This window comes from Pimephales promelas, chromosome 6, assembly GCF_988280905.1.
Source record: "Pimephales promelas chromosome 6, fPimPro1.hap1.1, whole genome shotgun sequence".
NCBI classification, from domain to species: Eukaryota; Metazoa; Chordata; class Actinopteri; order Cypriniformes; family Leuciscidae; genus Pimephales; species Pimephales promelas.
This window is the reverse complement of record NC_142774.1, coordinates 40,652,304-40,940,661: the sequence shown is the minus strand read 5'-3', so window position 1 is coordinate 40,940,661 and position 288,358 is coordinate 40,652,304. Positions and strand designations below refer to the sequence as shown.

The window sequence follows — 288,358 nt, the reverse complement described above, 5'->3', positions numbered from 1 at the left end:
TCAGAAATAATGTTTTCAGAACTTAATGTTAGCAAAATATTTTTGTTATCAGTCATGAATGTCAGGGTTTTATAATGTTGTTAAATTAATGTTTATTACATTATTTTAATGTTGGTGTTTTGTATTTGTGTGTATGACAATGTACCTTCTATGGTATTTCCATACTTACTTTGATTCATCATGTGGCTTTTCTCTTTCCCAGCAGTGTTTTATGGTGGATGTCAAAAACACGAGCATACCTTGTTAATTCATCAGAAAAGGCTGTTGGATTTACTGCTTTAGAATGTAATTTCCCCCCAATAAAATACAATTTTTTTACAATTTTTACAGAATCATTCACAGTTTTATTTTGTAAAAACGATGGATTTCTTTTACCAGTGTACTGAATGATTAACATTTTCATGTTAATTACTAAGGTAAAAACCTTTTTATTTACATAACACAGACTTATAAAAAGAGAAAAATAAGCCACAATATTGATTGAATATTAAAAATAAAATACATATATATTGATATTTTGGGCCTGGACCTTGCTCTGTACAAACAAACAAATAAAAGTCACCAACAAAATCACAATCACACACGCACAGCAGCTCACACAGAAATTCTTAGGTCGTGCCCTTATTGTGTTGCATGGCTTTGGTTTCATCCTGACAAGTGGTAATTGATTCCACTAGCCTGCGCCGGCGGTAAGTGGGGGTGTGCGCTCGAGTTTCACTGAAAACAAATCGCTCTTTTCTGCGGCCTGACCTTCCCTTCCCTCCTCTCAGCCTCACACTCGTCTTTATCTCCTCTCTGCTCACACTCTCATCCTCTTCATCAGGTGCTAAAATCAGAGTGTGTGCTTCTTCCTAAAGTCTATATGGAAAAATATTGTCCATTTTTCTTTCTTAATCAATGTGATATTTTCATATACACTAGCGTTCAAAGGTTTGGGGTCGGTAAGATTTGTTAATGTTCTTAAAGGAAGTCTCTGCTGCTCACCAAGGCTGCATTTATGTGATCAGAAAATACTGTAAAACAGTAATATTGTGAAATATTATTACAATTTTAGATAGCTGTTTTCTATGTGAATAAATATAGCAAAGTGTAATTTATATCCTGTGATCAAAACTGAATTTTCAGCATCATTACTCCAGTCTTCAGTGTCACATGATCCTTCAGAAATCACTCTAATATGATGATCTGATGATGAAGAAACATTATTATCAATGTTTAATTGAACTTTATGTGTCTGTTGAAACTGTGATATTTTTTTATGGTTCTTTGATATATAGAAAGTTCAAAAGAACAGCATTTATTTAAAAAATAAATGTAACTTTTGGTCAATTTATCCATAAACCAAGACAAATGTGGGCAAAATAGTTTTGATTTATTTAAAAAAAAAAAATACTTCCCTTGATTTGAGCAGTACAAGACTTGGCTACTTTTCCTAAGTTTCACTCCTGAACACACACAATTGTTTTTTACTCAATTCTATAATGTTAAGTGGGTGAAAAAAACCTCCTTAATCTTGTATTTGGGTCAAAAATGGGCACCCATAGAAATGAATGGGAAAAACTGTAATTTAGAGCATTTTAAAATAAGCCAAAATAAGACACCAGGTGACAGTAAAGTCACTTCATCTTTAGGTTTTAGCTCTAAGAACTTATTGGAATTATTTTAATGTAGTCAAAAAAAAAAACATAAAAATAAGCATAATTTACATAGAAAATATGTTACTTTTTGAAGTATATAAATTCAAAATTATCCCCAAAATAAAAACAAACACCATAAATGGATAGACAAAACTTTATCGAAGACAGTGATATAACATTTATAATAAATAAAAATTAGGATCACACCTGAGTCCTCTGTGCCCACATTTGTCCACAATTACAGGATTAAGCGCAATAAAGAGAATACAATCCTTGCTGAATCATAAAGAATTATTTGTTTAAAAAAAACAACTTTTGATTAGAAATGAAAAAGATTAAAGGTCAAATTTACAATATTTTAAAATTACGACTTAAAGACATAAATGTAAGCCATAGAAAGTACATTTTAAAATGGACTAAAATGAATAAGTCAACTAATGACATGCACAGAATTACAATAATGCAGCACTGTATGAATGGACAAGTGTTTTCAGTTTAGATTAGAATATGTTTAAATAGCCTACTTCAAGAAAAACATCAATGTATGATTACGATTAAACAGATCATCTTGTTTCTAGCACTGAAATTGTCATCAGATACAGAACATGCTAAAGGAAATCCAACACTGACCTCTAGTGAAAAACTTCAGCAAGAGAGGAGGTTAAAACCAAACCTAGTGAGCTGACGGGGAAAATGTCAATTTAAAGGCCATCTGAAAAACAAATGTAAAAAAAATTGCTATAATACAATAAAACATTGTAAAACGTGAATTCTGTTGCTCTCGGCAAGGAACATGAATGCTGCAAAAACAGCGCAGTCTCACCCCAAAAAGTCATATAACTGACGTTTTGGGACGTCTTTTGACCATACGTCAATATTCGCCTTTTTAGGGCCCCCTTAAACGTCGGTAGATGAGGTTATGGGATCCTAACTCTACCCCAGCCCTAAACCCAGGCGCGGAGTTTGCGGGGGGGCAGGGGGAGCGTTGCCCCCCCGGTGGCTGAAACGGGTAATCGCATTTTCTTAAAAAAGCTGTAAAAAAACTGCCAACCCCAATCTCTTTAAACAGTTATCGCTCACTCGGTCGATTGTGTCATTTAACTCTGAGAGAAGCTTTTCTGCGATAAGGAGCATGGGCGTCAGTTTGAAATGTGCTGAGGACAGAGACGTACTCGGAAGGGCATTTTCACAAGTGCTGGGTACGCATTCATTCTTTTTCTCTCTTTCGAGTAGGTCATGTTTTGAAAGACGATGTTCTGTAGCTCCTGATGTACATAAATAAAAATGAGCACAATGTCCGAGTATAGTGAGTATATAAAGTATATACGCCCTTTATTGCATAAATAAAAATGAGCACAATGTCAGAGTATAGCACTTTTTTCATGTGTATAGTGAGTATATAAAGTATACTCCCTTTTTCGTGTATACAGTGATGGTCCAGATCCAGGACTCGGGAGGTTCGAGGTTCTAATCCGCACTCGTGAAGTTTTTTTTTTTTTTTTTTCCCCCTCATCAAAACCAATAGGTAGCCTAATCCCGTGTCTTTTTCAATGATTCATGAAGTATAAATGCGAAATTTAACTAGTTTTTTAATCATTATCATTGCCAGAATCTGTTTTGAAAAAAGGAAAGAAAACTTTAAGGTTGAAGATATTATTTTAACAGTGCAAAAGTGGTCCACATTTCATGATCCTATAACGAAGATGCGACGCGAAGTGGCTGTTAATGCGAAGTTCTAGCTGTTTACAATGAAATAAAGGCAATAAAATATCAGTGTATTGTTTTACTGTTTTTTCTTGGGATAAAAATAAATATGTGTTTATTTAGCATGTGTTTTTTTTTTTTTTTTTTGCCCCCCCTGGCTCGAATGTCAAACTCCGCCTATGCCTAAACCTAACCCGTCACCTAACTGACGTTAAAGGTAAAGCGTCAGTTGTATGACGGCCCGGGATCGCCATCTAGCGACGTTTAAGGGGGCCCTAAAAAGGTGAATATTGACGTATGGTCAAAAGACGTCCGAAAACGTCAGTTATATGACTTTTTGGGATGAGAATGTGTTGGCAAAAATGCTGGTTCTTGATCTGACAGGCTCTTGGGTTTTGTTCTGGTTTTGACTACAAACAAATAAGAAAAGGCGACTTTCTTGTCAAGTTTTGAAGCGGGCTCTCATCACAGAAGTGCTGACTGTATTTAGGCCCTGAAGGGTAATGAATTACTGGATGCTCTCAGGTTAGCTTCTCTCTTCCCAGCAACTGAGTCCCGTTGATCTGTTCTGAGCGCATTCCCGTCCCGCTCTCCTGACATCATCACGGCTCAAAGCAAACAGAAACAGACACTTCCTGTGTCATTAACTTTCTACAGCAGGAACACGTTCATTTTCTCACACAAAACTTGCCAGAAGTTCAGGAGCGAGCAAACGTTACAGATTTGATTTGCATCCTAATTTGCTTTATTACACTGTAAAAAAATATTCTTAAATAAGTAACCTGGTTGCCTTAAAATTTTAAGTTTATTGAACTGGAAAACGTGAGTTAACACAATGGAGATAAATTTAATAATCAGAAACTCAATATTATATGTTATCTGAACTAAATAAATTATTTAAGTTGATTTGACAAAAGAAAAAATGTTGTGATTACTACACTGTAAAAAAATATCGTTGGTTTAACTTAAAAAAGTAAGTAACCTGGGTTGCCTTAAAATTTTAAGTTGATTGAACTGGAAAAAGTGAGTTAATACAATGAAGGAGATTAATTTAATCATCGGAAACTCAAAATGATAAGTTATCTCAACTAAATAAATTATTATAAAGTTGATTTGACAAAAGAAAATATGTTGTGATAACAAATCTTGAAAATATTTCTTTACAGTGAGATGGCACTATTGCTCATATTCTAGATATGAATGATTTCTCAAATCATAATGCGGACTATAAAATAGGCATAAATGTAAAAAAAAAATTGTGGACTATAGAGGCCATCATTTAATTTATTTGAAGGTTCACTCTTTTCACTTGGGCCAGTATAAGAAACCACCCAGAACACCTAGCAACTGCCTAGCAACAACCTAGCAACTATTCAGAACAACCTATAAACATTTTAAATGTAATTTAAAATTACATTTCACTTATACTGCAGTATTTTTATTGTTAAATAAAACTAATTGAAGTTAATTGAAATAAACCGAAAATATTACATGAATCCTAGATGAATACTACTTAAATGAACATTAGAAATGTGGCAACTGATGTTCAAGCTACAGTAATAAAATAACTAAAACTGAAATAAAATTAATTAAAGCTGTATATTCATTTTTAAACTAATTTAGCACCCAACAAAGTCACTAAAACGTTAAATAAAATTTAAAATTAATTTGAAAATATGAATAAATACAATAATAATATACACAAATAGGTGCAACGATTTCAAAAATCACGGACAAGGTAAATTATACTGTAATTAAAATTATTTGTATAAATGTAACAGATCTAAACTAATACAGATATCATCCTAAATAAGCTATTTATAAATTCATGATTGATATAATGAGTCAAAACGCTCCTTAGTTATAAAACGCTTCAATATTTAATAAAAAAAAAACACACCATGTAATTTTTTTAATGTCTAGTTTATAATTAGTTTAAATGCACCAATGCATCACAGTCATCAAACGCACTTCAGCTCATGCTAATTTCTTCTCATATGCATGAAGGCTATTTGCATTGGCACACACATCAAACGTCGTCCTGATTGGGGATGGCCCTTTTGACCCTGATGAGGAGTGGATAAAGTCATCGGGTGCGCTGCTGTGTAAGCAGTGATAAGGCACTTCTTAATGTGTTTGCACAGGGGCCGGAGTAACGAGGGCCTCTGACGCAGAAGGGCCCACTGCCTGCCGCCACCTGCACAATGGAGACCCCGACACCAAACACAACCCCAAATGTCACACCGCGCCTGGAGGGAGGAGCGGCCTGATTGGTCGGTGTCGGTGTGGGTGTCTGGATTTAAAAGCTGGTGGACGTGAGGTGACGGTAGAGAAAACACTTGACAAGCCTTCTCATCTTAGAGGCGCATCCGTGTAAAAGAGTGTGGCAGGTGTATGAATCCACCCAAAGACAAAGACTGCATCGGTTTAGATTCGTTTGGTAGCTGGACGTCTCACCTTCAGGTCATTGAGATGTTTAAGACGGACATGTTGAACGTATTGACCACAGTCGCTCTGCTGACTGTCGCTTCGGTCCTGGATGCTGCTCCGATGACGCCTGGAGAACCCACTGATGGAGGTAAGACGGGTCAAAACCAGCTCCCCCAATGCACACATTTGATTAGTTCATGACAGCACGTCACTCTAAAGCAGCTTTCGGAAAGTCACGAGGGTAATGTTTATAATATCTTGATCCATTCATGCTTATATTGGTGCATTCAGCAGGGAAATGAACTCTTGACCTTGGCATTACGCTGTCTATTTGAGCTTCAGGAACGCTGATTTATCTCCTTGTGGTCCCAACTTTGCAAACACTCACAAATGCAAAAGTCTTAACGAGTTATAAACGTTTCGAGCATCAACTTTGTTTGTCTCAGATGCATTTCTCTTCGGAGGAATAAAAACAGAAGCAATGGAATTAATAGTTGTCATATCAGTCAATGTGGATCTACAGAAGCGTATTGCATTCACTTGAGGAAACAAAATACACTCTGTTTTTCTGAATTAACGAGTTAATTATCTCAGAATTACGAGATCATTTTTCATGGAAAAAAACGTTTTTTGCTCTGTTTTTCTGAATTAACGAGTTAATTATCTCAGGATTACGAGATCATTTTTCATGGTAAAAAACGTTTTTTGCTCTGTTTTTCTGAATTAACGAGTTAATTATCTCAGAATTACGAGATCATTTTTCATGGAAAAAAAACGTTTTTTGCTCTGTTTTTCTGAATTAATGGGTTAATTATCTCAGAATTATGAAATCATATTTTAGGGGAAAAAATTTTTCTCTGTTTTTCTGAATTAACGAGTTAATTATCTCAGAATTACGAGATCATATTTTATGGAAAAACGTTTTTGCTCTGTTTTTCTGAATTAATGAGTTAATTATCTCAGAACTACGAGATCATTTTTCATGGAATTTTTTTTTGCTCTGTTTTTCTGAATTAACAAGTTAATTATCTCAGAATTATTAGACATTTTTCATGGAAAAAAACCCAGTTTTTGCTCTGTTTTTCTGAATTAACAAGTTAATTATCTCAGAATTACGAAATCATTTTTCATGGAAAAAAAACGTTTTTGCTCTGTTTTCCTGAATTAACGAGTTAATTATCTCAGAATTATGAGATAATTTTTCATGGATTTTTTTTTGCTCTGTTTTTTTAATTAACAAGTTAATTATCTCAGAATTATGAGATATTTTTCATGAAAAAAAAAAGTTTTTTCTCTGTTTTTCTGAATTAACGAGTTAATTATCTCAGAAGTATGAGATATATTTTTCTTGATTTTTTTTCTCTCTGTTTTTATGGACTATACTCATATTGTTTTAGATAATCAAGTCATTAATTCAGAAAAACAGAGCAAAAACTTTTTTCCATGAAAAATTATTTCGTAATTCTGAGATAATTAACTCGTTAATTCAGAAAAACAGAGTTGATTTTGTTTCTTCAAGTGAAAGCAATATACGCTTCTGTAGATATTGGCTCAAATTTTGATAATATTTGATCATTTTGGTCACCAAAATGAAAATTAAATCCAATGTTCAGGTTTCTGTTCTGGGCATTTATGCAAATTAGTGCACATTTAATTGGATAATTCTTTATTGCATATTTAATATTTAAGAAAGCGTGTGAAACGTATGCTGATATAACCCTGTTCACCTGTGTGTGATGTCTGTGGTGGTTGTCAAGTGTACAGACTCAGAGAATGGGTCCAGTGGCGCCGGCTCTTGTGCTCTCTATTGGTCTTGTGCTGTCCGCACGTCCAGTGTGTGCAAACCTTAAATCTGTCGTCCCACATTCAGGTTCTGGACTCGTACTCCTGCTAAAATTGGCTCAGGAGTTTCGAGTAGGGTTATGTAAAGCTTGAATTAGGTCATTAGGTCCCGGCGGATCACATTTAGGTTAATGTTCTTACAGAATCCGTTGACCTGGATCGTCACCGTGCAACAATAAATCTCAAAGTTATTAAATGTGCATGCATACTGTAAATCACTAAGTGAATGTATGCACTGATGAGTCATGCAAATTTATTACCACATGCACAACAGTGGTCACAATCACCTTGGATTAAGGGGATAATACCACTCTTATTTTATCTAGAGCTCCTCGAAGTGTTTTTAATGGAGTGATGGCAAGTTCAGAGTTTACAAATGTCCAAAATACGCACCTACGACGTCACCGAACCGGTCGTCCAAGCAACTCTCCGACTTCCCCAAGACTTCGGTCAACATGGATGCAGGCAGCGAGCGGCTCCACATGTGTTTACATGAGTGTGAACGAGCCATTTGTCAGCGTCCACCTATAAGATCAGAATGATGATGAAGGACGGGTTCGAACGTTCCTCGGACAAGACGCATTTATCATCCGTTATGTCGTTTGTCCAAGCCAAGAAAAGGCCCTTTAAGGGATGTTTGATGTTGGGAATGTCTCTCTTTTCAAGGTTCTCAGGGTGTTTCAGTGCATTGGCATTTCCCATTGACTTGTTTCTATGGGTGTGGGAACACTTCTGTGTCAACAGGACTTATGAGGCAAACCCTTTCAGAGAACAGAAGGATGCATCATTCTGGTACCAACCATAAACTGGGATTTTAGAGGCGTGCAAACACATTTGTGTAGCTGAAACTAATTAAGTTGCATTGAGCAATAATTTCCCAATTCTTATTTTTTTTATGGAATATTGCAGTATTTATTATTAATCCGTGCACAATATTATTATTTTTAACTCATCTGCACTCATAATATTTAAAGGGATAGTTCACTTTGAAATTAATTTTTGGTATGTTTTAGCTTCCCTCAAGGCCATCCAAGATAAGTGTCTTTGTTTCCACAGTATTTTCAGTTTTGATATTTTTAGGTCAAACCGTTCTTGTCTGTCAGTCATATAATGGAGGTCTATGGTCACCACCTCAAAGAGCATGCACAGAGAAGTCCAAATTAAACATGATTTAATGACTCGTAAATGTAAGTAAACATTGATGGCCTAAGACACGAAACGAGCACGAATCACTTGGACGTGGCTGTGGTTACAAGAGATTAAAATGATATAAATACTGTTTGTTTTTCTCATACAAACCACTCGTTTCGTGTCTTAGGCCATCAATGTGTACTTACATTTACGAGTCATTAAAACATGTTTAATCTGGACTTCTCTGTGCATGCTCTTTGAGGTGGTGACCATAGACCTCCATTATATGACTGATAGACATGAACGGTTTGACCTAAAAATATAAAAATTGAAACTACTGTGGAAACAAAGACACCTACATCTTGAATGCCCTTGCACTCTAAAAAATGCTGGGTTGTTTCAACCCAAATTTGGGTCAAATATGGACAAACCCAAATGTTGGGTTAAAAATGCAATTAAAAAAATTTACAGTTGAAAGTGAAAGTTGAAGTTGGGTTAAAATTTGAAATTACATTTTCAACCCAACATTTGGGTTTGTCCAAATTTGACCCAAATTTGGGTTAAAACAACCCAGCATTGTTTAGAGTGTGAGGTAAACTAAAACTCTTTTCTTTTCTGATGACAAGGGCGGAGCAACCTGTCACTCACATGAGATCCACCAATAGCAAACCACCAATCAATTCCCCATGGACCAAATCAAGCCCCGCCCACATTTGTTCTTGTTTGTGAAGCCGTTTCACTCGGATAGGCCGATACATCACAATACACTCTTAAAAATAACGGCTTTCCATGAAGAAACTTTAACAGAACCTTCCATTATAATGGAAAACGCTTTTTTTTATAATAGAAATGTTCTTGGTATGCATGAAGAAAAGTGTAGGGAAGTAAAGACTGTTTTTATTTCCCTCCAGATCCAAGGAGAACCGGCGTGGATGAAATAAATCCGGCTCGAGCGAAGCTACTGAGGACCCGACCAATGACGACATTTCCCGACGGAGATGGAAAGACTGTAGCAATGAGAGCATTAGACGAAATAATCACAGCGACGAGTGGCCCAAACGCCAGAGACAAAACCTTAGACACAGGTCTCAATGATCTGTTTAAGACCCTAACACTCCTCTCTGATGGACACGAGGAGATTCAGCCGAGTGATGCATCTCCGAGGACAGACCGCACAACCAGTCCTCCCGATCCCCAGAGGAGAACGGAGAAGATCAGACTGTCCCGGCTGTCAGCGGTGACTGGTTCACACAAACAATCCCAGTCTGATCCGGATGCTCGAGAGGAGCTGGTGAAGATGCTGAGTGCACTCGAGGAGCTGCACAAGTTAGTGAACAGCACACTGAGCCATCGAATCACCATCATAACCAGAGGTGTGCTGCTGGATTTCTATTCCTTTATTCAACAAGTATGCATTAAATTGATTGACAAAATATTCTATTCGAAATTAATGCTGCTCTTTTGAACTTTCTGTTGATCAAAGAATCCTACCAATATGTTTTATGGTTTCCACAAAAATATTAAGCTGTTTTCAACATGTTTCTTGAGCATCAAATCATCATCACATGATTTCTGAAGGATCATGTGACACTGAAGACTGTAGTAATGATGCTGAAAATCCAGCTTTTATCACAGGAATAAAGTAAAATTATTCTTTATAAAAAATACGGTAAACTACTGACAGCTGTGGTTGTCAGAATCATACCGTAAAAATATGGTGTGTTACTGTTTTTAATATTAATAAAAAAATAATAATATTATGCTAAATACTGTTTTGTCAGCTATGCAGTTAAATCAGTTATATAATGTAGCTGACAAAACAGTATTTAGCTGTTCATTTTGCTGTGGTCTGATTCGTAAAAATATGGCTTTAATTGTTTTTAAAATTAACAGCTCAATACCGTTTTGTCTGCTATAGTATATGCAGTTAAATTAGTTATACACGGCAGCTGACAAAATGGTATTTAGCTGTTAATTTTAAAAACGTCAAAAAACGGTAAACTATTGGCAGCTCTAGTTGCCAGCATCATACCGTAAAAATATGGTGTGTTACTGTTTTTAAAATTAACAGCTAAATACCGTTTTTTCAGCTACTGTATAAGCTGTTAAATTACTGTAGTCATACTGTAGATGACAAAACGGTATTTAGCTGTTAATTCTAAAAACAGTAACACACCATATTTTACGGTATGATTCTGACAACCACAGCTGTCAGTAGTTTAATGTTTTTAAAATTAACAGCTTAATACCGTTTTGTCAGCTACATTATATAACTAATTTAACTGCATTGCTGACAAAACGGTATTTAGCAGTTAATTTTAAAAACAGTAACACACCATATTTTACGGTATGATGCTGGTAACCATAGATGGCAGTAGTTTACCGTGTTTTTTACAGGATTATTTTATTTTACATATTTACATAAGAAACATTTTTTATATATATTTCACAATATTCACAATTTTACTGTATTTTAAATCAAATAAATTTAGCCTTGGTTAGCAGAAGAGACTTTTCACAAAAACCTTTTAAAAAATCGTAACCTTTGTAAAAACAAACAAACAAACAATTTATATATATATATAAAATCTTGGCTTTTCCCCCCTTCTTTTTGTGAAGGAAATAGCAATGGGCGAGGAACCGGGAAAAAGAACAAAATGGTACGTTCAGTTCCTAAAACAATCTCGCGCATATACACTAAAGTTCAAATTGAGCTTTATGATGCAAATAATATTTTCTAACCAGCAGGTAGTGACAGATGGGAACCTGAAAGCCACCACAGCGACCACTATAGACAGCGGTGGGAGCTTTTCACCCAAGGCTAGCACTGACCACACGGATCCCAAACTCAACGGAAAAGCCTTTAAAAAGTCTCTTCCATCGGCTAAGAAAACCAACAAAAGAGGTATGATGCTGACCAGCTGGTTTGGATCACAAAATGTCATGTTATACCCATACGTTAACTACTATTTATCTTTCTCCGAACACAGTGTGCTTCTGGAAGTACTGCTCTCAGAACTGAGCTTCAGCAACCTTTGAAATGCCAAGCAACAAATCCTGTTCTCAAACATAGATGCTTAAACTCTTCTCAATGGACCACCAATAACATGACTGACCCCTCTGACCCCTGTGACGTGTGTACCCTTGATTTTGTGCACGAAACCCTGTTAACCTTCGGTCTGCAACATCTTCTTTGTTTGTTGCAAGCTCCAATAAAAAAGACAAAGCATGCAAAAATACTGTGATAATAAAGAGAACTTTATTTTTCTACAGATATCTCTCTCGGTGATCATTGCAAAATGACAAATCAGACAGTGGACGTGTGATGGGTGCTTTGTTGAGACTGGCCTCACTGTGTTAGAGTGTGCACAACTATGTTGCTGGCAATTGAAGTCCATTCATTGTGTGGAGCAAAATCCTGAAATGTTTTCCTCAAAAAACTTAATTTCTTTTCCACTGAATAAAGAAAGGCATGAATATTTTGGATGGCATTGGGGAGAGTAAATTATCAGGAAATTTTCATTTTGAGGTGAACTAATCCTTTAATTGATCTGATTGCTATCGCTGTTGCTTGGGTCCCTACAAAAGACACGAAAACAAGTCAAAGTTCACGATGAAACTTGGAGACCACCAGCTTCATTGAGTCCTTTCTGTTTTGTCTGATCAGTGCGAAATTAAAACCCATGAAGACTTGATGAATTCTGATTCGTTTAATATGAGGCGTCATAAGGCGTTCATGCAAGGTTACAAAGTTGCATAAATAGAATGTTTTAACAAATTCTATGCATTGATAAAAACAATCAAATATAAATGAAGCAGTTTCGGCATAAGCGTGGAAAGACAAAACAATTACCTAGAAATGTAATTCATTTAAAAAACAAACGAACATCAACCTGTGTAATAAAGCCTAGTGTGATGATATAAAAGGGGAGTTTCATGAGATTGTAAATAATGAACACGATTTTCCATAATTATTATTATTTTAGATATAAAATGTAAATATAAAATGTATGTGTACACATACTGGCCTGACCAGAAGAATCACAAGCAAAAATTAAGAAATAAACAACAAAAATATTGAGATCCATAGCTTAAAAATGATTATGAGATCAATTTTGGCCAAGGCCATGGTGAACATTATGAATATACCATATCTAGTCTATCTATATCATCTGGGAGGGGGAAATGCTCTTACAAATGTTGGGTTGTTTCAACCCAAATTTGGGTCAAAAAATTTATAAATTATGTTTTTTAACCCAACGTTTGGGTTAGTCCATATTTGACCCAAAATTGGGTTAAAACAACCCAGCATTTTTTTGAGACAGATAAGATAGATATGAAGTTATGTTAAGTGCTAATAGACAGAATATTTTATCTCTGTGTCTGGTATTATACTATTTTTCTGGTCCTGCCAATGATTTAAGGAGAACTGATGCCTTTCTACCAATTTAGGACCAATACACCGCAGTGTTAATGCAGCTCCACCAGTGAGTGCATTCACACACACACACACACACACACACACACACGCACAAGCATATGACATTGCTCACAACAGAACTACGAGTTAGCACTAGTTGTCTGGTCATCCTGAACTATTTGATCTTTTTGGCGACGTCCAGGTAAGCGAACTGGATCTCGCGGTCCGCAGGGCAGGTGTTCATGAACTCTTCTCTCTGATAGGCGTTATTCAAATATCGCAAAACTCCGGTCATCTCAGCAGGAATCTCAAAACCTCTGTATTTCCTAGCAACAATCTACAAACAAGAGTGTGCAGGTGATTAAACTGATCGGTCATATAAAATGCAGCATATGCATTTTAAATTACTGAGTAAAAAGAAGAATTGGGCGAATTCACTTGGGCCAGTATAAGAAACCACCCAGAACACCTAGCAACTGCCTAGCAACAACCTAGTAACTATTCAGAACAACATATAAACACCCATCCAAAACATAGTGAGTCAATAAATGTATGTATATATATATATATATATATATATATATATATATATTGTTGGTTTAACTTAAAAAAGTAAGTAACCTGGTTGCCTTAAAATTTTAAGTTCATTGAACTGGAAAAAGTGAGTTAATACAATTAAGGAGAATGATTTAATTATCAGAAACTCAAAATTACATGTTATCTGAACTAAATAAATTATTTAAATTGATTTGACAAAAGAAAAAAAGTTGTGATTACTACACTGTAAAAAAATATTGTTGGTTTAACTTAAAAAAGTAAGTAACCTGGGTTGCCTAAAATTTTAAGTTGATTGAACTGGAAAAAGTGAATTAATTCAATGAAGGAGATTAATTTAACCATCAGAAACTCAAAATAATAAGTTATCTCAACTAATAAAGTTGATTTGATCTAGTCATGATTTGTGCAACCAAACACTAAAGTCATTTCAAGCGTTTGAGATTTTTGGTTATCTTTAGTATACTTTTAGAGAAAATTTCTTTAGTACACTTTAGAATACAGTTCCTTCGTTAATGAATAACTAAGAACCAATAAGTAACACAATATTAACAATCTAACTATTATTAACTAACAAAGAACGAACTAATAGCACACAGATGAAAATTAACTAATCAATATTATTTTTTAATACTTCCCACAAAAACTGTAATAAAGCACTCTAAATATTTCAAATGTATGCATTTATGCAGCCTACATTTTTCAATTCAACTTTTCAGTGCGATTAAAATTAAGATTTAACAGAGATTGATTAGATGTTTTGAGTGTGAAGGAAAGGAAAGACGCACCTTCATGATGTGTAGTTTGGGGAGCAGGTTGCAGTCGGCCAGCGTGAGGTCTGGCCCGTCCAGGAATCCCCGTGTGGACACTTCATGATCATCTACACTGTTGGCATCAATCTCCTCGGGTAGCGGCGTCTGCAAATACTCATCCAACCTCTTCAGGGACTTCAGAAGAGCTTTCTCCAGACCTGAACACATAAAACCCCAAATAAAACACAATTACAGAGGAAAAGGAGGACTATCTGTTTACTAAAAGCCATTAAACTCACCCTCATTAGCTTCTTTACGAGGGTTCTTGATGTAGGCAGAAAACTTGGCAAATACATCTATTCCCGCTGTGTTGGATTCTGGATGCTTTGCTGCCAACTTTGGGTATCTACAAAAAAAAACAAAAAAAAGAAAAAAAAGATTCGTTTTAAAGGGTTAGTTCACCCGAAAATGAAAATTACGTCATTAATGACTCGCCCTCATTTCGTCCCAAGCCCATCAGACCTTACGTCACTGAACGTGGATCCACAGCAGAACCGGAAGACAATACAACGCTGAATAAAGTCGTAGTTTTTTTTTTTTTTTAACCAAAATGTATTTTCGATGCTTCAAACCATTGTAACTAACCCACTGATATCACATTGATGATGTCTTTATACCGTAACGTTACACACATGTTCAATGGAGGGACAGAAAGCTCTCGGACTAAATCTAAAATATCTTAAATGTGTTCTGAAGATGTACGGAGGTCTGAGGGCGACATGAGGGAGAGTCATCATTAATGACATCATAATATCATTTTTGGGTGAACTAACCCTTGAAGTAGCCTATCTGAGGCAAGTAAGAAAGAAATGGGAAGTGAACCGATATAGAAAGTACCGTGGCGGGACCAATCGTTCCTCGAGAAACTCCTCGATCTTGTTGACGTCCACCAGAACCTCTCCGTTGAAGGTCATGAACGGAGGGTTGGTTCCCGGAGCGAGATCCTGTAAATCTGCAGGCTTCCTGTGAGACGCGGATCGACAAACCCACCCTTCGTCAGCAAGGTTATTCTTAAGGAAATCTAAAACTATTAAACATTGTTAATTGAATAAAAATAAATTAAGTGCCTAACCCTAACTTGTAATCAGAACCTGCACTCTAAAAATTGCTGGGTTGTTTTAACCCAACTTTGGGTCAAATATTGACAAACCCAGCCATTGGGTTAAATTTTTAAATTACATTTTGAACCCAGCATTTGGGTTTGTCCATATTTGACCCAAAGTTGGGTTAAAACAACCCAGCCTTTTTAGAGTGCATGTGAAATAAAAAAATTGAGATACTAAAATCACTAAAAACCAAATGAAAATAAATTAAAGCTAAATGGAAATGTAAAATAATAATAATCAAAATGACAAAAGCACATTACAAAATTACTCAAACTTAACCCTTAAATAATTAATAAAACTTAAATAAAACTCTATAGACCTGTTGCAATTTTGGGTTTGTTTGATCTCGGTGCTTGTGTGAATGTGCAAAAGTTTAAAAGTTTTAAATGTTGCCATGTTTTTACCATGCTTCTACTTCTTTAAAAAAAAAGAAATGTTAAATGAACAATGCAAGATTTTTTTTAACAATATTTATGATAATTTTTATTATAATATGGACATTTAATATATAAGAATAAAATTGTTTTTTCTCAAGTTACTTCTATAAAATAATACATCTCATAGATGTTAAACATAAAAAACTGAATAATTTTAATGCATTCACTTATCTGAAGTTTTTTATTAATAAAAAAAATCTAGGGAAAAATGACACATATCTAAAGGTTCATTTTCACACTAAAAACCTTGGATTTTATATATATATATATATATATATATATATATATATATATTTAATTTTGATCTACCTCTTCCTGGTTAAACGGACCCAAATGTGATTCTAAAATGAATATTAAAACTGAAAATATAAAATAAAAGCCAATTAAAAATGTTCATAAATACAATAATTGTGTGTGTGTGTATATATATAACACCAAAATAACACTCTCTTTATTAAAAATCTTAGATTTTAATGGAACTTCAATCATTATTTATGGATCTTAATGGCATTAAATAAGATCCCAATGTATAGACAATTTCTATATGATTTAGTTAAATCAGCAAAATATCTTAGAGAAGCCTAAAATCATGAAAGAAAAATAGTCACATTTTATCCTGTTGGGAATCATAATGGTGAAATCTGTGTGTGTGGATGTTGTGCTTCACCTCTTGAGGTCCACAGTGGTGACGTTGAAGATGACTCCTTTCAGCCAGAGGATCATGAAGAGTCTCTGAGAGAACGGACAGTTCCCGAGACTCTCTCCATCACTGCCGGCCTGGGACACACACAACATGCATCAGTATTTCAACTACATCACAAGTGTAGCAATGAGTTTAAACTGACTTTGAGATTTTAAACCGCTTGATAAGACCCTTATTCATCATCTGGAATTGTTTAAAGCCCTTTGAACAGTTTGCACTGAAACTGTCTTTTGGACCTTGAACCGTTTGGTTCCCATTGAAGTCAATTATATGGAGAAAATCCTGGAATGTTTTCATCAAAAACCTTAATTTCTTTACGACTGAAGAAAGAAAGACATGGACATCTTGGATGACACGGGGGCGAGTAAATTATCAGCAAAAGTTTTTTTTTTTTTAAAGTGAACTACTCTTGTGGAAGAGCTGCTTAATGAGCTTTGATTGATCACGTGACTCATCATGATTGTTGGTTGTCAGTGTAATACGATAGTACAAAAGAGATATTAATACCGCCATAGGTTGGTAAATTAACATTATATAAGATAATGAAATACAGTTTATGACTATAAATTTTAAGTTAAGTCTGTAAAACCAATAATGTTGATACCATATTTTTGAGGGTAAAGTTCTGGCAACCACAGCTGATTTTTCTAAATATATATATATATATATATATATATATATATATATACTGTATATATATATATGCTAACACATTATTTTGATGCTCCTCAACAGATTTTCTACTGTTTTGCTACAGTCAACAACATGCCAACTTATTCTACTAACCCAAACCCTAACCTAACAATCTAGTACTAATGAGAGTAAGTTGGCATGTAGTTGTAAGTTAAAGTTAGTAGAACGTCCAAAGTGCACTATTGAAATAAAGTATAACTGATTTCACAAATAGTTCAGACAAGTATGTGATTGGCCTAATAAATGTTTCTTTTTGCCTGGGAAAATGCTTTAATACAAGCAAAGCTCTAATTGATAGCACACAAAAAAGGCCAGTTGAATAAACCTTAAAATTCAACTGCACAAAAACGATGTATATTGTGTCATCATCTTACAAGAAATTTTTTTTTTTTATTTCTTCAAAGGTTTAATGTGAGAACGTCTTACCTTGACAAACAGCTCAATGCTAGGAAATCCCAATTTTTTAGCTGCTACATCAAACCAAGCCATGGTGAAATGCTTTCACATGTCTCATAATATTGAATGCAGAATGCTTTCTCAAAGCAAATTCTCTGAATGCATGGAAAAGTCTTTCCAGAATGATGACTGATTACATTTGGTGTTCTGTGGGTGTTTGGGCTGGAGAACACGGTCAAACACGAATGGACACTGAGACACTGAGACATTTGTTCATTGTTATCAGCGATAGAGAAGCCGTTCATGAGACGTGCGTCATGAAAGACTTTTGCAGAGTTGGGAATCGCTATTATGATTTCCAGTGTACAATCTAACATTGCACAACGATCTACAAATAAACTACATTTCCATGTTGCATGTGTTCTTAAGGGCCTTAGGGATCGAGTTACTACTGTCACTGTATTTATGAGTCTGGAGGTTGTGGAATGATTATGTGAGGTCGGGCCGATTATCGAGAGATGGATGAGGACATGAGAGTAAAACAGACCCATATTACACCAGTAGAGGGCAGTGAAGCTTCTAGACATTCGAAAACATGACTTCATAAGATACATTTGAATAGAAGCACATCAGTATTCAATTATTATAATTTATGTCACATTTTGTGGGTAAACAGCTGTCTAGCAACCATCTAGTATACCAAAGGAACTGCATAGCAGTTAACATGTTAAACACCATTAGCAACCGCATAGCAACATGCTAAAAAACATGCTAGCAACCATTAATAACACCCTAGCAACCGTATAGCAAATTATCCAGAGCACCATGGAAAACAATCCAGAATACCCTTGCAACCCCAGAGCAACATCCTAAACACAATCCAGAATACCCTAGCAACCCAATAGCAACGTTCTATTGCTAAACACAACTTAGAACGCCCTAGCAACATTCTAATAACCATTCAGAACACCCTAGCAACCACAAAGCAAAATGCATGCAATTATTCAAAACCCCCTAGCAACAATCCAGATTACCCTAGCAACCCCATAGCAATGCTAATCAACATGCTAATCTAATGCTAAGCAACAGTCTAAAAACAATTCAGAATAAACTAACAACCGAATAGCAAAATGCTAAAAACCAGAGAACCCCGGGAATTATCCAGATCACCCTAACAACAATCCATAACACCCTAGCAACCACAAAGCAAAATGCAAAAACCCGATCAGAGAACCCATGCAATTATTCAAAACCGCCTAGCAACAATCCAGAATACCCTAGCAAACCCCATAGCAATGCTAATGCTAAAAAACACTCAGAAGACCCTAGCAACATTCTAAAAACAATTCAGAATAAACCAACCAAAAAAACAGAGAACCCCAGCAATTATACAGAACACCCTAGCAACACCATAGCAACGTGCCAAACATCACTCAACAATTCTAAAAACCATTCAGAACACTATAGCAATTGCACAGCAAAATGTTAAAAAACAATAAGAGAATCCTAGCAATTATACAGAACACCATAGCAACAATCCAGAATACCCTAGCAACCCCATAGCAATGTGCTAATGCTAAACACCACTCAGAACACCCAAACAATTGCATAGCTAAATGCTAAAAAACAGAGAACCCTGGCAATTATCCAGAATACCCCATAGCTACCACACAGCAAAGTCCTAAATCAGAACACCCTAGCAACCATTAGGAACATCCTGGCAACCACATGCATGGTGAGTTTTGCACATGCAGGAATCATATTATGACTGGGCGGAGCCACTCCACCCCCCAAACACTCCGAACCTCAGATCCTTCTCACAGCCGACTCAGACCAACAAACATCTAAATCAGATTACTAGAGGAATGCTGTGAGATTAACCCACTACACTTCAGCTTCTCATAGAGGCAACAGGTATTCAAATACAAACACCAAAAACCAATACAAAATAAAAATCAGCTGTTTATCATTGAATGAGAGGCACAGTAACAAACAGAGCATATCATCACTTCGATCCTGTTTACCACAGCAAAACTACGACAACATAAAAACTGATGATGAGACACAAAATGATACTTTTGTGATGTGAAATGTACAGAAAGGCTGTGGGAGTTGCACTTTTTACTGTGTTCCACAGCAACTTGCACAAAGGGCGTCTTTGTTACTGTTCGCTCTGCAGAAACATACGGGTGGATTTAAGGACATTTTTACCAGGCTTAACGTCCCGCTGCTCAGCCTCCTTCATATAACAAGAATTTGGCTGTGCGCTTTGTTCAGGCAATTCCATGATTAGAAAAATAAAATAAATAAATAAAATAAAAACTATTACTGTAGTTTTGCTTGGTTACAAAACTGGCAATACGTTGATCCGAAAAATAGGATATATAAGTCCATAGAAAAATAGAATAGAATACAATAGAACGCAATAGAATACAATACAAAATTAACACCGTACACATCTATGTTGCACTATAGTCAACACAGTAGATTAGTAGTAAGATTATTGCAAAAGTGATACCTATAGCCAGCTCTTTCCTAATGTTTGTGATCTATCTATAAACAAGTTGTGTCTATCGTGTACACTTTTAGCTCGCCGATCAATCAGCTCAACACCCTGCTGAGAATAACTCAATTAACTAAGTGCATTATATCACCAGCAACAACCATTTATAAAACACAAACAGGGTTGGAATTATGGTTGGAAAGGTCAGGCTCCACCTACTTCTTGAACATTAAGTCTTAATATATTACGTCCGTTTTATCGTACATGGATGTTTATGGAAGTGACATTGCCTACAACTGCGAATTGCATTCTGGTTTTCTAGAAACGGGATGACAGCAGACCAACTGACCAGCAAAGCAAAGACACTAATGCAATTAGTGCTGGCGATAGTAACACCATCTGCTGAGCAGAAGGACATGCTGTCATTGTAGGAAACTGTGCATGGCTAACAAGACAGCCTTATCATTACCATTTTTAAAATAAGACTTCATTTCTCTCAGCAATTCTACAAAAATCTCCTTTTTGACAGGTTATATGCATGTAAAATTCTGCCTTCCCTGTAAAATGTACTACAATAATCATAGCTATTAACGTTTCTGATAGTTTCCATATTGCATATTGACTACAGCAGATCATAATATGGTCAAAACTACAACGTTGCTGAGCAGAACCTGTGGATATCAAACCCATGTGACTCATTTCCCTTCTAAAACTCCAATGCAAATGGCAATATTCTAATCTGTCTATAAGAATACCTTCACATAGAGGGAGATCTGCTGGTCAAGAGGATCGCCATCCCGCTGAGCTGGAGTCGCCATCCTGGTCAGTTTTCCCAATGTTTTAACCTCTTCTTGTTGAACTACGGCAGGTGGGATCCCAGGGAAGCCATTCACCATGGTGACCTCTTGACCTTTGGCCTTGATATTCACCTCCCCTTCACTGCCCATGCTCATGGTTCTGATCTGACTGCCGAGGGGCTTCGCTGGATCTTGGAAAGAGGCATCTGAACTCTCGTTGGACTTCAACCAGGCAGGCATGGCCACTTTTCGCCCCCCCTGGGCTTTCCTTCTTGGCTCATCTTCAATGACAGCCTTAAGCTCTTCTAGCCACTTCCCCGCCCCCTCTTCTATTGTTCTTGGCACTTCTTCCTTGACTCGTCTTCGCTGTTCCTTTGCAGTGTCACCTCCCTCTGCAACCTCCCATTTGTCATTGCTGAGCTGTTCTTGATTCTTACACACCCCCTCTTCTATTGTTGTTGGTTCTTCTTCCTTGATTTGTCTTCGCTGTTCCTTTGCAGTGTCACCTCCCTTTATGACCTCCAGTTTCTCATTGTTAAACTGTTCTTGCTTCTTACATGCCCCCTCTTCTATAGGTATTGGTAATTCTTGGTTGACTTGTCTTGGCTGTTCCTTCTCGTTACATATTGGTAATTCTTCATTGACTTGTCTTGGCTGTTCCTTCTCGTTACATGCCCCCTCTTCTACAGGTATTGGCACTTCTTCGTTGACTTGTCTTGGCTGTTCCTTTTCTTTACATGCCCCCTCTTCTATAGGTATTGGCACTTCTTCGTTGACTTGTCTTGGCTGTTCCTTCTCGTTACATATTGGTAATTCTTCGTCGACTTGTCTTGGCTGTTCCTTCTCGTTACATGCCCCCTCTTCTACAGGTATTGGCACTTCTTCGTTGACTTGTCTTGGCTGTTCCTTCTCGTTACATGCCCCCTCTTCTACAGGTATTGGCACTTCTTCGTTGACTTGTCTTGGCTGTTCCTTCTCGTTACATGCCCCCTCTTCTATAGGTATTGGCACTTCTTCGTTGACTTGTCTTGGCTGTTCCTTTTCTTTACATGCCCCCTCTTCTATAGGTATTGGCACTTCTTCGTTGACTTGTCTTGGCTGTTCCTTCTCGTTACATATTGGTAATTCTTCGTCGACTTGTCTTGGCTGTTCCTTCTCGTTATATGCCCCCTCTTCTACAGGTATTGCTAATTCTTGGTTGACTTGTCTTGGCTGTTCCTTCTCGTTACATGCCCCCTCTTCTACAGGTATTGCTAATTCTTGGTTGACTTGTCTTGGCTGTTCCTTCTCGTTACATGCCCCCTCTTCTACAGGTATTGCTAATTCTTCGTCGACTTGTCTTTGCTGTTCCTTCTCGTTACATGCCCCCTCTTCTACAGGTATTGGCACTTCTTCGTTGACTTGTCTTGGCTGTTCCTTCTCGTTACATGCCCCCTCTTCTACAGGTATTGCTAATTCTTCGTCGACTTGTCTTGGCTGTTCCTTCTCGTTACATGCCCCCTCTTCTACAGGTATTGGCACTTCTTCGTTGACTTGTCTTGGCTGTTCCTTCTCGTTACATGCCCCCTCTTCTACAGGTATTGCTAATTCTTCGTCGACTTGTCTTGGCTGTTCCTTCTCGTTACATGCCCCCTCTTCTACAGGTATTGCTAATTCTTCGTCGACTTGTCTTGGCTGTTCCTTCTCGTTACATGCCCCCTCTTCTACAGGTATTGCTAATTCTTCGTCGACTTGTCTTGGCTGTTCCTTCTCGTTACATGCCCCCTCTTCTACAGGTATTGGCACTTCTTCGTTGACTTGTCTTGGCTGTTCCTTCTCGTTACATATTGGTAATTCTTCATTGACGTGTCTTGGCTGTTCCTTCTCGTTACATGCCCCCTCTTCTACAGGTATTGGCACTTCTTCATTGACGTGTCTTGGCTGTTCCTTACATGCCCCCTCTTCTACAATCTCAGGTGCTTTATGTGGCTGTTCTACCTCTGTACAGCTTCCCTCCTCTGCAGAAAGCTCCTCCTTCTTGGTAATCTCTACACCTTTTTGTATAATTTCTATGCCCTCTACCTCTTTATCCATTTCTTTATCTCCTCTTGTCTCCTCAGGTCCATTGGCAATGGCTGATTGGGTATCCGCCACTATTCTCTCACAGTTCTCTGGATCGGTGTCTCCCATCACTTGTTGCAGCCTCTCTAATCGTTCACGTTGTTGCACGATGCTTTCCGCCAAGGGATTTGAATTCTGGACCGTCTCCTCTACGGTCCCACCAAACAGATCAGTTTGAGATAGTTGTTCTTTTGCAATACAGTCAATCGCCATTTCTTCTGCTGCTTTGTTAATGGTGGATGTTTCTTCATCATTATTTGTGTGCATTGGCTCGCCAATTGCTTTGCAGTCCTCAAATAAAGGCGCCTCGGTCATAGACTTTTCTTCGCCAGTGTTTTCAAATGTCGCTGGTTCTTCCTCTTCCCCAAGACTCTGAAAGTTTTCTTTTGAATCTGCTTCACTGGTAGAAACCATCCGTGGCTCTTCATCCACATCTTTTTGTAGACCCTCTTCATGCAAAACTATTTCATTTTTTACTTGCTGCATTTGATCATCTCTGTACTTTATTTCTATTTTCTCGAGGAGGCAACACGTGAGCTGTCTTACCTCAGAGAGGAGAAGCTCCTGTGTCTCCATCTTCCTTGCGCTCAAAGTCTGCGCTTGTTGTTCATCGCTTTCCTTTTCATCTTCGTACAGCGTTTCCAGCATTTTCGAAACTTGTGTTTGTGCTGTAATTGAGAGTTCAGCTGGTAGCTCAGGTCTTGTTATGTCCACTTCGTCCTCCATCTTTCCATATTTTACCTCTTCATTTTGCAGAATCGCACTCTCTTGGTGCTCAATGTCTTCCATTAAATCCTCTTGCTCTGTTTTATGGATGATCACATCTGTTGAGGGCATTGCGTTGTCTTCTCCACCATCGTCCATATCCTCATCCACCTCTTCACCTAGTTCAACCTCATCTTCCTCCTCCTCTTCCTCCCCAGTCCGCCGATCTTCCATCTCCATGCATGATCCTACAGGACAGTGGATAACAGCTCCGTTAGAAATCTCCATGTTGATATTCATATCACTTTTGGCCTGGGCCATAATTCAAAAGCAAGACGAGTGTTTAGAGTTTGCTATGACTATAGCTAACACACTAAAGCTCTTGTGTCTACCTCTCCAGGCTACGTTCTGTAGAGGTAACCAGGAATTACTCTCTCTCCCCCCTTTCCTCTCCAGGATTATGGTAAATTTCAGATTCTGATCCCCACATGACTTGCCTGCCCTCTCAAATCCGCTCCAATGGGAGCCTGGTCAGCTCAAGATGATCGGTTTAAGGGTAGGGCACATATTTAAAATTAATTGGAATTCCCCAATCCTGTTTGTTTGTCTTAATGAAGTAGAATTAAAATGTACTGAAATATATTTAAAAATATATCAGCAAATTTATGGAATCCTAAAACTTTATAAAATCCTAAAAGCATAATTATTTTAAAAACTGTACTTGCATGTAATATATTAAAAAAAATAATAAATTAAAATAAAAGGCCATTTAATTGTCCTTAAATGACAAAGTGCACTTTCTAATAGTCAAAATTAAAAGTTTTTGTAACACTTTTTATTTCACAGTGTCGTTGTTACGTACATGTTTCATGTACCAGTAATTTATGCACAATTACATGTAACTAACCCTCAACCAAATCCTAACCTTATAGTAGCCTACGGTAATATTATTCAGTACTTAAATATATAATTACACTTTAACATTAAATGTGTAACCAAAGTTTTACTTTAAGTCCACAAGTCCATTTTAAATCATTATGTTTTAATAATCATCTGTCATGCTTTAACCTTAAACTTTTTATATTGTCATTTAATTGCAAATAACATGCAATGAAGTGTCCAAAATTAATTCTATGACTTCTGCATAGTTTATTCTTTCCACGGCTGCACAACAGAATCCGAAATTCGATGTAGTTTGTGCTTGTATATTCGTTTAAAGTATGCCATTAATATAAAAATAGTATGCTATAGTGGATGGATGGATAGAATCTCTCGATATATTCATTTTATCGATTAACAAACACTTTGCATTGCATTGCAAAACGTGTAAAAAAGACAGGGGAAATATTATAATTTAGCTAAAAATAGCAGGGTGTCACAGTGATTTGGGTGAAGTGAAGTTCACATAGGTCCACAGGTGTAGTTATGAACATGTTCCACTATTACTAACCACAAAATAAAACCAGTCACACACCACTGACTGTATTCATTTCCTGCTCATTTTAATCTGAAATAAATATGTTCGTTGTTTTGCATGTAAAGTGTGCTTTTGCAGTCTTAAATATCTTTGTATTTTGCAATGACATTCTGACATTTTAGCGTAATTTGAGTATCAGAATACTCTATTGTAAGTAGTGTGCAATGCATTCAACAAATCTGACCAAAAGAGGGCACTCAAACACCATTTTACAGTGATAATCTTTGTCATCATAATCACACTTAAAATGCACGCACTGCACACATTACACAAACCTAACCGTGTCTTCAGTATCTCTCGTGTTCCTGGTTACATTTTGAACAATCTAGTTCATTTTCACAAATAACACTTGCATCAACCCCAATGCTCCATGCACAGCGCTCGTGCGTAAGCGGAAACCATGACGTCATATCAGCTGTTTTGACCCCCAGTGCAGTCTGTCGCAAGTGTAGACGTCATTTTCGGTTCAGGAATACATCACGGTGATGGTAGTAGCACTATGCATGCACTAGCACTGCATGTACAGTAGTGCGTGTGTGTCAATTTGACGGTTTGCGCTGCTTTGGAGACCGGAAAGTTGAACGCGGAGCATGGCGCCATGAGCTGAGCGCGGGCACGTTTGAGATCAGAGGCACCGCGTTTGAGATCAAAGGCAGCGAACATGCAGCAGTCCGAGAGCAGTGGAGGGGCGGCGACTTCTGAAGTCCAGCTCAACGAACAACCCAACGCGCTCATCGCGTGCAAAGTGTGCGAAGAGCTTTTTAGCGAGCAGCATTTAAAGGTAGGCGTGCACGCGCTTAGCTTTTACCCCGATTAATAATACCCGGTTTAACGCAATGGGACCTGATGTCGCGGAAGTGAAAACCATGCATTGTTGCTCCTAAAACGATTCAGAATGTATTTACTGAAGTGTGACAACATTGCGCTAAAAAAATACTACGGTACTACATTTCATTGTGGATATGTACCGTGGTTTACCTTAATCATGGCACTGCCATGTTGTTGTTGTTGTTGTTTTTTGGACATTGTATCATCATGACAGTATAATGAGCACCATAGTAATGGTGATTTACCTTGGGAATTGCATGTATTTGATAAAATGCACCAAAAAGTAGGCCTACCCTGTTCTTTTGGACATTGTACTACACGACCATAGTATTTTTTTGGACATATTACCTCAATATTTATTTGATTGCATTGCACAGATGCAATCTGCATTCATTTAAATGAGTCCATGTCCTGCAGAAAAGCTTCAGGTCTGATTTTGGGCCTTGACTTACCTTTAACAGAAATGTCCTGGTCATAAATGTAAATCCTTGGTTTGCCATCTACTAGCCATTATAAACCACTCTGAATTAATTTTGATTTATAATAGCCTGGTTATAATAAGTGGTGTTCTGTACATAACAAAGCAGTGATTCAAACTAGATTTTTACATTTTCTTTTGAAAACCTGCCAAAAACTCCTTACCATCATGCTTGGCTGCGTTTTGAGGGGTTGCTAATCCAATGCCAATCTGGTGTTTTTAAATGGTTGCTATGCGGTTGCTGGGGTGTTTTGTTTGGTTGCTTATTTTTTGGCCCAAATCATAAGAGCCCATCCCAAGTAGTAATGGGAGAAACAATGCTTTTCAAAACTTTGAATCAACTTTGAAGCACAAGAAACGCCAAGGATATGATTTGCAAAGCAAAATCTTTCGTAATGCTGTGATTTGTTAACCAACATGGTCCCCCTCATTTTCCCTTCGAATCACGTGACTGTATTACCCGTTGGGGTCTCTCTTTGGTCAGGGTGTGTGAAGCTTCCACAAAGCCTTGGCTTATTTTAGCACCACACCTGCTTTACTGCTACAAAAGGACATTCAATGAGGAACCAAACTCCTAGAAAGATCATTGACCGCAGCTGCTCACATGGAAAAGAAAATAAACCTTTGTAGCTTTTTATTTTTCCACTGACACTGAGGTCAAAGGTCGATTGCTGTCTTAGCTCATATTTATCCATTGAAGCCAATAAAGCAATTGTTTTGCATGACTTTCATCCCAGTATTGCTTAAATGTAGGCTTATTATGTAATATAATTTCCAAAGAGATCTATTTTTAGCGACATCCCATAAGAACAATGGAAAATGTTAGCTAAGAAGGCCAAGTACCTGTCAGACTTGCCAAATTATAAATACACAATCTGCACTTTTCCATAAGACAGAGTAATAAAAATCAAATGTTAAGGTGAAAGTGTTACCGTAAAGTGTTACCGGTAACTGCAGTATAAGCGGAATAATTGACCACGGGTGTGCATTATTTTCTATTAATTCAACGACCCGTCATCATCAATAAATGCTTACTTTCTTTACGTACATGATTATTGAGAGAAATGAAATCTCCAGCTAAATGTGTTTTCTTTTTCAGACTTTGAAAACATAGATAAGCAACACTCACATTTAAGAGCATCATTTTTCATCTAACAAAAACAGTGAAAATACAAATGTTGCGTTTTTTGTATATGTTTGACATTTTCTACTGCGTTTAGCTCCTCAACTACAACACGAGTGAACAGAAAATATATTGGCTATTCTTGCGTATGTAACACATGCTGAATGACCATTTTCTGCCCTTAAAAGCATCGTTCATGCAGAAATTAAAATTGGCATCCTTTACTCACCATCATATCTTTCCAAACTCGTATGGATATCTCTCCTCTGCAGAGCACCAAAGAAGGACATAAAGATAGTGTGAAATTAATCCATAATTCTTCTAAAGTGACATGATCACGCTATTATCTTGCTAAAGCTGCTTTCCAGAAGAGTCTGTCTCATCCATATTTGATGCATCATAATTCTGTTACTTTCCTGTTTATCATCGGGAAGCTGCTTTGAAACCATTTCTATTGCACACAATGCTATAAAAATATAAAAAATATCTTGACTTGGCATGATTATTTTGTATGACGAACAGATAATTTATCATTTGATCATCTGAGAGCTGTGTTGCCATTTATGTTGTTCTTTTGTGTTCAAATAAGTTGTAAAATGTATGACAGAATTTTCATTTTTGGGTAAATTATCACTTGTATTAATTAGGGACATATAGATGTATGAATAAGCTACACTAGTGTACCCGTGTGTTGCTGGGCGTTCCGGTGGTTGCTAGGTGGTACCTATGTAGCTAGGGTGTTACGGGTGGTTTCTAAGAGGTTGCTATGCAGTTGCTGGGTGTTCTGGTGATTGCTAGTTGGTTACTATGTAGTTGCTGGGTGTTCTGTGGTGTTGTTTTGAGGTTGCTAAAACTTGCTATGCAGTTGTTAGGGGTTCTGAATGGTTGCTAGGTGGTTACTATGCACTTGCTTTTTGTGTTCTGGGTGATTGCTATGGTGTTGCTGGGTGTTCTGGTGGTTGCTAGGTGGTTACTCTGCAGTTGCTGGTTGTTATGGGTGGTTGCTATGCAGTTGCTGGGTTTTCTGGTAGTTGCTGGGTGTTCTGGGGTGTTGCTAGGATGTTGCTATGCAGTTGGTGGGTGTTCTGAATGGTTGCTAGGTGGTTACTATGGTGTTGCTGGGTGTTCTTGTAGTTGCTAGGTGGTTACTCTGCAGATGCTGGTTGTTATGGGTGGTTGCTATGCAGTTGCTAGGTGGTTACTCTGCAGTTGCTGGTTGTTATGGGTTGTTGCTATGAAGTTGCTGGGTTTTCTGGTGGTTGTTAGGTGGTTACTACTATGTAGTTGCTGGGTGTTCTGGGGTGTTGCTAGGAGGTTGCTATGCAGTTGCTGGGTGTTCTGAATGGTTGCTAGGTGGTTACTATGCAGTTGCTTGGGTGTTCTGGGTGATTGCTATGGTGTTGCTGGGTGGTCTGGTGGTTCTTATGGGTGGTTGCTATGCAGTTGCTGTGTTTTCTGGTGGTTGTTAGGTGGTTACTCTGTATTTTCTAGGGCGTTCTGGGTGATTGCTAGCCAAGGCTAGTGTGTATGTTATTTGTGGTGACTTAATAACGGCTTCAGTGTCTGTAGTGGAAATGTCTGCCTGGCTGATGTTTGACCACCAGCACTAAACACTACCTAACTCATTTAAATCATCTTAATCATTATTAAAGAGCCATCAAAACACGGTGCAAGTAAGAATGCCTCTCTGCTGTGAGAAAGCATGGGCAAATGTTTAAGCTGTTCTGCACTATGGCTGAGCGCACATGTGACTCAGCTTTTGTCCCGGGATTGACTCGGCCCCATATGCATGAGCGCTCTGTGTCTTTTCCTCCTGCACTGGAAACCTCTGTTCTGCATTTTGCCCTCTCTCTCTCCATTCAGAGCAGGTGACTGTGTGTTTGAGCTTTGAAGCTAATGCACAGATGGTGCGTTCACCCCATGGCCACGTGTGACATGAAATACTTCTTCAGTTGATGCATGAAAAGCCGGACAGGCTGTACCTACAGTACACAGAATGTATTTACACATTTAATACAAAAAGTACAGGATTATAGAAGGTACGCTTTATAAACGAGACTAAATTGCATTATAAAGTAGATTTAATGCTTTGAAATTTGAAGGACGGACAGACGGATTTTACTATTTACAAATTTACTATGTAATGAGTAGGGTGTTGCTATGAGGTTGCTAAGCAGTTTTTTTGGGTGATCTGGGTGGTGATTTCTGGAGGTTGCTGCTGCTAGTAGGCAGTTAGTCTGCAGTTGTTTTAGTGTTCTGTGTGGTTGCTAGGGTGTTGCTAGGTGGTTGTTTGGAGGTTGCAATGCAGTTTCTGGGTGTTCTGAATGGTTTCCATGTGGTTACTATGCAATTGCTTGGGTGTTCTGGGTGATTCCCAGTGTGTCGCTTGGTGTTCTGGTGGTTGCTAGGTGGTACCTATGTTGTTGCTAGGGTGGTATTGGTGGTTTCTATGCAGTTGCTGGGTATTCTGGGGTGTTTCTATGCAGTTGCTTGGGTGTTGTGGATGACTGCTAGGGTTTTGGTTGGTGTTCTGGTGGCTACTCTGCCATTGCTGTATGTCATGGGTAGTTGCTGGGTGGTTGTTAGGAGGTTGCTATGCAGTTTCTGGGTGTTCTGAATGGTTTCCATGTGGTTACTATGCAATTGCTTGGGTGTTCTGGGTGATTCCCAGTGTGTTGCTAGGTGGTACCTATGCTGCTATGCAGTTGTTTGGTGTTGTGGCTGTTGCTAGGGTTTTGCTGGTTTTGTCTGGTGGTTGCTAGGTTGTTAGTCTGTAGTTGCTGGGTGGTTGTTAGGAGGTTGCAATGCAGTATCTGGGTGTTCTGAATGGTTTCTATGTGGTTACTATGCAATTGCTTGGCTGTTCTGGGAGATTCCGAGTGTGTTGCTAGGTGGTACCTATGGTTGCTAGGGTGGTATTGGTGGTTTCTATGAGGGTTTTATGCAGTTGCTTTGTGTTCTGGTGATTAAGGATGTTGTGGGTGTTCTTGTGATGGTCGCTAGGTGGTTACTATGTAGTTGCTTGGTGTTCTGGATGATTGCAAGGTGTTGCTATGGTATTCTGGGGTGTTGCTATGCAGTTACTGTGTCTTCCAAATAGTTGCTTAGTGGTTACTATGCAGTTGCTTGGGTGTTTTGGGTGACTGCAAGGGTTTTGCTTGGTGTTCTGGTGGTTACTCTGCTGTTGCTGGATGTCATGGGTAGTTGCTGCTGTGCAGTTACCGGGTTTTCTGGTGGTTGCTAGGTGGTTTACTTTGCACTAGGGTGATTGCTTGTATAGTAGGCTGCAATGCAGTTGCAGGGTGTTCTGGATGTTGCTAAGGTGTTGCTATGCAGTTGCTACAGTGTTCTGGGTAGTTGCTAAGGTAATCTGGGTGGTTCTAAATAGAATATTAGTATGTTGGCTTTCTAAACAACATACAGTATAATAAATACAATAATAAGAAAGCGTAGATCAAAGACCAATAAACAAGCATGAGAATAAGTATTGCACTGCTATTATAAAGCAAACTCTGTGTTAAAATTGTGTTAGTTTAAAGCACTGATATTTTAAGTAGCTTAAGTGTCCGTATACATTTATTGTGCTGCTGTAGATAATATGTAAATCACTCATATGTTACATCATCATGCGCTTTTGTGCAGCTGGATATAAATATCCTCTGGTGGCTTATGTGTACCACAACTATCCGCTGTCTCACCTCCACTTGTCTTTGCATAACATCCATCTAGTGTCTGCTTGCCTTTGCATTTTTTCCATCACCTTATTTCGGTTTCATATTTCCATTTTTCCATTGAGTCAGATATGCACTTTCCATAACACACACGCAGTGCATGTACACAAACGGGTGATCAGTGTAATCTTTAAACAAGTAAGACTTGTGGGTTACTTTCTAACCATGCAGTCTTTACCATCAACACACTTACACACACAAACAAGACTGAGTTCGCCACAGTCAGCTTGATTTTTTTGTTGCTGTTTGGTGTAAATGGTTCCCACGGTCATTGAAAACCTGGAAATGTTGGGGAATTTTAAAACTGTGTTGGAATAATCAGTGTTAAAATTCATGGAAAGTTGTGAGTGAATCTTTGCGTCAGTTAAAAATGAATCAACTAAACCAGTTTACACAATGGATCAAAGGCAAATTGTTATGAATCAAATGTATGTGGTTGGTTGCTAGGGTGTTCTGAGTGGTTTCTAGGTGGTTAGTGGTCATTTCACAGAGTTAATCTATCATAAGGAAAAAGGAATGAATCAAACTGATTAACCAGTCAAATAGGCATTTTTTTATTTATTTGTAAGAAAATTGTAATTTTTGATCAATTTGTTGATCAACTTGGCCATAGTAATGTAACATTTATTTTAAAACTTACACGGGTTCAATTAGGCTACTGTACTGAATATGTTTGATTTATGTTGAAGTGCTTGCGAGATTGTTTTTGTAATCAGGCTCTCAAAAATGTAAAAAAAATTTGGATTTTGATTTATCGGCCAATATATCGATTATCGGCTTTCAAATATAAAGAATTATCGGTTATCAGTATTGGGCAAAATTTTTATTTCGGTGCATTCCTAATGGTAAAGTAACAATTTAACAAGTCTTTTATTCTGTAAAAGTTATTCAAATGTCTAAGGGCTGCATGATTTGAGAAAATAGAAAATTAGAAAAAGTTTGTGATTTTGTTTGTGACAAGGTTTGCTTGTTTGTAGAATTTGATGAAGTTTTGTGATTTTATCTATTAATATGGCTTTAAAATAATAATAATTACTAGATAGAAATAATTACTTTTTAAAAAAATAAATTACCAAAAAAAAAGATTTTTTTTACTGTAAAGTAAAAATATAATATTTAAGATTTGTTTTTTAAATAATGTATTAAAATAATATATAACTAAAATTGCAATACAAACTTTAATTCATTCATTGTCAAATGTTAATCGCATAAAATTGCAAAAAAAAAAGCGCATTTTTAGTTCACAAGTGCTTTTGTTTGGTAATTAAATTATAAATAAATATTGTGATTTTGTTTTTATTTGTAGTGTGGGTTAAGAGTCTGATTAATGTGAAATAGTTTTGGTGTCATATGCAGTCTGGGCACTCTTTAGAGACAAAACAAGTTATCATGTTAGAATGATTTAATGATGTTGTGATGGAAAGGTGAGAGACGGTATTTGTTATACGATTGCCTACATGGAAACTGAAGGGAGAGAATGAGAATATTGGACTGAGTGATGTCATGAGTTTCCAGTTCCTCATTAGGATTAGTCAGCAACAAGGAATGAGAGACTGACAGGAGGAGCTGAAGGAGAGAGAGAGAGAGAGGCGGTGCTCAACAGTATCAGCTGGACTATAAGCAGCATTAGATAAACCCGCGAGTAAAGCCCTGACCTCGGAGCACTGCTAGAAACTTCTGCTGGCACGTGTGGCGGAGAGACTCTGAACGTCTTACGGTGGAAATCCCAACAGAGGCAGGCAGGTGATCATCCGCGGCGCTTCTTCGAATGTAATCCGCACATTCTTCTGAAACTGAGTCATGCATCTTAAAACTACAAAGTGCAACAACTTGTGCCTGGTGGCCACAGCGGTGGACCACGAGACGTTCAGTCGGCCACTGATCCGGGTGAGAGTCTGAAGCCCAGCTTTCGGACGTTTACGTTGCATTTCTCTTTCAGGTTCTGCTGCCAATTTTGCATTTGTTGCATTATGTTTTTGTTTTTATATCTGGTCTCCCACAAGCTTACTTAATTGGTTTCTTTCGTCACTTAAACGTGTTAATCTGCTTCTGCAGTTCTTCTTTTCCCAGCTCTCCTGTTTGGTTTCGATAAACAAAGGGATTAGAGGCTTGAAACTGTTTTGTTTACATGATTTTTTTTTTGCAATTTGCATTTAAATTGATGCATATGATGCAAAAGATTCAAATCTTTTGATTTTAATTGTGATATTTATATTCATCATAATTTAATCTTAATCAAGTAAAAACATATGTTTTCAACATAATAATAATAGTAAATGTTTCTTGAGCATCAAATCAGCATATTAGAGTGATTTCTGAATAATCATAATGATGCTGAAAATTCATCTTTGATCATACTAATAAATTACACCATAAAAGTTTGTGTTTACATAATATATGTGGGTACACGGTGTATAATTATTTTATATATATAAATAAACACACATGCTTGTATATATTTAAGAAATATTGTTATGTATATACTGTATATAGATTTATATATAATTTATATTATATATAAATATTTTATATAGATATAATATTTTTTTCTTAAATATTCATGCATGTGTGTTTATATATATATATATATATATATATATATATATATATATATATATATATATAAAATAATTATACACAGTGCACCCACGTCTATTATGTAAACACAAACTTTTATTTTGGATGCGATTAATCGTTTAACAGCCCTATTTACTATTTATTTACATAGAAATTGGCTATTTTAAGTTGTAATAATATTTCACAATTTTACTGTATTTTTTTTAATCAAACAATTATATCCTTGGTGAGCAGAAAAGACTGAAATCTTAAAAAAAAAACAAATTCTGAAAATTAGCTGGACCTCATTTCTAAAACTACAGCCGGGTGAATTTCTTCTAAATCATTTTGTGAGACCAATAAATAAAAAGTCCCCGCATTGAATGTTTGCAGGTGTTTTGCACACATTATATAATCCAAAAAAAGAGAAAAACATCCTGCAAGTGGCCGTAGCTAGCAGGAAAATCCAATATTTGGTGCGATGACAGAAACATGACTCATTTAATCTGGAAATGGAAATGTATTTCTTGTATGTTACAGTCAGTGATCGTCATTCTACTTGTTTTCATGATCGATGGCATGATTTGACACTTTATTCCCTCTCTTTTTGCATCATCAGGAGCAGTTCGAGGCTTTGTTCCGTGCGTTTGATCCAGACACGTCGTTCCAGTTCTTCAGGAGCTTCAGACGGGTTCGGATCAACTTCACCAATGCTTTAGCGGCAGCCGAGGCCCGAGTCAAACTCCACAAGAGTGACTTCAATGGAAAGGAGATGCGTCTGTACTTCGCTCAGGTAATAGAGTATTTCCATGGGTTTTATCACTGTTTTCAAGGGTTTTCTTAATTTTAGAGTTGTTGACCAGCACACATTATATGCAATGCAATATTAATCATGAATAAAAGACGGTGTTAAGCTTTGGACTTTCACTGTATATTGCAGTGAAATTTTGGATTTGGGTCGAATTAGAAAACTAGAAATATGAAGATAGGCAAGTGTTTGTGTGTTACTTACATTCTCATTCTCAAAAAAATAAATATAATCAAATAAAATAATTGCATTTGCAGAAAGCACAAACTTTAATGCTCAAATTACCCTAAAATACAAAATAAAAGCCTATTTAACGATATTAAAGATCCATCTCCAAATGCACAAACAACATACAATAACTAAAAGCTGTAATAAAATGTATATATATACTAAATGTTGGTTACTATTTACTAATAACACAGATCATGCTAATTATTAATTGTAAATAATATAATAATAATAATAATGGGTAAAAAATGTATTGCTTCCATTCAATAACAAGTGAGACTTCAATGGTATTTTCTGATCTGAAAAAATCTGATCACCTTGTGCAAATAGGAGCGAAAGCATAGAAACGCCCTGCTAACCTGATGTATCTTTGTGTATCCTGTGACTCACGCAAACACATGACCGTAGAAACACACAGGTCATGGGTTTATTCTCACGAAATGCATGATCTGATAAAATTCAATGTAATTTGCTATGGAATAATGCAAATGTTTTAGCTTTCTCCTTTTCTTCCTCTTGTTCTCTTGTTTTTTTAACTGCTGCCATCAGGTAGATGTTAGAGAGCCATTACATCATCTCACACAACCAGATTTAAGAACAGGTTTCCCCCTATAGCTGTGAACGCTCTAAAACTTACAATGCAACCAATCATCCGCATATCTGCTAATGCATCCTTTTTACATGCGTATTATAACACTTAACAGTGAACATTATTCTTTATTAAAGTGCGGGTGCATTAATGTTGGTACTGTTCACCATCAGAATATACTGTTTTATCTGTTTACAGTCATGCACATATCTACAATACTGATTTTAACGTAATCTCACTTTACAACATCACTATACTGTGTTTGGACTACTGTTATTGTTTCAATTATATGTTGTTAATTTTATTCTACTAGTTATTTATCATTACTTATAGTTTCTATGTGTACTACTGTATGCATGCATACAATAACAATTAAAGGGTTCAAGCATTTAAGGCCCTCAAGCACATAAGAATTAAAGACATTACGTTTTATTTAGCAAGCATTTAACCACTGACATCATAGATGGAAAAGACCGTTTACAGCCAATACAGGCAATTCATCAAAGGACATATATGATTTTCAAAGCCTTTTGACAGTTTTAGTGCCACCTATGGTCTGATCTCCATTAAACTCCATGTCCTAGACTGGTTTGGTTCCGAATCAGGGACTAGTTCACAAAAGTAGGTTTTGGACAAAATTCGACAAATTTTTAATGCCTAAATTGAAATTGGAGATATACGTTTTGTCGGTCTTGAGCCGCAGGTCTCAGAGTTATGAGCATTTTAGTAGGCTTTTGGTTGCTGTAGCGCCACCTATGGGCCAATCGGGGTCATACTCTGAGGTTCTCCCCAAATCGAGGCCTACCATCTAGCCTGGTTTCAAGTATCCTGCACTTACGGTTTGGTTTACATGATGCGTTTTACAAATCCTTACAATTACAATAGGGTAATTTATTTATCTCTTATTTATTTTACTGTACAGGATTATAGAGGCAATCGCAGTAATCATCAGAGAACAGCTCATTCAGCCCAATTGTTTAAGCATGTATTGTTTAGAAAAACGGCTATTTTTAACATGAAATGTTGCGCAATGCACCTTTAAGAAAAAGAAACAAACAGCAGGCTTGTATAGACGCACACAAAGAAAATAAAACAGGAATTGTTGTTCTTGCAGTCGGTGCACATCGGCAGCCCTCGCCTCGAGCCTCCGAAACCCGAGAAGCAGTTCCTGATCTCCCCGCCAGCGTCGCCCCCTGTCGGCTGGGCTCAATCACAGGACGCCATGCCCGTCCTCAACTACGACCTGCTGTGTGCTGTGTCTAAACTAGGACCAGGTATAACCTCATTTCCATGCTTTACTTTGAGACTGTGTACCTTTTGAGCCGTGCACTATATTTATCTACAACATATGTGTGGCATATGCACTACCACTCAAGAAATTAATACTTTTATTCAGCAAGGGAAAAATAAAGATATTTATAATGTTGCAAAAGATTCAATTTCAAATAAATGTGGTTCTATTCATCAGAATTAAAAAATACACTATAGTATTTAATAATCATAAATGTTTATTGAGCATCAAATTATCATATTAGAGTGATTTCTGAAGGATCATGTGACACTGAAGAGTAATGATGCTGAAAATTCAGGTTTGATCACAGGATATAAATTACATTTGACTATATATTCACATAGAAAACAGTGGTTTTACATTGGAATAATATTTCACAATTTTTAGTGTATGTTTGATCAAATAATGCACTGTCTTGGTGAGCAGAAGACTCTTCATGCAAAAACATGAAATCTACAATTTTGCTAGTCCACAATAACACTTAATGGAAGAATTTTTTTTTTTTTTATAAATACAACCTATAATACCCTTTTAAAAGGTCTTGCTGTTGTTTTTGGTCTCTACGAGAACTCGAATGTTGATTATTTTCCTCATATTCCTCATTGTTGCGGCTCCTCTCTTCCCAGTCTGTCAGTAACGCTCTGAAAAGCACAAAGCGCTCTGATTGGTCGGCTGGAGAAGTGTGTTGTGATTGGTCGAGCGCTTTGAGTGTGTTTGGGAAAGTCCCGCCCCTTTCCATAACCGCCAGTTTAACACACTACTAAACTCAACCAGGCCCCGCCCCTTTATTATGCGCATTAATTATTATAATGAGGAATATTGTGACGTTTTCGTTCCCGGATAAAACTCGAGACTGCAATGGAGGCGTTTCAGGAGTTCAGAAACACTGACACATATAGAGCAGGGGTTCTCAAACATTTTGGTGCCAGGGACCCCTTTCAGGGGAAAAAAAATTCCAAGGACCCCCCTCATATTTATAACAGTTATTGAGCACAAAGTTAATGTGTGAGCGGCAAATGAAATATTTTTGCACAAAATGAATGGTCTCCACCCAGGGTACTATGCAGGAATTTCTAAATAGCCTACTGAGGTAACGAAAGTGATCTTGCTAGGAATCACTTAGTTAGGATCCCTCACTTAGGAATTTTTGATGTTCTTGATCTACACATGTGCATTTTAAGGTGTTTTAAGGCCCCACAATTGGATAACTATAGATTTAGTAGAAGCATGTCAGTCAGTGGCATACATTTTTTTTTTTTTGTCAAGATGTCACGAAACACAATCACATATTCCAATCAGGAATGGCCTTAAAAGAGAAATGTTTCAATAATTAGGCCTATTCTGCACACAAATAAAGCCCATAAGCCTATAAATACAATGATAATGGCATTATGTTTAATAGGTGCGTGCGTTGTTAATTTGAGCTACTGTAATTAGCTAAAAAAAACATACAGTATATGTTAAATATATGAATCCATAATGTTAATCTCATGGGCACAGTATGTTTCTATTGACCTGCTTTTTCCTTTTTTAAAGTTGAGCTTGATTAATACTTTGCAAACTGATTGTTTCAGTCGTTTTTTAAAACTTTTATCTAAAACAGCTGTTTAGTTTATGTTAATTAAGGCCTACATCTTATCTCGCACTTTATGACCGTTGACTGAAACGTCGTGCGGGGAACTTTGAGTTCACTCCGACTCAAACATTTTGACATTGACGAGCTATCGTTGTTAGTCTGCTGAAGCACCTCAGACGAGAAGGTCAGTATCATCGCGATGTGCATCCTTGCAACCTCAGTTGTGGGTACGGCCCTGTCACTATGCACTTTTATTTTGATAATGATCAGACTTCTAATGTCAAATCTACAGTAGCAGTGCTAGAACTGACTATTGTGCGCGCACGCGAGACGCCGGCGCGCAATTACATGGGAATTTTTCCTCAGCAGTGGAAACAGGAATACTCTTATTTATGGTCATAGATAAGACAAGAGTGCATCATCCGAAACGGTAAAGTGTCCATTTTTTTATTTGTGTATAGGCTACATTATAAATGACTACAAAATGTCATGCCTTTTAAAAATACAGAAAAGAACCGGATGCGGGTTCATGCCGTCTCTCTGTCTCCTTTCTGGCGCACGTCCCGCAAAATCAACAGCAGCGAATCTACTTGACGCAAAGACATAGATTATCTATCTATAGAAAACTTTAAGTGTCTACTTTGTATTGTTTTTTGTTAAATGCTTTATATAAGTTACTTAGGAATAAACAGCATGTTTTCAGATGATAAAGAAAACATGACTCATAGCATGGAAAAAAACGTTAGGTTGTAAATTATTTCGCGGACCCCCTGGCTTTAGCTCGCGGACCCCCAGGGGTCCGCGGACCCCACTTTGAGAACCACTGATATAGAGAATGTGAAAAACAGGACACCGTTAACATGACACTTGTAATTGCAGGTGAGCAGTACGAGCTTCACACTGGAACCACCAACACACCCAGCGTCATCGTACACGTGTGTGAGGACGACAGCTCCGCGGACGAGGAGGAAACGGTAGAGACCGGCAAACGCGACCGACCCAAGATCATCCAGACCCGTCGCCCAGACTATGTGCCGTCCGTTAACCAGTGAGCGGCCCGCTTCATCTCCACGACCAACACAGGAATAACTAGGAAACATGCAGTCATGCAGTTTGTCATCCTTACCACCGGGGGCGGTGGCGAGCGTCAAATCCTCTTCCTAGTTAGCGAGGAAGTCGACCATCCTCATAATCTCGCGTTTCATTTCTTAACATCCATCTCTGATGGAGTCAGGGACCTGGGAGAGGTTCTCTCGTCTTACGAATGTCATTATTTGCTTGACGTCACAACTGTGTATTTTAACGAACCGAGAGAAAAGCGAGATGTGTAGCACAAACAAACGTGTGCGAGGTGTGTCATCCGGGGCCACTAACATGTACTCGTCGCCATTATCACGTATCGTCTCTGCGTTTAGTCAGTTAAGCACTCGTACAGTCTTTGAAAAGTCATTATTATTGTTGCTGAAGTTCTTTGCGAGCTCCTCCAAGTATTATGCACTTTAAAAATAGAGCCTTATAATGTGGTAAACCGACAACAACATGAAGTACGTGTCTTTCTATACAGAGCGCAACTGTGAACGCATACTTTTTCCGCCTTGGTAAAGTGAGTATTTTTTTTTTCTCATTCATTTTCTCCATCAATCTCACGATCTGATCTGAAGCCAAAAGGTATTTGAACGTTGGTTAAAAAAAAAAAATTTGTATTAATCGGTGCTCTTAAGTTCTGTTACGAGGGAATGAGCTACTCTACCCATGAATCAGTGTGAATGTACAGAGAAGGAAGAAAATATGAGGTTAGGGGAAAGATGCTTCTGCGTCATCTCACAAATGTTGCATTCATAACACAAAATAACACAAAACGAATAAATAAAGTCTTCGAACGCAAAAAATATACATCTCATATTTTTTTCCATCACAATGTTCCTTTAGGATCTCCGTATGAATGACATTAATGCATCAAAATGAATAATAAAAAAAAAATAATCCAGTCATTATTAATAATAAAAAAAATCTATTTATACATGCTTCCTGTGGTTTATAGTATTCATATTATTTTTACTTTATTCATACTTGCAGCCAATTATTTAAAGTGAAATAAAATATTGACTATAACTCAATGATTTATAGTCAATAAAAATAAAATATTGACTATAAATCATTGGCTGTATGCATAAATAAATTAAAAATAAAATACAATATATTGACTATAAATCATTGGCTGCATGCATAAATAAATTAAATAAAATATTGACAATAAATAATTGGCTGCATGCATAAATAAATTAAAAATAAAATATTGACTTTAAATCATTGGCTGCATGCATAAATAAATTAAAAATCAAATAATGACAATAAATAATTGGCTGCATGCATAAATAAATTCAAAATAAAATATTGACTATAAATCATTGGCTGCATGCCTAAATAATTTAAATAAAATATTGACAATAAATAATTGGCTGCATGCATAAATAAATTAAAAATAAAATATTGACTTTAAATCATTGGCTGCATGCATGAATAAAATAAAAATAAAATATTGACTATAAATAATTGGCTGCATGCATAAATAAATTAAAAATAAAATATTGACTTTAAATCATTGGCTGCATGCATGAATAAAATAAAATAAAAATAAAATATTGACTATAAATAATTGGCTGCATGCATAAATAAAATAATAACAAAATATTGACATTAAAAAGTAAAATAAAATATGAAATAGATCATTGCCTGCATGCATAAATACAATAGAATATTGACTATAATAATGAACAAAAAAAAAAGAAATATAAATCATTGGCTGTATAAATAAAATAAATGTTTTAGATGATAATTTAAATAAGTTGTTTTGAGTCATTTGCAGTGCATCATGGGAGTGGGCAGTTTTGTTATGATTCCCATTTCAATAATAACAGTGACTTCTCTAATTGGTGGATCTCTGTTCATCTAGTGCATCTAATAAATTGAACGATTTTTTTTTTTTAAGTATAACCACTGATTTGCATTTCTGATAAAACCCCCAGTGGAGAAAATGAATGTGATGTTTGTGTTGCGCTCTTCGACCCGCTCTGTTGTGCTCGACTGTCTTTGGAGATGTTGTCCTCTTTTCCATTACTGTAGGAGACGCTCTAATGTCATCCAGTGATTTTAAGCAACTATTACATACTGTGTATATTTGATGTGTTTGAATGTAGCCAATATCTTTAAAAAATAAAATGTAAAAAAAAGCTTCAGGATTTCTATCAACAACAATATCAAAACCGTATTCATTACGTAGAAAGAATATGAAGGGAGGAGGCATTAACCTTTAATAAAACTATCTTGACCAAAGAACGGAATCTAATGTTTATTTCTGTCATACGAACCGATCTGTGACACCCACACACTCATACAGCAGCTGATAGATGTTTAGATGTGTGTAAAGTCTTGCATTTGTCATGTAGTCTTTTCAGTTTAGCGATAGATAGATAGATATTTCTATTTTCTAATGGTACTTTAGAGTGAAATATCCAGATTTCTAGTTTTGCTCCTACATTTTGAATGTACATATATACGTTCTATAAGCAGAGATGTTTGTGTAATCCAGTTTTCAGACCTCAAGCATGTTTAACTGTGTTTCTTCTTCATTAAGTGTCATTTATAGAAGGTGTTTTTCCAGAAAGCAGTGAGTATATTAGTTAACAGGTCGATGTAACCTTGTCCTGCTCATATTTCTGTTGCAGCTCACAGTCAATTCAGTTCACAGCAGATCTTATGAGCGCCACCTGCTGGTTAGACTGAGATCTTATGAGCGCCTCCTGCTGGTGAGACTGAGATCTTATGAGCGCCTCCTGCTGGTGAGACAGATCTTATGAGCGCCACCTGCTGGTATGACTGAGATCGTATGAGCGCCACCTGCTTGTGAGACAGATCTTTTTGAGCGCCACCTGCTGGTGAGACTGAGATCTTATGAACGCCTTCCGCTAGGGAGACTGAGATCTTATTAGCACCACCTGCTGATGAGACCGAGGAATATATTTATGCTTACAGACAATTATCATGAGTTATTAGACTCAACATGCTGTATATTACACTGTTGACTTATGAGCGGTTTGCATTAACACATTTTTACTGTATTCTCAAATCCTGAGCTATTTAAACAACACACAGCAAGGATGGATATACATACAAAAACTTTATTTACAAAAGTCAGAGATAATAAATTAAAACATTCTATAAAAAAGACTCATGCAGCAGTCCATGTTGTGGAGTCCAACAGCAGGAACACCAGAAGACGTCACTCCTGCGACACAGAGACACTGTTAGAGAGACACAGGTTTACTGCGCTCACGTTTGAGAAAACTGTCGTTTATTCACCTGGTTATCTCAGTCGTCCTTCTTGTTATCAAGGAGCTCCTGTGTTTTCTGTGCGAGTTTCCTCTTCATCTCCATCTGCTCTTTCAGAGCAGCTTCTGCTTTCTTACTCTGATACATCTTCGCTCCAGCAAACAACAAACACAACAGCAGAGTCTTCGCCGCTAGGATGTAGAGGAGCAGAGGAACATTGTCCAAAGCCTGAGAACACACAGTTACACACACTGTCAGGACAAGAAATGTACTAGATAGATAGATAGATAGACAGACAGACGGACGGACGGACGGACGGACGGACGGACGGACGGACGGACGGACGGACGGACGGACGGACGGATGGATAGATAGATAGTTAGTTTCATACCATACACTTCACACATTGTATAGTTGCTAGAAGTTAATGTTATGACTATAAAATCATATTAACTCAATATGCAATTTCTTTAAAAAATAAATTGTTTGGAAGATACTTTGTTTCATTTCTTTGTTTGATCCAGAAGCTTAAAACAACATTACTCACACTATGACTAAATATATATATATATATATGTATGTATATTAGGGCTGTGCAAAAATTAATTGCGATTAATCGCATCCAAAATAAAAGTCTGTGTTTACATAATATATTTGTGTGTGCTGTATATAATTATTTTGTATATATAAATACACACACATGCATGTATATATTTAAGAAAATGTGTTATTGATATATAAAATATTTGTATTTATATAATATAGATTATGTATTTATATATATATATATATATATATATATATATATACAGAATTTAAGCGCAAATAATTATTAAATATATACATGCATGCATAGGCATATACAAAATAATTATATACTGCACACACAAATATATTATGTAAACACAGACTTTTATTTTGGATGTGATTAATCATAATTAATTTTTGCACAGCCCTAATATATATATATGAAGAGTTCAGATGCAAAAGCCTCTAAATGCCATTTGAAATTTTCTTTCAAAGAAAAGTTCAGTAATTTAAGTTCAGTAATTTCACTTAAATGGCAATGAAGATTACCTATGAATTGTCATTTAAGTGAAATTACTGAATTTAAATATACAAGCTTGATAAAAATGATTATTCTAGAAGAGAATTTCAAATGGCACTTAGAGGCTTTTGCATCTGAACTCTTCATATATATATATACACACACATAGTTATATATAAAAGTTTGCTGACAGTAGTAAATGTTACTAAAATGATATAAAAAAAAATTTGGACAAAAAACTAATTTTTAGCTGTAAATCAAATTCCTTTGTTCACTTACTTGTGTTTACTTATTATGAAATAATTTCTATGAAATGAACAGAGGTTTAATTTTGTATGTTCATAAGAATTAAAAAATATTGTTGATCAATTTCCTCAATGATCCTCAATAATAATGCTTCCATTATTCCATCGAAGGTTTTGCAATACTATGATTACGATGGTAAATTTTGGACAACAGGAACTATTTTAATAGGCCTATATAAAGCATTGTGTGACGTCCAGCCCAGGTCAGTTCAGTGGGTTACAGAAGGTTACAGAAGTGTCTGGTGTTTCTGCATGACAAGAGCAGCTGCTTACACACATTACTGGAGGATCATTTAGTGCCCGGAGCAAAAGCACTGGAGCTTTAAGACACGCATCATCATTCTGGAACACAATATCAGCTTTCTGGATGCGCACTGTGGCAATGACATGCCTAAAGACACATGGACCATGGCATTCTATATACATACACACACTATATATATATGTGTTTATAGAAACACATACTATACACACTATATATATATATATACATATACACACACACACTATATACTATGGTGTGTGTATATGTATGTATATAGAAGCAGACACACACACATATACAGTATATATATATATATATATATATATATATATATACACACACACACACACACACACACACACTATACATACAAACTACGCATACACATATACACATATATATATATATATATATATATGAAGAGTTCAGATGCAAAAGCCTCTAAGTGCCATTTAAAATTTTCTTCTAGAATGATCATTTTTATCAAGCTTGTATATTTAAGTTCAGTGATTTCACTTAAATTGCAATGATAATTACCTATTAATAGTTATTTAAGAGAAATTACTGAACTTAAATATACAAGTTTGATAAAAATCATCATTAAAGAAGAAAATTTCAAATGGCATTTAGAGGCTTTTGCATCTGAACTCTTCATATATATAATATAGGCTACACACACGTATGTGTATCATTCTCATTTTATATAATAAGATATTATGGTAATATAGTTTATGCTTAAAAACATACCACAGTACACACTCACACATTGGTAGCCTACTGTAGGCTAAGTGTTTACTTTATTAGTGACGAGGTAGTGTCAACTAGAAAAAGTTGGCATAATATTAGTTTTAATGGGCTATATATGATAATAGGTGCATGCGTCTTACCCGCCAGTTGATCATGATGAGTTATTGTGCAGAATGAAGGTAAACGCTGAACTGATCTCGAGCTGCTTCTGCAATCTTCACATAGGACAGAGAAATGACCTCTGGAGGCGTGGCGAGATCACTCGAGCCGAATTAATGCGAGGAAAAGAAACTAGCATGAAACCGGTTTCTGGAGAAGGCGGAGCTTAACGACCTAGCGTGTGTTTGTGTGTGTGATTCAACTATCGGCTCAAAGTATTGACAGGTACATTCTTTGATTACAATTCCTACAAAATCATGTTACAATTTATGCTGTTTCAACTACGTTATAATGACCTTTAATGTCTGTATTAGCTTATGTAGGCTACTAGCATAACATATCCGATTAGCCTGAGTGATAGCTTAGTATAAACACATTTGAACTTACCCTATATGTATTCACTACCATTTTTAGTGTAATTACGTGTTAATGTAAGTGCTAAATGTCCAAATATATATATATAAAAAGAATGTAAATGTTCAAATTCTCACTTAGACGACTATTGTGCTATAAAGTTGATGCTGAAGTAACATTTGTCACGTGATATATGGTACTTTTCTCAGCCTTAATAATTTATATTAATATTGTGATTTTTTTAAATTGTAAATAGCCTACGATATTTTAAAAAATGTGTTAATTATTATGTTTGTAATACTGTAGGCTACTTGGTTCAAATGATCAAAAATACGTCCTTAGATTTCAATGCAGCTCAGTGGTTTTGTGCCATACAGCGCCCCCTAGAAGAATAACTTTGTTTCATAAGCGATAAATATTAGCCAACAATATTTTCCCTCCAATGGTCGCATTTCTCCACATGACCAATCCCGCAACGCATCCAGGTCACGCAAGAACTCTCCTTTAAAGGCACAGACAGACCTGTTCTAGAAGCTGATGAACTTTAGAGAAGGATTATGTTTCATTAAAAGTATATATTAATAAATGTATAATTAAATATAATGATTAGCCTATATATCAATAATTATATTTCCTTGATCTTTATGTGCAATAACTAGCCTATATAAAATAACATTAGCCTATATTATATTATATTATATTATATTATATTATATTATATTATATTAATGCACACTGCATTTTTGGAAAACATTCTGTATTAATGCAATTTTTGTATGTTTTTATTAAATGGAAAGTACCCTTTAGAGGGCGCAACAACATTAAAGTTGACTGTGAAAGGGCTTTTTGTGAGTATATGTAGATAATGTCTGTGGAGCTTGCATCTCTCTCTCTCTCTCTCTCAATATCTGTCATGTTTCTGTTCATACACAGAAATATGGGTTGTATTAATTACACGGTTAGTGTGACCTTTCACGTTTCTGAATTTCCATGATGTCAACAGTGCTTGGAAAAAGGATTTTGGATATGCAAATGTTGGTTTTCCGTTTACCAACACCAGGCCCTTTGTTTCTTCACTGGTTTGGATTTAGTCCGGCCATGTGTTGTAAACGATATCATCAGTTATTGTCTTTGTGTCGGCTGAAGCCAGAAACACCCACAAATCTGCACGGGTCTGAAATGTCACGTTCACATGTGAACACAAATGCATAAACTGTAAAACCTCCACCCCCTTAAACTGTGTCATGATGAAGAGCGTCCACCTACTCTGGTTTAATGCAGTCCTCCTCCAGTCCTCATGTCTCAAAACAATAGATCTTCTGTGAGGTGGAGCGGTGCGTGTGGCAAACAGGAACAAGCGTTACATTTATTCAGGGTTTGACTTGCAAATGAATCACAGCAGTGTTTTATGGCGAGTGTGTTTAAATGATCATAGTTTGTGTGCTTTTGTCAGCAGTGTTATGAGGAAACCCAAGGAAGAGCAGAGTGAAGTCCTATAGGTGGCACTGCAGCATTGTAGATATTTGGGAAATGTTGAGAATAGGCCACACGTATTAAATATAGGCTGTCATTTGTATGTGAATTTGAGTCAGTTGTTTAGATAGTGAATGCATTTGCACACGTAGATGCTCAGCTGGAAACATTGGTCACTTTAGCCCAGAAAAACACTCCAATGTTTTAAAATGTAAATTCCTTTACCCAATGGATACAGATAGTGGAATTACTGGCAAAACAAATATCTCTCATTCTGCTAAACTGCACAGTGTAAATTAAAGCGTATCTAATTGGATCCCCCCCCCCAATATATAATGATTAGCTGATTTTGAAGTGTGTGTATATATATAAAACTTTATGAGGTCCCAGACCAAAGAAGTAGACTCTAATAATGCATGGCCAACGCATTGCATGCATGCAGTCCTCCTGTTGTGCAAACTGCATTAATGTGTAAATTAAAAGTGTACATTTTTAATTTACACAGTGTAAATTAAAGCATATCTTAATTGGACATTTTAGCACCTAAAATGTACATATTAACACCAAAAATGTTCTTATTAGCACCTAAAATGTACATATTAACACCTAAAATGTACATATTAGTACCTAAAATGTACTTAACACCTAAAATGGACATATTAGCTCACGAACTGGACATATTAGCACCTAAAATGTACATATTAACACCTAAAATGTACATATTAGCACCCAAAATGTACTTATTAGCACCTAAAATGTACATATTAACACCAAAAATGTTCTTATTAGCACCTAAAATGTACATCTTTACACCTAAAATGTACATATTAGTACCTAAAATGTACTTAACACCTAAAATGTACACATTACCACCTAAAATGGACATATTAGCTCATGAAATTAACATATTAGCTCCTAAACTGTACATATTAACACTTAAAATGTACATGACCTAAAATGGACATATTAGCTCATGAAATGAACATATTAGCACCTAAAATGTACATATTAACACTTAAAATGTATGTACATGACCTAAAATGGACATATTAGCTCATGAAATGAACATATTAGCACCTAAAATGTACATATTAACACTTAAAATGTATTAACACCAAAAATGTATTAGCACCTAAATTTTACATATTACTTAAAATGTATTAACACCTAAAATGGACAAAAGTTTACTTTTTGAAAAGGTACAGCCCCAGTGACAGCTTTTGTACCTTTTTTTTCTGAGAGTGTAGGTTAAAATCATTAAAACTCCAGTTGAGTTGCACAGAGTTCACACACACATGTTTTAGGCCTAAAAACCGCAGATCAGTTCTGAAGATCAGTGAGCAGAGATTAACTTCCAAAGAAGGCTGTAAAAGGATTATAAAGTCACATGAAGGTTATAAAGCACTTTATATACTGTATGTTGAAGCAGATTTAAGGTGATAAACAGGAAAATCCTTTCTATTACATTAACTCTGTTCTAAATGAAAGTCCTTCCTGGTTCTGTGCAATCTCCCCAGACAGATTTGACGGCTAAGTGGCTGAAATGAGTTGTCCAGACATTAACAGATGGGGATGAAGGGAAAAACCAACATGAAGTCACACAGAGAGTGTCATGGAAGCCGTGTGACAAACCCTCAATCCGTTTGGGAGAAAATCAGAGTAAAGTTGTCTAGCGAGGGAATGGCAATATTTCTCAGTAAAATCTATGATTTCATGATTTCAGTCTAAAAATAATGCATACATGTTTTGCTCATTTTGAGAACATTATTAATGACCAAATTAACATTTGTTTAATGTTACTGGAAGAACGTTTGTTCATAACCAATTGCCAGAACATTCCCTGTTCGCTTTCTGACCCAAAAACACACTTGCATCCTTTTGAAAACTGAAGCACATTTACTGTGCAACTTAGCAACCAGCATTCAATCCCCAGTTTAATGAAAGTTAGAGATCATCAATCTGCATTGAGATGATGATCGATGAGAGCTCAGCAGTTCGAGTCATAAAGTGAAGCGCTAATGTGAATATCAGTAGAAGTGTGTGTGTGTGTGTGTGTGTGTGTGTGTGTGTGGGAGGAAGTGCTTATCAGTCCATCTGAACAAACATACAGCGGTTAAGATAAGGTGTGTGGAGAATGTCTTGCGTTCTCCGTTCGTGACCTTGCTCTCCTCCTTCACTCCACAGGCACCTGCGAGCGCTCGGCATGCTGGGTAAAATAACACTGGATTCCGGGAAACCGGGGCCTATTTGGAGTCTTTGCAAAACAACATCTGCCAGTTTGCGCAGCTGAGCTGTGTTTGTTTTGTCAGGGTGAGCAATGGGAGATTGGAGGTCTTCATTTTTGACAGGTTCAAACCCAATAATGTTCTCATAGCAAACTGGACATTCACGTTCAAGGGTTCATTCATCTTAGGGTGGTTCTTAAAGGGATACTCCACTTTTTTTTGGAAATATGCTCATTTTACAACTCCCCGAGAGTTAAACAGTTGAGTTTTACCGTTTTCAGCCGCAGCATTCAGTCAATTTCCTGATATTTAGAAGAATATCAGTAACCAGACAGTATCTGGTCTCATTGACTTCCATAGTAGGAAAAAATATATACTATGGAAGTCAAGTCATCGTTTTACAAGTCGAGTTGTAAAATGAGCCTATTTGCAAAAAAAGTGGAGTATCCCTTTAAGTTATCCCTCTGATGCTCTTCACATGCAATCCGAAAAAAAAAATTTCAATGAAATTAACGTATATTTTAGTTCGATATTGTTTTTTATTTAATATTTTGTATTTTTATGGGATTTATGGTGCTAAATTAAATTTACGCTGTATTTATAACCCATTTATTCACTTTTTGAGCGTAAAAGTTAAACTGTGGTAAATCTTGACTGCTTTAAAGCACAGACTGAAGTTTGATCTCTTCTTGAAGACGACACTTCACTCTAAAAAAAAATGCTGGGTTGTTTTAACCCATCTTTGGGTCAAATATGGACAAACTCACCCATTGGGTTAAATGTTTAAATTACATTTTTAACCCAACATTTGGGTTTGTCCATGTTTGACCCAAATTTGGGTTAAAACAACCCAGCATTTTTTCGAGTGTTTATAAAAAGTTTTAAAAGCTTTAAAAAAGTTACAAAATTTGACATTTTCTTATAAAAAAATGTGCAAAAATACTATTTTCAATTTTTGTATGAAATCTAAATTTTCAAAAACATGTTTTTCTCTAAAACCGTGAGAAAATCAAAGCCATCGCACCACATGCATTGACGGCTAATGATGTCATAAATATTGATTGTCAATACCAGAAGTGATATTTTATATAAGTCAGAACTGTTGAAGTGATGTAATGTGTGTGTGATGGATGAAGTTCCCTAGTTTTTGAAGCTACAGGGAGTTTGATGGACCATAATGCAAAAAAAAGCAAGTATATAAATGTAAATGTGATTTTTGTAATCGATCGGCCCTCATGATCAAAGCTAGCCTCAGTGTACACATATATGTGTGCTGTTTTATGCTTGATGATGAGAAAAGGCCTCTTTATTCTGCGTGATGTGTATGGTGATGTTATAAAGCTTTCAGCTGTGAACTGAAACCAGAAGTGCTCCAACATTTCACCTGAAGCCTTTGAAGTGAGCTTTATAATGTAGTCAAAACTGATGCATGGCAGGTCCCTGAATGATGCTTTTGATATACATTTATTTTGCCCATGGGATGCATTTGTTTCTCAGATGTATTGGTGCAAAATAGGCCATTTTTGTGTGGACAACATGGAGATGTTCTGAAATTTCAGAAAGCATGTAATACGATTACATCACACTTTTGAAATTCCGTGCACTGCAAAAAGATTTTATTTTCTTAAACGGTATTTGTGTTTTGTTTTCCCAATACAAATATCAAAACATTCTGACATCAAGATATAATTTCTTGAGACGCAATATGACTTAAAATATCATTTAAAACACATTGAAAAATGTTTAAAATAAGTGAGTTTGTGCTTGAAATAAAAAATCTGCCAATGAGGTGAGATGAATTAAAACTTAATTCAAAGGGAAAACAGGAGTTTCATCAAAAACTCACTTAATGTGGGTAAATTTACTTATCTCCTGAATATCTTACCATCTCAAGTAAATGTAACACTGTCAAAAAAATATGATTAATAAGTCATGTTTTTACTTATCAAACTCAAAACAAGTTAAGCAATTTAAAAAAAAAGTTGTTTTACAAGATTCAACTCGTTTTCAGTCAGTTCAATATAATTTCTAATCCTATTATTAACATTTTTAAATGTTGATATTGTTTACAGTCTTGATTTAGGTATTTGAGAAGACAATATTTTTTATATATATATATATAAGTTTAGAATGATCAACATTTACTCATGTTAGTCTTCTAATGCTCTTGAAAATCTTTCAAGACTTCAGCCTGTTGTTGTCTGAGTCTTTAAGGAAGCTCATCCACTTCTTCAGCATTATTTAATGGTTGGTTGAGTTGTATGATGAACACATGTGGAGCACGGAGGGGCTGAGATCCCCCTGATGATGATCCGTGTGTTCTGACCCGCACCTGTGCTCTGTTGGGATTGGGAAGGGTTAGTGTGAGGAATTCCACTCAACCGAAATGGGTCACAGAGATGCAGACGCGTACGACACACACATCCCAAAATAAGTGCTTTCAACAGAGCAGGTGCATATTCACATATCCGAGTTAAAATTAAGTATGTTCAATTTGATTTAATAGGCAGTGTTTAGATATTAAAACTAAATAAGTTGAACTAAATTTTAGTATGTTAAATTTAATGTTATAAAATACAAATTCTTAAATTTGATTACAATAAATATATCAAAATGAAATATTAACTAATGCATCGGATATCAGGAACTGAGCAAAATACGCCAATGCATTTTTACATCTTTTATTAAAATATGTTAAGTTCCTCTTGAATAAAAGTCCCAACCTGTGTGTGTGTGTGTGTGTGTGTGTGTGTGTGCGCGTGTTAAATATCCGAGTGCACTTAAAATACATCATGTTATGGAGCAGTGCATTGTGTTGTGAATATGATTTGTCAAATGCTTCTCATCACTTTTGTACCCTCTCATGCTCATAGATCCACTCTATAACACTCTCCTGCTGTTCAACACACACCAGGACATTATACTCTGATCCATCAATATCTATCCTTCCACATTCACACTCCACACACCTCTAGATTGAAGAACAGCATGCTTTTAATGATCAGCCTTCAGCTCGCAGACATCCAGCACCAATAGAGAGAGAGAGAGAGAGAGAGAGAGAGAGAGAGTACATGCAGGTGCTAACACAAACACAGGTGATCTATTACAGTGGCTTTAACTATAGACGAATCCGGCGAAACTACCGGAAGTAAGCGGGCGCCATTACTGAGCTGTTGCTGGGTAGCGTTGCGCCATTGCCTTCTATTGTTTTAGTTGCAACTTGTGTCCACTGGAATAAACAGCTCGCGATTTACGACTGTCACTAACGTTTCAACGTTAGCCCTTGTATAATGTCGAGTGGGTAAACAGTTTCCGTTATAAATTGTTTCAATGGTGGCAGTAAAATTTCAATTTTGAAGAGAAAACATTGTGAATACCCCGGGTCGACTGCCCCTGTCTGGTGCCGTACGGTTTACACAGATTTCCTGAGCGAGTACAAGACGCGGACATTCGCGTATAATAACAATTATTTAATGACATAAGTAAAATAATATAATAAATGTGTGATATAGTGATCAGCAAAATCTCCTCTCTTGTTATTTTTTCTATTCAATTTACATGCTATATGGTCAAATGGCTTTCCTGAGCTGAATGTAACGTTATGTGACATAATTGTTCTCCTGCTGTTATATTGACCTCTTTCCATGGTTTAAAAACAGTATTTGGTCGATATTATGTATACTTTCTAGCTGTATGTTACCTTACCCATGCCCGTTGCAATGTAAAAATGAGATAAATAATGGACACAAATGAAAAACATTAAATTGTTTATTTGATTTCATTTATTTATTTATTTATTGTTGCCAAATCGACAGATCTTTTTTTAGTTTCCTCGGTAGCAAACGTTAGCCTAGCTTGCTTGCCAAGCTATTTTCATAAATAATCTGTAAGATCGTTTGTACCTTCATCTGTGACTGGAGGCCAATGTCTAACATCATCAACCCAACAAGTCTGCCTGGCTGTAGCTGTCATCAAGGGTGCGTTATCACCTTATCTCCGAGGTTTGTTTACATACCGGTGCATATGTCTATGCCGGTGTAACAGCTCAGTAATGGCGTCGCCACAAGATGGCAGCCTACACAAGAACGCTCGTCGGATTCGTCTATAGCGGGTCACAAACTTGAAAGCAGGTCACAGGTCTGTTGTTGTGCTGTGGTAAAGCTATGATGTTATGTCTGAATGTTTTCTGAACGTTCAGCTATCCAGTTTAAAAGAAAAAAGTTATAGAAAAGTTTATTTTTCTTGGTTATGCAAATGTTAAGGAAACATTCCATTTTGGAATCATTATGAGAATGTTACTTTTCCATGAACATTCTAAAACGCGTAGGAAAGTTCTATTAATGTTACTTTGAGAAACCTTGTTCTGTTGGTAATTGTCAGGGTTATGTTTGTTATTGTTTGTTCAGTTTCCATGGTTACCGTCATTATTAGTTCATTGGTTTCAGCTGTGTGTCATTCATTAGTTGGTTATTTGCCTCATCCTTTCCTTCACTGGTTGTCCAGTCTGTGTTATGTTGAGATGTGTTTGCAGTTTGCTGGTTTTTGAGTAAGAATTAAAGCTTCAGCTTCTCTGCATGTATCGTTACAGTAATAGAATCGTCTGGTTTTATCGGGTTGATTCTGATCAGCTAATGTCATTTATCTGAGCTGTGAAGCCGTGAGGCCGTACACTCTTAGAAGAAAAGGTTCAATATAGAACCTTAAAAGGTTCAATTAGCGCTACGTATTTAGAACCCCTAAAAGGTTCTATACACTCTTAAAAATAGAACCCTGGGGTTCCATACTTGGCCAATAGAACCTTTTACCAAAAAAATGGTTCTATATAGATTCTATATTTTGGCGTTCCATATATGAAGCGGGGGATGGAACCATTTCTGGTTCTAAATAGAACCATTTCTTCTAAGAGTGTATTGTACAAGGAACATTCGAATGATTAATAACGTCATTAACAGAATCACGCTTTTTCTTGAGGCTACAAGTGCCCAATTACCATTGTGGAGTAGATGTTAATTAGAGTTATGCCAGGCAAATTCTGTTTAAAAGTCTGTGTAGAATGGCGTTTCAGTGACACAGATGTTCGTGAGCGTCTTTATGACGCAGTGGTCTTCAACATCTGATATTCAGGCCATGTTCTGTGTAAGTGGGAACGTTATATAAATCATATAGCATCGTCTGAATCAGAAATCACTGTGACAGATGATTTAATGTAATGCAAAATGATGAATACAAGGATTTAAGGTTACAAAAACAATGAAAATGTATAAACACATGATAATATCATGCAACACAGCAGAGAACTTTACTTCCACAAGTGACCTATTTCTGTGTGAAAGACATTTGAAAATAAATGCCTTGAATGCACACTGTAAAAATGAATAAATGAATAAAATTGTGGCAACAGATTACAAGCAATATTAAATTGAACAAATTAGAATTGAGTTATAATTAATCAAATTATTCCTTAAAAGTTAACCATTTAAAATGAGTAAAGTTTACACACCAAAAAATTGAACAAAAATATCTGAATAACATTAATTATAAAAGATTAATTAAGAACTCTTTATTTTAGATTGCCAACATTGAAGATACGCATGTTATCAAGCAGAATCACTGAAGGAGAAACCTAAAACAAACACCGATCACCATAATGGCGACTTAAATGTAAGTTTTACTCATTGTAAATGGTTTACTTTTAAAGAATTAATTATTACTCAATTCTAATTTGTTAAATTGAATCTGTTGCCCCATTTTTATTAGATAAAGCTCATTCATTTTTACAGTGCAATGCAAGTCGCTTTTTTTAATAATGCATGCCAAATGCATAAATGTAAATATGACGGGTTATTGTAAAATATGAGGGTTTGATGATGTCAACCAAAAAAGAATAATGTGCATTGATGATCCACCGTTATAATTTCATGTTGACTTTAAAGTGAAAACTGTGAGAGCGGGAATATGCCGGTTCGTTGGGTCGAGCATCAGGGTGTGTGAGAGCCACTAGATGACACTCCTTCTAACACTAGGTCAGCGTTTCCCACAGCCTCTCGAGCGTCTGTAAATCATCTTGACCCCGTTTTGAGTTGCATTAAAGACTGTCGCCATATATTTAAAGAATTGCATCTTTGCTTTGTATATGGAACAGATTATGATGCTGAAAGGGGATTTGAATCCAGCTTTGCAGATTACTTTATAATGGTGAAGGTTGGGACATGAATACATTAGTCCAGACTAAAGCTTTTTAAAAAGAGATTATTCTTCCGTCACATGCTCTGAAGCCACTTTCGTTTTCTCTTCAAGAGACAATCACGAACAGAACAGATCAATGATAAGCCAAACACAAACCACACACACTGTTTTTCACGTTCCCTAAAGGATGAGCCGCTAGAAGGCGCGGGTCAAAGGTCTCTCGCTGACGAAGATCCCACCGATGGGAAATGACTTCAGAGACATGACACGATATTTACTCCGTCACGGGTCCCGAGAGGCACATTAAGAGTTCACATGTGTGTGTTTGACTGCGAATACAATATAAATGTCACTGAAAGGAAATTCTGCTGGTGATGATTCTGTGCATCAAATTATAGACTTTTTAAAAACAGAATTTTCAAAAACTTTGTTTTATTTGTGATCTGTTTTGAGAGTTGATACTACACTCTGAAAAATGCTGGATTGTTTCAACCCAAATTTGGGTCAAATATGGAAAAATGTAAAAAAAAAATATGTACAGTTGAAAGTGAAAGTTGAAGTTGGGTTAACATTTTAAATGACATTTATAACCCAACATTTGAGTTTGTCCATATTTGACCCAAATTTGGGTTAAAACAACACGGCATTCTTTAGAGTGTAAGAATATTCAAAGATGAACACTTACTGGACTGAAGCAAATAGGTTTACATTTTTATCCATACATCATTGTTTAAAAAAAAAATCATGATAAAATGTAGTATTAATTATTATCCATCTGGCTTTGAGGAACGTTTATTTGTTCATCTCTCAATCATCAATGTATTGCATTGCATTGTGGTTCTCAATTTTGTATTAATTTTGTTAAATGTTTAGGTGTTTGGTATGGAAACACTGGTATGAAAATATTGGCAGATACCGATAATTCTTTATAGTTAAAAGCCGATAACCGATATATTGGCCAATATAGCCGATAACCGATATATCTCAATATATATATATATTGAGATATAAAAATCTCAATCCATATTTTTATGTAATTTTTGAGAGCCTGATTAAAAAAGTCTCACCATAAAAAGCCAATATATATAATTATAATGATATATACAATTATAATGATGTTCTTATGATAATTTCATGTAGTCATGCAGTAAAAATGAGCATGCATATATATTTTTAGTCACATTACACACTACATTTTAGTCATTTTGGTTATTAATATTTCTATTCAGCTTAATGTATTGTAGTTAATTTATGTAGTTAATTCAGTTTTGGTGAACGTATATTTCTAGTTTTTTTTATCTAATGTTTAGATTTATATTTTATTTCAGCATTACCTCAACAAACGAAAACAATTTTTTTTTATAGTTTTAGTAATAATAACAACAACACTGATTTGCAAACGTGAGATATGATTTGACAATTTTGAGGAATAAACAAGCAATTATGACAATTAAACCACAATAATGTTCCTATATTGCGTGTTTATTGTCATGTAATTGGACATTTCAATAACATTTTGTCCCCATTTTTTTTTTCTTGCATGTTCAAAGCATCTCGCTCATCTGACGTCCTCAGTCGCATGTGATCTTTCAGGTCAAGATCTTTCGAGGGAGATGTTTTTTAGTCACAGAGAGATTATGATTATGATAATAACACGCTGGTTAGTCCCAGGTGAATAAAGCAGCATCACTGCAGGGGTTCGTCCGTGTTCTCTCGCACGCGTGTTCAAATGAAACATGTTTGTCTTATGTAACCCCTTTGAGAGCGTCCCAGTATAACACAATGATTATTCTAACTGAGGTCAAAGACTGTGAATGTTCATGAAGGAAAATAATGACACCATTACTATTCTCATGACAGTCAGTCACATTTTGCCATCAGCTTTGATGCATATGTACTTTTAAGTAATGCATCTCCTTTTTTGCATTAATAAGAATGAGATTTGAATTTTGGGGGTTCTACATATAAGCTTTAATTTCATCAGGTAAAGTATAACGCCTTATTTTTTAGGTTATTAGATCTGAAGTCTCCCCACTTATGGGCATATAATAAGTAGGACAGGCTTGTAAATTATAAAGAAGCAGCCATAAACTGGCAGAAAAAGCTTCCTTGACACAGATACAGTAACAGTAGTGTTGCCAAGTCCGTGATTTTCCTGCAGTTCTGGTTTTACACTCAGTATTTGAGAAACGGTCCATCTTTTCGAACTGAATAGTCTGTTTTAAAGCCCTTCTACGGCAAGCCGATTTGACTTTTATTCATTCCCAGGATATGAATTCTTGACATCAATGATTACATTTTCACTGGTTAAAATATTAATTCTTGCTATCAGGAATTCGATTTCCACTAAAAATGTTTATTATATAAAATTAAGCCACTCGCTGAGATACGAATTCTTGATATCAACTGGTACACTGTAGAAAATAATCCTGTAAAAAAAAACGGTAAACTACTGCAGCTGTGGTTGCCAGCATCATACCGTAACTATACGGTGTGTTACTGTTTTTGTGTTAGAGCATATAGCTGTTAAATTAAAGTTTTATACTGTAGCTGACAATACAGTATTTAGTTGTTAATTTCAAAAACAGTAACACACCGTATTTTTCCGGTATGATGCTGGCAACCACAGCTGCCAGTAGTTTGCCTTTTTTTACACAGGATTATTTTTCACAGTGTATAATTCTTGATATCTTTGTATTGTCACTAGTTTAACGTCACCAGCTGCTTCTCAAATTCAATAGTTTAATTGATAGAATTGATTTCTTATGGTTAAAATTCCAATTTCACATATTAGAAATACACTTCTTAGTAAAATCAATTACTTTGTTACTAGTAAAAATATAAATTCCTGATATCAAGAACAAAATTTTCACTAGTTGAAATGTTAATTCTTGATATCTGTGAAAGTATTTCAACATGTTACATTTGTTATTTCTGATCTCTGAAAATGTGTTTCTGATATTACGAGAGTAATTTCATTTAACTTACTAACAATCATATTTATGATATCAGCACTAATGACAATCGAATTATTGAAATCAAAGATGAAAAGTTTTACTAGTAGAAGTTTAATTGTTGATATCGAGAACAGGCATTTGTACTACAGGAACTACGTAAATACTGATATCAAAATGCTATGATTTGAGTTATAAGAATTGTATTTCTGTTATGTGAAATTGGAATTTTAACTAAGAAATCAATTATTGACATCAACAATTGAATTTGAATGTTTCAAACGTGAAAATACAATTACAGATATCAAGAATGTGTAGTGTTTACTAGTTGAAGTTTTGATATCTAAAAAAATAATAATTATTAATAAAATAATTAAAAAATATCATGGCTCCTCCCCACTTTATAACGGGAGTGAATGGTACATGAGCTTTTGAAGCCCGAAAAAAGAGCATCCATCCATCATAAAAGTAATCCATTAGGCATTAATAAAGGCCTTCTAAAGCAGAGAAAAATATCCATATTTATAACTTTATAAACGAATCTATAATATTTTGGCACCATATCACGTTTTTTGGAAGCATTTTTTTTATTTAGGTGCAATCATTTTGATTTTTATAATTTTATTTTTCTTATCAATATAAGGTCATTTTGCATATTTCTTTTGCAGTGAGCATGCAATTCCTTGGTGAATATCTGAGATAATGCATTATCACTGAACTGTGTCCACTGTATGAGAGGCGTATTTCCCCCTGGTCCCCGAACGCATGACAGGAGACGAGGCCCTCCATGCGGATCTAATCGATGAACATTAGCATGTTTGAGCATTGCAGCGTGGGAAAGTTCAATATGAAGCAAAGCTGTTCAGTGTTTCCTCTTTCGCTCTTAACAGTCTACTCTAAACACTCTTCTTGTGTCGCGCCATGATTTGAAAAGACATTTGATCCTCGTGGATTGTGCTTACTAATCTTAGGCATGCACGCAGGTTGCCTAGCAACAGCTCTCTCTCTCTCTCTCTCACACACACACGCTCTCTTCTTTGGCACAATGTGATCTTGATGGCTCTCCACTGCACCTCTTAGATTAAAAACAATCAGAGATCATAACCATATAGAGGACTGGATAAACTACTGACTGGATTTGGAACCATGGGGTTTAAGATTTGATGCTTAAGTCAGCAATCAAGAGTCAAATGGCTATTTCCATATGAACTAATTTCATGGCAAATGATCTGAGCTGCTTTTTAGCTCTATACTCTTACTGGATGACAACTATCGAAATCACATTAACAGAAAATAATGATTTCTGAAGGGTCATGTGACACTGATGACTGGAGTAATGATGCTGAAAATTCAGATTTGATCACAGGATATAAATTATGTTTTATATATTCAAAACAGCATTTTATATTGTAATAATATTTTTGATCAAATAAATGCAGCCTTGGTGAGCAGAAGAGACCCCAAACATGAAGTGTATAAATTCACTCTTATCTTTATGCCCATCCTCCTCTTGTTCATCGTTGTGTATTTCAGATCATATATTCTTCATCTGAAGGACTCGATCAGCGAGGGGATCATTATGGTGTTTCTCTCTGATCAGTGACCGCAGGAGTCTCTGTTAATCGTGGTGTTAGGAGTTTAACACACCAGCACATCACTGCCAGCTCAGTGTCTGATCAGTCACGTTAATATCAACCATAATCTGATTACACATGATTATCAGTGAGCCGACGACATGGCCGATCCTGTCACTGTATTTATTGTCTTTAAAGTCAATATAAAATTTGTGTCGACTTCCTTTATGCATGTTCTTGGTCTCATAATTTATTTAATTATCAATATAATTAGTGTTCTGCAGGAGAAAGTGATATTGGTTTGGAAAGACATGAGGGTGGGTGAATGATGATGAAGATGGAAATAGCCTACTTTTTATCATTCAAATGTTTTCATTTTGCACTTTTATACAAAGACACGTATTCATGTTATCAGTGTGTGTAACGGGGTTATTATTGTTAACCCGCACTAAAACCATTAACATTTTTTAAAAATATAAAAAAAAAAACTTTTGTTTTTACACGACGTAAAATGAGCATTAACTAAAATTAAATAACATTTAAAAACTTGTGTAACCTATAGTTGCCAATGCACCATTTCTCATTTATTTCAACTTGATGTAATAAAATAACTGAAATAAAAAAAAATGTAAATTAAATAGACATATTTAAAAAGCATAAAAATAATACGTAAAGTGCACGATTACATTTATAAAAAATAGGGCTAAAATTAAAATAAATATGCGAAATCTAAAAATACAAAAGTATACTAAAAATATGAATAAAATCTATAATCTTTAGCCTATATAAACCATATCTCAATGGCGGTTTAAAAACATTAAACCCTTATTGTTGATGATGAAACAAACAATTCTTAATGGATAAAATCAATCACACCATTTTATTATTTTTCTTTCCAAACAGGAGGTCACATGGTTGGAAATGTTGTTTTCTGTTAAGTCTATTAATAAAGTTGTAGCCGAATTGGTTTGGGGCTCCAAACTCTGACACTTCTCCCAGTGTCATTTCCCTGAATACACACACAGTGTTAAAGTCTGCCATCTGTTTGGAGGTGAATGTGTGTCCAGGATTATCTTCTGAAAGTGTTAATCCATCGCTGGCCTTCCCGTATCTGTTAGCTGTTTAGAAATGACAGTAGGCTACGCAATGACAACTGTCCCGTCGGTCACACACACACAAAGGAAACCCCTCGAGGAGTGTGTTTCCCGAAACCATCTCGACCTGTGGTTAGAAGAATCATTTCTAGATGACATGTGGACTCATAAAATCCATATTAAGCAAGCTGACATTCAGTGCAACCTGTGTCTTTTATTTTATACCGTAAAACACAGGCTGCAAATATCATTTTCGTCTTTGAGTTTGTCAAAAGATTTAAAACACGCGTGTGTGAACGAGCTGCAGTGTGTATGAACGAGTCTATGATTGAATCTGGAAATAAAGCGAAATCTTTATGCATATCTGTAATTTATAATCAAAACATCTAGCATTAATTCGATCTCAAACAGTTTCATTAAAATAAGTTATCACTCCACCACGTGCGTGACGTCATACACCAACGTGGTTGCCGACCACATGGCGACAATATGGTTTGGGGTCGTGACTAACTAGTTGATTTCTTCAACAATGCATCGTACTATATTTAAGCAGCGAGTTGCGGCGTTTTACGGGAAACACACTCCAGCACAACTGTGAGGAGTGAATGAACCATAGATGTTAATAATAAATGCTAGATGTCTTACGGCGGAGTCTCTATCGTCATCACCGGCGGCCATCTTGTCACAGGCAAGCGTTCTCTGCGGTTCCTGATGTAAGATATGTGATCAAGATCTTGAAATCTTGATCTTAAAATAAATAAAAACAGACTTAGACTCTAAGACGATATTCATTTCTAATATATTTATGTATGTTACATTTCTTTAAAAAAAAAAAAAACCCTGAACATATATAACTTTAATGTGGATGGCAGCTATATTGAGACATTATTTCTAAAACGAGATTATAGTCTCTGTGGTCTTAAATCTAAGTCGCATTATTTATCACTCCTGTCTTGGAGAAACAACTAACATATTATTTAAAAGATGTTAGATAAACGTGTATTTTTTCTTTCCTATGGGATAATAAACAATCCTTTTTTGGTCAAAACCACACAGGCGAGCCTAAGCAAAAGAACGGCTCGGCTTTTGTATCTTTTGTTTGCTATAGTCTTCATTTTGTGTGTGTTCATTAAAAGCAGGGCAGCTTCGCCTCGCCTCGTGTGTTTGAAGCTTGATGATGTCATTGACAAACAGACGTGTGAACCTGATTCTACTGGATCAACATTCCAGTCGACCAATCAGATTTGAGGGACACGTTTACAGTTAAAGTCAAGTGCTTAAACCAGGGCTAGGAGCTTCTATCATTTCACTCTGAGCGAATGTGTAGGGTTATAGGGTTAGGACTAATTTCCGGACAGGAATGTTGGACATGTCTTACTTGGCACACATTCACACACATTAACTTACTCGCTTGTTTCCTCAGCAAGTCATTCAGTAACTTCTCGTCTGTGAGTGAATCACCGGCTCAGCCCACCGAGTGCAACTGTTACATAAGAAGTGTCCACTACCCCAGCTGACCCAACTGGCCAATCATGAGTGACGGGAATGGAATGGAACTTAGAATGTTCAGAGAAATTCTAAAGGGATGTTCCCTTTATGTTTGCGGAATGATGAAATGGAATGTGCACATATGCATAACCAAAAAACAAGCGTTTTTAAAATGGTTTTGATTAAGTTTGTCACTTTGAAATTGTAATTCTTGAAATTCAATAAAAAATAAAAAATAAACTTTGGGAACGACCATATTTTGGATCTGTTCCCAAATGAACCAGCTTGTTTCTCAGCCTTTGCCAAGTCGAGAGACTAAAGCTATATTTCTCTCCGTGTTTATGAATAAAGCTGTTTTTAAGCACTAAGCTCTTTAAATGTTGTTGAGCAGCCACCTTTGTTCCCATTGTAAATCTGCCATGCTAATTGTGCATTGAGCCTTGTTTGTAGATGCTGTTTTAGTGGAGAAATGAGCAGTTTGTAAAACAGGAATGCCCGTCTGGCGAATAAATCCATCTTTTGAATCTTGTGAGTGGTCAGACTTTACGTCTGTGTTATTCTGAGAGCATTCTGCCCTGACCGACTCAAAACTCACAATAAATGCTTTCCATGCTCTGGATCTGCACCGTCTAGTGTCCAAACCGTAAAGTGCTCTCAGCATTGGCTGATTCAAGCAATAACCTTTTTAGCTCTGTTACAGGACTAATAAGTCTGTAAAATTATATATTGAGTGATTATGATTCTGCGTGAACCCGCAGCATAATAATACTTTCACTGTTTTGAGTTTATACATGTGTGTTCTTCCTTCTTTTGTGATTCTGCTTTCTTGCTGTTTATAGGTAAGCGAAGATGTCTCGAGGGCAAAACTGTTCAAGAGTGAAGCATAATGAGTGTTACACATAAATTAGCGGGCTAAAGCATACAATAGAAGGCTGGAATAATTAATAATATAAATATTAATAAAATACTTTTCAAATGAAATGATTGCACTATTGGTAAATAATGTTTTTATTTAATATTTTGTATTTTTATGGTGCTAAATTATATATATGCATTAGTTATAATGCATTTATTCACTGTTTGGGCGTAGATAAAAAAAAAATTCCATCTTAAACTGTCAATCATCTTGAATGCTTTGACGAATTAAATTTGGTCTCTTTTAAAAGATGACACTTGTCAGATTATTGCTCAAGTGGTTTTTATTTTAAAAAGCGAATTTTAAAAAGTTATATACGTTTATTGTTGTATAAATGCACAAAGACAATTCAAATAAAATGATAAAAAAAAATTATAAATTGAGATATTTTGCAAAAAATGTTTTACGTAAAATTGTGAGAAAATTAAAGCCATAAATCCAAACAAACTCTGCTACAAATTTGAGTTTGAAAAGTGCCGATATGATTTATCTTTGTAGTTTTTACATCAGAAAAACAAGCTGTTTTAACAGGTGTATGTGTGTGTATATATATCAAAACACAGTAAAACATTAATATTGTGAAACATTATTAAAAATGAAAACTGCACTTTTCTATATAAATATATAAAGTGTAATTTATATCCTGTGAAAAAAACTGAATTTTCAGCATCATTACTCCAGTCTTCAGTGTCACATGACCCTTCAGAAATCACTCTAATATGATAATTTTGATGCTCAAGAAAGATTTATGATTATTATCAATGTTGAAAAGATAATTTGATGAAGAAAGTTCCAATGAACAGTGAAATTGAATCTTTTACTGTCACTTCTGATCAGACCACATGGTCTGATGTCCTCGTTCCCGTGTGAACTGATGTGTTACCGTGTTTATGATCATTGTGTTCTTCAGCCAGGGGTCAAACACATATCTAAACCAAGGGTTTGCTGTGTGGAAGACTCAAGAAGTTCAGGATGAGATCAATCATTAATGGTGCTTGTAGGCCTAATGTTAATAACTGCTCATAGGGTTACACATTAATTTAATGGTCCCCTTTAGACGTTCTATAAGTAACTTTGCAACTAGTCATTAGAGTCTTAGTTAAGTTAGGGTGAGGGGAAATAGCCTTTGCAAAGTTATAGAAGAGCAATTCATGTTACGATCAGGGCTAAAACAATTTCACCAGAGAACTTTTGTCAAGCCCTTATGGGACAATGTTTCACAAAGGTTTCGGTAGAGTGCTTTTCCATGACCCAGTGTGACATATAGTGTTTGTTGTGTCAACCTGCTAGATCTTTACTTTCACTATCCATTCTGTGTTCAGACGGTCGTGTTACTCTTTCGTACGTTTCTGCTTTCTCCTGCTGTTTATAGGTAAGCAGAGACGTCTCGAGGGCAAAACTGTTCAAGGTTCACGGGCAAAGCGTAATGGGTGTCATTCAAATAAATTAGCAGTACAGAGTACAGATATTTAAAAGTTTAATGACGGATAATAAATCATGGAAATGGTAACATATTAACAGACATTTTATTTATGTAAGTTGATTCATGCAGCTTGCTTTTTTGCACATGCATTTTCCTTTCCTTTGTATTGTTGTGGTTTTTTAATTGTTATTTAGATTTTTTCCCCCCCATTATGTTACTGTTCAAGATTTTTTAAAGTCCCCCTGTGGTGAAAATCCAGCTTTTAATGTTATTTATAAGTCTATGTGATGTTTTTAATACGCTTTAAGACAAATCATGTGTTTTTGCATTGCTGGGTATTTTCTTAAAACTGCAGTGAACCAAAGACAGGCTCAAAAACACGCTTTAAAATCGCTGGTGTTTCTGATGTCACAAACGACCTTGCAACCAATCAGATCAACGTGTGATCGCGTCAACCAGTGAGTGAGGGGAGGAGGGGCTCATTTGCATATTCATAGAACCGTGCATACTAAATGAGGCAAGGGTGTTACATTCAAGCTATTTTTATGCATGAATCATTTTTTTTTCAAAGAAAAAAAACATTTAAATATGTAATTCTAGTAGGCTAATAAAAACTCTTTTAAAGACTTTTAAAGTTCCTTCAATTGAATTGAAAGAAATCTCTCCTGCTCACCACTTCTGCTTTTATTTGATCAAAAATAGAGTAAAAACAGTGAAATAATAATCAAATTTAAAATAACCGTGCAGCCATTACTTCGTGTCACGTGATCCTTCAACAATCATTCTAATAATTCTGATTTGCAATTTTGTAACATTTTAAATATGTTTACTAATACTGACACTTTTGACCAATTTAATGCATCCTATTCATTTCTTTCCTTTTCTGGTTAAAGCTTGGCTCATTTTTCACACACAGTCACAACACAGGGGATTGTAATTGTTTTACTTAAAGGATATAATTACTGAAAAGATGTTTATTTGCAGCAAGAGGCCAGATGTAATTTACCCCTATGCAACATATATTTTATGCGAGTTTATGCAACAATGAACCAGATAAAATACCATCTATCTTAAAAATAATTAGTTTGACTCTTCTGGAGGATTTTCTAAGGATAAGTTACTCTCTCCTCTTCTGTGTTTACACTCGCAGCGCTCAATCCCTCAAAATTAGTGTCTATTTTTGCTATAGGCGTGTGTATAATGAGAGGATGAGAAGTGCAGCGGATGAATGTAGGTGACTTCCCGGGAAAAGAAGAGTGGAAAATTATTCTCAGGGACAAAGTGGGCAGATAGAGGTGGGGGGTGGCGTCTGGTAACCTGAACCCTGGAGACGCAAATCTTAGGTAAAGTTACGGTCTCTGAGAGGGAACAATGCTCTCTCACATGCGACGAGCCTCGCTCACACAATACCCCTTATATGTGAGCGTGCTGAGAGATTGGGGTCTCCGGGGACGGAGCGCATGCAGTGAAAGGACATCATGTGCTGAATTTCCTCGAGTGTGATTACAGGTGCCTTAAGGGTCCTTTTAAAGGAGCAGCTTACCTCAAAAACCACAATTCGGACACCATTTCTCATCGTGCAATAGAAAAAATGTGTTAGCCGGTTGAGTGTGACCCAAACAAATCATTTATGAGACTAAACTTGTTGTTAAAGGGTGTTTGTTAGGCACAGAGCAGAGTTTACGGTTGCTGAACACTGCTAATCTAAAAAGCAGTTAAAGGGTCATTAATTACTCATGTCGTTCCAAAACCCATGAGACTTTCGTTCATTTTCGGAACACAAATGAAGATTTGTTGAAATCTGAGAGCTTTCGTAACACGAGAATGATCCTCATTGGTTCTTGTAGAAGTTCAAATGTGATGCGTAACACAAGAATGAACCTCATTGGTTCTTGTTGAAGCTCAAACGTGATGCGTAACACGAGAATGATCCTCATTGGTTCTTGCAGAAGCTCAAACGTGATGCGTAACACGAGAACGAACCTCATTGGTTCTTGCAGAAGTTCAAAGTGATGCGTAACACGAGAATGATCCTCATTGGTTCTTGTTGAAGCTCAAACGTGATGCGTAACACGAGAATGATCCTCATTGGTTCTTGTTGAAGCTCAAACGTGATGCGTAACACGAGAATGAACCTCATTGGTTCTTGTTGAAGCTCAAACGTGATGCGTAACACGAGAATGATCCTCATTGGTTCTTGCAGAAGTTCAAAGTGATGCGTAACACGAGAATGAACCTCATTGGTTCTTGCAGAAGTTCAAACGTGATGCGTAACACGAGAATGATCCTCATTGGTTCTTGTTGAAGCTCAAACGTGATGCGTAACACGAGAATGAACGTCATTGGTTCTTGCAGAAGCTCAAACGTGATGCGTAGCACGAGAATGAACCTCATTGGTTCTTGCAGAAGTTCAAACGTGATGCGTAACACGAGAACGAACCTCATTGGTTCTTGCAGAAGTTCAAAGTGATGCGTAACACGAGAATGAACCTCATTGGTTCTTGTTGAAGCTCAAACGTGATGCGTAACACGAGAACGAACCTCATTGGTTCTTGCAGAAGTTCAAAGTGATGCGTAACACGAGAATGAACCTCATTGGTTCTTGTTGAAGCTCAAACGTGATGCGTAACACGAGAATGAACCTCATTGGTTCTTGTTGAAGCTCAAACGTGATGCGTAACACGAGAATGATCCTCATTGGTTCTTGTTGAAGCTCAAACGTGATGCGTAACACGAGAATGATCCTCATTGGTTCTTGCAGAAGTTCAAACGTGATGCGTAACACGAGAATGATCCTCATTGGTTCTTGTTGAAGCTCAAACGTGATGCGTAACACGAGAATGATCCTCATTGGTTCTTGCAGAAGTTCAAACGTGATGCGTAACACGAGAATGATCCTCATTGGTTCTTGCAGAAGCTCAAACGTGATGCGTAGCACGAGAATGAACCTCATTGGTTCTTGCAGAAGTTCAAACGTGATGCGTAACACGAGAATGAACGTCATTGGTTCTTGCAGAAGCTCAAACGTGATGCGTAGCACGAGAATGAACCTCATTGGTTCTTGCAGAAGTTCAAACGTGATGCGTAACACGAGAATGAACCTCATTGGTTCTTGCAGAAGTTCAAAGTGATGCGTAACACGAGAATGAACCTCATTGGTTCTTGTTGAAGCTCAAACGTGATGCGTAACACGAGAATGAACCTCATTGGTTCTTGCAGAAGCTCAAACGTGATGCGTAACACGAGAATGAACCTCATTGGTTCTTGTTGAAGCTCAAACGTGATGCGTAACACGAGAATGAACCTCATTGGTTCTTGCAGAAGCTCAAACGTGATGCGTAACACGAGAATGAACCTCATTGGTTCTTGCAGAAGCTCAAACGTGATGCATAACACGAGAATGAACCTCATTCATTTTTTGCACGTCAAGCCTCCATGTATATGAACGCAAACAAAGACATTTTGAAGAATTTTGGTTAATCTAACAGTTGAACGGCCCCATAGTGAGTAAATTATGACAGAATTTCAATTTTTGGGGTGAACTATCCCTTTAAATGGCTCATGCTATGCAATACAGACCTAAGGTTGGTCTCTTTTTATAATATCTGTGGGGACACACTAGAAGTGACATACTGCTTTCTGCAGGTTCTTCACAGAGACACTGCCTTATTTCACAGTTGTCATGTTTACTATCCTCTCTCGCTCTCTCTCTCTCTCGCTCGCTCAGTGTCTGACATTTCCCTCCACACTCACAGCTGCGTGCCTGAGAGAGACACTCAACACTGCGTATTGCACATTGATGAGCAGAAGAGCACACTTACAACGCTGACATATTGTGAAAATATAGAAGAGAGAGAATCTCTGGGGTGACAGACGTGTGTGTGTGTGTGTGTGGGTGGTCCAGTTAAACCCTACATTATGAGGACAAAATGTCCCCTCAAAGATGGCAATATCCCAAATCCTTGTCCTCGTGGGGACATTTTTGATCAGCTTATAAATCATACTGTGATGTTTTTTGAAAATGTAAAAATGCAGAAAGTTTTCTATGAGGGGTCGGGTTAGCTTAAAAAACCATTATGTCAAAGGAGAGTCCCCATTAAACATGAAAACATAACGTGTGTGTTGCATTCTCCACCTCTTCTTGATGGAAACTGACATCTTTGTCATCCTCAAATAATGGCCATGATGTGTATTATCTTATTTGTAGTTTTTTTTTCCCTTACGAAAAAGAAGTTTATTCAAGTGTGCCATTAGTATACTTCTTTTAAACTAAAAATAAGAAAGTATACTTTCAGTTTATTTTTCCTGTACTTCTCAGAAGTATACTTCAAATTACACTTAAGTGTACTTGACTTATACTGAGAGAAAAGCAAGTATGTTCTTGTACTCAATCTTTTGATCCAGAAATACTTAAAAGTATAAGTATTCAAAGTATACTTGTATAAGTATTACAGTAAAAAAGTAAACTACTAGTATGCCCATAAATTCACTTGCAGTACACACGAGATACATAATTATGAACTAGTTGTGCACTTACTGTTACACTTAAACATATACTTTTATGTACTAAAAGTGGGCCAATTTAGTCCCAAGCGGTATTAAAATAGTACACTTACAAGTTTACTACTAGTACATAGTGACATTAGTATACTTACTACATAATACTTAAAATATACTTAAGTATACTACATAAAATATACTTATTTTTCGTAAGGGTTGGCCAGATATTATGCTATGTTATATTAAATATTCTGGTTTGCATATCTCGAATACCATAATAGTCAAGCACCTTTCATTTGTACAGTAATTAATATTATATGTTTGTACGGGCCAGACATTATAGCATTAGATGTCCTTGTTCGTTTGCATTCGTGTTTATAGAGCGGCTGCTGTAATCACGTGTGCCAGACTCAGAGCGATACAGTACGAGCCCTTCCCCCTTCACAGAACGAGCCACTTCAACACATCATCCTTCCTTTTAGTCAATAATCCCTGTGTCAGACACACCAATCATGGGATGAAGCACTGGAACCGGATCGCTAAATAATAGTTTTCACTGTTTAAGAGTATTATTAGCTGTTACCTGATTTGACCTGACTAGTACACTAATACAGTATATTCTCGATTATTCAGCTCTGCTAACTCGCAGACCGCCTACTTTTGTACATAATGTTTCCTTTCAGAGACTGGACTCTTTAAAACCAGTTTTCATGATCCAATCAAGTTAATGAGTGCTAGACCCAGGAAAACAAATATTAAAATGTAACCACTAAAATGGATTTCTGCGACTGATCGTCACTGTTGACTTTCCCACAACCCTGTAATCACCTTGAATATCTGCACACTTCATCTCTTTCTTCCTAAAGCATGCTGTCATTAACAGGCTCCTGGTTTTCCTGGACTATTTACCAAACAAATAGATGCAAACTCAAAAGGAAATGTGCAAAGCATGCTCACCGACATATAAGTGGTGCTAAGCTGTTGAAAAGCATAACTATGGACTCAACTTAATCCACTGTTGACAGAGAAAAGATAGCAAGCCGTTTACAAAACACGGACAAAGCCCATGCAAAACTCGCGTTCAGAATTCTTGAGATCCGTTTGTGGCCGTGTGCAAACTTTGATCTATCAGATTTATTACTGGGTGTTGAATGGCAAAGGACACAATTTACTCAGTCATTCATCACGTACCTTTGAAATGGAGAAGTGGCCAAAGGTCATGAAAATAATGCTGGTTCCTGATCATTGGCAAATAAATGATTCATGATGAGGACTAATCAGTGCACGGGGAAGGTTTTCATTTTTAAACACGAGTAAAATGTTGTGTAAAATACTGTAAGACTATCTTGGTGTCAATGACATGACCTACCTGTTTGGATGAAGGTTGAATAAATGTTAAAGCTCGATGACAGCAGATGAACTCCTCCCTAATCTCCTCAAAACTCCTCCTTGAAACAGGTGAGTTGGCGGGGTATAAATTTTGTGAACCTGGCCAGGGCACACAGGAGCTTTTTGTCTCCGGAGAGGCTGTCAGGAGAACGACGACATTTTAAAATCCACAAGCTTTAGATTTTGATTGGGAATAAACCAGGAAAATGGGGCTTGGCGTGAGTGGACCATATTGTTTGCTTTCCTGCTCTTTTTGCTCCTTATTTTATCTCATGCTCTGCTTTTTTGAAATCTTCAATGTGTTTATTGCGTATTGTTATTCCTGATAGACGGGGAATGATAAGTACAAATTGGCGGCAACTTCAGAGGATGGAGCCAAAATGCCAAAAAAGGCGAAAAACAAGCAGAAGGACATGGACGATCTTAAAAAAGAAGTGGATCTGGTGTGTATATAAATGCATTAAGAAAATACTCATTGCATTAACGTACTTTTAACACTCCATTTAATCATAATGTGGGGAAACTGAGCTTTCAAGGCCATTTTCTTTTCCACAGGACGACCACAAGTTGACGCTGGACGAGCTTCACCGCAAATACGGCACTGACCTGACCAGGGTGAGTTTTGGGAAATCTAAAATAATTCATATGCATCTTTTATCTGATTAGCTGAGCATAAACGATTATTGTTGACTCTTTTCTGTCAAATCAAAGCGCTTTTACTCAAAATGTTTAAAAAAATATATACATTTGACGTCCGTGTAAGATGTCCGTGACATGTTCAAGGCAAAACAGTGGATTGTTATGTATTGGAAACAGTAGATTACTGTATATGTATTGGAAACAGAAGATTATAAATTGGAATGGAAAACCTCTAATTCAAGCTACTATGAATCTGAAAACGATGTGCGTGATATTATTCGAGCTGTCCTGAAGCTCCGCCCCTACCTGGACCAAACCCTCTGCCTGACCTTGACCTTCACGTCACTCCAACACCTCAAGGACAGCATGCCCCTTTCAGTCATTACACAATACGTGGAGTCTCATATTTATGTTTGTTTTAATCCACAGCTCAGATTTGAGCGTGCTCACCCTGCAACAACTCATTGACTCGTTTTTTAAAATCATTTTTGGCAGGGCTTGTCCTCTTCCCGTGCAAAGGAGATCTTAGCTCGCGATGGGCCGAATGCACTGACCCCACCTCCTACGACTCCAGAATGGATCAAGTTCTGCAAACAGCTCTTTGGTGGGTTCTCAACGCTGCTGTGGATTGGTGCGATCCTTTGTTTCCTGGCATACGGAATCCAGGCTGCCTCCGAAGACGAACCCGCAAATGACAATGTACTATAGCGCCAAAATTATGCATGCATAGTTAATATGCCAACAAACGTAGAATAATTAGTAGAATCATTTTTGCAGCTTTACCTGGGGATTGTGCTTGCTGGTGTTGTCATAATCACGGGATGCTTCTCATACTACCAAGAAGCCAAGAGCTCTAAGATCATGGAGTCTTTTAAGAACCTCGTTCCTCAGGTACTGACATTTAAGAATGATTCTGACAGACATTTTGGCTCTAGACGTCGTTTTAATACATTCTGATTTTGTAGCAAGCCCTGGTTGTGCGTGATGGAGAGAAAAAGAACATCAATGCTGAGGAGGTAGTCGCTGGAGATCTTGTGGAGGTCAAAGGTGGAGACCGAATCCCAGCTGATCTTCGTATCATCTCGGCACATGGAATGAAGGTAATACCTAAAGCTAATAGGCTTTATGCCCAGCTGCACTACTTCCTGAACTTCAGCCAGCTCCTTGTTTCCCATCTTCCATTATTGGACAAACTGATTGATCCAGGTGTGTCTGATTATTGTTTTTGTGACTACTGAGGTCTGACACATCTGGATTAATCAGTTTGTCCAATTATGGAAGACAGGAAACAAGGAGTGCTCCTATACTGTTGAAAAGACTGGCATAGATATGTTGTGTTTTGAATGCTGGTCGCCACCAACCAGGCTTCTTAAGAAGCGTAACCAGAAAGATTTTTTTTGGCTAACTGGTTGCTATTAGGGATGCACGAAAAAAAAAGAGTTTTGTCCGATACCGATAACCGATAATTCGCCGATAATCTATATATTGGCCGATAAATCTAAATCCAAATGCGTATATGTTTTTAGAGCCTGATTACAAAAACAAAAGTCTCACCATTAAAAGTCATGTCTCAAGAACACAATTATAATATAATATATATATATTACTTATTATAATTTTATGTAGCCTGCATGACAGACCAGGGCTGGGTTTCCCAAAAGCATCGTAAGCTTAAGTTGATCGTAGAACAATTGCCACCAATGGTCTCTACGATCAACTTAAGCTTACGATGCTTTTGGCAAACGCAGCCCAGCCCGTTCTCGTCATATACTGACGCTTTTGACATCAGTGACACCCTTTAGCGTCAATATAAGACATATATATGGGCCAGAAGGCGCCTCCTAGTGGTGTAACCCTAACCCTACCCCAGAACTAAACCTACCCATAACCGAACAAAGCTCTGTGCGTGTTAAATTGATGCTAAAGTGTGCCATGTGTGTTGGATTTAGACGAAATTTCAAAAGCGTCACTATATGACACCCTAGGAAGGGAACGCGTTGTAGAGACTTGAGGTGCATGTTCCACTTAACTGTATTTTCGTTCTTTGAAGGGATTCCAATCATATTTCAACCAATTTAAAACCATCATGGCGAAGAGTGCGGATCTGAAGTATCTCAGCTAAAGGAAATAATCCATTATTTATCAGCTTTTATATATTGCCCAAATTGTCTTATTGGGCCGATAACATAACATTTATCAGCGGATACCGATAAATTGTGCATGTGTAACCCCTCACACCCGGGTCCAACTCGACCCGCTCGAACCTCGAACCCGGGCCTCGAACCTGGGTCTCCGGCATGAGGGTCAGGCGCGCTAACAAGGAGGCTAAAGACTGCAGCCTCTAGCGTCTGTCGCTAGAGCGCCTATTGAGATCGGGGAGTGAGGTTTACTCGCACAGCAACTACTAGCTGGCCTCCGTTACACATGCCTAGTTACTATGCAAGTCAACCAAGGTTTTGTTGGTGAACAAGTTGTCTATGCTGGTCTACCAGCGAGACCATTGGTGACCAAACCTGCTCCTGGTGGGCCAATGTTTTACAGAGGTAAAACAGCTAGACCAACACCAAACCAGTACTAATCAGCATAAATAAGCCTGGACCAACATGGATATTCATGGAAATCTTCCTTCCTTCTGTGCAGGTGGACAACTCTTCACTCACTGGTGAATCTGAACCCCAGACTCGTGCTCCTGACTTCTCCAATGAAAATCCCCTGGAAACCAGAAACATTGCATTCTTCTCTACCAACTGCGTTGAAGGTACAATGATAAGCCGAAATTTGTTGAATAACAAAAACAATGACAGAAATATAGCTGCAAGCAGCAAATAAGGGGGTTCAAGCACTTTAAGGACATTAAGCACATGCGTATAAAGGTGTTGTGTTATTATTCATAGATGGAAAATACCAATATGTTTTAAAAGCTTTTTAACAGTTATCGAGGTTAAGTCAAGAACCTAGGACTAGTTCGTGAAAGTAGGTTTTAGAAATAATCTCCAAGATTTAACAAAGTTGTTTTACCAGTTCTACCACGTGGTAAAATCACGTTATGCACGTGAAAAACGCGAAGGCGCCCTCCCGGATGGCTGATTCGTTCAAATGTCTCACAGACCTCTAGGGCCGGCCCAGCAAGTTTCGTTCCGATCGGCCTCCATTAACCTTGTCTGACAGACGCTCAAACATCATTGGCCAATGGCGGCCATGTTTTTTAAAATGCGCAAATGTCCTCGTAGACAACTGCAGCGCCTTGGACAAAGACGATGCATGCCAGTTTTCAATCATACTGACAGTTGTGTATTTTATTGTCCACATGGCCAGTCGCTGCGTCATTTTTCATGTGACCATAGACTGAGCCCATTCATAGGTGTGCCAAAATTGGTGAAATGATCTTAGTATCTTAGATTTTAGTATTAGCCATGGACGTGTATCGAAATTTGAGATTTTTTTTAAAATTATTTACAATCAGACTCCAGAGAATCTTCATGCACTGGTTGAGCGTACAACCTAGGACTACTTCGCAAAAGTAGGTTTTTCTAAAAAACCCAAATACCCCCAAATGTTGCTATGGTGTCAATCGAATCTGGATTCGAGGATCAAGAATTACAACCAAGAATTACGAGCCTGAGACAAAATGTTTAGGAGTAATGAGCCATTCCATACTTTTGATCAGGCTGATTGGGGCAAGCTTTGGTGACGTTGTAGTAGACGGAGGTACTACTATCCCTCAAAGTTTCAAGTCTCTACAACTTTTTGTACTACTTTTTGGTTTACTTTTATGGGAGAATACTGATCCTTGGAAATTCTAACAATACAATTGGTTACAGCGCTAATGACTTGAACCCCTAATCATGTAATTAAAAGTTACAATATTCAATAGGTACTGCCAGAGGGATTGTCATCAACACCGGTGACCGCACCGTCATGGGTCGTATCGCCACTCTTGCCTCCAGTCTGGATGGTGGAAAAACACCTATTGCTAAAGAGATCGAGCACTTCATCCACATCATCACTGGTGTAGCTGTTTTCCTGGGTGTGTCCTTCTTCATTCTTTCTCTGATTCTTGGATATGGTTGGTTGGAAGCTGTCATCTTCCTGATTGGAATCATTGTCGCGAATGTGCCTGAAGGTCTCCTTGCCACTGTCACTGTAAGTCTTGTTCTTGTTTAGTCAACTGTATCTACTCTTTAAATTCTTTTCTTGAGCCAAAAATGATTGTTGAATGTGTAACTTCATATAGGTGTGTCTAACTCTGACCGCCAAACGAATGGCAAAGAAGAACTGCCTGGTGAAGAATCTGGAAGCCGTGGAGACTCTTGGCTCGACCTCCACCATCTGCTCTGACAAGACGGGAACTTTGACCCAGAACCGAATGACCGTCGCTCACATGTGGTTTGACAACCAGATTCATGAAGCAGACACCACAGAGAACCAGAGTGGAGCCTCGTTTGACAAGAGCTCTGCTACTTGGTCTGCCCTTGCTCGTGTCGCCGGCTTGTGCAACCGTGCTGTCTTCCTTGCTGATCAGAGCCATCTCCCAATCCTTAAGGTGTGCTTGAGTTTCTCAATATTAATAACTTTAGGATGTTAAGGGAAATATCTAGATTAGAGTGATTTGTAAATCAATATATGTTTGTAAAGTAAAATAACTAAATCCATCTTTTGTAGCGAGAAACAGCTGGTGATGCCTCCGAGTCTGCCTTGTTGAAGTGTATTGAGCTGTGCTGTGGTTCAGTCATTGAAATCAGAGAGAAGTACACAAAGATTGCGGAAATCCCTTTCAACTCCACCAATAAGTATCAGGTATTTTTGTTGATGTATCTTTAGAGATGATGATGTAGATTTGGCTGGTCGCCCTAACAACGCCTAATCTGCCTTTTCTAGCTCTCAATCCACAAGAATCCCAATTCCTCAGAGTCTAAGCACCTGATGGTGATGAAGGGAGCGCCTGAGAGAATCTTGGATCGATGCTCCACCATTTTGATTCAAGGAAAAGAGCAGCCTTTGGACGATGAAATGAAAGATTCATTCCAAAACGCTTATGTTGAACTCGGAGGTCTTGGAGAAAGAGTGTTGGGTAAAGCCAACTTATGAAGTTCTATGCGCCATGAAAACTATAACTATGCACACTAGTGATTGTGTTCTTTCTCAAAGGTTTCTGCCACTTTAGCCTCCCCGATGACCAGTTTCCTGAGGGTTTTGCATTTGATACTGATGAAGTGAACTTCCCCACTGAGAACCTGTGTTTTGTTGGCCTCATGTCCATGATTGATCCTCCTCGTGCCGCTGTACCAGATGCTGTGGGCAAGTGCAGGAGTGCTGGAATCAAGGTGTTGCTTCACCTTGATTCAAGACTGATGGCTTGATTACATTTTACCTGTATTAAAGTAAATGAATCAGATGATCAAGCATTATATCTTCTATCGCAGGTTACTTGTGACCATCCAATTACAGCTAAGGCTATTGTAAAGGGTCTTGAATCAAGATGTTGTTCTTGATTCAAGATCCATGTTGCACCTTTGTGCTCTTGTTGCAATGACATTCAGTTAATCAGATGTTAATGCATGATCTTCGATTACAGGTTATCATGGTTACCGGTGACCATCCAATTACAGCTAAAGCTATTGCTAAGGGCGTTGGTATCATCTCTGAAGGCAACGAGACTGTGGAAGACATTGCTGCTCGTTTGAACATCCCTGTTGGAGAGGTCAACCCAAGGTAAACTCAAGGGCATCTCAAACAAAAACTTTATAGACAACACGTTTAGATATCTGCTAATGCAAAGTGTGCCTCTAGGGATGCTAAAGCCTGTGTGGTCCATGGTGGAGAACTGAAGAATATGAGTGAAGAAGAGATGGATGATATCCTGAAACACCATTCAGAAATTGTGTTTGCCAGAACTTCTCCTCAACAAAAGCTGATCATTGTTGAAGGTTGTCAGCGACAGGTACCGTCATCTAATCAATCCTATTGATTCTAGATGATTTTACCCAGCAGGGACCATTTAAATGCATATTTTCTCTAATCAGGGTGCCATTGTAGCCGTGACCGGTGATGGTGTCAATGATTCTCCAGCTCTGAAGAAGGCTGACATTGGTGTGGCTATGGGTATTGCTGGATCTGACGTCTCCAAACAGGCTGCTGACATGATCCTTCTAGACGACAACTTTGCCTCAATTGTCACTGGAGTAGAAGAAGGTATGACGTTATTGGGGACTTAATTGACTGAGGAATTATTAAGGTTACTTTAAGACCTAGCTCTCAAATGTGTCTTCAATTTTAGGTCGTTTGATCTTTGACAACTTGAAGAAGTCCATTGCCTACACCCTGACCAGTAACATCCCTGAAATATCACCTTTCCTCTTATTCATCATTGCTAATATTCCTCTACCTTTGGGCACAGTCACCATTCTCTGCATTGACCTGGGAACAGACATGGTAGGTGAAATGACACTTTTTTATGTAGAATATTATCCAGTATGAGAATCAGGGATATCAAGCATTGACGGTTCATACAACTGTTGTATACACTCTAAAAAATGCTGGGTTGTTTCAACCCAAGTTTGGGTCAAATATGGACAAACCCAAATGTTGGGTTAAAATGAAATTAAAAGATGTACAGTTGAAAGTGAAAGTTGGGTTAAAATTTGAAATTACATTTTTAACCCAACGTTTGGGTTTGTCCAAATTTGACCGAAATTTGGGTTCAAACAACCCAGCATTGTTTAGAGTGTTGATTAGTTTTCCTCTTCTTCTTTGGGTTGGCAGCCTTATGGTAAACGATATTGAAATTTGGTAAACTGATGAGAGTTGACCTGAGCTGGATGATAACATCACTCTTTTATGGAGAGCTGCTTTACAGCTGAATTGAACAAGTGTCTTAATTGATGAACTTTACAGTTATTGAACTGAACTGAATCAACTGACTTCTACTGAACAATGAAACTATTGTCTAGGGCTACTTTACACCAGAAACGTAACCATGTTAAGTTAACTCAACCAACAGCTCAACATTTGACATACATTTTTGCTAATAACTAATTTTCTTCTGATTCGTTGGATCATGGTTTCCTCAAACTTTAAACTTATGCCAATGAATAGCATCCCAACCAGGAAATTTGGGCCTTATCTTGGCAATGCATGGATGCATTGAATTCTACCTTGTAATTGTCATCGCACTTGCATTGCATTTGATTTTTTTCAATGTTTCCAAAGGTTCCTGCTATCTCATTGGCCTACGAAACTGCTGAAAGTGACATCATGAAGAGACAACCCAGAAACGCTAAAACAGATAAACTGGTGAATGAGAGGCTAATCAGTATGGCCTACGGTCAAATCGGTAAGAGCATAGTTATTCTAAACAGATGTGCATACCTGTTAGCTCTATGTTCATTCATTGACCTGGTTTTAAACAAGAACTTTATTGTTCTTAAACTTAACTATTTTACTCTAAATTAATTATCATGGATGCTCAACATAGAAAACATCACCAATAAGCAAAACACACATTCGATTGTACAAATGCACTGCAGCAGTCTTTGTTATTTATTAAGGGCGTGTTCACACTTACATGTTTGGTTAGATTAAAACGAAGTTAGTGCTGTTCATTTGAAGATCTTCATTTGTGTGTGTGACGGAGGGATTCCCGCCGCTGTTTTGATGCCTTTACACATTTTATAAGCTCTTTGCAAGTTCTCAGCTGGTCAAAATACCATAAATTGAAGGTTGCACGCATACATCGAGCTCATTTAGCCCAGCACGCAGCATGGTTTTGGATGTTCGGTAAGTTCCGTCTCGAAATCTACAACATCCCAATGCCTTTAGGTCCGGTATCTTTAGGTTCAGGGTTAAAATGCTAATGTGAACGCTAGGCAGACCAGGACTAAATGTTTTTATGGTCCGGACCAAACAAACCAAGCGAACCAAACTACATGTGTGAACACACCCTAAAGCAATAAGCCCCAAGAAGCTGTGGCTTACAGTGACTTTATCGCGTTGTTAGGCACAGCCCGTTCTCATCCCAAGAAGTCATATAACTGACGTTTTTGACCATACGTCAACATCCGACGTTTTAGGGTACCCTTCAACGTCGGTTAGATGACGCTATCTAATCCTAACCCTACCCCAGACCTAAACCTAACCTACCTTAAAAGGTAAAGCGTCAGTTGAATGACGCCCTAGGATCGTCATCTAAGTGACGTTAAAGGGTACCCTAAAACGTCGGATGTTGACGTATGGTCAAAAACGTCAGTTATATGACGTTTTGAGATGAGAATGTGTTGTTACTACAGCTTCATTAAGCACAAATAAATAGTTAAGGTGGCTATATCTTTAGCACATTAAAACTGTCAACGAAACTTCATAATTGCTAATTATGAACAGCGCCACCTACTGTTTTTTTAAAGAAAATCTAAATAACGTATTTAAAATGGAATGCACTACAATTTCAAAAACAAATGCATTACATTAATATATACTTCAATCTATTGTCAGACCCTCCTAACTTAAATATTAATGTCATCATACATATTTTTAGGTATGATGCAAGCAGTTGCAGGGTTCTTTGCCTACTTTGTAATTCTTGCCGAGAACGGATTCCTGCCCTCCGATTTAATAGGAATCCGAGTCAAGTGGGATGATAAGTATCTCAATGACCTGGAAGACAGCTATGGCCAGCAATGGGTAGGTGTCATAGCTCTATAAATCAAAAACTTGTATTAAACAACAAATGCAGACATCCCACCAAGCAAAAACGAATTTATGATAATACCAGGTGATCTTTCTTCTTGGCTGACCGATGTGATTGAATCCAGACCGCAACATGGTTTCGCCCAGATCTGGCCCACATCTGCTCTTTAAAAATGCTGGGTTGTTTTAACCCAACTTTGGGTCAAATATGGACAAACCGCAAACATTGGGTTAAAAATATAATTTAAAAATGTTACCCAATGGCTGTTTGTCCATATTTGACCCAAATTTGGGTTAAAATTAGAGTGTGAATCCACATGTACCAGATGTGGCCCGCATCTGGGCCGACACTATGTTGCTGTCTGTAATACTAGGGATCTTGTATTTAATTTACAATACATCAATATGCCACTCTAAAAAATGCTGGGTCGTTTTAACCCAATGTTGGGTCAAATATGGACAAACCCGAAATGTTGGGTTAAAAATGTAATGTAAAAATTTAACCCAACGGCTGGGTTAGTCCATATTTGACCCAAAGTTGGGTTAAAACAACCCAGCATTTTTTAGAGTGTGCGGGAGAGTCCCGTACCTTTACGTATCTACGTTAATATTGCTCATGTGTTTATATTTCTAGACGTATGAGCGCAGAAAGATTGTGGAGTTCACGTGTCATACGGCATTCTTTGCCAGTATTGTGATTGTGCAGTGGGCTGATCTAATCATCTGTAAAACCAGAAGGAATTCCATTGTACAGCAAGGAATGAGGTACGTAAACAAAGGGTCCAGACATTAACATGTGTAAAATGTGTTATTTTATCATAATGCTCATTGCTCACTACTATTATTTCATAGAAACAAAATCCTCATCTTTGGACTGTTTGAAGAAACTGCTCTGGCAGCTTTCTTGTCATATTGCCCCGGCATGGACGTTGCTTTGAGAATGTATCCTCTCAAGTAGGTTTTTACAAATTGGATTTTTTATAACATATAGCAGACTTTGAAAACCATTAACCACCTAACATTGTTATTATGATTTAGACCATGTTGGTGGTTCTGTGCCTTCCCGTACTCGCTGCTCATCTTCGTATATGATGAAGCTAGAAGATACATCCTCAGGCGGAGCCCAGGAGGTAATTGATATATGTTTAAAGCTTTCCCAAGAGGAACTTTGGATTTTGAATTGGATTTCTGATAAATTTCCTAACAGTGTTTTGTTGTTTTGCATGAACTGGCTCTTATATCTGTGCTGTTTTGTTTCAGGCTGGGTGGAAAAAGAAACATACTACTGAAACAAGACGACTTTATGTCACAAACATATGCAAGAAGACATTCGTTTTGATATTTTCAAAATGATACACAATCTGGTTATTTTCAATCAATAAACCTGTGAAATAATATTAAGGTTTTTTGTTTTTTTTGGTGTTCTCAATCTGCTCTATGAATCTGAAATATGAGCAAGATAGCATGATTTCACCCACTCATTATCTTTTTATAGTTCTTGGTAACCTAAAAGTATTGACTGTGAGCATTGTGTCTCTACTCTTAAATTTCACAGTGATGCAATAGAATATGTGTTTTTGGTTTATCAAAGAAACTTTCAGTTAACTGTTTTTAAAATATCAATTTTTTCTTACACTCTTAAAAATAAGGGTTCTTAGGGAGCCCCTAAAATTTGTCAATGTTGTTGTGTTCTCTTGCAAATGTTTTGCGTTCTCCCAAGAAAGAACTAAAGGACATTTTGTCCACTAAAAAGAAACTAGTGGTCCCATGGATGTTAAAGGTTTTTCATGGAACCAACAATGCCAATAAAGAACATTTATTTTAACACTCTAAAAAAATGCTGGGTTATTTCAACCCAAATTTGGGTCAAATATGGACAAACCCAAATGTTGGGTTAAAAATTTAAAAAAACAATGTACAGTTGAAAGTGAAAGTTGAAGTTGGGTTAAAATTTAAAATGACATTTTTAACCCAACATTTGGGTTTGTCCATATTTTACCCAATTTTGGGTTAAAACAACCCAGCATTGTTTAGAGTGTACAAATCACTAAAGACAACAATCAAATATCACATTACTGTTAGTAAAATTGCTTTAATCAATTTATTGATTAATTAAACTACTGTATGTCTTCTTCAGGTGTAAAAACACTATGTGTAGTGGCAGTCTCTAATCAGTTTAATTTAAGAGCAATAGAAACTGATGCAATATTCCATCATGTATGAATGAATGAATGAATTAATTAATAAATCATTTAATCATTCATCATGATTAAAAAAACACTTGTGATAATGACATCATTGGGCATACTTGTGATTTATCTCAATCAGTTTCAACACATTAATGCTCAATACCAATCTATCTAAAAGGCAAAAGTTAACTAAGCAACAAGAATTTAAAATATGCTTTATTGACATTTCAGAAAAGAAACAAAGGCACAGCACGTGAGAATTCACAACTATCACTAGAGGGCGTACTTCTAGTCTAAAATTAGGGGGTGACATGATAGTTTCCATGACAACACATGTATAGGCGAGAGCCCACAGCTTGTAAATAAAATTCAAGATATTTTTAGCTCCCCTATACTTTGAAGATGCAGTCTTCAACAGGCACCGTTTCAGCCGGTCAATTTCCATCAGCAACACACACTAGGCCTATACATGTGTTTAATGAGCATAATCCCTCTAATGAAGATAATCCTGAAAAACATACATAATGACCATGAAATAAGATCAAAAATAGCCTGACAAATAGAGCTCAAATTAGCGTATCTACAATATTAGCCCATATACATGAGTAAATGCAACAACATTCACATTATTTATTAAGCTTTTTAATTTGCTAAATGTATTTTCTAACAAAATCACATTAGTATGTAGGTTATAAAACAATAAAAAACCAAGCAAGTCGTGATTTTTAGACTGTCTGACACCATAAACATGATTATGTTCGCTTTTCTAAGCACATACCACAAGTAGAAGGCCATGTAATAGTTTATTAAATAGTTTAATACTTTTTAACTGTTATAGTAAATAGTGTAATACTATTAAACAAATTTAACCAGGTTTGCATGCAAACTGTAGGGATTAAAAAGATGGAAAATCTAAACTGGATTCTAGATGGTCTGGTAGGCTACATACTGGTAGAAAATTTCAGACCTGCAGTAAATCAGTAAGGAGCTTTGGTTTTCTGAACATAACCAGCTAGAAAGCATGTTGTAAAACACACCTATAATCTCAAACTGGATTTTTCTAACAAGGTAGTAACTTTCAAGAGATTTCAAGGGGCTTCTTAACCGGCATTTCATAAAGATAAGATCAAACAAACAAGGTATCTTTACTCCGATATGGAGAAAAGATTCATGGCCATTTTTTCAACGTGATCGAAGTTCAGAGGTGAAAGTCTGACACAATCCCCCAGCCCAGATCTAGCCTACCCCACAGACCACGCCCCTTTCCTCCGCGTTACCATGACAATCCGGGCAGACGTCATACTGAAAAACCCCACCGTAGATATAAGCATTGAATGCTCAGAGCCTGTAACGCGGCTTGGATGCGTGTTCGGGTTGAACGACAAGTCCAGCGGTGACCAAGGATAAACAGCCCAGGGAAAAAAGGAAGCGGGATTGGGGACTTTTAATTTGTTGTTTTTAAAGAAAACTTGGATTTTTCTTTTGGAAACTCAGGTGATCGTTTTTATCCAAAAGAAGCAAAATGGGACGAGGAGTAAGTGTGAACGTGTTTTGTCGTTTAAATGCTGTTTTGGAATGTCCGTGTTCAAACAGTGTAACAGTTGTTTCAAAGTATCGTCATAATTCGAATGTTTTGGTGAAGAGTTCCAAATGGCTTCCCAGAGCGCGAGACTTCCGCAGTTCGAATATTCAAATTAGTTGGTTTAAATGAATGAAATGTGCACGAGGGTTCGTTAAAACCTTATAAAGTCTGTATTCTCGGATGGAGCAACAGGTATTTAGGTCTGTGGCTTTAAAAGAGAGTCAAGCACCCCTTTAAGACTTTCTTGGTTCAGTACAAAGATTTCAGGAATGTAACAGACAAACTTCCTCCTATATGGCCGCGATGTTGCACGGCCTGTTTGTCGAAGCAGATAAAGTCAGTCTCGTGACTTTTATATTGCTGAACTAAGAGAATGGCTAGGTGTAACCCTTATGTTTAGCAGCCCTTCGAAAAATCTTCATATTTTTAACGTTACCTTTACATTTCTAGCTCGGCCGACAACGTGTTTCTGACAGGAAACCTCGAGATACATTGTAACAATTAAACCGCGTGAACCTCGAAATGGAACGCCGCGCTTAGTTTAAATATTCGGACCTGTAGATGCATTGTTTCAAAATCTAAATATCCACTTTAAAACGTTCCAGATGAAAGAGGCGTGTATTTGAAGAAAAAAATACTCCACGTTTTTATTTCAAATAAAACACTAGCACGTGTATTTCTCGTTTTAAACTATCCGCCTACTGAAAATCTCAATGTACACAAAATATGACCATCACGCAACTCCTACACAAGATAAACCCCTAACTCTATTTACTACAAGCTATTTCGACAAACTGCTACGAGATGATTCAAAAACCTCTAAATGATTTGTCAGTAACGCCAAGTAAACCATGTCACATTTTTGGGTGTATCTGACACGATAAAGTTATCACGTGTTAGTGGACTGTTTGTCATTTTTATCTCGGGCTGAGTGGGTTCAACAAATGCTTGACTTAAAATAAATGGGGGCGACGTTCAAGGTGAATGGATATTAATCGAAATCAAGCTGTAAAATATCTCATGCTTAAATTTCTTCCATTTCTCTTTTCACATTTAGTCATAGTCTTATGATTTGCCTCCAGCTAGGGTTTATTAGCTCCTAATATGATTACAGTATGAGCAGTAAGAGCTGAATACCACTCCCTAATGTAAGACCAGTTTAAATGTAAATTATGCATTGAGTCCCAGGATGCTTCATGTGATGGAGAGCAAACAGCCATCCGCATGTTTCATCTGGGTTTGGTGCATTGAGCTACGCCCCCAGCCCCATTAAATCCCACCGCAATGGGGCAGATGTCTCTCCTCTGCAGACACAGGGTTGTAGTGTTTGTGTACTAAAGACCGAAATGAGATGACAGCATTTAGTCTATTTTGCGATGTGGGTCATATAGAAATAAGAATGGGAATTGAAAATGTGCTAATTTACCTTTTAAAGGCATTGTATAACATTCAAATCCATAGTATTTAAACTATATTGTACGGTATTTTGAAGTTTGGTTAAAAATATTGTTTCTTTCAAAAATGTTCGTATACTGTGGACCAGCATCAGGTGTTGACCACAGCTGTGTACTCGCTCTCCCGAGTGTGTGTATAAGCTAAGACTGTCATTCCGTCTCCGAAGGGTTTAACATTCTTTCCATTCATCGGTCACTCTGTGTTTAGTGAGACCTTTTGTCATTGACAATCCTATCTGACCCTGACGGGCTGTCTCGGGGCCCCCTTACCATTTTTGGTACTACTATGAGTATAGTATGCATTAACCACACACTAAAACATTGCTTTTCCTCCACGAATAGAGGAATAAATAACTTTCCAGAATGCATAGATGTTTATCTTGACATTTTAAAACTACATTGGTGTCCAATAGTCTCAGACTACATTGAAAATGTGTAATTTGGCACTTTTTAGATTTGTGAAAATATTAATATCTTTAGGCGACTAGTTAAGAGTGTCTTCATTCATTGGAGATCAAGATGCTCTTTGGAATGTCTCAAATCATGCAGGTTTTGTTCATGAATGTATAATATCATAAATAGTCACATTTGTGAGAGAATATTCTGAAGTTTACAGGGCTTTTTATGCTAAAAAAAAAATCTTTGATGTCAGGTTTGTTCTTGAAATGCAAACTTTTGGACCCCACTGTACTTTGTAGTTAATTTTCAATCCGTGCTCCTGAACTGAAATGAGCTTATGAAAAGCTGTAATGTAGCACTAATTGACCTGTGACTGGTGTGGAGGAGTTTGTACAGTACACCGTGTTTTCTTTTCACCCTCCTCTGTTCATTCGCCAATTCTGAAACAAAGACTGTTGGGTCTGACACGTGACTTAACCCATTCACAGGTCTAGAGGTGTGGCTCTGTTTCCAATGGCAACAGGGCAAAGTCCCAGAACTGATATGCATGAGCACACTGATTTTGGCTTATGTGCAAGGTAGGAAATATTTGGAAGAATATTAACATGGTAGCATCCATACAATATTCTCTCACAAATGTGACCATTTATGAGTTGGTTCTGCCATGGTTGATTTTAATCTTTCACCCTCTGGCTCACTTTCTTTCAACCTTTTGACATTTTCCACACACATGTGCAAGATGTGAAAGGAGCGCGTATGCATATTGAACCTGATGACTTGGCATAAGTAGACGAGAAAGAGCGCTGAAGTAAGCTGTCATGTTCAGTCGAGCACTACAGGTGTTGAGGTCTTTGTTTGTGGCCACTTGCATCAGCTGTTGCTTTCATGTGCAAAAAAATATCCAGTCCGATGTACTTGCAGATTTATATCAGGACCTTCCAAAAACTAATAGATTTCATGCTGAGATAAATATCTTTGTAAAATGATCCATGCACGATTATGACAAATCATAATTGTCGATTATTGCCTTGAAATTATAATTGCGATTATCACAATTTACATTGAATGATGTTTTGAACAGCTTTATGCCATTGTTCGAAGTGACAGCATGCAAATTGTTATATCAAAATAAAACGGCTGACAACACCTGAAAATTTCAATGCTCTACTTTTCCTCTTCGGTCGCCCTACTGGTTCGAAACGAAATTGTCCATTGCCGCTGTCGTAAATAATTTAGCCTACCGTCGCACGCACGCTCGCTGTTTATCCAGCAGCGGCTTTAGAATGAACGATGTCCACAGTCAAAGTAGAGCATGTTACATGATTTCATGAAAGGATGATGTATTGCGACATCAGAAATGAAGAAAAACGAAATAATGACTATTGTGATGTAAAGCAGTCGAATTTTGTAGTTCTTTTTGTGGTCGGGTTCCTACCCGAACCCCGAAGTTACATAGTGCCAGTACATGTGATACAGACCCCGTCAGGCAACGTCACGGCAGAAGTGCTTTTCACCCTGTTACGACTTGATGTACCACTGATAAGATTTTGGAAACATTATTTTAAGTAAACAATGTTAGATAGTGTTGTTTTAATGCTAATTATAATGTTACACTAACTAAAATTAAAACAATGGGGAAAAACCCTTAAGATAAGCTGTAAAAAAAAAAAATTAAGTACACAGAATAATGTAAGTGGACTTTTTATAATTGTGCCTTTGAACGATTACATAATTGTGGCATCCATAATTGTAATCGCGATTACAAATTCGATTAATTGTGCAGCCCTACGTAGTCGTCAATGGACTATTATGCCACACAGTTATATGGTTTGATACGATTGTAGGTTAGATATTTTTTACTAGAATCTTTACTATCGTGTACTTTCTCTTTTCAATATGCTAAAAAACGTATAATTGCATTTTTATTCATTAAATTGACGCATCGTTTTTCAAACAAAGGGCCTGTTGATTACTGAGCTGACTGAAAATGATTGTTCAAATGCAAACTAGCAATCAGATGCTTTATACTTTAGTGACTCATTTAACGGCTCATGTGCTTGCCTAGACAATGAGCCACCTATTCTATTCCCAGAATGCCGTTGTGATAAAAACTGTTGCTTAACGTTAGTAGAGGTCACTTGGTTAATTGTCCTTCAAGTTAAATGTTAATTACTACACATTCGGATTGTGCAATCAGCGCTACGTTACCGCTTGCTAATATTTTACATGCGTCTCTTGCATGCTTAAGTTGGATAATTCCAGTTTCTTGTGCAAGTCTATCCTAAAAAAAAACAACCCCATCAATAAATGTTAGCTGTTCAAAATTACAGTCTTGCATCACACTGAATTGATTTCACTGATTATAGTAGTTGCATCCCGGTTAAGAAAAATACTATATTGTTGGACCGTGCACCAAGGAGATTTAATGTTTTGTTTTCGCCTGCTCCACCACAGGAAGGTCGAGAACAATATGAGCTGGCGGCCACCTCTGAGCAGGGGGGCAAAAAGTCAAAGCCCAAGGGCAAGAAAGAGAAGGATAAAGACATGGACGAACTCAAAAAAGAGGTGGACTTGGTGAGTCTGTTTAGTGATTCAAAACACTTGTTGGCAAAACTATTAAGGTAGTATTTCAGATGGTGAAATGTTCTTTTTGTGCAATGTTATAGGATGATCACAAACTGTCCCTGGATGAACTCAATAGGAAATATGGCACTGACTTAAACAAGGTAAATCTGATTCGGTGCTGGATTTGATTTAAAGATGGACTGTTTTTGAAGTGTAATATTGGCATAACGCTCTCAATCTGGATCTTTATTGTCTAACCCATCTCGCTCTCCAGGGATTGTCTGTTGCTCGTGCTAGGGAGATCTTGGAACGTGATGGACCCAATGCTTTGACTCCACCTCCAACAACCCCAGAATGGGTCAAGTTCTGCAAGCAACTCTTTGGAGGATTCTCAACTCTCCTGTGGATTGGAGCCATCCTTTGTTTTCTTGCCTACGGCATCCAGGCGGCCTCCGAAGAGGAACCTGCCAATGATAACGTAAGGAGAAAACCCTATTTGTGTTTCTTAAGGGTATGCCATTTAATCAAACATTGTTGTTCTAGCAGTACCCCTAATGTCTCCTCTGTTATCTTGTGCAGTTGTATCTGGGTATTGTGCTCTCTGCTGTTGTAATGATCACTGGATGTTTCTCATACTATCAAGAAGCCAAGAGCTCCAAGATCATGGACTCTTTCAAGAACCTTGTCCCTCAGGTACTGACAACAATCCTTTCATATTATCTGGATCTTTGTAATGTCTTTAGTGGTGTTAAGTGAATTTCCACTTTGTCCGTAGCAAGCCTTGGTCATCCGTGATGGTGAGAAGAATAATATCAATGCTGAAGAAGTTGTGGTTGGAGATCTCGTGGAAGTCAAAGGTGGTGACAGAATTCCTGCTGATCTGCGAATCATTTCTGCTCATGGATGCAAAGTAAAGTACCATTTCAAGTCATGGTTGAATGTCTCCTCTATTGGCACGGAATTACAAACAATCTTGTCCTTTCTAGGTGGACAACTCTTCCCTAACTGGCGAATCTGAGCCCCAGAGTCGTACTCCTGACTTCTCCAATGAAAACCCACTTGAGACCAGGAACATTGCGTTCTTCTCCACCAACTGTGTTGAAGGTACAAAAACACGAAGTAAAATTTGTGTTTGTTAAAACTAAGTAGCCATTTTCATTGGAATTTGTTCTGCTTGCAGGTACCGCCAGGGGGGTCGTCATTAACACCGGTGACCGCACTGTCATGGGTCGTATCGCCACTCTTGCTTCTGGTCTTGAAGTTGGTCGCACCCCCATCTCTATTGAGATCGAGCACTTCATCCACATCATCACTGGTGTAGCTGTCTTTCTGGGCGTGTCCTTCTTTATCCTCTCTCTGATCCTTGGATACTCTTGGCTGGAAGCTGTCATCTTCCTTATTGGTATCATTGTTGCTAATGTGCCTGAGGGTCTCTTGGCTACTGTAACTGTAAGTGCCAGAATAATTGCAGTTGTGTAGTAGCAGAATAATAACAGCTTGGTTGATTTGTAATATCAAATCATCTAAAACTCTTTAAACCACCAGGTCTGCTTAACTCTGACCGCCAAACGAATGGCAAAGAAGAACTGCCTGGTGAAGAATCTGGAAGCCGTGGAGACTCTTGGCTCGACCTCCACCATCTGCTCTGACAAGACGGGAACTTTGACCCAGAACCGAATGACCGTCGCTCACATGTGGTTTGACAACCAGATTCATGAAGCAGACACCACAGAGAACCAGAGTGGAACCTCGTTTGACAGGAGCTCTGCTACTTGGGCCGCCCTCGCACGTGTCGCCGGTCTCTGCAACCGTGCCGTCTTCCTTGCTGAGCAAGAAAATATCGCAATTCTTAAGGTCTGTTATTTCCCTGAAAACATCCTGGCAATTCTGACTTGTTTAGTAATGGGACTAATTTTTTGGCTTGCATTTGCTGGAACATCCCAAGCAGTCTTTCTAAACATGCAACAGACAGACTCTTCCTTGATCTCACGCTTTTCTGTTTCCTCTCGTAGAGAGATGTGGCTGGTGACGCCTCCGAATCTGCCCTGCTGAAGTGTATCGAGCTCTGCTGTGGATCGGTGAAAGAGATGAGAGAAAAATACAGCAAGATTGCAGAGATCCCATTCAACTCTACCAACAAATACCAGGTAAAGCCGTCTCCTCCTTGGGGCAAGTCTTTGGATGCATTTATGTTGTCTAACGCTTTCTGTCTGTGGACCTTTTTAGCTATCCATCCATAAGAACATCAACAGCGATAAAACTGAAACCAATCACCTGCTGGTAATGAAAGGCGCTCCTGAAAGGATCCTGGACAGGTGCACCTCTATTTTGATCCAAGGAAAAGAGCAGCCACTTGATGATGAGATGAAGGACGCCTTCCAGAATGCGTACTTGGAACTTGGTGGCCTTGGAGAAAGAGTACTTGGTAATTTAGCTTGTTGATAATCTATGCATGCCCATTCTACTCTTTCCTTCAACATGTTGATTCTTCACAGGATTCTGCCACTTCAACCTTCCCGACGAACAGTTTCCTGAGGATTTCCAATTCGATACGGAAGAGGTGAACTTCCCCACTGAGAACCTGTGCTTCATTGGTCTCATGTCCATGATCGATCCTCCTCGTGCTGCTGTACCAGATGCTGTGGGAAAGTGCAGGAGTGCTGGAATCAAGGTACGTCATAGTCATTGCGAATAACTGCTTGTTGTCTCCAAGAAACAACCAGAAACATCTTGATTTTGAATGGCACTTTTAGGTTATCATGGTTACTGGTGATCATCCAATCACAGCAAAGGCCATTGCCAAGGGAGTGGGCATCATCTCTGAGGGCAACGAGACCGTTGAAGACATTGCTGCTCGCTTGAACATTCCTATTAATGAGGTCAACCCAAGGTAACGGGTTCCTCCTCCTTGACTTGAATATTTTTGTTTGGATATTCATTCGTTTAGTTTTTCATTTAATCGAATGTTCTTTGAAGGGATGCCAAGGCTTGTGTTATCCATGGTGGAGACCTGAAGGATCTGACCCCTGAGCAATTAGATGACATCTTGAAGTACCACACAGAGATTGTGTTTGCCAGAACTTCTCCTCAGCAGAAGCTGATTATCGTTGAAGGCTGCCAGAGACAGGTTAGTCGTCATTGCGATCTCAGGTCAATCAAAACTTCACCAGGTTGTTTCGATAAGATAAGCGGTGAATACTTGACCTGGCTAGTACAACTTGACCAGTTTCCAGCGTCAAGTAACTTCTACCCACACTGAACCTATTTGAAGTCTAATATAAAGCTACGAGAAGCAGGATTTTGGATAACCAAAGGATTGACAAAATGGCTGGTTGCATTCGTAGTTGGTGAGGACAAGAACTTAGGCTTGTCGTGGAATGGTGTAAGATTAATTTGTGTTTGTCCACAGGGTGCCATTGTAGCCGTGACCGGTGATGGTGTCAATGATTCTCCTGCTCTGAAGAAGGCTGACATTGGTGTGGCTATGGGTATTGCTGGATCTGACGTATCCAAACAGGCTGCTGACATGATCCTTCTGGACGACAACTTTGCCTCAATTGTCACTGGAGTAGAAGAAGGTATGACGTTATTGGGGACTTAATTGACTGAGGAATTATAAAGACTTACTTCTCAAATGTGTCTTCCACTTTAGGCCGTCTTATCTTTGACAACTTGAAGAAGTCCATTGCCTACACCCTGACCAGTAACATCCCTGAGATCACCCCCTTCCTCTTCTTCATCATTGCCAACATCCCTCTTCCTTTGGGCACAGTCACCATTCTCTGCATCGACCTGGGAACGGACATGGTAAGCACCACGCTTGACTAGTAATTACTTTGATTGGTCAGCCAAATCACGTTCTTGCATAAATGCCATTGTCCTCTTATCCTCAAGGTTCCTGCTATCTCATTGGCCTATGAAGCTGCTGAGAGTGACATCATGAAGCGTCAACCGAGAAACCCCAAGACTGACAAACTTGTAAATGAGAGACTAATTAGCATAGCCTACGGTCAGATCGGTAAGAGTTGATTTTATCTGCAAAGCAGTTGTGTAAAGAAGTTGGATGATTGAATCTCATTGCTTCTGCTTTCTCCACAGGTATGATTCAAGCTCTGGCTGGGTTCTTCACATATTTCGTCATCTTGGCTGAAAATGGCTTCCTGCCATCGTCATTGCTGGGGATTCGAGTGTTTTGGGACGACAAATACATGAATGACCTGGAGGACAGTTATGGCCAGCAATGGGTGAGTGTTTTCAATCATCCAATTTTCCAATCACTCCATTCGTCCATAGTCTCGTCTGAACTCGTGTTCTTGGCCATCTTAGACGTACGAACAGAGGAAGATTGTGGAGTTCACATGCCACACCGCCTTCTTCACCAGTATTGTGATCGTACAGTGGGCTGATTTGATCATCTGCAAGACCAGAAGAAACTCAGTCTTCCAGCAAGGAATGAAGTAAGTAGATGGCCAATAATTTGTCCTAATTTGATTTGCTCAAAATGGATAGAAAGTGACTGTTGTTCTTTGCAGGAATAAGATTCTCATCTTTGGACTGTTTGAAGAAACAGCTCTGGCTGCTTTCCTGTCCTACTGTCCAGGCATGGATGTGGCCCTCAGAATGTATCCATTGAAGTAAGTCTTGCAATATTTCTGGGTCATTTTTTTGCATCATGACAGTTTATGCAACACGTGTATTATATAAAACATTTGCCATTTATGTCATGGCGGCGTTATGGTTTTATTTGTAAAAGTGTGTTGCATTAATTTACTTTAGAGTTTAGTGACTTGCACGGAAAATATAGTGTTTGGTGACGCTTAATGTTAAATGATTTTGAGGGGATTATGTATTTTGGTTGAGAGAGTTTGAGAAAATGTAATGCATATCAAACAGTGTGATTTGTAATTTGGGTATGTTTTCTTCTCCAGACCAAACTGGTGGTTCTGCGCCTTCCCATACTCGCTCCTCATCTTTATTTATGATGAAATCCGAAAACTTATCATTCGACGCAGCCCAGGAGGTAAGAGAATATTTAATCGCACCATGCCTCATAACATCGGAGATAATTTTTATTTGCATAATGAGGTTTTCAAAACCTAGTTAATATTTTTAATCTTTCTAAAAAAGATTTCTATTGAATCCATCTGCCACCTCGAATGGATTTTTTTTTTTCGTGTTGCAATGCACTCTAGGATTGTCTTAGTGAAGAACATATGTGATTGAGCCCAGTGTTTGACTTAAAATACTGCCTAGGTCACTAGGTTTTGGTAAAGAACTAACGTTTTATTCAGTTTAGTTAATTGTAGTTGTTGCATTTACAAGAACAGGATATACAGATTAGAGTTTACATGCATGCAATTGTCCTGCGAAACTAATTTGAATTTTATATCTTTGTCATAGGTTGGGTGGAGAGGGAGACCTACTATTAAAGCATCCAGTCTGCATCACACAAGTTTATTTGCATGGTTGTCTCGCTGCTCGGAATTTTATCCTCTGTAATTTGGATGTTTTTATATAGGGAATGCTTGATACAAACACTCAGATCATGAACCAAGACATTGCGTGCCTTGTTTCCAAAGCCGGACCAATTTTATACATGTTTTTAAAAGTGTTCTATCAAAATAAACTTGCGGTCAGGTCCCACATTTGTGTCATTTCCTTGTTTTTCATTTATAAGTTTTGTTTTCATGTGGAAAGTGCTCGGAGCTTGAGTGCATGCCCAGAATGCCTGTTTGTTTGGTACTCTTGGTGCTTTTACCTGTAACCCTTTCAAAAATATACCATGATAACCATAGTTTCAAACAAAATATCATTATTGAAGCATTTAAAAGTAAAACACAAATGGAACGTCGTTAAAGCAATGGAAGATGTTTTCAGAAAACCAATACTAATATTAATCATAGTAACTTTGGTGGAAAAAAAATATGATGTGGTTACCATGGTAAATTATTATAATTTGTATTACTCTAAAACTTAATTTGTTTGTGCACAAGTGTTAATGTTGTGAAGGGAAAGAATCTCTTGCCTTGCCTCTTCAAACCTTCTGTCCATTTCAACAGCCTCAGCTACTGTAAAATAACATCTCCTCCTTAATGAGAGTGGGTGTGTTTTAAACCAGTTTGGAAAGTGTAATCCGGGTCTCAAGGAAAGGGATTGACCAATTCAGTTATTCTTTTACTTTATTACTGACTGATACCAAAAACTAAAACCAAAAAGTAATGGCCAATACATAAGAAATTAGTTTTTGCTTTTGACGCAATATCTAAACAGATCTGATCATGCACTACAATAGAAATATGCATTGTGAATATAATTTAATGTTTTAGCCATCTAAATAGTTATGCATTTAATTATTTTTTTTAATTCTGCATGTTATGTAAAAAGTAATTTATGCAAGTAATGCATTGCGTTATTTACCTGGTCTTAACACTTGTAAATGCATTTATTTTTTTAGAGAGAGGAAAATGCATGGATTGTTTATTGACTTAGCATTGTAGAAACGATCAAGTAGATGAGTATATATCGGTGAAACCAATCATCAGTGCATATTGGCATATCTCCAATAATTTGGAGAAAGTAGCATGAGTCTTCCACATCGTCTTTTACCTTCCCTTGTTCTCTTGATCTCGCTGAGCTTTATCTTCGTATGATGGCTCTGGGTTAACAGCTCAATCTCTCTGAGGTGCATATCTGTTTCCCAGGGAACTTTATGCTGGGAAAATGCGGTCGGGTGGGCTTGAGACTGGAGAGGGATTGGGAAGTTCAAGTCTGGTTGTGCTTGAATCTATTTTGGTCTTTTTCTGTTGAGTAACAGCTATTTTCTATCTCTCAAATGAGGCTGTTGAAACTGCATTTACCTTTCATGTGTTTTATTTGGGTTCATAGTATGCCGTTATATAGTTTAATTACCCGCAATTAACCCAGAGTTCATTCCATATCCGTTGCACGAAAAGATGCGCCATTAAAGGACTAGTTCACTTTTTAAAAAAAACCTTTTGCTGATAATTTACTCGCCCCCATGTCATCCAAGATGTCCATGTCTTTCTTTCTTCAGTCGAAAAGAAATTAAGGTTTTTGATGAAAATATTCCAGGATTTTCTCCATATAATGGACTTCAATGGGAACCAAACGGTTCAAGGTCCAAACGACGGTTTCAGTGCAAACTGTTCAAAGGGCTTTAAACGATTCCAGATGATGAATAAGGGTCTTATCAAGCGAAACGATTGGTCATTTAAAAAATGTGATGAGCGTTCGTGACTCTCCTGTTCGAACTCGTTCATCAAAATGAACGAATCTTTTTTCAAGTCATGACTCGAAGGGTCCTAGATATTCATCGTCTGGTGTCGTTTAAAGCCCTCTGAAGCTGCACTGAAACTCTCATTTGGACCTTGAACCGTTTGGTCCCCATTGAAGTCCATTATATGGAGGAAAATCCTGGAATATTTTCATCAAAAACCTTAATTTCTTTTCGACTGAAGAAAGAAAGACATGGACATCTCGGATGACATGGGGGTGAGTAAATTATCAGCAAAATTTTTCTTAAAAGTGAACTACTCCTTTATCCTGATAGTATGTGTTCTCTGTGTTTTGAAGTATCCGCTCCACTCGCTGAGAAAGCTTTTCCTGAGACACAAGCTGTTTGACCTTTTTCATTCAACTTTTCCACCAATTATGTAACGTACAAAGTCTGAGTTGAGACACAAGGACAGTTTTTAAACTATTAACTAACTGCCATTCGCTCCAAGTCAAAGTTACTCATCATCCACCAAACGGCGTGAAATCATCTGGGACTTTCAGCACCAAAATCAAAAGAAATTATAGCTTGCATAAAGAAAGTCCTAAATAGGACCAGTAATTGTGCATTGTTTTCATGCAAAAAAAGTAGTTATTTAAGTATTTGCATTCACACATACTGGGGGAATTTATGCTGATTTTAATAAAATAAAATAAAAGTCCAATACAATCTTAATCCTAAAGACCAGTCATTTCTACATGATGTGGTATTGTTAATGTTTCCCCTGATTTACCTTCCTATTTAACGTTATGCTTTCTGTTAATGAATCATTTCCATTTTTTCTCAATCAATGAATGGCAGATGTTGGTGAAGTATTCTCTAGGGTGAGGGGTCAGGGCAAGGTCAGTGCAGACACAGAAAGAAACCAGAATGAATCAAATGTTTCTGGAGTGGGACAATTGCATAAGAGAATTTCGTCATATTAATTCATGTTGTGTTGCTGCATGATTTTTGCATGACTTTCACATGACTGCGTTTAAAAGCTAGGTTGTTCCCCGATGTGTTTGGTCTGTTCGGGAGTGAAAACCATTTAGAAGATCCTGCAAAACAACTCCTTAAAGCAACAGAGCCACCAGCTTTATTGTTCGAAGCCCCCTTAAAGGAGTAGTTCACTTTTAAAAAAAACTTTGGCTGATAATTTACTCACCCCCATGTCATCCAAGATGTCCATGTCTTTCTTTCTTCAGTCGAAAAGAAATTAAGGTTTTTGATGAAAACATTTCAGGATTTTTCTCCATATAATGGACTTCAATGGGAACCAAACGGTTCAAGGTCCAAAAGACAGTTTCAGTGCAAACTACAAACTGTTCAAAGGGCTTTAAATGATTCCAGACAGTCTTATCTAGCGAAACGATCACTCATTTAAAAAAAAAATACCAAAGTTAAAGTTTTATAAGCTCAAATGGTCGCCTTGCCCTGTTCTATGATGCGCGTTCGTGACTCTTCTGAGACCATTTGAGCTTATAAAACTTAAGCTTTTTTTCCCCGCTTGATTCATCGTCTGGAATCGTTTAAAGCCATTTGAACAGTTTGCACTGAAAATCTCATTTGGACCCCATTCAAGTCCATTATATGGAGAAAATCCTGGAATGTTTTCATCAAAAACCTTAATTTCTTTTCCACTGAAGAAAGAAAGACATGGACCTCTTGGATGACATGGGGGTGAGTAAATTATCAGCAAAAGTTTTTTTTAAAACTGAACTACTCCTTGAACAGTGGACAGACATGCATGTCACAAAAATCAAACTAAATCCGTTAAAAAATAGAGTTTGTTGATCATTTAAGCTCATTGAAACATGTTGTATATGCAGAACCCAAATGTGATTGTAAGACTGTTATGATGAAACCAATAAAGTAGACTTTTTATCATGGAAGCATTGCATCAGCTATTTGTGTGTGTGTGTGTGTGTGTGTGTGTGTGTGTAGACAGTAAAACAAGGGTCCTGGAGTCTCGTGCATAGTCAATTTGCTAATGCACATTCCCCACTAACTTCTTCTGAGAGCCTTAATGGAGCGTGTCGGAGCCTGCGATTGGGTTTATTTTACGACATGTTCAGAACAACAAACTCGTGCATAATAACAGAGTCAGTAAACAACACCACAAAACGGTTTTATCTGGATGAATATGTGAGAATGTCATGCCATGAAGTACTTCATAAATATCTTCCCATCTAAACATGGAAAAAGAGTGAAAAGAGTCTCTGTGCTGTTCTGGTTTCCTTCAATGTGTGTCTGGGATTTTTCCACCGGCAAGTGCAAATGGAAAGAAACGATGAACACGCTGCCATGACTATAAAAAAACAACACACCATGGATCCAAATGATGATTTACAGAGCAGTGTTGTTCTCAAGTTCACTTTCTATTCATCAAGCATCCATTACCAGGCATCCTCAAGGAAATGATTGTCGGTCCATGAAACAGTTTCTCTTTGATAAAGTGAAGCAAAGACAAAAATGAAACCAAAGCATCCAGCTGCAGTGCTTCATCAAACTTCTCAGAGCCGGGACTAGCCAAAGCCCCTATTGAAACGATCAGTCATCTGTCCCAAAAGAGCCGCGTGTGTGAGGAAAGAGGCCTTTAATCAACATCTCCACAAACCATCTCTTGTGCCAGGGGAGAGAGGAGACATCAATGATGTGATTTAGACTGTGAAAAACGCATACAATATCATAAGTTCGAAATATTGAGGGTCTAACATCAACCTTCCCAAGCAGAGATGGTGACGAGCTGCAGTTTCGGCTCTTCCTGTCATCGAGTCTTGATTTAATTAGAGCAGTCGTGTTCTAGTGCTAATTACAAAGCCCACACATCCCATTAGAATTTCCAATGAGCGCTGTCTTTCATGTGCAGGAGTCCAAACAAACACACACAGGCACTTAAGAAGGATGTTTCCTCGGCTCACATCACATTTATCTGCACAAAATTAGACTAAGCATGAACAAAAACTCGGGCTGAAAACCATGAAACAGCATCACACATTTTTCTTTATCAAGACTTTTGAATAATATTCACACTTTGCTAATTCCTCCTGCTAAAGGACCCGCTGAGGCAAATCAAAAGCATGACGGCTCAGTCTTTGTAATTTGGCCAAGTACAATTTCTGAGAACCCTCTTAACGCTCTCTTGGAAGCAGTTTTCATCCCGCAATTGAAAATGAAATGTGATTTTAGGAGCGTTTCCAGGGGCTGCTGGGGGCAGTGAAGCAGAGAAATGGAGACTGAGAGCACTACACTTTTATTTCTTTTGTTTTTCCAAAAACTAGCTGTCTATGTAGGCAGCATCCTAGCTGAAATGAAACCTAACGTGATTGAAATGAATTGAACGCGCTCACAAATAGCATTTTTGTAGTGCAGCCCCGCCCCCTTTCAGCGTTGCGCTCGTTTTGACTTCCGCTCCAGCGATCTTGCGTCTATGAATGAACTGCTCGTAAAACATTTCCCGATTTGTTAAGACATCTACTTTACAATGATCATGATAAACATTACAATGCTCAGGATAACTTTTGTTAACTCTACAATAAGTAAATCCTCGACAGCGATGCCATAGATACAGAGCGATCGTAAAACCGGAAGTTCAAAGACAATATTCTAAAGATGACGGCGCCCACGTTTCTCAGGTGCATAAGGAAAGTAGAATTTGAAATACATTAAAGGAGTAGTTCACTTTTGCTGATAATTTACTCACCCCAATGTCACCCAAGATGTATGGAACGCAATGGAAGACGATTTCGACATATCTAAATATGTTTAGTGAAAGGTAAAACTTCCAAAATCTCCGTGTAAACAATGCGTGAAGTAGACGCGCGAGAGATCACTTCCGGCGTAACGTGGAGACGCCGGTTCAGTTGGACATTCAGAGCAGTTCGACGGCTGTTAACAAGAGGTAAAAACAATATAAATACTGTTCGTTTTCTCACACAAACCGCTCGTTTCGTGTCTTAGACCATCAATGTGTATTCACGAGTCATTAAATCATATGTTTAATTTGGACTTCTCTGTGCATGCTCTTTGAGGTGGACCTCCTAAAACTGCATTATAGGACTGACAGATGACCAAAAAATGTCAAAATTGAAAAGGCTGTGGAAACAAAGACACCTACATCTTGGATGCCCTTGAGGTAAGATAAAACATATCAAAAATTAATTTCAAAGTGAACTATCCCTTTAATTATTGCTCCGTTCTGAAACACCTGGCAATCCCCTGATAGCAAACTGACATTGAATCAACGTGGAAACGACGTCTCTCATGACATTGAAACAACGTTGATTTTGCTCATCGAATTAACGTTGAACCAACGTCAGACGCGGCATTCTTCAAAGCTAAATGAAAATCGAAAATTGGTTTGCTTTCATAACGTTGAAACAACGCGTTGATTTCAAGTTGATTTTCCGTTAGTTTTGAAAGAATGACGCGTCTGACGTTGGTTCAATGTTAATTCGATGAGCAAATCAATGTCAGATCAACGTTGTTTCGATGTCATATTTCCACGTTGATTCAATGTCAGTTTGCTATCTGGGTCAGTTTTCACTCACTGCCCAGAATCATAAATCCAAACCAAATCAAGGTAAAGTGGTACGTGCGCTCTGTATATTGATCAAGAATGATTTGCCGTGCGAATGCACACTGAAAATGATTGAATAGAGAAGTTTTTTTCTGCTGTTGTCAGAGCTTAGGGGTCGATTCTGCCGTGCAGAGTATCAGTGCACATGAATAATACATGAGGCAATGTGTGGCACTGATATTTTATTAAAATATCCCCAGCCCTACTGATCTATGAGCCGCATGCATGCATGCATGAGACAGACACACCACACACAAACGGTTCAAACACACACAAATAAAGAGGATGGTTGCATGTGAACGATGGCTGATAATGGCAGAGAAGGGATCCAGGTATACTCGTTCCCTACGGCTAAATGCTGTGATGTTCATTTCTCACAGACAAACAGAAGGCAGATGCTTTGAGCTTCAGATACCCAACAGATGCCGAGCTTCAGCTCTGACCAACTGTGGAGCTCTGGCAATATTAGGTTAGAATACAGTCACGTGAGGCCATTGTGCTGTGTATGATTTTACTGGAAATTTCTGTGAGAAGACAACATGAGAAAGCTTGGATGTTCTGAGTGGTTGCTAGGGCATTTCTTAATGGTTGCTATGCAGTTACTATGGTGATATGAGTGGGATCTGAGATCTTGATTGATAGTGGTTGGGAAATGCTATTGTTTCTAAATGCGTTTTATGATGTTTTGGGTGGTTTTTAGGATGTTGCTAGGTTGTTGGACATTGCTAGGTTAATTTAAGTGGTTGCTAGGGTGTTGCTATGTGATTGTAATGCTATTTTGGGTGGTTTCTGTGATGTTGCTGGGCACTTGAACATTGCTAGGTGATTGCTTGGCTAATTTGGGGTGTTGCTAGGGTGTTGCTAGGTGATTGTTATGATTTTTTGGGTGGATTCTGTGATGTTGTTAGGCAGTTGGACATTGCTAGGGGATTGCTAGGCTAATTTGGGTGGTTGCTGGAGTGTTGCTAGGTGATTGTTATAATGTTTTGGGTGGTTTTTAGGATGTTGCTAGGCGGTTGGACATTGCTAGGTTAATTTGAGTGGTTGCTAGGGTGTTGCTAGGTGATTGTAATGCTATTTTGGGTAGTTTCTGTGATGTTGCTGGGCGCTTGGACATTGCTAGGTGATTGCTTGGCTAATTTGGGGTGTTGCTAGGTGATTGTTATGATTTTTTGGGTGGTTTCTGTGATGATGTTAGGCAGTTGGACATTGCTAGGTGATTGCTAGGCTAATTTGGGTGGTTGCTAGGTGATTGTTATAATGTTTTGGGTGGTTTCTGTGATGTTGCTAGGCGGTTGGACATTGCTAGGTGGTTTCTAGGAATAATTCAAGTTATGTCAGTTATACTTTTACTTTAAATAATTTGTTAGGGTAAAATTGACACCCCAATGGCTTCAATGAATTTGCCAAAAATGAACACTGAAGAATCATGCAAAAACAGGAAACCTATCATAGCTTGTCAGAGACTAAAAATATATTTCTGTTTCTAAAATGTATAATTTCTATTGTGTTAGTGGTCAATTCTATTGTGTTTGCGGTCAGATAATTATTTATGTTCATAATTATCTGCATAGACAAAAAAAAAAGATTAATAGCATGACTGCTTAGTAACTTTAACTCTTTGCACACTGAGGTGTAAATAACTTTCAAATAATACGTTATATATAAAAATGACAGCAAATATTTTGACAGCAAATTCTCCTTGGATGATTCAGAAGTTGATTCAGAATTTTTAAAGTTTAGTATTTAACAAGCTACAATAAAGTTTTTTTTTTTTTATCTGACTGCTGTTTTTCTGAAAAAAAAGTGTTGATCTTTTGGTGAATTGCATAGAAACCAATAGATGGGTCAATTTGACCCCTAACACAATCAATTTTGTGAAGTCTTTCCAAAACGCATGTATGTGTAGAAACATTGCAAGAAGTGCAATCATGACCGAAAATGTAAAGAAATAAAGTTTTCTTACTGTAGTTAGTAAATAGATAAAGTGTTTTCTTAAGCACTAAGTCTTTAGTAATGCTTCGTTTAGAAAAGCATCTTGATGTCCTTTTAAAATATTTTTTTTCTCATATATATTCCGGATTTACAGTTCCTTGAATCCCTTTTCTCGTTGCTTACGTGACGCACACGCCACACGGCCGTCGCCTTTGATCGTTCCTTTGAGAATCACCCTTCAGTTTTTATTCAGTAATTATCCCACACACCATCTGCCGCTGAACACATGACAAGGTGTTGGGAATATCATGGCCAAACCAGGAGACTGGAGTGGAGAAACATTTTCACATTCCACCGAGCGGCTATTTTTAGGCCGATGATCCCCTGGGGAAGCTTGTTGGGCTTCGGGTATGATTAGAATCGAATGAGCAGCCCACACGAGACCACACACACACACACACATGTGCTGCCTTTTTATTTTTCATTCAGTTTAGAATAATTACGATTAAAAGAAGCCTCTAATGGGCACCATTAATGTGATCAAAAAATACAGTGAAATATTATTATAATTTAAAATAGACGCAGTATTGTAAAATTTTATTTATATCCTGTAATCAAAGCTGAATTTTCAGCATCATTACTCCAGTCTTCAGTGTCAAATCCTTCAGAAATCACTCTAATATGATGATTTATGCTCAAGAATTGTTTTTTTCCCCTAGCACAAGATTTTTTTTGCAACATTATAAATGTCTTTACTGTACAGTTTGATCAATTGAATGCATCCTTGCTCAATATAAATATGCATTTAATAGTTTAAGCACCATAAATTACTCTAAATGTTTATCTCAATGCATTTAAATTCCATTCAAGCTAACGAGATTAAAGTACAGCAGCACTACGGCTTCCTAAAAGACCCTCTAAACCCCATATTTGCCAAGCCAGAGCATATGCCCTGTGATTTTGTGTTCCCTGCCCTATGGTTGCATGTGTGTAAGTCCCTGGCATTAAGCCTGGCATCTCCACAGGGTACCAGGCAGCGCACCGGACCGGTCCTGTCAACACCCGCCCACAAATCCATCAGACCACACCGAGAATATTGGGTCGAGGCGCCTGCCGACCCTTTGAGTTTCTCACAGATTCATAATTCGTTGCATAATACATCGGTCCACAATTAGTGTGAAATTTCCTTTTCAGAAGGAGGAGATTTAACTTGGAATAGAAAAGAAAGACAAAGTAGTGTGAATGCACTGGTTAATATGATTATCCAGCAGGAGGGATTCGATTAAATCCTGTTTATTGTGTCCGATTAGATAGGCATGATTCCCTAATTCACCAGCCCTAATTTCTTTCAATGTTGTTGTTTATCATCAGTTGATTTATTAAGTTTGCATCTGTGTTGGTTCCTGTTGTGCACGTGCCGGGAAACAACACGTGTTCCAGCTGGAAATGGAGCAATCTGGGATAACGCTCTTTAGTTTCTTCAATGCCCCTCGCTCCGTTAACACTACAACATATCCCTGGGTTTTCTGCTGTCATTACAGTGTTGTGTCAACATTATGACAATGTTGTGATCTGCAGTCATTATACCAACCCATGTATTATGCACAGTCGTTCTGCTTTTGTACAACAGATGTCTCGTCTTGTGCGCCCGCCCATTCACTGACTGCAGGGTAACTGAGATGGGTGTTAACGTATTAACAACATGCATTAAATAGATGTCTTAGGCTATTTTTAGACTGTCAGTAAAAATCAGATTTTTTGCATTTTATCCAGATGGATTTTTGAAAATGTGGGCAACAAAAAAACACATGAAATCGGATCACAATTGGACGACACAAAATGCATGTGTAAACGGGTGTGAAAGGTTTTGAGCATGTCCACTTTCGGCCACTTCCGGAGGTAGTCGATAACGTGAAACACGGGATTTTGTCCAAACAGCCACAAGAATAGGAGAAGTGCACTCGTCAGACGGGATTTAGGCTTGTTGGATGAAGACCCAAGTTTGGTTTGAACTTTGAAGACAAAAAACGTACCAAACACAATGTTCTCTCACCACTCTTGATGTCTAACACACACTCGCAGTGTTCAGCCGGTCTCGCGGCTGTCAGAGCAGAAACCAAAGATGCTGCTCTCCGTGATTTTCGTCGTCTCTGGACGCATAAATTGTGCAAGCTTATTTTAGATCGATAAAACCCACGTTAGTCTGTCTGAAAAGATCTGATTTGATAAAAAAATTAAGCCTAAACTAGGCATGCACGTTATATCGGCCAGCATATCGGTATCGGCCGATATATGTTCATTTTTAATGTTATCGTTATCGGCCTGGTAAGAAAATGTGGCCGATATATTAAAGCCGATAAATAATGTATTATTCTCTTCAGCTGAGACACTTGTTGAGAACTGTTTATGTTTTTGAATTTCTTGAAATATGATCAAAATTTCGAAAATCTGGTTCGGGACAACATGTGCAACGCAAATCTGTCATATCGGCTATACGACACTATAATGAGAACATCATTATAATTGTGTTTGCCTTGGGACGCGGATTTAATTGTGAGACTTTTGTTTTTGTAATCAGGCTCTCAAAATTAGATAAAAATTTGGATTTAAGTTTATCGGCCGATATATCGGTTATCGGCTTTCAAAAATAAAGAAGTATCGGTCAAAATTTTCATATCGGTGCGTCCCTAGCCTAAACACATTTTTCACTGTGTTTTATCTGTTTGTTTTTATTCGCCATGTCAAGGTAAAACACGTATGCGAAACGTAAGAAAAATGGCATTGAATTCTGTGGGGGTTTGCCATTGTTGTTTTTTTCCAACATTAAAAATATATACATGTTTTACGTCCCCCTCCCCACTACACAATAACAGTTGGTTAGGTTTCATTTCGTTTAACTAAATATAGTTGGGCATTTCATGCATGCAGAAACAGCACACGTGTGTGTGATTGCATGACAAAACTCAAATATTTGATGAAGCGGCCATTACACTCCATTGAATTCTGTTTAAATGCATTAGTTGTTGTGGAGCGCTCATTTTCATTCAAATTATTGTTATCTTTGATGGACGTCAGTGTCAATATGGATGTCACGTGGTGTACAGTTTCTCATGATATAATGCTGCACGGCAGCTGGTCTCCATCCACAAGCTCATTTTCTCCTCCCTCCGCCTCGCATGACGTTTATATTAATGAAGGCTAAGCATGTGTTAATGTTTGTATTTCTAAAACAGATCTTGCTTATCCTCTCGTCTCGTATGTGTTGCCATATCGCATGCAAATGTGTTTCCTTTTCCGTTTACTGTGTCTTAGAAAATCACCAGTCATGTTGCAAATATAAAAATGAGAAGTTTGAAATGATCCTGATGCAATCCAGAAGCAAGAGCAGCTGCTGCTGTGCGACGGTAATCAGTTTTTCTATGAAATTCATGGAGCATATCCCACGACCGCCTATAATAGAACATCATATACGCAACTAAACAAATAAACATCTTCCCTTATGCAGCCGAATGTGATTTTTATCTCTGCCGAATCCCGGAGATGAGCCGGACTCTTGCCGCACCGCCAGCTGGTGTAATGACTGGAAGATTCTCCCAGAGGAAGGTTTTAATGCTCAGCTTCATTACTCAAGAGTCTGGAGTTCTTCGTTAGGCTTTATTTAGGAATTAACTTGGTCCCCAGTCAGACAGGCAACATGGTTTCTTTTAATCCACATGTACCAGGTGTGACCCGGATCTGGTCAGAGGTCATGCGTCAGTCAGAGGTCATGTGTTGGTCAGAGGTAATGCGTCGGGTCAGAGGTCATGTGCCTGGTCAGAGGTCATGCGTTGGGTCAGAGGTCATGTGCTGGGTCAGATGTCATGCGTCGGGTCAGAGGTCATGTGCCTGGTCAGAGGTCATGCGTTGGGTCAGAGGTCATGTGCTGGGTCAGATGTCATGTGCTGGGTCAGATGTCATGCGTCGGTCAGAGGTCATGTGTCTGGTCAGAGGTCATGCGTCGAGTCAGAGGTCATGCGTTGGGTCAGAGGTCATGTGCCTGGTCAGAGGTCATGTGCTGGGTCAGATGTCATGCGTCGGTCAGAGGTCATGTGTCTGGTCAGAGGTCATGCGTCGAGTCAGAGGTCATGTGCCGGGTCAGAGGTCATGTGTTGGGTGAGTGGTCATGTGCCTGGTCAGAGGTCATGTGTCGGGTCAGACATCATGTGCCAAGTCAGAGGTCATTGTTGAGTTAGAGGTCATGTGTCGGGTCAGAGTTCATGCGTCAGTGAGAGGTCATGTGTTGGTCAGAGGTCATGTGTCGGGTCAGAGGTAATGCGTCGGGTCAGAGGTCATGTCCCGGGTCAGAGGTCATGCGTCGTGTCAGAGGTCATGTGCCGGGTCACTCCTCCGCCGGAACTAGACTCGCTTACGGCCGTTACTTGGAAAAAATGATGAATAATCATCTATGAGTGAAACGGCATTAATGAAGAGGGCATCGGTATACTGGAGACTAGTGGTAGAAATCTTTATTACACCTTGTTTTTTATCTATGCATTTAGCAAACGCTTTTATCCAAAGCAACTTACAATAGGAGAGCATAAGCATTTCATCACAGAGCCAACAGTATCAACTAAATCTATGTTTACATAAAGAATTAGTCATTTTAGTCAATATTTTTCTCGTTTTTGAACACTTAAAGGCACACCGTGTAACTTTTGGCCAGAGAGTTGACACATATGAGTTATTTTAAATGATTCCTTAGGCCAATATACAGCGTTTGACACCATCCGCGCCCTCTTGAAATACCGCTTATGTAAGTTTGGAGAAGGTGGAACGTCTTTGGCCAGGTCATGTGACCTGTATAACGCCTGGAGAACGTATCGCTTTACGACCGTCACGTGACCACAGGCTCGGAAGTGTCAAGGAAAAGAAAACGAGAAACTGACCACGTGAAAAAAACAGGCACTTAAAATAGGATAAGAATGAGCATCAAACAGAATAACCCGCCATGCACAGCTCTTAAAGGGGCCACGCCTTATTTCCACTCGTTATTTACGACAGTACAAGAACTCTAGGGGTCGCTATTCCTACATAGTGGAGTAAACTTGACCTTCCGCATGTTTTTATTCCCCTCTCTCTTCTTTAAATCCAATGTCCCACACTTTGAAATTTAAAAGATGAATTAGTTTGAATAATGATTTGATCGTCCGCCCACTCCTTCATTGCTCATGCACGGCTGTGGCTTTGAAAGCTTTTGTGGTTGATCTCTCCTCCCTGTGATGTGGTAGTATAAATCTATTGATCTCCCATGTCTTATGTGGATTGTGTTCTCTATGTTTCTTTATTAGTTTGGGCCTCAACCTTAATGGGTGATGTTTCTCCACACAACAGCCACTCCTTTAGAGTTTTATTAAATCAGTTTTTTATGTTTCAGCTTTCATAAGTCCAAGATTCATTTAGTGAAAGTCACCAGTGTGAGTGATGTGGGTCTGCTGGTTTGCCCCCATTAGGCTGTGTAATTAGCTTAAACAGCAAATCTACTTTGGTCAACCACAGATGGTGCTGCTGACCAACCCACTTTACCAGCTAAACCTGCTAGAATCCCAGCATAAGTCCAAACCCGCATGGACATTCATGCTGGTATCAGCTGGCTTTTCCACTGTTTTAGATGTGTAGACTGGATCCTTGCAGAATTCTGTAATAGTAGAACCGTAATGAACCCAATGACTTTAGTTCAGGGCCGGATAACTTGTGTTTCTGCATCATCCAAGCTAAGCTGTGGCTCTGTGCGCTCCATCACACCAAACAAGCTGTGTTCTCTATACGTTAGTGGGTGTACACTATATAAAACATAAAGCACTATATATATATACACTCTAAAAAAAATAAACTTCCGCATCTATGGCATCTATGGTTCGGAAGGTCACAGATAACAGGGAACATTGTGGCAAAGTTATGAACAAAGATTCTTCCAGTAATAGTTATTAATGTAAAATGAATGTTCACATTAATGTAAGTGTTAAATGAATAGTGTTAGTTCAGAGTTATCCGGTCTTTTAGGGTGTTCTCAAAACGTTAGCACAAAAATATTATTTTTTATTAATTATTTATGGAATGTGTTTTCTAAAACATTTTAGTTGGACTTTGTTTAACTGTTACAACTAGTTTCGGAATGTTTAAATGTAACGTTCCATGATAAAATGGAACACTCCCTTAACGTTCGCATAACCAAATTAAAAACTTGTTTGTTTTTTAAAACTGTACATTTTTGAATATTTAGAGAATATTCATAACCTAATAGCAAAACATTCTTAGTTGGACTTCATGGAACCTTTTCATTCACAAAAAGTGTGAATTTTTTATTTCTTCTTTTTAGAACCTTTTAAGTTTTAGAACTTTTCACTGAAAGAACCAAGAATTGTTGGAACCAAAACCCTCCTTTGGAACCTTTATTTTTAAGACTTTTGCACATGCAAGCAAATGAATGTAAAAGTAAATATAAAAAGCATCTTAGGCTTCTGTTTATGGAGTCACTCAGAGCAGAGAAGGCATATTAACAATATTGCGGCACTGTCGTAATACATCATCATAAAATGCAACTAAAAGCTTTTCAGTGCCCAGAAAGAGTGGATCTACAGAGTCATATATCTGACAGCGGCCCTGCTCTCGATGTGCATTGGGTGTTATTGTTGGTCTCCGGAGAGCCGTTCACGGAGAGAAGTGCACACACTAGCTGTGATGAACGAGCCAATGAAAGCAGCCCTAGCCTCACCGCATCATCAGTCAGGAGCTAATGGAGCCGCAGTCGCTCCGCTCAGACGTGTTCTTCAGATCCGGATCTTCAGCGATCGACTGTACAGAACCTTTCAGCTCCACCACAGAAAAAAAGCCTGTTATCTTTTGTTAGTATTGGATTCTTCTTGATCACAATGTAGTGCTCAAATGAAATCTGAATATTATTGAAACGAATGCAAATAATACATGCAAATGAAGGGAAGGCCTAAGGTCTGTCACAATACTTGATAGAATGAAATCTTTCATGATGAAATAGAAGCCTATATAAATTTACATTGCGACATTATTTTCATGTCAATTTTCAACTCTAAAACATTGTGTGGGGGCGGGGGTACGTATAGATAGATAGATAGATAGATAGATAGATAGATAGATAGATAGATAGATAGATAGATAGATAGATAGATAGATAGATAGATAGATAGATAGATAGATAGATAGATAGATAGGCACTTTTTATTTATTTAAATAAAGCTGAAATTAAATCAAATATATTGGCTGAAAACCATCTACAAAAATGACGAGTTGCTACGGAGGCGTATTGCATTCACATGAAGAAAAAAAATCTGCTCTGTTTTTCTGAATTAATGAGTTAATTTTTCATGAGAAACATTTTTTTCTCTGTTTTTCTGAATTAACGAGTTAATTTTTCATGAGAAATTTTTTTTTTGCTGTTTTTCTGAATTAATGAGTTAATTTTTGATGAGAAAATTTATTTTTGCTGTTTTTCTGAATTAATTCAGAAAAACAGAGCAAAAAAAAATTCCATGAAAAATTACCTCATTAATTCAGAAAAACAGAGCAAAAACTTTTTTTCTCTAGAAAAACTAACTCATTAATTCAGAAAAACAGAGCAATTTTTTTTCTCATGAAAAATTAACTCATTAATTCAGAAAAACAGAGCAAAAACTTTTTTTCTCATGAAAAATTAACTCATTAATTCAGAAAAACAGAGCAAAAACTTTTTTTCTCATGAAAAATTAACTCATTAATTCAGAAAAACAGAGTAGATTTTTTTTCTTCAAGTGAATGCAATACGCCTCCGTAAATACGCCTCCGTAGTTGCCATGTAAATTAACTAAAATAAATTAAGTTGACGTACTAAAATTACAAAAAAAAAAAACAAAGCTAAACAAAATTAATAAAAATGACAAAAAGAAAAAAAAAGCTAAAATTCAACCTAAAATGAAAGTGAAAATATAAAAATAAAAGCTATAATTCAAAATATGAATGAATACTATATAGTAGTATATAAATAATAGTAAAATCATGTTGGAATCAGTCACACACACACACGTGTTATTTTTACATGTGAGCGCGTGTTAAAAGACCGATTTACTGCACTAGAGATGTGCACTCAGTATGGCGTCTTACACACACGATGATCAGTGTTACGAGTCTCAGAAAGAGCTTCATGGATTACTATCCAAATGCCTTGTGAATCAGCTCAGTTTTTCAGCAGTTCTGATATGGTTTTGAGCTTTATAACTATATTGACCCCACTATATTTGGTTCTGAAACGGTAAAGCTCAGTTCAGGAGATTATCAGCTTAGAATAAGGCCTGACATGTCAAGCTCTGTCTTTTCAGGCCATCGTCCATTAACATAAAACACACCAGCAGAGATCAGCGTCAAATCCTGACTGGAAAAATACATGCTTGTCATGCAACTGAGTTTCCAAGTAATCAACCAACATAAGCTGTTTTATTGCTGACGTGTGTGATGTTTCTGATTCTGAGCGACTGCGTCAGCGTGTTAAAGTATGGAAAATCCCAAGTCATGGAAAACGTTACACTTTTTTCTTGGTTATTCGACTGTTCAGAGAACATTCCATTCTGTAATTGTTGCAAACATGTTACTTTTGAATGTTCTCTGAACATTCTAAAACAATTAGTAACATTTTTAGAACTTCACCAAAGACTAGATTTGAACTTGAAACTTGTCAGTGTTAGCCAAAGTTAACTCCTCTTTTTATTGCTCATAAATTCCAGTGAAGTATCAACAGAGATGTTTCTCTTAAAATGTTCATCTCACGGCGGTCTGAGAATCTCACTCGTCCTAAAACATCTTGTCCCTCTGTGTTTCCAACTCAGTTTAGTAGTTGTGCATCACCTGTGTTCATGAAACTTCAGGATGGATTGTGAATCATGTATCATATTCCTCACCATCCTGCAAACTCTGTCTCGCTGAAACGCTGTCTCCGCTCACAGCCAAATAAACACGACTTTCAATCAAAACATTACTTTACAGTAAATCATCAGTTAAATCTATGAAGGGATAGTTCAGCAAAAAAATAAATAAATAAATTGTGTCATCGTTTATTCACCCTTAAGTTGTTCTGTTGAACACAAAAGAAGGTATTTTGAAGAATGTTGTTGGTCCCCATTGACTTCCATGGTAAGGGAAATAAAATCATGTAAGTCAATGGGGACCAGAACCTTTTGGGGTTTTTTTTCTTCTTGTTTTTTAAAAGGTGAGTAAATGATGACATTATTATTATTTAATCTGTATACTATCCCTTTAATCCTAAAAATGAGCTATACACCTCAAGTTTTACATGTTGTTTCCGATGACCTTGTCGAATGGCACGGCTCCAGCTTTGTCCTTTTGCCCTTGTTTCCGTTACGCTCGTCCTCACTTCTCTCTTTCTTTATGAGCCACTGTGGTTGACCTTTGACCTCTGACACCTTCTCACATGACTGTGAACAATGGAATAGTTCTTAAAGATTCCGAAACATTCCATTTGTTGCACAGTCCAGCAGCGCTGAGCCGGAGAAACTCTGATTCCCACGTGAGAGAGAGAGAGAGAGAGAGAGAGTCAGGCACGCTTATCTGCGTTCAAGACCTGAGGACATTGCAGACAGACGAGAATTGTCACACAGTTTATTTCCCACAGTAACGGTTCATGTTGACTGTCAAACTCCAAAACGGATAAAATCATCATTTTTCATTCAGTTTTCCAAGTTACAAATATTGTAAAATCTGTCTTTATTTATTTGAGAATTAAAGAAAAAGTTAAGATTTTTTTTTTGAATAATGGTTATAAAATATATATATACACTACCATTAAAATAAATAAATCAAAATTTATTCAGCAAGAATTTCAAATAAATGCTGTTCTTTCAAACTTTCCATTCATCAAAGAGTCCTGAAATTACACAAATATAAAGCAGCAGCAAAACTGTTTTCAGCATTGATGATAATAATTAAAAATGCAGCAAATCATTATATTTCAGTGATTTCTGAAGGATTATGTGACACTGAAGACTGGAGTAATGATCACAGGAATAAATTACACTTTCGCATAGAAAACAGCTGTTTTAAATTGTAATAACATTTCACAATCATCCTGTTTTTACTGTATTTCTGATCAAATAAATATACACCCTTTGTGTATAAACAATCTACTGACACCAAACTGTATTTAGCCTATATGGTCTTTTTTTAATAATATGATTGTCACACTTCTAATGTAGGCCTTCATGCAAACAGTCATTTGCACACATTAACACTCTTTATCAACAAATTGTCAGGCTATTAAAAATCAGTGTCCAAAAGAGCAATAACTGTAAAATGGCATAGATGATCATTCACATGAAATCGAGCTGAAATTATTAAATTCATTTGAGCTGAACAGATCCTGTAAACACACATAATAAAACACCAGATGGATGAGCACACTGACACACACACACACACATAGAAACAGAAATGAACCAGGCGAGTGTATTCATCCGTTTATGATCAGTTTATCACCAGTATTCATCAGTTTATGAACTAATAACACAAATTTTAATCTTGGGTGTTTGATCCAGTAACTTAATCCCAATGTCTTCGATCTCCATTGGAATATCAACCTGGAATTATTTTGTCATCCATCCATCTCTCAGCTTGAGTAAGAGTTCCATCTAGTGGCGGGAAATGAAAACACACATAAAAGGCACATTTGTCGGAAACAGCGCCACCTGTCTGTGAATTAAAGTAGTGGAAATTCAAACGCTATTGTGGAGAAATCGTCAAAATAAATACAAAAGTTTCATACACACAAATTACTTTAATGCATTTTTGTTATTAACATTTAAAACAGCTATTGTTATGTCAAGACGCACAAACAACACATCTGTTGAAAATCTGTCAGTTCTGAGTGTTTTCCACTAGAGTGAGCCATCAGGCGATTGGCTTCTGCAGATTTATGTGGCAAACCAGCGTTTGGTGCATTCATTTCTCCATCTGAACTGAAAGTCCTCTGACATAAATCACCTCTCCATTCCATCCAGATATTAATTGCAAACTTTATGAATGCCTTTTGAATATGAGATATCGATGCATTCATAGTTTGTCTGCTGCATGAGTTGAAACTGAAATAAAGTAGATGTAATTTGTTGTTTATGCAGTCAGCATTATAATATGAATATATAAGAATTAATAATGTGCGTAATTTGTTAATACATTACTTGCAATATTTTATTCATGCAATAATACACATTTATAATGTGCAGTGGCTCTCTTCAGAAATACAAAAACACAATAATAGTGTTTAGCATTATGCATGTATACTTTTTCTAATGCAAAAGTTTGTACTTTTGTATGTATGCCTGTGCGTTGTGGTGTATTCATGTATGTGGGTAAGATTTCGACCCTCGAGTCTGTAATAAAAGTTTTGAATGAATTAGATGATAAAATAAGAATGGCCTCTTAGGCTTCCGTTCCAGTGAAGCTCCACGCCACCCAGTGGATAGTTGAAGTATTGCACCACACAATATCCTCAATCCTGAATGTGTTGAGGAAGGTTGCAGCACTAGTGTCCAGTGCTCTTCATCTTCATCCTCACATCAGCCGGTGTTTCAGATACAAGTCTAGAAGATTCTTGTGTTGCTTTGGTTCTTTTCTGCATCTCTGGTAAAAGTTCAAGTATTTTCTAGAGGCCAATTCTCAGTTCTTCATATTTATGGTAAAACAGATTGCTTCTAATAAATAAGTCTTCTCTGCATGGGCATTGAAAAAAACAACACAAAAAAAAACTTCCTTTCAATATTTTAAAATGATAGAAAATGATTAAAAATTCTCAGTATTGCATCAACAGCTGATTTGTCATTTTGCGTATCATTGCCACAACACTTTTTGTTTCTGAAACATGCGTATGTCTGACAGTCTTCATAATGCATGTTTCATGTAAAAGTTTTCGTACTACTGTGGGTGTGGATGCATTCTTAAAAGCAAATCTCTGACCTTTGACAATGTTCTGTTTCCTGAACAAAACCGGTCAGACTTGGACCATGTTTTGCTCTTTGTACCCGTCAACCAAATTAGTCATCGCAAATCTGCTCTCACCTCCACCGGTCACCCTGAACTGCACTGTAAAAAAATATTGTTGGTTTAACTTAAAAAAATTAAGTAACCTGGTTGCCTTAAAATTTTAAGTTCATTGAACTGGAAAAATTGTGTTAATACAATGAAGGAGATTGATTTAAGCATCAGAAACTCAAAATATTATGTTATATGAACTACATAAATTATTTAAGTTGATTTGACAAAAGAAAACTGAAAAAATATATTTTTTTTACAGTGTGTGTGTGAGATCAAACCTAAATCAGGAAATTAATCAATGCATTTTTTTTCCCATAAAGTTTTGCATTCATTTTTTGTGCGTGTTATCTGGATAATCTATTAATTATGAAATTTAAAAAAATGCTAAATCTCTTTTTCTTTCTTTTTCATATATGTGGAAAAACCTTACCATAATTATGTGACATGTTTTAAAAATTAACAAACTTACTTTACATTCTCCTAATATGCAGTATTAATGCACCTTATAATACTCATGAATGATTGTAATCAGTTATTATAATATTTACCCTACTCCTTTAGAAAGTATAATGCATTAAAACACTTGATAAACAAATATAACAAGGAATCATTTTATGAAAATATATTATGCATTATAACACTCTATGTACACCTGTAAACAAAAGAACATACAAACACACGACCCGCCAGTCTTACAGCAAACATGAGACCCCATAACAAAAAGAAAACAAAAACATCTCATTTTTTTTCATTTATATTCAATAATACACAAGAAATGTCCAAAATATACTGCATATATACTGTATTTAAATAAATACTTTAAATTACTTAAAATCTAAAAATATTTACACTGTCCAAAATCTATTTATATAATATAATGCATTCACCCAAAATGTATTATAAGATTTTATGTGTATTTTCTAGTTCCTTCAAGTATATTAAGCTGTGCAAACATTTTTAAATATATATTGGCCTGTAATATGTGTTTTTTTTTTTTTTTTTTTTTTTTAACGTTTCAGTCGACCTCTAAAATCATCTGATTAGAATCCTGTTTTCTGTTGTCTTGTCTAAGAACTGTGTTCATAATTCAGGCTGCATTCAGTGAATTGTTTTTCAAAATGAAATTGTGTAAGTGTCACTGAATCAAACATTTCCCTCGCTAGAGTACAACAACACACACATTCTCATTTCACACAAGGTCACTCGTATGAAGAAGGAATTTAACCCTTTATCATTATTGCATTTAATAATTGTTTTCCAAACAGATTCTTTTGAGCTTTTGTGTTGCCATAACAACTGTGACAACAGTTTTTTATTTTTCAAAATGTTGATATGTTGATGAGTTCAAATACAATTAGAGATGATTTTATAGGCTTTTTACAGGACTGGGATTAATATTAGTAAGACATCTTGCTTTTCTGTTATTTTGGTCAGATACTCATGATCAGTTTTATTGTTCACTGAGCACCAATTGAAAATTAATGAATAAAATTGGGTCTTTCCATTAATATTTCTGCATTTATTTACTCATATTGCATATTTTTGAGGAAATCAAAATTTATTTTTTTTATTTAAAATGTGTCACTTCTTTGAAATTGTACGAAACTTGCTAAAAACACAAAATAATCATGGACATGATTTGGAAAGGTTAATGGTCCTGAAAAAAGTCACACTCATATTTAGAGCAAAAGATTTATGGCTTTGATTTTCTCACAGTTTTAGAGTAAAATCTGTTTTGAACATATATATTTCATATACATTTTTCATTTTTCATAAAATAAATGTAAATTATTATTGTTTATTTAAATTTCGACATCAGCAATAATCTGCCACGTGTCGTCTTTAAAAAGAGACCAAACTGAATTCTTCAAAGCATTCAAGATTCATGCAAGTTTAAGCTGGAAATTTAATTTTCAGGTCTCAAAAAGTTAATAAATGGATTAAAACTACTTAGTACATCCCCTTAAAATACCAATTATCAAACTAAAATATATAGTACAATCATTTCATTGAAATAATACAAAAAAATGGGTAATTTTTGACATACACACAAACAGAGAGTTAAGTATCATTAGTTTTAGACTGTTGGGTTCGGGTTGGTCAAATAAGTTCAAATGCAAAGTTACGTCTAGTCAGTAGAATATCTAAAGTGGACCATCGAAATAAAGTGTATCCTGACATTTTAGTTTAATCTTTTGAAATCTCTCTAAGCATCCACTCGTATTAACTGTTTGATTTGTTCGTCATAAAACATATCTCCGTTAAATTTTAGAGGAAAAGGAGAGGCCAGTGCTAGCGTACATATTCTTTTACAATGCCAATAACAAACTCTGTATTATTCACCCGAATTCTGAGTATTACTTGTTCTGTTAAATCACAAACTCCTTCGCTGTAATTCTGCCTCTCAGAGACTGATTCTCGGCTAACCCTCCTAAAGTTAATAAGTGACTTTTATAAGAAACAAAAAACAAACATACGAGCAGAATATAGCTTTGATTGACAGGACAGCAGAACCAGGTTTAGGCAGAGCAGGTCAAAGGTTACACTGAAAGGAGTCATATTCTAGATATTTTAATATGAGACTTTAATGTACAGTGTAAACATACTGTAACTTTCAGATCTTCCTGATCAGTCCAAAACGAGCATTTATTGAGCTGCAAATCCAGCTAACATAACTAAACTCCTGCTAAACAAACAACATAATACAAATATTACTGATAAGACCAGCTTTTAACCAGCGTTCAGCTGTTACTGTGCGCTATAAAGTTTGTTATAAAATTGCACCTCCCTCATTTGAACATATCTATCTTTGTCATGTCATGAAATTATTACTTTTATAGGGTGTTTTTTCCCCCATTTTTGGCACAGGATGTGGAATATTTGTTATATTATGAAACTTTTCCATTAAAAGTAACATTTTATATTATGACTAATGATGCTAAAATATAAAATGTAATAAAAAAATGCAAAATAGTTTTAATAACACATCCAATTAGATATTCTTGAATGGTTAGTTCACCCCAACATTAAAATGATCCCACAATTTGCTCACATCAAGCCATCCTAGGTGTATATAACTTGCTTCTTTCAGCCAAACACAATCAGAGTTATATTTCAAAATCCTTTATAATGGGAGTAAATGGTACCTGAGATTTTGAATCCCTAAAAAGCTTATCCATCCATCATAAAAATATCCATACAGTTAATAAAGGTCTTCTGAAGGCCTAAATTATGGGATACTTCTTTTATTTTTTGGGTGAACTAACCCTTTAATTCACCTGCGATTGGCAAAATCATTATATGCCATTTCAGACATTTTCACTCCCTTCACTGTTAGACCTTACCAGGTTTTTTACAGTAAAATACTGGCAACACTGTTGCCAGTAATTTACTGTAAAAATGCACTAAAACTAATAAGTTGTATTTTTTAGTTAACTTGAGTTTTAGTGCATTTTTACAGTAAATTACTGGCAACAGTGTTGTAAAAATGCACTAAAACTAATAAGTTGTATTTTTTTTAGTTAACTTGAGTTTTAGTGCATTTTTACAGTAAATTACTGGCAACAGTGTTATAAAAATGCCCTAAAACTAATAAGTTGTATTTTTTAGTTAACTTGAGTTTTAGTGCATTTTTTACAGTAAATTACTGGAAACAGTGTTGTAAAAATGCCCTAAAACTAATAAGTTGTATTTTTTAGTTAACTTGAGTTTTAGTGCATTTTTACAGTAAATTACTGGAAACAGTGTTGTAAAAATGCCCTAAAACTAATAAGTTGTATTTTTTAGTTAACTTGAGTTTTAGTGCATTTTTTACAGTAAATTACTGGAAACAGTGTTGTAAAAATGCCCTAAAACTAATAAGTTGTATTTTTTAGTTAACTTGAGTTTTAGTGCATTTTTACAGTAAATTACTGGAAACAGTGTTGCCAGTATTTTACTGTAAAAAACCTGGTAAGGTCTAACAGTGTTGTTAAAATACAGTATAATTAGATCAAATTAATTTCTGTCTTGATCTGAAACATAACACTGTGATGCTCATTTCCACCCTGGAATAAAAAATAACAAAGGTAATCGCAACTTTTTTTATTTTACAGTTTAAAAGAAAAAAGGCAGAATTGCAAGTAACAAACTCCCAACTGAATTTTTGGGGTTTTTTTCCCCCCTTTTTTCCCTGATTCCGGCAACTCGCATTTTCGAGAGAAAAAGCCAGAATTGTGAGAAAAAACACTGTTCTACCTACACTTATTTAAATGTATAAGTTTAAACGCGAGTTAATCTTTTGAAGCATAATGAAGGACATCGGCCTATAAGCTCTGTTGACTGGCAACATACACCAAATGGTTTACAAAACACAGACAAAGTCCATCCCAAATTCACAGTCACATTGATTCTTCCCACATATAGAATCAATTTGATTCCACAGACACGGTCATGACACTCTATTAAAGGTCAACAAATTGAAATACCTTAGTCCCAGTCTTGCATGTGGACCTTTGCTGGTTAACCTGGTTAAGGAAGTCTAGTGTGATCATCACCTGCATTGCTGGCCTGTTAAACAGGGAACATTGAAATCATTCATGAAATAAGATACAGACTTTACATTTGAAGTATTACTCCTAGAAAAAAGGTACAAAAGCTGTCACTGGGGCTGTACCTTTTCAAAAGGTAAACTTTTGTCAATTTTAGGTGCTAATATGTACATTTTAGGTGCTAATATGTACATTTTAGGTGCTAATATGTACATTTCAGGAGCTAATATGTCCATTTTAGGTGTTAATATATACATTTTAGGTGCTAATACGTACATTTTAGGTTTTAATATGTACATTTTAGGTCCTAATATGTACCACTAAGGTACCAATGTGCAGCCTTTGGGTACAAAAGTGTACCTTTTGAAAAGGTACAGCCCCAGTGACAGCTTTTGTACCTTTTTTTCTGAGTGTTGAGGGCTGACTTGATCATTTTAATATTTTTTATCCTACAGCAAGAAGTGAAGAATGTAAACAAATGTTTCAGTTTCAAAGGAGCCATAAAAGATTGGACTGATGTTTATCAGATTGAACCGTTTGTTCAGTTCCAGCTCATTCCACCTCTAGCGGGCCTGAAGGCCACAATAAAGAAAATGAAAGTTATCATCATATTTTCTTCTTTATTTCATAGAAACCAAGTTGTGCTCTTTGGTCTGATCTGGCAGCTTTCCTGTTCCAGCGTCACGAACGCTGCTTTACTACGAAGAACTGCAGGTGAACATGTCTAGACTTTTGCACAAAAGCCATGAAACTGTCATTCAAAATAGCTTGAGAAATTATAGTGATAATTCTGCTAATAATAAAGTTTTGTTTATATATATGCATACAACTGTTAAACAACATTAAATACATTGCTCTTGGCAAGTTAATAGTTCTACAGTTCTACCAAAATAAAAATGAAAAATTCATAGACCAGTCTTTCTCATGGGTGTCACCTGTCAGGATGAAGGTTAAATGAATGAAAGGTTAAAATAAAAGGTTAAGGATGACAGGTGCTAAACCCCTCCCGAAATTTCCCAGATCTCCTCCCCAAAACATAGGTGAGTTGGCATAATATAAATTTTGTAAACTTTGCTTGGTCACTCAGGCACTTGTGTCTCCAGAGAGGCTTCTGGAATACAAAGCACCAGATTTTGGGTTGAATTAATTAGGAAAATGGGGCTTGGTGTGAGTTGACTATGGTTATCTTGATTATATCTTCTGAAACTACCAGCATATGTTGCGTTTGGGATGCTGGTGAGCTGGTTGGTCCCAAACGGGAAGCTTAATTAGCATCCCTGGTCAACAAGCTTCACCAGAAAGATCATGCCGGTTGATCAGCGTTACGGCAAACCAGCATAGAAATTCATGCTGGTGTATGCTGGTCCTTTCAGCATCGATTCTTAATGTGTTTTTATGTTTTATAGACGGGGAACGATGACTACAAATTGACAGCAACCTCTGAGGATGAAATCAAAAAGCACAAAAAGGTGAAACGAAAGAAGAGGGATGTGGACGAACTGAAGAAAGAAGTGGAACTGGTGAGGAATTCATATATATAAAACACATTAATATGTTATCTAGGACATAGAGGCAAAATACAAACTAATGTTATTATGATCTGAAACTATAACCACCCAGACTACTTTCTCAGCTACACTCACAAAACGACATTATTTTATTATTTTCTGCATGAATTATTATGCTGGGATGCTTTTTTATTGATTTTGTGGAGAACTGAGATGCAAGCGTTTTTTTTCTTTCTTTTTTTTTCTCTTCTGCAGGACGACCACAAGCTGACATTGGATGAGCTTTCACTCAAGTACGGCACTGACTTGAACAAGGTGAGCACAGGTTTACTGAGACTTCAATTGAAATTTGATGTATTACTGCGTTTTGTGTTACTCTATATTTATACATTTTGCCTTCTTATTATTTAATATATAAATACATTTATATTTAAATAAAAAATGGTAATGAATGTTTTATGTTAAGCTTAAAGGAGTAGTTCAGTTTAAAAAAAACAACTTTTGCTGATAATTTACTCACCCACATGTCATCCAAAATATCCATGTCATTCATTCTTCAGTCGTAAAGAAATAAGTGATAAAGAAATTCTCCATATAATGGACTTCAATGGGAACCAAACGGTTCAAGGTCCAAAAGACGGTTTCAGTGCAAACTACAAACTCTTCAAAGGGCTTTAAACGATTCCAGACGATGAATAAGGGTCTTATCAAGCGAAACGATCGCTCATTTAATTAATAAATAACAAAGCTTAAGTTTTATAAGCTCAAATACTCGCCTTGCTCTGTTCTGTGATGGGCGTTCGTGACTCTCCTGTTCGAACTCGTTTATCAAAATGAACAAATCTTTTTTTGTGTCATTTGGTTCATTCAACGAACGAGTTTCATTTCAAAAAGATTCAAAAGATTTGTTCATTTTTTTCATCGTCTGGTGTCATTTAAAGCCCTTTGAACAGTTTGCACTGAAAGTATCTTTTGGACCTTGAACTGTTTGGTTCTCATTGAAGTCCATTATATGGAGAAAAATCCTGGAATGTTTTCATCAAAAACCTTAATTTCTTTTCGACTGAAGAAAGAAAGACATGGACATCTTGGATGACATGGGGGTGAGTAAATCAGCAAAAGTTTTTTTTTTTTTAAAGTGAACTACTCCTTTAAGATGCATTAACTTAAAAACCCTTACCCGTAATAAATAAATAAATAAATAAAAATAGTAGCCTTGAAGTGCATAGAAACCTGTGTATGTTTAATTTCAAGTAGCCTTCAGTTGATAATTGAAATTTTTATTTTTTTTTTTATTTCTGTATTTTTTTTTTAACCATTCAATGTCCATGCCCTATGGTAGGGATTGTCGTCTTCTCGTGCAAGGGAGATCTTAGTGCGTGATGGGCCGAATTCCCTGACCCCACCTCCCACGACTCCAGAATGGGTCAAGTTCTGCACACAGCTCTTCGGTGGTTTCCAAACACTGCTGTGGCTTGGTGCATTTCTTTGTTTCACTGCATACGGAATCCAGGCTGCCTCTTCTGAAGAACCAGCAAACGACAATGTATGAGAGAAAAAAAATGTTTGCATTATGTAGTTTCATGTAAATACATTTACATTTATGCATGTAGTTGACGCTTGTATCCAAAGCGACTTACAAGGAATACATTTTTTTATTGGTCCATGATTCTCTGGGATTCGAACCAATGACCTTGGCGTTGCTAGTGCCATGCTCTAGTGTTTCACCTACAGAAATGTTTAAGTAATTCAGTAATTGTTTAAGTAATGCCTTTCTAAAAACCTAACTGTGGTTTTGCAGCTGTACCTGGGACTTGTACTTGCTTTTGTTGTCATAGTCAACGGATGGTTCTCATACTACCAAGAATCCAAGAGCTCAAAGATCATGGAATCTTTTAGGAACCTTGTTCCTCAGGTACTGAAATTGTGTCTTACAAAACATTGCATGTTCAAATGTAGTTTTCCCATGTCACAAAAGTAATCATTGCTCTGTTCTGGTAACGTAGCAAGCTCTAGTTATGCGTGATGGAGAGAAAAAGATCATCAGTGCAGAGGACGTAGTCGCTGGAGATCTCGTGGAGGTCAAAGGTGGAGACCGAATCCCAGCTGATCTTCGCATCATCTCTTCACAAGGATGCAAGGTAAGACCTGAATGTCAAATGCGATATATCCCATCAGTACCTTTTAATGAAACTTCCCCTCTACTGTTCCAGGTGGACAACTCTTCCCTCACTGGAGAATCTGAGCCCCAGAGTCGTACTCCTGACTTCTCCCATGAAAACCCTCTGGAGACAAGAAACATTGCATTTTTCTCTACCAACTGTGTTGAAGGTACATGGAAAGTTTCTGTAGAATACAATTGCATTTTACAGACTAAACAACTGAACATTGTGAAACCCTAGGTACAGCCAAAGGGATTGTCATCAACACCGGTGATCATACCGTCATGGGTCGGATAGCATCACTTGCCTCCAGCCTGGATGGTGGAAAAACACCTATTGCTAAAGAGATCGAGCACTTCATCCACATTATCTCTGGTGTGGCTGTTTTCCTGGGCATGACCTTCCTAATCCTCTCCCTGATTCTTGGATATGGTTGGTTGGAAGCTGTTGTTTTCCTGATTGGAATTATTGTCGCGAATGTCCCCGAAGGTCTTCCTGCCACTGTAACTGTAAGTCAGGGTGTTTCTTTAGTTATGCTTCTTGTTTAGTCAACTGTATCTACTATTCAAGACATTCAATCCAGGTTGTGTTTTAGTATGTCTGTGACTTTATGGATGTTTGCGTTTCCTCATATAGGTGTGTCTAACTCTGACCGCCAAACGAATGGCAAAGAAGAACTGCCTGGTGAAGAATCTGGAAGCCGTGGAGACTCTTGGCTCGACCTCCACCATCTGCTCTGACAAGACGGGAACTTTGACCCAGAACCGAATGACCGTCGCTCACATGTGGTTTGACAACCAGATTCATGAAGCAGACACCACAGAGAACCAGAGTGGAGCCTCGTTTGACCGAAGATCTGCTACTTGGTCTGCCCTTGCTCGTGTCGCCGGCTTGTGCAACCGTGCCGTCTTCCGTGCTGAACAAAGCCATCTCCCAATCCTTAAGGTGTGCTATCTATATGAGCAACATGAATATATGCAAAGCTCGCAACTTATTCAATTCCAAATGCCAATATAACTGTTACTGTGAGTGAAAACTTGTTCAATTAAACCTTTTGTAGCGAGAAACAGCTGGTGATGCCTCTGAGTCTGCCTTGTTGAAGTGTATTGAGCTGTGCTGTGGTTCAGTCATTGAAATGAGAGACAAGTACACAAAGATTGCGGAAATCCCTTTCAACTCCACCAATAAGTATCAGGTATTTTTGTTGATGTATCTTTAGAGGTGATGATGCAGATTTGACTGGTCATTCTAACAGTACCTCAATCTGCTTTTTCTAGCTCTCAATCCACAAGAATCCCAATTCCTCAGAGTCTAAGCACCTGCTGGTGATGAAGGGAGCGCCTGAGAGAATCTTGGATCGATGCTCCACCATTTTGATTCAAGGAAAAGAGCAGCCTTTGGACGATGAAATGAAAGATTCATTCCAAAATGCTTATGTTGAACTCGGAGGTCTTGGAGAAAGAGTTCTGGGTAAAGCCACCATATGAAGTTCTATGATTGCAGAAGAATATGCACACATAAAATAGAGAATTACAGCATCTATGAATAATTGTGTTCTCCTTCACAGGTTTCTGCCACTTTAGCCTCCCCGATGACCAGTTTCCTGAAGGTTTTGCATTTGATTCTGAAGAAGTGAACTTCCCAACTGAGAACCTGTGTTTTGTTGGCCTCATGTCCATGATTGATCCTCCTCGTGCCGCTGTACCAGATGCTGTGTCCAAATGTCGCAGTGCTGGAATCAAGGTGTTGGCCTCATTTAAGATACACTGTTTGAGTCCACTTTGAATATTGCATTTGACGACAATGCTGAATCTTTTATTACAGGTTATTATGGTTACTGGTGACCATCCAATTACAGCTAAAGCTATTGCAAAGGGTGTAGGCATCATCTCTGAAGGCAACGAGACTGTGGAAGACATTGCTGCTCGTTTGAATATCCCTCTTGAAGAGGTTAACCCAAGGTAATCCAAACATCCCAGCCACCAAAAACAAAGCAATGTTTTCAGGTTAAAAAATATTACTGGAATTGCTCTTGATGTCTGCTAATACAAAGTGTGCCTCTAGGGATGCTAAGGCCTGTGTTGTCCATGGTGGAGAATTGAAGAATATGAGTGAAGAAAAGCTGGATGAGATTCTCTATTATCATACAGAAATTGTGTTTGCCAGAACTTCTCCTCAACAAAAGCTGATCATTGTTGAAGGTTGTCAGCGACAGGTACCGTCATCTAATCAATCCTATTGATTCTAGATGAGTTTACCCAGCAGGGACCATTTAAATGCATATTTTCTCTAATCAGGGTGCCATTGTAGCCGTGACCGGTGATGGTGTCAATGATTCTCCAGCTCTGAAGAAGGCTGACATTGGTATAGCTATGGGTATTGCTGGATCTGACGTATCCAAACAGGCTGCTGACATGATCCTTCTGGACGACAACTTTGCCTCAATTGTCACTGGAGTAGAAGAAGGTATGACGTTTTTGGAAACTTAATTGATTAAGTATTTATGAACGTTACTTTGAGACTTATTTTTCAAACATGTATTCCACTTTAGGCCGTCTGATCTTTGACAACTTGAAGAAGTCCATTGCCTACACCCTGACTAGTAAGATCCCGGAGATGTCGCCCTTCCTCTTGTTTGTCCTTGTGGGTATTCCTCTACCTTTGGGCACCGTCACCATTCTCTGCATTGACCTGGGCACTGACCTGGTAAGAAAAAGTATTATTAGTGTAGAGAACTTAAAATTATGCAGTCTATTTTGAATTTGTTTTAATTATCGTCACAGATTCCCGCTATCTCATTGGCATATGAAAATGCAGAAAATGACATCATGAAGAGACAACCCAGAAACGCTAAAACAGATAGGCTAGTGAACGTGAGGCTAATCAGTATGGCCTATGGTCAAATCGGTAAGAGCATTCTTACCAAAACTGAGAGGTCTGGATGTTTTGAACATGACAATGATTAAAAATCTGTAATATGGGCAATTCATTAATTTTATTGTCATTGCTTTCCTTTTTAAGGTATGATCCAAGCAGCTGCAGGGTTCTTTACCTACATTGTGGTTATGGGTGAGAATGGATTCTGGCCCAGTTATCTACCAGGACTTCGAGTTGGCTGGGAAGACAGATCTATCACTGACCTGGAAGATAGTTATGGTCAGCAATGGGTAAGCATCAAAGTTCTAGCAAAACCTGATAAATGTGAAACAAAAATTTTTGCAATTTGAAAAATCAAACGTACCTTTAAACATTCCTTTATTCTTGTGTGTTTTGTTGTCTGATGCAGACCTACGAGGCCAGAAAGATTATCGAGTCCACATGCCACACGGCATTCTTCATCAGTATTGTGGTGGTGCAGTGGGGTGACTTGATCATTGTAAAGACCAGAAGAAATTCCATTGTACAGCAAGGAATGAAGTATGTAAACAAACGGGATGCAAACAAGTTTCAAAGAAGCCATAAAATATTGGTGGATTGTTTGTTCAGTTCCAGCTCAGGGCTGGTCACCTCTAAAGCCTTATCATAATTGGTTATTTTTTCTTTCCTAGAAACAAAGTCCTCATCTTTGCTTTTTTTGAGGAAGCTGCTATGGCAGCTTTCTTGTCCTACTGCCCAGGCATGGACGTTGCTGTCAGAATGTATCCTTTAAGGTAAGCGGACTTTGAAAAGAATATTAATGGCATGTCTGAAATTGGAAATATCAGTATAATGGACACAAAAAATAAAATCTTGTGTTCTTTTATTCAGACCATTGTGGTGGTTCACTGCATTCCCATACTCACTTATCATCTTCATCTATGATGAAGTTAGAAAATACATCCTACGACAGAATCCAGGAGGTAATATAAGATTTTTCCTTCAGATGTTGGCAGACTTCATTAACCTCAACAGAGTTTGTTGTATACTACTATATTGAGGCTCTAATATCTGTGCTATTGTGTTTCAGGCTGGGTGGAACAAGAAACATACTACTAAAACATGACGTTCTATTGCAAACTCATGTTAGGAGACATTAATGCTCAAAATAATACAAAATCTGGTCATTTTCAGCAAATAAATGTTAAATAACATGGAGCTGAATTTGTGTGTTGCGTTTTATTAAACTGAAAAGAGCGAGATAGAAATAGTGAACATGCACAGAAGGTTATAGTGCAAAAAAGAAAAGAAAAATAAATGACAAATTGTGCAGAACATCAAATATTTAAAACAATCACACACGCATATATATATATATATATATATATATATATATATATTTTTTTTTTAGTTGATTTGTACGAATGATGAGATGCAATAGGAGAGATAGGATATCATAAATTAAAATCCATAATCCTGAGGTGCACCACAATGGTGCAGTTACATAATCTACCAGCAGGGGTCTGTTGCTATTCAAGGTCTATTTCAATCACACCAAACCTGACCAACAGTTAACATTTAAATTAATATGCCACAAATGAAAAATGTGTATGTCTATAATTGTCTTTTTAATGCAGAAAAGGTTCACATGTTGATTCTCATGCACAGCCGAGAGAAAACGTGACGCATGAACAACAGCAAAGTTTAATGCGAGACACTATTTATTGCTAAGCACCTTACTGTGTTCAGTTTACACGTATCAGACCGTTTATATATCAGTCTGTACTTGCATTATCTGGGAACTGAACCTATGACCTCTAATACTGAGAACTCAGGCTATCATGCGGCATTGTGAGCGATGTTTATACATATCAGTGAAACCAGCAGAACATGCTTAACATCAGTCAAACATTCCATTATAAAACATTAATTCCACAAAAGTGTGCCATGATGTCATCCTGCGGTGTGTTATACTACTAAACTTTTGTAGGAAGTAATGTTGGCATGTGGGCTGTGAGGCTCTGTTGACTGACAAAACAGAACATCGTTTACAAAACAAGAAGGTCCAATCAAAATTAGTGTGTAATTGTCCCCATTTATCAGATTTATTACAATTTAGTCACTCATCACTAACCTTTAAAATGGACAAACGGCCAAAAGTCATAAAAATAAGAGCATCTCATTTTTAACGTAAAAGTCTTTCATAAATACAGACAAAAGAAATACTCAAAACATATAAGTGTATACAAAATAAGAGCATGCATTTACATAGGAGGGATAGTACTTTAAATTTTAGCAAATTGATATAACAAAATATGAGTGAGACGTGATGATTAAAGATTAAATTAATGTTAAAGATAGATGACACCTGCCAAACTCCTCCCAAATTTTCCCTAATCCTGCCCTTAAAATAGGTTAAGCTGACAGGGTAGACATCTGTGAGCCTATTTTGGACACACAAGGATTTGCATCTCACAGTGGCCGACAGGTTTCCTATCCAAAGCACCACATTTAAATTGAAATGAGGAAGTGTAGGTGGACTCTGGCTGTCTTCCCTGGAGTTTTTTTATTTTTATTTTCTTACCATTTGATGTTTTATTTGTTGTGTAGATTTTCTGCAATTGCCTCTATTTTTTTAAGGGGTCAGGTAAGGTTACAGTTTTATGTATTGGTAAAGTTTCACTTTTGTCATTAGGGGTCAAAAGGAGGCATATGCTTTCATAGGAATCACTGAATCATGTGATCTGTATCATGTTATACAAAGCAGACATGACAGTAATGAAAGTTGATTCTGTAAGTATTGTGCCTGTAATAAGTGTTTTGTAAATTTCTTTGGATAAAAGTTAAGTGTAGGTGTGTATAAAAGTGTATAATAGATTAGGCTATTTTATACTGTGTTAAATTACATTTCATTTAAAGCTGCCGAGTATGATTTCTGCACCACTAGTGGCAACCGAACTGCAAAAAATAATGCCAAACAGAATTGCATTGTTCAGCAAAATCCTGCATCAACACACATGCCACTGGTTGAGCCAAAGTCACAGAGAAGAAAAAAAAAACTATTTATTTTTAATGCCACTAGTGGAGCAGAGCCGGTTCAATACATTTATTAAATTTCATAAATCAATTTATTTTATCTTAAAAGTATGAAAATTAGTTGCAAGTCTAAATGTCCAGCTCCTGAGACCTCTCAAATCTGACACACATGGAAAGTATTGAATAATGCTTTGTGTAATGTTTGTGTAAAAATAAAGACTCAACAATACTTGCTTGTGGTTCAGGCTGCGTGTTTTCTTGACTGAGCGCTCGAGGAAGCTGGTGGAAAAATCGTGAACGGGGAGAAACTGCTGATGAGATGTGGCCAATCCATGATTATAAGGGAGATCTTTTCTTTCCCTTGATTAACAGGACAGTAGACGAATATAGAATAAACCGGTGGTTGAAGAAGCATTCTGTATCTCCACAAATGGCAAGAGGATTATAGGTACACAACACCCTGCAAACATCATCCTGTACTCTGGAAGGATAATAGTTGTTCTAGCTGTAAAACAAGACAAAGATAAATTAATATTTTGGGGGTTTTTTTTTCACAAACAAAAAATTGCTAATGTTAGTATGCTAACAAAAAAGTGCTAATGTAGTATCATGTAAAAGGAATATATATATATATATATATATTTTTTTTTTTTGGTTAGCCTACCTATGCACTGTTGAAACACTTTATTCACAGTTTATGTATTTCAATGAGAAACCGCCTCATTAGCTCTTCATTTTATGTGAGATTACATAATTAAAGCACATTTTGTTTAGGGGTAAACACATTTTTTTTAAATGTTCCCCAATCCCCACCATCGATGAAAATTTTCATCCCCACCAATGATGGGTATTTCCGGATTTCCGTGTTTTTCCTGTTATATGGTAGGGGGCGCTATGAGACATCTTCTGAAAGAATACAGAATCTCCGGATCAAAACACAGGTGAACAACAAGCAGAAAGGCCTACGTATGTAAAATAACGTGTTCCTCAACATTAAATAGCTTATAAATCAAAACTGCCTAATGTTACTGAATGAAATTTAGATCCAGGACGAGCTACAGGACTGTGAAGCTTTGGGAGTGTTGATGAACTCGATCTACTTTATCTGTGTTTTGATCATCATTCTGAATTTGATCTGGACATAGTCTTTGATAGATTATGTTTTGCTCAAAATTGTGCTTTAAAAAAAACTTTCTTTAAAAAACATTTACATTTATGCATTTGGCAGACGCTTTTATCCAAAGCGACTTGCATTGCATTTCAAGGTACACATCTACATTCTTATCAGTTCATGGCGTGGCACCAAACGCAGGAGGGGAAAGAGTTAATGGAGGTAAGTGTATTTGATTTCAGTTATTGACAGATGAATAAAAAACCCAGAACATTACCAACTTTAAAATAACCTTAAACTGGCATATAAGTAAAAAGAATGCATGACACTAAGAGTTAAACACAAGCATTTGTAGGCTAAATGATGTTTTATGTAGTGTCAAACAAATCTTAGACTACATTCTGGACATGCTAATTTGAATAATTTCATGACTTTGCTGGTAACACAAGTTAATTCTCAAACAAGCTAATTCATTTATCTGAATCTCATGTTACCTGGATGTCACATATGACATTACAAATATAGGACCTAACAAGTTTTACAGCTTTCACACATAACATTCTTCAGTATTATATATTTAAACAAGCTAATCACTTAGCTTAGCAGTTCATTTCTTACCTCAGAAACTGTGCAATTTCTTTCCTTTTTAGTCAGCCAATCAATAGATTCCGTTCCACTACCTTCTCTGACATATATAATTTAACACAGCATATTATATGAGGCGACTATTTAAAGCAATAGCGAAACTGATCGCCAGTGAGACCGTCCCTCAGTCTGACCGTTAACATTTAAACTGAGTGAGCGCGCCAAATGGGAGAGTGAAAGGCTGCTAACATGCTAACAACAATATTGTTAACATGAATAATTAACTTATATTTTAAAACTACAATGAGTTTTGGCAGCAGTTAAACAATTAAATAAATAAAAAAAGCTAATTTGCATAAATTAATAATATGTGTTTCTCTCTGGGTCCCCAGCTTTTTTTCTTCAAGTAAATAATATAGCGCTATAGTTCAGAATAAATATAAAGGATGCATATATGGGTCAAATTATAAATTTTATCTCCTCTCCTCATTGCTTTTACACACAACACTTGTATTCTGCGAAATAAAAACAAAATGCCAAAAAATTATTTGCTATTTATTAGGTTTCACACTAATAGTCAGCACCCATTCAGCTCTCTCAAAATCAAAATGAATCCTCTTTACTATCTTAATCACATTCCTGGTCTTATTGGGAATAATCATCAGTGCATTAGGACTTTCTCACAAGTACAGAATAGTACAAGTAATCTATGTATTCATCACCAAAGCAGGAAGCTATAGATAAATGATGATGCCTCAACATTTGTGGTTGTGACCTTAAAATGAAAAATGGGTATTTCCCAACCACATCATACACTAAAAAATGCTGGGTTGTTTCCACACATGTTTGAGTGAAATATGGGCAAACCCAATGTATTTTAAAAATTTGAACCAATGATTGGGTTTGACCATATTTGACCCAAACATGGGTTGAAAAAACATGGGTGATGGATGGAATGATAGACAAGCTTTCTCTTTTATGCCTTACTTTTTTATATTTAAAACCTTAATCCAAACAAAAGTTGTTTATGAATACAACTTGTTCGATAAAGTCGACTCTTTGCAAAATTTGATAATGCATTATGCCTCTGCATTGCTTTTGGCCTCGTCTTATTTCCTTTCTATTTTGGATATATTTGTTTCCTGAAAACATGACTCACATACCACATGAACTTCTCTCTTCTTCTGCTTTAAATATTTAAATATCACTAAAGTTTCAGAATGTGTATCAAATCGTTGTTGAGTTCAATCCGATCCTTTTCGTGGTTGCAGCAAATACTGTATATGCTTTAATCAGTAGCGTACCGTGGGGTCTCAGTCAGGGCCTTCAGTAACAATCAGCCTAACGATCAACAAAATACTCAGCCTCAACAAAATAAGCATATTATTTCAGGAAATATAATCGTAAAAATGAAAAATATATATATTTTATAAATTAATTAAATATTATATTATATTGAAATATATTATATTATATTTTGACAGGGCCAGCAGAGAAGGCAGCCCACCACTGGCTTTAATGTTCAAGGTCCTTTCAGCTGGAGTCACTCAAGTTGTCCTTCTGATTCGGTTGATTGAGTCTCTTATCAGATGCAGTTGGAAATGATTAAGTAAGTAGTAAATGTAAAAAGATATTTCTGGTAATATATTTGAGATGATATATCAGATTACGTGCCCCTAAACCAACTGTGATCACACATGTCAGTTGGCTGGCTCTTCCTGTCTTACTATAGTGGGCGGTTCTTCGCCAGCATAAGCTGCAGTATGAAACAAGCCTTTTGTGGTTTAGTCAACAAACACTTGAGTAAATTGGCCTTCTGTTCTTGAGGCACCTGCTTCGCCATCAGGCAGCAAGTTTGTTGGACATTATGTCCTGTGTTGGACTTTTCCCAGTAACCTGATATGCAGATAGACTGCTTCTTATATAGGAAGGCAAAAGTCTCTTTCTGACTAAAAACAGTGTGTTTGCAGCAGATTAAAGGCTGTTTGTGATGAATGTGGATGCACCACTGGAGCAAAAGAGCCTAAGGAACACAAGATGTCACTTGAAGTGCATGTGCCATTAATAGATCATTTGACCTGCTAAGGTTCCTATCATTTATTCACTCCCAGCATTTGAAAAAAAAATTCCTCCAATATAAAAAATCTGCCCTTTGCTTTGCCTTGAGGAAAGGTTCAAGAAAACAAGTTCAAGCTGTCCTCAGTGTTAAGGTTAAAGGGATACTCCACTTTTAGTTAAACTCCCTCAATGTACCATTTTCGAATCCATTCAGCCGATTTTCTGATATTTAGAACAATATCAGTAACCAGACAGTTTCTCGTGCCATTGATTTCCATAGTAGGAAAAAATATATACTATGGAAGTCAATGGGACCAGAAACTGTCTGGTTACTGATATTCTTCTAAATATCAGTAAATCGGCTGAATGGATTCGAAAATGGTAAAACCCAACTGTTTAACTCTGAGGGAGTTGTAAAATGAGCCTATTTCCCAAAAAAAGTGGAGTATCCCTTTAAATGATGGATCACTGATCTTATAGGTAAATCGCCATATTTAGCAACCAACCACACTCCTTAAAATAAGTGGGTTTTCCCAGCGATGCCATAGATAATCCATTTTTGGTTCCCCATCCCCAAATAAAGGTCAGTGATCTGTTCTTAAAAGAACCATTTTATCCCTGGAAATGTTCTGTGGTCAATGGTTTGAGAGTTGGTGCACATACTGTATATCCCAACAGTAAGCATGGTTTGACTCATGCTTTGGATTTTTGATGTCTTGCCGTCTAAAATACATTCTCTGGATAAAGAAAAAGTTATCAAGAGTTGAATAACCAGTTTTAAGAAAAGCTTTTTGTCATTCAAGAAAGACATGTGCATTGTTCAAACAGATGGATTGTACATTGATCTTGAGAGACATTTGCAATAAAACAGAATGCATCTTAAAGTTAGTAGCACATATAGTGTAAATAGTGTGTCTGAAGAGGTTTGGATCATTTTCTTTGACATGATCTTTTTCTCCTTGGTTAATCTGGAAGTCATAATAACTAAAGTTAAACTTAAGTTGTTATTTTGGCTTGAGCAAGCCAAGACCTGAAGCTTATTTGCTCCCACTCATAGTAAAATAATGGGAGTGTATGTGTGTGGGGTATTTGAGATAATGGTTGGGAAGGTTTATTTATGTTACAGCTTGTCCTATCCAGGTCATAATACACTGATAGAAATGCAAAATGGTGGTTCCGGTACCCTCAGATGTGTGATGCTGCTGGTAAAACGTGTGTGGATGTTTAAAGCAGTTTGAAGGACATGAGGGCCATTTTGCATTGAGAACATTTCAATATATTTTTGACCTAAATCCATTTGAAAAGTTATTCCTCCAATCCTACCTAACCAAATCCATGAGAACAAAAATGAAAGAAAATACTCATAGTAATACAAGATGTAGCCTACAGGTGTGAACTTTGTTATTAGCCTCAACAAAGAGTGTTTTCATTCTGAAGCAAATATGTCTGTTTCCCAAGAAGAAAGTTGCATTGTAAATGACAGTGATTACTTCCATTTCATAACAACATTTACTAATAAATAGCCTATTTTAAAAATTTAGCAATTAAATGAAGCTGAATTTGCTTTTTGTCTCTGAAATTCTTACAAACAGTAAATCGAGGTTTGTGAAAACAGTAACCCAAACCATTTTAGCTATGCACAAAAGTATGGTTACAAGACTTTAGATAAGATAATAAAAGATATAAGATTGTAATATTTATATAAAAGCATGTTGGCAATGTGATGAATAGGTCTACTGTACTAGCAATACATGAAACCAGTTGAAAATAAAAACGGTGTTCTGACATTCACTAAATATTATCATTTAGTTCAAGAAATCTGAATAAATACCACAATTAAAATGCATATCATTAAAAAGTAAATCAGAGGGAACAACAATGCCCTCCACAAATTTATGCATGACGATCATATTCTGACATTTAGCGATTATATGTTATTTTTGTTTTGGCTTTTCATCAGAAAAGTCTTTCCTTTTTTGTTTGTTAGAAATGAATGAAAACTCAAGAGAGAAATTGTCCCATTTGTAGGCTATTCAGATGCAAAGTGATGTTTGCAGCACCCTCAGATGTGTGATGTGGACTAAACTTTAAGGGACTGTGAAGGACATGGAGGCTGTGATAGTCTATTGACTGACAACATTTAGCAAACCTTTTTAACATTAACATTGACAAGGTCCTATAGTCATAGTCTGAAATCGAACATGTAATGGTTCTGAACCTTTACAGAAGCAGTTTGATTCATCGGATATTGTTGGCGACAGAACACAATTTTCAAAGTCATTATTTACTTGGTGGTTCAAAAGTGGTTCAAAGTGATAAATACAAGGTAACGTTCAATTATAACCATAGAAATATGTCATAAAAAGCAAAATGCTGATATCTAAACAAATAAGGGCATGTATTAATGTGAAAAGCAAGTTCTTTATCTCAAGTTATTATTAACAAGCCATAGATCTATTGATAAGATAATAGTTAATAGACCAGTCCTTTACCCGGTTGTCATAGAAATGACCTACCTGTATAAATGAAGGTTAAGTAATGTTAAAACTAAATGACACCTGAACAACTCCTCCTTAATTTTCCCAGAACACCTCCCCATTTAACAGGTGAGATGGCAGGGTATAAATATGTGAACCTGGTTTGGACACACAGGGACTTCTGTCTCCAACGGCCTCCAAGACAGGGGTACTAACCATTGGATTTTAGGTGGACATCAAGAAGAAAAATGGGGCTCGGGGTAAGTGGACTAAAGCTATACACTGCTGGATGCATCGCTTCATTTGTTTCATTTTACGGTCCAATTCTGCATGTTTTCCATTTATTCAAGTATATTTTAGGGGGGATCTGGTAATATGTAGGTGTTATATGTGTATATATTGTTTTGTGCTTGACAGATGGGGAATGATAAGTACAAATTGGCAGCAACTTCAGAAGATGGAGTCAAAAAGCCCAAAAGAGGCAAAAAGAGCAAAAAGGACATGGAGGAACTTAAGAAAGAAGTTGAACTGGTATGAAATTATTTACAATTTTATTTCATTAAACACACAAATCTTTTAAAGTCCCATATTACCCTTGCTTTAAAAACATTTAACCTGAAAACGAAATTGTATATTATAATCCTTTCAAAAACATTCAAGATTTTACCAGTGTAGTTTACCAGGTAACTTGAGTTTTCCAACATCTTTACTCTTCTGCAGGAAGACCACAAGTTGACATTCGAAGAGCTTAATCGAAAATACGGCACTGATCTCTCAAAGGTGAGTAAATGTTTAGTGACACTTTTGGGGGGAAATATTAATGCATTATTCTATAATTATTCACATATTTCTATGTTGAGTCATTTATGTGAATATTTTTATGGAGAATTGCTTACCTTTAGTTAAAAAGAGGAACTGCTAACTTGGCTAGAACTTTTTTTAGCAATATCATTCAAAAAAATGTTTCAATAAAAAGTAATGGATCTGTAGGCATCTGCATGTAATTTTATTATTTGTGAGCATCTGTTTTCTACATGCCTTTAATAGCAAATTTTCATACCTTGTGGCAGGGTTTGTCCGTTTTTCGAGCTAAAGAAATCTTAGCACGCGATGGACCAAATGCCTTGACTCCACCCGTTACGACTCCAGAATGGGTCAAATTCTGCCGACAGCTCTTCGGTGGTTTCCAAACTCTGCTGTGGATTGGTTCCTTTCTTTGCTTCTTTGCTTATACGATCCAGGCTGCCTCTTCTGAAGAACCGGCAAATGACAATGTACGAGGAAAAAAAAGTTTTGTTTTAATGGCATAAATAGTTAATGTTATAATAGTTAAAGATCTGAGCTAATAGCCACTGTACCATTGAGCATGAGGTTTCTCCAGTCGGGATTATCTTCCTAAAAAGTATGCTGTAAACTTTGGATAAAAGAATATGATTAATGACTGTTTACATTGTTTTTTTGCAGCTGTATCTGGGACTTGTTCTTGCTTTTGTTGTCACAATCAATGGATGCTTCTCATACTATCAAGAGGCTAAGAGCTCAAGGATTATGGATTCCTTTAAGAACCTCGTTCCTCAAGTATAAAAACAAAATTAATTTTACCTCAAAAATAGCTTTCACAATTGACAAAGTATAGTTATGTTCATTTATTGTCATGTAGCACGCCCTGGTTATACGTGATGGAGAGAAAAAGATAATCAATGCTGAGGAAGTAGTTGTTGGCGATCTTGTGGAGGTCAAAAGTGGAGACCGTATTCCAGCTGATATTCGTGTTGTCTCTTCACAAGGATGCAAGGTAAGAACAAGAATTTTATGGCAGAAATAGTACTTCAGTAAATGAATTTTCATGAAACTTGCTTTTCTCTTCCCCTCTTGCTTTTCTTTCCAGGTGGACAACTCCTCCCTCACTGGAGAATCTGAGCCCCAGAGTCGTACTCCTGACTTTTCTAGTGAAAACCCTCTGGAGACAAGAAACATTGCGTTTTTCTCTACTAACTGTGTTGAAGGTACGAAGTACAAGCGGGCGTGGACAAAATCAATGCTATAAATGCAATAATGCTTAAATATGACCATATTCAATAGGTACTGCCAGAGGGATTGTCATCAACACCGGTGACCGCACCGTCATGGGTCGTATCGCCTCTCTTGCCTCCAGCCTGGAAGGTGGACAGACACCAATTGCTAAAGAGATCGAGCACTTCATCCACATCATCACTGGTGTAGCTGTTTTCTTGGGCGTGACCTTCCTAATCCTTTCCCTGATCCTTGGCTACAATTGGTTGGAAGGGGTCATTTTCCTGATTGGAATCATTGTCGCTAATGTGCCTGAAGGTCTCCCTGCCACTGTCACTGTAAGTTTGCACCTTCGGACCTTTTTTCAGGCAGTGCGTTCTCGAGACACCAGGCACTGCTTTGTGCAGATGGGAGCGTGTTAAAGAGCTTTTCTGTTAGAACGGTGTCGTGCTAGCGGGCACTTGGCAACTCTAGTCACTTTCTTCACTGATTTACACTTTTGTTGTTGAATGTGTTCTCATCAGCGCCCCCTACAGCTGTGCGGCGTATATTTCCAACACTGTCATAAAAACACTCACTTGCGGCGCCATCCTCCCGCTGCTCATGTGCTTCTGTCATTATCGGAGCCGGCCAACTCTATTGCTTGGAGCTGTGTCTACCGAGTGGGTAATGCATCATACACAGTATCATAGAATCAAGTCGAATTGCCATAAAGCAGTTCGTGTTTCTCGCCCGTTCTCTCTTCTCACGAGACTTCTATTTCTACCAGAAAGACTCGGGAGAATAAATACTCTAACAATAAATACATTTATTGATAGCCCAGCAAGCAATAAAGTTCTTTGGCGTAGGCCCCATCCAAGTTCTTTGGCATAGACCCCGTCCAAGTTCTTTGGCGTAGGCCTCGTCCAAGTTCTTTGGCGTAGGCCCCGTCCAAGTTCTTTGGCGTAGGCCTCGTCCAAGTTCTTTGGCGTAGGCCCCGTCCAAGTTCTTTGGCGTAGGCCCCGTCCAAGTTCTTTGGCGTAGGCCTCGTCCAAGTTCTTTGGCGTAGGCCCCGTCCAAGTTCTTTGGCGTAGGCCCCGTCCAAGTTCTTTGGCGTAGGCCTCGTCCAAGTTCTTTGGCGTAGGCCCCGTCCAAGTTCTTTGGCGTAGGCCCCGTCCAAGTTCTTTGGCGTAGGCCTCGTCCAAGTTCTTTGGCGTAGGCCCCGTCCAAGTTCTTTGGCGTAGGCCCCGTCCAAGTTCTTTGGCGTAGGCCCCGTCCAAGTTCTTTGGCGTAGGCCTCATCCAAGTTCTTTGGCGTAGGCCCCGTCCAAGTTCTTTGGCGTAGGCCCCGTCCAAGTTCTTTGGCGTAGGCCCCGTCCAAGTTCTTTGGCGTAGGCCTCGTCCAAGTTCTTTGGCGTAGGCCCCGTCCAAGTTCTTTGGCGTAGGCCCCGTCCATAGCTCGCAATCCGAAGGTCCGGACTCTGCATTTCCTGCCTGAAGACAAAGGCAGGGGCGCAGCCGACCCCCTGGAAGGTATAGGAAGGGACCATCCTGGTGGTGGTGGTGAGGATGGAGGTCAATAAAAGCGTCAGCATCTGCGAACTCAAACATGTGTAACTACCGGTCTTTTATACCGCAAGTATTAGACACAATTGGATAGGTGAGAAGGTAATTAGTGACGCAACGATTGAGTCTTCCTGTTATAATCGGAGTCGGCCAACTCTATTGCTTGGAGCTGTGTCTACCGAGTGGGTAATACATCATACACAGTATCATAGAATCAAGTCGAATTGCCATAAAGCAGTTTGGGTTTCTCGCCCGTTCTCTCTTCTCACGAGACTTCTATTTCTACCAGAAAGACTCGGGAGAATAAATACTGTAACAATAAATACATTTATTGATAGCCCAGCAAGCAATAAAGTTCTTTGGCGTAGGCCCCATCCAAGTTCTTTGGCGTAGGCCCCGTCCATAGCTCGCAATCCGAGGGTCCGGACTCTGCATTTCCTACCTGAAAACGAAGGCAGGGGCGCAGCCGACCCCCTGGAAGGTATAGGTGGTGGTGGGAAGGATGGAAGGGAAGGAACCATCTTGGAGGTGGTGGTGAGGATGGAGGTCAATAAAAGCGTCAGCATCTGCGAACTCAAACATGTGTAACTACCGGTCTTTTATACAGCAAGTATTAGACACGATTGGATAGATGAGAAGGTAATTAGTGACGCAATGATTGAGTCTTCCTGGCAGAACTTAACGCTAAAGCTTCCATTTCCAACTTACCGGGACATTAGTCCTCATGTTGCAAGGTTGGTTTTCCGCCTGGGAACGCTGGGGGGAGCGGGGAAAGCCACCATTCTCTCCAGAACAGGTTATTGAACCATTCAAATTATTTCTAAACGGTTTTATTAAGTTGAAATAGTTGCCAAGTGCCCCATTAAAGAGCCCCTATCATAGCATTTGAAATGTTCCTATTTTTGTTTTAGGAGTTCCCAAAAACAGTTTAACATGCATGCAAGGATAAAAAACACTTTATTTGTCTTATAATATGCATTTATTTTTAACTGATTTGCTCACTGACTCCCAAATGATTCGTACAATGACTCATTTTTCCAAACCACTCCTTTGCGTGACGCTAATCGGCGGTGATTGGTCAGATGACAGACCCAGTCAGTTATTGCAACGCATAAACATATTGATAAAGCACTGCAGTACTACAAGACGCTCTATTCTTTATGACAACTCCGATAACAGCAACAGACATTTCACATATTTAAAAAAAATTGACATTGGAGACCTAGAAGCTGCGCTGAGCGTAACTTACACACACACACACAGATACACGCACGCACACATACTGCCTCGCACCCCGACGCAACAAAACCGTTCAAAACCCATAAAAGCAACAATTGAAGAGTTCAGATGCAAAAGCCTCTAAGTGCCATTTGAAATTTTCTTCTAAAATGATCATTTTTTATCAAGCTTGTATATTTAAGTTCAGTAATTTCATTTAAATGGCAATGAGGATTACCTATTAATTGTCATTTGAGTGAAATTACTGAACTTGAATATACAAGCTTGATAAAAATGGTCATTTTAGAAGAAAATTTTAAATGGCATTTAGAGGCTTTTGCATCTGAACTCTTCAATTATTAATAATACTTACAGGTTGTGATTCGAAGGAGGAAGCTAAACCATATACACTGGGTAAGTAAGTTACTGAGCCCTCCTTCAGGAACAACCGCTTGCGAATCCACATTTGAATTAATTTATGTTTTTGAACGATTCGTAATTAAAATGATGAGAACACAATCGGGCTATACTGTTGTGGTATCATGGCAAATATGAACTCCAACCACCGATTCTTCACATGCTCATCCCTGGTAAATGAAAACAAAGTGGCTGAACTATCTTTGCATTGTAGAACACAGCGTCTTCTCGACATGATGCTATGATGAAGTATTTGAATGTGTAGACTTCAAGTTTACACTCCCGTCTGCGCGAGCAGTAACTGTGCGCGGCCAGTATGTATCTACGTCACTACGAACCAGCAAATGACTCGTTTCAAAAACAGTTCATTTCATAGACTCAAAGTCGACTCTCACTTTTGAAAGACAATAACTTTATAAACGGTGCACTTTCAGATATAAATCTTTGCAGGATGTTTTCTTTCCCTTAGAGCTATATTCCACACCATATGAACAGTCATTTTCAAAAATCCATGATAGGGGCTCTTTAATAACTAATGATCTTCGCAACGGAAGTGAATCAATCAAAACTCTGTGGCTGGAAAATAACTTTATCCTAATGCTGTTGTAAAGCCTAAACAATCTGTTACGGTATTCTCTATTATAACTGTAAAGCTGCTTTGAAACAATACATTCTGTTAAAAGCGTTTTATAAATGAAGGTGACTTGACTAAGTTGGAGGGATATTATGTTTCCATATCATATTTCCTCATATAGGTGTACCATATATTTCCTCATATAGGTGTGTCTAACTCTGACCGCCAAACGAATGGCAAAGAAGAACTGCCTGGTGAAGAATCTGGAAGCCGTGGAGACTCTTGGCTCGACCACCACCATCTGCTCTGACAAGACGGGAACTTTGACCCAGAACCGAATGACCGTCGCTCACATGTGGTTTGACAACCAGATTCATATAGCAGACACCACAGAGAACCAGAGTGGAACCTCATTTGACAAGAGCTCTGCTACTTGGGCCGCCCTTGCTCGTGTCGCTGGCTTGTGCAACCGTGCCGTCTTCCTTGCTGAACAGAACCATCTCCCAGTCCTTAAGGTGTGCTATAATATCTCTATTTTGGAAGTACATTGAGACTGCATTCATAGGCTTGCAACTTTTAGAGCTTCATTAATGAATATGCATTCTTAGTTGTGAACAATAAATATGTTTTGTAGCGAGAAACAGCTGGTGATGCCTCTGAGTCTGCTCTGTTAAAATCTATTGAGCTGTGCTGTGGTTCAGTCACTGAAATGAGAGAGAAGTACACAAAGATTGCGGAAATCCCTTTCAACTCCACCAACAAGTATCAGGTATTTTTGTTGATGTATCTTTAGAGATGATGATGCAGATTTGACTGGTCATCCTAACAGTACCTCAATATGCCTTTTCTAGCTCTCAGTCCACAAGAATCCCAATTCCTCAGAGTCTAAGCACCTGCTGGTAATGAAGGGAGCGCCTGAGAGAATCTTGGATCGATGCTCCACCATTTTGATTCAAGGAAAAGAGCAGCCTTTGGACGATGAAATGAAAGATTCATTCCAAAACGCTTATGTTGAACTCGGAGGTCTTGGAGAAAGAGTTCTGGGTAAAGCCACCTTATGAAGTTCTTTGATTGCAGAAGAATATGCACACATAAAATAGAGAATTACCGCATCTATGAATAAATCTCTTCTCCTTCATAGGCTTCTGCCACTTTAGCCTCCCCGATGACCAGTTTCCTGAAGGTTTTGCATTTGATTCTGAAGAAGTGAACTTCCCAACTGAGAACCTGTGTTTTGTTGGCCTCATGTCCATGATTGATCCTCCTCGTGCCGCTGTACCAGATGCTGTGTCCAAATGTCGCAGTGCTGGAATCAAGGTGTTGCCCTCATTTAAGACACACTGTTTGAGTCCACTTTGAATATTGCATTTGACGACAATGCTGAATCTTTTATTACAGGTTATTATGGTTACTGGTGACCATCCAATTACAGCTAAAGCTATTGCAAGAGGTGTCGGCATCATCTCTGAAGGCAACGAGACTGTGGAAGACATTGCAGCTCGGCTAAAAATTCCTATCGGGGAGGTCAATCCCAGGTGAATTTGTCAAATCTCAGCCCCAAACAACACATCCCTTCCAAAATTCAGCAAACAAAAGTTTTGCATTTGCTCTTGATGTCTGCTAATAGAAAGTGTGCCTCTAGGGATGCTAAGGCCTGTGTGGTCCATGGTGGAGAATTGAAGAATATGAGTGAAGAAAAGCTGGATGAGATCCTCCAACATCATACAGAAATTGTGTTCGCCAGAACTTCTCCTCAACAAAAGCTGATCATTGTTGAAGGTTGTCAGCGACAGGTACCGTCAGAGAGTCTATCCAATCCTAGATGATTTTACCCAGCAGGGACCATTTAAATGCATATTTTCTCTCATCAGGGTGCCATTGTAGCCGTGACCGGTGATGGTGTCAATGATTCTCCAGCTCTGAAGAAGGCTGACATTGGTATAGCTATGGGTATTGCTGGATCTGACGTATCCAAACAGGCTGCTGACATGATCCTTCTGGACGACAACTTTGCCTCAATTGTCACTGGAGTAGAAGAAGGTATGACGTTATACGCTGATTTCGCGCAGCCGCCATTTTGGAAACCAAAGCGAGCCTCTGATGGGAAGTGCAGATAGACAACAATGACTTAGACTTTACACTATTGGATGTTAAACACAACAATACGCCATCAAATTCGTGACTCTCCTATGGTTAAAAGCGACACTTCCGGTTTTCTTCCCACTGGAGCGATTTCAAAATGGCGGCTGTGTGAAATTCGCATATTGGGAACTTAACTAACAGAAGAATTATCAAGGTAACTTTGACACTTTTTTATCTAACATGTCTTCCCCTTCAGGTCGTCTGATCTTTGACAACTTGAAGAAGTCCATTGCCTACACCCTTACTAGTAAGATCCCGGAGATGTCACCCTTCCTCTTTTTTGTCCTTGTCGGTATTCCTCTACCTTTGGGCACCATCACCATTCTCTGCATTGACCTGGGCACTGACATGGTAGGGATAAGATGTCAATTTAGTTATCTTAATGAAGAGAACTGAAATATGCATGTATTCATTTTTACCTATCTATCCCTACAGGTTCCCGCTATCTCATTGGCCTACGAACCTGCTGAAAGCGACATCATGAAGAGACAACCCAGAAACGCTGCAACAGATAGGCTGGTGAATGAGAGGTTAATCAGTATGAGCTATGGTCAAATTGGTAAGAGCATGTCTATTCTGTACTGATTGCCCTTGGTGTTCATTGCTGGATGTTTCTTACATGTCTTCATACTTAATTCATAGGTATGATGCAAGCAGTTGGTGGGTTCTTTACCTACTTCGTAATTCTTGCCGAGAATGGATTTTTGCCCTGGGATCTGGTAGGAATTCGAGTTGGCTGGGAAGACAGATTTCTCAATGACCTGGAAGACAGCTATGGCCAACAATGGGTAGGTGTCACAGCTCTACCAAACCTGACGCGCATGAAACCAACATTTCAATAGAAATACCAATGCTCTGTGTTTTTACCTGTCTTGATTTAGACCTATGAGCGCAGAAAGATTGTGGAGTTCACATGCCACACAGCCTTCTTTACCAGTATTGTGATTGTGCAATGGACTGATTTGCTCATCTGCAAGACCAGAAGGCTTTCCATCCTACAGCAGGGAATGAAGTAAGTACACAATGGCCCAAGACATACATTATTGGCCTGATATCTTTGTTCAGTCTCAGCTCATGGTTACTTATTGTACCTCTAAAAGCCCAGTTTGGCCAAATTATATTTATCCTAACTAGATTTGTTTTTCTTTGAAAGGAACAAAGTCCTCATCTTTGGTCTGTTTGAGGAAACTGCTTTGGCTGCGTTCCTGTCCTACTGTCCAGGCATGGATCTTGCTGTTAGGATGTATCCAATGAAGTAGGTGACATCTGAAACGTTTTCATTTTCACATGACCTTGAAAAAGCCATATTGCCTGATTTTTTTAATTGATAAACCCTGTTTTTGTTTTCATTTAGACCAATGTGGTGGTTCTGTGCCTTCCCGTATTCACTCCTCATTTTCATCTATGATGAAATTAGGAAATACCTTCTTAGGAAGAACCCAGGAGGTAAATTCATTTTCATTATACATCTAATATATCTGTTTCCTAAGCAGAAAATTGCCAAAATTACTTGTTTGCAAATGCAGTAGTTTTTAGTTTGCACGCTTAGTTGTATTTCATTCCTTTTATCGATTTAAGAATAAACTAATATCTGTGCTGTTTTGTTTCAGGCTGGGTGGAACAAGAAACATACTACTAAAAGAAGAGCACTTTATATTGGGAACATGTGCAAAGAGACGTGTCATTTTGAAAATATCAAAATTAATGTCAATTCAAGTTAATAAATGTGTCAATAAATGAGCTGATTTTGTTTTTGTCTTTAACATTTTTTTTATTATATTTACAATATTAGTCTTTGCAATATCAGTCAACATGATTCATTCACATCAAGTGCTTTTCAATTGCATTTGCCTTTTGATCACATAACGCTTTGTATTTCTGTGAAATATAACTTTTTTGTTCATGTGGGATTTCTGAATAGCTGGTTTGTATTTATAAGGAAATAAGGAATAATATATGATTCTGTGGTTTGAAACATTCACAATATATTCTGCAGCACCAAGTCAGAACTCAGACATGAATCTTTAAGCAGCTGTTTTTCTTTACATTTAAGTTGTTAACACGTTTCTAAATAAGAGGCCCTATTTTAAGCACATGGTCTAAAACGTACGAGTGCAGGGCAGGGAGTGTCTGAATCTACTTTTGCTAGTTTAACAACGGGACAAATGGCCGGCGCATGGTCTAAAAGGCTCGTCTTGATTCTCTTTATGAGTAATGGGTGAGTAATGTGCAAACTAATCAGAGTCTCATCTCCAATTCCCTTTAAAGGAGTAGTTCACTTTTAAAATAACTTTTGCTGAAAATTTACTCACCCCCATGTAATCCAAGATGTCCATGTCATTCATTCTTCAGTCGGAAAGAAATTAAGGTTTTTGATGAAAACATTCCAGGATTTTTCGCCATATAATGCACTTTACTGGGTATCAAACAGTTCAAGGTCCAAGTTTTTTAAAAAGTGAACTACTCCTTTAAATGTTAAAATGCCAGTTGTGCTCGCCATGGCGCTACATGACAGCATTTGATGGTGGAAAGACTGAAGGCTTCTCCAGAAAGGAAACAGATCTGCTCATGCTGATGATATTTTTGTATGTACACAATAATATTTTACATTGTAATCATTTTATTTTTAATAGTTGGCAAGTTTGTGTGCTGCCTGTGTACGTGTGTTGTGTACCATCCTATAGGCGCATATTAGCCTAACAAGCTCGTTGAATGACAAAAAAAATATTGGGCCATTGATTTAAGACCAGGTTTCAGTTTGCCAATGGTTCAGTCTAAAATAGCAACGTGCCAACAGTTTCGGAAGTTTTACCTTAAACATATTTAAATATACGGGAAATCGCAATGGAAGACGATTTCGATATATCTTTAGTGAAAAGTAAAACACTTCCGAAATCTCCGTAAACAATGCGTGACGTGGACGCGCGAAAGATCACTTCCGGCGTAACGTTTGGAGACGGTTCAGGGTTCAGTTCATTTGATTCAGCAGTTCGACGGCTGTTAACAAGAGGTAAAAACTATATAAATACTGTTCGTTTTCTCACACAAACAGCTTGTTTCGTGTCTTAGGCCATCAATGTGTAACGTTACTTACATTAAAATCATGTTAAATTTTGACTTCTCTGTGCATGCTCTTTGAGGTGAACCGAAGGAGGACCCCCTTAACGTCCAGTGTATGACTGACAGACAACAACGGTTTGACCAAAAAATGTCAAAATTGAAAATGCTGTGGAAACAAAGACACCTACATCTTCGATGCCCTTGAGGTAAGATTAGATAAAACACACCAAAAATTTATTTTAAAGTGAACCATCCCTTTAAACTGGCTGTTACTACAACCTGAATGTTTTAAAGACAAAATACAAACATAAGGCAGAGATTTATTCACTTTTTACTTAAGCCTAAACCCGTCATCGAGGCACGTTCCTTCATTTAGTTTACTGTATAATACTATCTATGATAAAATATAAGACATCAGTCGAGTTACTTGTTAATAGCTCTTTTTAAGGAAGTAGCCTATCTGTACAGTCTGAACTACCAAAACTGTGCAAATGTTCTTTTTGCAATGCAATGCATCTAATTTTGTACTACTTCTTGTTCAGCCTATATTTCTGGGCTCAAAAAGGCCGCAAACGAACAGAAACATAAAAGTCAACAGAGGCGTGGAGCAACTTGAAAACAACTTTCTGAAAACATTCTGTTCATTAGGGAAATTATAAAAAAGGCTGTTGCCACCATGTCATACATTTCATTATGCTAAATCAATCATCACAACAAAAAAAAAAAAATGATAAAGCTTTGTTTTGTGAGGCTTCACATAAAAAGCAACTTTGATTATTGTAAAAATGTCAATTCTGTCATGCAATGCTAGGGTCCAAACAACACTGGGCCACACTAACTTTCACTGTATGGAAATTAAATGTATTTATTCATGTTCCTGTGTTCCTCGGAAGAAAAGTAATACAGGACTGGAACGACATCAGGGTGATTAAATAACAGAATTTTTATTTTTGGGTTAACTATAACCTAAAAATAATAAAAACTTGTGTTGTAAACAGCAATGAAACACACAACTATGAATTTCTTTTGTCAGCAAATGCCAAGTTTATTCATTTTCAACTCAAAACCGACTAGCAATGATTGAATATTACATATATTACATATTTTGATCAGGCTGAATGGGAATTTACACAAGTAAAACTGACGGCAAAAGCTATTTTTCTTATAACTGAGTCAGTTTTCAGGAGTTTAAATTCATTGTCCCATGATGACCCGACAACTTCCTTAATTCTTTTTTAATCCTTTTAGCAACAGTTGCCGGGTTAGTGTTTCTCTGCAGTTCCTTTTTTGAAGAAAGGTATACACACAGATTGTTCATTCACGCCGTTTAGGGATTATGTATTAAAGTTTTATACATTCAAATACCAGTGTATCTTAAAACACATCTTATAAACCACAAAGAGGAGGTCTCTCTCATCCCTCTCCTCCTGTTTCCCTCCGTCAAACTGAGCTCCTCAATGTCAATGCAATCACTTATTGGGGCACTTTTAGATTCTGACATAAAAGGGGTTCATGCAAAATGATGTACATTCAAAACACAATAGATGCATGATATAAAAGCAGAAGAAATAATATTTTAAACTTTACATTGTGAATAAAATAATAGATATATATAAAGCAGAGATCATATACAACATTCAAACCAAAAAAAAAAAAATGATCTCATTAGTAAGCTATGAGTGAGTGGAGACCACTCCCTAACACAGAAATATAGGAGTTTCCCCACTTGGCTCAAAGCTGAGGCATTGAAATATGTGAATACGTCCTTGGGTCATGCTTTTAAAATTCCAGAAAGACGGACACACTCACTTCAACTTCAAAATTCTAAAATATATAGAAAAAAAAGTAGCCTTTGGATTACATTGAGATTTTATAGGTGTAAAAGCTATACAACAACTGACCTAAACTGACAATTTACGTGTATTTGTTAGTCTTAAAAAAAAAGTCTTAAATTACTCTCAAACCATCACAATAAATCAATGAGCAGGAACTTGAGTTCAGAATTCATTTGAAAAGCATTCAGGGCTCTTCAGTAAGAATCAGAAAGACTATGCATAAAGGTTTTGCATTGTATGCCATAATTTTTTTTTAGAGCTGTTTCCCCTGTCAATTTATGACCTCTATATTTAATTATGGCTCTGTCTATTTACACTGAGTGCAAACCCAACTATTTTTCTAACTCCGCCCAGCACTGCTCAGTCTGCAACCCGATCACATTTAATGCACGCAGTGTGTTTATCGTGCAATTTATACACGAAAATGAGTTTTTACGCAAATGAACTACGTATTAAATGGATGAAATTTACCTTTAGTAGCCTACTTAACAGTGTATTACTACTATTCACACAATGTAATTTCCATTATTGAATTGCTATTTGTACTCGGTACAAACATTATATACACCTATTTGCACTCAGTGTAAATAGAATTCATGTTTCATTTTACACATACACCCAGTCTACACCGCCATTATAATCAATTCTAATGTTCAACCGGGCCAAGGATCACAAGGATTGGCTGGAACCCAGCACGAGTTAGAACGAACGGGTCGCACTTTACAATTCAGTCCATTCACAATCGCCTTCCCGGTAGAGGGACGTTCACATTCGCAATCGCCACGTATTACAAACTTCAAATGAAAAATGAACCAGTGTGACGTCATTTGATGTGATTTCGACACAGCTTGCCAAGTTTGTTCCAATTGGTAAACGCATGCGAAATAATATATTTGGTCTGTCGCCATTATGTTATAAGTAGGTGTGGTTCTGAGGCTCCGCCTTCTTTGACGCGGAAATCATTCATTTAATTAATTTCAGTCCGCGAGATTAAAAACATCCCCACACCAGAGTCACTTGATGGTAGAAATTGAACTTGTATTTCTACTTAAAACAGACAGACAGCTCTTCATGTGTAATACTGTACAGCTGCTGGATAAGAAGCTTCTAATAAACGTGATCAGACTTGACGCGAGTGTTGAATTGCAGAGCTTGTGCAAACAAATCCACATTGCTATGGTCAGATGCTTTCTTAACTGCTGTTTTCTGTTTGTTTATTTTGTTAAGAAAGCACAGCACATATTTACATATTGATCTAAACATCGCCCTCAGCAGTGTTGTTGGATGGTTGCTAACAGTATAACGCGGTGCTTTACGTATTTTTTTTTACCCCTAAGCAAAGAATTTTTTTTAAAAAGTATATCAGCACTGTAAAAAAAAATATTGATGGTTTAACTTAAAAAAGTAAGTAACCTGGTTGCCTTAAAATTTTAAGTTCATTGAACTGGAAAAAGTGAGTTAATACAATGAAGGAGATTAATTTAACCACCAGAAACTCAAAATTATATGTTATCTGAACTAAATAAATTATTTAAGTTAATAAGCTATCCGATATCTAGTAGTTTGATGATCCCTACCGCATTCCTGTGACTTCTGCTCTCAGAATCATCACTGCATTTAAATATACACCTTTCCTTGGATCTTAAATGCTTGAAGATCCAAGAAGCAAGAGGGTAGTGTACCACCACAACCAAACGAGACAAATTAGCATTTTGCACAATTATTTTTTTGTGTGGGCGGAGCTTAGGTGGAGGCAGAACGATCCCTCTGGCCGCTTCCCTAACGTTCGTTTGCAAGTTTTGTTAGCTTGTTTTTTACAATAATTGAAGAAAATCCAATTTTATCTTGATGTGCAAGGTCACTCAGTGTCCAGGACTGCGATTGTTATTTGCAAAAGTTCATTTTAACGAATGGAACCAGATTGGCTGACCCGTACACGCTGTCGATGGAGGACTAACGCTGACGCTTCCTCTGGTTGAAAGGCCTGACTTCTAAACCTAACGTTGCCTGAGAGAGAAAAAGAGCGTAAAGAGAAACTGAGGGCATATGTATATTGCAATATGCTGAATGGTCATGTACAAGACTTGTGTACGATCCGCAGTTCTGCCTAGCCAGCGCAAAGAACATGACAATGTAAAGAGTGACATTACGGTGAATGTTTTCTAGAAATAAAACTTCCGGATACAGCATATTCATTTTTCATTGATTCTTGCACCCAACAACACAACGAGATTACATTTAATTATAATAATAATAATTTAATTGCCACTCTTAATCTCTTTATTATGGTGCTGAATCTGTGCTGGTTTGTATAAGCCACCTCCAGTTTTCGCTTTGCCTCCAGCTAGCGCCGTGACGTAACTGTGACGTCACCTCGAAATTGGTCTATTGCCTGCTTGCTTCTGGAAGTCACTTCAATATCAAAGATTTGTCAAAAGACTATTTCCTCAAATGCAGATTATCCAAAAGTCTAAAAGTCAGATTTGGGGAAAAAAAAATCCCTGCAGTGTGAATACAATGTAGCAGAGGGTTGATTTATCAATGCATTAATAGTTTAAAAGTACTCATTTTAAACAAACAGTTTTCAATTATACAAAGCTTACTGCAAATTTTTGAAGAAAAAAAAATTGTCCTTGTGAAAGAAAAATGTCTGTCATGTCGAAATTTGCATGTCGATAGACATTCTGTGGATTTGTTATGTTTTCTCCAGCAAAATCTGATGAGATGTTAATTTCTAGAAAGTAAAATAAGCAAGAAGAATTTGTTTAGAGCAGCAAAAACAGGAACAATGAACTGAATAACATGCTGACCTTGGAAGAGCTAGATTTGATCTTGATCAAATTACTTGTACTGACATAGCATGAACTTCAATTAAACACTATTTATTTTAAACAAGGTAAATCAGTCCAGAAACTCATTGATGTGCAATTTATCTTACCATCATTATTTTGCCAATTCTGTTGCCTCTTCATTTGCATACACACTGTTTGGTGAATTCGGAGGCTCATCGACTATGAAATTACAAATATAAACGGAGTCAAGGACAGCTAATAAGCAAGAGTGTCAAAAATACATCAGATTCAGAGAATGCAGATTAATGAATTATAAACATGATGTCAACATTTTCCAGTGTTTTTATCGTCATCATAATGTGATGATATTATTTACTTTTTAGAGAACATGCAGTAAAAATGTAATTGACAAAAAGGACAAACCATTGTAAATATAACAAATAAAATTATGCGAATCTATGTAAAGGACTACTAATGTAATTATTTCTCTATAAGAAACCAACAATTTTTTTTTTATAATCTTACCAGGTTTGCTGTTTTCCGCTGCTTGTTCACCTTGATGTTTAAACAAACAATAAACAATCAGCCATAAAATGAAATGCAACTTTCTTTTATATTATGCTGACAGTCCTAAAAAGTTTGAAGCAAACTGATGCCTTTGTGCTCAACTAGTGTTTAACTACATGGATTCACTCCAGTTAGTAATGATTTATTAAAAACAACTTCACGACGAACCATAATCACGTCAGCTTTTCTGAGAATATACCATAGATATTTTATGAATGTTTGTATAAGAGATGACAGTTGATTACATCTTACCGTTTGACTGTTGTTGATTATCTTAAGTGAGAAAGAAAGAAGATCCATGAGTTTATGAACAATGTTACATAGAAAATTACTACTGATAAACCTACATTATTCATTAAATGCAACAAAAATATTGGCCTAAATTCCTACTCATAAACAAATTCATACATGCAACTATATGAAGATAAAAACACTTTAAGTTATATCTTTATTTTAAGTCCTCTGTCCTCACTGTACCGTGTTGTTGCATCTGTGCTGTATCGATCTGATCCCATGACCCAATACTGTATCTCTGCACTGCTGACTAATAGTTTTCTGATAGTTTGAGTGTTTTATATTCCTTAAATACAATCCGATTGCTTCATTAATTGAGATTAGCAATTAATGATCTAATGGTTGTTTTATATCACTATTATAAACTCAACACATAGATTTAGAGCCAGATTTACAAACAGCTTCATCAAGTGCTTTAAACTTTATTTTGACATTAAAAAACTACAGTCAGGATTTAATAAGGGGCTTTCACACCGAATAGTTAGGAACGAGCCGTCAGGGTGGTTCCCCGAGAACTAATGGTCCCCTCAGAAACGTTTTCCTGGTTGCATTTGCACCGACGGTAGAAACTCTGAAGTGACGTGAGCCACGCTTGTTGTTGTGACTTTTATTTTGCCCGCATTGAGAACGGCAGAGCCTGAGTGCACAGAGCTCGCATTCTCCGTGTTAATTATTTTACGATCTGTCCAACAGTCCTGTCTAATAAATTATTAGATTGAACTGTCATAATGAAAAGTTATCAGCGTATGCCGTGTGGTTGATGTCCAGTGTTGCTAGATGAGCGGAAATACATAATAATCCTTCGCTTGGTCACCTCAAATTTGCGTTGGATTTACTCCTCAATCTATCAGTGTTTTACATGTTCGTAGAGTTAGTTTATATAGGCCATAATCTGTGTTAACACAGGTTTATAATAAATGCTAACAGTGTGGCGGGTGCTGGTGTTTCACGTGCATTCAGCCAATCATTGAACACTAACATTAGTGGTAGTGCCTATAGGGCTGGTTTAGACCCGACTCTGGAGTAGGAGATCAATTAGTTCCTCCAAAAGAGTTCCTAGAAGTAAAGCCGTTCCCAGTTCCTGCGGTGTGAACACGCCGAAATCTGGGTACATCTCCCAATAGTTCTAGGAACTATGAAAAGGTTTTTCCGGTGCAAAAGCCTCTATAAAGACATATGCATTTGTAGGAGTTTTCCTTTTACGGGAGGAGATTATTTAACCCTTGTGCATCAATTAAAAAAAGTTACACATGGACAAAAATGTCCATGTAAAAAACTGTCATAAAAATGTGACGCTTTGGAGCACAGACTTAAATTTGGTATCATTTTAAAGAAGACCCTTTGCAGATTATCGCTGAAGTAAAAAAATAATAATAAGTAAATCCAAAAAAAGTTATATAGGTATAAGTTTATGAAAATTATTTATAAAAAAAATATTGTATATAAAATATATATTTTACAAATCAGGTTGAACTCAAAACTGCAATAAAATCAAAGCCATAAATCTAAATAGGTTGTGTTCCAAATTTGAGGATGATATCTCAAAAAATGAGCTTTCGGTAACAGTTTGTTTGGCCGTAGTAACATATTTTCCCTATTTTGGTGTCGCACACCGGAGTGACTGGACGAGAAGTGCTGCGCCGCGTAGGACAACTCCAGGTATCGCACACCGGACGCGCACTTTCTCATCAGTGTATGGTGTTTAATGACATGAAATGAAGATAATGTCTGTTCTATGTTATGATTGAACTGTACTATTAAATACAATCGTTGCAGAGTCTGCAGTCTGAAAACTTTACCTCAGAGCATCCGATAACTGAATGAATTAAGAATCTCACCTGAAAAATCCAATAACATCAGCAATTGTCATTCAAGCAGCTGATTTCTGTAAATGAATGCAAAACTAAATGCATATTGCAGCATAGGGCGCAGTTAGCAACGATGTGAGACAAAAATAATTCAAATTTTATATAAAACTATGCGACTATTTACTATAAAACTATGCGGCGCTGAGCTTCTCGTCCGGTGTGCGACCCCCTGGACTCGTGTTTCGCGCTGTATGGGGATTTTAAAAAAGTGACATGAGTGGAAGGACGGCGCCGGGGCTGTGTGTGCGCGCGCGCATATTTTTAAACCAATCGGTTAACCGGTTTCAATCGGCTAACGAGGCTCGGTGGTCGGTCAAGAAAATTTTTAGTTTTCGCCATCCCTAACTGGTATCACAAGAGGAAACTTTAGTTGTAATTCAACATCAGTCCTGCCAGTCATAAATACATGATATATACATAGGAATCATCGTGGTTCCCATAAAGTTTCAGTGTATATCCAAACTGGTAACTGCAGAATTTAAGACTGCTTGTGGAAGTGGAACAACTTGTGTAAATAGATAATGTTGTTACAAAATTGTAGTTGTATTGTTCCTGTTACACATGTGTACTTGCTGAAGTGAAAAATGTGTTGTTACCAATGTCCTGTTACACATTTGTACTTACACACACCATTCTGTGGGTTGTTATATGTGTAGTTACACAAATATTACAGCTGTAGATACTATGTTGCACTGTAGTTACATCCTATGTACACATGTAGTTACCTTGGTAACACTTTACAATAAGGTTCATTATTTAACATTAGTTAATGTATTAACTAACATGAACTAACCATGTGCAATACATTTGTTACAGTATTTGTTAATCTTCGTTGATGTTAATGATAATAAAGCTGTTCATTTTTTGTTCACAGCGCATTAACTAATGTTAACAAGATTTTAATAAAGTATTAGTAAATATTGAAATTAACGTTTACAAAGATTAATAAATGCTGTATAAGTGCTGTTCATTATTAGTTCATGCTAACTAATGTTAACTAATGAACCTTATTGTAAAGTGTTACCGTTACCTTGTAAGTTCACAGGTATTAGGGCCACTATAAATTGTGACCATTTTTTTAAATGTTTGTATTAAGAGATGACAGTTTATTACATGATCTTACCATTGCCTTGTGGTAGAGAATAACCCTCTTTAGTATCATCTGTGGGAAAGAAAAAAGATCCATGAGTTTATCCATTTCATGCACCAATTCTAGGGTAAATTATTACTAATAAGTTTGCCATTATTGCCGTAAAACTTCAAATAATTCAATTACATCAAATTACCTATATAGTATTTTTATAGTAGTTGCTGCCGGTATGGATCTTTTTTTTTTTTTAAATAAAATCACTCGAACAACAATACACTCACCTGAATTGGTACATGGACATCGTATGGCATCAACACAGACTTGTGTAAAAAAAACCAATATGGGATTACAAACATATCAATTAGCAGACTAAAAATATAAGTATGGTTGACTGTACACTTTGAAACAATTAAATTTTTTGCTAGCATTACACACAAGTATTCAACCCACAGTACTAAAGAGATTCCTAAGGACAAAATTGGTAAAACAGGGATAATAATAAAGATAAACACTTGCTCCTGTTCCATTTTCCTTTATTTAAAAGTCTTTCAAAGTAAACAAAAAATAATCTCTTAAGATTTATTTTTTTAAAGGGCACCTATTATGGAATTTTGAAAATTACCTTTCATGTAGTGTGTAACAAATCTAAGTGAATGAAAACATCCTGCAAAGTTTTAAATATGAAAGTTCACTGTATACAAACTTATTGTCTAACTTTTCACTCCCATCTGAACTTTTACTATAGTAAACAGCTCTTTTTCTAATTTGACATGTTTAGTTTATCTGGCCCTTAAAACGCTGTGTAACATGTATGATTTCCTTTGAAATATTGTTAAGGAAAACTTCACAGGGCAGATTGAAATGAATAATATGTTAAATATACAAAACCTATTACTAACTTACTGCTCAAAATAACAAATAATTACGGTGCTCAAGCATTTAAGAACATGTTTGCAATCTGATGTTATAAAATGACAAATAATTGTTTAAAGAAATTAAACATACATCAAATTACCCATATCACATATTTTTTTTATAGTATTTGCTAGCCTGGTATGGAAATTTTTTTTTAGAATAAAATCACTTGAACAATCAGTAACTCACCTTTGATGCATGGACATTTGTCATCAACAAGCTCTGGTGGAAAAAAACAAATGTGATTACAACCTGATCAATTAGCAGACTAAAAAAAATTTAAAGTCTTGTTGAATGTACACTTTGAAACAATTACATTTTTTGCTAGCACTGAGCATTAGTAAATGACACAAAGTAAAAAAGAGATTCCTAAGAATGGCATTGGTAAAACAGGGATATAAAATTGTGTTCTATTTTGCTGCATTAACACCACGATTAGTGCAAAAACTATGCTTTATTTGTCTTTCGCAAAAAAATAAAAAATTATCTCTTGAGCTTTATTTTTTTTTAAACAATCACACTTCTATCTCATAAAAAAAGCTTATAAGCAAAATACTTGAATCCTAAAATAAAAAAAAAAAACAGAAAAGGAAACTTACTTTTAAATTTGTCGTTGAATTTATAGAGGGGGACACTGCCGATGACTAGGCTGATTGGGATGATAATGAACACTATCCACCAAGGTCCGCCCTTGGTTGATTCAGCTGAAGAAACAGAACAGAATTAGCTTCAATTGCTGAATGAAAGATGTTACAGTTCTGTAATAAAGGCTACAGTTGGCAAATTACAAAATACACTTACATGACCTAACATATGTAACGTGCATAAATCCCATAATGTTTGTAATAGTATCAATCCAGTGCGTGATCGGAAGTTGTGATGAAGAAATGACAACCACGAGGTTTAGTGCTATTTTGACAGTGGGTAAGAGCAGGGCTGGGCATTGATACATCTTTAACAAAGCTTTAGAGGCTATTAAATTACATTGGAAACAGATTATGTACAGCACACGTAAATTTTTCTCAAGGAAAAAAACTTGATTTGTATACAAACATTTAAATTAAGTTTTTATAATAATAACATTATAAACTAACTTTTTGATGATAGAATTATGTTTCTACGCCTGCAATTTATTGGATGCTACAAAATAACAGCGACTGAAAGATCTATTCTTGGTATTTAAAGAGCCCCTCTCATGGATTTTTGAAAATGACTGTTCATGTAGTGTTTAGTTTTTTTATATATATATATTTTGCTCAGTCTCTCCCGCGCACTTTCACTCGGTCTCTCTCGCACGCAGACAAACTCGGTCTCTCTCGCGCACTGGGGCTCGTGGACGCACGTGATCAGACTTTGATTGTCTTTGCAAAAAAAAATAAAAACCTTTGAAACGGAGCGTTCTGTGAACGGAACGACGCATTTTAAATATCGCTCGATCACGCGAATTTGATCATGGGAAGCAAAAATCAAATTCAAATGTGGATTCACAAGCCGGTTGTTCCTGAAGGAGGGCTCAGTACCCAATGTATAGACCATTTTACAAGATGTAAACAACACTGGTCCAGAAACACTTCCTGTTTCAGTTTGTAACTGTTTTCTTTATTTCACATGTAACGGAAACATCTCAAAGATGTTTGTTTAACTTTTTGATTCAGTTTTACATGTTCTGTTGGTTGTATTTTGTCCCAGCTTTTATGTAGTGTTAAAAAACTGAAACCGGAAGTGCTTCTGGACCAGTGTTGTTTACATCTTGCAAAATGGTCTATCCTCCTCCGAATCACAATCTGTAAGTATTAGTAATAATGTTTGCTGTTATGTTTTCAGTAGCATGCGCAATATGACTAAAACTATTGATGCAAATTTGTCTGTCGTTCTTACGAGTATAGAGACAAGGAAGGAGCAAGATTTATTTTACAAACGCTGTTACATAAATCATTCACGTTATGGCTGGGCAAAAATATGCACCGTTATTGAAACAGTTCTCACATGTTCCCCGCAATTAACCTGTTAGCTGTCACCCCCCCCTTTTTGAATAGACATGAAAATGCACATTTCGAACTTAAATGGTTGTAATTCAAGAATGCTTTGGAATATAGACATATGATTGGTCTTGTTTTAAAGAAGACATTTGGCAGATTTTTGTAGAAGTGAAATAAATTAAGAAAGTGAAACAGAAAAAAAGTTATAGAAGTTTGAGTTTATGGAAATGTACAATGTAAAAATATTAATTATTCATATTTTACATAAAATATATATTTTCAAAACCTGGGCTACTCTAAAATGTCAGAAAGATCAAAGCCAAAAATCTGAACAAGTTGTGTTTCAAATTTTAGGTTGATATCTCAAAAAATGAGCTTTCAGTAAGATTTTGTTTGAGCGCAGTACCAAACTTTTTCACTAGGGCACAATCAGACTCCATTACTGCCCATATAAGGGCGCCTGCATTTCCATTCGTGTTTTGAGTGATATGAACCATTATTTTCACAATTTTCATACAATTTCTGAAGTAGAGATCCTATTCAGGAGTAGCAAGCAAAGTTTGGCAGATTTTGATATGAATTGAACCTCTAAGAAACACATACAAAGCACACGCATGTAAGTCATAGCTAGCTGCCACGTCACAAATGGTGAATTTATTATTTTTTTCTTGATATTTTAAACTTTTCAGACCTTTTTTCCAAAATAATTGAATGGATTCTATCTTTTGAACTTTTGGCATGAAAACAAACTGAGGTATCTACCATTTTTTCATGATTTTTCATGTTTACTGCTATTTTAAAACAAAGGTCTGAACACGCCTTATGAGTATGAAAATATTCTTGTTTTATATTGATAAATTATGGCTCCTCTGTAATATATTTTGAAAATCAGTCACCAAATATGGAAACTAGAGATTGTAAGCTTTCAAATGATATAGAGTTTGTCAATATTATTTAAGGTATTTACTAAGATATTATTGTTTTAAAAATATAGTGGCAAACGTCCCACCTGTGGGACGGTGACAGTTAAGTGGTTTAATTAGAAATATGCACATGGGTTTGTTGGACATACTCATGTTAATGCTGATGGTGAGGAATTACAGGTAAGTGAGGATAGGAGCAGGCTTTACTCAATGTATACACTAAAACACTTTAGTCAGTGCTGGCATGGATGATTAGAATACAGAAATGAGGAGATGCCTAACTATGCGTATGTTCTTTTCATTTTTATTTTAATTTGCACAGACGCATTAGCCTTCTACAGCGTGCAACAAGATCACAATGTAGCCAATCTTAGATGCCCACACCCATATTAACACCAACTACTAGTGTTAAAGTGATATCCAGTCCAATAATGTCACTAATGTTTAGGGCTGGGGCAAAATATTCGAATCTTCGTTCGGTGGGTTGGTATTCGATTTGAAAATGTAACATTCGAATAATCAGGGTTTTTATTTTTGGTTTTGTCTTGCACACCTGGCATCCCACTCGAAACGGTTCTCATTCACGCCTGAATATGTTTTACAGGATAAAATCTGGTGAAATATAATACTTAACATACAACCTCGTTATAGCTACTACTTAATAAATATATTTGCTTCTTCTTGGACTACTAAAAGTGTTCCTGCAAGGGGAGTATTATCCGGCTAGAGCGCAGAACAGCGGAGTTTATATGGACAGAAGTGCATGCCTGCGCTTGTATTTTGGGTTAAGCTGCGTTGCTTTGACATTGTGGAAAATAGAATAATAGAAACAAAATGTATTATCCTTTTTATCCATTATTATTTGCATAGAGTGGCTTTAATGAGAGACAACGACTGTTATACAGAAGTTAGTAAATCACTGTCTTACCTTGAAACAGATCTTTCTTATGGACCGGATCGCTGGTCTCTTCACTCACTGCGTTCTTGAGTTTGCAGGTGTAGGAGTTTTCTGGATTTCCTTCATTTCTCTGTACTGTAATGGACTCTTTATTTGATTGGTATGCCAGATCTTCTCCAGCAGAATTACTCCAGGTAATAGTTCCATCGTAATTCTTGCAGGATAAATACACAACTTCATGATTTACCTTCTCCACTTCTATAACAGGTTTGAGGACCCGATCTGTGAAAAAACAATGAAAAATGCATGCTAAGTCTAAAACACATGTAATTTGATCATACAACTAATACATGATAGTACCTTTTTTCAGTGTGATAGATATTATGTTATTATAAATGTAAACAGAGACAAAATAAATACTGATATAAAATATGGAACAGGCTGAGGATCACTATTTATACAAATAAACAAAAAATCATTATAATAAAGTAACATATTTCAATAATCAACATCAACTCACTCATAACAGTCAAGGTGAATCTTTTTTGTGTCTGCTCTTTACCGCTGACGTCAATGGTATAATCTCCAGAATGTTCAAATCTTAGATTAGTAATATTGATTTGTCCAGTCACTTTATTAAGAGTCGTGATGCCTTTGAATCTCGGATTCGGGATTGTAATTCCTTCTCCGTCTTCCCATTCAATCGCTTTAACAGTTGATCCGGGTGTTACGTGTTTCCATGTGATGCTGGTGACAGGAGAACCAATGTTGTCTAGTTGAAAAGAAACTTGATCACCCACTGCTTTCTTCACCTCTTCACCTAATAATCAAAAAATGAGAGAGTATGTTAGTCAACATTCAACAAACAGTGACAGAAACATAAAAATGAATGAGATCATAATACAAATAACGTAAAAGATTTACATTTAGACCTATTGCACTTTGCTTTACTAATTTTCAACCCAAGTAGTAACTCAATTTAATGTTGCATAATGATATCTATTTTTGGTTTCCTTTTAGCCCATTTCTGTTTTTGAATATAACCTATTATTCTACATAATCAAACAAAGATTAACAATAAAGGCCACATTTGGAGGTAATCTTTGTCTATTTAAATAATAAAGTACATTTTTCTTTCGGAAAAATAAACTTTGGCTAAGCGTTTACAAAAACGTCGATCCAAAATATTCTGCTTTAAACGCAGTTAAAAATAAGAGAATATTTTCTTTCTCAATCCCCCAAAAATCACAATTAACATCTACATCAGTACAAAACTTAAAAAAAGTGTTTTAACAGGGTACACTTAGTATTTTAAAATGTACTCATTCCACCTTATTTTTCATACAATATCTTTTAGGCAACCATGCATTTTTCTACTTATATTTAGATTGCATACGTTTTAGAAGATATTGGACCTTTATTCAATATACTATCAGTGATAATAACAATAATAACATAATAATAAATCCTTAATTGCAACATCAGGTCTAAGACTCACACTCTCCGTATTCACATTTCCTTTAAACAAACATTTTAAACTGGATGGTATTGCATCAAACACTATACAATATTCTTTACGCTTTATTGGAATATTATACATTTGAACAAATTCTACGTTGAGATACAGGGAACCATTTTTATTTAATAAATAACTGTTTAACAATGCCATCTAAAAACAGTTTGTCTAAATGTTATATGCCTGTTATTACACATTATTATACAATTGTTTGGAGAAAAATTATTTACAGATAAGTATCGAAGAGAGTAACGTTAGCACCTGTCTGTGAAAAGTACTTAATCTAACTTGAATCTTAATTATTTCAAAGTTGGATTGTAAGAGGAAAGCACCCCAGCACCCCACCCATTTTCTCTAAGATAGAAGAAGAAGTTTCGGTCACTCGCCGGTTTCCGGTGATCACTTCACGTCAAGAAACAAAAAATAAAATAATGTATGGGCATAGTATGGCATCGAAATATGTAATATAGATAAAATACATGATGAGAACACAATGTATACATGTAATTATGATCGTTTATTAAAAATGTTAGCCTCTTAACTACACGCCTTTTGTATGGGTGTAACTTAGGCCTTAGCCTGTGGCTAATAAATAAAATAATAACGTAAACAAAACTAGGGCGCGCCGTGAACTTGGTTATCTAAAAATACACCTCAATCATTTGGCATTTGTAAATGGGCCAACGATATTATAATATATTTTCCAACAAAACGGCTTTTAAGAGGCCAAGGACGATTGTTTGTTTGCTATCACAATGCTAACGAATGCTAACGGTCGCATCGCGTAACGTTAACTTACCCGAAACGGCTCGTGAGGCGATGAACACACCGCAGATGACGACCATGAAGTATCTATGAAGTAACATCTTTATAAAGAGTACACTTTAATGCCCTGACAGCTATATTTCAGGCATAAAGTATCCAGGGTCCCGCCCGACGCCAGGGAAGAATGGTCTGAGCAGTGAGCATGAGGAAGAGCACTAACGAAACCGAAAGTAATGGGCGTTCACTTCAGACGATCCGCGGTTTATGTCGACATCTAGTGGCCATATGCAACACTAGTTACTAACCATGGCCTACTTTTTTTTCTTAGGAGAAACACACAGCGATACTACAGGTCATCCATACATGTAATGTACAAAAACATCCACTGTATAGATTCACATGATTCTTGGTATCTAAATGCAAAATTCATCACTTATTCTCCAAGCCAAAAGATAAACAAGCAGAAAGTTTTGTAAAGAGATTCTCATCTGAACTGTTTGTTACAGCAGATTCATATAATCATAACCTGAGGATGAATTTCCAACCGTGTCTGTGCCTGACCAAGCAGACAGAAAGGTCAAAGAGCAACAGTCAAAGATGCTCATGTATAATATCGTAAAGCTGGGATTTAGAGCCGATGACCAAATGTGTTTAGAAGATCTGTGCGTTAGAAGAGTCATGAGGTTCATGATGAGCATCAGTCATTCACTCATGTCAGTCATTCCTGAGGGGAAAAATGCTCACTTTAGTGTATATTTTAACACTTCAGATCTATTTAATTTGTAATATTGCTTCTTAATATTAAGAAGTAAACTTACTCTGGAAGTCTTCTGTCTCCCACCGCGAGCAGCACAAGAATCTTAAAGAACAACAGCGACACGATCAGTCAAAAACAGTCAATATGAAACATAATCAAACTCTATTAATACACATTACCAGTGAACAATTCATGAGTTCATCCTATTCTAAAATGTTTTTCTTTTCTTCAATGTTAAACTGAAGCAAAATTGGCTCCATTCTAGATTTTCTTTTTTCTTTGTCAAACAATAAATATTATGGAAGTCATATTATGGAAGTAAAACAAGTTGCAAATTACTGAATGTTTTGAAATTATTGGATGTTTGTTTTGAGTTTTAAGCCAATGATAAGCACAGATATATGTTGCAAATGGTTTTAAAATATTAAACACAATATTCTTACCGTATAAAGGGGGTATAAACAGGAAAAGGAGGATAAAAACCAAGCAGATCAAAACTATGGAAATCCAAATGAAAAACTCCTTGTTTAAACCTAATGCAAAAAATACATATATTGGGCTTATAAAACAAGTTTAACATTGGGAAACACATTTAAATGATCAGAATTAATTTTTTTGAGTCCAACAAGAATATCAACCATGACCATATTGCATGAAAAATGGGTAACACTTTACAATACGGGTGCACTAATATACATTAATTCATGCTTAACTAATGCACTGATAATCATGAGTTCATGTATAACTAATGAAGAACTAAACCATTAATTAATGATTACTGCATCAGCAACTAATAAAGAGTCTATATGATTAATAGATTAAGTATTACATGAATTGCTATTAATTCAATGTGTCATTGTGTATTAATTCCTTAATAACATATTTTATGAACTAATAGTGTAAATTAATGTGTTAATTACCACAATTAGTCAAAGCTATGCACTTCAACTTCCAGTTGTCTGCTTTAATTAATCATTAGCTAATGATTTGCAAAGGTATCATTATGTTATGACTTTACTTGTTGAGGCACATCATTTTTTCCTAGTCATTTAGTAATTGTAGTAATTTGCACATGAATTTGCAGTAACAATGAAGTAATTAATCATGTATTAATGCATATTAGTGTACCTGTCATATTATCTGGAAGTAGAAATACAAGGCTTTGACTCATTCTGGTAATTAACATATTAATTAACACTATCAGTTTAAAAAATGAGTTATTATGGAATTAATTCACAATTACATATTTAATTAATAACAATTCAAGTATGAACTAATACATTAAACCTACAGACTCTTAATTAGTTCCTAATGTGGTAATCATTAATGAATAGCTTAAATAATCATTAGTTACACATTAATTCAGTATTATTTGTGCATTAGTTAAGCATGAATTAATGCTTATATGCACCCGTATTGTAAAGTGTTACCGAAAAATATGTGCAGTGGATAAGACACATGCCTTTGGTGTGAGAGACCCGGGTTCGAATCCACTGTGAGACACCAATGTGTCCCTGAGCAAGACACTTAACCCCTAGTAGCTCCAGAGGCGTGCGACCTCTGACATATGTAGCAATTGTAAGTCGCTTGAATAAATAATGAATAAATGTAAATTACTTTAAACCTGCTTAGTGCCTCTTAAAACAAACAAACATCAGAATAAGCCTTTGGGTGGAAGAGAGCAACTGAGGGAAACCTATTTATGACTTTATTTCTGTGAAATGTTTGGCTGGTATCTATTCTTCTAATAGATAAACACTAGCTTTGATATGTTATTATCCAATTCTAATCCAATCACATTCTAATATGTTTTAAGTGTGACGTGGGTGTCCAAACACGTTGAGTGTGTATACAATTTCTGAACAGAAGGAACATCTCAGCGGCAGCATTAATAAACAAGCAGACTAATAGATTAAATCGCCGTCTCACCTTTAAACAGATCTCTCTCATAGACCGGATCACTGGTCTTCTCACTGACTGCGTTCTGGAGTGAACACGTGTAGGAGATGTTTTGGTTTCCTGTTTTTGTGACAGTAATGGACTCTCCTTTCGGTGTGTGCGCTGAACCCGTCAGTGTTTCTCCAGCAGAATTCTTCCAGATGATTGTTTCATTGTACTCACATATTAAATCCACAACATCAGATTTAGTAGTCCTCTTCTCTATTTTAATCACAGGTTTGGGGACCCGTTCTGTGAAAGAAACAAACAATGAAAACGTTTACACTGTTGGTATCAGATGGCATATTTACTACAATTTTTATGCAAACCGTAACGTAGTTAGTTTGTCATCAATTTCACGGATCCTCCTTATCAAACATCAGAAAATACTAAATAGACTAATCATTGATCTTAAAAGGTCACAATCTGTATTGTGTTATTCTCTTTCTCATCTTACCTAACCTAGTGACTTACAACACCTTCTGTCCGCAAATTAATCAAATTAATGAGTTTAATTATGTCAATGAGAAAAGGCTATAAATCTCCACCTCCGACATCCTCGCACTCATAGCTAGCTGAGACTCTTCTATGTGTACAGATGTGTGTGTACAGATGTGTGTGCGTGCAGATGTGTGTGTGTGTGTGTGTGTGTGTGTGTGTGTGTGTGTGTGTGCAGATGTGTGTGTGTACAGATGTGTGTGTACATATGTGTGTGTGTGTGTGTGTGTGTGTGTGTGTGTGTGTGCATATGTGTGCGTGCAGATGTGTGTGTGTGTGTGTGTGTGTGTGTGCAGATTTGTGTGTACATGATTTGTGTGTACATATGTGTGTGTGTGTGTGTGTGTACAGATGAGATGTGTGTGTGCATATGTGTGTGTGTGTGTGCATATGTGTGCGTGCAGATGTGTGTGTGTACATATGTGTGTGTACAGATTTGTGTGTAGAGATGTGTGTGTACATATGTGTGTGCATATGTGTGTGTGCATATGTGTGCGTGCAGATGTGTGTGTAGAGATGTGTGTGTACATATGTGTGTGCATATGTGTGTGTGCATATGTGTGCGTGCAGATGTGTGTGTAGAGATGTGTGTGTACATATGTGTGTGCATATGTGTGTGTGCATATGTGTGCGTGCAGATGTGTGTGTAGAGATGTGTGTGTACATATGTGTGTGCATATGTGTGCGTGCAGATGTGTGTGTACAGATGTGTGTGTGTACAGATGTGTGTGTACATATGTGTGCGTGCAGATGTGTGTGTACATGTGTGTGTGTGTGCATATGTGTGCGTGCAGATGTGTGTGTGTGTGTGTGTGTGTGTACATATGTGTGTGCATGTGTGTGTGTGCAGATGTGTGTGTGTGTGCAGATGTGTGTGTACATGTGTGTGTGTGTGTGTGTGTGTGTGTGTACATATGTGTGTACATGTGTGTGTGTGTGTGTGTGTGTGTGTGTGTGTGTGTGCAGATGTGTGTGTACGTGTGTGTGTGTGTGTGTGTGTGTGTGTGTGTGTGTGTACAGATGTGTGTGTGTGCAGATGTGTGTGTACAGATGTGTGTTTGGAGATTTGTGTGTGTACAGGTGTGTGTGTGTGTGTGTGTGAAATAAAATTGACAGATTTACTAGCTTTATTAGTAAAAATCATAATAACACTATGATATTTTTACAGTTATAATATAAATATATAATCAACATCCACTCGCCCATAACAGTCAAGCTGAATCTTTGTGTCTGCTCTGAACCGCTGAGGTCAATGGTATAAACTCCAGTGTGTTCGACTCTTAGATTAGTAATAGTGATTTGTCCAGTCGTTGTATTAAGAGTCGTGATGCCTTTGAATCTCGGATTCGGGATTGTAATTTCTTCTCCGTCTTCCCATTCAATCGCTTTAACAGTTGATCCAGGTGTTACGTGTTTCCATGTGATGCTGGTGACAGGACGAACAATTTTGTCTAGTTTAAAAGAAACTTGATCACCCACTGCTTTCTTCACCTCTTCACCTAATAATTAAAATATGAGAGAGTACGTTAGTCAACATTCAACACACAAACAGTAACAGAAAAATAAAAATTGAATGAGATCATAATACAAAAAACGTAAAAGCTTTACATTTAGACCTGTGCACTTTGCATTAGTATTTTTTAACCGAAGTAGTGACTCAATTTAATGTTGCATATCTATTTTTGGTTTCCTTTAAGCCCATTTCTGGTTTTGTATATATTATTCCACATAATCACACAAAGATTATCAATAAAGGCCACATTTGGTGGTAATATTTGTCTAGTCAAATAAAAAAGTACATTTTTTTTCTAAAATAAACTTTCATGGCTAAGCGTTTACAGAGGAAGTCAATACAAAACATTCAACGGTCACCATTCAACCCCAAAAACATCATATAACCATTCCAGTAACTCCGAAGCAGTTCAGTTAATCTAAAAAAACAAAAACAAAACAGTTCGCTTTTAGCTGTTGTGCTAGTTACTTAAAATAGTAATCTTATTACTTATCTTGCAACATTGTGTTACAAAATGGCTTCAGGGTCGACAAAAAAAAAGAGATGCTGCGCCATCTTCATAAAACATTATATATATATAAACTTCAAGTTCAAGAAGTTTAAACTTCACTTACCTGAAGTAGCTTCAGTGGTGATGAACACAACAATGGCGACCATCAAGCATTGATGTGACATTTTTATTAGACAAAGAAAGTACAATGCACTTCTATATTTAGCTCAGAATGTTCATCTTTACACGTCTGAGACAAGGTGTAAGAACAGAGAACTGAGGAAGTGCAAGAACAGAAACCACAAACATGCAGTATTGAGTTGATGTAATGTAGGACACACTTTTAAACTGCATGTTTTGATGTTCATACTTTCTTAAAGACACACACATCTCCATATGATTTGAAATTTCGTTTTAAAAATGTCTTAACAAATCTTATATTTGACTTAGGATTTTATTCAATTGAATTTTATCCGGGCCACGGAAGCGATGAGACAGGAATACAGGCTGATGAAGATTGTTGTGCCAAATGTTTATTGATAGGTTTAGGATTAGTTTTGGGTAGTTGGTTGGGATTAGGCAATCAGGTACTAACTAAATCCGGCACAACACCGGTGAGGAAGATGAAGACTCGAGGGTGGACTTAGGTGGGAACTGGATCCGCGCACCACAGATTGATCCGCTCCAGATCCGCTCCAGGCTCTGAGATGGACTGACCCGTATGCGTCGGTATACATTGGGTGTTATAAAAGAGCTAATTAGCCTTTCGCCGAGCCCCGCCCCCCTTAGTTACTGCTGCTACCTCCGTCAAACAAATGGTCAAACACGGGCAGCGCGACAGATTGCCATGACGGCAAATGGTATTCCCGTGCGTGTCAGTGACCTTTTTTGGAGCAATACCTCCGCGATATCAAGCAAGATCGAAGCAAAAGGGGTTACGGTATGCGGTGGAGGGATTTATTCCAAATATAAAATTAAGAAATGAATGAGACACGACAACTATTGATCCTAATGCTTACCAGTCTCAAGAAAAATCAGAAAAACCCCATGACCATACTAAGTTACCTCAAATGCAACCAGCACAGCCTTGAAGATTTTATAAACTGGTTCAGTGGCTAATTGTTTGGAGTTCGAAATATATAACTTGCGCTGCATATTTATTCATGTTGCCTCCGATACAGGAGTAGCTACACGTTCGCTTTAACAAGTAGGTTGTTCATTACCACAGCAACCGATTGCGTGTCATGCTCATGCTGAATGCGATTTTCGTGTTTAAAAAGTAACTAACGTTATGCATAAGAAACGGAAAGAGGCAGAGAACCATACGTTATTTAAGGTTATTTCTATTCGTTACGATAGCCTATTGATATATGAACTGATGTTGTCATGTAAGCTTCATGCTTTCCCCGTTGCGAACGTCCTCTAAACTGTAGTCTACGGTGCTGCACTGCTAATTTAGCTGACTGCTGCTAATTTTCCCAGAGAATATCATGGTATGTTAACAACAACCCTTTCGAAAATGTACAGTAAGTCCTTTGTGGATCCTTTTGATCTGCTTTCTCCGTGCTTCTTTGACTAATCTCAGTCGCACGCACGCTGCATTTAACTGGAATTGGGGCGTCCACGCTGTTTAATACATCTTAGGCACCGCTCGCGTTGTGTTTTGGGCTTTGGAAAGGGAAAAAACACAACTTCTCCAGACAATCTCTCGGGGTATCATGTGTCCGATTTACTAACGCCGTGGGCGCACCGCTTAATGTTTGACGGAACAGCTCACACAGTAACGGTTGCTATGATGTGTGATTGGACAATGGCCATTTTGTGGGAGGGGCCGGCGAAAGGTCAATTGCGATGAAGCAACTTTAATATTGTTTTAACGGTACTTTACAATAAGGTTTCATTAGTTAACTGCTTTGTTTAATATGATTAAGAATTAAGTCGCAAATCTTTATGAGAGATGTCATTAAAGAGCTCAGGGACAACATGTGCTGTTCGCGGTTGTATGTATAACCGGACTAAACTAATTCAGTGGATTAAATGTGAGTGATCCTGCCAACGACTGTAGTTTCCATCACCTCCCAAAAGACGACGAATCTGTGTACATATTCTATGAACTCTCTCAGCATGTGATTGGCTGTTCTCTACTGATGTTACACCTAAACTCAGGATCAAAGTTGACAGAATACCAAATGTGCCAGTTAATGTATTCAAGTAGCACATTCATTTATAATTTTGAGTAAACTCCAAAGCACAATGACTAAGTGTGTATTTTTTATTTTAATTGTTTGTCAGTTTGCACAACTGTCTGTCACCATGCCTTGATGAGTATTGATTATTAATAATATTGTTATAATACTCCCAACTAACTACTGCGGAGGGTAAAGGTACTGTTATTTCACCCTTTTTAATTTCGTTGAGGTTGAGTTCCCACATCGTTAGCTAGTTTGGATCGCTATAACTTGAATGACTGTCAACTGTTGAATGAACGAGTGTGAAGTATGTCAAATCGCGCTTTGTTTACTTCGAAATGGAAGATGTGCCCACTTTTGACGCAAGGCCTCATGGGGCGTAGGAAACTTGTTAACTTCTTAAACTTCACGTTTGTGAAGCTTAATGCTTCATGTGTGGCATGTTTATTTTATAAATCACTTTCTCAATAAATGATTTGCAACAACAATTAAAGTGTCTTTTTTTCTATAAACCAATTTCTCAATAAATGGTTACAATGCATATTACAAGTGTCCTTTATTATATAACACATTTTAATAAATTGTTTTTATTAATTTCTGGTGTCTTTATAAAAACACTTTCTTAATATGAAGTTACAACTGTGGTTATATAACACATAAGTACTGCATACATAAAAAGGCATAATTATAATTTAAAAATTGCACATTCCACAACAGTACAGTTATACCGTTCCTGACATCTTTTACACACACAGATGATGAGAACACAGATCAGCAGAAGCAGAAGGGCTCCCAGGCCGGCTTGGATGCCCACCATGGCCCAGAAATCAAAACCAAAGAGTTTACCACCTGGACCAAAACCTGAACCTGTAAGACACAACCACATGAAATCAATAACAGACAAGTGGATCATTATAAAACATCTGTTTTAAGCTGCAAAAAAATCCTACAATCTGCATCAGGCGCAATACTGATCCAACTTTATTTCACGAGGGGCGGGGGTCAAATGTTTGGACAGACTTCACTGAATTTGCTCTTAATTACAAAAAACGTATAATTAGTTTTGGTGAATATAGTTGTGTAGGCTAAATGTATACTGTGATGGATTTTTTAATTAATCATAACTAACATTTTTCTTGCAGGATTAACATTTAGATGCTTTTGAAAAATATATAGGCTTATCTCCAAAGCTTGGCCCAAAGTGAATCTAACAAAAGGAGAAAAGAAACAGATGTCTAAAATGCACTAGCCTATACGAATGACATTGAGTAACAAAGTGAAGTAATCAAGAAATCCAGTTCCCTTTCGAGGGAACTCGCGATGCGTCAACAACGCTTTGGGAACGTTTCCAGCGTGAGCACGTCGGTCAACTAACGCAGTGTTTCCCAACCCTGTTCCTGGCGGCACACAAACACTGCGTGTTTTCTTTGTCTCCCTAATCAAACACACCCGATTCAACTCATCAGCTCATTAACCCACCTGATTATGAGCTGATGGGTTGAGTCAGGTGTGTTTGATAAGGGTTACAAAGAATACACGCAGTGTTGGTGTGCCGCCATGGAACAGGGTATTCCGGACACTTTGTACTGTAAAATGTCCTTTAAGATATCAACCCGCTGAAAGATAAACCTGATTGCTCGTCTGTCTCTGGGGACACGCCTTCCACACGTTTCAAAGTTTGTTTGACACATTTTGAGCTAATCATATTAGAAAAATCTTGAAAAAAACTGCCGGGAGACGCAGTGTCCAGATTATGGACAGCTGAAAATTTCTACTCACTGTGTTTCGGACAGTCATTTCTAATATAAAACGCATACATTTTAACAACTAGGCCTATAAGTTGTTAAAGTAATCATATTAATCTTCTTAACTTTGTTGTATAAGTGTATACACTCTTTTAATCGACAATTGCTCATTTGAGCATTATATTTTAAAGTTATATTTAAGAATTTTAAATATTATTATTTTTTTAATCCCTTAAAGTACAAATATTTGCATATTGTAACTCATAATTATTTTATAAAACCATAAGAATGTTTTTTTTCGTCATTTTCTGGTGGGTGAGCCGTTTTCTATTGAGGTATATGGACTATGTGCACGTTAGCATATGCTAGTTCCGGCTGCGAAACCGATATGGGGTGTCTAGTTTCCGGTAGCCTGATGGACGACGTAGAGGATGTATGTTTCTCCAGATGTCTTGAACATTTGCCGAATATTACAGTCGATTATGTTCATCGACTGGCTAATGATTTTCCTCCAGCTCCCCAGAGCAAGAGAGAAGGGGTTTAAATATTACATTTCTCAGTATTTGCATCATTTTGAAGGGAACGTTAAGTCACAACAACATCCATGCTCAGACTGATCTCATGAAATTGCGTATGTATGACACGTATCACGTATTTTTGGCATGCTATCAACATGCATAATCTCTTTTCAGCGTGTTTATGAATACCGTTGACTTAACGTTATTATTGTATATATATATATATATATATATATATATATATATATATGAAGAGTTCAGATGCAAAAGCCTCTAAATGCCATTTGAAATTTTCTTCTTTAATGATGATTTTTATCAAACTTGTATATTTAAGTTCAGTAATTTCACTTAAATGGCAATGATAATTACCTATTAATTGTTATTTAAGTGAAATTACTGAACTTAAATATACAAGTTTGATAAAAATCATCATTAAAGATGAAAATTTCAAATGGCATTTAGAGGCTTTTGCATCTGAACTCTTCATATATATATATATATATATATTATACACAGTGTATATATATATATATATATATATATATATATATATATATATAGCATATGACCTACCTCAACCCCAACCTACCCATCACTCCTACCATCCTAGGAAAAAATAAATATCGCTCCCCAGATGTAGATCTACATTTTGTTTTGTTTCGCTCGGACATTTGACGGCGTGTACATACGCGGTACACGTGGAATCACTCGGACATATATATATATATTATATATATATAACATATATATGTTGCCATGCTACGTGCTCAAGCTATGCGATTTGGTAACTGTTCTCTCGAAATCATGCGTTAGAAAGTGCATTTTCCAGAACAGTTTGTGTTGGCCATTGTTTTGTTTATGATGTTCAGAGGCTATGTTGTTGAAAACCACTATCGTCATATAGATCAGTGTTGACAACCACTATAACGTTACATGTCATACAGGGAGTAAAGGTATCCGACGTTGGTTCGTTCGTTATCAAGTTAGGCTGTTTAACACATATTAGGCTGTTCACACATATTTCTAAACAGGTCTCCCTTGCAAAATAGGTTCTAAACCCAGGGGCTTCTCCTGGTTAAAGGGTATAATATAATAGATAATTAGTAGCCTAAAAACTTCCTTCTAGTTGTCATGGATACGCAACGCTCCACTCTGTAAAGCGACTGCTTGGGTGCGGTGACAAAATGTGAAATATCGTTTACTTTTCACAATGCAGCAGCGCCTGGCTCCACCCAAATATGAGTGAAAACTGTGTTGGTTGACTTGACAATGAACAAACGAACATAATTTTAGACAAATAAATTTAGATAGCTAAGCTTTAGATAGCCGGTCCACTGATGTAGGATGTAAACAACGGCAACCGGAACCGAAGTACCCAACATCCGCCCTCAAGGCGGAAGTTAGCATTTTTCTCGTGCACATAGTCAATTATCCCCTCGTCCATATGTCCTTCCGGAAAACCTTCCCCTCGTCATTTTCTGAACAGTCAATGGTGTACGTTAGAAACTCGCGTTGATTTCTATAAAACGACTGGCTCTGGAAGCATAAGGTTGGTCGGAATCGAAAGAGGAGGAGGCAAAGATGACACGGATGTATGCCGTGACCTGAAAGTATTTATTTATATAATTTGTGAAAAAAGGTCAAGTGTCCGGAATACCGTTTTTTCCGGAATACAGTGAGTCTATGTTAGTCCAATGGGAAAAATGATCGTCACGGGCGGGTGACATCATGACAAGGAAATAATATAATATAAAATAATATAATATAAAATAATAATATAAAAGAGCATCTGGTGCAAATCGGTATTAGCTTCTGTTGCCTTATCAAGTGATCTGTGTTTCTCTGTCTGCTATATTTACTGTTGTCTGTGATATATATATATAGGCTATATATTGGGAATTATGGCGAAACAACTATATATATACAAACTCTGTGCTTCTCCCTGCCTGCGCTATTTAACGGGTGGTTTAAAACCTTATCTGGGTTGTATTTTCTCTCACTTTGCATCTTTTTCCTTGTGAAGACCAGGGCTGCCAACTCTCACGCTTTCAACGTGAGACTCTCACGCCACAACCCCGATTTCTCACGCTGAAGTGTCAACCCGGTCGGTTAAATGCCTGAAAGATGAGTTAATTTATCAATCTACCTGTTGAGCCACTCGTGATCGCCTAGTTTTACCGCAAAGTTAAAATATCCTGTAATCCAGAGTGAGCATGCATGCGAGACAGATGTTGAGCTCCTAACCGCGTCACGTGCACAATGGCAGAGAGGTGAGCGGGAAACCTTGCGTGTGGAGCCAAACCCTAAACTAAAAAAGTTGTGATAGCTAATTGTGAATTAGACTTATTTACTGTCATAGATTCACGATTGTAGGTCAGCAGCAAAAACAGGAAACGGCCCAAAAAACAGTTCATATATAGGCCTACTTTATGGAACAACAGTGAAACCGCGAAAAGTCACACACACAGTTTACAGACACTCTTATTTTTAACATCAGTATTTAATTTAGATGTTTTATCTTGTCTTAGAGACAACACACACATTTATTTAATTATTTTAAAAGATAAAGTAAAGCATAAAATCGGAACATTAAGAATGAAAAGCATGAAATAAGAAATACTTACATGATATTGGGGTACTCTCACTTTTTTCTTTGCTGACAGGATTGTGTGCCTCGCATGAGTACAGTTTATACTCCTGTAATTGAGTAAATGACAAGAACATTTGAGGGTTTGTCTCATTCTGGATCTTTTTGTCTTCTTTATACCAGGATACAGTCAGATCTTTTCTGTTTCCGATGTCACAGGAGAGAGTCGCGTTCCCATCTTTGCATTTGGGTATCACAGTGGGTTTAGGGGCCTTTTCTGTTTCAGAAACATGGAGGTTATTTACTATACTGTCACTAATATAGAAATACACAGTCTGATTTTGTTATTATTGTTGTGTTGGAAGGGTGGAAATATTTGTCATCTTACCATATACTTTAATTTCCATTTCTCGTTTACCAATCTCTGTACCAACAGCATTAAATTCAGTGACTGTATATTTGCCCGTGTCCTTCAGACTAACATTTAATAATCTTAATGATCCATCTTCTTCCATAGATACACCTTCATACTTTTTTTTGACATTCTCATCTTTCCAGCGAAGAATGTCACCGTTTATGCTGTGGACCCATTTTATCTCAGGAGGTTTCTCTTTGTTTCTTGATGTCCGCTTAATGATGCAGGACGTTCCCACTAGTAGATCTTTTCCACATGTCTCTGTTGAGACTATAATAAATTAAATCATATTAGTATTTAATAAAACTCAACAGGGTTCAACTGCTCATATGTGTTTCACTATGATCAAAAAGCATAAAAACAGAGAATGAATAATTCTCAGGGTGAGTTTCTTTTTTAAAGTCAATTTCGGTTCAGACACTAACTTTAGACAACACAAAAAATGCCAATAAAAAATCTTTATTGTAAGATTATAATTTGACTACATATAAACGACTTTCTGTGAGTGTCTTCTATTAAAGGCCGAAACGAACAAAAAATGACAGTAAAAGTATTTGTTCAAGTGGTCACTTTAAATAAAAGTGAATGTGTTGCACTTAAAAATGGCTTTAACTACATGTTTTATGACAATTTAGATAATATGATTTATAATATTGAGTATACAGTATGCATGAAAACAAATATTAATATGGATTAGCCTACTATTCTTAATCCTTCCAGAATCTTTATCCTTTGATCGTGACTTTTGATCTCAACTACACAATAAATAAGAGAAACGGCTTCTTCACTTCAGTCTATTAACATATCTATACAAAACAAAATCAGAACCTACCAGAGAGTGCAGCGAAGCCACAGAGGAACAAAATTAAGAGATTGTATTTGCAGTTCATTGCTCTTCTGAACACAGTAAATGATCCAGAACCTTTCTCACAATCAAACCAAATCAACTGGAGGAAATCCAAGAGTATCAGGCAGCAGAACCGCAGTTTCAGAACCACAGCCGCTGGGCGGGGCTTCATGTTGTTTTGATAAATAAGATAAAAAAATAATAATAGATTTTGATAGGATCTATGTCTACAATATTTAACATTTTTTTTTAATTACCACGTTCATAAACTGTGTTTATCTGCTAAAAATATTGAATCACATTTTTCACATTTTTTTTTTTTTTTTTTTGCATTCGTCAAAATATATTACTCATGTTGTTTCATTGGGGGGCTCTTTCTGCATAAATGGCATGTTAAGAGTCAACTCTTTTGTGTTTTAAGATGATTTGTTTGTTATTTGCATGTCATTTTATTATGAGCCATTTAAATACGTTTTAAATATTTTTTAATTATCCGATTTGTTTTCATACAGACACGTTTCACTTTTTCAGACTTTGTATTAAATGGTTATTTTTACTTGACATAGGCTACGTCACAAAGGCCTACTCGCTGTTTAGGCTATTATTTGTATCATCATGAATGAACATGAAGGAAATAATATCAAATATAGAGTCAAATTGGAAACAAGTAACAACATGTTACATTTGTAGGCTATATTTGTGTCATTTAAACTACAGTGCGTGTATTCATTAACATAAAATCTTCTCATACTCTGTCGTTAGGACTTTTATTTGTAACAACATAAACAAATCACAAATTTTTTCAAAATTTAGGCCATCAAATGGGAAACACTTTACAACATGTTACACATTTATTAATATTATTTGAAATAATAAAGGTGTATATTTGTAGCCTAAATCCTTGAAGTATAAACTACTGTTTGTATCCATTCATTGACATTAAGCATGATCAATAGGCTATTTTTTTTTAAATTTTGCTCAACAACATATCATGAATGAAAAATTAAGTATTCTTATAAATATTGTAGACATGAATACGATCAAAAAACAATTTAAAACAGCTTATATTTAAAAATAATATGTATGTATATATATATATAGACCAACTCAGAGCCTATGACTGTTAAGCCCCGCCCCTCACGTCCGGTTCTGTGGATGAAGTGGTTCGGTGCGGTTTTGTCTCGAGGAAACAGAAAGAATTTCCTGTCTGCGACCTGATCGAGAATTGGTGGTAATGCTGACCGAATCATAAGCGGTCAGTTAAAGGGATAGTTCGCCCAAAAATGAAAACGTTGTCATCATTTACTCAGCCTGATGTTGTTCCATCCAAACCAGTAAGTTTCTCTGTTCTGTTAAAGGGGGGGTTGACTGCTTTTTTTCTTTGCATGATTGTATTAATGGGGGTGCAATATAACATGTATTCGTGGTTTTTCTTTTTTAAAAAGTCAAATTTTTTATAAACTTCATCTTTATTGTCACGAGCGGTTGACTTCCTGAGTCTATGAAACCACTCCCTCAGAAACGGTCAGTGGGCTCAGATTGGTTAGTTTGGCCCGGTGTGTTGTGATTGGCTAAACTAAGTAGTGCGCGTTGTCCGGCATAGATATATATATACACTAGACTTCACCTTGGATACGGCAGTTCATTGGAACGAATGCGTCAATAGAGCCGCCATCTTGAAACAGGGGAGCCCCTCCATCAGCGTCAATGTAGTAGACACAGGTCTAACGCAAATAAAATCACCACAAATCATCATGAATGCGATTTTCTTGTTTTTTTTTGTTTGTTACAACGGTCAGACATGTATTTATCATTGATTCCAGAAAGAAATTTAAAAAAAAATTTTTTTTTTAATTTTTTGTAAAACATTCTTCCTAGTTCAGATTTCATCCGTGAACTTCATACGCTGCACAAAAGTCCGCCACCATCAATGAATTCGAAGTAAAGGCAAAGATAGCAGCGTTACCTAGCTACTTCCTATGACAAGACCCCTGTTCCAAGATGGCGGCGGTTTTGACGCATGCTTAGAACCCCCAGGTGAAGTCTAGTGTATATGTCTATGGTTGTCCGGATACTAAAAGACGCCCATTATCTTTACGGGCGAAACATGCATGTCATGAGCTCCGGTGTAGTGCATATATCGACCCCCGCCAAATTATTACCCCCCTAGTATTGGTAGGTTTAGGATTAGTTGTGGGGGTGGGGTTTATTTTTATTTATTTATCTATACTTTATTTTACCAGGATAGTCCAATTGAGATAAAAATCTCTTCTTCCAGGGAGTCCTGGCCAAAATGGCAGCACAAAAAAGTTTCACATATACAGACATAAAACTCAATCTTGCATACAATTTTACCCAGCGCTCATAGAATAAACAAAAGTTACTTTACAAAACATGCACACGTTTCCTTTAAATTGGTCAATAATAGATTTTTAAAGATGTTTAAAGGCGGGAGAGTTTTTATTAATATTATACTCTGCAGCTCATTCCATAACCAAGGGGCATAGAAAGAAAAAGCAGTTTTACCAAGCTCTGAACGTACTCTAGGAACCTTTAAAAGCAGTTTTTCACTAGATCTAGTCTTATAATTATAAATGCAGTAAGATAATAAACGACATATAAAAATTGGGATTAGGCAATCAGGTACTGAATTCAACGAGGGGGGTAATAATTTGGCAGGGGGTCGAAATTAGGCACAACACCTGTTCATGAATCGAGACATTGGTGTCGGGTCTTTCTCCATCGGTTTGGTGTTTTTTGGGTTCAGCATTTACAGTACTGCTCAACTGCTGCCATCTTGTGTATATTTATGGCAAGTGTTTGACATCAGTGTCTGGCACAAGTGTGTATCCAGCAAGATGACTAAACCTGCATGAGACGTAACTAAAGCGCACTGCATAAACTACTGTAATAACACAAATGAACTATCTGGTGCTGGATCTTTTTTGCCCAAACATTCATTTTAGAGTGAATATTTGGGGTGTATTATTTATAATATCTGACTTACAGAAGGATATCCTGATGCCAATATTTTTATATATTGCAAATATGTAATTCAATTATGAAAACAAAACTGTAATAGATACAATTTGAAATTGACAGACTGTATTCACATTTCACATTCGACGGGATTTTATTCAAAGTGATTTACAGTACATTCAATGTTTACAATAAACCTGCATTAAACTATTCACAAGTTCAAAACTATAACCCTATGATTTAATGGCTAAATAAAATAGAATAAATTCTCTACTTTCAACCACAAAAGAAAAATAATGCAGAAAATGGATTGTAAAATAGTGTGAAATTTATAATTTAATTATTTATTAGGATAAACCCCTTGAGATGCGCCATCTTGTTTTTGAATGGGTCCTAAAATACATCACAACCATCACAAAAGAACAATAATTAAAAAAAAAATACAATTATACGTTTGTTAATATACAGACAGACATATTAAAGCAAACAAACACAAATACAGAGCAACGACAACAGTAATTACAACAAATATAAAGAATTTTACAAACATTAGACGGTCAAACTGACCAAAAATACTTATTAAATCGATAGTGTGGATCACAAAATAATACATTCATTGTCATGTATTTAAAAAAAAAATGATTTTCCAAACAATACCAATTTTTAGAGGCTATTTATTTCTACACAATCACACCTGCAAAACTCTCAAGTTGGTGACCATAAGTAATAAATAAATTTAAGAGTACATTGATATATTCATAACCTGAGGATGTTCCCACACCCAGCAGACGGAAAGAGCAACAGTGAAAGTTGAGAAACGGCCAATTCTGAAGCACAGACGGGTCAAGTTGATCCATTAGTGTGTGGCATCTATAACACACACACAGATGCTGTTTCTGAGGGGAAACAAGTGTTTTATTTACATTATAAAACATATAGTTCTGATTTTCCACAAAAAAACAACAACAACTAAATAAGATCAATCTTGCGTCTCCCACATAAACGGAGGCGTCTTAAAGCTATATAACAAATCAGGAGGCTGTTACAATTTAAAGTCAATATAAATATTTATTAATACATTTATTAATACAGATGTACTGTGAATAATTCATGAGTTTATATCTATGGTCATAGATTCACATATATAGAGCAAATTATAAGAAAAGATGATAGAATGGAAACATATTTGTATATTTTTAAAATATTTAGCACATACCATGAAAAGCTATGACAGGAAAAGGGTTATAATCATAACCATCGTGACCGAAGGAATGACAGCAGACACGGCACATCCTTTGTTTGTTTCTAAAGTGGGGAAAATATGTTATAAAACCAATTCCTGGAACACATATTTATAGGATCATATAGTAAGTTTATTAAATAATTACTGATTCATGACATAGTCTAAAGAAAAACATGTATATTCATCGTTACTTTAGGATTTATGTGGTTAATATCCCTCTAGTGTCTCACCTTTAAGCGGATCAGGTTTAAGGACCGGCACTGTGATCGGGAAAGAAACAATAGTGTTGACTGATTCATTTGCACATGGTTATTGTATAAAAGTATAGTAAAAAAAAACAAAAAAAAAAACACATTTATTTTCACCACAAGGGGTCTAATTAGGTTATTAAATTGCATCTTAATAAAAGCATAAGTACATATGAACCTCGAAAAATTAGAATATTGTGCAAAAGTTATAATTTTGATGATTATGTCTACAGCTTGTGCAAGATGATGTCTTACAATCCCAAATTAAAAATCTCAGAAAATTACATTTTAATTACAATTACAATCAATTAAAAAAAAAGATTTCAGCCCTCTGAAAAGTATAATCATGCACATTTGAATTACTGAAATACATCTTTTGCACGGTATTGTACTTTTTCGAGTCTCACCTGTAAATTCTTCTGGCATACAAGTTGTGTTTAGTGTCCATCTCACCTTCAAACAGATTTCTCTCATAGACCGGATCACTGGTCTCCTCACTGACTGCGTTCTTGAGTGAACACGTGTAGGAGATTGATTGATTTCCTGTTTTTGTGACATTAATGGACTCTCCTTTCGGTGTGTGCGCTGAACCCGTCAGTGTTTCTCCAGCAGAATTCTTCCAAATGATTGTTTCATTGTACTCGCATATTAAATCCACAACATCAGATTTAGTAGTCCTCTTCTCTATTTTAATCACAGGTTTGGGGACCCGTTCTGTGAAAGAAACAATAAAACAAATATGGACATTCAGTCTATAAAGTAACATAATTAAATCAAACACAACTTCACTAGCACTGCAAAAATACGTGACAGTAGTACAATGAAGGTATTAGAGATTAAATCCAAACTTAGTACAAAGTATACTATAACACTACAGTGGTTTTGGACATGTGGTGTTCTTGAAAGTACCACGGTATTAATCAAAGTATTACAATCTGATTTCATTATTTTACAATTACACCGTTTTTTTGTTTTCCTGTATGTGGGGATAAGTAAAAACAACCATAATAATAATATTAATATTAATGAATGTAATAATCAGCAGTCACTCACCCATAACAGTCAAGGTGAATATTTGTGTCTGCTCTTTACCGCTGACGTCGATGGTATAAACTCCAGAATGTTCAACTCTTAGATTAGTAATATTGATTTGTCCAGTCACTATATTAAGAGTCGTGATGTCTTTGAATCTCGGATTCGGGATTGTAATTCCTTCACCGTCTTCCCATTCAATCGCTTTAACAGTTAATCCAGGTGTTACGTGTTTCCATGTGAAGCTGGTGACAGGAGAACCAATGTTGTCTAGTTTAAAAGAAACTTGATCACCCACTGCTTTCTTCACCTCTTCACCTAAAAATCAAAATACGAGAGTTAGTCAACATTCAACAAACAAATCTGTGGTCTAGCTGAGTAATTTCCAGGAAGTCTATATACAAATTAGCGTGATAGCACAATTCCATAACAGCTAGCTAGCTGCTAGCCTGTAGTGTAAAGTTTAGCGTGAGATCTACTGACGACGTGCAAATAAAGAACAAAGACTCAGTCAGATCATTTCCATTATGACCAACACAATCTACAGTAAATCATCTTGCGTGATTCATTTCCATTCTCTCCTCCCGCCGTACATTTTGGGCCTGACAGGGAAACTCGCACATGGAATAATTAGCCTATGGTCCACCGCAAAATAACCCGTCCATCCTTTTCATAATGTTTCACAGCGTTTCTTTATTAAATCCTGACAGTCGTTTTTTAACGCCAAAAGAGTGAGGAATGAAATCTGTTAGTAAATCTGACCGCAACTGTCTAGGTTTTCCGAGAACCGCGTGTCATTTCCAGTAAAACGTTAAAAACTCACCCGAAGCAGCTTCTGTGGTGAAGAACACAACGATGAGGATCAACGTCAAGAGCTGAAGGGACATTTTTGTTAGAAGAACACCTATTCAATTTTTCTTCGAGATTTTGCTCAGAGACACAACATGCAGAGGCAAGTGTAAGGAGCTTAGCCTATAAGGAAAAGGAAGTTTGAAAATAAATACGGCAACGCCTAGCATTGTGTGTCGGTGTTTCCATGAATCTTTCACTAGTTAGTTAGTAATAGTATTCTTGCTGGTATATGTGTAACTACAGTGATACAAAGCAAACGTGTGAAATTACATTAAATCCCCAACTTTTCCCACACATGAAAATATCTAAACGAGGATATATTATACCAATTGTGACGAACATAAAACACAAATTTTCCACACACTTTTCCATAAAAAAATATACAGATAGATAGATAGATAGATAGATAGATAGATAGATAGATAGATAGATAGATAGATAGATAGATAGATAGATTTTAAGTGTTTGGAAAAATAGTTTTTATTATGTCTCGATCGGTCAGTATAATGAAATTCATATAGCCTGTAGGCCTATATCAGTAATTATTTAACACATTTTAATCTCTTTCATGTCATTTTAGAGTTATAAAAAACCTTTATACAGCACTTATGGAAATACTGAGATAAGAGGTAAAAAAAAAAAAGATAATGATAATGATAAAAAATACAACCACCTGTATTTTCTCATCGGTCCCTATTGTTGCCATCAACTTCTTTACGCATTCTATGACCACAATTAAAGGTGTAGTGGTAAAAAACGACGTGGTCACCAGGTGGGCCACTGCCTACCGGTGCTATAGGGAGGGCTCGACATTAAGCCTTTTCATACGTAAATTCTCGCTCGTAAAAAAGTCGCTCGTCCGGATTTTTTATTTTTATTTTGTGTGTGTTCATTTATTCTTTAACAATATTCTCATCAGTGTTCAATCAGCTTTGATATTTAAATCACCATATTGTAATATCTGCACCTTTAAAGAGTATCCCTTCCCCCGATATTATTTAATGTATGATTCATCTTTCATTTTAAATTCGTAATTTGATCAATAAATTCAATTATTTCGAATAGGGCTGTTACCCTAGGCGGGGCTGATCAAATTAAATCATTTACACTGAAAAATTATAATTGCGTAAAATAATGTTATGGAATTTATTTACATTTACATTTAAACGTTGGAAAGAATGATACTAAACATTTAACACTAAACCGCCAGTAGGTGGCGGCAGACGACCGTCTTAATGAGTGAGTCATTGATTAATTCATTCAAACGATTCGTTCAAACGACTGATTCATTCAAGAATGAGACAGGTGTTTATGTATGGGCATTGAATCTTTGACTCAACCGATTCGTTCAAAATGCTGAATCATTCAGTAATGAAAACAGGTGTTCCTGTGACATGTGCCGTGGTTCTGCTGTGGTTTTTGTTGCTGCTGAAACAGAACAAATTCACTCAACATCCAATATTGCATCTAAAATGTAAGTTATTTAATTTTAACTGTTTATTGAACTGTTGTAGGAAATCAATGTCACGTTTTCAATCGTGATGGCAATCAACACAATACTATACACAATACTAGCACCTTAAAGATAATGTGTACCAAAAATCTTTTATGTTAACATACTTTATAAACCTTTTGTGTTGGAGCTGATCCAGCCATCATCTACTAATGGTGCAAACAGGAATTAAACTGCTTTGGTCAAGTGACATTTTGCACTAACCATGCATGTGAAACAACACACAATTTAACTGAGACTGAGGAAATGCACTTGCAGTCAATAACATTTTTAAAGCTTCATAAATGAGCACTTTCTTTACGATCGCTTTTATGAACGGTGGGATTAAATGGACAAACAATTTACAATAAAGCATGAAACATAATAACCACACTACAGTAGATGCAATCACAGAATACAGAGGATTTTATCTATTATTATTTTATTCAGGATTTGCATTCAATGTTTACAATTTTATTGGTTCATGTCCCTTTATCAAACTCTTCACATTTGGGATGTGAGCACAGAACAATCTCTTTGCCTTGGGTACAACATAAAACAGAATTAAATTCCTTCTCTGCTTTTCCCCACAAATGAAAAATAAATCAGAATAATTTGTTAATTCATACGCTACTTTCTGTTTGGTGCCAGGAAGATATTCTCATCTTGTCCCTCATTGAAAAAGTATTTGCATGTAACTAGATTTAGGCCTAAATATTCAGAACCAGAGGAGACAGTCAAAGTTATGAAGCACAGTTATGAGCAGAGGCTTTAGTAAAGCTGGCCAGGCGAATGTGTTGAGAAGATCTTTGCATTTGAAGATTCAGGAGGTTCATGATGAGGATCAGTCATTCACTCATGAATGCCATTTCTGTGGGGAAAAAACTGTATAAAAACAACAACAAATACACACAAAAAACATGTTTGTCTTTAAATGTACAAGATAAAACCACATACAGTAGTACCTTGGATGCTGATTGGTCAGTTACGAAACGGAGCCCATTCATCTTTTGTGAATATGCCTGCACAGAACCCATAGAGGCTAAGATCAATTTCATTTGTCCATAATATTGCACACAGGAATGATTTTCTACAAAGAATAAAGAAAATAAACGTACTCTGCAAGCATCTCTTACGAAAGCGCCACAAACACCTTGAACAGAAGGGACACACTAATCATTAGTCAAATATTCAACCCTATTTAAACGTCATCAATACACATTTTTTTGTGAATGATTCATGAGCACAGACAGCAATGGCTACTAATGTGAACCTACAGCCTAATAATTATTGGAGCAAACTCAAAATGAAGGTCTTTATACATTCTGCCATTAATAAATTCCCAGATGCAATGAAGTCTTGCTCTATATTTCCTCACTTAATATCCAGCGTCACAATAAATGTGACATTATGGAAGTAAAACATTTTGCGAATGGTAAATTTCCTCAAGTTTGGGACAATGGTCAAAATGCTGTTTTGAGAAAATGATAAAGAAACACATTTCAAATATTTTAAAGATTAAATACAGTCTTACCACAACAGGATCGGCGAAAGGACCACAGCGATGACACTTACAATGATAATTACAATGTCAGATATTGTAAATGAGTCTACAGAAGAAAAAATAGGTTATTACAGTTGGCATGAAATGTAAATTCACCTGTGCTTTCTAAATGCATGTTATAGATTTTATGGTGAACACAAAACATGACTTTAGTAAGATCATTAAGGTTATTAATTGATAAGTGAATTATTCAATTGTATCTTGCATAGTGCATAGTGAATTAAAGCATTACCTAAATGGTGGTATTTATCTAGAAACATATATATCCTATTCTATATCCTATTTTACACAAATTTGCAAATGTATGCAAGTGCTGGCCAGTAGGAAGCTTGTTTATTTCTTGTTTGTTTCTTCCGCGAAATAAAAACTAAAATAAAAACATAATTGTGAGGTTTTTATCTCACAATTCAGACATTATGACTAACAAGTGTGAGTTTTCATCTCATAATATATATAATATATAATAATATATAATATATATATATATATATATATATACTGTATAAACTCGATATTGACAGAAAAAGTCAGGAGTTTAAGATATAACCTCGATATTGACAGAAAAAAGTCAGAAGTTTAAGATATAAACTCAGAATTGAGAGAAAAAAGTCAGAAGTTTAAGATATAAACTCGAAATTGACAGAAAAAAGTCAGAAGTTTAAGATATAAACTCAGAATTGAGAGAAAATAGTCAGAAGTTTAAGATAAACTCAAAATTGAGAGAAAAATGTCAGAAGTTTAAGATATAAACTAAAAATTGAGAGAAAAAAGTCAGAAGTTTAAGATATAAACTCGATATTGACAGAAAAAAAATCAGAAGTATAAGATATAAACTCAAAATTGAGAGAAAAATGTCAGAAGTTTAAGATACAAACTCGAAATTGACAGAAAAAAATCTGAAGTTTAAGATATAAACTCGAAATTGAGAGAAAAAAGTCAGAAGTTTAAGATATAAACTCAATATTGACAGAAAAAAGTCAGAAGTTTAAGATATAAACTCGATATTGACAGAAAAAAAATCTGAAGTTTAAGATATAAACTCAGAATTGAGAGAAAAATGTCAGAAGTTTAAGATACAAACTCGAAATTGACAGAAAAAAATCTGAAGTTTAAGATATAAACTCGAAATTGAGAGAAAAAAGTCAGAAGTTTAAGATATAAACTCAATATTGACAGAAAAAAGTCAGAAGTTTAAGATATAAACTCGATATTGACAGAAAAAAAATCTGAAGTTTAAGATATAAACTCAGAATTGAGAGAAAAAAGTCAGAAGTTTAAGATATAAACTTGAAATTGACAGAAAAAAAGTCAGAAGTTTAAGATATAAACTCGATATTGACAGAAAAAAATTTAAAGTTTAAGATATAAACTCAAAATTGACAGAAAAAAGTCAGAAATTTAAGATATAAACTGGAAATTGAGAAAAAAAGTCAGAAGTGCAGAATATAAACTCAGAATTAAAAAACAATAAGTAACTGAATACCAAGCGCTTGCGTACTTGTGTAAAATATGGTTGTGTCCTGATGATATTGTCCAGTAAGGTGATTAATGTTAAGTCTCACCGTGAAACAGATCTCTGTCATACACGGGGTCGCTGGTCTCCTCGTTCACTGCGCTCTTCAGGGTGCAGGTGTAGGAGTTATCGGGGTCACTGCTCTCGGTCACTGTTATCGTCCTCGTCTGCTGATCTCGTCCGTGCAGCGTCTCTCCAGAGCTCTGCCAGACCACTGCACTTCCAGAGGCTCCATCATCACTCTCACAACTCAAGGAACATTTAGGAACATCTCCCAGTTCGCAATCTTTCTTAATAATATAAGGTTTGCGGACAGGCTCTGTGAATTAAGATGAAAATTAACAACAGTGTATGCACACACATGCAGTGTTGGGGAAAGTATAAATTACAATATTGCATTGCTTCCCAAAGAAGTAACTAAATATGTTACTTAGTTTTTAAGAAGAGTAATGACCTCTGGGCTGGCTTTTTTTTTTTTTTCTTTTGTACTTGTATATTATTCTGATATAATATACATATTCTGATCCAAATGTTCATCAAAAGGTAAGCACCCAATATATAGTATATTTTGTATGTAATTTATAATTATTAATTTGAATAAAAACAATAATTATTATAGCCTACGCATTTATTGGAGGGTTATTATAATAACTAAAACTATTAAAAATTAATAATAAATATTTATAATAAAATATAAATATTAAATTAAATACTTAAACTAATTGAAAATAAGGAATGTTTCCTTTGCGAAAATAAAGAAAAAAGTTTCATTAAAGTTTAATTTGAAGCACTAAAATTATTAACTGAAAATAAAATTAAAATGATTCAAATAAGAAAAATGAAAAACATATTTTTTTTTAGAAATTGCTAAAAATTCAAATAAAATAAAAAGTAAATTGAAAGAATTTACTAAGATGAAAAACTTCAACTAAAACTTGAAATTAAATATTTGTAATATACTAAATTATATGGAAAACTAAATAAATAAAACAGAAAAAAAATCAATCAAACTTAAAATATAAAATAAAAAATAAAAGCTAATTTACAAAATAATAAAACTATATTAAAAAGACTGGTGTATTTTTGTCCATCAAATAGAAAATTATCATTTGAAAAAAAAAAGTGTTAATTTTTAAATACATTTTTGTTATATGACCCAGAACCAATTGCCTATCGTTGTATTATTAGTGCATTATTTCTAACACAGCATAATATATGTAAATAATGATGATGATGATGAAAATGAAATGCTCACCTATAACAGTCAGAACGAATTGCTTTCTTTGCTCTTTGCCGCTGATGTCGAGGGTGTAAACTCCAGTGTGTTTGAGCTGTAGATGTTTAAGAGTGAGTTCTCCTGTCTGTTTGTTTAGGCTTGCGTGGGATCTGAATTTGGGGTTGGGAATTACAGTGCTATCATCCTCCCGCTCCCATTCAATGACCTTCACAACAACACCATTGTCTTTGTGTTTCCATGTAATGCTGGTGGTGCTGGGATACACAGATCCAGACACTGGAGTGAACACAGTTTCACTATTCACCGCTTTCATCACATTATCGCCTGAAAGAAATCATATATTACCCCATTAGATTGACAGCAGGAAACTTATAAGCAAGTTTGACATTGCATTTATATTTTTTTTCCCCCAAAACAACATTCAAAAACCTGAGTCATCAACAACCGCTTAGTTTTCAAAATATTTTCTGTTAGTTCTACTCAATTTTAAGATTTAAGATATTCGATCAATAGCAATGGACTTGCAATTTTGAACCTTGAAACTCCAAGGCACAAAATTAATCTTTAATATACAATTTAAGAGGTTTGATTTTTTTTTAAAGCAAAGACTTCACACTAAAAAGGACAAAAAATAACATTTTGGACATGTATAAGTAGCCATGATTTTATTAAGCTTGTTTTTTTTAAACGCCAACATTTCTATTAAAGTCTGAAGTAATACCTGAAACAGCTTCACAGAGGATCGAGATCCAGAGAATATGAGAACCTCTGAGGAACATCTTCACTCTGCTTTTCTTCATCTCTTTCGATCTCCTTGGTTTTGTGTTAGTGTGTAATCTAAACGCATAATAATGCATCTGTTGTGTGTCTGGAGTCTGTAGGTTGGGTTGAGCTTCGTCATCTTTCATGCCCTCTGGTGGTAGAAAGGAACGGTAGCAAATCATTGCAGTACACGAGATCCAGGGGGCGGAGTTAGATCCAGATCTAAGGAGTGGAGATTGGATTAGGGGTGGGGTTAGGGATCAGGGGGCGGAGATGGGTAGGTTTAGGCGTATGTGGGAGGAGTTAGATCCAACTCCTCCCACTAGATTTCGTGTTCTGCAGTGAGGAAAGGTTCAATGTGAAATTAACTTCACCGAAAAGAAAACCTACAAAAGAACCTCTGCTTTATCGAGTGACAAATGTTATATCCTTTCTCTAAGAGTTTGTAAAAGGCTCCCGTCGGAGAAAGAAGACTTCTATTGTGTGACTTTGATAGTTATTTTAGAGTGCGATACCCGATGCTTCCAGTAGGAGGCGATATTGTTATTGTTATTGTATCGACTGAGAGAACGGCAGTTGCGCACATGAAGTTTCTTCATGCCTGTTATTTGGATGTTCGTTGGCGTTTTGTTGTTAAAAAAAAGTATTAGTACATGACCAAGTAGATTTCTTTAATTTCTTGATGTTTTAAGTGTATTTTTAAGCTTTGTCCACTTAAATGAGCATGTCCAGAGAGTCGTTTCGCGATGAAAGAAACAATAGGTGTAACATGATTTCTAATAATGTGACAGTCTACTTTGTATATGTAATGTTAACTAATTATTCTGGAGAAGGATTATCCAGTATTATTTCCATTTGATTATGCTAATTTGGGAAAGTAGATTGTTTATTGATGCTGCTGCATCTGGATTCATATAGACTACCAAAGTCATTTTTTGTGACCAGACCAATAGATATATTGTCTTCAATCTCCCATCCTATTTAGGTGATACTGAATATGCTAGTAAGCTATTCTGAATTAAGAAAGGAACTAATTCATGTTAATGTAGGCTACACATTACTTATACTAATGCTAATGTAATATGTGTGTTATTTTAGACTCTTCCTCTTTGGAAAGAAGCACCAGTCTCCTCATTCTTTGTGTCCTGACCTGACCGACACCCAGGGGTGCTAACTAGTACTTTCCTCTCCAACACTAAGGTAAAAGAAGCGTCTTTCAAAATAATATAGATTTTAATAAAGTGTGCTCGTGTTTTACAGCTTTTCGATGATGTTCACGTCGCGTAATTAGATAGCAAGAGTCTATTTGATGTAATATTTACATCTGGAAGACGTATTTTTAAGAGTGTTTGCTCATCTGCAATGTCTGGCAACTGATATTCTTCTAAATATCAAAAAATCGGCTGAATACATTCGAAAACGGTAAAACTCAACTGGGGAGTGGTAAAGCCAAAAAAAAAAAAAAAAAATGGAGTATCCCAATTTTAAAGCATTTCAAAAGAAAAGTTTCTCACAAGATGGCAGCATTGTATGACTTTTATATAGTCACGCAATTATGCATTTAAGCCACCAGGTCACTGCACAGACATGCAAACCATTTTTGGGTCGTGATACACCAGTTGAGAACCACTGTCCTAGATCCAGTATGAGATAATATGAAAAACATCTACAACAAACCTTTCCATCAGCCTTTCTGTCTATAAATTACATATATATAAAAAAATAAATAAAAAAATGTATTCATAAATCAGTGCTTGCCAGCTTTCTAGTCCGCAAGACCAAAGATAAAAATAGCTGGCCAACATCTCAAAACATTATATCTATTCTATATCTGTTTGCAGAAACACCTGCTTCATAAAGCAGCACGTCAGATGACATCTTTCCACACCTGTGAAGCGCCGTCGCATTTTCTGAACAACTGACATCTTCACTTCATGATTCTGTCTGCATATAACCGCCAACTCTGATCGAGAAACAGGAAATTCTTCAGTTTCCTCCAAGTGATTGTGAAAAGGGTTCTGGAACATTTACTGTGTTCAGAAGAGCAATGGACTGCAAACACAATCTCTTATTGTTGTTCCTCTGTGGCTTCGCTGCACTCTCTGGTAGGTTCTGATTTTGTTTTGTATAGATATGTTAATAGACTGAAGTGAAGAAGCCGTTTTTCTTATATATTTTGTAGTTGAGATCAAATGTTACATTGTGTTTAAAAAATATCAAGAATAGTAATCCATATTAACATTTGATCTTATACATACTAGGATATTTTACATCAACTCAAATTTATCAAGTCATTGTAACATCCAAATTCGCTTTTGTCAGAAACGCCATTTTTAAGCGTTAGATCAGTTAAAATATGGCCTTAAAGCAACAAATGTGATATTATTGTGTCCACTTGATACTTCTGCTGTAATTCTTGGACACTTTTAAATGCAAATCTGGTGAGGTTTACACACAAATTCGGCTTTAAACAAACATTTATATATGTAGTCAAATGATAGTGTTACTCTCTTAAAAATAACGGTTCTGTATTGGTATTTATGTTTCTGTGAACAACATTTAAACATCGATTAAATCTTTAAATTCCACAAAAAGTTCTTTGAAGTGGAAAAGGTTTCTTTAAATGTTATTCGAAATAAGAAAGAGCTTTTCAATGAAAGGTTCTCAAACTCCCTTTTCTTATAGAAGAAAGTCTGTATTTCAGAAACTATAAGGTTTTGAGTCAAATGCTTATTTTATCAAACACTGATTTGTTGCTTTCAAACATCCAGTTCAAAACAGTATTAAATTATAATCATTTTGTGAAGTTTCAGTGTCATATTATTTTTGCTAACTATCTGTTGGACAGAGGAACACGAGAAACACACTAACTTGAGTATAAATATATAGCAAATGCAGATTTGAACTCTTTAGGTCAGGGCAGATGTGTTGTAATGTTACACAATTGTAAGTTCTGTTGGTCGTAATGGTTTGGCATTTTTAAGTTACTTTTTGCCTTTGTGACAACTTACCCCATACAGTGTGACGACATATCCTGTTGTTGTTATAGGAGACAGTGTGTGTTAAATTAATTTTTTTATGGTGGCATTTTAATATTGAAATATGTTGTCTAAAGTTAGTGTTTGAACCGAAATTGACTTTTAAAAAGAAACTCACCCTGAGAATTATTCATTCTCTCTTTTTCCTCATAGTGAAACACATATTGCAGTTGAACCCTGTTGAGTTTTATTAAATACTAATATGGTTTAATTTATTATAGTGTCAACAAAGACATGTGGAACAGATCTACAAGTGGGAACGTCCTGTATCATTAAGCGGAAAACAAACAACAACAAAGAGAAACCTCATGAGAGAAAATGGGTCCACAGCATAAACGGCGAAATGATTCGCTGGAAAGGTGGGAAAGACAAAAAAAAGTATGAAGGTGTATCTATGGAAGAAGATGGATCATTGAGATTATTAAATGTTAGTCTGAAGGACACGGGCAAATTTACCTTCACTGAATTTAATGCTGTTGGTACAGAGACTGGTAAAGACGAAATGGAAATTAAAGTATATGGTAAGATGACAAATATTTCCACCCTTCCAACACAACAATAATAACAAAATCAGACTGTGTATTTCTATATTAGTGACAGTATAGTAAATAACCTCCATGTTTCTGAAACAGAAAAGGCCCCTAAACCCACTGTGATACCCAAATGCTCAAAAGATGGGAACGCGACTCTCTCCTGTAACATCGGAAACAGAAAAGATCTGACTGTATCCTGGTATAAAGAAGACAAAAAGATCCAGAATGACAAAAACTATCAAGTGTTCTTGTCATTTACTCAAGTACAAGAGTATAAACCGTACTCCTGCGAGGCACAAAATCCTGTCAGCAAAGAAAAAAGTGAGAGTACCCCAATATCATGTAAGTATTTCTTATTTCACATGGTTAAAAATGCTCTTTTGTTGTGATCTAAATCTAGACCTTTCTGGGGTTTTGGACAGACCTTAAACATTGATGTAAAATGTGCAGCTCTGACACTTTTCACAATTTCACTTTTGTTCCATAAAGTATATGACTGGTTTTTGGGCCGTTTCCTGTTTTTGCTGCTGACGTACAGTACAATCGTGAATCACTGACAGTAAAACAACACTATTTTTCCCATTGACTTTGGAAAATGGTGTTAAACTGTGAACTGTTTTCACGCATTTAGCTTTCACAACTTTAAATGCATCATTAGAATAGTTTCTCTGGGTTGAACTTGTTGAGAAAAACTCAAATATCCAAGTTGATACAGTTTGACATTTCAAGTGTAATGTAACTTAATACCTTAAGGCAGCACAAACACTTACTTTTGCAAGTGCATTCTGGGAGTTGTTGTCTTTCATCCACATAAGCCAAAAATACATTTTTTTAGCTTTTCTCAGTCTAGAAAGCTCCAAATTCAAAAATAATTTCACAATTCTTCTAGGCCTACATAAATTTCCCATTTTAAATACGCATTCATCTTTCCAGAGGTGAAGAATCCCTAAGAATAAAGTGTGTCCAAACATTCGACTCTCTCATGAAATTTCGTTGGATCGTACAGTATTGCGTATGATTTGATCTTAAACAGCTTAAAACGGATGTTTTATAATGATCCACTTGTCTGTTATTGATTTCATGTGGTTGTGTCTTACAGGTTCAGGTTCAGGTTTTGGTCCAGGTGGTAAACTCTTTGGCTTTGATTTCTTGGTCATGGTGGGCATCCTAGCCGGCGGAGGAGCCCTTCTGCTTTTGCTGATCTGTGTTCTCATCATCTGTGCGTGTAAAAGCTGTCAACAACGTACGAAACGCCAAGAAGGTCAGCGACTTCTTCATCACCTCTAAAATAAATCAATGAGCAATTGTGTTTTCAACAAAAGATCAAACTGAAGCTGTTTGAGCTTGAAATTTTCCCGGGCACAATGCTCCATGCCAACTCTTAAATACAGGCATTTAAGTCAAGTCAAGTCAAGTCACATTTATTTATATAGCGCTTTTCATAATACAGATTGTATCAAAGCAGCTTCACAGTGATGACATGAAAGTAGTAAAACACAGATCAATAATATTGTTAAATATTTAATATTAAATAATATAAAACTATTAAATAAAATGTAATAATTGTATTTAAATATTAAATTTAATATTTAAATAAAATTACGCATTTTTTCAGGTCGAAAACAAATTGTTATAATTAACACGTTTAAAATAGGAAAGTGAAGCCTTTTACCACATCAGTTTCCTGTTTCTCATATATATTAGTTTCTTAAAAAAAATAAACTTTTAATGCTTAATATTTGTACATTTTGAAAACGTCAGACCACTGTTGCGTAATATAACCGAGCTCCCCATAATATCCTGTATACGCACGTCTTTATGTGGGTTTCTGTGGCTTTTAACAGAACAATCGGCACTCAAAACAGGTTTTTTTTAAAGAATACACACTTTTTAAAAATGAGTACAATGGCTGATCGACAAATACATCATATTCACTGTCTACTGTGTGTAGAATTAGCATTACTAGGTGTTCATTTGAGAAAGTAAAATTTACCAGATCACCCTGTTGATTTCTTGGATTCACGTTTTTAGCAATTTCTAAAGAGATACAACAACAGGATTACACAAATCAAGAACTTGCTACAGGTATATTATATTATGTAAATAAATATTAATCTCTGCTATGGATGCACGATATATCGGTATCGGCCGATATATATTCATATTTAATGTTATCGTTATCGGCCTGGTAAGAAAATGTGGCCGATATATTAAAGCCGATAAATAATGTATTATTCCCTTCAGCTGAGACACTTGTTGAGCACTGATTATGTTTTTGAATTTCTTGAAATATGATTGAAATCTCTTCAAAAAATGAAAATCTGGTTCGGGACAACATGAGCAACGCAAATATGTCATATCGGCTATACAACATCATTATAATTGTGTGCTTGGGACGTGGATTTAATTGTGAGACTTTTGTTTTTGTAATCAGGCTCTCAAAATTAGATACAAATTTGGATTTAAGTTTATCGGCCGATATATCGGTTATCGGCTTTCAAATATAAAGAATTATCGGTTATCGGCCAAAATTTTCATATCGGTGCATCCCTAATCTCTGCCTCTCTGAAAAAATCCACATCACTTCACATAACCGAGTACATTTACAGCCTATCTGAAAAAATGCAAGTTTATGAACATCTTGTCTTTGATATCTTCCAGATGAGGAGGAGCTCAGGCTAGCAGTTCTGACCCCAGATCAGAACGGTACAAGCAGATCCAAAGGGACCGCTAGAGGGCAGCCGGCGCCCCCCATCCCGCAAGAGGTCCCAATGCCCTGCAGCCCATCTCCAGAAACCCCTCGAAGCCAGACTCAACCCAGAGCCCAGATCCGAGCCCGACCCCCCCCACCGCCTCAGGACGAGGACGAGGAGGACCCGCCTCCATTACCTCAGCCCAGGACCAAACAGCACCGAAACAAGAGGAGTCAAGAGCCGTACCGACCAATGGAATGAGACTGAACCAGTATATGAGACTTTCCTAAAACCGAGTAAAAGCCATGTATTGATTGTAAGGGTGCATTTCCACTGCTGGCACGGCTCGGTTCGCTTTTCCTCTGCGCAGTACGACTCGGCACGGCTCGGTTTGCTTTTCCACTGCAGTTAGTACCGCTTCAAAGTGTGTGGGATTATAGTCTGGCCGTTATATTTTATCCGAGAGGAACGTCTGCACTTCGTCCATTGACCACGATTCAGCTATTTATTTTTTGGAAGTGTTACTGGCTATTTATCGGCTGTTCCTTTCGTTTACACGACGACGGCGTTTTTTGAGGCTTAAAAACGCAAAAAAAGTGAAACCACCCTCCAGAGTGGAAATTTTAAAAACGCTCCACCGCCGCGTTCACGTGTAAACGGTAAAACGCTACATTTTGCTTGACCGTGAAGGTTGTACGCAGGCGCGTGGACTTGGTGTTTTTGTAGAATGCACTCCTAGCCGCCTGAAGTGCATACTACATTGAATTTCACACACTTTTGCGTCACCATTTGCACGCGGATTTCCCACCCAAAACGCTCGTCTAAACGCAGAATAAAAAGTTATGACGCAACGCCACTTTTGCGTTTTCTCTTCAGAATCGTTTCCGTGTTAACATAGCCTAAATCTAGCGGGTTTGATGTCTCGCAAATACAATGACGCTGGTTGTGATAATTCTTTCTCGCGAGAACGAGAACGCTCGCGGGTGAAAACGTAAAAATATTTTATCGGATTTGCCTTTCGTTTGCATGGCGATGGCGTTTTGGGGGCTTAAAAACGCAAAAATTGAAACCACCCTCCAGAGTGGAATTTTAAAAACGCTCCACCGCCGAGTTCCCGTGTAAATGGTAAAACGCAAAAGTCTGCCCTATGTACGCAGGCGCGCGGACGTGGTGTTGTTGTGTGGTAGTGCTCCACGTTGCCACCTAGCCGCCTGGAGTGCATACTTTCACGCATAATTGCCGTATCACCGTATACACGCGGATTTCCCACCCAAAACGCTCGTCTAAACGCAGAATAAAAAGTGATAACACCACGCCACTTTTGCGTTTTCTCTTCAGAATCGTTTCCGTGTAAACATAGCCTTTGGCCAATCAGTGATCTGCAGTGTGTTCACGTCACATGTTAGTATCATGCAGTGAAAAAGCGTCACAAGTGAGCCGTACCGTACCGTGCCATGCAGTGGAAAAGCGCCATGCCCATTGCACACTGAGTCCAAAATTTTCGTATGCGTTTTTTCCAACCCGATCTCACGGGAATTCGTACGAATTTTACGAGGTGGCTAATTCGTAACAATTCATACGACCTCACTCGTACGAATTCGTAAGATTTTAGCTAAATCGTACATATTTTACGAAATGGCCAATTCGTATGAATTCGTACGAATGACCCACCCCTAAACCCCGCCCCTAAACCTAACCATCACGTGGGTTTAGACAAATCGTACGAGTGAGGTCGTACGAATTAGCTACTTTTGAATCACTCGTACGAATTCATACGAATTGGTCGTGAGATAGGGTAGGTTTTTTCATATTCGAGATTTAGTGGCTCTGAATTGTCAAAACACCATTCAAACTGCTTCCTACTGATGCGAAAAACGCAGAAAATCGAACCTGATTCGATTTTTTTTTATGACGGATGAAAGTTTCGGAGGCAGTGTGCAAGCGACATAACGTGAGGTCGTATTTATTTTTTAACGTGCGAATTTCGGACTCAGTGTGCAACGGCCTAAGAGTGTAATTTAAAAAAGAAAAATCGGTCATATACGATTTTTCCCCTTGTCTTCATTTATATCTTTAGGGTTAAACTTGCAAAAGTGTGTAGTTGGTCTATGAGCGGGTCAGTGCATTTATTACATAAAATAAAGGATATATATATGTATATAAGTTTTTGCATAGCAATTCTTATGATCTTAAATAGTCTATTTCAATTTATTCCGTCTTTTGCATTATTTCTCCTTTAAGGTCGTCTAAAATATATATACAGACGCAAAAGAAATTGGTTTTGACAATGCTAACCGAATCCTGGTGCAAATGCAAAGGGTGCTTTTGTATGCAAAACTCATTTTGATTCTTGTGCGCTGTGGTGACGTTTTCACACTTAAAATCTACACATCTAACCAGCATGTGAAGGCCTCAGGGATGTGGTTAACTGCATCTCATCTCACCCACAGTCATGTCAGCTTTTCTGCTATTGTTTGCTGTTTTCCTGTGCGTGGGAGATGATGGCCTATGAAGATGAAAACTGCACTTAAGAGCTCAAGACTAAACATCCACTTGTTTCCCTGCATACGATTATTAACCCCAACCTGTGGATATTGCTCCATAGCATGTTCAAAAATGGTAAAAATTAATAATGCATGAGAAAAAGTTTCCTCTTGTGTCACCCATGTGGTAAACTGAGATTTTTCCTCTAAAGCATTTGTTTGTTTTAGCATGTAATAAAAATACTAGGGCTGTCAAACGATTACTCGCGATTAATCGCATCCAAAATAAAAGTGTTTACATAATATATGTGGGTGCACTGTGTATAATTATTTTATATATATAAATACAAACACATGCATTTATATTTAAGAAAAAAATATTATTTATATATAAAATATTTAATATAAATTATATTTAAATCTATATACAGTAAATACATGAAAATGTTTTTTAATATATACGAGCATGTGTGTGTATTTATATATATAAAATAATTATACACAGAGTACCCACATATATTATGTAAACACAAACTTTTATTTTGGATGCGATTAATCGTGATTAATCGTTTGACAGCCCTAAAAAATACATTATGTGACATGTATAAATATTCCCTACACAATTAGAACTTACAAATAGTACCATTGTATTGTGATACATTTTGCCTGTAAGATATAAATGTACTGTAAGTAAAATGCTAGTCTGAATGAAGTGTCAAAATGTCAGATAAATATTCCAATTTTCTATATTAATTAGAAAATTAATAAATATTCAAAAATATTGACTCTTTCAACTTTTCAGGCGTGCAAAAAAAGCAAGTAATTAATAAATATTGGCTAGAAGTAATAATGAATTTTGAGGAATATAAGCGTTTGCACAATGAAGACAGAAGAAAAGTTTTGAACATTGTCCATGTAAAAATTATTAAAATCGGAGGGATGATAAATGAATAAATGGAACATCCGTTGTCATCAATCATCATCAACATCTTTTTTTCCTCTGTGATGATAAATGGAGAAGTGCGTGCTAATCTTGGTGTTGGTCAGAAATTGTCATCATGGAAATAAGACGCTTGTCACAAACACATTATGTGTGACCATTTTTTTGTGTGAAAACATTAAAAAATAAAAAGCAACAACTTTGCTTTTTGTTTGTTTTTGCTTTTAGAAACGAATTTCTAAGAAATGATTTTCTATATATATGTGTTTCTTGTTTTAGGTTGCCACAAAGGAAGTGGCTCAATTAAGCTTGACTTTTTTTAGCACTGCTGTGGACAGTTATTGAAGTTGTGATGATGCACGTGTCGGTTTAGATGTGCATATGGGCTGCATGCTTCACTGTGTGCATGCAATTAAACATTATTAAATAGGAAAAATGTTTAAAGTCCCCCTGTAGTGAAAATCCAGCTTTTAATGTTGTTTGTGTCTACACTGTAAAACGAACATTCGCAAACAGCATCGCAAAGTTGGGTGGTTTGTACAACTCTCGACCTGTAGAGGCGTTTCTATATTGCATGACATTTGGAGGTAATAAATCCTTATCTTGAGCAAAATAAGCAAGCTGACATACAATTCATCCGGTGCCTTTTATTTATAATACATACAAATGGAATTTACGTCTTTTAGTTTTTCAAAAGATTTTGAAGTAACGTGTTTGAAGAGTGCGCATGTGCGAACGTGCTCTACTATGTAAGAACGAGCCAAATATTGAGTCTGGTAATAAAGCAAAATAACTGAGAACAATTAGACATAGTACTCAGATGACATGTCTGTAATTTATATTAACAAATCTAGTGTTCATTGGATCTCAAACAGTTTCATTAAAAGTAGTTATTACTCCACCACGTGCGAAACCAACATGGTTGAACAGTGGGTTTTGGGAAACAGTCGTGACTCGTGACTAGCTAGTTGATTTTTCCATGCATCGTACTATGGTAGTGAAACAGTGAACTACTACGTCGTTGTTCGGGAAACGCACCCCTGATCTGGATGTCATGTTGCATTCTCGGCCAGTCTCCATATGATTTTAGAAGCAGAAGGAAAACAGAATCGATTAACATTTTTTTTTCTCAGTTCTCTCTTTTTTCTCCGAACTGAAACACACTGCCCTATCTGACTGTACCCTCATAGCGGCACATGAACTGACTCTTGCTAATAAAGATGCACCACAAACCCAAGTGTAATAATCAAAGCTCATTTATAGCTACACACTGATTGAGCCAGTATGGTTTAGGGTTAGGGTCAGTGGCTCCAAGTAGACAGCCAGAATGTTTCTGGTTCAAGAAGTGACCTATAAACATGAGTCGGTGTAGGCTACTCCAGGTTATTCTGTAAGTTTGTCCCTCAAGGGTACTGAAAGTCACATTTAGGAAGTGTCTACTAGAACTGTAGTTTCTCAACACTAGATGGCATAGTAGGCATCTAATGTGCTGTTCTGAGAGAAGGATAACTCAATTTAAAAGTCATTTTTCTACTAAAAAGATTACAGTTCCGATTACAGAGTGGATCTGAAACTTTGCAATAATACTGAATTATTATTATATTACATTAATATATATTATATATTAATTATTATAAAAATTGCAATAATACTGAATCTATCTATCTATCTATCTATCTATCTATCTATCTATCTATCTATCTATCTATCTATCTATCTATCTATCTATCTATCTATCTATCTATCTATCTATCTATCTATCTATCTATCTATCTATCTATCTATCTATCTATCTATCTATCTATCTATCTATCTATCTATCTATGAAAGAGAGGGAGAGAGAGAGAGGGAGAGAGACGTAGGGAATCCCGCTTCACTTCCTTCATTCGCTCGTTAAACCTCCACGAGCGTGAATCAATCACGTGCGCGCGTCAGTCATCTCACGTTCGCTCTCAAACTGCGATCCTGACGTCACCCCAGCGAGGGTCTCTCTCTCTCTCCAGATCACAGGTGTGTGTGTGCGTGTGTGTGAACCTGTCTGTCTGTCCTTCAGACCGTCTCCAGCTCGTATCAGGAGTAAGCGGTGGACATGGGAGACACGCGCGCGCTGGTCCTGCTGTTCGCCGCTGTCGGTGAGTTTCCTTCGGGAACGGAAGACAAACCCTCAGCATGATGTAGTATTGACACGAGGAACAGCGTTCCTGTCAAGGCAAATAGTCAGAAACAGTCAGTGTTTTCTCTAAAGGTGACTAAAATATGCTTCTCGTGGCGACGTGTGAATTAGCTGTGATTTAACATGAACCTGAGCACAGGTTAGTGATTTTAAGGGTCAAATTGAGTAAATTTAACTCTTTACCGAGTAAAAAATTGCTGCTTAGCACAAAATTAGATATCATTCAACATCTATCAATCATTCTAAAAAAAGCTTGCCTTAATTTCTTGCTATTATTAGATTTAAATGGCCAAAATGTATAGTAGCCTAATAATTTCAATGGGAATATAAGGCATATTGATATGTTTGCATGTTAAATTAGATCCTATTAAATCTCCCAAACATTATAGTAGCCTATTGTTCTGCCTTGATTTCTTATTATTATTAGATTTACATGGTCAAATTTCATAGTAAATAACTCAAAGGAAGTATGCATATTTGTTATCAATAACTGTTTTGCCTTGATTTTTTTACTTTTTTATTTTATTTGCATGGCCACAATTTGAGTATACCTCAAAATTATTTTCATATTCAAGTATAGATTTGCATATTACTGTAAATGAGATTTATCTCTGAATCTGTTCTGCCTTGATTGTGTTTTGTTTAATTGTGTGGTCAAAAAGTTAATACAAAGTGTAGCATTTGCATATAATATGACTAATGCTCGTATTTTTCATTATTATAAAATTGCATTGATTTATTATATGTTTTTTAACATGGTCGAGTTGCAAAACATTAAATAATTCACATTTATAATTAACATGGCGTGCCATGTGATGACAAAATGAAAGTTGGAAGCTGAGTTTTATGACATGAATGGCATGTAACCTGACACTTTAAGGTTCTAATAGGTGTTATGCAACAGATCAAAGCATTGTAAGGTCCACAAATAAATGGTCTAATCTCTAATTCTGTTGAAAGCCTTCAATATACAGGGGTTTAAAGAAGCCAGAATGCAAAACACTGATCTGAAGAACCTGTCATGAAACACCAAAAATGTTTTAATTCTCAAAGAGGCTTATAGCAAATCATGAACCATTCTTTGTTGAGCCGAAAAATATTGCAAAGAACCCTTGAAGGACAGCTCATTTATTACTCAGATCAAGCCAAAGAGAGGAGAAGGGCGAAACTATCTACTTCTGTTGCTTTGTATGTTACATGAGACCTAAATAAACCTCTTATTATAGAAATGTATGTCTTAATTTCATACCAGTTTTAGATTTGGTCAACATGTAGAGACTAAATTGCATTTATTTGCATATGCACATATTCTCATGCATGTAAACAAACATCAAACCTTTTTTTTACTTCAAGTAGGGTATGTTTATATCATCACCTCTCCTCTATTTTCTTGCTGTTCTGCATTCTTTTATAATATAGACCGGTCTCTTAAACACTGCTCTATCGACTTCAAAGCTGAACATTACGAGTTTGTTATTTCCCCATTGCTGACAGGAATCCCAATGGACTTTTAATAAGCACAAAAGAAAATAAACGAGTTTATGGTGAAAATAACAAGGTTTTACAAACACATTTCTCCTGTGTCTTCCCGAGTTTTGAAGTTGCCTTCAGCGTGTTGCAGGAGCTTTCCTGTGAGAAAGGAATATTTTAGGATAGTCTTTTTTCGTTTGGTGTCATTTGCAAGTCTAGTGGGGTGAGAGAGACGGAGTTATCATTAGCATGGCGATTCATTTGCATTCGGAGTCTTTTATGAAAGTGCCATCATGTGCTTTGAAGATAATCCTCATAATCCCATTGTAAAGTGCCATATGCCAAACTATAGGCAGGACTTGTATGCTTATGAAACTCAGAAATCAGGTTATCAGATTAGCGAATTAGGGATGCTTCCTCAGTTACACCTGCACTGAAGAAAAATGCTATCTTAAAAAGGTTTCATGGGTTAAAACATGTTAAAATAGCTCTTTAATCTGTCTGTCCACCCATCCATCCATTCATTCATCCATCCATCCGTCGATCTAGCCAACTTTCTATCGATCCATCCATCTGTCTCTCTATCTATCCATCAATCTAGCCAACTTTATGTCTATCCATCCATCTATCCATATATCTATCCATCAATTTAGCCAACTTTCTATCGATCTATCTATCTATCCGTCAATTTAGCCAACTTTATTTCCATCCATCCACCCATCCATCCATATATCTATCTGTCAATTTAGCCAACTTTATTTCCTTCCATCCATCTATCCATCCGTCTATCTATCTATCCGTTGATCTAGCCAACTTTCCATCCATCCATCCATCCATCCATCCATATATCTATCCATCCATCATTTTAGCCAACTTCATTTCCATCCATCCATCCGTCTATCTATCCGTAGATCTAGCCAACTTTCCATCCATCCATCCATCCATCCATCCATCCATCTATCCATCCATCCATCCATCCATATATCTATCCATCCATCATTTTAGCCAACTTTATTTCCATCCATCCATCCGTCTATCTATCCATGGATCTAGCCAACTTTCTATCGATCTATCTATCTATCTATCTATCCGTCAATTTAGCCAACTTTATTTCCATCCATCCACCCATCCATCCATATATATATCTATCTGTCAATTTAGCCAACTTTATTTCCATCCATCCATCCATCCATCCATCCATCCATCCATCCGTCTATCTATCCGTTGATCTAGCCAACTTTCCATCCATCCATCCATCCATATATCTATCCATCCATCATTTTAGCCAACTTTATTTCCATCCATCCATCCGTCTATCTATCCGTTGATCTAGCCAACTTTCCATCCATCCAAACCCATCCACCTACCCATCCATCCATCCATCCATCCATATATCCATCCGTCATTTTAGCCAACTTTATTTCCATCCATCCGTCTATCTATCCATAGATTTAGCCAACTTTCCATCCATCCATCCATCCATCCATCCATCCAAAATATGAATATTATGAAAATATTACTTCAAAATATCTTAAGATTTTATGCTGATCTGCTAACAGCCTGACTAAATCAAGTAGTTTTATGCAAGTAAAAAATATAGTTTAATATCGCTAAATCACCAATCCAATTCATTTGATCAACAAAAAAAGTTTCATCACGTAGAAATAGCTCTTTTAGTAAACAATTGCAGGTTACCATTTTACGGTGTGGATAAAATCATAATAAATCAAAATAAAAGGGTTTGATTCGTACTGTAGGACTCATTTGTTCTCCAATTTGGATGAATAAGGTTTTTTGAAAGACATCTCTCACCAAATCTGCATTTATTTGATCAAAAATACAGTAAAAACACTAATATTGTAAAGTATTATTAGAAAATATTACAAGATTGTATGCTGATCTGCTAAAAGATGCTTTATTTCAGCCACCTAAATCACCTAAATACATTAATTTAAAGCAAGTGGAATGGGTTTAATGAAGTATAGACGTCTCTTTAAGGAAACAACTACGGGTTAGCACTTTTACACTATGGATAAAACCATAATAAATCACGATAAAAGTCCCGACTGAGCTTGATTGTTCTATTTCACACACTTTAAAAGCTCTACCAACACCATTTCATATTTACATCATTGAAATCAAATATGATATAAAGAGCAGTCCATAAAGCTCTGTTGTTTTTGTGTTTTGAAGGGTTATGCCACTGCAGGTCGGTGACGGTGTCTAAGGGCCCTTTGCTCCGGGTCGAGGGCCAGCCGTTGTCTATTCGCTGTAATGTTTCGGACTACGAGGGCCCGAGGGAGCAGAACTTCGACTGGACAGTAACGCGAGGGACAGAATTCATCAAAGTGATCTCAACGTTTGACCAAAAATTCTCCGATCGCTCTCTTCAGGACCGCATAAAGAGCGGCGACATCAGTGTGTTACAACTAGCTGACAACGCAGCGGAACTGAGGATTGAAGAGGCTCGCGTTAGTGACAGCGCCACCTACCAGTGCAGTACTCCCAGCACTGACTCCATCATAAGTGGAAACTATAATGCAAATGTCCAGCTGCTAGGTGAGAATGTATAAAATGTTTTAAATAAAACTCATCTGGCACAAACATTGCATGCAAATGCATAATACATGAATTGAAACGGTTATGCAATGTCATTAATGTCTCAAAGTTGTGCAATGCATTAATTGCTAATAGCTTTTGTTTGATGTGTGCAAAACCATTTTTCCAGTGGAAACGTTATTATTACTAGCAAGACTCTCTGAATGCCAACAGCGTCACTGGGTTAATGATATTATCATCCATCCAATCATCCATCCATCCATCCATCCATCCATCCACCCGTTCATCCATCCATCCACCCACCTATCCATCCATCCATCCATCCATCCATCCATCCATCCACCCACCCGTTCATCCATCCATCCACCCACCCACCTATCCACCCATCCACCCACCTATCCATCCATCCATCCATCCATCCATCCACCCACCCGTTCATCCATCCATCCACCCACCCACCTATCCATCCATCCATTCATTCATCCATCCACCTACCGCATAAAGAGCGGCGAGGGATGGATGGGATCCACCCATCCATCCATCCATCCACCCGTTCATCCATCCATCCACCCACCCACCTATCCATCCATCTATCCATCCATTCATCCATCCATCCACCCACCCACCCATCCATCCATCCATCACCCACCCACCCACCTATCCATCCATCTATCCATCCATTCATCCATCCACCCACCCATCCATCCATCCATCCATCCATCCATCCACCCGTCCGTCCGTCCGTCCGTCCGTCCGTCCATCCACCCATCCACCCATCCACCCATCCACCCATCCATTCATCCATCCATCCATCCATCCATCCACCCATCCATCCATCCATCCATCCACCCATCCATTCATCCATCCATCCACCCGTCCATCCATCCATCCATCCATCCATCCACCCGTCCACCCATCCATTCATCCATCCATCCATCCATCCAGTTTAATATCAATATGAAGCAGTTGTCCAGCTGTTTTAAGTAGTTGTAAATCATCCGATATAAAACATTGTGTGCAAATGCATAATGCAGAAAATGTTTCATACAAAAGTAATGTTTTTAATAGAAACACACATTTAAAAGAGTTGTGCAATGCGTTAATTGCTAATGGCTTTTGTTTGACGTGTTCAACGTAATTATTTTTTATCTGTGGACTAGCAAGTCTCCCTGAATGCCAACAGCGTTCATTATGCAAAATTCACTGGGTTAATGATATTATCATTATCTTTAGTTCATGAGCACTGACTGAACGTCTTGAAAATTAGTGTAATCACAGTAGATTTGTGGAAGAACCCACAGGACATGTAAAACAGCTTAATTGTTTCTCCTGACAGCCATGGATGAATGAATTAAATGCAAAAGGAGATTTGTGCTGCCTCTCAGGAAGAGTCCAGTAATCTCAAACTGGGCTCAGATTGCAATCAAAAGTCAGAGGTCGCAATATGAACTGGAACCAGCATTAACTCCCTATTGAAAATATTGTAAGCTGATCCACTAAAGGTGTGTGTAATGATGCTGACTTCATGAAACCACTCGGTTTCAGCATGTCAGGTGCCGTGCTCCCTCCTGCCGGCTGGTTTGAGGCGTAACACACACTCAGATCAGTGGGATCCTCACTGATAAACTCATCGGTTAACTGTTGAATGACACGACTCGTCCCTCAGTGAGTGCCGAGTAAAGATCATATTAATTACAGTTCACTAACCAGCCAAGACCAGGATAGTTATTTATAATCTGCCTATCCATCCGTCCGTCCATCTGTCTATCCATTCATCTGTTCATATATCCGTCTGTCACCCATCTGTCCAACCATCCATCCGTTTTTCTGTCTATCTGTCCGTCCATCGTCTGTGAATCAGTTGGAGGATCATTCATCCGTCTATCTAGCCATCAGTCCAACTTCCTATCCATCTAGTAATTCATCCCTTCATCTATCCATCAGTCCAACTTCCTATCCATCTCTCCATCATTTATCCCTTCATCTATGCATTGATCTAGCCATCAGTCCAACTTTTTATCTATCCATCGTTCCATCTATCCATCTGTCCATCATTCATTCGTCTATCTATCCATCCATCCATCCATGTCTATGTATCCATTTAGCTAGCTGTCTGTCCAACTTTCCATCCATCCATCCCTCCATCTATCCATCATTCATCCCTCCATCTATCTTCCATCTGTCCAACTTTCTATCCATCCATCCATCCATCCATCATTTATCCGTCCATCCATCCATCGTCCATTATTCATCTGTCTATCTATCCGTCATCCATCCATCCATCTGTCCGTCTGTCTGTCCATCCATCCATCCATCCATCATTTATCCATCCAGCCATCCGTCCATCCATCCATCCATCCATCCATCCATCATTTATCCGTCCATCCATCCATCATTTATCCGTCCATCCATCCATCCATCTGTCCGTCCGTCCATCCATCCATCATTTATCCATCCATCCATCTGTCTGTCCATCCATCCATCATTTATCCGTCCATCCATCCATCCATCCATCCATCCATCTGTTCGTCCGTCCGTCCATCCATCCACCATTCATCTGTCCATCCATCCATCCGTCCAGCCATCCATCATTTATCCGTCCATCCATCCATCCATCTGTTCGTCCATCCGTCCAGCCATCCATCATTTATCCGTCCATCCATCCATCCATCCATCCATCATTTATCCATCCATCCATCTGTCTGTCCATCCATCCATCATTTATCCGTCCATCCATCCATCCATCTGTTCGTCCGTCCGTCGTCCATCCATCCACCGTCCATCCATCCATCCATCCATCATTTATCCGTCCATCCATATATCGTCCATCATTCAGCCGTCTATCTATCCATCATCCATCCATCCGTCCATCCATCCATCCATCCATCCATCCATCCATCATTTATCATCCATCCATCCATTCATCATTTATCATCCATCCATCCATCCACCATTCATCCGTCCATTTGTCAATCCGTCTGTCCATCCATCCTTCCATCCATCCATCCATCCACCATTCATCCGTCTATCTATCCATCCATCCATCATTCATCCATCTGCCTATCCCTCCATCCATCCATCCGTCCGTCTGTCCATCCGTCCATCATTTATCTGTCTACCTATCTACCCATCTATCCATCCATCCATCCATCCATCCATTTTTCCATCTGTCTATCCAGCCATAGCCGTCTGTCCAACATTCTATCCATCCATCCATATGTTCGTCCTTCCCTCTGTCCATCTATTTGCAATGGAAGAAAATACATACAGTTTTGAAACATGAGACTGTAATATGAGACTGAGTTTAGTCCATTTACTAAACAACTAAACTACATATTTACCCTGCAGTCATAATTATAGTTTCCACTCATTTATTGATCATGTTGCATGCTCACCTCTTCCTTTCTAAGTGTTTAGGCCAACAATTCTTAATTGTGATCTAGCCAGTAAAGCGTTGTGTGGATAGAGCTAACTTATTTTCCTGCTGAACCTTTATCACATCTGTTTCCACACGATTGGTTAAACGTGTCGATCTGGTTCTGTCACTGTGATGAACGACGTCATGTTGTTCAGACACAAAGTCGGCTTTTATTGTCAGACTAACATTGTATCTTTCCAGACATGTTTTGTGTTTTATTTCATTCAAATGTGTGTCTGTAAAGCTTAGTCCAATGGTTTAATGACGCTGTGCAATGACATTTCCTGCTATAAGATTACTGGAGTGTTCAAACAAACAAAGTCATAATTACTGGTTGCATTTGCCTTAGAATTTTTGGCATGGTAAACTTTAACAGCTTATAATGTTGATGTCAAATTAAACCGAGGAAAGACACACTGACACACCCTTTATCTTTCTATTTCAGTTGTTCCTAACAGTCTCATTGTGGCTCCCGACACCCCGAACGCTGTGGTTCCCGAGGGCGGATCCATTAGACTGCTGTGCAACGTCTCCCGCAGCTTCATGGAAGGGATTTACCTGTCCTTAACCTGGTCGGTCCAGAAGGGCTCGTCTCTGCTCGAGGACATGCTGACCTTTGGTCCAGATTTGGGTGTGACGGTTGGCGACGGGTTCACGGGACGCTACACAGATGGCGGGATGCGTCTAGAAATGGGAAACACAGTCTCACACAGTCTCGTGCTCTCCGGAGCGAGGCCGGAAGATGGAGGGATGTACGTGTGCACAGCCAGACTGTGGACGAGAGAGCAGGGAGTCTGGAACAGGATTCAGGAGAAGGCGATGGAGATGGGCGGAGTGACTGTCACCCCCACAGGTGAGTTCATTTCAGGTGCAACATGATAAAAATAGACTGGAGCACAACAGAAGGAAGCCACAACGCAATGGAATTTAGTCAAGTCAAGCCAAGTATGTTTATATAGCGCTTTTCACAGTGTAGATTGCATCAAAGCAGCTTCACAGTATCAATGAAAGCATAATAACAATGTTCAAAACATCCACGTTTGGTAGAGCTGATCTAGGGTGTTGCTTAAATAGTTTAAGAGAAACATTTGAAACAAAATCTATATTTTTAGATTTTCATACTTGACTTTTATTTATTTACTATTTTTGTTTTTATTATTATTAATTAGCTTAATTTTTGGATTTTCAAACAAATATGTGTTCTTTTGCTAATTTTATTTTTTAATTATGTAAATTAAATTATGTATTCAATTAAATTAAACTGTAAATCATAAATTATTAGATTTTTTTTAAATTATGTATATTAAATTATGCATTACAATAAAGTATAAATTATATTAGTTTGTTTTTTAAAATTGTTTAAATTAAATTGTGCATTCAATTAAATAAAATGAGTTTCTTAATTATGTTTATTAAAATATGCATTAAATTGAAGTATAAATTATAATAGTTTGGTTTTTAAATTGTGTATATTAATTTATGCATTACATTAAATTATACATGATATTATTTTTTGTTTGTTAAAATGATATAATTTATATTATGCATTAAATTATATTATATAATATATTGAAATGTATATTAAATTATGCACAAAATCAAATTAAACTATACATTTTATTGTTTTTTAATCATGCATTAAATTAAATAATAAATTATATTATATATATTTTTAAATGGACATTAAATGATGCACTAAATCAAATTAAACTATACATTTTATTAGTTTTTTAATTATGCATTAAATTAAATTATATTATATATATATATATATATATATATATGTCTAAATGTACATTCAATTATGCACTAAATCTAATTATACTATACCTTTTATTAGTTTTTTTACTTTTTTTAATTATGCATTAAATTAAATTATGTATGAAATAACATTTTTAATTACATTTAAATTACGTAAAAAATTATGCATGGTCAAATCTTGAAAAAACAAACGTCCATTAATATTAAATTGTGGTTTTAAGGGAAAGTTAATGTAGCAAAAATTCTGACATGAACATTTGTGAGTGAACTATTGTTTTAACTCTGTCTGTTGTGTTTTTGCTTATCAGTTTATTTGTGTTGCTGTGAACTTAAAATTTTAAGGCAACCAGGTTACTTAATTTTTTTAAGTTAAACCAAAAGTTGGTTTACCAAAAAAGTTTAACTTAAAAAAAAATGAAGTAACCTGATTGCCTTAAAATTTTAAGTTCATTGAAATGGAAAAATTGAGTTAATACAAAGAAGGAGATTGATTTAATCACCAGAAACTCAAAATATTATGTTATCTGAACTACATAAATAATTTAAGTTGATTTGACAAAAGAAAAAATGTTGTGATTACAAATCATGAAGATATTTTTTTACAGTGATGCTGGAAATGGGTCAAATATGGACAAACCCAAATGTTGGGTTAAAAATGTAATTAAAAAATTTACGGTTGAAAGTGAAAGTTGTCTAACCCAACATTTGGGGTTGTCCATATTTGACCCAAATTTGGGTTAAAACAACCGAGCATTTTTTAGAGTCTATATGTATATAAAATATTTTTTTATGGGTTTAAGTTTCAGTATGTTTATGCACTTTTCTCATATTTAGTAGTTTTTTATTTAGCTTCAATTATTTTTGTTAATTTGATTTCAACGTCATTTTATTTCAAATAGTTCTCAAGGCAACATCGTTAAAAAACTAGCTTTAGTCAACACTTCATTTTAAGGTGACGTAGTTACACATACTACATATAATAACAGTACATTATGCATAATTACAAGTAACTAACCATAATCCTCCAAACCCTAACCGTAACTCTATAGTAAGTACATCTATTTTATTAATACTTATGTAACTACGTCACCTTCAAATAAAAAAGGGTAACGTAAAAAACAACATCACCTTCAAATAAAGGGGTTACACTTTATTTTAAGGTGTCATCGTTACTGTAAAAAATATTTTCAAGATTTGTTATCACAACATATTTTCTTTTCTCAAATCAACTTAAATAATTTATTTAGTTCAGATAACATATTATTTTGAGTTTCTGATGATTAAATTAATCTCCTTCATTATATTAACTCACTTTTTCCAGTTCAATCAACTTAAAAAAGTAAGTAACCTGGTTGCCTTAAAATTTTAAGTTAAACCAACAATATTTTTTTTTACAGTGTAGTAATCACAACATTTTTTCTTTTGTCAAATCAACTTAAATAATTTATTTAGTTCAGATAGCATATAATTTTGAGTTTCTGATGATTAAATTAATCTCCTTCATTGTATTAACTCACTTTTTCCAGTTCAATCAACTTAAAATTTCAAGGCAACCAGGTTACTTACTTTTTTTAAGTTAAACCATCAATATTTTTTTACAGTGTACAGTAATATTAAGCAACTACATAGGGGTGTTGATGGCGCAGTGGATAAGACACATGCCTTTGGTGTGAGAGACCCGGGTTTCGAATCCACTGGGAGACACCAATGTGTCCCTGAGTTCGACCTCTGACATATATAGCAGTTGTAAGTCGCACAAAATCAAATTAAACTATACATTTTATTGTTTTTTAATCATGCATTAAATTAAATAATAAATTATATTATATATATTTTTAAATGGACATTAAATGATGCACTAAATCAAATTAAACTATACATTTTATTAGTTTTTTAATTATGCATTAAATTAAATTATATTATATTATATATATGTCTAAATGTACATTCAATTATGCACTAAATCTAATTATACTATACCTTTTATTAGTTTTTTTACCTTTTTTAATTATGCATTAAATTAAATTATGTATGAAATAACATTTTTAATTACATTTAAATTATGTAAAAAATTATGCATGGTCAAATCTTGAAAAAACAAACGTCCATTAATATTAAATTGTGGTTTTAAGGGAAAGTTAATGTAGCAAAAATTCTGACATGAACATTTGTGAGTGAACTATTGTTTTAACTCTGTCTGTTGTGTTTTTGCTTATCAGTTTATTTGTGTTGCTGTGCCCTCCTGGCAAACTGTTATAGATTCATGATCAAAGGTTATGCCATGAAATAATCTGATTTGATATAATTAAAGTACTTCTGATGAATCACTGTTATGTAATTTGCTCAGATGATCTTTGATAAAGCTAATAAATAAGTTGCATTTGGAGGAAAAAGAAATGAAAGAGTTTCGATTATGGTTATTGAGACGTTCAATAAACATAATCGAAACTCTTTCATTTCTTTTTCCTTGAGAAGAATGGATGTGCTCTTCTGTCCAGTTTTATCTTGTTTAATGTCTTCAGACATTTCTCACAAACCAGGCTGTCTGAATCCTCATTGCCGGTGAAATTCCTGTCTGGTTACCATATATACTGTCAATGTTACTGCAGAGTTTTTAATTAAAATCAGGACGAGCTCCAGAGACCCATCCAGTAGACGTTACACACACTTTGTGTTGTTTGAGATTGTAACCGAAAGATGTTAGCGAACACAGCCTGTGCAATCTAAGTGAGATGTACTGAAGATCACATTGTTCCCCAGAGAAATGATTGAGAGTTTGCTGGGAGAAATTAAAGGAATAGTTCCCTCGTTTCCTCACTCATGTTATTGCAAAACCATGTTATTACTTTGTTTTTTGTCAAAACTCAAAAGTAGATGTTTTGCAGATTCTTCCTGCTACTATATTTTCATATAACAGAAGTATAGAAACAGCTAAAAGTGCCATAAACGTAGGCCTTTAAAGTGCCATAAAATGAAGGTTTCCAGAAAGTTCGCATTTGCAGTGATGATCTTAAAATTTATACTATACCTTTTATTTTTTTATTTATTTTTTAAATTATGCATTAAATTAAATTATGTATGAAATAACATTTTGAATTGCATTTAAATTATGTAAAAATTATGCATGGTCATATCTTTTAAGGAAAAGTTAATCTAGCGAAAATTCTGACATGAACATTTGTGAGTGAACTATTCTTTTAACTCTGTCTTTTGTGTTTTTGCTTATCAGTTTATTTGTGTTGCTGTGAACTTAAAATTTTAAGGCAACCAGGTTACTTAATTTTTTTAAGTTAAACCAACATTAAAAGTTGGTTTAACTTAAAAAAATTAAGTAACCTGGTTGCCTTAAAATTTTAAGTTCATTGAAATGGAAAAAGTGAGTTAATACAAAGAAGGAGATTGATTTAATCACCAGAAACTCAAAATATTATGTTATCTGAACTACATAAATAATTTAAGTTGATTTGACAAAAGAAAAAATGTTGTGATTACAAATCATGAAAATATTTTTTTTTACAGTGATGCTGGGTTGTTTCAACCCAAATTTGGGTCAAATATGGACAAACCCAAATGTTGGGTTAAAAATGTAATTAAAAAATGTACAGTTGAAAGTGAAAGTTGTCTAACCCAACATTTGGGGTTGTCCATATTTGACCCAAATTTGGGTTAAAACAACCGAGCATTTTTTAGAGTCTATATGTATATAAAATATTTTTTTTATGGGTTTAAGTTTCAGTATGTTTATGCGCTTTTCTCATATTTAGTAGTTTTTTATTTAGCTTCAATTATTTTTGTTAATTTGATTTCAACGTCATTTTATTTCAAATAGTTCTCAAGGCAACATCGTTAAAAAACTAGCTTTAGTCAACACTTCATTTTAAGGTGACGTAGTTACACATACTACATATAATAACAGTACATTATGCATAATTACAAGTAACTAACCATAATCCTCCAAACCCTAACCGTAACTCTATAGTAAGTACATCTATTTTATTAATACTTATGTAACTACGTCACCTGTGTAGTGTAACGTAAAAAACAACATCACCTTCAAATAAAGGGGTTACACTTTATTTTAAGGTGTCATCGTTACTGTAAAAAATATTTTCAAGATTTGTTATCACAACATATTTTCTTTTCTCAAATCAACTTAAATAATTTATTTAGTTCAGATAACATATAATTTTGAGTTTCTGATGGTTAAATTAATTTCCTTCATTATATTAACTCACTTTTTCCAGTTCAATCAACTTAAAATTTCAAGGCAACCAGGTTACTTACTTTTTTTAAGTTAAACCATCAATATTTTTTTACAGTGTACAGTAATATTAAGCAACTACATAGGGGTGTTGATGGCGCAGTGGATAAGACACATGCCTTTGGTGTGAGAGACCCGGGTTCGAATCCACTGAGAGACACCAATGTGTCCCTGAGTTCGACCTCTGACATATATAGCAGTTGTAAGTCGCTTTGGCTAAATGACTAAATGTAAATCTCTTGAAACCCTCAGCGAACTCCCTGGCGGTGTGGGTTCAGGACGACAGCACTCTGCCCGCGGGAGAGCCGCTGCTGCTCACCTGTGCGGCGTCTGTGGACGGCGAGCTCTCCGTGGAGCTGGAGGTGACGTGGATGCTGAACACCAGCCGCACGCTGGCACACCTGAGCCGGGACGGCCTGAGGAACGTCTCGTCCGAGCTCGTGGACGTCAGGCGCCTGGGGAAGTGGGACTTCCAGATGAAGGTCGACGGCGTGGAGATGTCGGACGCAGGACTCTACTCCTGTAAAGTGAGCGTGTGGCTTCAGCAGACGAGCGGACGATGGTACAAGGCCGCCGAGAAGATTTCTGACCCCGTACGAGTTCACGTCATCAAGCAGAGTAAGAGAAATCATCCCCGTTACACTGACATGGGTGACATTTGAATAAAATGCCATCTGAGGCTCTTTACCAGTGCGTATGAATGCGTTCTGCTGATGCACTCCATAAAATATTCATTTGATGTTGATTATTTGGTATTTAAATGACATTAAAAGCATATGTCGTTTATATTGGCGCACTTTTGAAAATATCTTTCCATATGTCAGCTCAGCGTTTCAGTCCACGGCCTCGGGTCGTCTGTTCCGCGAATCATCTTTTAATAGACAATTAGGGACAATTACGTCTGGATGAGATAGCTAAAATATAATTGTTGGCTTTGCAGCGCGTATGAGTTGCATTTATTGTGTAAATAAGTTTAATGAATCGTTCAGTAATAGCTGGCATATTTAACTAACACACTGTAAATGTATTTTAAAAAAAATTCCACACTTTTTTCCACTGAGAATAATTGTATTTAAACACTTTCATTTACTCTAGTGTTCAACAGGTTGGAAAGTGACCGTACACTCTGAGAAAAAAAGGTACAAAAGCTGTCACTGGGGCTGTACCTTTTCAAAAAGTAGACTTTTGTCCATTTTAGGTGCTAATATGTACATTTTAAGTAATATGTAAAATTTAGGTGCTAATATGTATATTTTAGGTGTTAATATGTACATTTTAGGTGCTAATATGTCCATTTTAGGTCGTAATATATACATTTTAAGTGTTAATATGTACATTTTAGGTGCTAATATGTCCATTTCAGGAGCTAATATGTCAATTTAGGGCCTAATATGTACATTTTAAGTGTTAATATGTACATTTTAGGTGCTAATATGTTCATTTCATGAGCTAATATGTCCAGTTTAGGTGCTAATATGTACATTTTAGGTGCTAATGTGTACCACTAAGGTACCAATATGCAGCCTTTGGGTACAAAAGTGTGCCTTTTGAAAAGGTACAGCCCCAGTGACAGCTTTTGTACCTTTTCTTAAAGTGTAAAGACATTTTATACAAAAGATTTAATTTCAAATAAATGCTTTTATAAGATCAAATAAGAACTTTTTACTGAAAGATTCCTGAAAAATTAAATGTATCACATTTTCCATATTAGAGTTCATATTCGAGTGATTTCTGAAGGATCATGTGACTCTGAAGACTGGAGTAATGATGCTGAAAATTCAGCTTTGATCGCAGGATATAAATTACATTTTACTATATATTCACTTAGAAAACAACTATTTTAAAAAAAGAATAATATTTCAAAAATATTCCTGTATATTAATCAAATAAATGCAGACTTGGTGAGCACATCAATTAAAAAAAGTCTTACCAACCCCAAACAGTAGTAAATATGAAAACAATAAACAGACATACTTGCATATACATATTTGACTAAATATTTTAATATGTGAAAAGTGAACATTTTTTCTTAAAACGTTTTTTATAATGGAAATGAATCGCCATTTTTGAAGTTTATGTTTCTGAGAAGACATTATGAAATATTTAGACCAAGTGATATAATAATAAACATACTAAAATGTATGTTGCCAAATGTAACCGTATATAAATATAAAATCTCATCATCCAGAACACTCGACTGGTCAGTTGTTAACCTGTCCGTCAAGTGAAAGCAGAAATGTGTGTGGCAGTGTGTTAGTGGTAGTTTAGTGCTGCTTCAGTCAGGAGATGTGCGTGTGTTCGTGTCTTGTTGCAGATTTGCGTTGTCTGGCCTGTGGGTGGTCGTTCTGATGGAGAACCGCTGTCTAGATCTACAGGCTAAAAGCCAGTCGCTCATGGAGAAGTCCCAGTTAATTGCTTGGGATCTCGTTGTCAGCGTGATTAACAGGGAAGAGCTTCAACCTGTTTATTCTGTTCCGAGTTACAGAGAAAGAGGACCGTAAAAGGGAAGCTCTGGAGTTGTGTACTCCTCCGGAAAAAGCTGAATTTGGTTACAGTAGATTGTCAAGATCCAAAATTGACAGAAAAGTCGTGCAAACATGATGTGATGCGTCTTCGTGAGCCGTGTTTGACTTTGTGGAAGATACAGACATTTAAGTTATTATTCACGCTAAAAGGAGGAAATGCAGGTCTGAGATTAAAGGGTTTCTATACATGTTTCAGATTCATATTCTTATGTGTAAAACAGGCATGTCATGTGTTCGATCATAGTGGTGTGCAACTAAAACTAAAATAAAATATTATATAAAAAAACCTAAATAAAAATTAGATATGTTGCTTTGAAAACTGACTGAAATATGTTTAAGTTGAAGCATCAAAATTACTAATTGGGAATATATAGATGACTAAAATTGAGCCGAAACTGCACAAAAAAAAAAAAAATCTAAATAGTAATATTTAAAAAAATGGCTGACAAAAGCACAGAACAAACTAAATGACTAAAAGTTCAACTAAAATTAAAATGAAACTGAAAATAAATAAAATCTACATCAAAATATAGGCTAAATAAAATCTACTGTATAATAGTATATAAATAATAATATTAAACTGGTGATCACACACATTCTATGTTATTAATTCATGATTTCACACTGTTGGAATGCATAAAATGCTGTTTATTTTCTTTTCTATCCAAGTGTTTTCAGGCCAAAGGGGCGAGCTTCCTTTATCAGATTTACAAGGGAAAATTAAAAAAAAAAAAAATAGATCAATATTCTTTTGTGTGAGTAAAGTCAAAGGTTCTTGATGCCAGTGTTGTTATTGGTTAATAAAACTATTGTAAAATTGATTGTGCTAATTGAAGTACATTTGAAATTAAATAATAATATTTAAAAAATATTATTGTTCTGTTGGCACTAACAGAAATAGACTAATTACTAAAACAAAAACATAAAATAATTTTAAAAATGAATAATAAAGCCTAAATATAAATTAACTAGTAAAAATGACAAAAGCACTTAAAATGACTTAAACATAAACTAATATTAAAAAGAAAATGGAAAAATATAAATAAATATGAATACATATATATATATATTAAAAATGTTTTATTTGGAGTAATGATGCTGAAAATTCAGCTTTGATCACAGGAATAAATTATAATTTAGTTTATATTCAAACAGAAATCAATTATTTCAAGTATTAATAATATTTCACAATTTTACTGTTTTTACTGTATTTTTGATTAAATAAATGCAGCCTTGGTGAGCAGAAGAGACTTTTTCAAAAACAATTTTAAAAGTCTTACTGATCTCAAACTGCTGTTTATATTTTTACGTGTCCGAGTTTTTTCCTTTAGTATTGGCCAAGTGTTTTTTTTTTTTCTTTCAGATTCCTAGAGAACAAAAGCTAGATTTAGGTACGGCTTAGTGGGTTTCAATGGGTTTTAATGGAGGAAATCTCCACCAGCATTGCACACAAACAGCCTTCAGAGCCATAAAGACATCAGGTGTTGTGTGTGACTTCCTGAAGTGGCGTTGGTCGGTGTTTTCAGGGCCAGATGTGACCATAAACATCTTTGTTGGTACACGTCTGGAAACACTAGAGCACAACGGCAGTTTGATCTAAAAAGAAATTGCCTCCAGATCGCAGGACTCTTGACTTTGACTGACTGCTTTAAAATAATAATTTGACGGGCATTCGTTTTTGCTGGTTACAAATCTGTGGTAACTCCACACCCGCTCTTTAATCTCGGAGAATTAAATGCTGTTATTCATTTTCCAGTATGTGAGTTGGCCTACAACTCTTGTAAAAACATTAAAGAGAATCTCATTGTGTTTACAGATCTTTAAACATGACCTATTATACACTCTAAAAAATGCTGGGTTGTTTTAACCCCATTTTGGGTCAAATATGGACAAACCCGAAATGTTGGGTTAAAAATGTAATGTAAAAATTTAACCCAACGGCTGGGTTAGTCCATATTTGACCCAAAGTTGGGTTAAAACAACCCAGCATTTTTTAGAGTGTACCCTTTTACAGAGTCTTGATGTGTTTTAGGCTCTACTAGAACAGGTTTTCCTGCTTGAATGTTGATTATTTTCCTCATTGTTGCGGCGCCTCTCTTCCCAGTCTGTCAGTAACGCTCTGTTCACTTCCTGTCTCTATGAAGCCCCTCCTTCTGAAAAGCACACTGTGCTCTGATTGGTCGGCTGGAGCATTGTGTTGTGATTGGTCGAGTGCTTTGAGTGTGTTTGGGAAAGTCCCGCCCCTTTCCATAACCGCCAGTTTAACACACTATTAACTAACTCAGCCAGGCCCCGCCCCTTTATTCTGCATATTAATATTTAAATGAGGAATATTGTGACGTGTTCGTTCCTGGATGAAAACAGTGACACAGTTACAATAATTATATGCTAGTTATACATATAATGAATAATTATATCATGCGCTCATGCTCAAACAGCAACATTGCACACTAAAAGCATAATAGGTCCTCTTTAAAAGAGCAACTTTACACTCGCACTCATTTCCATTACAGCTTTGGACGTTTTGGCTCTCGTTCCGGTCTCATGCCGAAACACAGACCTGCAGAACTGCTAATGCTTGAACTTGAGAACATGTTTTTGTGTGGGACGCTGAAAGTATTATTGTTCTCTCCTTTGTTTTCTCACTTCCTTCTCTTAGACGCTCTGCTGAAAGCCAGAATGAATACTCTTGCCTTCTGGGATCATCTTTATGATCAAACTCAAGGCAGAATCACATTTAATCACCTGAAAACATATTTGGTGGACAATTTGAAACTTCTACACTGTAAAAACCAATTAGTTCAGTTTACTTAATTTTATTATGCAAACTCGTTGCCTTCATTTCATTTAGTAAGCATAACTTAATTGCGCCATTTTATGCAATTTATGCTTAATTGCATAATTTATTCTTACTTAATCCATTTAAGTTTTGTCAACTTAATTTTGTCTGTGATCTGAGTGCATTGCGGCATGAATAAATTCATTGCTTTGTTTTTCTATTTTTGGCTTTATTTTACCATTACAATTTCATTTGCTATCGTTATTGGGGATATGCTTAAGAGACAAAAAAATTGTAATGGTCAATTAATTAAATCATTTAACCCCTTAGCTGTCACCCCCCTTTTTGAGAATGGGGGTTAAAATGCACTATTCAAACTTAAATGGTTGTAAGTTAAGAATGCTTTGGAATATACAACACTTCAAAAAATTAAAGTATGAAAAAGTTATGGAAGTTTAAATTTACAGTAAATCAAATACACTGTACTATATATTTTTTATTTTATATAAAATATATATTTTACAAAATATTTTTACTCTAAAATTTCTATAAAATCAAAGCCATACATCTTATCAAGTTATGTTCCAAATTTGAAGTTGATATCACAAAAATTGAAGTTCCCATGAGATTTTGTTTAGGCGTAGTACCAAAAATAGCCACCGGGTGCCATTGATTTCCATTGAATTTAGTTGTATACATTCTGCCTTAACAAATTAATATATTTATGTTCAAATATCAATTCTGTCACAAAATTTGGAACCTTGAGACTCAGACCTTTCTGACAATATCAGTTTTGTCAAGATTAGAAAAGGTTTTGATCATAAATTATGCCCAAAAGGGGAGGAGCCTGATGAAATAAGTACCGTTTCTATGGTAACGCAACGTTCAGTTATAAAACAGTTTTCAGACGATGAATTCTGAGTTTATAAGCTTTCAAATGATACCTAATTTATGATAACTACTAAAATATGTGATATAATAAAAAAGGCGATAAAAAATAATATTATATTTTAGAGGATAATAAATATAAATATTGTCATTTTTAGAGGATAGTATTATACTATCATTTTTAATTTTTTAATAAAAATAAAACATTGAATTAAATGTGAAATTTTGAAGTAAAAATACTGAAATAGCATTTTCTTACAAAACCTTCTCCAATAATGTTAGTTTTATTTCAACTTTGAAAAATCTCTTTTAATCAGAATATTACGCTGTTAGTTGACTCTCACAGTTAGTGCACTGTAAAAAAATATTGATGGTTTAACTTAAAAAAGTAAGTAACCTGGTTGCCTTAAAATTTTAAGTTCATTGAACTGGAAAAAGTGAGTTAATACAATGAAGGAGATTAATTTAACCATCAAAAACTCAAAATAACAAGTTATCTCAACTAAATAAATTATTATAAAGTTGATTTGACAAAAGAAATTATTTGATAAAAATCTTGAAAATATTTTTTACAGTGTAGAACCATTTTAATAATCCAAAGAACCTTTTTATAGAATGAAAAGCTTCCATGGATGTCGAAGGTTCTTCGTGGAACTTTTGATACCCGTAAAGAACCTTTATTTGTGACTGTAGACACATGAGCAATAGTTAGTGATGTTTAGTGATATAAAGACAACATTCACAATGAAGGCAATGCACAGAGTGAAATATTAATTCCACAACTCGTTCTTGTATATTTGTCTTGTTGTGTTTGCTCTTGTAATTCAATCGTATCATTGAGCTCTTTAATACACGGTGATCTGCATGTCTTTATTTCGAACACGCTGCTGTGTGTGTGTGTGTGTGTGTGTGTGTAGCATGTTTACTTGTGGCCTAGTTTTGCACTGCGAGATCAAAGTCTGCGTCTGTGGTGTCTTGATAGTGAAGGTGTCGTCTGTTATCGTGGCGTCTGATGAGTAGCACACTAGCACACTTTGTAGTGTTTGACGTTATGATTGTTGTGGACGGCGCTCGATGGAAGCAGTGAAGTGCACTAACGTCCCGCTGACGTGCTGTACCGCCTGAACCCATGCCATATGCACACACATCTCATTGTTGTGAAACAGCTGAAGTCTCTGTGAGGATTTCTGGGACGTTTCTTCATGTTGTCTTGCTCTGATGGATGACTTGCGCTGCTCAAACTCATTAGCGTTAATGACTTTAAGACCCGGTGAGCCCAGCAACCAGCATGTTAATTCTCTAAAGTCTCTATAGAGTCGTGTGCGTGTGTGTGTGTACATCATAGTGTGTACGTATAATGAGTTTTCAATTATTTTAACTTTTTATATTTCATTTTATAATATAATATTTTATGACTTTAAGACCCAGTGAGCCCAGCAACCAGCATGTTAATTCTGTATAGTTTCTATAGTTGTGTGTGTGTGTGTGTGTACATCATAGTGTATGGACGTATAATGAGTTGCTTGATTTTATCTTTTTATTAGGGCTGTCAAAGGATTAATCGCAATTAATCACATCCAAAATAAAGGTTTGTGTTTACATAATATATGTGGGTGCACTGTATACTATATATATATATATATATATATACACACACACATGCTTGTATTTTTAAGAAAAAAATATAATTTATATATAAAATATTTATATAAAATATGTTATATATAAATCTATACAGAAATATTTACATGAAAATATTTCTTAAATACAAGCATGTGTGTGTATTTATGTATATACATATAAAATAATTATACACAGTACACACACATATATTATGTAAAAACAAACTTTTATTTTGGATGCGATTAATCGTTTGACAGCCCTACTTTATTTATTTTATTTTATAATATTTTTATTTTATTAATCTTCTTTCCTTATTTATTTAAGAAGAGGGGCTTCTCTATTCTGTTTTTGATTTCCAAATTTATAATCTATTATCTTTTGATTTATTCTGTTATTTATTTTGATTATTAAATTTTTATTGAATCAGTATTCTATTGTTTTTTAATCAAATTAAATTAATAAATTAATCAAATTATATTAATATATATAATAAAGTTATGATATATGATAAAGTTCTATTTTATTCTGATTCAAATAATAATTATAATTTATTAATTGATTCTCTTTTTTATTCTGATTTCTAAATGTATGTTTTGATTATAAAAAAAAATGCTTTTTTATAAAATTATTTTAATTTAAGTGTTTCTTCAGTCAATTGTGTTCTAAGTAAGTCTATTTCCCATAATTTCAAGATTCTCAGTGTCCATTGGTTACTAATCTCCAGTTTTAAGACCCGGATCATGTGACGTGTAATCTAAACTCAGCTTTCACTCGTCTGCATCAGTCTCTCTCTGTATTTGAATAACAATTACACCAAACACACGAGGACTAACGAGCAACACAGCCAGGTGTGCAGAAAACCTGGAGAAAGTGCGAGAGAACGAAACGGAGAGGGGAAGACGGAGACAAAAGCACTCTGAAAGGCAGGAGCGAGTGTGAGATAAAGTCTGATAATGCAGATTGAATGTCTGGAGTGGAGAGGCTCTTAATGAATCGTGATTGACAGTCACTTTGAGATCCCGCTCGGTTCCCAGGACACTCGGTTCCCGTCCATAGCGACCGCTTTAGAGCTCCTCTCAGACATTCATCTTGTCTTCTCTGTTTGTCCGGGTAAAGAAACGCATTGTAGACCCGCTCTCGTCCTGTCTTTATTTATCTTTCTTTAACTAGAACTGCCCGGTTCTCCTCACTTGATCCCAAAAGCTCATAACCAAGCTGTGCTCAGAATTATTAAGGTCTTCAGATAAAGATTTTAAAAGTTATAAGTTAACTGGCGATGCTGAAAAATAAATAAATAATTGAATAATTCATTTTCAGCTTTCATTTTATTATTAGTAATTTTGTTTTGTAAATATTTTTTATATATTTTTTTATTATTTAAATTTTTTTACAACAACTTCTACTTCATGTCTATTTCTAAGCATTTAATTTAAAATATTTTCTTAGAATATTATTTATTTTTCCTTCATCTCAAACAATTTTTAATTTAATTTCAGTTAACAATGACAGCGCAGGGTTGAACCGTCTAAAATCCCTAGTTTTACATGGGAAATGCTGGTTTTTACTTCCACAAGCAGGTTAAATTTGCCATTTTTAACTTTAATATCTCATGTTTCTCATAGATTAGGGGATTTTAATCTTAATTCTTCTGTATCTCAGTATAATGACCCCAGTTATCTTGTGTTTCATACAAGATCTCAATAACTTCTCTAAGATTTGCCAACATCTGCAAAGTCAAAGATCTCAATATGAACTGTAATATTTTTCAACAAACATTTTTAGTTTGAGCAATATTTTTTGCATTTTCCCTCTGATGCTTTTCGTTTGATGGTCAAAAATGACAAAATTTGAAATGATTGTGCTATATTTCCGTCCAATAATTTTTTTATTTAATATTTTGTATTTTTAGGGGATTTTATGGTATTTATATTAATGTTGGAGTTATAATCCATTTATTCACTTTTTGAGCATTACATTTCCAGATTAATCTGTCTTAAATCTTGCTTTGAAGAAATCAGTTTGGTCTCTTTTTAAAGACGACACGTGGCAGATCATTGCTGAAGTGAAGCAATACAAAAAGTTGAACTTGAAGAGTTGCACAAAAAAATGAATAAATATATTTTTAAATTAATTTTCCCAAAAAAACCTCAAAGCCATCAATCTAAACAAGCTTTGCACCAAATTTGAGGTCATTATCTCAAAAAATGAGCTTTCGGTGAGATATTGTTTGGCCGCAGTATGGAGTTAAAACTGTGCCATAATTACACAAACAAATCCAGCATTTTGCAAACAAACTCGATCTGCTTTGCAAAGGAAAATCGACTCGCAAACAAACAGATATGTGCAATGAAATGTGCGAAAATACAGTGGAGGAACACATATGCATTGTGTTTTGCAAATATAAATTAATAAATATAAATAAATACATGTAACCTTTGAACAAATACCAAATCTAGTGCACACAAATGCATATCTGTCTATTATGATTGTGACACTTGGCTTTTTTTCCTTTGAGTTTGTTTGCAAAATGCTGGATTTGTTTGTTTAATTATGGCACAAAATTAACTCCATAGCTGCAGTACCAAAAGCTTCCACTAGTTGATATCCGTTTCCCATTAATTTCCAATACATGTGTGAGTTTTTTTCAGGACCATTTAACCTTTTTGAATCATGCCAATGATTTGTTTTGTCTTCACACAGCAAGTGCAAAATCTATGTTTGAAGTAAAAAATAAAATTAAAAAAAATCAGCACTGGTAAGTTTAAGCACCAGCTGGACTGGGTTGTCTGGTCTACCTATTTTTGCTGCATATATGTAGTATTCTCTTTATCCGAGTCAATGAGAAGTAAAGTGGGAGGGGCTTAGCGAACAGGAAGTGATGCGGATGAGAGCCACAACGCACAGATGGTCCCAGTGACTCAGCCGGCGTGACGTCCAAAAAGCTTAACGCAAAACCCACAACCACATGTGATGCTCAGTGGGTTGTGTATGCCAATGGTTCCCATGTCTCTCTCATGTGTTTTCCTGAGCTATTTACATGGTGTGATTATGTCAAGGTTGTCCGTGTGGGAGAATAGCGCTGGCTTCGTCCTGCTGTAAGTCTTTGTGTGTCTCTAGTACTGCTCATCCGGGCATGAAGGTCCCAGCTGTATAGGAGAGACACAGGGAGTCCTTCACCAACCGGGCCGGCTGCCCACAAACACTTGACACCGGTGCGCCGAGAGCCTAGAAACAGCTCTAATGAGTGTGTGAATGTGCACGTGAGTGGATGTGTGTGAGGAACATTTGTAATCATTTACAGTGAAGAATTTAATTAATCCAGCTTAATTTTCTTCGAGTCACTTTGGGATGGTTTGTCGTCATTTACTCATGCCCTCATGTTTTTCTGAGCACAAAAGATGATATTTTAGAATGACTAGATTTTTTCCCCAGTATATTGTGAAAGTCAATGGGGACCAAAAACTTTTTGGTCAAACAATTTTAATGCATGACTTTGAGGCAAAGAACAGCCCGACATGAAGCAGAGTGCATTAAAATTGTTTAATGCCCAGTTAGCTGTATATTATCCCACTTATACCATGGTCATTTGACAGTATTGACAATTTAAAGTCTCCCAGTAGTTAATTTTATCTCTTAACTTATCTTTGATCAACAAAATTACATATTTATTATTTATTATTACTTTTTATATTATTTATTATTACTTTATATATATATATATATATATATATATATATATATATATATATATATATATATTATTATTTATTTATTATTATTAGTATTATTCTTTTATTTTTATCTGATTGAGAGCTACGGGTCGCCTTAAGGGCGGTTGGTGAGGGTCTATATGAACTGTTTTGTTGATTTATTTAATTATTTATTTATTTATTTTCTCTCTCAGACACCTGGTTTCATTGTACTTTTGTTGTAGCACCCTCTGTATAGTTATAGAAAACCTAATAAACATAATTTTTTTTTTTACATATTTAAGCGTTTTTTCCTTAAACAAATTCTTCAGGCCTTAAAATATCTTGAATGTAACTCGACACCCTCGCCTCATGTGGTTCTATGAATATGCAAATGAGCCCCGCCTCCACTCACTCCCTCAGCTCAGAGATCCACTGGTTGGCGATCACACGTTGATCTGATTGGTTACAAGGTTTGGTTCACTGCAATTTTAAGAAGAAAATACTCAGCAATGCTGTCGACCTAGAAATTTACACATGATTCGTCTTAAAGCATTTTAAAAACACCACATAGACATAAACCACATTAAACGCTTGATTTTTACCGTTTTATTTGGTGTTTGTTAAGGCAAGAATCACTTTTGACTTGAACTAGTGAGAATCCACCCCTAACACTCACTATAACACCATATAGAAACATCACAACACTCAAAACACCTTACAGCAATGCAACACCCTGACAAGCAATGTGCTAAAACAACATCCCATCATGCATTGCATTGCATTGCATGCATGCAAATCTTCTATGCATCATTATTTAATGTGTTTTTATTTAATCTGAAATAGGCAACGCTTTATTTTTATTGTTCTCTCAGATCCAGACTACACCGTTGTGCTAAAGTCATCTGTGAACGCAAAGTTCTTCGGCGACCCGACGGAGCTGGAATGCAAAGTTACAAACGTGTCCAATCTTCGTAGCGGACGACTGGGAGTGTCGTGGCTTTACAGAGACGCTGTTCCCGGTGTCGCTCCAGTATCTTCTCACACCATCGCGTCGTTGGATGAGAACGGGACCCTCGTGCCAGGCAAGATGTACAAGAGTCGCATGGAGGCGGGGCTTATTACAGCGACCAGGGCGGAGCCTTCCACATTTAAGCTCCGCCTCCTTCGCACGACGGACGCCGACGCTGGAGAATATACGTGTGGCGTAACGGCGTGGATCCCGACTCGTCACGGAAACTGGAAAAAGGTCGTGGAGCATTTGACCCCTGCTCTTAAAGTCAGCTTTGCTAACAAGCGTAAGTGTGCATGCATTTAAACGTGTATGTAATCTTATAGGGGTTTTGCACGCTTTACTAAGACTAAACACATGTTTAGTTAGCTCTGCCTCTGTATTTAAAATATCAAGGTAACACTTTACAATAAGGTTCATTCGTTAACTTAACATTAGCTAATGTATTGACTAACAAGAACTGACAATTAACTAAACATTTGTTTCAGTGTTTATTAAAGGAGTAGTTCATTTTTTTTTAAAAAACTTTTGCTGATAATTTACTCACCCCCATGTCATCCAAGATGTCCATGTCTTTCTTTCTTCAGTCGAAAAAAAATTAAGGTTTTTGATGAAAACATTCCAGGATTTTTCTCCATATAATGGACTTCAATGGGAACCAAACGGTTCAAGGTCTCAGTGCAAACTGTTCAAAGGGCTTTAAACGATTCCAGACGATGAATAGGAGTCTTATCAAGCAAAACGAACACTCGTTTAATAAATAAATAACAAAGTTTAAGTTTTATAAGCTCAAATGCTCGCCTTGCTCTGTTCTGTGATGAGCGTTCGTGACTCTCCTGTTCCAACTCATTCATCAAATGAACGAATCTTTTTTCATGTCATTTGGTTGATTCAACGAAAGAACAGGAGAGTCACGAACGCGCATCACAGAACAGAGCAAGGCGACCATTTGAGCTTATAAAACTTAAACGTTGTTATTTATTTATTAAATGAGCGATCGTTTCACCTGATAAGACTCTTATTTATGGTCTGGAATCGTTTAAAGCCCTTTGAACAGTTTGCACTGAGACCTTGAACCGTTTGGTTCCCATTGAAGTCCATTATATGGAGAAAAATCCTTAATTTCTTTTCGACTGAAGAAAGAATGACATGGATATCTTGGATGACATGGGGGTGAGTAAAAGTTTTCTTAAAAGTGAACTACTCCTTTAATGTTAGTTAATAAAAATACAGCTGTTCATGTTATATATTTATGTCATATCAAACATATACGGGTCTAGTTGGCCTGTGATATCGCAGCTCAAATGTTCACGCTTCTATTCTGGTCTGACATCTGACATCTCAGCTCATTGATTTCCTGCATCATTTCTATAATTACCTGAACGCAATACATGTATGCACAGAAACATTTGCACCTTCTGTAATGGAGAAGTCTGTTTCACGAGGAGGCACAAATGACGGCGTGTGTATTATATTGTGATGTGTTTTGCGAGCTGCTGGACTGATGCACTTCTCCACAGGGTGCAGTTTATTCTGACATGCTGTACGGTTATGTTCAGGACTGTTGCTGCTCAAAGTTACACAGCTGCAATTGCAGCTTTAATGACCTCCAAGAACATTTGGCATAATTTTACCATTATCGAATATTGTCGCTCACATATTGGGACACTTTTTCATATTCCTAGAGACTTGGCAATAAATTGTCTTATGTAACACAAGACCAATAACTTTCTTTCACAGAGAAGACATGGTTGGCTAAGTTTGCCTCAGATGTTTCTCCTTAAATGCATTAGGAGAAATAAACAGAGGCCTGAATAGATGCTAGTAGCACAAACAATAATAATGATAATCATTTATATTATTATATTCATTTATTTTATCATTATTATAATACTTAATTATTTTATTATAATAATTTATATTATCATATTCATTTATTTAATAATTTATATTATATTATTAATTTGTATTATTGTTCATTTTAAGATTTATTATACATTTATATTTTCATTTTGTAATATAATAATAATTATTTTTTTTTTAAATATGTATTAGTATTTATATTATTAATATTATATATTACTATAATAATAATATACGTGTTTATTATTATAATTATAATATAAATAATAATCACATTTAGAGATGTATTATTATTTATATTAGTATTATTATATAACTAATAATAAAATAATATGATTGTTATATATTTTAATTATTATTATGTTAATACTGTTATGTTTATTTACTTATTATATAAATAATAATAGTCACATCATTGATAATAATCATGATATGATATTATTATAATTCTAATATAAATAACTATCACATCATTAATATTATTATTATTATTTTGTAAAAAAATATCTATTTTAATTTTATTACGCTTGGTGTATCATTTGCATTGTATTTACTGTTAATATTTAGTGCTTGTAGCCAATATATAATATATCAAATATGGATTGCAGCTCAGAAAGTTTGAGTTAAGCGAATATGAACAGTATATACCACCTCATGTATAGACATTCAAATCTCCATGTAATCTCCATGAGATATTAATAATGAGATGTGTTTTGCAGGTCCTGTTCTCGGGGTCGTAGCCCGTCGTCTCCGTGAAGCTACGGCCACTGGCTCCACGTTTGAGATGAGCTGCCAGGCTAATGTTCAAAACCTCCCGCCGGGAACCACGTTCTCCATCCTGGTCCTGTCCGAGGAGGCCGTCGGGTCTCCCAGCCGCAAGCTGGCCTCGCTGGGCCCGGAGACGGTCCTCCAGCTGGAAGACCGGCGGGACGGCCTGATGCTGGTGAAGACCGGGAAGAGGGACTTTCAGTTTCGGATCCAGCCGGTGCAGGAGAGCGATCGCGGCTTCTACTCCTGCGAAATCAAAGCCTGGACGAAGCAGGCCGGGGACGACTGGGTCGAGATGGCCAAAGGAGTGTCCAATAAGGTTCAGGTCGCTTTCGCACACAAAGGTAGAGAATGATTTCTGAAGGATCATGTGACACTGAAGACTGGAGTAATCTCAGATTGATCTCAGAAATAAATTACACTTTACTATATATTCACATTAAAAACAGTTATTTTTGTAGTAATATGTCACAATATTACTGTATTTGTAATTTTATATATATATAATGCCACTGTATTTGTGTATATATATATATATATATATATATATAATGATTGATATCACATATAAAACAGTTATTTTGGTAATAATATGTCACAATATTACCGTATTTGTAATTTTATATATATATAATGCCACTGTATTTGTGTGTGTATATATATATATATATATATATATATATAATGATTGATATCACATATAAAACAGTTATTTTGGTAATAGTATGTCACAATATTACTGTATTTGTAATTATATATATATATATATATATAATGCCACTGTATTTGTGTATATATATATATATATATATATATATATATATAATGATTGATATCACATATAAAACAGTTATTTTTGTAATAATATGTCACAATATTACTGTATTTGTATTTGTATCATATACACTGTAAAAAAATATTTGTTATCACAACATATTTTCTTTTGTCAAATCAACTTTATAATAATTTATTTAGTTGAGATAACTTATTATTTTGAGTTTCTGATGATTAAATTAATCTCCTTTATTGTATTAACTCACTTTTTCCAGTTCAATGAACTTAAGATTTTAAGGCAACCAGGTTACTTACTTTTTGTAAGTTAAACCAACAATATTTTTTTACAGTGTATATATAATGTTCAGTATGCTTTAATATGTCAATCTTATAAGACTGGAATGATGCTATTTTTGTCCTGTTTTAAAGGTCCCACGTTTGATGTGTCCATCAGTTCAGACACCACGAGTGTTTTCCCCTGGGAAACGGCTAAGATGGTGTGTGACGTCAGTGTGAGCGGCACGTCTCCCAGTACAGGCGAGTGCACATACACACACCTGAACATACACACGTTAATGCTCATTATGAATTGCTTTACACTGCAAGTGTAAAATTAATCTCAGTTGAATTACTTAAAAGTGAAGAGTTCGTGTTTTAAACATAAGAAAATAAACATAATTCAATATGCAGTATATTTATATCTAATGCAGTTTTGTTTCTCAATTAAATCGATCTTGTTAGGAAGATTTCGATATATTGTAATTGATTTTCTCTTTATCTAGCAAAGATCTTTATAAAAATACATTATTAAAGGCATATATGGTTTCTCAAACCTTCATAACTATGTTAAATTTTCACCTTTTCTTCTACTGTATAGATATATATAATATATCATTGACGTTTCAAGCATTTATTGATGGTGAACTATGGAAGATTTATTCTGCCACAGAATAAAAAGTAAAAAAAACGTAACCGCTATTTTTAATCTCACAATTCTGACGTTATTTCTCGCAAAAATGAGAAATAAACTCACAATTCTAGCTTTTTTCTCAGATTTGTCAGATATGCATATTACGTTTACGTCGCAATTACGTTTTTTATTCTTAATATCCATATAAAAGGAAGCATTATAGTAAAAACAGTAAATTGACGAGACATTACAGTAGTTCAAATCTATTCATATCATGCCATATTCCAGCTATTTCTCCAAGCTTGGCTCATGCTGACTGTTTTTAAACACACATTACACACTATCAGCTTCAAAAAAGCTGAGATAGATCATGCAAACCCTGTTCTTGTGATGTTCACACACACATCGGCCAAAACCAGCAGCTTCACGGCGAGAGCGAGATGAGGTTTCTGCAGACGTGCTTGTGTTTGCGTGTCTACTCTTTGTTCCAAAAACAAGCGTAGAAATATGAAACTAGAGCTCTCTTTGAGTTCTGCACGTCCAAACCGGTTTGTTTGACATCAAGCGGGAGTTTCTACAGCACAATGCTTACTTTATTCGGTTTTATTCACAAACCCTATAAGATCAAGCTCTTTTGAGTCATATGACACACGTACGTACTGTACTTTACTGTTGATTTATCACCCATTTCACTTCCTTTAGGTGTCTGATGCATCATTACTCTATGAAAGAGTGTTCACAGTGTTACAGTAAATTGAGAAATATAGACTTACAGTCTCAAAACTGACTTACAAAACTGTTTTGTTTTTGTGTCTGTGTCACAGTCACAACCTCTTATAACCACAATGTTTAACAAAGTGAACTAGATGCACAACATCATGTACTTTAATTTATTACTTGTGATGCACAATCATTTAGCATGAGCTTTTACAGTTTTAATATATATGAGATTGACTTTTTTAGATTTCCCATTTAAAGATTTAATGAATTTTTGTCTGTTATTGTCATTTTTAGTAGTTAGTTGTAGGGATGGGCAATGATTAATCGCGATTAATCGCATCCAAAATAAAAGTTTGTGTTTGTGTGTAGTGTGTATAATTAATTTGTATATATAAATACCACACATGTATGTGTATATTTGAGAAAAATGTGCTATTAATATATCAAATATTTATATTTTATATAATATTAATTATGTATAAATATATATAAAGTATATACATTTCTTAAATATATACATGCATGTGTGTGTATTTATATACACTACACACACATATATTATGTAAACATAAACTTTTATTTTGGATGCGATTAATCGTTGCCCATCCCTAGTTAGTAGTGGATTTAGTTATTGAAGTACAAACCGTCAGTATTTATTTTGCAATAATATTCGACTGGCTGCTCAATATCATGTATATGTAATTCTATAGAGGTCTTCAGTTTTGTAGTAGTGGTTTTAGATTTGTTTTATTGTGAGAGTACACATATTTAAAAACGTTAATATTTACTTAAGTCAACTTGCTTTTTGAAATGTAAAAAAAATTAAGAAAATATTATATAACTAAAGTGAAAGTCTAATGTTTTTTTTAGCATTAATTTTAACATTTTAAAGGTTATTTTAAAAGTGATTAACATTTCACTGACGTTTGATGACGTATTTGATAATATTTGTAACCTGTTGAAGGATAAATGTTGGTCGAAATGAGGAAGTAACTGATATTAATCAGGATGTTACTGGAAGCGGGTCCGGACGTGTCTGCGCTTGTGTTTAATGGCAGTACTGATGTGGAAATGAATGTTTAATGTTGGGAAAAAGACTTCATTAACTGATGTCATGTGAAACTGGGTCACCCAGTGTGTGTTTTTCAGCATGCACTAACATGTCACACTGCATCAAGTGAAGATCAAGACATCATCCTCATATATTATACATTTATAGTGTAAAAATGCATAAATAGTCATTTATGAGATGTAATATGTCTCAATTCTTCCCAGAATGTGTCTGCAAAGTTTCAGCATCCCCACAGATCATGTTGTAAATATGGAGGACCAAACCTATAAAAGCTAAAAATGAATACATAAATACATGAAGAAATGTAAAAATAAAAAAATTCATAAATTACTATTTATACTTTATTTCCCTATTTATGTATATTATATATGTTCCCTCATTAGCATACAGAGCAATGCATGTATAAATAAATAAATGAATAAGTAAATAAATGTAGACGTAAATGCAGATATACATAAAAAAAAGTGAAAATAAATAAATGCATAAATAAATAAATGAAAACATAAATGAATGTGGGAAAATATTTAATTATACATAAATATGGAAATAAAAGTATAAACAGTCTTTTTTTCATTTCTTTGTGTATTTTTTTTTTTATTCATTTTTTTTTATTTTTATAGTTTTGGTCCTCCATATTTACAGCGTGATCTGTGGACACACTGAAACTTTGAAAACTTTGGAGATACTGATACTATTTCTTTGCGTATTTATTTATGTATGTATTCATTTTAAAGTTTTATAGGTTTGTTCCTACATATGTAAATTCCCCTTTTTGGGTGGAAGGAAAAACATGCCATTTTAATCTTTAAATGCAAATGAGCTTCTGCTCCGCCCCCTTTCCAGAAGAGGGCGGAGCCTCGGACCAAAGCTGTTTGTTTTTTATTATAATCTCTCTTGCGCTCACGTGACAGTACAGTTTCATCATCACGAAAGTTCATGCGTCTAAACTTCAGATTTTCTGAGCGCACACATCCTAAACTTAATATACACACTTTATGTACTTAAAATGAGCATTTCATCTTATTTCAGATTTATTTATACAATATTATAGTATTTATTTATATTTAGCTTTTATTTTTATATTTTCAGTTTTAGTTCATGTAATTCTTATAAGGTTTTTTATTTGTTCTTAAATATATATTTAGATTTATTTCAATTTTTTTGTCATTTTAGTACTTCTACTTGTTGCCAAGGCGACAGTTCTAATTTTTTTTAATTACGTTTAAAATTTAAGTTTTTCATTGAATACTTTTTCCCTCTTTATTTCAGTTAATGAAAACAATTTTAATTTTAGCTAACACTTACAAGGACCAAATGAGATCTTTTTGTCTTTTATGGGTTTTCTTTCCTGTGCGCGTGTGTTTTATGAGCCTGTGTGTGTGTGTGTGTATATGACAGTATTATCATGTCACGTTGAGATTAAAGTGTGGCAGCTGAAATCCGAACAACTGTTTTCCTGGAGACACATTCTGCCGTGTTATGTTATCTGTAAGAATGCTTTAACTCGTTGTAGTCTATCATTCGTCTATTAGCTCTCATTGGCTGCTGCTTGATTCTGTCCTCAGGCCAGAGTCTTGCGCATCAGTACCAGTGTAATCTCAGGGGATGAACAGCATGCACTTCCCCTCGGCGGTGGCTCTTCATAACCATCTTTGCTGTCCCAGAAAAGAGCAGGTTCTAGTCCTCCGTCTGTGTCTTTATCAGCCTTTGCTCCTTCCTCCACACATGCTTATGATTTACCGTCGGTTCAAAGTGAAAATCTACTATCAATTTGCGCAGTCGGTCAGATTTCGCCGCTTCCATTGAAGCTCGAGAAGCTGATTGTCGGATCTCAGATCACGCTGGTGAACAGGATCCTCAGGTTTTAAATATTAAGAAACAATTATAATTTTTAAAGTAATCATGAAATTCCATATTTACTTCTCAGTGATTTTATTTTATCATAAATTGATATATTTTTAGCATGTGTTTTGTTTCTAATTTTTTTTTATCTTAATCAGATTTTAAATAAGAAAAGGATAATGAAAGTAGTGTCCAAAGGTATAACATTTTTATTTAATAGAAAAAATAGCTTAATTATTTTTCGTTTTTTAATATTTTAAGAAATTTCATTTGTTGATCGGGATTTAATTAAATATTAAAGTAAAATAAAGTAATTTGGAAAGTCATGATTTATTTATTTTTAAGTAACTTTACATTTTTTTTTACTCAATTGTTTTAATATGCATAATATATATTAACATATTTTCTACACTTTATTTTGTTTTTAATATTTGTTAAATAAATTTAAAACAAACAAAATAAATGTTTTTCATTTTAATCAGATTTTTTTGAATGAAAGTGTATTTATTTTTCAGCTGCATTGTTACTCATTGTCAAAGATATAACATTTTTATTTAATAGAAAAAAATATTTCATTATTTTTAGTTTTTTAATATTTTTTGATCAGGATTTAAATATTAAAGTAAAATAAAGTAATTAGGAAATTCAGCATTTATTTATTTATCAGTCCCTTTTTAAAATGTTTTTACTCCATTGTCTTAATATATATATATAATCTACACTTCATATTTTCTTTTTAATATTTGTATTTATTCTTAATTAATTTAATATTTTGCTTTTTAAATTTTTTCATTTAATTTAAATCTTGTTAGTGAATTTTTTCAGTGCAATAAAATGAGAAACTATCTACGAATCAAAAAAAAGTATCAAATTTCAAAAGGACTTTTGAAATTATTATATTCATTATATGTTAACTTTATAATTTTGTCTCAGCGAAAATGTGTTTGAATAGGCCTTAACATCCGGAAGTCTCTCATGTGCGTTTAGACAGAGGATTCACAAAATCTGTGACCCCCTGTGCAAATCATTTGGGTTGAGCACATTAAATTGAATGGCTTTTCACTATTCATAAGTCCCTCAGGCCAGATGTGTGCGTGTGTTCGTCAGCTCATATCCCACAATGCCTTGCTGTGACCTCGTCCGCTCCTTTCCCACAAACTCTATCAACTGCGCTCCAACCCTCTCCTCATTATTCGGAGTCCAGTTCCAAACACATTAGTTCAGGATAGACACGGGATGGAGATGGTAGCATTTCTGCTTGAGAGCGTCTCGCTATCTCAAACGCGAGGGAATGACTCGATACGTCATGAAGATTAAACCTTGCTATTACTGGAAGAGTTGATCATCCACCGATTAGATGCAGTCCTCGAAAATGTGTTTTGCTAAGGCGAGCATCACTGGTGCTAGTGCTCATACTAGAACAAAACCCCGTCACATTTATGATTTCCACCTGCTAGACATTAAACCCGGTGATTAAATGCCACAGATATACATCGAAGGACGGTGAAATTACATAGCAACAAGATATTTTTTCATTTTAACATTCACATCACTCGCAAACGGTCATCTCTATAAATGAGGCGGTTTGGCGTCCAAGGATTTCTCGTAGCACAATAGCAGCCTGGTCAAACATGAGCTTATAATTAACCGCATTACCCACAATCCTCTGACGAATCCGCAGAATAACTGTAATTAGCAGGATATCGAATATGACTTAAATCTATTGCACTCCAGGTCAGTGCACTTTTGTTCTCTGTACATCTTTATATATTCATCACAGGATTCAGTTGTTTCAGATGTTTCTCCTGAACAAAAGACTCCAGTAATCTCACATGCATCTCGTCCTCAGCTATGTGCTCACATTACGTCTTAATTTATCAGTTATTGACTAATTTATGTCTGTTTTTTTTTAAAGATATAATTGAGGAGAAACGTCTGAGATCAAGTTGATTCTTAAAAGAAGCATAACTGGGATTTCCATATCACTCACTCACTCACTCACTCACTCAGTCAGTCACTCACTCAGTCACTCACTCAGTCATTTACTCACTAACTCACTTAGCCAGTCATTTACTCACTCATTCATCTATTTACTCACTCAGTCATTTACTCACTCATTCAGGTATTTACTCACTCACTCACTGTCATTTACTCACTCACTCATTCATTTACTCACTCACTTACTCACTCAGCCATTTACTCACTCACTCATTCATTTACTCACTCACTTACTCACTCAGCCATTTACTCACTCACTCAGTCATTTACTTACTCACTCAGTCACTCACTCAGTCATTTACTTACTCACTCACTCACTCACTCACTCACTCAGCCATTTACTCACTCACTCAGTCATTTACTCACTCACTCAGTCATTTACTCACTCAGTCACTCAGTCATTCACTCAGTCACTCACTCGCTGTCTTTTTCTCACTCACTCAGCCATTTACTCACTCACTCACTCACTCACTCACTTATTCATTCAGTCAGTCAGTCATTTACTCACTCACTCACTTATTCAGTCAGTCAGTCAGTCAATCATTTACTCACTCACTCACTCACCTACTCACTCAGTCATTTACTCACTCACTCACTCACTCACTTACTCACACAGTCATTTACTCACTCATTTACTCATTTACTCAGTGATTTACTCACTCACTCAGTTAGTCTTTTACTCACTCACTCACTCACTCAGTCTTTTACTTACTCACTCACTCACTCACTTATTCAGTCAGTCAGTCAGTCAATCATTTACTCACTCACTCACTCACTCACTTACTCACTTACACAGTCATTTACTCACTCATTTACTCATTCACACAGTCATTTACTCACTTACTCAGTGATTTACTCACTCACTCACTCAGTCTTTTACTCACTCACTCACTCACTCAGTCTTTTACTCACTCACTCATGCACTCAGTGCTTTACTCACTCAATTACTCAGTCAGTAATTTACTCGCTCACTAACTCACTCAGTAATTTACTCTCTCACTTACTCACTTACTAACTCAGTCATTTACTCACTCACTCACTCAGTCAGTCACTTACTCAGTCAGTCAGTCAGTGATTTACTCACTTATTTAGACAGTAATTGACTCACTCACTCACTCACTCACTGAGTCACTCACTCATGCACTTATTTATTTATGCATGCATTTATTTAACCTTTTATTTGTTTATTCATGCATTTACTTATGGATCTATTTTTTTATTTATGCACTTATATATTATTTTATGCATTTTATTTATCCATTTCATTATTTGTGCATTTATCTAGTATTGCATTTATATGAATTATTCTAGTAAAACTTGTGCATATTAGTTGTAAATATAATTTGTATCGTAGTTTTAGGGTTTACAGCGTTCTGTTGTCATAGCAAATATGTTGTAAAATTGCATTCAAGTTTCCTGAGCTATAAAGAGCGATAACATTTTCTTCTAGGTGAAGCTCCTGTAATGCTTTGGTCCTTTTTTTTTTCTTTCCCTCATTTTCTTTGTTTTTCCACTCGTCTTCCCCACTTTGTCTTCCTCATCTGTGTAAGACCGTTGTAAAGGTCTTTGAGTCAGCGCGTGGGTTTGACAGCAGTGGGCCGTCATACAGTCAGTCTAATTGCTAGTTTGAGACCATCATGGCTTTATAGTCGTCGCTTTCACTCTTTCTCTCCACAGAGCCAGCTACATCTGTGCATTTCGTTGCCATTCCAGTGACGGAAGATGGAAAGCGTTATTTTTATAGGACATGCCACATCTTCTAATTGATCTTGGGTTCTTTGAACCAGTATGTGTTAGTGAGGGGAAAAGACTTTTGCTAGAAATGAAGCCGAAAGATTTGCTATTTGATGAGATCTTGGCACGACCTCCATGGTAATAAGCTATGCTAGAAAATGTGGTGGAAGATCCTTTAATAAACGCTTCTCAGAGGAAAGGGTTTTTGGAGATTTGCAGTCCTAAAAATATGTCCTCGTTGGTATTTTTGAATCTAGTGGCATTTCTTTGCTCCACAGCGAGGTAGATTAGAAACTTAATATCTTCTTGTGACATAAGGTTATTGTAGAGGAAAAAAACGCATGCCACAATTTTTAATTCGATGTTGCTTTGTAACTAAATTCACAAGGTCCCTAAGCAGTGTTCACTATACTCTCTGCACACTGAGCAGAAGATGAACACCTCTTAAAAAAGTATATTCCAGGTTTAAGTCAAATTAAGCTGCTTTATGTATGCATGTGCTGTATGTATTTATGCATTTATTTACACACATTTTTAAAATGCATTTATTTAACCAAATTTAATTACATAATTTTTTACAGTCAATTTAGCATTTAAAGGAGTAGTTCACTTTTAAAAAAACTTTTGCTGATAATTTACTCGCCCCCATGTCATCCAAGATGTCCATGTCTTTCTTTCTTCAGTCGAAAAGAAATTAAGGTTTTTGATGAAAACATTCCAGGATTTTTCTCTATATAATGGACTTCAATGGGAACCAAACGGTTCAAGGTCCAAAAGACAGTTTCAGTGCAAACTGTTCAAAGGGCTTTAAACGATTCCAGGCGATGAATAAGGGTCTTATCAAGCGAAGCGATCGCTCATTTAATAAATAAACATAACAAAGTTTTATAAGCTCAAATGCTCGCCTTGCTCTGTTCTGTGATGCGGGTTCGTGACTCTCCTGTTCGAACTCGTTTATCAAAATGAACAAATCTTTTTTCGTGTCATTTGGTTCATTCAACAAAAGAAATGAACGAGTTGACTCGGAAAAAGATTTGTTCATTTTGATGAACGAGTTTCAACAGGAGAGTCGCACAGAAGAGCAAGGCGAGCATTTGAGCTTATAAAACTTAAACTTTGTTATTTATTTATTAAATGAGCGATCGTTTCGCTTGATAAGACCCTTATTCATCGTCTGGAATCGTTTAAAGCCCTTTGAACAGTTTGCACTGAAACGGTCATTTGGACCTTGAACCGTTTGGTTCCCATTGAAGTCCATTATATGGAGAAAATCCTGGAATGTTTTCATCAAAAACCTTAATTTTTTTTTTCGACTGAAGAAAGAAAGACATGGACATCTTGGATGACACGGGGGTGAGTAAATTATCAGCAAAAGGTTTTTTAAAAGTCAACTACTCCTTCAAAGCATTCTCTTGTCATGGCAATATTGTTGTAAAATTGGATAAAACTCAGTAAGCAATGTTGTCACTCTAAAATTGTGTTTGCAGATCGGCACCTTTCACTTCCATTGTATATCATTCACTGTCATCCAGATTTGATCTGATTTGGAGAAAAAAAAGCCTATTTTTAGCTTTCCTTTCCTTTAATCGTGGTAAAACACCCTCGCATAGCTTACTGCTTTATTTTGCAGTGCGTATGACTGATAATTCTGTGATTTCTTCCCCGTTCAGATGATGTAGTGTACGAGATGAAGTGGTTCCTGGGTCGTCTGAGGGGTTCCAGCAGCCAGACCCTGTTAGCCAGCATGGACCGCTGGGGCGTCGTGCGCAAAAGCCCTCGCAACGACAGCAGCGACTGCAGCCTGGAGCGCCTGGGACACAGAAGATTCGCCATGAACGTCCACAGCACACAGGACAGTGACGCCGGAGACTATCACTGCACTGTCACACCCTGGATCCGCTCACCCGCCACCGGGATCTGGAGCAAAGAGCCGGACGTCTCCTCACAGAGAGTGTTCCTCAACGTGAAGTTCGCATGTAAGTGGACTGAACAATTTCTAAGATGAGTAACAGAATTGCTAATGTAACACTCAGACAAAGTCATGCAAGTTTAACAGGTTTTTCTACACTAATGGGAGGCTGCCAGCATTTGACACTCACTCCCATGGCAATATTACATTCATCCGAAACCTATCAATGCATGTTGCAGCATGCATGTGGAATATTAAAACAGCTTGGTCGAGGAATTGTCCAGAAAAAGTTTAATTGTCATCCGTTTAGTCTTCAGTAAGTCTTTAATAAAACCTAGGAGAAAAATATGAAGCTGTTTTCCGTACAACAATTCATAGTGAATCTTTTCAAGCGCCACAAAGGCCCCAAAACACCATAAAACACTTCACTTTAGTCCATACAACATCTATCAAAGTTATGATATCTTGCTTTTATGATATATTCTTAATGTGCATGCAAAAGCTTTATTTATGAATGCATGCATGTAAACATTTAAATTAGGGCTGTCAGTTAAACACGTTATTAACGGCGTTAATGCAAACCCATTTTTATCGCGCGATTAACAGTCTTTTTGGCCAAGCAAACTTTGTCATTTTTGTTCACATGCTTTTGCGACAGGACGCTATGGAAGCTTGTTTCCGCCACAGAATGAAAAATAAAAAAGGTAATTGCGACTTTTTCTCACAATTCAGACTTTGTTTCTCAGAATTGCGAGATGTAAAGTCAGATTTGCGTGATATAAAGTCAAAATTTTGAGATATAAAGTCACAATTTCGAGATATAAAGTCACAATTGCGAGATATAAAATCACAATTGTGAGATATAAAGTAAGAATTGCGAGATATAAAGTCACAATTGTGAGATTTAAACTATTCTGAGGGGGGAAAAAAGTTTTTCTTAGAATATTTTAATTTTCTTTTCTTAGAATTAGCCTCGTAACTCGCAATTACGAGTTTATATCTCACAATTCTGAAAAAAAAGATGTCAGAATTTCGACATATAAACTCGCAATTATGTGTTATAAAGTCAGAATTGCGAGATGTAAACTTGCAATTGTGAGATAAAAAGTCGCACTTCTGTCTTTTTTTCTCAGAATTGCGACTTTATATCACGCAATTCTAACTTTGTATCACGCAATTCTGACTTCATATCTCGCAATTGTGAGATAAAAAGTCGCAATTCATTTTTTTATTTATTTTTTACTCAGTGGCGGAAACAAGCTTCTACAGGACGTGGCATGTGTGGCGCTGCGCTATGAAACCCATTCATTTCAATGGCTTGCGCCGCGTGAGGACGTTTTGTTGTTTCGTCGACCAAAGCGCAAGCGGATCTAGGTAGACCGTAAACTAAACAACAGACACACCACACACTCGTTTGGGCTTGCAATCCAGCCAAATAGTTGGTTAACATTAAGTTTTGAGTGGATGACGAGTGCGAGACGCCGTAATGGATGCAAACAAGATTCTGAATTGAAAGTTTACTTTACTATAAAGTTGCCAAATGGTCCCATTGACAAAACCAAAGTGATCTGTGTGTTTTGTCGTTGTGAACTGAGCTATCATCATCACAGCACATCCAGTCTGAAATACCACTTGATGATGGCCAAGCACACACACACACACGCACACACAGCTGATGCGACTTCTCCACCCCCTCGTCAATATCAGAATATTTCTTTCACCTTTTTATTGATGGACAGTGTAACACTGTGTGAGCGATTATTTGCTCCAAGTGAGAATGTTAATGTGAAATTCAACACAGTATATGCTAATCCAAGCCAATCCACTTTTACATGTTGATAAGAGCATTAAAATGAGAAAAAAAGAAATCAAGAGACATTTAGAATAGATAAAAATTTGCGATTAATCGCGAGTTAACTATGACATTAATGCGATTAATCGCGATTAAATATTTTGTTTTGTTTTCGTTTTGACGGCACTAATTTAAATTATTATAAATTATATTAAAATCACAGTCTAAATCATAACTAAGTCATCTTGTTTTTTATAATTATTCTTTATAAATGCACCCTAACTTGTTTGTGTCCGTGTGCAAATACTCAGTGTGGGACTCGATGAAGCTGCCTTTGCTGTATGGGATCTGTGCGTCAGTAACTGTGGGTGTCTTCTCTCTGGTCCTGGGCCTGGTCTGCGCTCACTGCTGCTGTAAAACAGCTACAGCTACTCCACGCTCTCGCAACAAACTCATGGAGCTGGAGATGGATTGACAAAGACAGTACAGTTGTCCTCTTCCGTCCTGGACGGCTTGGTGACAACTGATAAACGCTGGGACACATCCCGTCACATTATGCATCGCCTGGAGGGAGAAACTATAACTACTGAATCCGAGTCGACGACCATGGCGAATTACTCAAATATTGCACTAAACACATTCTTATATCAGCCGGGAACACTTTTGTTGGATTTATCAACAGTCTGCATTGAAACAAGAAGTGTTAAAGAAGACTTTTTTTACACTCTGAGGACATACCTGCCAAGATCCGAGCAGATTTTGACAAATTGAAGGATTATATTACACTACATCAAGCTCCAAAGAGACTGTTTGCTTCCAGATCAGGGTTTAAAGATACTAGTTTATACCATGATTCTTCTGAATATGGTGCTACTCTCCTTCGGCAAGGCGTGGGAGGAGCTGAACCCATGTCACAATGGGAAAGACGATCTTTTATCTGTGATTTTGTGACGTTGTTCATTGTCGTACTGTGTGCATCATTCAGCTTTGATTACCAACCCATCCAGAGTTGACCAGTTCTGACCAACCCATCCCTCTAACTAGCCAAACATGATCAACTGGTTAACTGTAATGCCATAGGGGTGGCCACACTACATTTTAAGACCTGAAAGAATTCGATTTATTGAAAGAGAAGTATTTTTTTAGATACAGGATGAATTCACATTGTTTAAATATACCTTTTCGCCTGTTTCCAGTGACAACACAACCCATCTGTTAAGCTAGCTAGCTAGCAACACTCTAGCAACCATCTAGAGCACCTTAGGAACTGTTTAGTAACACCTAAGGAACTGATTAGCAACTCTGCAGTGAACACTAAAAAAATGCTACCTAGCAACAGCCTAGAAAAGACCCAAAGGATCATGACAACTGCATAGAAACGCCCTACACTGTAAAAAAAATATTGATGGTTTAACTTAAAAAAGTAAGTAACCTGGTTGCCTTAAAATTTTAAGTTCATTGAACTGGAAAAAGTGAGTTAATACAATGAAGGAGAATGATCTAATCATCAGAAACTCAAAATTATATGTTATCTGAACTCCTAGCAACAACAGCATTCTAGAAAACACCAAGAGCATCCTAGCAACTGCATAGAAACACCCTAGCAACTACCTACGACACTAAAAAACACTAAGAGCATCCTAGCAACTGCATTGAAACACCCTAGCAACTACCTACAACACTAAAACACACTAAGAGCATCCTAGCAACAGTCTGGAAACCACTTTGAACACCATAGCAACTGCTTAGATACACCCTAGCAACTACTTACAACATTGTACTGCAGCAAAGATCAAGGACATCATAGAAACAGCTTAGAAACCTCTTTGGACAATGTAGCAACTGCATAAAAATGCCCTAGCAATTCTACAAAACACTGAGCGTTATAGCAACCAACTAGAACACCATAACAACTGCATGGTAACGCCCTAGCAACTATCAAAACAACCTATTGTAGCAAAGACCAAGAGCAAGCCAAGAAACCACTTTGACACTTTGACTCGCCCTAGCAACTATACAAGACTTTGAGCATCATAGCAACCAACTAGATAGAACACACCATGACAACTGCATAGAAACGCCCTAGCAACTACCAAAACAATTTACTGTTGCAAAGACCAAGAACAAGCCAAAAAAAAACAATTTAAGCGCCATAACAACTGCCCGGAACACCATAGCAACTGCATAGGAATACCCTAGCAACTCCACAACATTCTGAGCATCACAGCAACCACCCAGAACACCATAGCGACTGCATAAAAACACCCTATCAACACTACAACACTCTGAACACCATAGCAACCGCCCAGAACACCATAGCGACTGCATAGAAACACCCTATCAACACTACAACACTCTGAACATCATAGCAACCACCCAGAACACCATATCGACTGCATAGAATCACCCTATCAACTCTACAACACTCTGATCACCATAGCAACCACCCAAAACACCATAGCGACTGCATAGAAACACCCTATCAACTCTACAACACTCTGAGCGCCATAGCAACCACCCAGAACACCATAGCGACTGCATAGAAACACCCTATCAACTCTACAACACTCTGATCACCATAGCAACCACCCAGAACACCATAGCCACTGCATAGAAACACTCTATCAACTCTACAACACTCTGAACACCATAGCAACCACCCAGAACACCATAGCGACTGCATAGAAACACCCTATCAACTCTACAACACTCTGATCACCATAGCAACCACCCAGAACACCATAGCGACTGCATAGAAACACCCTATCAACTCTACAACACTTTGAGCACCATAGCAACCACCCAGAACACCATAGTGACTGCATAGAAACACCCTATCAACTCTACAACACTCTGATCACCATAGCAACCGCCCAGAACACCATAGCGACTGCATAGAAACACCCTATCAACACTACAACACTCTGAACATCATAGCAACCACCCAGAACACCATATCGACTGCATAGAATCACCCTATCAACTCTACAACACTCTGATCACCATAGCAACCACCCAAAACACCATAGCGACTGCATAGAAACACCCTATCAACTCTACAACACTCTGAGCGCCATAGCAACCACCCAGAACACCATAGCGACTGCATAGAAACACCCTATCAACTCTACAAAACTTTGATCACCATAGCAACCACCCAGAACACCATAGCAACTGCATAGAAACACCCCATCAACTCTACAACACTCTGATCACCATAGCAACCACCCAGAACACCATAGCGACTGCATAGAAACACCCGAGTAACTACATACTCCATCAGAACAAACCTAGTTTGTCTGTAACAACCTTTGTAAAGCTAGCCTCAAAGTTTCTCTTCCTGCAGTGTAAGTTCATGTCCTCTAAACTGATACTGATGTCAGAATGAGCGTTTGATGATCAGCCAGGAGGTGAGTCAGTGATGTTAATGTTCCTAATCACCCTGAAACTGAAAAGATAGAAGTCCTGACCTACGCACATTCTCACACAGCCCGTGTTTACAAGAGCAGAGGCGGCCTTTGCAGTTCAGAGTCTCGTTTCACAGAAACAATGGAAGGAAAAAAAAGACAAATGCAACGTGACTGCAATTTGACGGCTACATTAACAATATAACCCCATATTTCTCTCTTTATAGTCTATTTATAAACGCTTTCTATCTCTTTAATCAGAACTATTGTCACAGTCATGACCGAAAAACAAAACACCATTCAATCTTCGTCCCTCGGCTGAAATCGATTGATACTAAAAGCGCTTAATTAAATACCCTTGTGTTAAAGAGTTAGTCATTAGTCAATCATTCAGTCAAACGATTTGTTCAAAATGTGTGATTCATTCAGGGACACCGCAGACGTGAGCGAGTCGTCGAGTCGTTAATTAGAACGATTCATCCAAAACGCTAACAATTCTTTCGGATGTTTTCGATACACACCTGCCTCATGTGTGTGCGGGTCTTATTGAGCACAAGTGAAGCGGCTGAAACAGTAAACGCCGTTACTGTACATGGGTGTGAATGTGTGGCCGCCCCTCGAGCTGGACAAATGTCGACTCATTGGCTGCTAGAGTCAGTCAGAGGTCATGATTCGCTGGGCCTCGGGCCTGGTCTTGAAGCGCCGCTAACAGCTTGAGCAAGTAGAGCTGAAACTCAATGGCGTCCATTAAGGCCAAAAGACCCCCAGAACAAGGACGCTTGTGTTCGGTGACGCCTCAAGGGCAACAGTCGGCCTGTTTCTGCTTTGTCTGCTTCTGAGGGCCTTTGTCTCCATTCCTGAACTAAAAAAGCCCCCACATGAAAGATAGTGGAGATTCATGGGTTTGTTCTCAATCTCTTCTCCTCAGTTTTAAACTTCTACTGTTTAGTTAATTTAATCCTCTCAGACTTTATTTTCTAGATGATTTCAGTCTCAAGTGTGCTTGTTGGCTTTTGTAAACTTTATACTTTTTAAGAAAATGAGGAAACCGTCCCTTTGACACTGTTAGAATGTTCACCGTTTAGAATACAGCGATGTCATCATGCAAACTGAACAGCGATTGGTCTTCGATCTTGAGTTTATTTGCATACTGAATTGTGATTGGTGAAAGACTGTTGAGTGGGTTATTGAATGAGTGATTAGTGGTGGGCACGATAGATAATAAGCATGTGAAATTAATACAGAGTTATTTTAGAAGGAACCGGATATGATGTCATGGTCCAGTGTTTTTGTTTTCAAAAAGTAATAAATTATCAATAATAATAAATTCAAAATGTTATAATATTCACTGCCTCATCTTGCGTATGTGTATAACTCATTATAATTAATACGATTTTTAATGGTTTTATGATCAGTCTCTTCTGCTCACGAATGCTGCATTAATTTGATCAAAAACGGTAATATTATGAAAAACAGATGTTTTCTATGTGAATATATATAATCGAAGCTGAATTTTCAGCATTATTACTCCAGTCTTCAGTGATGATCCTTCAGAAATCACTCTAATATGATGATCTGATGCTAAAGTAACATTTATGACTATTATCAATTTTGAACACAGTTGTGTTTATTCATTCTTCAATGAATAGAAAAGTTCTAAAGAACAGCATTTATTTGAAATAGAAATCTTTTGTAACATTACAAATCTGTCACATTTATTATTAAAATAATAATAATAATAATAATAATATTTTAAACTGTACTGTACAGCCAAAAACTAAAACAAACGTTTTGTACAATTATGTTGCTGCCTTGCAAATTTTGCTGTTTCTTTATGGAAATGCAAATGTAGTCTGCCATAGGCATCCACTTGCAAATTTATACATTTTATCCTTTCGCATGGGGTCATGTGCAGATAAATCTGAAATAGCACATTATTTATGATAATTGTGACATCTTGAAGGGATAGTTCACTTTGAAATGAATTTTTGATATGTTTTATCTTACCTCAAGGGCATCCAAGATGTAGGTGTCTTTGTTTCCGCAGTAGTTTCAGTTTTTATATTTTTAGGTCAAACCGTTCTTGTCTGTCAGTCATATAATGGAGGTCTATGGTCACCACCTCAAAGAGCATGCACAGAGAAGTCCAAATTAAACATGATTTAATGACTCGTGAATGCAAGTACACGTTGATGGCCTAAGACACGAAACGAGCGGTTTGTGTGAGAAAACGAACAGTATTTTTATCGTTTTTACCTCTTGTTACCTAACCATAGCCACAAAGCACCCGCGCCCTCAGATCACTTGGATGTGGCTGAGAGGTAAAATCGTTTTCTCACACAAACCGCTCGTTTCGTGTCTTAGGCCATCAATGTGTACTTACATTTACGAGTCATTAAATCATGTTTAATTTGGACTTCTCTGTGCATGCTCTTTGAGGTGGTGACCATAGACCTCCATTATACGAACGGTTTGACCTAAAAATATCAACATTGAAAAAAGACACCTACATCTTGGATGCCCTTAATTTTATTATTAAAAATTAATTTCAAAGTGAACTATCCCTTTAATGACCACACACGTCATTTGTGCAGAATTTTATATGACAGCGCCGTATATTTCTATGCGTGTGTCAATAAGGTTTTCGGCAAATGCATTGGAAGGAAATGTCTCTAATGCTTATTTTTGATGTTTTTCCACTGGCTGGGAAACTCTTCTGCTGTAATTGCTGCTGATTGGCTGTGTGGGACTGGAAATGCGTTCGTCAACTGTGTGACGGGCAATTTGTTCGCTCTGTGTTGCAGCATGTTCCACTTTCCTCTTCTTTTCTTTTTTTAGCAGCAGTCTGTCGCTCTTCTCGAATTCACTCTAATTTGACACTCTCACTTATATGTGCGGTTCTGCTCTTGAGGCAACCCTGAACCTCATGAAGAAAACAGCGCACGGCAACTGTAGAGCAATAGTTCATCATTTTACACCATGGAACAGTATTACAAATATGATCAGAAAAAAAGCATTATTTTGGTGCATATCCAAAACAAAATGTTTTACTATGGCGGCGGCCCTATGTACAAAATAGTTGTACAGTATCAGGTATGTACTGTAATGTAATGAAACAGTACCTGGGTAAAATATTAGGTGTCTTCATTTGATCTCTGATATACTGTGGCTAACTCATAAACATTGTTCTGTTTTCCAGTGGCTTGTAAAGTCTCTGGACGGAGTGGTGAAATACGGTCAGGAGTGTAATGAGAACATCACTCTCGGCTCCTCAGTGTAAATGTTAAACCGAAGACGAGGAATCCTTTGGGGTCTCGTCAACGTCATGGCAACATTATAAACCCACCACGGTGAGGAACTGAGCCTTTGCACAGATTTACACTCAAGTTCTTACAGTCACTGTGCCAACACATATTGTGCATGCCATGCTTATGAATATATTTGCATGATGTGCACATTTATTAAACGGTCAAATTTCACTGCAAGTTCAAAAGGAACAAAAACTCACTGTAATGGTCATGCAATCGATTCTGTGTTTTTAATATATTGATAAATATATATTAGGCAATACATGCAGTATGAATAATTTTATTCAGCGAGGATGCATTAAATGTTTCAAATAAATGCTGTCCATCAATTCATCTAAGAATTAAATACAAATACATAAAATCTATCCTGGTTTCCATTAAAGTATGAACTGTTTTCAACATTGATAATAATCAGAAATGCATGATCAGATTTCTGAAGGATCATGTGACACTGAAGACTGGAGTAATGATGATCACAGAACATAAATTAGACTTTAAAATATACTTACCTAGAAAATAGCTGTTTTAAATTGTAATAATATTAAATTTTTTACTGAATTTTTTTCTCAAACTATTTCAGCATTGGGGAGCAAAAGTGCCGTCTTTCAAAAACATAAAAAAAAAACTCTGACAATGCTGGATCGATGTGCCTGTGCTCAAACAGGTCCAGTTCTCCTTGTAAGGCCGTCTGCTACACAGGGCACACGTCCATCCATCACTGAGCGAGTGTGTGTTGCCATTGAGTCTCTGCAGTCGCTCTTATCCATATGACACTTTCCATGCCAGACTGAAAATGCTCAGTTTAACCCTTAAAGTTTCTGATTTGAATACTATTGCACGGTATAAAGACCTACTGTTTTTAAAGGGGTCCTATTATGCCCTTTTACAAAGTCTTGATTTTGTTTTTAGGTTGTACTAGAATACGTTTTCATGCTTAATTGTTCGAAAAATGCATTTTTTTTTACATTATTACAGGTACTGTCTCCCCAGTCTGGTTTTGATGAAGCCCCTCCTTCCGAAATACGAAATGTCCTGTGATTGGTTAGCTGGCCCAGTGTGTTGTGATTGGCAACGCTTAGCATGTGTTCAGGAAATGTCCCGCCCCTTCATAACCTGAAGCTCTTCTCAGATGTAAATATTAACAATGGCGTCAATTTCAAACCCTTTCGAGCCTGATTCAGACCCTGACAATGTTAACAAACAAAGGGATTGTGCTGAACCAATTCGACGAATTCGACAATTCGACGAATGATTAAAAATGGGCTAATTCGTACGAATTCATATGCCCTCACTCGTACGAATTAGTACGATTTTACTAAATCGTACATATTTTACGAATTGGCCAATTCGTATAAATTCGTACGAATGACCTACCCCTTACCCCGCCCCTAAACCTACCCATCACATGGGGTTTAGACAAATCGTACAAATTCGTACGAGTGAGGTCGTACGAATTAGAGCTAGACCGATTTATCGGCAGGCCGATATTATCGGCAGGCCGATATTAGGCATTTTTAGACATTAGGCATTCGGTATCGGCAGTTATAATGGCCGATAAATGAATATTTCAAAAATAAAATAAAAACAGACGAATCACGCTTTAATTGAATAACAATTAAAAGAACATCCCCATCAGTTCTCTTAACTCAAATAAACGTGACAAAATTTGTGAATTAGCTAGTAATAATTTACGTTGCGTTGTTACAGTGTAGTTGACTGACTGTCCTTTTAAATTTTCACTCTGTGACTGAAGTATTTCTGTAATATAGCAATGAGACGTATCATCTCTCCTTGGCCTGTTATGTTGAAAATGTATGTTTTACAATTTGCAGTATGACGTCATCCATTGTTAAATTATGGCTCATCATAGACTAGCTAACCACAAAGCTAGCTAACGCCACTATCATCAGTCTGTTCTGTTGTGACAATAAAAGAAACAAGTTTACTTTTAAAATGCTTTTTATTATTTTAGTTAAAACTCATTAATAACTTCAAATAATTAATGTTAGGGAAATCTGTTAAAATTTTGTTGCGCGTTTTTAAAAAAAATAAAATAAAATAAAAATCGGCCGATATATCGGATTTTAAAACCAACAAATATTTGTATCGGTATCGGCCTTCAAAATCCTTTATCGCTCGGGCTCTAGTACGAATTAGACACTTTTTAATCATTCGTCGAATTCGTACGAATTGGTCATGAGATAGGATAGGCTGAACGGATATCAAACACGGAATTCACTTTCACTTTCATTTTTTTTCCTTTTCTAATAGAGTTGATTCGATGTTATCCACCATTTTGTGATGTCACCAACCAAGGAAGAAACTTGTTGTAGTTCCTACCAGCCATTTGTTGTAGTCCTTAAAGTGATTTCTGTTAAAGAAAATATCCCCCTTTGCTTTGAAGTGTCGTAACTTTGCAGATGTTATTATGCTCAAACAAAAACATTACATACTAACTAACGTTAGAAAAGTGAAATCATAATCAAGGACCCCTACGCAACAGATTTGCTGTGTTCACGCCCATGTTGTAATTACAGAATTGACGAGATGACGAAGCTGTACAAGGACTCGAAATGCTGCCAACGGTGAGTCGAGCTCACAGAAAATTTCGAGGACGTGATTTGAATGAAGTCGAAATCTTGTAATTACGGTAATTCCGACGTCTCATGAACACACCCATTATTTCACACTATGGCTTTTCCACTTGCTTACTTCCCTTCGTCTTGGACTCGGATGTGCATCATTGCAGTATTATGCGATTAAATTTCAACATCATTAAAATATTATACACTATTATACACTATTATGCAATTAATTCTCAAAATAATGAATGTATTATACAGTACAGTTAAGTGGTTTACGTTCCCAGGGCTGCGGTGGTCACGTGGTACAAGGAAGATCTCTCAGAAAATTCCCATCTTACAAGCTGTAATTACCATCTCTGAGGGCATGAACGCTTTTTACAATCTTGTAGTTACGGTAATTAGGCAACAACATGGCTTGAACGCACCTAGTACAGCATTTACGTCATATTACCCTTTAATTCAAGTGACATTCAGCAATGAAAATTTTTTTTTTTAGATATTTGAGTCAAGAGTTTGGTTAATATTGGATTTCAGAACACCTTATTTCTGCCAGATATATATATATATATATATATATATATATATATATATATATATATATATTCACATAAAATTGGATTTAAAGACGGTAGATGGTATTTAAAAAAATGTTTATGTTAAAATACTTAAGTTGACATTAGTTCTGGTTCATAATTGGAAATGGAAAATGCATTGTGGGCTACAGACGGTATTTCACAGTGTACATTTCTGCAAATAAGGTCATTATGCTGCACACTACATGCATACTGTAGAAGTACAACCTACCTCATTCAAATTGAATACATGAAGCTAATAATACACTCATAACAGATGAGCAGAATATCATGCAGATTGTGGCGTGAGTTTTGGGATCCATTCAAGGCAGCAGAAGGATCCTCGTCGGCGCACCTCATGTTCACAAAACCACTCTAAACATCTTCCTGACCGTATACAACACTAAACTAAACGGACAGGACGGCCCGCACTTTAAACCAAACTATAAACTATCATGTTTGGACGTAGAATGCTGAGAAGTTACATTCAGACTAGGTTTCTACAGCATATTCAGGTTTCTTGTAAAGCTATCTGTCTCCTTGTGTTTAATACAAATCAGTTTCATGGCCGGTCTAAGAATAGTGAAGTGCGTTCAGAGAAACATTGCTTTGATATTCTGCTATCTAATGCAGTGGCATATTTAAGTCAGAGGAGCCGTCACTGTCTTTTAGTCTTTTATTTGCTTCAAAAATCTCAGCAGTAATTCTCTAAGCTGTTAATTTAAAGATTAAAGTGACTGATGGTAAAAAAAAGTCCAACTTTAAAGATCACAGGCATCAACTGAGTTTATTTGTGGACTAAACCGACAGGGTCACATATACTGTTAATCATTTCACCGGAAAGAAAAAGAACAAGAGTTTTTCTCCAAGACTGCATTGAGATTGAATAGAGAGTGAATGGAGACTTATTTTGCATCTCAACTATATCTCGAACTGTGCTCAATATACCATCTGCAGTCTAGAGATAACAGATACGAACTCATCTTAGGTGACAACTGCTGGACACTCCGTTGGGTCTGTTCTTATTCATTATTCACTTCTTGTTCTTATTCTCTTATTCACAGGTAATTGCGACTTTTTATATTTGTCAGATGCAAAGTCGCAATTGCGAGATAAAAAGTCGCAATTCTGTTTTTTTTTTCACAATTGCGACTTTATTTCTCAGAATTGCGAGTTTATATCTCGCAATTGCGACTTTATTTCTCAGAATTGCGAGTTTATATCTCATAATCACGACTTTATTTCTTAGAATTGCGAGTTTGTATCTCGCAATTGCGACTTTATTTCTCAGAATTGCGAGTTTATATCTCATAATCACGACTATTTCTTAGAATTGCGAGTTTATATCTCGCAATTGCAACTTTATTTCTAAGAATTGCGAGTTTATATCTCGCAATTGCAACTTTATTTCTCAGAATTGCGAGTTTATATCTCATAATCACGACTTTATTTCTCAGAATTATGAGTTTATATCTCGCAATTGCGACTTTATTTCTCAGAATTGCAAGTTTGTATCTCGCAATTGCAACTTTATTTCTCAGAATTGCGACTTTATATCTCGCAATTGCGACTATTTCTCAGAATTGCGACTATTTCTCAGAATTGCGACTTAATATCTCGCAATTGCGACTTTATTTTTCAGAATTGCGACTATATCTCGCAATTGCGACTATTTCTCAGAATTGCGACTTTATTTCTCAGAATTGCGACTTAATATCTCGCAATTGCGACTTTATTTTTCAGAATTGCGAGTTTATATCTCGCAATTGTGACTATTTCTCAGAATTGTGACTATTTTTCAGAATTGCGAGTTTATATCTCGCTATTGTGACTATTTCTCAGAATTGCGACTTTATTTCTCAGAATTGCGACTTAATATCTCGCAATTGCGACTTTATTTCTCAGAATTGTGACTTTATTTCTCAGAATTGCGAGTTTATATCTCGCAATTGCAACTTTATTTCCCAGAATTGTGAGTTTATATCACGCAATTGCGACTTTATTTCTCAGAATTGCGACTTTATGTCTAGCAATTGCAACTTTATTTCTCAGAATTGCGACTTTATATCACGCAATTGCAACTTTATTTCTCAGAATTGCGACTTTATATCACGCAATTGCAACTTTATTTCTCAGAATTGCGACAATTCTGACTTCATATCTCGCAATTGTGAGGTAAAAAGTCAATTTTTTTTTTATTCAGAGGCAGAAACAAGCTTCCATAAAATGGAATAAAATTGTTGAATAAAATTGCTAAAACTAAAACAAAAATCTGAAAAAAAATATTAACACAAAAGCATATTTAACAGCATATAAACAACACCAAAATAATGTTGCTAATAAGTGTCCTGACATATGAACGAGCATCTTCATCTGGGATGTTCACACACATTGTAATGCATACATGAGAAACATTTCTTTTTCTCTTCCTCTCCCTGTTATCAATCATTTGTCATGAACACGGGTCTTCTGGTTTCCTAAAATGGTCTGATGAGCTCCATCTGTGCCCGTGGTTATCAGAAACATGTCCTCCTCTAGTCATAGAAACATGTCCACTGCTGTTGGATCATTAGCGTTCATGATAAGCGTCTTCTGGCGGCGAGTCTTATCGGCACGTTTAGCAACTCTAGCGCCATCACCGAACGACTCGGCCACTCGTGATGCCTTACATGCTTTCATCATTGGTTGTGTGACAAAAATAGCATGTCCTCATTATTATAACATGTGTGAAGTTTTGTGGCTCACTCCACGTGAAGCAAACGCTCTCTGACGGCTTTGAGGAAGAAGTGCTCTTTCATGCCGGTCTCTGTCGAGCTCCAGTGGATGTCATTGACCTATAAAAAGTGAAAGTCGTTGTGTGTCTGGTGTTTGCAGCACCATTTTATCAAGCACAATGCTATAATGACTATGTGCTACATTTGAATTTGAATTTAGCCCCACCCCTTATGTAGCCCCGCCCCTTCTGTCTAGGTAAGGTAAAATCTTACAGATTTATGAATGAACTGCCTGTCTTCCTGATCTATCCGCTTTGACATTACATTTCTTCAATAATAACTTTCATTAAAGGAGTAGTTAGGAACTAGTAGGTACTTTTGCCTATTGCCTATACAGTAGCTGTGAATTCGGACTTCTTTTGTCACATACTGTTTTGACTACTATATAGTAGGGAAGAATGCAATTTTGGATCCGCCATACTTGTTTGGTGTATTGTTTTTTTGCGTACTATATAGTAGGGAAGTATTTGATTTCAAACGCAGCAAATGAGCTGCCACTTTGTTAGGGTGATGAGGCTGGTTGTCAGGGCGTTGCTATGCAGTTGCTAGGGTGTTCTGTGTGGTTGCCAAAGTGTTGCTAGAATGTTCTGGATTGTTTCCAGGATGTTGCCATGAGGGTGTTCTATGCGGTTGATAACACATTGCAAGTGTTCCGGATGGTTGCCAGGGTGTTGCTACATGGTTCCTAAAACTGTTTATGTAGTTGTTAGGCCATATCTGTGCGATTGCTGGTATGTTTGAGTAGGTGCTGAAATGTTCTGGATGGTTGCCAGGGTGTTAATGTGTTTGCTAAGGTGTTCTGAGTGGTGTGTAGTGCGTTGCTATGTGGTTGCTAGGGTAGGGGCTAAAATGTTCTGGTGTTGCTATGCAGTTTGCTACGGTGTTCTGTGTAGTTGGTAATGTGTTGCTGGGTGGTTTCTATGAAGTTCTGGGTGGTTGCTATGCAGTTGCTAGGGTGCTGTATGTCATTTTTAGCACATTGCTGGATTGTTGTGTGTGATTGCCAGGAGTGCCAGGGATTTAGAGTGGGATCAAATCTGTGTTTGCTAATATTTTCTGGGTGGTTGTTATTTTATTGTGGCTGTTTACTTGAATGATACTCTGTGGTTGCTAGGGTCTTCTAGAGGGTTGCCAAAGCATTGTTATGTGATTTCTAAGGAGTTGCTACTAAGGTGTACTGATTGGTTGCCAAGGCTCTGCTGTATCATCGCATGTTTACGTGTGTTCCGGGTGGTTGCCGGGGTGTTGTTATGTGCTGGGTGTTGTTTTTGCACCCCTGTATCTTCACATGGCACTAGTTTTTCCAGGAACTGGATGAACTGATCAAATGCACACTTAAATGCAATTTTGAGGTGCTAATTGGTGTGATCTCTATCCATAAATATCTACATTTACATTTATTCATTTAGCTTTCATTCATCCAAAGCGACTTGCAATAGAGGAACATAAGCTATTCATCAGAGCCAACAAAAACCATAGTGTACAATGAATGCACATAGGAGGGATCTTCTGTCGTCCTCTACTCTACTACACAGTGCTCAGACACAGAGCCGGTGTTGAAACAACCCAAGGGTTCGACTAACCTATTTATCTTCTTTCTATTTGTGCTCAATGGCTGCTGGGGCCTGAAGCTGCGGTCAAAGGAAGTGTCACTAGCTAAACTATCCTACCGATTTAAGACGAAGAACACCTCAAAATAAGATTTATGGAGGTTTCGTGTTTTTATCGTTTTCTGTCATCATTTATCCACTCTCATGTCTTTTGAAATTTTGCATATTCAAGTCAAATGCATACAAGCTGATCGTATTCATGCAATGAAAGTGAATGGTAATATTCTGTTATTGGTCAATTTGGAAATGGAAGACCCAGTCAAGTGCACTGCATTGCTGAATACTATAACCAGCACAATATATGCAAATTATGCATACAGAAAATGTGTGCATACTGGTGCATACTATACTGCCATTATAGTAAGGGTAATTTGTTAGTATACTATTGCAAATATACTAGTCTTCACTACATGTTTGATTACTGTCAGCTTTGAGCTCTTCTGCCCCCTAGTGCATACTGAAAGAGAGCTGTCAATCAAAACTACACTCCAGGAGGAAGGAGGCGGGGTGCTGTCATGCTAGAAATTTCCACCATTACACAATAAGTACGGAATATTATAAAAAAGGGATAAAAAGGTACATGTCTAATCACCAAAAACTGACAAATTACTATTTTTTTGTTATTGTACAGAGACTGTATAATTTATTTTATGATAGACTACACAGTATGGCACTAAACCGATTGTGATTTCACACTAGAGTTACGTTTATAGCCTTGACCTACATAGTCACACCTGGCCTTTATGACTACATACAAAAAGATCTTTATCTACTCATGTACTAACTACCAAAAGTGATTTTCTTCGTAGAAACTTCTGAACTGAGAGACGATGCTGCCACCGTCTGGTGATTATATATAGTTGCACACATATAACACTCACACATATAAATTAAAATATTACAATATAATAGTTGTGATACAACCAATAAAACCTCATTCATTCATAATCAAGACAAATACAGACACAAATGTAGGATGACCTACTCTGAGGTATTATTACCTACACCAAAATAGCGCTTTCCATGTGAAAACATCTCCCCCCTACGGAAGCCCTGAACCGCAACCTAAAAAAAAAAAAAAGTCAGTAAAAAAAAAAAAATCTAAAAAAAAAAAAAAAATCTGTAAAAAAAAAAAATCTGTAAAAAAAAAAAATCTGTAAAAAAAAAAAAAAATCTAGCATTTCGAGATTAAAGTCGAAATGTTTCGAGATTAAAGTCGAAATGTTTCGAGATTAAAGTCGGAATGTTTCGAGATTAAAGTCGAAATGTTTCGAGATTAAAGTCGAAATGTTTCGAGATTAAAGTCGAAACATTGTGCAGTGCGCGTCCACTGGCTCAGAGCGCGCGCGCGTGTGTGTGTGAAGTCGAACTGCCATGGATAAACACAAAATAGTAGCTTTTTACTTTTATCTGGGCTTTCAACAAAATTCTACACACGTCACACGTGCTACTGAGGTGTTTTCGTGCTCGTCTCAACACTATCTGGGTCGAGAACACAACAGTAACTGTTCGGTCTCCTCTTCCCCGTAAATACGCTCTGGATACACAGTGTGAAACTCGCTATCGCGTAGAAGCTGCGCGTGTGTGCTTTCCATTGTCTCACATTGCCGCACACACAGGCATTCATAATGGCCAATAGCGAGTTTCACACACTGTGTGTGTGTGTGTGTGTTTTGTTTCATCAAAGGAGACCGAAAAGCTACTATTTTGGGTTTATCCATGGCAATTCAACTTCACACACACGCGCGCGCTCTGAGCCAGTGGACGCGCACTGTTATGAATGCACAATGTTTCGACTTTAATCTCGAAACATTTCGACTTTAATCTCGAAACATTTCGACTTTAATCTCGAAACATTCCGACTTTAATCTCGAAACATTTCGACTTTAATCTCGAAACATTTCGACTTTAATCTCGAAACATTTCGACTTTAATCTCGAAATGCTAGATTTTTTTTTTTTTTTTACAGATTTTTTTTTTACAGATTTTTTTTTTTTTTAAGATTTTTTTTTTTTTTACTGACTTTTTTTTTTTTTTTTAGGTTGCGGTTCAGGGCTTCCGTACCCCCCACATGTTTTGAAGATGAAATGTTATCTCGTGTCATGTTCCTGTTGATGTGTGTAATCATTCGTGGGTTAGGTTAGATGGCACTCACAGATAGTATGCTGAACATGAAGAGATCACAAAAACAGTTTGATGAAGTTTGAAGGTTTATAATGACAAAATACCATAGTGACTAGATTTAAAAAAAAAAACTTTCTCTTTTTATTACATAGACAGTGATTTTATTGTTTCATAATAATGCAGTAGCCTATAGTTAAGCTTCTCTGTTTAGATTATCAGTAACCCAGTAAAATTAAAGCACACTAAAAAAGACATGTATATTCTTTGGGTAGCATGTCAACCCCTTGAAATAGGATATAATATATGTCATATTATCATTGATATTTTATTATGAACAAAACAGCAAATAGTCCTGCTCTGCATGTTTAAATAAACTGCATAGATTCATTTAGGCTATGTTAATCATTCAGTAGCTTACTAAGCTATTTGTCCAAGCTATAAGTAATTAGCTAGCTATCAACGCCAAAGTTTAAGGATCAATTAATACAGCTACATTTATGTAGGCTATAGGCTATCTATATTCAACATTTGGATCAAAATCAAAACCTTTCATCAAATTTTGAACAATGGCCAACCCATTCTTGTCTTAGGACAACTTTGATGAACTTTTTTGATCCACCTCTTAATGTTGACTTCTGTATCTGTATAGGCTATATATATTAAACATAAAGTTTAATTTAGGCTACATCAATACCTTGTAGGCCTAATGTACCTGGATTTGAACCATGTCAGGCTACGAGTCTCTGATGACATCACTGTACCACATCTCATCACTTCCCGCGGGTGGGCTCGGGCTGAACGGATGCGCGGGTTCGATGGCGTCATGGGCGCGGGCGCGCGCGGGGGAGTCAATGGATGGAGGAGATAGATAGTTTCCTCCTCACACACCGGTTCAAGAGCACTCACAGCATCTCGGGTAAGTATGTCTGAGTTTTTCACGTTTAAAAATCACACCGATCTCTGTAAAACTGTTCATGTAATGTGACGCTAATTTCAGCCAGTTTTCCATGTGTTTTTTTTATTATAATTGTCCAGTGCTGCTTATGCTCATCAAGTAACGGGTTTTTTGTTATAACAATTGTTAACTTTTTTAAATAAACATCTGGTTTGATGGTAGATGACAATTAACGTGGATATTAACTTTTCATAGATGACATTATTATTATTACTTTTGTTTTTTTACATTATTTTAAAACATTGCGATTTTGACTGACGTGTACAGTATAGTGTACACGCCCTCTAGTGTTTCATGACTGAACTAGATATTTGTATAATTTTTACTCAATGTCTGGAAGCATGTGGTGATTTATAGTGGATGTATTACGTTTTCCTATATGTGTAGGCCTAGTTCATCACATTAAAGTCAACGTCATCCACTTGCAAAAATGAAGTTTGAGGGTATTTCTAGGCTACTGAAAATTATTGTTTTACTTATTTCTTCAGAACATATTATGTGTTGCAGAGCATTTAATAAAAAAAGACTGAATTTTCACTTTTTGGGGGTGAATTAAATAATGTTATTGTTAAACTTTTGTCCTTTTTTTAATAACCCGACACCCTTGCATCATACTATACGCGGTTCTATGAATACGCAAATTTGCACATGGTTTGTCTTAAAGGGATACTCCACCCAAAAATTCTGTCATAATTTCTGTCACCCTTAAGTTGTTGCAAACCTGTTTGAGTTCATTTCTTAATGCTGAACACAAAGGAAGATATTTTGAAGAACAATTGGAACCAAACAGTTTTTTTAGCACAAAAAAAAGAAATACTATGGAAGTCAATGGTGCTCCAATCGTTCTTCAAAATAAGTTCCTTTGTGTTCAGCAGAAGAAACAAACTCATACAGGGTTGCAAAAATTTGAGGGTGAGTAAATGATGACAGAAGTTTAATTTTTGGGTGGAGCATTTTAAAAACACCACATAGACACTTTAACAACATTAAAAACTTGATTTTCACCACAGATATCAAGAATATTTTAACTGCAGTTAATGTTAGCTCACAAAAAAAGAAGTGTAAAGGGAAAAATGCAAGTACAGTAATAAATGAAAAGGACAGTATTTCATGAATTGTACAAGACATTCCACTATAATACTAAAAAGTTAGTATCATGTTTGTACCATGTCTGCTAAATGTCTAATTTTTCATGCTAGTCTTTTTGTTATGATCTCGTGAAGCATCGCCGACGCGACGTAGGTTGTCGCCCACTATGACACACTATACGAGAAGATAAGATCGAATCTTGCGTTCCGACGCCCGTTGTCGTTTACGAATCCCCACGACACCCTACGTCAAACGGATCGTGCCAAAATCTGGCTAAAATCGTGTAATCTGAACCAGGCATTAGAGCCAGACCGATATATTTCCATCGGTATCGGCAGTTATAATGGCCGATAAATTAATATTTCAAAAATAACATAAAAACAGACGAAACACGCTTGAACCATGTCATGAGTGTGGGAGTTGTATAGTTTGTCCACCAGAGGGCACTCTACACCGTTCCTGTTGGCAACACTCGTTGAATTGTTCCCGATACATACATTGCTTGAATAACAATTAAAAGATCATCCCCATCAGTTCTCTTAACGCAAATAAGCATGACAAAATTTGTGACTATCATGTCCAGTTTAAAAAAAAAAAATATCGGCCGATATATCGGATTTTAAAACCCAAAAATATTTGTATCAGCATCGGCCATCGGTCTGGCTCTACCAGGCATTAATGTTAGCTCACTAAAAAGAAGTGTAAAGGGAAAAATACAAGTACAATAATAAATGAAAAGGGCAGTATTAGACATTCCACTATAATACTAAAAAGTTAGTATCATGTTTGTACCATGTTCGCTAAATATAATTTTGTCTTTCTTTTAGAAGTACTTGCTACATGTGGCCCACCGAATCCTATGTCTTGATCCATCAACGAATAAAAAATGGCATCAACAATGGAAGCGGCAGATATCGCTGTCGTCGCCGTGTACTTCGTTCTTGTCCTGTGCTTTGGCTTTTTTGCGATGTGGAAGGCGAATCGAGGAACCGTGAGCGGATACTTCCTCGCCGGCCGTTCCATGAACTGGATGATGATCGGTGCGTCGCTGTTCGTCAGCAACATCGGCAGCGAGCACTTCATCGGCCTCGCCGGCTCAGGAGCAGCTAGCGGTTTCGCCGTCGCCGCCTGGGAGTTTAATGCGATTCTACTCCTCCAGCTCCTGGGATGGGTCTTCATACCCGTTTACATCCACTCGGGTGTGTACACCATGCCGGAGTACCTCTCCAAAAGATTCGGTGGGAAGCGGCTCAAGGTTTTCTTCGCGTGCCTAACCCTCCTCCTCTACATTTTCACCAAGCTCTCCGTGGATCTTTACTCCGGAGCGCTTTTCATCCAGGAATCTCTCGGCTGGAACCTCTACGTGTCCGTGATCCTGCTCATCACCATGACGGCTCTTCTCACGGTCACCGGCGGGCTAGCGGCGGTCATCTACACGGACACCCTGCAGGCGTTCCTCATGATATCGGGCGCTTTGTGCCTGATGGGTATCAGCTTAGCCAAGGTTGGGGGTCTCGAGGGATTGCGCACCAGATACATGACCGCCGTTCCCAACGTCACTGCCATCGAGCTAGGCAGAAACCTCACCTACACCAATTCCTGCCATGTGCATCCCAAGCTAGATTCCTTCAAGATCTTAAGAGGTCCCGTGGACAAAGACTTGCCGTGGCCTGCTTTTCTTCTAGGCCAGACTCCCGCCTCGATCTGGTACTGGTGCGCCGATCAGGTCATCGTTCAGAGAGTCCTCGCGGCCCGTAATATTGCCCACGCCAAAGGGTCGACATTGATGGCCGGCGTCCTAAAAGTCCTCCCGATGTTTATCATAGTGATTCCAGGGATGATCTCGCGTGTGCTTTTCGCTGACGAGCTTGCGTGCATTAGTCCAGAGCACTGCATGCAAGTGTGCAACAGCAAAGCCGGTTGCACAAACACCGCGTACCCTCGACTCGTCATGAACGTCATGCCCGTAGGATTACGAGGCTTGATGATGGCCGTGATGCTCGCCGCTCTCATGAGCGACCTAGACTCGATCTTTAACAGCGCCAGTACTATCTTTACCCTTGACATCTATAAGATGGTGCGTCGTCAAGCTTCCTCTAAAGAGCTCATGATGGTGGGACGCTTGTTTGTGGTCTTCATAGTAGCCGTTAGCATAGCTTGGGTCCCGTTCGTCGTTCAGTTGCAAGGTGGTCAGATGTTCCTCTACATTCAGGAGGTTTCTGATTATCTTACGCCACCAATTGCTGCACTTTTCCTGCTTGGCGTCCTCTGGAAACGTTGCAATGAAACCGGTGCATTCTGGGGTGGCATTGTGGGCTTCTTACTTGGAGCCACAAGACTAATTCTCGCCTTTGTCTATAGAGAGCCGGACTGCGACACGATTGATAACCGTCCGTCCTTCATCAAGGATATTCATTTCATGTATGTGGCGGCTGTGTTGTTTTGGGTTTCAGGGCTTGTGACGGTAGTCGTCAGTCTTTGCACAAATCCACCAAGCAAGGAGCAGATCGCCACGACTACGTTGTGGGGACTACGCAACCGAAATCAACACGCCGATGCGCACGCAAACTTCCATGGCAAACTTCATCAGCTCTCAGAAGAAACTCAAAAAGAGAAGACATCGGATGAAGTGGAAATGAAAGCAAACTCTCTCAAGGTTGTCCCTGAAATGCTTCCGAATGGCCAACGCTCCCACAAACATGCAGGACGAGTTACGGGACGGTGTGTGAAATGTTTGGATTGGTTCTGTGGGTTTAGTACAAGCTCTGAGGAAGTGGATTCACCTTCTGGAGATGAAATCAGGAGTGCGACTGAAATGCTCAAAGAACCTCCAAAAACCAAATTTGTCCTCAATCTCGGCCTCTTGTTAGTGTGCACACTTGGAGTTTTCCTGTTTGTATACTTCTCTTTGTAAGCTAGTGTACAACTCAAAATGTCATGTTGTGATGATGCCAAATGTTACTGATACTCTTAAGCTGGTTTGTTTGAGGACTCATATTTAAAGGGATACTCCACTTTTTTTTGGAAATAGGCTCATTTTATAACTCCCTCAGAGTTAAACAGTTGGGTTTTACCGTTTTCGAATCCATTCAGCCGGTTTATAAAAATATCAGTAACCAGATGGTTTCTGGTCTCATTGACTTCCATTGTAGGAAAAAAATATACTATTGAAGTCAATGAGACCAGAAACTGTCTGGTTACTGATATTCTTCTAAATATCAGAAAATCGGCTGGATGGATTCGAAAACGGTAAAACTCGACTGTTTAACTCTGTGGGAATTGTAAAATGAGCCTATTTCCAAAAAAAAAAAAGGAAAAGGTGGAATATCCCTTTAAACTCTAAACATGTCAGACATTCACATTATGTTTATTTAGTACACTCACTGACAGAGCGATCAAATATCTGACATTGGATGCGACATTTCACGTTACATGCGACAAACCCGAACCCTTACCCAATAGTAAGTACGTGTAGTTAGTTAATTAATATTACTCAGTACTAAAATGCATAATTACACTGTAACACGTCTCCCTGTAGTCAATAATTGTTTGATCACCAAAATTTCAAGGTTTTGTCCTTAAAGTAGCTTGAATGTAACTCGACACCATTGCCTCATTTGGTAAACGCAGTCCTATGAATATGCAAATAAGCCCCACCTTCACTCACTCCCTCAGCTCAGAGATCCACCGGTTGACGATCACACGTTGATCTGATTGGTTACAATGTCGTTTGTGACGTCAGAAACGCCAGCGATTGCAAAGCGTGTTTTTGAGACTGTCTTTGGTTCGCTGCAGTTTATACTTCGCAATGCTGTCTTAAAGCGTATTAGAAACACCACATAGACACATAAACAACATTAAAAACTGGATTTTCACCACAAGGGGACTTTTTAAACAAAGCGTAACCGAAACTTCTGAAGTTAAATTATGTGAAATATAATGTTACCATGGACTTTTTTTTTTGTAAAAACAAAAACATGTCACTTACACATTTGGTGCTGATAATACCAAAGCTGCTTAAATCATTAACCATATAGTATTATCTTCTTACCCTCAAGGAGTTTCCGAGGTTCAGTAAAAGTTTAGCTCAGTCAATAGCATTCGTGTGTTAAGTTGATTACTATAAAATTAATTTTCCACTGTTTTTTCACTTTTAAGTCCCTCCTTAAAAAAAAAACATCTTAGTTATATTGGGGTATTAAACAGAACAGTAAAATGGAAGTGAATGGGGCCAATCAATAAATGTTAAAATACAAGCTGTTTCAATTATTTGGCCACAATACGTGCTTGTTAAAACTGTAGAAATGCTAACTTGAACAGCATTAAAGCTCAGAAAAACAGAATAATGTGCCTTTTTTTTGCTTTATCTTTCACAAAAATAAAATAAAATAGAAAAGGATAAGTCAAAATAATTTTGTTATGGTAAACATTCTCTCAAATGCTGTTAATTGACTTAACCCTATAAGAATTCCTTCATGTTTTGCTTGTTTGCTTTTATTCTTGTCCTATTTTGTCTTTGTAACTTAGCAGATTACTCGTGTGAAAGCCGTCTGTGAACTGTTAGTCGGTCTTACCACGGAAACATCTCTGCTCACCACTGACCCCATTAAAACCCCATTGGATTTTTGTGTTCGTTTGTCAACGCTTGTTTGTCATTCTTTAACCCCTTAACTGTCGTTATACTTTTGTATTGCCTTTTTCTTTCCATTATCTTTTAGTAACCATCATAAATTATATGTCATTTGAAAGCTTAAACTCAAAATTCATCCGTTTGGAAATTGGACATTGCATTACAATGGAAACATTACTTTAAATCCTTTTAGCAGGCTCCTCCCCCTAGTGGGTGGTGTCATGTTTCATATTATTAAACTATTTTACAATCAAAACTTTCTAATCTTGACAAAACACACATTGTCGGAAAGGTCTAAGACTCCACATTTGATGACTGATTTGTGATTTTGTTAAAGCATCAAATTAATTAAATAGAATATGGGTGTTTTACCCGGTGGCTAGTTTTGGTATTACGCCTAAACAAAATCTCATAGGAACTAACATTTTTGTGAAATTAACTTTAATTTTGGAACACAACTGGGCTTTGATTTGAAAGAGTAAAAATTATTTTGTAAAATATGTTTTTTTTATATATATATAAACTGTTGGTAACACTTTATTTTACGGTTTCCGTTTTACTTAATTAATTACTTAGTGGTAGACGTTATGGAATTTTGAACAACCAAGGTTGTACTTAAGTGCACTTCATGTGTATGTACATACACTCTTAGAAGAAAAGGTTCTATCAGCACTACGTATTTTGGAACCCCTAAAAGGTTCTATACACTCTTAAAAAAAGGGTTCCTCTGGGTTCCATATAGAACCCTGGGGTTCCATACATGGCCAATAGAACCTTTTACCAAAAAAAATGGTTCTATATAGAACCATTTTGGAGTTCCATATATGAAGCGGGGGATGGAACCATTTCTGGTTCTAAATAAAACCATTTCTTAAGAGTGTACCTTATACGTGCAACACCCTACAGAAGGTACAAAATGACCATGTGCTTTTTTCACACCTTAGTAACTTATTTAAGTATTTCTTACATTGTGTAGTACTGTCTTATTCAATGACAAACAACTCGGCCCGTTACATATATGCAAAAGTAGATATGTAATTATTTGTATACAAATAATTAGTACAGGCTGTTCCATAACTTAGTTATTACTGCTAAGTAATTAAGTAATTGCGGACACCGTAAAATAAAGTGTTACCAAAATGTTTTATATTAGGCTACTTTTATGTACAGTTTCAATACATTTGATTTACGTTCCTATTTTGAAGTGCTTTTACTTTAGCAATAATCTGCTGTCTTCTTTAAAAAGAAACCAACCTTAAAGGGTCTATATACCAAAGCATTCATAAATCACAACCATTTCAGTTTGTATTTTCACGTCTAAGCTCAGCGAAATCATGTGGGCTAATTAAAAACCCTTGTCTAAATAATTCAACATTCAAATATTGAACTATCCAACCATAAACATTTACCCTTGCTCACTCCATGTTAGCAAAGCGACTGAAATAAAATGCTTTCAGCGACTCTCTGTCACTTTTATATTTGCTTGGCTGGTGGTCTACAAAGCTGACTAGTTTGTAGCTGTATTTCTGTATTGAGGCCTTTGTGGTTTTCTTTCTTTGAAACCTGGCCTATGTATATTTGTGGCCAATTCCGCTGAAGGACGAAAAGCACTGGAAACAGCAGCCGATAAACTGCATATTTGCACACCTGCATGAATAGAGACGGTGAAGAATCTTGGCGATGCGATGCTTAACGTTTCCCAGCAGATTTGACCTCAGGTTTCTCGTCTGCTCTAATTGTTTGGATTAATTACTTCCCGTAAGTCACCTGACGTGACATTTTCATGCCAACTGAGTTTGGTATCAAATGCCACATTGTTCTCAAACAAAATGTGAAAGCGGACTTGGGTTAGCTCTTTGGCCGAGAACATGTTAATTGTGGTTTAGATGTGTGTGAATGTGTGTGTGTTTTACAGGTAACTCTAATTTCCCATAAGTAAAGCAGGATGTACAAATGAGAAACCAGTGCGAGTATTGGGAAACTATTATTTTAATTAGCCTTCATGACAATGCATTCCATCCATGTCCTCAGATCAAGAGGTAAAAATGATAAAAATACTGTTCGTTTTCTCACACAAACCGCTCGTTTGGTGTCTTAGGCCATCAATGTGTACAATTTATGAGTCATTAAATCATGTTTAATCTGGACTTCTCTGTGCATGATCTTTGAGGTGGTGACCATAGACCTGCATTATATGACTGACAGACAAGAACGGTTTGACCTAAAAATATCAAAACTGAAACTACTGTGGAAACAAAGATCTTGGATGCCTTTGAGGTAAGTTAAAACATACCAAAAATTCATTTCAAAGTGAACTAATCATCCAGGCCAGCACTCTTAAAGTTTATAAGTATATGCATTGAGTGAAGCCTGCTCCTATCCTCACTTGCTAAATTACGGACATGGCATTCAAATTTCATTTTTTCATGGCATTCAAATGGCATTTCATTTTCAATTTTGACTAATTCAAATTTTTCTCAGTTATTTTTCTTATTATTATTATTTAATAAAGCAAATTTAGCTTTATTTCCAGATTCAATCACTCACCACGTTCGCACATGCACACTCTTCAAAAATGTTGCTTTAAATCTCTCGACAAACTCAAAGACGTAAAACACATTTATATGTATTATAAATAAAAAACACAGGTTGCACTGAATACCAGCTTGCTTATTTTTCACATGTCATGCACACTAGAAACTATTCTCGAGATCTGTCGCTCAAACACACAACTCTGTGACGCTGTTTGCGAATGTACATTCGAACGACGGTTTTGGGAAACACCAAGTTCTCTTCTCCAAACAAAGTTGTAAAATAAAGTTCTCCAATCGAAATTGATTCAATTAACTCCAGCCTCCTGTGAACTTTAACAGGAGAGCTTTAGTACATGTGCCTGAAAGTAAAGATTGCGTCTGAATTAACTACAGGTTTGTGTTTCATTTACTGAAGTAGGCCTACACAATCAAGTTACCTTTATTTATAAAGCACTGCAGATTGTTTCTTTACAGCGATAACTGGAAAATAATGCTGTAAAAATGTTGTAAAAAAAGTTATTAATTTAGTTCATTTATATATAGCCTATATAAGAGCCAACCCGATCTCACGAGAATTCGTACGAATTTTACGAGGTGGCTAATTCGTAACAATTCGTACGACCTCACTCGTCTGAATCAGTACGTTTTTGCTAAATCGTACATATTTTACGAATTGGCCAATTCGTATGAATTCGTACGAATGACCTACCCCTGACCCCGCCCCTAAACCTACCCATCAGGTGGGTTTGGACAAATCGTACGAATTCGTATGAATTAGTACGAATTAGCCACTTTTTAAACACTCCAATTCGTACGAATTGGTCGTGAGATAGCGTAGTAATAGCCGCTCTGGAGAAAACAGTGATGTCATCATTCTCATATAATGATGTCAATGCAGGCAGATCAGTAATATTGTTGAATATTAAATTAAAATGTCTCAAATAAACAAACAAAAGCCAAAGGTGGCAGTGTAAATATGCACAATAAACCTGTTTAGCCTGTTCTGCTAGAAGTTTTCTGCATAGCTACTTGAGTTTCCCATATGATTTCAAAATCATAGTGTGCAGAATTAATCGTTTGCATTGTACAAATTTGTATTTACTATCACTTGATATAGTAGCAGTGTGACGCCCTCAGCTCTTGTGGTTTTCCACGCTTTTGATACACTCTAAACAATGCTGGGTTGTTTTAACCCAAATTTGGGTCAAATATGGACAAGCCCAAATGTTGGGTTAAAAATGTCATTTCAAATTTGAACCCACTTTCAACTTTCACTTTTTAACCCAACTTTTGGGTTTGTCCATATTTGACCCAAATTTGGGTTAAAACAACCCAGCATTTTTTAGAATGTAAAGTAACGCCACAATTGTATCTCACTTGCAACCGTTTCAACTCCAGTTGATGATTGAGAGCTGAGACTTTTATCAAAAATGCGTATTAATCATCATAAAGCTCTAAAGAAGTTAAGAGATATGGTTTACATTTAAACAATTTCAGTTCTTATACTTATTATTTATTTTGGCCAGCTCATATTTATTTATTTATCTTAATTTACTTTTTTGTCACTCACACCACTGTTTTAGCTGTAGTGAACACTGAAAATAGTGACCAATTAAAGCACCTAAAATACACACATATACACATTTAAAAGTTTGTAAGATTTTTTGTGTGTGTTTATGATCTCTCTCTTATCTTTTCTTTGCACCAAGGCTGTGTTTATTTCATCAAAACTATTGTAAAATCAGTGAAATATTATTACAACTTAAAACAGATGTTTTCTATGTGAATATAGTCAAATGTAATTTATATCCTGTGATCATGGATCATTACTCAAGTCTTCAGAGTCACATGATCCGTCAGAAATCACTCTAATATGATGATCTGATGCTCAAGAAACATTTCTGATTATTATCAATGTTTAAAACAGCGTTGCTGCTTCATATTTTAGTGTAAACCATGATACATTTTGCTTTCCAAGATTGTTTGATGAATAGAAAGTAAAAAAACAGCCTTTATTTGTAATATAATCTGTATTTGTAACATTGTTTACCGTCATTGTTTATGCCAATTATCATTCCTAACGGCTGAGTAGATAAATACCTTTAGTATATTTTTAAAATATCAATACCAATTATTTTAATGAAGAGTTTTATGAATAATGACCAAGTGTGTGAACTCCCTCGCATGCCGGCAGAGACTTCAGGTGTGTATAATGACATAACATGCGTGTGTGTAAGCAGGAAATAAAACAATACATACCAGCGAAAATGCAAAAATGAAATGGCATCACACTGTGTGTGAGCTATGAAAACACTTTAGCGATGTTGTTTCCTTTTAGCAGTAAATCTGCACAGATTTGTGTTTTTTGTTTTGGACAGTCTGATGTGTGTATAACACTCAATGCTCTCATGATGATCAGCATACAGTATATTACTCAATTATTCAAATTCGTACCCACAAAGTTCTTACCTCCCAACTTTAAGTTGATAGTGCCGTTTTTATTTATAGTTATTAGTGAATTTTAGGACAAAGATCTGAGACCAAATTTATGCTCACATGAAATGTAGAATATGGCCTGGTTTCACAGACAGGGACAGTCATCTTCATTTATACAGCGGTTTTACAATGTAGATTATTTCAAACAGTGATGATAGGGAATTAAAATAACAGATTGTTTTGGCAGAAGTCCAGCTAAAGTTAGTTTTGATTGATTCACTTTCGTCACAACGATCATTAGTTATTAACTTAGGGGCCGCTAACGGGACACTGTTCTAACAGAAAACTCTTAAAGGGATAGTTCACTTTGAAATTAATTTTTGGTATGTTTTAGCTTGCCTCGAGCGGTTTGTGTGAGAAAACGAACAGTATTTATATCGTTTTAACGATATAAATACTGTTGGTTTTCTCACACAAACCGCTCGTTTCGTGTCTTAGGCCATCAATGTGTACTTACATTTACGAGTCATTAAATCATGTTTGATCTGGACTTCTCTGTGCATGCTCTTTGAGGTGGTGACCATAGACCTCCATTATATGACTGACAGACAAGAACGGTTTGACCGAAAAATATCAAAATGCACTCTTTGCAAACTTTAAAAACGCAAACCTGTGAGAACGCTGATATCGCACACATGCGTATTAAGAGTTCGTTCTATAGGTATGTGCATTTGAATCTCCTGAAAGATGTATCGATTCAACAAATGTTATTTCTCGTGTCTTTGTTTTGTCTTTTTTCAAAGGAATGTTTATAAAAGCTACTTAAATGCCCTAATTTAACTAAGCATAATCCTGGTTTAATCAGATAAAATTCTGCATTATAAATTAGAGCCAGAACGATATATCGGCAGACCGATATTATCGGCCGATATTAGGCATTTTCCAAACTATCGGTATCGGCAGTTATAATGGCCGATAAATGAATATTTGAAAAATAACATAAAAACAGACGAAACACGCTTGAACCATGTCATGAGTGTTGGAGTTGTATAGTTTGTCCACCAGAGGGCACTCTACACCGTCCCTGTTGGCAACACTCGTTGAATTGTTCACGATACATACATTGCTTAAACAACAATTAAAAGAACATCCCCATCAGTTCTCTTAACTCAAACAAGCATGACAAAATTTGTGACTATCATGTCCAGTTTAAATAAATAAATAAATAAAATATCGGCCGATATATCGGAATATCGGATTCCAAAACCCAAAAATATTTGTATCGGTATCGGCCTTTAAAATCCTTTATCGGTCAGGCTCTATTATACATTTTAAGGCCAGACAAGTAGTTTGTTGAGGGTTGATTTTTTAGGGAAGGGCTATGCCATATATTCAAACCAACACAGTCTCATGAAAGTGCTTATCTATTCCACGAATGTTATTTCTCTTGCCATTTATACTAAAAATAGTTTTTAGTATGATACGCACTTTATGACGTGTAATACGTCTGTGGAACCGGGGGAGTGTATTCTGGGTTGTGAAATAGAAATGTTCATGGGGTTGGTTCAAGAAAGAAAGATGTCTCTATTCTCACCTCATTCAAATATGGATTGAGAAACTGTTGTTTTTGTGACGTCAATGACTCACGCTATATGCAGCATCACAGAAACGGTGCTTTTTGTGATGTTGCATAATTGTATATTTAGCTGTCACTGGTTACTATTCTAAAACTTCTCTAGACTGAAAAGCAGATTATGAACAGAGTGTCTCCATGCATATAATCTAAAGTCATGATCCACAAACCATCAAACTGCAATTTGCACTGCAGATCTAGAGAAACAGCATGTGATTTCAGTTCACTGATGTGGACTTCTTCTCATACAGTTAACTGGGAAACTTGGAAAAACCCGTTTCATTTTGCTCTTATCTAATCACCTTGGACACTAAACAAGTGTTTATTTAGAGTAAATATGCCGAAGCTTCTTCTTCCTTTTCATCCAGTCAATGAGAGGTGTTTCCTCGTGTGTGAACAACTGATGAAATCTGAGGCGATTCTTGAGATAATAGGCTACGAGGTAAAGTCAATGAGGAACTTCATCTAATCTAATATCATTACATATAATCCCTTCCACTAAAGTGGTGGCTTAAATTCACGTAAATAACAAAAAAACAAAAAAAGTTAAACATTTGATTTAGACATCTTCCGTATAATGTGTGAACTGTGACAGAAATCTCTTGAAATGTCCCTGATTTGCATATCAATTGGGTTTTGAAGGAGGCTTCACATTTCCTCTTCCTTTACTGTAAAACAGTGCGTCCAAACATCAGATAGGATTCTGCAGAACACACTGTTATACAAGAACTATTTTTCTGATGAATTTGTTTAACCAGTTTCTCCATTTAGACCATATGAATGAGTCAGTTTCCATGAGGTTATGTAAAACAAAAACTATTAACTGAGCAACTGAAAGTAAAAATGCTCTGAACAAAATACCAACATTTGTTTGTAAGTTTCACTCTGCAGAGTCAATCGTGTCATGCAGATATTATTCAAACACAGTTACATCTCTGATTTAAATGTTTGGTCCCACTTTATATTAAGTGGCTTTAAGGACAATAAAAAATAAGTACAATGCCAATTTTATTTCTATCGCACTACTAAACACAACACCAGTTGACCGGTGTACTTTACATCAAGACAAAAGACAAATAAAAACAATGCATTTCATCCTTAACATGCTAAATCAAAAAGATAGGTTTTTAGCCTAGATTTAAAAACAGACAAGGATGGAGCAAATCCAACGCTAACTCACGACCAATTCGTACGAATTTGTACGAGAGATTAAAAAGTGGCTAATTCGTACCAATTCATACGACCTCACTCTTACGAATTCGTACGATTTGTCTAAACCCACGTGATGGGTAGGTTTAGGGGCGGGGTCAGGGGCAGGTCATTCGTACGAATTCATAGGAATTGGCCAACTCGTAAAATACGTACGATTTAGCAAAAATCATACTAATTCGTACAAATGAGGTCATACAAATTGTTACGAATTAGCCACCTCGTAAAATTCGTACGAATTGCCATGATATCGGGTTGGCAAATCTAATGCTAAAAGGTAAATCCGAGAGGTAAGGTGGGGCCAAACCATTTAAGCATTTAAAAAACAAAAGAAGAATTTTAAAATCAACACGGTATCGTACAGGCAACCAGTGCAAATGACGTCTAGCACTGGAGTAGTATGGTCCCTTTTTCTATCTGTTAGAAGTCTTGCCGCCGCATTTTGTACCATCTGTAACCGTAATACAGTGTAATACAGTGAGTTGCTATAGCCTCGATGTTGAAAATGCACTTGACCACTGAGTTTATCTGTTTGTCAAATTTCTTTACCCAAGACTTTGCAGAAAGAGCTAAATTACCTAGGGTTATTTAACTAAGAGGATTAGATGAGCCAAACACTAACATTTCAATTAAAATTTAGAAAATGTAGAGATAACTAAGGCTAAGCTTTCACATCAGATAGGCAGGCCCCAATTTTTACCAGTCCATTACAAATTGGTTTTAGGGGTAAATAAACTTGAGTGTTTCAAAAAAACCCATGTTTCCTGAAAATAGACTATAATTGAACAAATATATAGCGAAAAAAGAATCGGACCTAAAATAGATCCCTGTGGAACACCACAAAACAGAAAAAAGCCTTTGATTAATATTCCCCAATATTAACACTAAACTTCCTATTTGACAGATAAGACTTAAACCATTCAGGTCCTTTAAAACCCACCCAATGTGTGGGCAAGGTACAATGCACTTATCGTTTTCATGTTGTATTGTAAAACAGGTGTGTGTGATATGGGTCGGTTTAAGGGTCAACAGTAATTACATCTGTAATTACATGCAGGTATTTTCAAAATATAAGTACACTGTAAAAACATGTATGTACACAATAGGTTCATTGTATCAAAATGATTAATTTCAATGTAAGTATTCTACTTAAAGCCATTTAATATAAAGTGGGACCAAATGTTATACTCTGTACATACCAAAAAGTAAACAATACAAATGTCTTTTTAAGTACTTTTACTGCTGTTAATCTTGTGGCAAACAGATTATACTACGTCCGTCATCATCATAAAGTCAATGTTTATTAAGGAAAGCAAGCACACATTGAATAAACACAGACATACAGCTGCCACAAACATAGATAAATGCACAGGAACATTGCAATACCATCTTTACAGATAAGCATGTTTACATCAGGGCCATTTTTTGACCATTGTGGCACACATAGGGTATTGAAATGCTGATGGCGACATGGGTGGTTTGTCTTAAAATGGCCTTGGGTTGGTTACATGTTCATGCATTTGTGAGATGGCATGATGTTTCATGATGCATTTGCTGGGATATCAAACCCATGGCCTTGGCATTGTTAGCAACAGGCTCTGGTTGAGCTACATTTTCAATACATTCAGCAACAGGTATATTATGCTACATTCACACCGGACGTGAATCGCGCGTCAAATTCGCGCCTGACGCGTCTAGTTTGACGCTTGACCGCTTTGTGTTAATTCGCGTGTCAAGAGTGAAACTGACGCGCGTAAAAACAAAAGTTTGAAGCGAAATTTACGCGCGAGACGCGCGTCAGAATCGAAATCCGTTGGCGGCCATTGTTTTTATGTCGACCGAGCATTCATCGAGAGAGTCACCGCTCTGTATTTAGTCTGGAGAGCAGAACAGTGGCGTGGGGATCATCGTCGCCGTATATTTGTGTCCTCCGGAGCCTTCTGAGGTGAACCGTTTGGCTAGTTTTATTTGCTCGCTCCAGGAGCTGCGCTGGATGACGGCCGCTGTCAGCGGTACTTCCGCCTGTCCCGCGCCCAGTTTAATGACCTGTTGTCCCGCATCGGAGCGAGGATCACCCTCGCCCTCATCCATCTAATCTAGCTGTCATTTATTTTTGTTTTGACGATAAATAGAGCCAGCTTCCAAAAGTTATTAACTTGTCCTGTGATTTTTTTTTCTCTCTCACGTCCAGACACGAACGTTGATTGTCTTTACATCATAATACTATTTCATATAATCTAGATATGGAATGAATAACATTCAATACAAAATGAACATGTCTTGTATATAGAAATAATGTTTTAAGTGATAAAATATTTGCTTTGTTGTGCATAATCCCACCATGCATTTAGTCACATTACAAAATAATTTATTGAAGCATCCAGACACTTCACCACGTGAGCAAGTAGCTAGGCTCCTGATTGGTTAATGCTTCACGCCAAAGTTCAGATTTTTCAACTCGGCGGCAGACGCGAATTCGCGTCAAACGCGTGAAGGCACAAATGGCACTAAATAATTTGCGCTATTGCGCCAGATGCTCAATTCCTACCCTATCTCACGACCAATTCGTACCAATTCGTACGAATGATTCAAAAGTGGCTAATTCGTACTAATTCATACAACCTCACTCGTACAAATTTGTACGATTTGTCTAAACCCACGTGACGGTTATGTTTAGGGGCGGGGTCAGGGGTAGGTAATTCGTACGAATTCATACGAATTGGCTAATTCGTAAAATATGTACGAATTAGCTAAATCGTACTAATTCGTACGAGTGAGGTCGTACAAATTGTTACGAATTAGCCACCTCGTAAAATTCGTACGAATTCCCGTGAGATCGGGTTGTCAATTCGCGCGAATGAGGCGCCTTCGCGCCGCAGGAATTTTTTTACGCGCGTAACGTGTCTTTGCATTAACTTAACATTGAAATCATTCGCGCCTGATGCGCTATTCGCGTCCTGTGTGAACGTACCATTAGGCTGCTGTCACTTTAAGACCTGACACATGGATCCATACTGTTAAACATGTGTTTTCTTTCTCAACTTTTTATGTTCACTGTAACTGTGTTTACATAAATACTCACCAAGACCGACATTTTGACATTATTTTGTGTTTATTTAAGCACAATAAGCAGTGAAAAAGAACTCAATTTAGTACTGAGAGGCAGCTTTATGCGCATGCACTTTAGGTGTGAGCACAAAATCTGCAGGAACGAGTACAATTATGCACAATCCCATGCTGAAATTCAAGTCCTGTAACACTAACAATATTCATCCGGAGCAAATGAAACGAGTGAATGAGTGCAGCCGGGTTTGTGTGTAACTTACTGTTGGCGAGATGAGAGAGAGAGAAAGCACAACTGGTATTGTGGAATAGAATAGAATAGATTATACTTTATTGTCCCCTAGGGGAAATTTGTCATGGACATAAGAGTGTGTAGTAGTAGCTGCCTTTACAGATAATAAAAAACACGTACAAAACAAATAACATTAATAATAATTAGGGCTGTCAAACGATTAATTGCGATTAATCGCATCCAAAATAAAAGTTTGTGTTTACATAATATATGTGGGTGCACTGTGTATAATTATATATATATATATATAAATACATACACATGCATGTATATTTAAGAAAAAAATATTATTTCTATATAAAATTTTTGATATATAATAAATCTATATACAGTATATACATGAAAATATTTCTTAAATATATACAACCATATGTGTGTATTTATATATATATATAAAATAATTATATGCACCCACGTATATTGTGTAAACACAAACTTTTATTTTGGATGCGATTAATCGCTTGACAGCCTTAATAATAATAATAATATTATGTGTCTATTATATGGAAAATGAGTATTGGAAGTGTTTCAGATATTTCAGTACTTCAGTATTTCAGATTTGGAATGACATAAGAGTGAGTAAATGACAGAACGTTCATTTCTAGGTGGAGTATCCCTTCATATATTGGTGATTTCACAGTGACGTTGACTCTGGCTCGTAAGACAGTGGCTTGAGTTTCAGCTGCTTTGCTCACGTGTAGTATTAGTCGTGGGTGTGTTGATCACAAACACTTTAATGATCCCCTTAGTCTTTGACATGAGCTGGTCACATTTAAACAGATCTTTGAAGGCCTGCTTAAAGTCCCTCGACAACGTGTAGAGCAGCAGGTTGAAAATGACGTTGATTACAGCGATCGGCCTCGAAATAATGTAGGCGGCGTGAGCGCCACGGTCCAGCATGCAGTCGGCGTCCGGAGTGAGTCTTGTGTAGATTCTCAGAGCTCGTAGCACGTGAAAAGGAAGAAAGCAAACAACAAAGCACGTTATTATCAACACGATGAGTCGCCTTGCTTTAACTCGTCTCTTGTTTCCCACATGAGGACCCTTCTTTAGCTCTTTAATGATGCGCCAATAGCAAAGACAGACCACGAGCAGAGGAAGCAAATATCCCAGGATGGTCAAAGCCCAACTATACGGCCAGACGATTTCAGTTTTGTTGCTCGCAAAGTCCAAACAGTATGTCTTATTGTCCGTTGGAACTGTCTCAAACATGTTAAAAATCGGCGCTAACTCGCCTGTCGTCACGACCCAAACCAAGACGCAAGCCAACACGCCCCATCGCTTCTGTTTGAGGCTCTGCATGTGCAACGGATGCACGATCGCCACGTACCGGAAGATGGCCAGACAGGTGAGGAAGAGGATGCTGCCATAGAGGTTGAAGTGGAACATGAATCGCGCAAAGCGGCACATGGTGACCCCCAGCGTCCAGCTGTCGTCAAGGACGTAGTAGTAGATCAAGAAGGGCAAGCTGACCATAAAGAGAAGGTCCGTGATGACGAGGTTCACCATGATGATGGTGCAGCTCTTCCAGGGACGAAGTTTGAGCACGTAGACCAGCAGAGCTATGATGTTTCCCACAGCGCCCACGATGAAGATCGCCCCGTATGTGGCGGGTAGGTAGTAGCGCTTCATGAGATCGTCCACTTCGGTGCAGTTTTCACTTGTGCTGTTACTCGAGCCGTAGTAAACCTGGCTCGCCATAGTTGTTCTTACAGAAGAAAAACATACAAAACATTGTTAAAGAGCGCACATCATGCAAAGTTGATATCCTAAAATTGATAGTATTTCAGAGACTGCTCTTGTTCTCTACTTGGCATTGAATTCCTGAGCAATGATAAACAGATGTGCATCTATCTATCCAACGAGATGCAATGAGAACCATGTTGTTTAACAATAGAATGAAGTCATCAAAACACTCTGAACCCTGATTCAGGACAGTTTTGATGACTTCATTCTATTTTTAAACAATAGAATATATGAGCTGAGTGTTTTGGTTTAGATTTTCTAAACAGACTTGATCGTTGTGACGAAAAGATTGAATTTAGGCTTTTATTCACATATAAATGTTGTTCAATGAACATAAAAAAGGTCAACCAAACCTGATTGATGCGCAAGAACAAACTGCATTGGTTCTTGCTGAAGCATTTTTGCACATCAAGCGAACATCCTTGAGCTTCCCTTTACCTCAACTGATGTGTGAGTTGGTTAATGTTTATATGTGAATAAAACATATGCTAATTGTCACAGACAGAGGGGTTAGTTGTAACACTTGTGTGTAACACACATAATTCAGTACTATTTTAATTGAATAGTTTGATATTGTTTGTGCATCGGTATAGACAGATATCCACACATCCATCCATCCCTCATCCAATCATCCTTCTATTGTGGATCAATATCATGGATATAGAGACATAGAAAAGGGCTGCACAGTTTTGCAATAAATAATAATAAATACAATTATAAATATTGTAATTGCAATTAAATTAGATTTGTGTGTGGCAGCTGCATGTACAATTATTATTAATAATAATAATAATAACAGTAATAATAATACAATTAGCTCAAAATAAAATTTTAAGGGTTTATTACATTAAAAACAGGCCATATTTTTAATAAATAAACAAGTTATCATTCATAGTACACTAAATTTTAAGCATTTTAAATTCCAACATTGTTTGTGAAAGTCCAACAAAGTTAAATTTATACTCAAACCTGGAAAGTTGTGTGGCTCCGTTTTCATTTGATTATCATTGTACACTTGGCGGCGTTGTAACACTGTGTTACAACTAACCCCGCTGTGTATTAGCCTACATATTTTAACCAGTCGCTAGGAATTGCTGTCATGTTTCAAAACGGTGCTATGTTTGGGCCAACAAGACAGTGATTAAGGCAATATAAAGTTAGATTTGGAAGCGTATCCAACCCAGAAATCAACAACAACAAAAAAAGCTATGATGAAAAAATTTACTTTCATAGTGTCAAAACACTCTTTGTCCAGTATATTCACGAAATATAATCAAAACTTTTCGCAAATTCGCGGGAGACCGTCTTCTGGCAGCGAGAGAATGTAAAAAGTCCGTGTTACATTTAACCCCGCGTTAGGTTGTGCCCCGCGCTCCCCTAATTATGCCAAAATTTTAATTTTGGGGTTAAATAACCTTTAAATAAATGTATTGTTTAAAGGATATGTTTACTGTACAATTAAAAAATGAAACGCCAAAATACTAGTAGAGCCAACAGCAATCAGTTTTTAGAAGAGGTGAATAGGCTACTTACAATGTGGTCTGATGCTCCTCATCCAGCCGCTGGTTCCTCAGAGAAACGAACTGTGGTGAGTTTAAACACCTGAGCTATCCTCCCTCTTCTGATGAACAGTTCCTGGTGATAAATGTCTGTCCCATTCATTTATGTCACATCAAAACACACAGGTATTATGATCTGTCAGCACATGATCCTATGGGCGGGATTTAGAGCCGTACAGGTCTGATCTTCATATTTTGGCTATGGGGAAGTGAGTTACAGACAAGCCCACATTACTTCCATTGATGTCAATGCTGTCAGAACACAATAACCTTTGAAGATTTGCACCGCTCATTTAAGATACCAATGGTTATTTTGCCATGTGTCACTGTTTAGCATGATAAACCGATCATGTATTGGACAGGTCGAGGAGCAATTATCATTCGAGCTCATACAGTTTTACGAGCACTGTGTCAAGAGAATAAATAGTGCTGTCCATATTGATATCCATCCCAAACAGTATTCAAGATCAAAATTAGTGCATCCAAAACGGAAGTTAGTAGACAATATATTGCAAATGGGTGTGGATTTCAAAGTGTGGATCGCTTTTTCCTTTTAGGTTAAAATAAAGCAAGTTCATCACTGTAAAAAGTTATACGATCAAAAAGTCAATAATTAAATCAATCTTAGGGAAAGTTCTCCAATTTAACCACTGGAGGGAGTGAAACACTTAAATATAAACTGAAACCCTATGCAGGCATAATATAATAGTCTACAGTTTATACAGTGCCAGTCAAAAGTTTATATTTTGTTTTTAATGCTTCTGAAAGAAGTCTCTTCTGCTCAGCAAGACTGCATTATATCACTGTTAAAAGTTTGAGGTTTGCATTTATGTGGTCAAAAATACAGTAAACACGGTAATATTGTGAAATGTTTTTACAATTTAAAATAACTTTTCTGTTTTGATTCAGCATCATTAGTGTTTTTCAAGATTGTTTGATGAATAGAAAGTTTAAAAACAGCCTTTACTTGAAATATAATCTGTATTTGTAACATTGTTTACCGTCATTGTTTATGCCAATTATCATTCCTTTTTTTTTTGTTCTTTTTTTTTTTGTGGCAATTATCATTAACGGCTGAGTAGATAAATATCTTTTGATTATTTTTAGAATATCAATACTAATTATTTTAATTAACAGTTTTATGAATAACCATGACCTATGTGTGAACTCCCTTGCGTGCCGGCATGCAGAGACTTCAGGTGTGTATAGTGACATAACATGCGTGTGTGTGCAGGAAATAAAACAATACATACCAGCGAAAATGCAAAAATGAAATGGCATCACACTGTGTGTGAGCTATGAAAACACTTTAGCGATGTTGTTTCCTTTTAGCAGTAAATCTGCACAGATTTGTGTTTTTTTTTTTTACAGGACAGTATATATATAGTGTGTGTATAACACTCAATGCTCTCATGCTGATCACCATACAGTATATTGATCATGTCCCAATATATTCATTATGACTGATCGTGAGTGAGATTTCTTTGTCTCAGGTTTTTTCTTTTCTTATCTCCAAGAAATGACATAAAAATTGAGACTTTTTCCTCTTGATTCATGCATTAAAAAAAATTCCCTTTAAATTCTTACCCACAGTTATATGTTCTTACCTGGCAAGGCAACTATAAAAAATTGTGCCACTTTTATTTATACTTTAGACCAAGTTTATGCTCACATGAAATGTATGGCCTGGTTTCACAGACAGGGTTTAGATTGTGGAACTGGGGGAGTGTATTCTGGGTTGTGAAATAGAAATGTTCTCATGCTTGGTTCAAGAAAGAAAGACGTCGCTATCCTCACCTCATTCAAATGTGGATTGAGAAACAGTTGTTTTTGTGATGTCATCACAGAAATGGTGCTTTTTGTGATGTTGCATAATTGTATATTTAGCTGTCACTTACTAGGCTATATAAAACTTCTTTAGACTGAGAAGCCGATTATGAACAGAGGTATGTCACCATACAGTCATGATCCACAAAACTGCAATTTGCACTGCAGATCTAGAGAAACAGCATGTGATTTCAGTTCACTGATGTGGACTTCTTCTCATACAGTTAACCAGGAAACTTGGAAAACCCCATTTCATTTTGCTCTTAGATCGAATCACCTTGGAGACTAAACAAGTGTTTATTTACAACAAATATGCTGAAGCTTCTTCTTCCTTTTCATCCAGTCAATGAGAGGTGTTTCCTCGTGTGTGAACAACTGATGAAATCTGAGGCGATTCTTGAGATACGGAGCTTCATCTAATTTTATTTCATTAGTTAATCACTTCCACTAAAGTGGTGACTTAAATTTGCATAAATTACAAAAAAAACAAGCCCTATTTTGCATCTAAACGGGGTTTTATGGAGGCTTCACATGTCCACTTCCTTTACTGTAAGACCTCAAAACATAAACATCAGCTGAAAATCCGCAGAATGCTGTTATACAAGAGAAAATACTTTCAATTGAGCAACTGAGATTAAATGTCAAAAAGCATTAAATTGTTCGTTGAGAAGTTTGAGTTTCACTCTCCAGAGTCAATTGTGTCATGCAGATATTATTCAAACACAGTGACCGCTGCTTTGACTGTAGTATTACTCGGGCCCTATGCAAAGACAGTGTGTAGGGGGCCCGCATCATCCCATGATCTATCTATACACTTTTTAAAAATAATAATAATAATAATTGAGTTCAAATATATATATATATTCTATAATAGAAAAATGGTTATACTGCATATCATTAATGGAAAAAAAATGAAGTCCTGAAAAAAATGAATACCGGAAGTACGTCTTTTAGTAGGGATACGACTCTTCCGGTTAGCTTTTTACAATGGTGGAGTCCGATAGATACCGCTGGACCAAATATCTCCGCAACGCGCTTGAAGTCACATATGCCGATGTGGTTCGGATGGTAAATGAAAACTCTCAAGTGGGAAAGTGTGAAAGCTGAGGTATGGCTGTCTACGTCCTGATGCAGAGAGCAACCCGGCACACTAGGCCTACAACAACAGCCGCGGGTAGCTCTAACAGTTCGCCAGTAAGGTAAACGTTTCTATGGTAACAGCGAGTTGGACCAATCAGCAGACGTTGCTACTACGCTTAGGATTGTGGGTAGTGTATTTTTTTTCATAAGATCGCGGAAAAAAACGTTTTTCTTTAAACAAGGTTGATTTCATACAAACATAGCTTCAACAGGAGCAAAAAACTTCGTTTCACAACCTCATAGCCAGTATTCCTCAGATGGTTTAGACACTAGGGCTGATGATAATCTAAATCCTTATCAAGAAATACTTTTGACCGGAAGTTCTGTATCCCTACTCCGCGTTCCGGAAGAAGGAAGTGTGACATAGGCATATAGACTTTATTACATGGCTTGGTAGAATTCCAATATAGAATGTGGTCTGTTATTTCTTGATAACACACCACTGCTAAGTATAACACACCGTCTATGTAAAACAGAGCGTTGCCACGCAGTTCCGAGTTGGAACGGACTATTTTCTTTAGCGGAAGCAATACAATCGTTCTTAAATCAATAAACTCATTTTTAAATCAATATTTTCAGTCAAATTATTGATTTATTTAGGCAGCCATGTAATAAGCGGGATAATAGCCAGGCGGTTGTTATAGCAAATACCACCCCTTCAGTCCGCGTCACGTCGGGCTCGGCTCTGCCTCACAGCCAATGGGCTCTATGCACGGCGTTATTTCCGGTGAAGGATTAAGGATGCTCGATAACTTCCGCCGATCATAGAGTCCAATGCAATACCGAGAATTTATATTGAATTTTATACTCCATGGTTATACTAATGAAACGTTAGTCACAAAAACAGATAAAACAGACACCCCTCGTTGTGTTTATGCTTCTTTTTAAAATTATATTAAATAAACAACTATATATAAAATTACATCTAAACGTATGTACGTTTCGTTTCAAAGATGGGAGGACAGTAAATATTGAAGACTCTGCCATAATCCCGTTTTCTCCGGTTTTCCTCCGCTTTAATCTACACAACCGGAAATGGACGAGCATCCTTACGTCAAATGCGGAACTTATGCGTGCATATAGCCCATTAATGTTTTGCATCGTGCCTAGATAACCAATCAAATTATGCAAATTGCATGCATGCTGTGCTCGTGGGAGCCGCCTACATAGCCCATAATCCCAAATGGCACAGTTCAATTGCACTGTCGGTCTTGTGGGCGTACAATGGCTTTCCCTCCATTAATGATGCCCCAGCTACTGTACTGTACATGCTAAAAAGTAAACAATGCAAATGTGAATCACTTTTACTGCTGTTAATCTTGTATGACAAACACCAAATTACTTACGCCATCATCATAAAGTCAATGTTTATGAAGGAAAGCAAGCACACAATGAATAAACACAGACATACGTCTGCCACAAACATAGTTACCATAAATGTACAGGAGTAATGCAATGGATTCTTTACGGATTTGCATCATTGTTTGACCATAGTGGCGGGCAACAAAGACCGTTTTTTAATGAAATGGCCTTGGTTACATCATATATTAAATAACAACTTTTATATTCCACAAAAGTAAGAAAGTCATACAGGTTTGGAAAGACATGAGAGTTAGTAAATGATGATAGAACATTAATTATTTACATGAATATTTTTTAGGTGGAGTCTCTCTTTATAAATTGGTGATTTCACAGTGACATGCCTGGTAAGCCTGAAACAGTGGCTTGAGTTTCAGCTGCTCTGCTCGTTTTTGATATTGGTGGTGGGTTTGTTGATCACAAACACTTTACCGATCCCCATAAGCTGGTCACATTTGAACAGATCCATGAAGGCCTGCTTAAAGTCCCCCGATAACGTGTAGAGCAGCAGGTTGAAAATTATGTTAAGCACAGCGATCGGCCTCGAAATAATGTAGGCGGCGTGAACGCCACGGTCCAGCATGCAGTCGCCGTCCGGAGTGAGTTTCGTGTAGACTCTCAGAGCTCGTAGCACGTGATAGGGAAGAAAGCAAACAATAAAGCACGTTATTATCAACACGATGAGTCGCCTTGCTTTAACCCGTTTCGTGCATCCCACATGAGGACCCTTCTTTAGCTCTTTAATGATGCGCCAATAGCAAAGACAGACCACGAGCAGAGGAAGCAAATATCCCAGGATGGTCAAAACCCAACTATACGGCCAGATTATTTTTACGTTGTTGCTCGCAAAGTCCAAACAGTACGTCTTATTGTCCGTTGTCACTGTCTCAAACATGTTAAAAATCGGACCTAACTCGCTTATCGTCACGACCCAAACCAAGACGCAAGCCAACACGCCCCATCGCTTCTGCTTGATTCTCTTCATGTGCAACGGATGCACGATCGCCACGTACCGGAAGATGGCCAGACAGGTGAGGAAGAGGATGCTGCCATAGAGGTTGAAGTGGAACATGAATCGCGCAAAGCGGCACATGGTGACCCCCAGCGTCCAGCTGTCGTCAAGGACGTAGTAGTAGATCAAGAAGGGCAAGCTGACCATAAAGAGAAGGTCCGTGATGACGAGGTTCACCATGATGATGGTGCAGCTCTTCCAGGGACGAAGTTTGAGCACGTAGACCAGCAGAGCTATGATGTTTCCCACAGCGCCCACGATGAAGATCGCCCCGTATGTGGCGGGTAGGTAGTAGCGCTTCATGAGATCGTCCACTTCGGTGCAGTTTTCACTTGAGCTTGAGTCGTAGTAAATTTTGCTTGTCATAGTTGTTCTTGCAGGAAAAAAAAAAACATACAAAATATCATGCAAAGTAGATCTCCTAAAATTGATATATTTCAGAGACTGTTCTTGTTCTCTACTTGGCATTGAATTCCTCAGCAATGATAAACTATCCAACGAGATGCAATGAAAGAAGAAAATGAGCCACACCAAGTGGGTGTCAGTGTCTGCGTTAAATTTAATAGTGTCAAACCATATTTTTAAAAATAGAATGAAGTCATCAAAACTGTTTCGATGACTTCATTCTATCTTTAAACATTGTTGACACTATTAAATGTAACGTGGAAATTGACACCCACTCGGTTTCATTAGAATCGGGTACTTTTTAGGTTATATATAGTTATTGAACAAATTGTACCTTCAAAAAAGGAGGTAGTGTTGCCGCGTTTCCACAACGCATGATGAGGGAACGTCTGCCAATTCCACCAACTGCGTTAAACGAAGCTATAATTTGTATTATTTAAAATTACTTTTCAAATTGCAATGCTTGTAGAAGGTCCCTATTGGCAATTCTGACCTGGTAGCCTTGAGTAAATTACCTTGTTTAAGATAATAATTCATATATAATTATCATTTAAGCTTACTATCTTCACTAACACAGACGAAAATGAAAAGACTATCAGTCAAAGTTCAGCTTTAGGAGCCGAAGAAATAGGGCAGGTTAAGGAGACTGAGAGAAAAAGAAAGATGTAGATGAGGAGCAGATATTGAAACAAATAATATATATTTGATATATTAAAAATATAACAGATTTTTTATTTTTTTTTGATAATGACACTTAATTCTAATACAGCATTGACAATGGCACTATTGATGATAATAATAATAATAATAAATATAGCTGCAAGCAGCCATTACCGGGGCCAAGCGCAAGAAGCGGCAACATATGCCAAAATGGCTAGGAGTGGCAGACCAACTGCAGCAAGGAGCAATTAAGGGCATTTTGAGAGAACTTTGGGCAAATGGCTAAAAAAATCACATAAACATTAACTTATAAGATGATTTAATGGGTTATCACTTTCGAACAATAGGTGGCGCAGTTCCGAAATAGATGTGATGTGGTCAGAGGGAGGTGACAATGACACATGCAAAGTTTGGTGTCAAAATGTGAAGGCATTGCAGAGATAAAGCCTAAATAGTAATTTTGGCAGCATGCCTAAACTTTGATGCTGTGGTATACCAAAACGGTTTTGTCTATCATCGTGCAATTCATAACTTTTAGTCGGCACGGTCTGGAGATGATGCGATTAAATTTTCGTGAAAATCGGACAAACGATCTAGGAGGAGTTCGAAAAAGAAGGCTTTTCAAAGAAATAAAGATGGCGGACAGGAAGTTTGGCTGATTATGCAAAACCTGATATCTATGTTTTCGGCATAACCCAAGGAATCTATTAAGATCAGTTTCATTGCAATAGGCAAATTTATTCAAAAGTTATTAGCGTTCTCAGAAATTAATTATAACTTTTGACCAACAGGTGGCGCTGTCTCAAAATCTTTTGAGTACCTTCAGGGCATGCTGCTTATGGCACACACTGAGTTTCGTAATGTTAGACCAAAGCATTTGTTTAGTATAGCATTGTATTTCACAAAACTGTATTGAAGTCAATGGGAATTTCACGTTTTGTTCTATTATAGCGCCACCAAGAGGCTCAGTCCCACAATTTTTTTTATGTGTCCTCAGAGTGACCCCATACATATGTGTGTCGATTTTGGTGCAAATATCTCAATTTACTTCCGAGTTATAAACATTTATATGAAAAAACACGTAAAAAATGACTGACACATGACTTTGTTTGAATTTTACTACCCCTTACTATCAATATTTACGCATTTGGGCATTAGCGTGTAGTTAACAAGCTATGATTCCGTGTTTCTGGCGGTGGTTTCGTCTCGATCGGAACAGCGGTTTTGAAGATATCGCCAAGTGTTTTTTTCGCGCTAAATCGCTACGCTACGCCATCCGTGAGACGAAACCCGACATATTTGGTATCGTTGGACTCGGCAACGATTCAGGACCTCAAAAATATGACTCCCGTGAAAATAAGTGTACCACACCCAAAGTTATAAGCGTTTGAATAAAACAATTCACCACTAGGTGGCGCTGTTTCGAAACTTCTCAGGCTCCTTCAGGGCATCGTACTGATGACCCATAACGAGTTTCGTAACAATTCGTTCATGCGTTCAAAAAATACAGCATTTTAGCACATAATTCAAAATGGCCGACAGCCAAAATGGCCGATCTGGGAAAATTGGATATCGGTCGACTCGGCATGACGCCCTGAATCTAACGAGACCAAGTTTTTGATTTTTGGAGAAACCGTTCAGAAGTTACGAGCAAAAATAGCCATTTTTCATATCTCCGGACCACTAGGTGGCGCTGCGCCGAAACGCAGCACGTAGCCTCAGGTCATGCTTGTGATTACACGTACCAAGTTTGGTGTGAAAACGAGTAAGCGTTGCGGAGATACAACCTCACGTCTGTTTTCGCAAGCGCTACGTAAATTTTGTTTACGCGTTTATCAAAAACGGTTATTCGAATCATCTTGAATTCCATAACTTTTTGTCAGCACTGCCTGGAGATGATCCGGTGCGATTTTGGTGAAAATCGGACAAACCGTCTAGGACGAGTTCGCAAAAGTAGGTTTTTTGGAAAATTCAAAATGGCGGCCGTTTTTTTATGACGGAAAATGACGTCATATGGTGCGATCGAATCGGCATGAGCTCAGGAACAAGAGGAAAAAAGAATTTTGTTGATAGGCCTTACGGTTCAAAAGTTATTAGCATAATAAAAGTGAAACTTTGGACAGTTGGTGGCGCTAGAGGGAATGAGTTAGAGACACCAAAATTGGTGTATTTAAAGTTGGGACTGTCCTCTATCAGAATGTCAAACCAAAACAACTTTCCCGCAAACCGGTCTATGGGCTGCCATAGACGCCCAGTCGGAAGAAGAATAATAATAATAATAATAATAAGAACCGGCACAGATACAATAGGTGCCTCCGCACCTTCGGTGCTTGGCCCCTAATTATAATATTAATAATAAATGACAATGATGATGGCAGTGGTGATCACAATATAACAGATATTTGACAAAATAATCCAATGCCCACTGGCATGGTTTTAAAGCTATTTATTATGCATTTTCTTTTTTGCCTTTCAAAAGTCTTAAATTGCACACATGTAGGTCAGAGAAATCAAAATTTTCCCCCTAACCCCCCGAAATATCTCTTATTTTAATGCACATGTTTGTAAATACCCAAAAAGTATTGCTATACCACGACACTCAATATGTTGTCCCACGGTGAGTCTTTTTCCCCAGTTGCACCTACTCAAAATTTGAGAGTTCCCCCCACCTACCAAATCACACTTTTGTAATCTGACACCTATAGCGTAGGTCTGTTTAATACTTTAATATAACGTTAGCGCATTTAGATTTGAGCCCATATATTTCAATAAGCTCTGGTTTGATGTTACTTCATACAACTTTAACTTCTCCATGTACAAGTATTAGGCTATCTGTCATTTTATATTTATATTTATACGTTTATATTTGTCATCCTCACAGAAACCACTTTTATGTGTAGGCTGGCTATGCAAACAAACCTGTCTATGACTTATAGCCTTATAAATATTGATAATGGACAAGTTCTCTCTGGAGTAGCTGCAGTTCTTTCTAACTAAATAATTATAGTCAAGGCAAAATAAAGTAGATCTTTAACAATGGTGGATCAATCCGAGATGTGTGTTAGCTTAGTAAGGCCAGACAACAATAGCCCAATGGGGCTATTTTTTTTTTCCTTTACTCCTATCAAAATAAAACTTAATACAATGAAAGTATCCATGACAAGTCAATTTTTTTTTGTATTACAAGTTTCTTTGAAAATGAATTTTAATATGCAAATGAGATGTACACCCAAAATACACCAAAATAGGCTTTATTTATCTTATTTTTCCCTTTACTCCTACCACAATAAAACTTATGCATGAAAAGTAAAACATTTTGTATTAGAGTTTCTTTGAAAATGAATTCCAATATGCAAATGAGCAATATACTAATCGAATATGCCCATTGAGGGTGTATCATGGGCATATTCGATTAGTCTGAAGGTTATTTGCATAATAAAAAGAAACTTGTAATATATTTTTCATGGGTATTTTAATGTGTAAAGTTTCATTTTGATAGGAGTAAAGGAAAAAAATAGCCCCATTGGGGTGTGTTCTTGTCTGGCTTTACTGGTTCTCGGATTGATGAGAATTTAACATAATTTC

The 288,358-nt window shown here is 36.7% G+C and overlaps 17 protein-coding genes and 1 long non-coding RNA gene across 28 annotated transcripts; 10 read left to right on the top strand and 8 right to left on the bottom strand.

Moving 5' to 3' along the window:
- The first annotated feature begins 5,508 nt into the window (after nucleotides 1-5,508).
- On the top strand, nucleotides 5,509-12,924 carry urp2 (urotensin II-related peptide). 2 transcript variants are annotated; one of them, XM_039648305.2, is made up of 5 exons: nucleotides 5,509-5,919; nucleotides 9,656-10,117; nucleotides 11,364-11,404; nucleotides 11,493-11,649; nucleotides 11,735-12,924. In XM_039648305.2, exons 1-5 carry the CDS (start codon nucleotides 5,736-5,738, stop codon nucleotides 11,764-11,766), a joined length of 876 nt encoding a protein of 291 aa, XP_039504239.2. In that variant the 5' UTR covers nucleotides 5,509-5,735; the 3' UTR covers nucleotides 11,767-12,924. The 2 variants fall into 2 exon arrangements, with proteins under 2 accessions (XP_039504239.2, XP_039504238.2); XM_039648304.2 differs by having other exon boundaries at nucleotides 5,511-5,919; nucleotides 11,490-11,649.
- Nucleotides 12,440-24,409, bottom strand: LOC120460502 (chloride intracellular channel protein 4). Of its 4 annotated transcripts, none has more exons than XM_089132575.1 (7): nucleotides 24,364-24,409; nucleotides 21,125-24,219; nucleotides 16,742-16,851; nucleotides 15,369-15,494; nucleotides 14,771-14,877; nucleotides 14,508-14,689; nucleotides 12,440-13,501 (listed from the first exon to the last, which is right to left on the bottom strand). In XM_089132575.1, exons 2-7 carry the CDS (start codon nucleotides 24,209-24,211, stop codon nucleotides 13,340-13,342), a joined length of 3,774 nt encoding a protein of 1,257 aa, XP_088988701.1. In that variant the 5' UTR covers nucleotides 24,212-24,219; nucleotides 24,364-24,409; the 3' UTR covers nucleotides 12,440-13,339. The 4 variants fall into 4 exon arrangements, with proteins under 4 accessions (XP_088988701.1, XP_088988700.1, XP_088988699.1 ...); XM_089132574.1 differs by having other exon boundaries at nucleotides 21,125-23,535; nucleotides 23,569-24,405; XM_089132573.1 differs by having other exon boundaries at nucleotides 21,125-24,405.
- Nucleotides 24,410-25,849: 1,440 nt separating this feature from the next.
- rcan1b (regulator of calcineurin 1b) lies at nucleotides 25,850-41,992 on the top strand. Of its 2 annotated transcripts, none has more exons than XM_039648306.2 (4): nucleotides 25,850-26,229; nucleotides 34,784-34,957; nucleotides 36,904-37,063; nucleotides 39,536-41,992. In XM_039648306.2, the coding sequence occupies exons 1-4, from the start codon at nucleotides 26,110-26,112 to the stop codon at nucleotides 39,706-39,708; spliced, it is 627 nt and encodes a 208-aa protein (XP_039504240.2). In that variant the 5' UTR covers nucleotides 25,850-26,109; the 3' UTR covers nucleotides 39,709-41,992. The 2 variants fall into 2 exon arrangements, with proteins under 2 accessions (XP_039504240.2, XP_039504241.1); XM_039648307.2 differs by lacking the exon at nucleotides 25,850-26,229 and adding an exon at nucleotides 33,047-33,495.
- Nucleotides 41,993-42,818: 826 nt separating this feature from the next.
- smim11 (small integral membrane protein 11) lies at nucleotides 42,819-45,629 on the bottom strand. Its single transcript, XM_039648308.2, has 3 exons — nucleotides 45,491-45,629; nucleotides 43,016-43,213; nucleotides 42,819-42,941 (listed from the first exon to the last, which is right to left on the bottom strand). The coding sequence occupies exons 1-2, from the start codon at nucleotides 45,503-45,505 to the stop codon at nucleotides 43,025-43,027; spliced, it is 204 nt and encodes a 67-aa protein (XP_039504242.1). The 5' UTR covers nucleotides 45,506-45,629; the 3' UTR covers nucleotides 42,819-42,941; nucleotides 43,016-43,024.
- A 23-nt stretch (nucleotides 45,630-45,652) lies between these two features.
- LOC120460555 (uncharacterized) lies at nucleotides 45,653-63,530 on the top strand. The gene is made up of 3 exons (XR_016168957.1): nucleotides 45,653-45,734; nucleotides 49,521-49,646; nucleotides 62,793-63,530. It is a non-coding gene; the product is annotated as an uncharacterized LOC120460555 (long non-coding RNA).
- Nucleotides 63,531-71,179: 7,649 nt separating this feature from the next.
- LOC120460488 (sodium/potassium-transporting ATPase subunit alpha-1) lies at nucleotides 71,180-81,803 on the top strand. Its single transcript, XM_039648260.2, has 22 exons — nucleotides 71,180-71,303; nucleotides 71,415-71,528; nucleotides 71,641-71,700; nucleotides 72,220-72,423; nucleotides 72,502-72,615; nucleotides 72,690-72,824; nucleotides 74,365-74,482; nucleotides 75,599-75,867; nucleotides 75,959-76,267; nucleotides 76,387-76,521; nucleotides 76,603-76,795; nucleotides 76,873-77,048; nucleotides 77,300-77,436; nucleotides 77,515-77,665; nucleotides 77,748-77,916; nucleotides 78,002-78,156; nucleotides 78,934-79,057; nucleotides 80,255-80,400; nucleotides 81,041-81,171; nucleotides 81,259-81,360; nucleotides 81,445-81,536; nucleotides 81,667-81,803. Exons 1-22 carry the CDS (start codon nucleotides 71,292-71,294, stop codon nucleotides 81,693-81,695), a joined length of 3,075 nt encoding a protein of 1,024 aa, XP_039504194.2. The 5' UTR covers nucleotides 71,180-71,291; the 3' UTR covers nucleotides 81,696-81,803.
- Nucleotides 81,804-83,947: 2,144 nt separating this feature from the next.
- Nucleotides 83,948-94,238, top strand: LOC120460487 (sodium/potassium-transporting ATPase subunit alpha-1). Its single transcript, XM_039648259.2, has 22 exons — nucleotides 83,948-84,129; nucleotides 88,485-88,604; nucleotides 88,697-88,756; nucleotides 88,870-89,073; nucleotides 89,175-89,288; nucleotides 89,371-89,505; nucleotides 89,582-89,699; nucleotides 89,776-90,044; nucleotides 90,141-90,449; nucleotides 90,608-90,742; nucleotides 90,822-91,020; nucleotides 91,091-91,266; nucleotides 91,349-91,485; nucleotides 91,572-91,722; nucleotides 92,005-92,173; nucleotides 92,248-92,402; nucleotides 92,490-92,613; nucleotides 92,694-92,839; nucleotides 92,922-93,052; nucleotides 93,128-93,229; nucleotides 93,524-93,615; nucleotides 93,996-94,238. The coding sequence occupies exons 1-22, from the start codon at nucleotides 84,118-84,120 to the stop codon at nucleotides 94,022-94,024; spliced, it is 3,087 nt and encodes a 1,028-aa protein (XP_039504193.1). The 5' UTR covers nucleotides 83,948-84,117; the 3' UTR covers nucleotides 94,025-94,238.
- A 25,829-nt stretch (nucleotides 94,239-120,067) lies between these two features.
- Nucleotides 120,068-126,739, top strand: LOC120460490 (sodium/potassium-transporting ATPase subunit alpha-1). The gene is made up of 22 exons (XM_039648262.2): nucleotides 120,068-120,162; nucleotides 120,402-120,515; nucleotides 120,759-120,818; nucleotides 121,846-122,049; nucleotides 122,305-122,418; nucleotides 122,510-122,644; nucleotides 122,717-122,834; nucleotides 122,906-123,174; nucleotides 123,302-123,610; nucleotides 123,726-123,860; nucleotides 123,943-124,135; nucleotides 124,233-124,408; nucleotides 124,490-124,626; nucleotides 124,730-124,880; nucleotides 124,963-125,131; nucleotides 125,217-125,371; nucleotides 125,449-125,572; nucleotides 125,687-125,832; nucleotides 125,952-126,082; nucleotides 126,214-126,315; nucleotides 126,413-126,504; nucleotides 126,612-126,739. Exons 1-22 carry the CDS (start codon nucleotides 120,151-120,153, stop codon nucleotides 126,638-126,640), a joined length of 3,075 nt encoding a protein of 1,024 aa, XP_039504196.2. The 5' UTR covers nucleotides 120,068-120,150; the 3' UTR covers nucleotides 126,641-126,739.
- Nucleotides 126,740-131,737: 4,998 nt separating this feature from the next.
- On the top strand, nucleotides 131,738-144,446 carry LOC120460489 (sodium/potassium-transporting ATPase subunit alpha-1). Its single transcript, XM_039648261.2, has 23 exons — nucleotides 131,738-131,862; nucleotides 134,898-135,048; nucleotides 135,206-135,319; nucleotides 135,509-135,568; nucleotides 135,859-136,062; nucleotides 136,253-136,366; nucleotides 136,449-136,583; nucleotides 136,677-136,794; nucleotides 136,871-137,139; nucleotides 140,761-141,069; nucleotides 141,189-141,323; nucleotides 141,406-141,598; nucleotides 141,696-141,871; nucleotides 141,953-142,089; nucleotides 142,197-142,347; nucleotides 142,426-142,594; nucleotides 142,893-143,047; nucleotides 143,132-143,255; nucleotides 143,339-143,484; nucleotides 143,578-143,708; nucleotides 143,850-143,951; nucleotides 144,051-144,142; nucleotides 144,307-144,446. The coding sequence occupies exons 2-23, from the start codon at nucleotides 135,037-135,039 to the stop codon at nucleotides 144,333-144,335; spliced, it is 3,075 nt and encodes a 1,024-aa protein (XP_039504195.2). The 5' UTR covers nucleotides 131,738-131,862; nucleotides 134,898-135,036; the 3' UTR covers nucleotides 144,336-144,446.
- Nucleotides 144,447-146,776: 2,330 nt separating this feature from the next.
- LOC120460506 (uncharacterized) lies at nucleotides 146,777-166,624 on the bottom strand. The gene is made up of 13 exons (XM_089132572.1): nucleotides 166,519-166,624; nucleotides 165,594-165,890; nucleotides 163,885-164,145; nucleotides 159,438-159,737; nucleotides 158,948-159,199; nucleotides 155,717-155,821; nucleotides 155,307-155,339; nucleotides 154,484-154,522; nucleotides 154,236-154,274; nucleotides 151,203-151,223; nucleotides 150,909-150,938; nucleotides 150,530-150,602; nucleotides 146,777-150,325 (listed from the first exon to the last, which is right to left on the bottom strand). The coding sequence occupies exons 1-12, from the start codon at nucleotides 166,577-166,579 to the stop codon at nucleotides 150,535-150,537; spliced, it is 1,506 nt and encodes a 501-aa protein (XP_088988698.1). The 5' UTR covers nucleotides 166,580-166,624; the 3' UTR covers nucleotides 146,777-150,325; nucleotides 150,530-150,534.
- LOC148978782 (CD48 antigen-like) lies at nucleotides 161,570-181,267 on the bottom strand. 4 transcript variants are annotated; one of them, XR_016168954.1, is made up of 7 exons: nucleotides 181,021-181,267; nucleotides 180,219-180,515; nucleotides 179,619-179,879; nucleotides 179,148-179,177; nucleotides 178,891-178,979; nucleotides 178,480-178,570; nucleotides 161,570-161,790 (listed from the first exon to the last, which is right to left on the bottom strand). XR_016168954.1 is itself a non-coding variant. In XM_089132571.1 (6 exons), exons 1-5 carry the CDS (start codon nucleotides 181,082-181,084, stop codon nucleotides 178,900-178,902), a joined length of 732 nt encoding a protein of 243 aa, XP_088988697.1. In that variant the 5' UTR covers nucleotides 181,085-181,267; the 3' UTR covers nucleotides 177,810-178,570; nucleotides 178,891-178,899. The 4 variants fall into 4 exon arrangements, 2 of the variants coding, with proteins under 2 accessions (XP_088988697.1, XP_088988696.1); XR_016168955.1 differs by having other exon boundaries at nucleotides 178,480-178,544; XM_089132571.1 differs by lacking the exon at nucleotides 161,570-161,790 and having other exon boundaries at nucleotides 177,810-178,570.
- LOC120460507 (T-cell surface antigen CD2) lies at nucleotides 169,121-174,795 on the bottom strand. The gene is made up of 4 exons (XM_039648315.2): nucleotides 174,681-174,795; nucleotides 173,822-174,118; nucleotides 173,471-173,710; nucleotides 169,121-169,450 (listed from the first exon to the last, which is right to left on the bottom strand). Exons 1-4 carry the CDS (start codon nucleotides 174,736-174,738, stop codon nucleotides 169,269-169,271), a joined length of 777 nt encoding a protein of 258 aa, XP_039504249.2. The 5' UTR covers nucleotides 174,739-174,795; the 3' UTR covers nucleotides 169,121-169,268.
- cd2 (CD2 molecule) lies at nucleotides 175,906-196,669 on the top strand. Its single transcript, XM_039648244.2, has 7 exons — nucleotides 175,906-176,029; nucleotides 188,716-188,817; nucleotides 189,459-189,722; nucleotides 190,877-191,176; nucleotides 191,288-191,530; nucleotides 192,288-192,449; nucleotides 193,850-196,669. Exons 3-7 carry the CDS (start codon nucleotides 189,665-189,667, stop codon nucleotides 194,140-194,142), a joined length of 1,056 nt encoding a protein of 351 aa, XP_039504178.2. The 5' UTR covers nucleotides 175,906-176,029; nucleotides 188,716-188,817; nucleotides 189,459-189,664; the 3' UTR covers nucleotides 194,143-196,669.
- Nucleotides 182,967-187,765, bottom strand: LOC120460486 (uncharacterized). 3 transcript variants are annotated; one of them, XM_039648258.2, is made up of 7 exons: nucleotides 187,577-187,765; nucleotides 186,874-187,179; nucleotides 185,668-185,937; nucleotides 184,076-184,151; nucleotides 183,660-183,694; nucleotides 183,499-183,563; nucleotides 182,967-183,412 (listed from the first exon to the last, which is right to left on the bottom strand). In XM_039648258.2, the coding sequence occupies exons 1-6, from the start codon at nucleotides 187,761-187,763 to the stop codon at nucleotides 183,523-183,525; spliced, it is 915 nt and encodes a 304-aa protein (XP_039504192.2). In that variant the 5' UTR covers nucleotides 187,764-187,765; the 3' UTR covers nucleotides 182,967-183,412; nucleotides 183,499-183,522. The 3 variants fall into 3 exon arrangements, with proteins under 3 accessions (XP_039504192.2, XP_039504191.2, XP_088988694.1); XM_039648257.2 differs by having other exon boundaries at nucleotides 183,507-183,563; XM_089132568.1 differs by lacking the exons at nucleotides 182,967-183,412; nucleotides 183,499-183,563; nucleotides 183,660-183,694 and having other exon boundaries at nucleotides 184,072-184,151.
- A 2,510-nt stretch (nucleotides 196,670-199,179) lies between the features above and the next one.
- Nucleotides 199,180-245,595, top strand: ptgfrnb (prostaglandin F2 receptor inhibitor b). Its single transcript, XM_039648365.2, has 9 exons — nucleotides 199,180-199,436; nucleotides 203,141-203,506; nucleotides 207,370-207,777; nucleotides 213,199-213,564; nucleotides 225,326-225,748; nucleotides 228,045-228,437; nucleotides 229,297-229,404; nucleotides 238,814-239,119; nucleotides 241,156-245,595. Exons 1-9 carry the CDS (start codon nucleotides 199,394-199,396, stop codon nucleotides 241,317-241,319), a joined length of 2,577 nt encoding a protein of 858 aa, XP_039504299.2. The 5' UTR covers nucleotides 199,180-199,393; the 3' UTR covers nucleotides 241,320-245,595.
- A 12,370-nt stretch (nucleotides 245,596-257,965) lies between these two features.
- Nucleotides 257,966-263,900, top strand: slc5a3a (solute carrier family 5 member 3a). Its single transcript, XM_039648255.2, has 2 exons — nucleotides 257,966-258,140; nucleotides 260,096-263,900. The coding sequence occupies exon 2, from the start codon at nucleotides 260,155-260,157 to the stop codon at nucleotides 262,180-262,182; it is 2,028 nt and encodes a 675-aa protein (XP_039504189.2). The 5' UTR covers nucleotides 257,966-258,140; nucleotides 260,096-260,154; the 3' UTR covers nucleotides 262,183-263,900.
- Nucleotides 263,901-275,631: 11,731 nt separating this feature from the next.
- LOC120460556 (2-oxoglutarate receptor 1) lies at nucleotides 275,632-278,479 on the bottom strand. Its single transcript, XM_039648381.2, has 2 exons — nucleotides 278,345-278,479; nucleotides 275,632-276,773 (listed from the first exon to the last, which is right to left on the bottom strand). The coding sequence occupies exon 2, from the start codon at nucleotides 276,764-276,766 to the stop codon at nucleotides 275,744-275,746; it is 1,023 nt and encodes a 340-aa protein (XP_039504315.2). The 5' UTR covers nucleotides 276,767-276,773; nucleotides 278,345-278,479; the 3' UTR covers nucleotides 275,632-275,743.
- Nucleotides 278,480-282,662: 4,183 nt separating this feature from the next.
- LOC120460561 (2-oxoglutarate receptor 1-like) lies at nucleotides 282,663-284,150 on the bottom strand. The gene has a single exon (XM_039648385.2). The coding sequence runs from the start codon at nucleotides 284,072-284,074 to the stop codon at nucleotides 283,070-283,072; it is 1,005 nt and encodes a 334-aa protein (XP_039504319.2). The 5' UTR covers nucleotides 284,075-284,150; the 3' UTR covers nucleotides 282,663-283,069.
- Nucleotides 284,151-288,358: the final 4,208 nt, after the last annotated feature.

Bases quoted from the DNA above. Each gene is read 5' to 3' on its own strand.
- LOC120460556 (XM_039648381.2), bottom strand. From the start codon at position 276,766: ATGGCGAGCCAGGTTTACTACGGCTCGAGTAACAGCACAAGTGAAAAC.
- LOC120460502 (XM_089132573.1), bottom strand. From the start codon at position 24,292: ATGGCCCAGGCCAAAAGTGATATGAATATCAACATGGAGATTTCTAAC. The intron at 16,852-21,124 runs GTATTCTTATAG...TGTGTGTCCCAG, and splicing joins AGATCTCCCTCTATGTGAAG to GCCGGCAGTGATGGAGAGAG. The intron at 14,878-15,368 runs GTACTTTCTATA...TTTTTTTTGTAG, and splicing joins GAACGATTGGTCCCGCCACG to ATACCCAAAGTTGGCAGCAA.
- ptgfrnb (XM_039648365.2), top strand. From the start codon at position 199,394: ATGGGAGACACGCGCGCGCTGGTCCTGCTGTTCGCCGCTGTCG. The intron at 229,405-238,813 runs GCGAGTGCACAT...TTCCCCGTTCAG, and splicing joins CGGCACGTCTCCCAGTACAG to ATGATGTAGTGTACGAGATG. The intron at 239,120-241,155 runs GTAAGTGGACTG...GCAAATACTCAG, and splicing joins CCTCAACGTGAAGTTCGCAT to TGTGGGACTCGATGAAGCTG.
- LOC120460487 (XM_039648259.2), top strand. The intron at 90,450-90,607 runs GTCTGTTATTTC...TTCCTCTCGTAG, and splicing joins AAAATATCGCAATTCTTAAG to AGAGATGTGGCTGGTGACGC. The intron at 93,053-93,127 runs GTAAGTAGATGG...TGTTCTTTGCAG, and splicing joins GTCTTCCAGCAAGGAATGAA to GAATAAGATTCTCATCTTTG.
- LOC120460506 (XM_089132572.1), bottom strand. From the start codon at position 166,579: ATGTCACATCAATGCTTGATGGTCGCCATTGTTGTGTTCATCACCACT. The intron at 154,275-154,483 runs GTGAGTGTATTG...TCTTTCCCACAG, and splicing joins ATGTCCATGTACCAATTCAG to ATGATACTAAAGAGGGTTAT. The intron at 151,224-154,235 runs GTAAGATCATGT...TTCTCACTTAAG, and splicing joins TTCTCTACCACAAGGCAATG to ATAATCAACAACAGTCAAAC.
- LOC148978782 (XM_089132571.1), bottom strand. From the start codon at position 181,084: ATGTCCCTTCAGCTCTTGACGTTGATCCTCATCGTTGTGTTCTTCACC. The intron at 180,516-181,020 runs GTGAGTTTTTAA...TTTGATTTTTAG, and splicing joins CACCACAGAAGCTGCTTCGG to GTGAAGAGGTGAAGAAAGCA. The intron at 179,880-180,218 runs GTGAGTGACTGC...TTTCTTTCACAG, and splicing joins ATTCACCTTGACTGTTATGG to AACGGGTCCCCAAACCTGTG.
- rcan1b (XM_039648306.2), top strand. From the start codon at position 26,110: ATGCAGCAGTCCGAGAGCAGTGGAGGGGCGGCGACTTCTGAAGTCCAG. The intron at 26,230-34,783 runs GTAGGCGTGCAC...TTGCATCATCAG, and splicing joins TTAGCGAGCAGCATTTAAAG to GAGCAGTTCGAGGCTTTGTT. The intron at 34,958-36,903 runs GTAATAGAGTAT...TTGTTCTTGCAG, and splicing joins TGCGTCTGTACTTCGCTCAG to TCGGTGCACATCGGCAGCCC.
- LOC120460488 (XM_039648260.2), top strand. The intron at 76,796-76,872 runs GTAAAGCCAACT...TCTTTCTCAAAG, and splicing joins TCTTGGAGAAAGAGTGTTGG to GTTTCTGCCACTTTAGCCTC. The intron at 77,666-77,747 runs GTACCGTCATCT...TTCTCTAATCAG, and splicing joins TTGAAGGTTGTCAGCGACAG to GGTGCCATTGTAGCCGTGAC.
- urp2 (XM_039648304.2), top strand. From the start codon at position 5,736: ATGAATCCACCCAAAGACAAAGACTGCATCGGTTTAGATTCGTTTGGT. The intron at 5,920-9,655 runs GTAAGACGGGTC...ATTTCCCTCCAG, and splicing joins TGGAGAACCCACTGATGGAG to ATCCAAGGAGAACCGGCGTG. The intron at 11,650-11,734 runs GTATGATGCTGA...CTCCGAACACAG, and splicing joins TAAGAAAACCAACAAAAGAG to TGTGCTTCTGGAAGTACTGC.
- LOC120460486 (XM_039648258.2), bottom strand. From the start codon at position 187,763: ATGAAAGATGACGAAGCTCAACCCAACCTACAGACTCCAGACACACAA. The intron at 185,938-186,873 runs GTGAGCATTTCA...CTTAATTCACAG, and splicing joins ATTCGTTCTGACTGTTATAG to AGCCTGTCCGCAAACCTTAT. The intron at 183,564-183,659 runs GTACGTTTATTT...GGTTCTGTGCAG, and splicing joins TCGTAAGAGATGCTTGCAGA to GCATATTCACAAAAGATGAA.
- slc5a3a (XM_039648255.2), top strand. From the start codon at position 260,155: ATGGCATCAACAATGGAAGCGGCAGATATCGCTGTCGTCGCCGTGTAC.
- LOC120460490 (XM_039648262.2), top strand. The intron at 126,083-126,213 runs GTATGTAAACAA...TTTCTTTCCTAG, and splicing joins ATTGTACAGCAAGGAATGAA to AAACAAAGTCCTCATCTTTG. The intron at 126,316-126,412 runs GTAAGCGGACTT...TCTTTTATTCAG, and splicing joins GTCAGAATGTATCCTTTAAG to ACCATTGTGGTGGTTCACTG.
- LOC120460561 (XM_039648385.2), bottom strand. From the start codon at position 284,074: ATGACAAGCAAAATTTACTACGACTCAAGCTCAAGTGAAAACTGCACC.
- LOC120460507 (XM_039648315.2), bottom strand. From the start codon at position 174,738: ATGAACTGCAAATACAATCTCTTAATTTTGTTCCTCTGTGGCTTCGCT. The intron at 174,119-174,680 runs GTAGGTTCTGAT...AATTTATTATAG, and splicing joins TGGCTTCGCTGCACTCTCTG to TCTCAACAGAGACATGTGGA. The intron at 173,711-173,821 runs GTAAGATGACAA...TTTCTGAAACAG, and splicing joins AATGGAAATTAAAGTATATG to AAAAGGCCCCTAAACCCACT.
- LOC120460489 (XM_039648261.2), top strand. The intron at 141,070-141,188 runs GTGTGCTATAAT...TATGTTTTGTAG, and splicing joins ACCATCTCCCAGTCCTTAAG to CGAGAAACAGCTGGTGATGC. The intron at 143,256-143,338 runs GTAAGAGCATGT...CTTAATTCATAG, and splicing joins TATGAGCTATGGTCAAATTG to GTATGATGCAAGCAGTTGGT.
- cd2 (XM_039648244.2), top strand. From the start codon at position 189,665: ATGGACTGCAAACACAATCTCTTATTGTTGTTCCTCTGTGGCTTCGCT. The intron at 191,531-192,287 runs GTAAGTATTTCT...TGTGTCTTACAG, and splicing joins TGAGAGTACCCCAATATCAT to GTTCAGGTTCAGGTTTTGGT. The intron at 192,450-193,849 runs GTCAGCGACTTC...GATATCTTCCAG, and splicing joins ACGTACGAAACGCCAAGAAG to ATGAGGAGGAGCTCAGGCTA.